Genomic DNA, 262,500 nt, shown 5'->3' on the forward strand with positions numbered 1-262,500 from the left:
TATATGTGTGTGTGTGTGTGTGTGTGTGTGTGTGTGTGTGTGTGTGTGTGTGTGTGTGTTAATATCAAGGTCTAATGAGACCTTGGTTAATATCAGGTCCAATGTAGAGATGTGGCTGTTCTCCTTGGGAGGAAAAGTGATCAATAATGAACTTAACCTTTCCCCATGCGAGCAAAGTCCGAATGGGGATCGGTTGTCTACAGGAAGAGTGATACGTGTCAAAGTCGAAGAGTTGTATGTTTGCGTGTGTCAGTGTCTACATAACTGATACTACCAGCATGATCCATTTTACATGTTTGCTAAGGGTAAGGGTAAACTATCATGTACGAGTAACTACAATCTGTTTTTGCAAGAACAGGGGTACGAGTGAGCAGAAATTTCTCAGGTCCCTTGTTCTTTAAAAAAAAAAAAAAAAAAAAAAAAAAAAAAAAAAAAATCTTGGTTACAACACCGAAATAATTATATGTTTGCATGTGGTCCGTATGTGAGCAAGTGTCTTAACACGGTGGTACCAGCTACGTCTGTGCACACCAACGCACGAGTGCACCACTCACATTTTCTTCATTTTTTAAAAGCGTTTCTGAGCATTCTCGTGTTTATTGATACTTTGAGGTGGATGAGTATTCTGAACCTTCTGCTCCACGTGGGAAAGGGATGCTATGCATTATGTGAAAGTCATAGAAACAGTGATTGCAACGTTTGAAACTTTTACTCAAAACATTTTTTCGTCTCTCTTTGACCCGTGACTGGTCTACGATATGATGTGTGATAAGTATGTCAGCTCTATTAAGTTCAGCTTTGCTGTTCTTATACAGCAGATCGAAATGTTAGTAATGCAGTGTTAGTGTTGCAGCTTTAAATAAATCATGTTCAGTTTGCACCACTTCGACTATATTTTATGACTGTTTTTAATGAGACTGAGCGCCATAACAGCAAGTCGATCCACCGATAAAGCTGGTTGGTTCAGTGAGTGGGTGGTAACTCTGAATGGCACACAAATTTATGCAAGATAGTAGTAGTAGTAGTAGTAGCAGTAGTATCCAGAACACGAAAGGACTTTCCAAATTACATTCTGCTCATTAGTATCATTATCACAAATATCATCACCATCAATACTACCATTCATCATCATCCGCATCATCAATATCATTACCATTATCGCATCATCACCATCACTATAACTATCGCCATCATCACTGTAATCAAAACCATCGTCACTACCACCACCATCATCATTACCTCAGCATCCTCATCATAATTACCACCACTACCATCATCATCTCAGGATCCTCATCATCAAATTCAGTCTCACCATCATCATCAGCACTGCCATTATAATCAGTGGCATCACCATATCTTTATCGTTATCATCATCATTACCATCGCCATCACCATCATCATCATCCAGTCATCAGTACGAGCATTATCACCACCAACACCACCACCACCGCCTTCATCATCATCATCATCATCATCACTGTCACCTCCATCATCATCATCATCATCATTATCACAGTCACCACCATTACCACTGCCATCATTATCAACATCATCACTACCACCACCACCATCATCACTACGGTTATCGTCATCATCACCATCACTATCATCACCATCATTATAGTCATCACTACCATCACCATCGTTATCACCATCACTATCATCACCATCATTATAGTCATCACCACCATCACCATCGTTATCACCATCATTAACATCAAGAATATCATCACCATCAGTATCAACACATCACTGCCACTATCATCACCATCACCATAAACATTATCACCAAGATCATCACACCATTACCTGCATCACCAAGACAAGCATCATCATCACCACCGCTATCACCACCATCGTCATCATCATCGCCGCTGCCACCGCCACCATCACTACCACCATCATTACCACCATTATCACCACAACTGCCAGTATCAACACATCCTCATCACTATTATCATCATCACCAGGGCCATCGTCACATTTATCACCACAGTCATCACCATCATCATTATCATCATCACCATCACCACATTATCACCACAGTCATTATCACCATCATCACCATCATCATCATTACCACAATCATTATCATCACAATCAACATCATCATTATCACACTTTAAAGACGATAATACCTTGGCAAAATGTTGTCACCTCTGTTATAGGACGTTCTCTCTCTCTCTCTCTCTCTCTCTCTCTCTCTCTCTCTCTCTCAAATTAACATTGGGTCAGAACTATAATGACTGGTATTTACTGTTCGAGTATTCTCTCTCTCTCTCTCTCTTTCTCAGATTAAAGGTAAGAATTAAAATGACTGGTATTTACTCCGTATTATTCCCTCGCACACACACACACGCACACACACACACATATATGCTATCAGTGAGTAGGATTACGAAATTACTGATACATACTGGGGAGGTATTGGCCAAGTACCTGGGATCCTGCACAAAGGAAAGCAAACATTAAGTCCCAATAATCCTTTCGACACCGCTCGCAGTAGCAATGGTTACTACTTTTATGAGATGTGGCAATAAAGCAGCACCGCCAGCCGATGCCGGCAGGAAAAAGTGTGGAATATCATGCAGCATAGGGGAGAAATATGTCATGGAAAGCTCATAAGAATTGACGAGCGGAAAACTATATTTTACCCGTACAATCTTAATCTGTAAGAGGGAAAAATGACATTGCTTAACGATGCTGCGCTCTTGCTGTATTCTTTTTGATGTGGTTGAATGCAAAATAAGTAAGATTTTCTTATAGCTATGAACATACTTGCCTGGAGATATGAAGCCTAATACTAGTCTTATCCAGGCAACTTTTAAATATTATTATGGTCACTTTGCCTATACTGCCGTATGATTAAACTCCCCCTATATTGGTCCCTGTTTTACGGAAAGCATTGACATGTTAAGAGTCCATGTTAAGAGCGCATTAAGATAAAGGAAGCAGTTGGTAGCCCTGCTTTATCATTCCTACTTGTCTGTCAGTGCTTGAGAAATGCACCACCCTCCACCATTAATCACTCTGACTCTCCATCATTTCTCACCTAAATCTTCATCTAGTTCGTCATTATTTCCCTACTTGTAGTGCGTTCTGCTCTTTGACTTCGATTCAGTGCTTGAGGAACAGTTGGTATGCATGAAGTGCTTGTTTATTCCTGGGTGGGTGAACCCCCGGAGCGAGGACCACTGGACCAAATGGATCTGCAGGGCAAGGAGAGATCCTTGGAGATACAGCTACATCTCTCACCAGAAATAGTTTACCCTTGGGAGCCCTGGAGTAGGCTACTCCCCGTCAAGGTCCCGTCATTTATTTATCTATTAGTGCTTTATGTAACATATAAGATAGAACCTACGTTATTAGTAAGATAATGCTTGCAAAGTTTTATCACAATATTCAACCGTCCCCACATATTACATCAGAAGATATATATATACATATATATATATATATATATATATATATATATATAACTTCTGATGATATCACTTCTGGATATATATATATAGTGTATACCTGTACATTTATTACGGTTATCAACATCAGCCGTTTGAGTGTCCACTGCAGGACCAGCCTATTCCGAGCGAAGTGGGGACGATACAGCCTATGTATCTCTACCAAGTGGCTTAGGCTGTCTGGTAGAGATTGTATGTAGGGTGTGAAGTGCTTGTAAGTGTAGTTGTAGTGTTGGAGTGGCTTTGGATGTGTATGTAGTCTGTGAACCGAGTGTACTCGTAATTAGCCCGCGCAAGCCATCTGGGTGCAAGCATACTTTATAGTACCCGATACTCGCTCAACCACAGCACCCTTTATGTCCGCCAAAACAGTACGTGGCCGGAACTACGCTCTCAAAGATTATTATCCTTGCGGGGCGCGAACCCTCGTTTTCCCATGTACGAAAACACACTCTCTACCACTGTACCACAGAAGTTCCATATACTGTATTATGGTATATATATATATATATATATATATATATATAGGAAAGAAACGCACCAAAATGGTAGTTGTCCATTCTCTGTTGACATTAGTAAATCCAGACCCTGATCTATTAACCTTTCTATGGGGTCATGGGGTCTCTCTCTACCCTAATCTGAAGTCGGCTGAAGTTAAAAGTCAAAGATCCGTATTCTAGTCGGTTAAGGAAGCAACCTAGTGCCTCTTCCTTAGCGATTTATTTTTGAATATGGCTTGTTAGTAAAATTTTGTATCTTATTTATGCTGAGTATGTCATATTTGAATTATTCGAATGACACAGAAGAGGAGATCAGCTTGGGGCAACATATACCAAGACATCAATAACCTCAGCACGTCACAGTGTATGCCGCCGTGCTTCTCACCAGCTCGGGTCAAGGAAATTTACACGTTGTTTCCACCACTGGTTGAACGTTCAGCGGATACAGATTTACTGCTATTATCGTAACTAATTATATATCGTTATAAGTATGGCAGTGGTGATTATTTGATGGCAATAATAATGAAAATATATCTACTCAGATATATTATCAGTAACAACTACCACCACCATTACCACCACCCACCACCACCATCACTACCACCACCACTTACCGTCACCATTGCCACCATCCATCACCACCATTGCCACCACCCACCACCACCATTGCCACCATCCATCACCACCACTGCCACCACCCACCACCACCATTGCCACCATCCACCATCACCACTGCCACCACCCACCACCACCATTTTCTCCACCCAACACCACCACTACCACCACCACTGCCACCACCCACCACCACTACCACCACCCACCAGCACCACCACCATCACCCATCACCACCATTGCCACCATCCATCACCACCACTGCTACCACCCACCACCACCATCACCACCCATCACCACCATTGCCACCATCCACCACCACTGCCACCATCCACCACCACCACCACCACCACCACCACCATTGCCACCATCCACCACCACCACCAGTAATAATAATAATGATAATGATAATAATAATAATAATAATAATAATAATAATAATAATAATATCCTTACCACGTAGTAATAGCCCGACGCCCTTTGCGGGATTAGGGCGTCGGGCTATAGATAGATAGACGTAGTAATAATAACAAACATTAATAATAACAATAATAATTATGATAATACATACCCTCATCCTCTTCGCTACGATGACATTTTCTGATTTTATTCTTGCTGTTACAAAACCATTCAATAGTAAAGATAAATAACAGTGAATGGGTAAAAAAAAAAAAAAAAGAAAGTTATATCTAAACACCTCCAGTTCGAAAGTCTCTCCTAACCTGATCGTCTAAAAATAGCTAGATTAAATAAAAACATTGCCGTCCTTGAACGGTTAAGCAACAGTTCTCTCCCACGCTCTTAATACATCCGGCCTACTTAGCTGGGTATATGATCAGCTCAGACACATGCTGCCTTATTCGTAAAGGATCCTGACCCATTCTGACGATAAATGTCTCTATAACAATTACTAGTCATCAGGTAGCGGGGTGTTCGTAGGGAACCTCAACTTCTGTAGGAATAGGACAACGAGCGCAGATACGAACGGCATCTTTATTTCAAACGTTTCAACATTTAAGATGTGATCAACAGTGATTTATATGGAAGAGAGTAAAATAGTAAAACTAAACAATAAAACATACTTTAAATAAAGTGTAAGTAAAAAACACACTCAAAATGCTTGAAAGAGGGGGCGGGGGAGACTAAATTCATTTCATTTCATTTCATGAGTCTCATAATCTCAAGGTTGGGAAGACTAAAGAAGGGTTATTTAACATAATGAGGTACTGCAGACGTTGTGTTCCTTAGAGAAGGGTTATGGGTTTAATATACAGTGATTCAAGTAATTAAGTTGCTATTTGTACAGATATTTTCAAATATTCTTTCTTAAGACTGATATTACATGATTCACAATGATCCCTTACTGCTAAGCGAGGGCGACCTGAGTCTTCGACCTATTCTGCTCTACTGACCCATATGCTCGTTTGTCCTAAGCTTGAGAGCACGGACTGCTCTAACAATACTGTATACTCGGCCTGGCATCCTGGGCAAGTGAAACAATAGACGACAGACGAGCGTGGGTCGGTCGGAACAAGGTCCTTAATGTAAAAGACAGAGTCAGTTTTGAATGAGTTATTTAATATAACCTTAAAATCAATCTAGGGATAAAATTTAGCAAGACTCAGAAGTAAGGAAGCTTTCACCTGAGCGGAAAATCACCCAAGTAGGGTAAATTAAGATTAATACCACCTTACTGGCAGTAGGAATTGGTTGTTCTCTCCGACAAGGAGAGTACGTTTTCACCATTTTTTGTTTGTTTGTTAGTCTGTTTGTCTGTTAGCAGGTTTACTCAAAAACTAAAAGGGAGATCCGGACCGAATTTGGTGGGCAGATGCCCACGTCCAAGGGAACAATCGACTAACTTTTGGGACCGATCCGGATGGCATTACAGATTCTGGATCCGGAAACATTTTTCGTGAAACCCTAATCAATGAAGAGAAAAAGTAACCCATTATGATAAGTGGTTTGGAAATTACGTTGCCCTTGTCGGAGAGATGCGCTCCACTGAGTGCCCCTCTAGTTTAGGCATGTAATGGTTTAGAAAATTTCTCACAAGATGATTGGACAGGTTTTCGCTATAGCCATTATTTACAAAATATTTTCTTAGAGAATCTCATTATGGAATAGAGAATATGCAGATGACAGAGAGAGAGAGAGAGAGAGAGAGAGAGAGAGAGAGAGAGAGAGAGAGAGAGAGAGAGAGAGAGAGAGAGACTTATATAACAAGATCTTAACAGCACTGATTTTAAACATTTTAGAGCAATAACTGAAAAAACTGTTTCCCAAACCTGAGAATATAGGCTGGTGGAATACCGAATACAAGAAATTACCAATATCTTTCTTAATCATCTTAAATGGAAGACAACCTTGGCCTCTGTTTCATTAGTGAACTGTATATAATGGTGACGAGTGTTCATGTAGTGCAAAAAATCACATGCATGGCTTTTATCTCTAAATATGACAAATGCATCATCGACATAACTTCGGTACATCCGATCAATCTTTTAGTCATCATTGTTCGTAATGTTGGCAAAGTAGGTCCAAGGGGTGATTCCATAGCAGCACCATTAATCTACAGTATTTATGGAGTTCGTTATTAAATATGAACAAACCATCCTTCACACAAAGGGACAAAAGTTCTTTGAAAAAAAAAAAAAAATCTTGTCCTTTTCTTTTCAAGTTCTATTTCTTTACTGAGTAGTTTCATAATTATGTTGAAAGTTTCATCAGTGGAGATATTTGTAAACAGGGAGGTACCATGAACACTACACATCAAATACGTATCAGATATATTAACTTTAGACTAGGAATCTGCAAACTCGTATGAATTCTTACATGTAAATTCATTAGTGATTAAAACACTCAAAAGTGGAACAAGAAAATGACAGTTTAAATGAAGCCGTGTTGTATGCAGCCATGATGGGTGGGAGGGGAACCGATGGTTTGTGCGCGGTTAAACAGACCAGTTAAGGTTGCAGAAGTCAACCCCATGGGTTTGAAGGATTTTGAATCTTCAGGAGAAATTACATGAAGGGAAACTGACTTATTAATGAATCTAGTTACTTTACCCTCCGATTTCATGGTCGAAGCGAAAACTTTCTACAGTACCGTAGTTTAGCTACTTCAGTGAAGTCATTTAATGTTCTTCATTTTAAGGATATAATCAAACTGTTCATAAGGACGATTCTCTGACCTTTGTCGAGATAATATGCAACCAGTTCTTATTGTTCCCAAGGTTCTTCAGTAACTTAAAATATGACCTATTTATAATGCAAGAGAACACTTTTGTGGACTTAAAACCATAGAAAGTCTCAGAAGCTATGTTACGTATGCTTTTGACAACTGAATAAAATCAATAGCCATTTGCAATTTTAACACTTTTAAGTCTGTTAATGAGATTCTTAACTGATAAAAAGGCCCATGCCAAAGGATAGTAAGAACTGTTCCCTTTTTGAGAGAAGAGTGTCTGAATAATTTAAAATAATTTTCTAGGGATCACCTAATTTAAGTATGCATTGGGCACCAATCTTGTGTAATATAATGTCCAATGCAATTTTTTTTTTTATTTAGTATATCAAGCTTGCCACGAACAAATCGGACCAAACAGTACTAATCAAACATAAAGACTGAGGAAGGTTATCAGGGAATTCTTTCATAAGAATTTCATGTTTTCGAATTTCTTTCTTCGTTGTGTTGATCTCTAGTTGACCTCTAGTGTTGTTACTAGTTTTTAAATGTCGTTCCGGCTTTCATATTACTTCGCTTTTCCTGTTACTTCACTCTAATTGTGAAGTGTCTGTTAGCTTCACGAGTGATGGCAAACCTATGCTCAAGCAATTTAAGTTTGTGGGAGTTTATAAATAGAGGCTGTTGACTCTAATCGCTGGATTACCCAATACTCAGTATTAATTAGGCTATTGCAACAAGTAAGGCCCAGATCAGTTCCCACCATTGGCTTAGGTAAGAGATTTCTGTTAGCAATACTGTATACGAGTACTCCCTGGCATATGAGATACAAGCAAGGCCAAGTTACAGGGGAGCAGATATAAGGTCAATGTGCCGTAGGGACGTAACATAATTGTATTTGGCTTTGGAGATGCAAAACCTCTTCCTTACCAATTATTCTCCACATTAAAACTCTGTACCATCTGCAAAATATGTCGATATATAAATTGTATAAATAACATACAAGAGAATATTAAGGCTTAATAAGCAAAATATATCGCTAACGAAGACATGCTACCAAGTCTCCTATGCCACCTGGAATGAGGAAATAATGGCTTTGTCTTCTTGTCATAGGTGAGGCTCAGGTGAGGCTGGAACCTTGAATTACCTATGCAGATTGTCAAACTCAAGAATACCAGTTCAAACCTCGTCCAGTTCCTTGTTCTAGTGGCAAGGGAGACTTCGTGGCTCGTCTTTGGTGACTTACTTTTCATGTTACGCCTTAACATTCCTGCATGTTAACTATATCTTTCTAATGTCGACATGATTTCTCTCAGCAATACACAAATAGATACTACGATGTAACAGGCAAAATATATCGTAGAGTAGGATGGACTACGATATAGGCCAACGATAATACGGTCTTATTAGAGTCATAGTTCTGTCAACTTTTGGATGCGTTCTAGCTCCTCTTCCTTTGTAATTTATTGTTCCTATTTCACCTTATCCCCTTCACTCCGATGACGCTTATTTCACGTCAACGAATTTCAAGTCTACTAGTTAACAGGTTATTTAACGCTACATCTAACCCCATCGCATCGAATAATTTCATTTAAACTAAATCACATCGTTTGAAAAGATTATGAATAACGTTAAACCAGCCTCATCGCATTGATGAGGTTAATAATCTTCATACCCAGTACAACGTTCTAATATCGCCATAGTTAACATGACAGCTGCAGAAATAAATTGGTAAGAAGTGTCATGCCGCCTCCTAAGCCGTCGAATAATAATAATAATAATAATAATAAGCTGAGCCGCATTCTCCTTGCCATGACTGACTTCCTAGCATTTCTCCCTCAGTATTTTATTGTGCGTATACCTTATATAGTCCCTTACAAGTTAATCATACCTCCTTAATGGCCACATGTTTTTTCTTCCCCAGTGAAAACAAGTGATTATTCAAGGTGTAATATGCAAAATAAAAACAGACCAAGGAGAATACAGAGCCATCATGTCTACTCGGCCGTGAAGAGTTCCAACGTTGCATGATCTAAATAATAATAATAATAATAATAATAATAATAATAATAAATACATAAATAAATAAATAAAATAAAAAGCTTCATATTTAGGCTACCATGGAGACATTACGCCGTATTTCGCTGACCTGGGAGTTTTCGTGGCATCTCTTCCTCAGCGATTCATTTTGCATCTCCACTCTTCTGCCCTCTGCTGTTTTACTGTTGCAAATTATGTCGATGTTGCAAAGGTACAGATAACATGCAGTGAGGATAGAAATTAAATAGCCATCGAAGAGTTGCTATGAAAACTTATATACCAGCAAAACAAGACCCATTATGGCACACCTGATTTATTGTTATTTATTATTATTATTATTATTATTATTATTATTATTATTATCATCATCATCATCATCATCATCACTATCACGTAACTAGGCCATGAGCAATCAAAATTTAGTACTAACAGGAACCTACGAAATCACCGTTGGCTCCTTCTCTCATATTGGTCATCATCATATGCCAGGAAGTTCGTGGATGGAAAAAAAAAAAAAAAAAAAAATCCAGTGAGTGTTGTTTGTACCACGCTGGGTCAAGGGGAACGTCTGCTACATCTATTCACACCACAAGCACTCAACCACCTGCAGCTGCAGTTAAAAGTTTTTGCTACTTTCTGTTCTCAGGGGTTTTGTAAATAAACACGACTGAATTTGGCGAAACTGTTATGAGGGTGTTCCTAAACGAATTAGCTTTTTTTTTTTTTTTTTTTTTTTTTTTTGCTATGAAAGGTTTCCCAGTACTCAGTCATTCGCAACTTCCTTTAGTCAGATGTTAAAGTCAGATTCTCATTCATTTAATTGACAGTATCGTACCGGGTCATTTCTTATGTGCTTATATACTTCAAAGTTGTCGTATCCATTATAAAACACAGGTTGCCGTAAGAATACTGAACACCCAAGAAGTTGGATTTTCACTTTTGCAAACCTTGCAGAAGAAACGTGACTTTCCACCCATCATTAGGTAAATTCACTGTCCTCCGAAACCAGCGTCTGTATATTGTAACTTGTATTCGCTTTTCATGAAACAGCTAATTTAAAACTTCCTTTGCAATCAACTTTAGTTAACTGAACCAAACGTCGTACTCCCGTTCACCTCGGAGCTCTCGTAACACCTGTTCCCATTCGATGCTATTATGCCTAATACAACTTAATATTTTCCTGTATGTTATTGATACGAATTATGTTGATATTAGAACGCTGTGATAGCATACAAGAGAATATAAGAAGTAATGTGCAAAATAAATCGCTAAGGAAGACGTGCCACGCAGTCTCTCGTGCACCGACCATCCGGATCAAAACATCATAGCCTACTCATCCCACGTTTGGCAATTATAGCCGCGTAAAGGCTACCTCCTTCAGCTCTTAAGCTTTTTCACCCTCAGGAAAGTGGAACAAAGCTTTCGGCGGGTCAAAGGTCATCAGGTTTGGAGGGTCACGAGCTGGAACCAAGAAGTGTCATTCGGTGCACTGGCTGCCTAACCTTAACATCCACTCTCACTTTCGGCTTTCCACAAACTTATACTTCCAGTTTTTTGGGAGTCAGCTGAGATTTTTCTTGTAGGTGGCTATAACCTTCGCTTTCACACAAGGTTAAGGAAGAGACACAACCCAGAGTACAAACGTAGAAATCTAGGACGAGAACACTTCTGGGAACAATTGGTCACGTACCACTAGGAATTTTATTAGGTGGGTCGTTCCTTGTATGAAAATGTTACAGGAAAAGTCTGGTGTGGTGTTTGTACATGTATCAGCCTGCCTGTACCCTTGTTACCTATATACTGTATCTATATATCAAATCATTTATTGCCCCATAAAGAGAGCCTCGTGCTATAGGCGTCCCGACATTTAAAGCTATGTGAGCGGTCGTTCTTCCATGAGTTGTATTATTAAAGCAGTGAACCATAAGCAACCCTCGGATTTAAACCCTTATGGGCCACATCCAATTGGAGCGTCTTAACCCACTAGAGCACCAGGCGACCATCTGGTTATATGGTTACCACCCAATGCATTAAATGATTTCCTGGGCTACAAGGAGCTATTTGGCTTGTCACTCAAGAGTAGTCACCTGAAGGCAACACTACACTGAGCGAGTAAATGGCGGGTACCTTCACTACTACTACCGCTATGTAGATGAATCCGTTCATTTTAATATCATATTAAGACACAAATGTGGAAGGCAATTAGTTTTCGATCGGTATCTCCGCGTTCAACAAAGGCGTCATGCGAAGGCATACAGATTCTGAATGCTAAGTCGTCAGACAAAGAAAAGAACCATCCGGCAACTAAGTTAAGTCTACAAACTCGAAGTCGTGGGATGAAAAAAGACAAACTCCAACAGATGGGAGTGATAACAGCAAACTGGACCTGTGTAAATTCATCTAGACTAAAATGGTTACCGCTGATAATTAGATATATTTCCCATGATTCCCACATTATTGACTATGCTGTTTCCACCTTGCCTAAAACTGACATCTCTCCATCTTGAATGTTGAGGTGTAGGCCTAACAAGGGATTAACACTTGAATTATATTATGACGGAGTCATGAAAAGGTGTCAAGAAAAGGTGATGAGCCGTAGCACTATTTTATTCTGCCACCAAGATGCGGGACATGACTGGAAAATGACGAAAATCCCCGCTAGGTTAATTAAGGTGGCCGAACTAAACCAACCACATGAAGAGACCAGAAGTGAGATGAACGAATAACCTTCATATAATTTTCCTTTCGTAGCTCAGACCTGTTTTGCTGGAAGAAATGGGGAAAATTTTGCATCCTTCTTTCCCAGTCCTTCCTGCTGAATTAAATCTTACGACAGGGAATTAGGTGTAAGTTATCTGTGAATTAACGACCTACCTGTTTAATATCTGGTTCTAAAGCTTTTCCTTGTCTTTTCTAGAAAAACAAATGTTACGTCTGGGAACTAATCGTAAGTCTGATAAGGTTCGACTCTTAACTTGGTAGATTTTCGTCATTTTGCAACTTATAGTATTTCCTGTAGTTCAGTGGCAAAATCAGACAACAGTAGGGTTATACATCCTTTCCACAGCGACTTGTCATAACTGCCACCATATTCTAATGTTAATCTCATTTTACAGCTCAGTGGAAGAATAAGATAAAACTACGGCTTAACATCCTCCTCGCAGAACCTTTTCATGACTAGCATCATTTTCTAGAGTTCTGTGCTGCTGCAACTCTATGGCAGAATAAGAAAATACTGCGGCTGTACAGTAAACGTCCTTGACACAGCACCGCTTGATAACCAGCGGCAAATTCTTGTGTTAAACTCGCCTTACAGCTGAGGAATTATGAAGATATGACAGTTTTATTTCAAGTTAAATCGGGCAAAGTATAGTGACTACCTCCAGAGTGGATGGAATTAGTGACCAGAGGAGGGGGGGGGGGAAGTCGACAGAATCCTTTACATAACTGCAAGGTCGAGCAAAAGGTTACTTGTGATGATCGTATTATCAATTCACAGTGTCCTCTGTTTCTTGTCAATTAACACCTTCAGCCTGACGACGTTTTTTTTTTTTTTTTTTTTTCATTTTTGCATTTACACCTTCAACCGGACGACGTTTTTTCCTTCATTCGTGCAGTCTTTAGACGATTTGTTTTCACCTGTGCATTGGATTATTTAATAGAAGGGGGTCCGAACGAAGGGGTTACTAAAAAAAAAAAGGTGCAACGTTAACTAGAATAAAATGCGGTAGCACCTACAGAACAGAACTGTCACCTGTGTTTATCCTTGCTGCCGCCAAATTACCTTATTCTGCAACAGGAGTGGCCTCTCATTGTGTAACTCTGAACAAGAACAACAAAAAGGTGTAGACCCACACCACCGCTATCTGTAAGAGGACGCTCCCGGTAACTAGGCAACATTCTCTTAAAAAAAAAAAAAAAAAAAAAAAAAAAAAGACTGAAAAACCTAAGCCATTATATTTTTGCTTCCGTTAGACGATTTTGCGCAGCTTAGAAATGGCCTCACGTCTCACGAAGCTTAACGAAGCAGATGTTGAAAGAAGAAATAAACGGGTCAGAGATTTTCACCAATAGTTAGGGTAATTTTGGCGATTGTGGTATTCCACGAGCTACCCATATAAAGCAGTGCCAGAAAATGCCTCAAGTGTCTCTGCTAGCTTAAAGGATAAGAAGCCGAAGTGGATGGAACAAGTATCTTCAGGAAAAAAAAGAAAAAAAAGTCAAGAGAGAAACTAAGCTGCTAGATTATTTTGCTATCCCTTGTCTAAGATAAAAATATTCCTTATATTAAATATAATCGCCTGACGATAAAAAATAATATGAAATAAAACAAATAAATAAAAAATAAATAAGCAAATAAATGGAAAATGTAGTACGTCATCGGATTCAAAGGTGAGAAAAAGAAAAAGGAAAAAGAAGAACCAGTGTCATGGCCAAGCAGAGGCTACTGGCTACAATCAAGTTACTGCAAAGAAATCCACATAAAAAGAACGATTTTCCTAGATTCTGCACACTTCGGTCGTTTTTTCACAGGCTTAGGAGAGATACTAGTCCCCGAACGCCTTACACTATTCCCCTTTCTGTTACTGATGCAAATGTCAGCAATAGGCAGATACAGATAAAGGAGAGGGGAATATAAGTGTCTCAGACTCCTTACTCACTCTTAGCTGAATAAAATCGTCTGGCCTTAGCATGAACAGAACCACTAGAGTTATCCGAGCATGGAAAGAACTGACAGTAACAGTATTACTCCCAGGCTCCTATCCTATCTATCAGTTACATAAAATCTTCGGGGGTTAACTGTAATAGAATTCTAGAATTTTCTCACCAATTCTTGAGGTTAATGAATACTATGCGTATTAAATCGCTAAGAATGAAGGGCTGCGAACTCTGTAATACCATCGAGAACATGACTCATTACCATCATCATCATTCCCGGTACAGCAGCGGTAGCAGTAGCATCTCCTGCCTAGCCATGCCTTCTTCCGTGCACTCGGCCTACGACCCGTCGAGGGGGGCCACCATGGGCAGTGAGGAGTCGTCCATGGCGCAGACCATCGTTGGCGTAGTGAAATGGTACAGCGTGAGGGCCGGGTACGGTTTCATCAGGCGCCAGGACACTGGCGCCGATGTTTTTGTACACCGTCTGGGGATCGCTGTTCCTCGGCGCTCCCTAGGCGAGGGAGAGACAGTCGAGTTCCATCTCCAGCAGACGCCGAAGGGTCCTGAGGCCAGGGACGTCACCGGGCCAGGGGGTGCAGCTGTGCAAGGCTCTGCTTTTGCACGGCGGCGCCCCACATCCCGGTGGCGCCGGCCTCTGGATCCCGGCCGTTCTGGTGGAGTGGAAACGTTTGTTACTATGTGCATCGCGACGGCGAGGGCTTTCTGTGGTGGTGACAAGGAGGCGATGCTCGTTCTTCTCCCCGATATCTTCGAGAAGAACGGGCTACCGTGCCTTGTCATCCCGCCGAGCTTCGCCCGTGGTGCACGTTTTGCCCCACGTCAGGAGTGTCGTGCCCCTACGCTGCAGCCTTTCCATCCTCGCAAAACACCGCGGAAACGGCTGCAGCTTGATGCCCCTCTGAACAGGGCAACTGCTGCCTCCGCCACCACGCCAAGCCCACCTCTAGACACGGCAAACGATCAGACCGGCACTTCACCACACCACCCTCCGTCAGCAGCTGAGGAGGAGAGGGCCCCCTCTCCCGTCCCTTCCACCCAGGACGAGGACGTCCCTCCCCTCAGCCCTCTATTCTTCCTGCTGATGCCTTATCGACAGCCGAGGACGACGTCCAGCCTGAGCCTACGAAGAAGAAGAAGAAGAAGGGCAAGAAGCAAAAGCGCTCACCACCCGTCGCCATGGAGACAGACCACGCTTCGTCTCCATCTCCTGCCTCTTCTTCCTCCACGATGCCCCAGTGCATTCTCGCTCAGCTTCCTCCTCTGCCTGACAGCATTCGTGCATACCTCGTCTTTGACGCACGACGAGCTGCTCGTCCAACAAGATCGTTATACTGAGGACAACTTTGAGGATGTCGTCGATGCCGTCTTTCGCCTCTACGCTGGGACTTTCCGTGATACACACAGCGATTGTCTCGTCACCACCAGACAGACCCACCCTGACGATGTAGCCGCTATTGCCTTCATTGTGACGGCTTTGATGCAGGGTACTGCTCCACGCTAGTCTGCGCTTTTACGCCCTGTAAACGCAGCCTCTCGACGCTTATTCTCCTGCCCTCGCTGCTCTTCCTCGTCCGCCACTGTCTGCCGAGCTTTGCTCTAATTTTAGAGCTTTTTTTCTGCCTGTTTCTCTGACGGGCTCTTAGTTTGCCCGTGCCCACCAAGTATGGGTAAATATCAAACAACAGCTACAACCATCATCATTTTACATCACTGGGATATGCAGAATTAACATACGATTAAAGACACACACACACACACACACACACACACACACACACACACACACACACACACACACACACACACACGCACACAAAGTAATAGGATTGCAGGTACGAAAGTGGTACACAAACAGGATGGAAGAAAAAGGAGGAAGGTAGTAGAACCATGTCATGACAAGTATATAAACAAAATGATAAAGTTGATATACTCAAATGTGGATGGAATGGTATCTAAATTACTAGAGATGAATGATTATGTCAGAGAAAATGAACCACAAATAATATGCCTAACTGAAACAAAGTTAACACCAAGGATATCCAATGACATACTAAACTTAGAGGAATACAATATATGGAGAAGAGACAGAAATTTAAAATAAGGAGGAGGAATTATAATATTAACTAAGAAAAATCTAAAAGTCAAGGAAATAAAACTAGATATACCATCACAAGTAGAACTGATTGCAGTAGAGATCGACACATGCCACCCAGATCAAACACATGGGAAAAAGACGAATATGAGGACCTGGCAGAGAGTACAATTCAGAGTATAAGATCATTACTACATAAAATGGAAGAGAAATCGGAAAGAATTATACTAACTGGGGACTTCAATACAAATATAAATTGGAATACTCTAGATATAAATAGCCAAGAAAGCTGTTGGGACCAAAAGCTCCTGGATCTCGTACAAGAGTTTTTCTTAACGCAACATGTGAGGGAAACCACCAGAAAAAGAGGACTTGATGTACCTTCAGTGCTAGATCTAATATTTACTAGGCAAGAAAATGATATTGACGGTTTAATACATCACCCTCCACTCGGCAAAAGCGATCATGCAGTACTAAATTATAACTTCAGGATAGCATATGACATAGTAAACAGCAATGACAGTTACAAAAAGAGCCTAAACTATAAAAAGGGAAATTATCAAGACCTAAAGAAGTATTTCTTAGAAGTTGATTGGGCAAATGAGCTTAGAGGACAAGATTTAAATGCTGTATATAAAAAATTCTGTGAATTTTATGAAATAGGAGTCCAGAAGTACATCCCACAGCACAAAGAAGCAGATAAGAAAATACAGAAATGGTTCAATACAGAATGTAAAAAATCAAAAGAAAGAAGAGATTCGTTGTGGAATAGATACAGAAGACAATAGTGAAAGGGCGTACAATAATTACAAACAGGCAAGAAACGACTATACAAGAATAAGGAGGGAAGCCCAAAAACAGTTTGAGGAGGATATAATAAATAAAAGTAGTGATCAACCAAAGCTGTTTTACAGCTATATCAGAAGCAAAACCAAAGTAAAAGATATAATACAATCCATTACGGACGAGGGAATCACTTATACACAAGAGAAAGATATTTGTGAAGCACTAAATAAGAATTTCCAATTAGTTTTTACAGAAGAAAAAAATTTTGAGAGGGACTATGTGGAACACGCATGTCCACACATACTACCAGATATACAAATAGCTGAAAAAGTAATACAGGAGGAGTTAAGTAGATTAGACAGAGGAAAAGCAAGTGGTCCTGATGAAATTTCATGTTGGGTATTACGAGAATGTGCAAAGGAGTTAAGTAAACCATTACTGTATTTTTAATTTTCAAGAAATCCTTGAGTCGAGGTAAACTACCTGATATTTGGAAAAAAGCAAATATTGTCCCCTTATTCAAGAAAGGAAGTAGACAAAATCCACTCAACTACCGACCAGTATCACTGACCAGTGTTGTAAGCAAGGTATTAGAAAAACTTATAAGAAAAGCTTGGGTAAATCATCTAGAAGAACACAGTATGATAACAGAAAGACAGTTTGGTTTCAGAAAAGGAAAATCATGTGTTACTAATCTGTTGAGCTACTATGACAGAGTAACAAACACAATACAGGAAAGGGAAGGATGGGTGGACAGTATCTATTTAGATTTCAAGAAAGCTTTTGACACAGTACCACACCAAAGACTTTTATGGAAACTGTACCATCAAGGAGGAATTCGAGGCAAACTGTTTTGTTGGATGCAAGACTTCCTCCTAAAAAAAAGAAATGAGGACAGTACTAAGAGGAAACTACTCATCACGGAAAGAAGTGACCACAGGGTTCAGTGCTGGCACCAATCATGTTTTTAGTGTATATAAATGATATAAACAGTAACACTGGAAATGAGAGCTATCTGAATATGTTTGCAGATGATGCAAAAATACAAAGGAAAATGACTAACACAGACTCTTCTAAAGAGCTACAAGAAGAATTAAATAAACTTCATGAATGGAGTAGTACATGGCAAATGGAATTCAATGTGGACAAGTGTCATGTAATCAAGTTTGGTAAAAGTGGAAAAAGACCTGACTGGGATTATAAGTTAAGAAATAAAACCCTATGCACATCAGTACCACACCAAAGACTTTTATGGAAACTGTACCATCAAGGAGGAATTCGAGGCAAACTGTTTTGTTGGATGCAAGACTTCCTCCTAAAAAAAAGAAATGAGGACAGTACTAAGAGGAAACTACTCATCATGGAAAGAAGTGACCACAGGGTTCAGTGCTGCCACCAATCATGTTTTTAGTGTATATAAATGATATAAACAGTAACACTGGAAATGAGAGCTATCTGAATATGTTTGCAGATGATGCAAACCCTTTTCTGTATCCTCCTACTTTCTCTATACTCATTTCAAAGCCAAAGGTGGCTGTTGTGTATACATACGCAACGACTTATCTTGCTCTCGTGTTCCTGAACTTGATTCTTCTGAATTCTCCACTCTCTGGCTTCGGCTTTCCTGTCATTCTCTGACTAAATATATCTGTGCTGTTTACTTATCCCCTAATTCTACTGACTATCAAAAAAAAATTCTTCGACTATCTTACTTCTTCGATGGAACACATTCTGTCCATTTCTCCTTTCTCTGAAATCTCCATTCTTGGAGATTTCAATGTTCACCACCACCTTTGGCTCTCCTCTCCTTTCACGGATCCACCTGGTGAACAAGCCTACATCTTTTCTATCCTTAATGACCTAGAGCAGCTTGTACAGCACCCTACCCGTATCCCTGACCGCCTTGGAGAGAGCTCCAACATACTTGACCTCTTCCTCACAACCAATCCTTCTGCTTACTCTGTTAATCTTTTCTCTCCGTTGGGCTCCTCCGATCACAACCTTATTACCTTAACCTGTCCTATCGCTCCAGTACGGCCTGCGGACCCTCCAGGGAAACGTCGTCTCTGGCATTTTGGAGCTGCGGACTGGGAGGCCCTCAGGCAGTACTTCTATGATTTTCCCTGGAATGATTATTGCTTCCATGGCCGTGAGCCATCTGAGTGTGCCTTGCGCATTACGGAGGTTATTCTCTCAGGCATGGAAGCATACATTCCTTTCTCATATCCTTTGACTAACGCAAGAAAGCCTTGGTTTAATCACGCTTGTTCTAATGCTGTCCGCAACAAGGAGAGGGCCTACAAAAGGTACCGGAGCCAACCCACCCCTGAATCACATAATCTTTACGTTTCTGCCCGGAATCGTGCTAAGTCTGTTCTTCGCTCTACTAAAAATAATTTCATCCATACTAAATGCTCTCAACTCTCCAACTCGAATTCTTCTCGCTCCTTCTGGCACCTTGCCAAAAATCTTTCTAACAACTTTACCTCATCATCCTTCCCTCCTCTTTTCTACTCTGATGGTTCTGTAGCTATTTCTTCTACTGATAAAGCAGATCTCTTCGCACAGACTTTCTCCTCCAATTCCACCTTAGACGATTCCGGTGCTGTTCCTCCATCACTTCCCCCTCTGACTTCCTCATGGCTGACATTAAAATTTCTTCAGTTGATGTATTTTCTGCCATTACTGGCCTCAGTACTAACAAGGCATATGGGCCTGATGGAGTCCCTCCTGTTGTTCTCAAAAACTGTGCTTCTGTGCTTACACCCTGCCTAGGCAAACTATTTCGCCTTTGTCTGTCAACTTGTACCTTTCCTTCTTGCTGGAAGTTTGCTTTCATTCAGCCAGTCCCAAAAAAGGGTGACCACTCCCAACCCTCCAACTATCGTCCAATTGCTTTAACGTCCTGTATTTCAAAAGTTTTCGAGTCAATTCTTAATAAAAAAATTTTAAGGCATCTTTCCTATCACAACCTTCTTTCCGATCGTCAGTATGGGTTCCGTCAGGGACGCTCCACTGGCGATCTTCTCACCTACCTTTCAAACTCCTGGTCATCCTCCTTTCGGGACTTTGGCGAAAGCTTTGCCATTCCACTTGACATCTCAAAGGCTTTCGATCGAGTCTGGCATAAATCTTTAATTTCCAAACTGCCCTCCTACGGTTTCTATCCTTCTATCTGTGCCTTCATCGCTAGCTTCCTTTCTGGTCGTTCTATAGCCGCTGTCGTAGACGGCCATCGTTCTTCTCCTAGATCTATCAACAGTGGTGTTCCTCAGGGCTCTGTCCTATCACCAACTCTCTTCCTTTTATTCATCAATGATCTTCTAAGCTGTACATCTAACCCTATCCAATCATAGGCTGATGACTCCACCTTCATCTTTCCATTCGGTTCCCGCAACACCCATCTCAACAGTTACTTCAACAAACAAGGGATGAGGCTATGGCACACCTAATGTCTGACTTGGCTCATATCTCTGACTGGGGTAAAAATAATATGGTTGTCTTTAATGCATCTAAGACTCAGTTCTTACACCTATCAACCCGACAAAATCTTCCACAGGTATACCCACTAATGTTTAATAATATTCAGATTAATCCTGCATCATCCTTGAACATGCTTGGGGTTTCATTTACTCAGGACTTATCTTGGAAAGATCATATTACATCTCTTGTAAAATCTGCTTCCAAGAGATTGGGTGTGCTAAGCCGACTCCGCTCTTTCTTTACCCCTGCACAATTGTTGACTCTATACAGGGTTTTATCCGCCCCTGTGTGGAGTACAACTCTCATGTGTGGGGAGGCTCCCCACATACAGCTCTTCTCAATAGGGTGGAGTCAAAGGCTTTCGTCTCATTAACTCTCCTCCTCTTACTGACTCCCTTCAACCTCTGTCTCTTCGCCGCACTGTTGCATCTTTATCTCTTTTCTATCGCTACTTTAATGGTCACTGCTCCTCTGAACTGTCTGCTTGCATTCCTCCACCTCTACGACGGGCGCGTAGCACCCGTCTGGCAGCAAACTCTCATCCCTTTTCTGTCCAACTCTCTAATGCAAGAGTTAACCGTTACTCCCAGTCTTTCATTTATGCAACTGGTCAGCTCTGGAACTGTCTCCCTCTGTCTGTATTTCCTGCTGCCTATGATCTCCAGTCTTTCAAACGTAGTGTGTTCAGGCATCTCAAAATGATCGGATCTTGAATTTGGCTCTCTATTGTATTTTGTTTTTCTCTTGGAGGGAACTGTTACTGCGGGCTCATGGCCTTTGGTTCCTTCTTCCTCGCATAAAAAAAAAAAAAAAAAAAAAAAAGAAAGAGAGAAAGACCTAGGTGTGATTATCAATAACAGACTATCTCCGGCTGACCACATCAGCGAGAAGGTACGGAACATGTATACACTGCTTGCAAATATGAGAATAGCATTCACATACATAAATGAAGACATGCTAAGAAGGATAATAACATCATTCATTAGACCAACCCTGGAATATGCATCAGTAGTCTGGAGTCCTCATCTCAAAAAGCATATAGACAAGATTGAAAAAGTTCAAAGGGCCGCTACAAGATGGATACCAAGCTTAAGGGACCTAAGCAACGAAGAAAGACTAAATAAACTGGAACTACCAACACTACAGGAGAGAAGGAAAAGAGGTGACATGATAATGCTATATAAGTGCATATCAGGAAAGGAGAAAATAGACATAAATGATTACTTAACATATGGAGAAGCATCAGCAAGAGGACACTGCAAAAAACTGCATAAGAAGAGAGGTGATAAAGACGTAAGGAAATTCAGTTTCCCAAACAGAGCAATTGATCAATGGAATGCACTACCGAATGAAGTAGTGTGTGCCAAAACAATTCACAAATTTAAGGATATGTACGATAAATATGGTTTAAGACACGGGACAGTACGAGCTTGACTCATTCCTGTAAAGATACAATTAGGTACCGTAAGAACAATTAGGTAAGGTAAGAACACACACACACACACACACACACACACACACACACACACACACACACACACACATAGAGGCGGGTAAAAACACTGTCGCTCCGTCTTGGTAAAGGCGGGCGATAACAAGTTAGAGGTGAGGGAGCAAAAAGTGGGTGGGGTGGACGGAAAAGGGTGGTTGCGGTGGGTTAAGATGGTGATGGGGGTGGGTGGTAGGGCAAGGTGGGAAGAGTACACCCTGTTAAGATGGGCAATGTACAGTACGAGGGGCAGCATTGGCAGTAGGAAGCTGTGAGTTCCATATTTCTCCTATAGAGTTTGACAGGCAAAGGGTAGAAAAGGAGTGAGATATGAACAGGGGTGGGCGGAATGGGCTGAAATGGCGGTGGGTGATAGGAGAGGACAGGTTTAATACACACAATGAAGACTGACGTTGTAGCTCGACTGGTGTAGGCGTGTTGATGGCTGAAATGAACATCACCAAGTACAAGAAAGAGAACTGAAAGCAGAAGAAAACAAGAGAGTAGGCACGCGCCGCCGCTCCGAAGAACTCAAGTTAATCCCCTAAACTTATTTTGCACTTTATTCTCGCTGCTGTTAAACAAATTCATCCGTAAAGTGGAGGTTTGCTGAACTGTAGGGGTTATGATTTAGCCTTCATTAACCCAATTCAGTATGAGAATTCCACTAAGCTAAATAAAATCATGTGGATGTAGCAAGAATAAAGTAAAAAATGCGTCAAAGGATCGAAGGACTTAAATGCAGTGAAAGTGGAAAAAGCTGACAGAACTTTTATAAAATTTATACATACGACGAACACAGGCTGCCAGTGACGATCCTAATGCTCCAAACTCTTGCCATAAATATTCCGGCAAGCTCCTTAAATTGTTCACTTCCTCGTTGTGGAAAAACAGAATGACAAACCAACAGATCTCAGTGGAAAATGCCCATATTATTTTTTATATGAAGACGCACAAGATATCGTGACGATCATGTTACTCTACAAACCTTCACACACACACACACACGCACACACACAGACAAAAGCCCTGTCTGTCATGCTCTGCTACCGGACTAAGTACACAGTAGATCCACACACCCATAGACAAACATTACCACAAGCTCTGCTCTTTGCACCCACACCAAATACTCAACAAATCCACACACCCACAAACATACATTACCACAAACCTTTACCCCCTTATTTTTTAGCTCCACCATTCTCTGCTTCCTTGCCACATACTGGATACACACACACACACACACACACACACACACACACACACACACACACAAACTCCGCCATTCTGCGCTACCTGCCTGTATAAGGATGGAAGAGGGGCTCATGATGACGTGGTTGTATTGCTGCACGGACCGGGGTAAAGTAGGTCAAGGTTCTGGGTACACACACCACGGAAAGCAAGGTGAGGTTTTTGTGCCTCACTTAGCTGATTAGGTGGCTGACTGGTTGTATGATTAGGTGACTGAGTTAGTGACTATTAGATTAACTAGATAACTCACTGATTATTTAAATTACTAAATACCTAACTGATTACTATAGTCGCGGCGCGCGACTCTGAGGTAGTCATCGTGCCCTTGCAACCTACCATTCAAAAGTGAGTCTGATTTCGTGTACAGTATAATACCCCGTTCACACATCGCCGAAAGAGAAGCCGAATGCATGCCGAATAGGTTTCGGGAAACGTTCGGCAGTCAATTCTGGGCTATTCGGCGCACTTCGGGAACGTTTCGGGGTGTTCGAAATGGGTTCGGGCAAGTCACCGAATATTTCATCAAACATGAAATATTCGGTGTGACCTGCCCGAACTCACTTCCTCGGGACGCCCTCGGGTCGCATTCGGTAATCCTTCGGTATGCATTCCAAGCATTCAGTATGCATTCGCCGATGCATCGCCGACAAAATGACCGTTAAAAATCGGTACGATGTCGGCGATGAATCGGCGAATATGGACAGAATACATACCAAAATTATACCGATTGTCCCAAGAATGTATACAGAATTTTGAACACCGCCCACCGAGGCATATATAAAAGGCCAAAGCATCCCAGTCACACTTTCCAGAGCTAGGAGAACGGGCGCACTACAGCATCTACAGCAGAATGGAGGCGGGATCTGAAGACCTGTTCCCAGAGGACTCCAACCCCCACTTCCAAGATTGCGGCCAAGATTGATATATAGACACGTGTAGACATCAAAATTTCACTTACCTGCTCTCGAGGATGCCGAAGGCGTTCTCGACCACTCGTCTTGCTCTGGAGAGGCGGTAGTTGTAGATTCTCTCCTCGTAGGTGTGACCTCGGTTGGGGAAGGGCTTCATCAACCATTCTTGAAGGGCGAAGGCATCATCTCCAACGATGAAGTAGGGCACCGGGCATTCGCCATCAATCAGAGGTTCTCGGGGAGGCAGTCGAACTTGGTTATTCGAGAGCACTTTGTGTAGGGTTGAGTTGGTAAATACCTGGGCATCGCAAGTTGCCCCATTGGCACCCACATCCACAAACATGAATTTGTAATCACTGTCGACCACAGCAAGCAGGACCAGGGAGAAGAAATCCTTGTAGTTGTAGTAGTAGGATCCACTTTTGCTAGGAGCACGCATACGAATGTGCTTGCCGTCTATCACTCCAACGGTGTGATGAAACTGCTACCTTCGTGAGAAGCCCTTCGCAACTTGTTTCCATTCCTCGGCTGTCGATGGGCAAATGATCACCTTGTCCATGTACTCCGCAATGATGGCCTCACACGTCTCGTACACGATGCAGGAGATAGAGTTGCGAGGTACTCGGAATCCAAAGGAAAGGCTGCGGTAGTTGTCCCCGGTGGCCAGGTACCTGAGGGTGATGGAGAGCCTCAAACCTGCCTCCAAGGGCTCCCGCCAGAAGGTGCGTTGCTTCTCGATGCGAGGACGAATTCTCTCAAGGAGTTCATAGAAGAGGTCCTCGTCCATGCGTAGGAAATTGCGAAATGATGTCCTGTCCTCCAGTATCAGCTCCTGCAGAAGGTTCTCCCATTGGCCAAATTCTTTCTGTCGTTGAAGTCAGTCACGGGACCAACAGGACCTCTTCTGGCGAATCTTGCGCCTCCTCTGGGGTGGAATGTGGTCTTTTTCTTCGTCTTCCAGGTACAGGTAGGTAGAGCAGGGAGTTCGTCTGTGCTTTGCTCCACAGGGCCACGGGTTGCTTGTTGACTTCGCTGGGGATGACTGCTGTGATGTCCATTGTTGCTCTGTTGGAACTGAGCGTGTGATAGGCTTTTTGGTACGCACATATATATACACCCCTGGGTGGGCGTGGGAAGTTCGGTATGCACTCGGGATGCCCTCGGTACAGCATCGGCGATGCATCGTTGATGCATCGCCGATGCATCGTCGATGCTGTACCGATGTCGCACCGAAAAAATGACGGTTAATTTTCAAAATAGGAGTTTCGGGTTGGCGTCTGTGCGCATTCTGTTTGCGTTCGATTTGCGTTCGGTTTGCATTCTATTTCGTCGGTATACTGTCGGCAACATCAGACAGCAGACAGAAAGGCCAAATTCGGGCAGTTTGGGCCCGATTCTGGCCGAATCCCAGCCGAATACAGTTCGGCACGCATTCGGCATCTCATTCGGCAATGTGTGAACGGGCCCTAAGAGACGCAAGTGATTCTTGTATAATATGTTCGTGTATAATAATATTCGTGTATAATATATTCATGCATAATAATATGATCCATGTATACTGTATTATGATACGCAATCGGACGCACATTTTGAATGATAGGTTGCCAGGGTACAATAATGACAACCGCAGTGTCGTGCGCCGCAACTATAACTGACGGACTGACTACCAAAGTGACTACTGTACATGCCTTTTTGACTAGGCTGACCGACACTGTACAACTAGATGGCTGACGACCGAGCTGATACACTTTTTGGCTGATTAAATCGCTAACAAACTATCTCTATGTCTGTTTCACTGACTGACTATATCTGACTCGTTTCTGCCTTCAGTGAGTCATGCTGTAAGGCAGATCCCACTTCATAATATAAACCGGGACAAGATGATGATGATGACGATTATGAAGATGATGAACTGCAAAATGACTGTACACAGGGGTGGAATAAATATATTTTCAAAGAAAGTACCACCACACGGTTCATAAAGTGTATACCTGAGAACCAAAACCATTACAGAAGTGCAAGTAAAGTGTAGGAAACATCCATTCCGGCGGGTGACTTAACAAATTAGCTTGAGGAACCAGTAGGGCCGCATCGTAACTGAGCTTAAGAGCATCCCGAACACTTTTCCTTGGCGACTGTTTTTGCGTAAGTACAACGACAAAAGTCGTGTCCTGAAATTTGGTGAAAACATATGCTGAAAGGCTTGGTGTGTTCTGCTTCGCGTCATGCAGACGGTTGGTAGCACTGACAGGAGCTACCAATTGCTCCAGGTGACGTGCCTGATTGACTATGGTATACAGAGTAATTATAACGCAAAAGGAAGTGGTGGGTCTTGCCACACACCTTCTTCAGCAAATAGTTATTTGCCTTGGATGCGATCATATTCTTCATAACTAGGCAAAATAAATATTTATAGTTGTGTTTTTCCGAGTGCTATTTTACTTGATATATATATATATATATATATATATATATATATATATATATATATATATATATATGAAGTTTCTCATTTGTTCTTTTTTAAAACCATGCTAAGAACACTGCAATTCAGTTAGCTAAAAACGTCCGGATTTTGGTTCAGTTTCATTAATTAAGCTTCTCCTTAGCTTAAGTTGGAAATTATAAGCTGTGATGGTCATTATCTGTCATCAAACAACGTTGTTACGTGCGAAGACAAAGTTAGTGTACAATGATAATCGATTGTTTTGAGTGGCAAAATGAATCCCACAGGCGTTCGAACACCTAACACAAAAGACCCAAGTCCATGCACAGCTGTTCGTGTGCTTCATTCTAAATTCAGTTCGTTTCTTAAGAAATAAGCACTGCTTGCAGGTGCTGCCTTTCATCGTTGTAATTATTTCCTGGTTTGGTGACACTAAGGCGGCCTGAATAATGACCGCTGTCTGTTGAGGCATCCTCCCGAAAGCGCCTAATGCACCTTTCTGCAGTTCTGCTTACACGGAATGTCTGCACTATCTGCTCGAGATTCTTCTTCCTAAATAAAGGTATACCATGTCCTCTCTCATCTTCCCAGCAGTTAGACGCCTGCTGTTTCGCTCTCTGCATTCCAAGTATATACGAGGTCTGCATGACGTTTTGTGATAAGATGTAGGATGAAACGGCCAGGCAGTTATCGCCTGACGGTCTGACCGAATATGGTTCACGTTTCGTTTCTCGGAAGCAGCAGTTCTCGCAAATGGATGTTCAGGCTTCGGAATTTCGTGGGTTTGTTTATACTTTCACCTCAACAGCAGCAGATATGAAGCTTGAGGAAAGTCAGGCTAGCCAACCACGAATATGTAGTTGTGGTAGAGCTCTCATAATGTTTCACATGTTGCACTTAATCTTCGGACAAAACCGGGACTCTCCTTTTGTCTTTCACTAAACATTTTGTAGATTAGTGTTCCATGTTTGTATGGGTAAAGCATTTTTTTTTTTTTTTTTTTTTTTTTTACCTGATAGCTCCGTACCAAGCTTTACTGTTCTTGCAACATTCCAGTCACATCCCCTAAATCTGAGGTCCCTTCACAGTACCTCATCTCACCCGTCACATGGTTTACCAGCAAGGAATATCGCTTCATGTTCTTCACCCAGTTACGCTGACAAATTCTTTCCACATGCCCAAACCACTTCTGCCTACCCGAGAGCATCACTTAACCAACATTCAGTGCCCAAGCATTCTCTAAAATATACTCAAGTCGCTCTCGCCATCACAGTGAATCAACACATCCTTCTTACCTGTCTAATTTGACTGTGTTCAGTTCCGCCAAAATCTTCCTAAACAGCCCGTGTGTCACAACTAAACAGCATCGCACTAACCTTTCATACGCACCGTAGAGTCCTTTCACTGTCAGTGGGAGCAGCAGCTCATATAAAATGCTGCCCATAGTTAATCTTCTTTTGTATGATATTTCCCATAGATATTATATTCTTATCGACACACCAAGTAGCTCTGAATAAATAACAAACAGGGATATTACACAAGACAAGAGACTCCCTAGCACCTTTTCGTTACCAAATTACCATAGCACGTCAGGATTCTCTTGTACATTATTTAGGTAAACTATCTTGATTTGGTGTGACGAATAAAACAGCGAATGTTGTATTTCACTACTGTCTTGTATATTACTAATGGACTCTATATCGATATTAAAGGATACTGATATCATGCAAGAAGGCAAAAACCCTCTCATGGTTGGAACAACTCTATTATTTTATTCCAAATATCCCTAGATGATATTCTTCAGCTGAGAATGAGTCTAGGAAGGCGAGAGTATGGATACTGGTACCAACAACCTTCTCATGACTGGGACAACTCTTGCATCCTGTTGCAGCTAACGCCAGATAATATTATTCAGCTAAGGGTGGGTCACAGAACACTTAATATTAAAGCATCGAATACAAATTAGTAGGCATGGAAGAGCGCTAGCCAGAGAGCCTCCTAAACCCATGAAAACACCGCTCTACGGTTGTTAGAAATCTCACTTACACCTCTTCCTTATCAATTTAATATTCTTTATGTTACGTTAATATTCTCTAGTGTGATATTTGTGTAATTTACGGCGACATTAAACAGACGCAAGTAAAAGAAAATAACGAATATGCAAATCTCTCTGTGTAGTAGATGTGTTTGAGAGTCGCCTAAAATAACGAGAATACGGGGCCCTGGTGTTGCGTAGCTACCCGACGCTTTGATCAGCTTCAGTACGATTACGATTTCTTTATCCCTACGATCTTCAGTCGTTTTAATTCACCTTTTTCGAACTTGAGCGGTTAGATATAAAAATGAGAATTTCTGTTTTATTCTCGCTGTTTCAAGTCGATTTTATTCACCTTAAGTGACTATATGAAGTGCAGGGAATGGATGTAAACTTCTCTAACCCATTTACAACGAGAGGCCTTTCCTAAGCTTACTAAAATAGTCTAACGTTAACCAGAAAAAAAAAAAAAAGTGACGTCAACGCAGAGAAATTAATACTGACTGCTTTAAGTGCACTGATGAATATATATTTAGTTCTAAGATTAGTTGTATTAACATTAATGCGCGCATTGAGGACATGGCGGCTCAATGGTAGAGCGCCTGATTCGAGACCGAAAAGTGAGTTCGCGCCACGCACGGGTAAGCCGCCTTGCCGGGAGAGTAGCGCTCTCCTGTCACCTAGCTGATTGTAGCAGCCGTGGCTCAGTGGGTTACAGAGCTCTGATCGAAGGGTTGGAAATTCGAGTCCACCCAAGGGACATTGACAGACATCAAGAAGGGCATCCAGTCATAAAGTGCTACACATTCCAAAACCAAAGTCCTCTGCCCAGGGGCAACGCCTTAGTCCTTCTCGGGACACGGCGTACCAAAAAAAAAAAAAAAAAAAAAAAAAAAAAAAAAAATCACTCGACTACATACCACCCCAGTCCCCAGCCCTCTTTATTTCTCGCAATCTCTCCCCAGTTCTTTATCCCTCCCTCCCCATCTTTCCATCCCTCCCCGTTTCTCTCCATCCTTTCTTATCTCTCTCCATATCTCCCCATCGCTCCATACCTCCCATCTTTCTCCATTAATTACTCCTCATTTCTCTCCATACCTTCCAGTTGTTATCCCCCGCTTCCTATTCCTCTCTATCCCTCCCCACCCCTCTTCACTCCTCCCCATTCCTTTCCATCACTCCCCATTACTCTCCATCCCTCTCCGTCCCTCTCCATGCCTCCCCACTACTCTCCATATCTCTTCAGTCCATTCCATCCCTCCTCTGTTCTCTCACGCCCGAAAATCTCGGACGAAGTTTGTTTCCCCCTTGTCCCTGTTCGCTCAGTGCTAGAGTGGGTCGCCTTCGTGCGGTGACACTGACATAGCTGGACACTCCGTTGCCTAGTTATGCACTCTCAACTCTCTCCCTATCTACTGAAAGGGGGATAAATGAACTGCAGAAGGGGGAGGGGGGAAACTTCAACCTGCATTCTACTGGGTTCACATTTAGATGAACTTTGGGTACAGGGGCCTCGTTATGGTGGGGGACAGGGGGACGTGTCCCTTCCACTTTTTGGAGCCTGGGGGACAGAATATCTTTTGTTCCCCCACTTTTCCAGGTGCAATTTTTCAGGATGAATAGCTTTACGCCATTTTTCGTTTTATATTTTTTTTTTCCTTAATGGAAAAATTCGTTCTATACAGTAAAGTACAGTTCAGGTGATATGAAAAATATGTTTACTGGCGATGTGAACACAGATGCTGTTCGGAAGTATCCTGAGCTTGATGAATCTTCTTCGAGTCTGGAACTCCAGCTTTACAGACGACATTACGACGGCTCAACATTGGAGGAACACAGGAAACACGTCAGTGAAATGGACCCTGCAGTCACACGTATGTTCCCTGCAGTTGAACATCTTGTGAAAGTACTACTATCTCCGGCAAGCTCATGTGAGGCTGAACGTTCTTTCAGTACTGTACTTCGGCTCAAGACTTAGATAAGGTCTACCATGAGTCCACAACGTCTCAACCATGTTGCTGTCCGTCGCGTTCATTGAGACATCCTCAGGGAATTGTCATGCGAGGAGATAGCAAAACAGTTCATTAGAGGGGTTTATGCTAGATCCCATGTATTTGGGAAATTCTGAGTATGCAATCATGCAATGTCAGTGACTTAAATTATTAAACAATGTACAAATGCTAAATTATGTAGTATCACCATCATGAGTGTATGCTCATTTTTAGTAGTCTTCCTTGAATAGTACAGTATTGTATTGTCTTCTGGTGGTTATAGGGCTAGGCTACCAGTTTGTCATCTTAATCTCTTGAAGTACACCCTAGAAACCTGTACTTTGGTATGTTCTTTTTTCTTTTTAATTACCCAATATTGATGCAATTTTCCCACACAATGGGAAACAAGGATTAAAAGATAAGTCTTTTCTCAAGACAATACATTTGTGCTTGTACATACATTTACCTTCACATTACAAAAATGCTCTGCCGGTGGCCCGGTGGCTACGCACCCCCGGACCCCCCTCCCCCCTGCGGTGCGCACAAAGTATAGTAGTTTGATGCCGATTGTGTCACCGCTACTATTACCACCACCACCACTACAACTACAACTACCACTCTTCCCTGCTGACTCATCATAAGGGTTTGATATGGACTACAATGAGGGGTCGTATTCAAGGCACTGCTTTATACAATTATGAAGTATAGATTGTCAGCCAGAATAGCCCTCGCGATGTCGATATGCATAAACCTACAACTTTTCCCCCTCCTAATCTTCCATCAAGCACACACACACACACACACACACACACACACACACACACACACACGGAACAGCAATATCACTGTTGATATTTAACCAGTTGAGTAAACAAACTCCTATCTCTGTTACACACACACACACACACACACACACACACACACACACACACACACACACACACACACACACACACATCCCTACCAGTACAAAAAGTGGTTTGCTGAGAAAGTTGGGTGGCCCGTTTGAAGAACGGAGGAGGAGGAGGAGGAAAAAAGAGACAATGAGAGAGAACGAAGGGGAAAAAATGAGAGAGGGCAGAGGGAAAGGGCGACGAAATTAAGTAGTAGGAGGAGGAGGAGGAGGAGGAGGAGGAGGAGGAGGAGGAGGAAAGAGAAAGAAAATGGGTGAGAAGGAGGGATAAATGAGAGGGGGTGGAGAAGGAGAGAGTGAAGGAGGAGGATGAGGAAGAAAGAAGGGAAGGGGAAAGAAAGAAAGAGTAAGAAAAGAGGAAGGCGGAAGGGAAGAGGATGGAGGGAGGAGCGATAAGGAGGGTGGGAGGGGAGAGACGAGAGGGAGGAAGGAGGAGGAGGTAGGGTCGGATGGGAGAAGAGGAGAAGGGAGATGGGGGAGAGGGGAGTTTAATTTGATGGTACGTGCGAATAAGTGAGAGGGAAGGAGAAAGAGGGGGGGGGGAAGGAAGGGAGGAGGGAGAAGAGACGGGAAGGGAGGGAAGAAGAGATAAGGGGGAGAGAAAGAGAAAAAAATGAATGAATGAAAAGGAGAGAGAGAGAGAGAGAGAGAGAGAGAGAGAGAGAGAGAGAGCACATTTCACATAACCCCAAACAACCCACATTCCAAGTCTCTATAATCTTCGCTAATATATCACACAAGCATCTTATAATTTTGAGTCAAGTGAAGGTAAATGAGCAATTAAAACTGTATAAGTTTTGAGTAATCGTTTCAGGCCAGTATCCAAGGGGGTGGGGGTGGGGGGGACAAGAGAGGCGGACTACCGCCCCTACCTGCCTTAAGGTTCACTTTCTCACGGTCTGATTTTTCTTTAATATCAATGCAAAAATAGTCATTCCGTTGTTCAAAAGTTATGTGCTGCTTCTCAATGTCGTTTGTGCATGTACCTAGACCCCCATCGCATGCATGCAGGAGACCTTTGACCTGCCGGCTGCTTTGCAAGCCCAGATTAAACAGAAACCATCCTCCCTCCCTTTGAAAAGTCTGGCTACGGGCCTGCATTTCCGTGGCCGACTTAACGAAGGTCAGAAAGATGCATCACGAGCAGCCCTTAGCAACAAACATGAAAAATCTAAAAATCATCGTTAGAGGGTAGTTCCAAGTTTAGTTCCTGCAGTGATACTATTACTACTACTACTGCTGATGATGCTACCACTACTATTACTTCTACTTCTACAACCACCCGTACTGCTACTGCTACTGCCACCACCCGTACTACTACTACTGCTGCTGCTACTACTACTACTACTACTAATACTATTACTACTACTGCCACTACCCGTACTACTACTACTACTACTACCACCACCGCCCGTATTACTGCTACTACTATTACTACTACTACTACCACCATCACCACCACCACCACCACCACTACTGCTACTACTATTACTACTATATTCGATTTTCTTTTACCTGATGGTAAAAGTTACCTGCTAAGCTGTAGTTGCATGAAATTCGATGAACCAGTTACGAGATACGAATAAGTCTCCATGATCACTAGGCTGATCGACCCTCTGGTTTAACTACACATGACCATGAACTGAGCAGAAAGAGGTTAGGGATCTGTCAGGTCAAAAATAAAATATGAAGTACTATTATTACAATAAAAATAATAATAATAGTAATAATAATAATAATAATAATAATAATCATTATTATTATTATGACAATACCCCATCCTTATGTGGGAGAAAAAGAGGCCTGGATTATGACTGATAATAATAATAATACAGTAATGTCATTTTCTTGCCATGCCACAGCCCTATGCCAGAGGAGGGTGGTGGGAGGGGGACTGCACCTAGAGCTTCTGTTCCTTTAAGTCATGGCCTTAACCATGCAGCGAGTTAAATGTAATCGACAGTCATTAACTGAAAAAAAAAAAAAAAAAAAAAAGCTAAGTTCTGTATTCTTGATCAAAATGTTAATCATTACAACATTTAATATATTATGTGCCCTGGGTTTTTGTTGAGCATAGTAAGATAGTTCGTTATAAGCTGAAATTAAAATATAATGTATTATATAGCAGGTACTTAATATCCAAGGAGTTAAAGATACCAAACAGACTCACTTTAGATTTCTCCACTCCATTTATGAGAAGTTGCATTATGCTGCTGCTGCTGCTGATGATGATGATGATAATGATGTAAGTAAATTTTTCAATTAAAATAACTAATACTCGTCAGTTAACGTATTAATTACAGATACTGTACTGTATTTCTTCTTCAGTAATATACTGTATATACAGCTAACTGTTTTAGATTATTGTATGTCGATTCTTCTACAAATATTTGTACACAGTACAGTTGAGTCACGGTATGTTGTGAGCTAATCTGGAAACACTTGAAACACACTGCCGTAACATTATGTCTTCCTTCCAAAATTATATTCAATATCTCTCTAATTTTTCACTTTTCATTCATGTTCCTCACCTCTACTGTCATATCAGTTTGCTCTGTTTCACTAGACCCTGGGTAAGCATGGTACTCAATGCAGGAACTTTTACATCCTTTTTAGGGTATATAAAACTGCACTGGACCCTCAAGTTACATTCCCTGACCCACCCCACTATCTTACAATTGCACTGTAGTTATGTGTCTGTCTGTTGCCTAATGCTGTATCCTGTACGAGGTGACCTACATAAGGACCTCCAGGTGTTTTGTCTCTACTCAGTAAAATTTATGATCCCTCTTTCCATGATACATACTCTTCCTTACATGCTGTCTTCTCCATCACATATTTGATTTTCCTCATTTTTTCATCTCCTCCACCTCACTCTTAGTCAGCCAGTCACTCACTCACATCAAGAAGTGAGAAGAGGATAGGTTGCTATATACCCCCAAACTGCTTCTCAGTAATAATTTTTTGTATGCAGGTGAGGGGTGAGGGGACGGTAGAAAATCATCATTCATCACATGGGTAGGCAAAAGTGGCGAGTGGCGATTTAGGTGAAAAAAGAAGAAGAAAAAAAAAAAAAAAGTGAAATATCAGTAACTTAAATGATGAGTAAAATCAAGTGCTTGTTATATGTTGGGTATGTATTCCAAAAATCACAACTTTTCCTTACAACCAGGACTGTTGGGTGAAATTGGTAAATCAGCTTTATACATAGCAATGGAACTTTAACCGAGTCTTTGTATACCTACACGTACTGGACGTGCAGTGGAGGTATTGCCTTGCTGTGTGTGTGTGGGGGGGGTTGGGGGTGTAAATGGTCAGTGTAATTATGGGAGGCAGACACCTGGCAGCTCTACGATGACAATGCACCAGCTCACTCATCACTTATCATCCATGATTTTTTGGCCAGACACAGGATCACACAGGTCCCACAGGCTCCCTACTCTCCTGAAATGGCTCCTTGCGACTTTTGGCTATTTCCTATAGTGAAGATGCCATTGAAAGGTTTGAAATTTGAGGACACAAATGAGATAAAGGCAAATACAACAAAGATCTTGTGGGCAATCCCCAGAACTGACTTTACAAAATGTTTCCAGCAGTGGAAGGGTTGCTGGGCTGGGTCCTAGGGAGCATACTTTGAAGGGGATTAAAGTCTGAACTCAGTGAGCAAGTTTGGTTTTTTTCACCAGCTAAAGGTCGGATACTTTTCGAGCAGACCTTGTATAATAAGGATATGGTGTGCCGTATTCTATTTCTTGGCTGGGGATATAAAGATATGACAGTCAAGGGTAAGGCAGATGAGTGAGAAGTGTATCAAAAGGAAGACAGTGGTATGACTCACAATAAAGTACACTACAGTACTGTGAATTATGACTATGGAATAATAACTACATTACAGTTAGTGCTTTTACCTTAACCTGGCTTAGATTTTCATGCTTTTGCAGCTTATACATGTAACTCAGAGGCACAGTACCATGACATAGCACTTCTTCCTGACTATTATCATATTGTGGTGTTAATCTCTTGCTACAACCCAATATTCAAGATGGAGAGTTCAGAATTTTAGGGCAAGTTAAAGAAGGTATAGTCACTGGAGCACTGGGAATTATTCAAAGATGTCCAAACTGGAACTGGATAGGACCACAAGTAGGAAGATTTATAATGACCAGAGAAAAAGAACCTTCAGGAGTGAATGCAAGACTACGGTTTAAGTGCGGCAACCAGAGGAATTGGGGTTGCATCTGATGGAGGATACAACGAGGCTCATATCCAAGAGGTAATGTCCAAGATGGAATGTCCAAAATGTCATGTCCAGGAGGTAATGTCCAAGACGTAATGTCAGGAGGTAATGTTCAAGAGACAATGCTCAGGGAGTAATGTCCAAGAAGTAATATCTAGGAGATAACATCCAGGAGATATTAATCAGGAAGTAATATCCAAGAGGCAATGTCCAGAGGGTAATGTCCAGAAGGTAATGTCCATGAGGTAGTGTCCAGAAAATAATGTTCAAGAGAAAATGTCCAGCAGACAATGTCCAGAAGGTAATGTCCATGAGGTAGTGTCCAGAAAATAATGTTCAAGAGAAAATGTCCAGCAGATAATGTCCAGAAGTGTTCACGGAAAAAAAAAAAAAAAAGTTTGAAAATACTGTTATCGAAAATTCAAGGTCAAAATACTGCAGTTCATTAAATCATTAACCCCCTCAACTGGATATCATATTTTAATCATGCTACTACCAGATGATTTTACTAAACTTGAAAAGAACCTCTAGTAGTGGAGGAGTTTTGAAAGCAAAGGCTATGTGTTATTTAACTCCTCCCAGTTCTAAACTTTCTAAGCTAAGCAAAATCATGTGGAAGATTTAAAAAAAAATATATATATATTCTTGGAAGGAGAGGGTTAAATTACTGTCAGTCAAACCACCTTTACAAAGTAGTAAATTTATTAGTGTGCTTAATACAAATTCCTCACTAAAAATACTATGGAAAATTGTGCAATACAGTACTTTATAATTTAAACCTTCAGTAAAGTTCCTTATCTAATATAAGAATTTTCTATCAATTTATCTATTCATCTAGTCCATGGGTTCCCAACCTTAATAATCATGTGTACTATTTGAAAATTTCTTAGACAACTGCGTACCAGTGCTCCTACAGTAACATGTACGAGAGGAAAACAAGTGATAAATATATCCATGAACTGTTTGACAGCAGTGTTATGAGGCATATGTAATATCTTTAATTTTTTCTAACCATACGAAACTGGCCACTTCATATAAAAATAACAGGTACTTAATTTCATGTACTGTGCACACTGCCTTAAATGTCAGGACTGACTAGTGTAGCCTAGACTTGCACTCATACACTCCTGATGGGGAAAAAGGGTTTGGATGAATAATATCCATATAGATATAGCAAATGCATCAACAAACAGCAGATGTTCCCAATACATTATTCGGCTTACTGTTTACCAAGAGGACACCAAGATACCTGTACCTGATGCTCAGTTGGAAGCCAATTACAGTGCTGTATGCTGATTAATTTTTACATTCTGTCCTGTTGATGAATCACCAGTGCCACATGTATGACAGATTGGGAACCTAAATTTAGTCATATAAATGTTATTATCCTTTAAGACATTATAATGTTGTGCATAGTATAACAACTCATCTTCTACTTCTATCTACATAGATACTGAAGCTACTTTTTCTCAGGCTATCCATTCCTCAGAGCACTCTTTCATAGATATAAATAATATTATATTAACCTATTCTATATCCAAATTTAACACTGCAATATCTTTCTAATTTTCACTGCCATTAACCCCTAGAATCCAGTGAAGTTTTTCATAACTTATTTTTGCTAGCTCTAGATGCTTTCATTCAGTTAATGACAGACTTCTGGTAATGGAAGCATTAATAAGGGCTATATTTATCCTCTCCAGTTCAGAAAGTCTAACCTATGTGAACAAAATTGTCTAGTTGGGGGGGGGGAGGGGGAGGAGTCATCTAACTGAACGGGTTAAATTTCAAAGCTGAATTACTAAGCAACTGAAATTTCATTTCTTTTTTTTTTTCTTTTTTTTTTTTTTATATACAAAACCTGACTTCATTTTGACAACTATACAATTTTTCAGTACTCGGCTATTGCAATTAATGTTTTACTTTCACATCCAAAGTAAGTTGTTACAATTTCAGTAAATTTTCATTGCAGAATATTTCTGTGCTTAAATGTAACCATAGTATTTTCTTTCCCACTTTTTTCTAATATAATAGTTTCCAACACTTTTTTTATTTTTTCAATGTTTCACTTCAAACATTGATTACCTATTAAAAAAAAAAAAATCAAGGCACACAGTATGAAGTAACACAGCTGGCATTCTATTACAGGCAGTCATCATAGTAAATCAGATATGTGTTTTAAAATATTACCAATTTGTTTATACATCTCTAACTTGAGCAAAACTGGCATTATAACTTTACATATAGCGGTAATGCTATAATTGATGAGATGCAGTTTGGGTTTATGCCAGGCAAAGAGACCACTGATGCCATATTCATTGTTCGACAGCTTCAGGAAAAATATATAGGAAAAAAAAGGCAACTGTACTTTTTTTTTGTTAATTTGGAGAAGGCCTTTGACATTGTTAATTTGGAGAAGGCCTTTGACAGAGTCCCTAGAGAGGTGGTGAGGTGGGCAATGAGAAAGCTTGGGATCAAGGAGTGGCTAGTTAGGGTCGTTATGGCCATGTGTGTGGGTGCTCACACCTTGGTACAGGTGAATGGAGACTTGAGTGATGAGTATTCAAGAATGTTGGTGCATCAGGGGTCAGTTTTGTGCCCCTTGTTGTTTGGATCAGGGTTCTTGAAGCCTTCTCATGTGACTTATGAAATGGACTCCCGTGGTAGATGTTGTCTGCTGATGATCTGGTGTTCGTTGCAGAAAATGAATGTGAGAAGGAGAAAAGGTTTAGGAAGAGGAGAGTTGGTATGGGGCACAAGGGCTTAAGAGTAAATGCAGATAAGTGATGGTATCCAGGGCTGGGGACGATATTATCAAAGATGAGGGAGAGTGGCTATATGCAATTTGTCACAAAGGCGTGGGAAGTAATTCCATCTTGTGCAGTGTTTGTGATAAGTGTGTGCAAAGGAGAGGTAGTGGTATATGAGGTAGACTGCAAGATCAAGCTTATTTCATGTGTGCGGTGTGTTGGGGAGAGCATGTGAAAGGACTGAACTTGCTGGTGAGTCTCTTGAGTGTGTGGAAGAGTTTTGTTATTTGGGAGACATGTTATGTGCTGGAGGTGGGGCAGAAGCTAGCTCTGTGGCTAGAGGGAGGAGTGGTGAGAAGAAGTTCAGTTAGCGGTTGCCTCTCCTGACACTGAGAGGGCTCTTCTTGCATGCTTAGGGATCTTTGTATGCAGCATGTGTTAGGAGTGTAATGCCGTATGGTAGTGAGACCTGGGCAGAAGAGGAGGCTCTCCCTGCAAGCTGAGGGATCTTTGCATGCGGCATGTGTTAGGAGTGTAATGCTGTAAGGTAGTGAGAAAGGGCAGTAAAGGAAGAGGATATTCGCAAGCTCAAACGTACAGAAATGGCAATGATTAGGTGGATGTGCAGTGCATCCTTGAGTGTAAGGCCTGGAGGGCTAGGTTTATGATCAAAGAGTTGAGAGGTAGGATGGGACTGGAGTGTATTGGTGTTGTGATGAGGAGAGGTAGATTGAGATGGTTTGAGCATGTGGAGAGGATGGGGGATTGACAAATTGGGTGCAGAAGGTGAGAAGCGTTAATATTGGGAGTAAGATAGTGAAAGGCAGACTGAAAAAGGCCTGGGACAAGGTCACTGAGTGTGACCTCAGGGGGTTAAGGGATTATACAGAGAAGCTGCCAGAGATCAAGCAGCATGGAGAGCCGCCACTAGGTGACCAAGGCCGACACATGCAAGCATGTTGGAGCCTTCAAATATGAAAACAATAATGAATTTAATATGAAACCTTTCTGTAATTTACTGTAAGCTTAGTAACATAAATGAACATCAAAAAGGTAATTTAAACAAGAATTTAGGGTATGTGTCTGGGGAGGAGGAGAACACTTCACATAAAAGGACAGGCCCCAACAAGAGCTAAACAAAGGCTCTACATCTGACAGTTTCCTTGGGCGCCTTACATCAGTTATTTTCACATACATGGTCTCTATGGCCTTTCCATTCTAATTAACATTACTTGGAATATCATCAGGGAAATATCTTAGGCAGTACAATATGCAAGCATCCTTTACTTAATGATCAGGCTGTGCTATCAAAAATTAGACTGTGAAATGTATAACTGTTAAACAAACATGCTTTAACATGAGTTCAATGGGATACATTTACAGGAGTCCCAACACTGGAAGGGTAAGGGGTACTTTTCCCTAATCGAAAACCAGCTTATATAACATTCATTCAATCATTCATTCATAACACATTGCCATTATAAACCAATGAATATGAGCACCTACTGTAAAACAGTGGGAGGAAAAAAAAATCTGGTGGTAATTTTAAGTACAGTACTGTGAAGGTAAAAACTTACCAGGCAAAGTGTCACCCATATTTCCTTTTGCTACTGTCCAACACATATATTATTTACATGTTCTCACTTCAAAGATAGAAAGGTAAATTATCATATTTTTTTGCCTCTCCGAGTTGTAATTAAAGCAAAAATTGGCTACTGTTAATAAGAAAAAGGGGTTAAAATATCAGCACTGTTAAAGTGAAATAGTTCACAAGAATAACATTAAGGGAGAGATGTTTGTAGTCATGGTCATAATCTGTCTCTCTCTAAACAGGTGATAAAGGTGATTACAAGTTAAGATGATCACACTTTCTATACTATCTATTGCCAGACGCCTTAATCCCGTAAGGGGTGGCCACAAACAAATTGCCTCCATATCGCCCTGTCCCCTGCAATTTCACTGCCCTGCTCCCAGATCACACCCCACTCTCTCATATACCTTTCCACTCCATCCCTCCATCTCATCCTTCGCCTCCCCCTCCCTCTCCCCCCCTCCACTTCACTCACATACACTCTCCTTGTCAGTCTCTCACTCTCCATCCTCTCCACATGTTCAAACCACCTCAGTGTGTTTCTCCTAACGCTTCCTATCACATCCACATCTACACCACAACACTCCTTCACTTCCTCATTTGTCAGTCTGTCTCTACATGTAACTCAACATGCCCCTCTGAAATAACTCATTTCCACTGCTCTCACTCTTGACTTCTGTCCCTCCAACATATACCATAACAAATACTGTAATTAGGACAGAGATAATCAAATTAATGTCAGCATTATGTACTGTATTTGTCTGCATCTGCAGCAGTCAACACCAGACATTTCCTTGGAAGGAGTGACAGCCAGAATTGACCTTTCCTAATGCTAGCAAAGTATGAATGGGGAAGGGATGTCTGTAGGGAGGGCAATAAATATAAACTGGATGTGCTATAGTGGCTATTTGTGTATCAGGGAATGTATACTGTATATCACTGGTCAAGTATTAATGGGGAAGGGATGTCTGTGGGGAAAGCAATAAATGTAAACTGGATGTGCTATACTGGCTATTTGTGTGTCAGGGACTGTATACTGTATATCACTGGCAAAGTCAACAGGATGCACACATACTCGTATAAAGGCATATGAAAGGACATACTACTAGCACCCACTTTATATGTCTGCCATGGTTAGAGTCTGAACCCTTGATTTGGGGCACACACATCCCACCATGAGTATGCTAACCACTAAGCCATCACATCTCCCACAGTAAATATACCAGTTCCAAAATTATAGAGTTTTTCCCGTGTCAAGATTCCATAACAGAAATTGTTAGAAAATGAGTTAATGACACTGGCTTCATTCACTTGAGAGCTGTTCATTAAAGCTAAGAGCAGTTTATATACCCATGAAAATTAAACCTAACTTTAAGTGATACCTCTGTAAAATAGGGAACAGACATTATTTGTTTGATGCTCAATTGTATTGCTTGTCTTGCTCACACCTATACCCTACTCAGTCTTACTTTTTCTAGTTCACACCTACACCCTTATACCTTAATCAGTCCTATCAATTGAGGGTGTGCAGGATAACTGTAACTGAAACATATAAAGCGCTGATAATTATATACAGTATAATACTGTACTTATCAATATCTGATGCTGAAAATTGAATCAATGTGTACAGTGATAAATGTAAAGAAAAATGACTAAAAAAGCAATGACACCAGTAAGTGAAAAAGCATCTAGAAAGCAACATATGAGCGAGGGCAAAGCCCTCACAAGTCTCTCATCCAGTAGTGGCATTTTCTCAAATATGAGCAGCCTGACCCAGCCCGGCTCAACTCGGCCTGACCGCAAAGCTTTTGAGAAGCTTACATCTCAGCAACCACAGGGCCATTCACTGCATGGTTTGCACCATATGATAGCCCAATTCTTTAAGATTTGTTTTTGGCTGGTTTCATTACACCCAGGTGGTGCACATGGCAGGTGACATGCACTAAGTGAGGCATGTTAGAAATATTAAAAAAAGGACCAAAGGCCAGACACTTTGTTGTAAAGGCATGAAACTTGGTGGGTAGGTAGCCATCAATATACTCTAGGCATCCTCAGGGTGTAAGGAGACATTGCAATGCTTTCAGATTTAAATGGCCTTGCTCGTACCTCGCCGACAAAGGCATATTACTGGTATACCTCATGCTAATGCCACTACTAAACTATACTATCAAGAGTAAAACAAAGTTTGTACTCTCAGTATACTACATCTATACTACATATCACTTATATACTACATATTATCCTTAATGAATACAAAACTGCAAAACTTACAAAACTGGTTATGGAAAACTACATAAGATTTATCACATCACTTGGCAACTTCAACTCAGCAATGTGAGCTTCAAATGTAATGTACTGTATATCTGAATATCCAATAATGTTATTTAAGGGATCCATGACCTAAGAACTTGTTAAGGACGTCGTCTTCATTTCTGACGAAAAAATCTTTAAATTTTCAAATATTCTGAGAAAATTCCAGGAAGTTCTAGCATCATTCCCCTGTCTCTGTGCCAAGTATTATAATCTTCAGAATGCATACCATAAGTGTTTTAAAACTGCGTTTTTGTGCACCCATATCAAGCACTCAAGTGCAAACCTTTATAACTTAATCATCTTTTTTGACATGTTGCTCCTAAACTATTAGGGCTAGGAGGCTGCAATTCACATCAGTTATTGACCTATATGAGGGATTGCCTGTGTATACGTTTCATCAAATTCGGTTCATTAGATTTTTATTTAGAGATTTTTTATCAAAACTTCTAAATTATCTATAAAATTGGCTTGTTATGTGAAGGCACCACTGGATAGCCCATAAAATTTACTACAAATTCTGTCACTGGAATGTTTGTATAATGATATGTTTCATGTACAGAGCTTGCCATGCATCCAGGATTTTGGTAAAATAGGAAAATTAGATTTTCATTTAAATAAAAAAAATAAAAAAAATCACTGATATTCTTCTAATGTAAGTATCATAAACTATATATCCCAGCAATGGGAGGGAACCAAGTATCAACAAGACTCATAAGTTTGATCATATGCAATCATAATAGGTAAAAAAAAACAAAGTCTAGAAAAAAAATGAAAGCAAAACCTTTCCATAACTTTGAAGGTCGATTTTGGAAAATCTGTTTTTAACCTTGGAGTTCTATTACCTCCTAAACTAATAAAGCTAGAGAAAAATAAAAGTACCAGTGGAAAGCCCGTAAAAGTTACTATAAATTTTCTAATTGGAATGTTTGTCTAGCGATATGTTTGGTGTACAGAGCTTGCCAAACATCCAGGAAATTGGTTAGATAGGAAACTTAGATTTTCATCGACAAAAAAAAAAAAAAAAAAAAAAAAAATGATATTCTTCTAATGCAAATATCATAAAACATATTGGACAATCTATAAAGCAACTCTTTATGATTAGTTTGCCACACAGCAAGCCAAATTTTATGCATTACTTTAAACAAAAACAGTATTAATTTCTTCTAGATAATTTAGAAATTTTTAACAATAAATCTCTAAATACAGTAAAAACTAATTAACCAAATTTGATGAAACTTATACACAAACAATCCTCCATATAGGTCAATAACTGATGTAAATTGCATCCTCCTAGCCCTAACAGTTCAGGAGCAACTCTGACAACAACAGTATAAGCAGTAACTAAGGAAAGAAAAATACTGTAATACAATACACATTACTGAATATAATGCAATAATATTCATCAATACTGAATAAAATAAATAACAGAAACCTTACCTATACCTACATAAAACCTGTTCACAATCTTGCTGTGTTTAATCACTCACAGACATGCAAACACACATGCACGCACAGCCACACTCACTATCTCTCACACACGTAACAATTTCAGTTAAGATACCAAATCTGTTACTGTACTACAATACATAATAATGTAATCTTCAATCATTTCTGTATAGTTGTACACACACACACACACACACACACACACACATGAGAGAGAGAGAGGGAGAGAGAGAGATACAAAAAAGGAATTGCACTGCTTCACATCACTGCAAGTGCCACACAATCAAAACAATGAAATATTAAAGATCTGAAGTTTCAACGCTCCATTTTTGCCAGTGTGAAAAATTCCAAAGTTGTATAAAAAAGCAAACTGGCACACAAGTGTTATGTCAGTCATATACTGTATAGTACTTTAAAACAAACACACTAATATATTTAAAAATACAAAAATCATATGTCTCACACACACGCACACACACACACTCTCTCTCTCTCTCCCACTCCCACCATTTCCTTGCTCATTGTTGTTGCGGGGGAGCTTCGGAGACGTTGATTGGGACTTGATGTGTAGGGGAGCTATAGGAGGGTACCTTAATGAATTCCAAAGTGTTTGGGAGTCTGGTTGCTAGGTGGATGTCGCACTCATGTCTCCACTTTGCTCTATCCTCTCCCCTGTCCTTGGGTCCCTGTCGCTGCATCAGCTAATTTTGCAAAGGTTCTTTCTTCTACTACTGCTTCATCTTTCTTTTTCTCCTATCCTCTCTATTCTATCCTTCGCATTAAATACAGTATAGCGGAATTTTTCACATTCATCAAAATCCTCTTCAATGACCTCGAGTAAGTTGCAACAGGAAGGATAAGGGTGTACCCACAGGCTATTGGTTTGGCCAATTGTACAGGTCATGGTGATTCAGCACCATGCCAGTGTGTGGACCTTCGTTGAGGTAGACCTCTGCAGCGGTGGAACTGCTGCTATGTGGCAGCTTTCGGACATGGGGTTGCTATTGATTGGCGGTAGGACTCTCGCCCAATACCCGGTGGCCCTTCATTGTGCTGGGAGACTTGGTTCTCCCACACAGTGTTGCTATCCCTTCTGGGTAAGATAGGGAATGCATACTTAGAGCTTGATCCCTGCTTGGGTCATTGGCCGGGCCTCAAGGCTCTGCATTCTGCCCAAATAATCCTTTCTTTTTCAACAGTCACGATGAACTTTTTCCTAAGCAAAATTATGGATATGGTTTCTCATTCCCCCTCCCCAGGTTCTGCCGATTATTTTACCCCATGGACAACCCCGACTTCTCCTCCTGGTCTTCTCCAATGCCTTCCACTGTTCCCCTGCATGTTTCTTCCTGCTCATCAACACCAATTCTTGTCTCACAGTCCCTTCCATGTACTATTCTGTCTACCTATTCTTCATCCATTGTAGCCCTTGCCCCTTATCTACCTTCGTGCCTTCCTCCATCTATCCATCCTGTTTCTTCAGCTTCCTTGTTCCATCCTTATACAACTTCCCGACTCCCTACTTCTGCTTTAACCACCTCCCTTTTTGGACCCCAGAACTGGTCTCAGTATTTTAATATTACTTCCCAAATAGATGACCTGTCACTTCATGTGTCCTTGCTACATCAGGTTGCTTTTGATGTAACATTCTCTGTAAGACCAAACAGCTCTTGCCTCCTCAAAGTCCAGGGTGCTGCACAAGGAGAAGGTCAAAACATTAGTGGACTCATCAGGGAACCCAGTCCCTGTTTTTCCAGACATTCAATCAAATTCCACAACTGGTACTGTCCAACTTCCCTCGCACATCTCTTTTAGGAGAAGACATTTCTCAGCATGCGCTGAGGACGTAAAACTCATCCTCTCTGAACAGAATCGCCAAATCCTGTCCATACAATGTTACACAATCCCTCCCAAAGGATCCCGCCAACAACCAGCAAATATCACAAAGATAGTTTTTGAGTTCCGTGACCTTCCCTCCTCCGTTGTTACTGGAGGCACAGTCCTTTCCATCAAGGAATACAGTACATTCTTCCTCCTCGTCAGTGCACTTGCTGCTGACGATTTGGACACCCTACAAAATACTCCCGGTCTACAGCTGTTTTTCCCAACTGCTCGCAGGCTAGACATCCAGCACCCACCCACAAGTCTACTTTCCAGTCCTGCCAAAATTGTGGGGGGCAACATACTGTATAGTCTCCTAGAGGAAATGTCCCTCCTACATTTTTTAAACATCAGATGGAAAACGGGACTTACCCTCTGTGAAGCTTGTCGTGAGGCATGTCGCTTGGTGCACTCCCCTGGCATCTCCTATGCCTGTGTGACTAGACCCACTTCTATATCACAAGTTTCAAGCCCGTCTGGTGTCTCTACTTCTATGCCACTCTCAGATTCTTTTGCCACCCTTGCCTCTCTTCCTGATTCCTCTCCTTCCCTTCCTTCTCTTGTTCATTCTGCTCCCTCTACCCAACCTCCTTCCCATATTCTATACTCCCGTTCTTCTCGTCCCTCACCTTCTTCTCCCCAAGCTAACAAACGTAAACTTGCTGTTGTATCCTCTCCAGCTCGTATTCCTGATCTCTCCCCCTTTTCCTCTATTACTCAGCCTATACAACCTGCCCAGTGTTCCCCCTCCTCCAGACAACAGCACCAGAATGCTGTACCACCAGCTCAATTTCAACTTTTGTCCTCTCCTATGGAAGTAGAATCCCTGCAAAGTATCATCAATTATCATCACCTTCCTTGCCTATCCTTGTCACTGCAGATATACATTCCCTCCCTTCCTCACTCCCCCCTACTCCCAGTCCTTCCGCCCATCCTGCACCTTCCCCTCCCATTTCTACGTCTCCAGCACCTCCTCTTCCCCTCTCTTCTGTTTCTCACTCTTCCTCTATTCAACCACCCGCCTCCTCTATGATCTCTAATGTCCTTCCAATCTTCCCCGATCTCTTCCATTATTGATTTACCTATGCCTCCAGAATACTCTTTCCCTCAATGCCGTAAGCAGTCTCTGTGCTCTTCTCACACTTGATCTTCCATAGTTCTAGCACTCCTTCAGTGGAATATTAGAGGCTTCGGTACTCATTGTACGGACCTTCCTTTTCTTATTTGCCCCCATAATCCTCTTCATATCTCCCTTCAGGAAACCTTTCTTCATACTTCCTCAGTTCCTATTCCTGGCTATACATTTCTTGAATCCCCTCCTTCATAAGACACTGTCCTTCTTTTCTGCAACGATGTCCCCCTTGAAACTCTTTCTATTTCTTCTTCTATCCCTCATACTTTAGCTCGTGTCTTTCTCCATCGGTCAATCACTTTAAGTTGTCTCTATTTCTTTTCTTCTTTTCCTCTTGATTTTCCTAACTTTGTCATATTCCTTCATTCCCTTCCTCCCCCACTTCTTCTTCTTGGTGACTTCAATTGCCAACACTCCCTGAGGGGTGACTGTGATTACCACTATGGGACGTTTATTAGTGCAATTTCTTTCTTCTCAAGACCCTTATATCCTTAACACTGACACCCCTACTAACTTTCATTTCCATACTCGTTCCCTCTCTTGTATGGATCTATCTCTTTGCTCTCCTTCAATTTCCCTCCATTTTCATTGGTTAATATTAGATGACACTCTTTTTAGTGATCACTTCCCCATTAAACTCTTTCTTGCCTCTTAATGTCCTCTTCCTCATCCCCCTCATTGGCAGTTCCATGCTGCTGACTGGAAGTTATTTTCATCTCTTACAGTGCCTCCGCTTCCTCGTTCATCCTTTTCATCTCCACGAGATATGTTATCCTTTTTACCTGTGCAGGTTTTAAGTGCTGCCCTCACTGGCATTCCCCGAGATACGCGACCATCAACTGCCAAAAGTGTTCCTTGATGTCCTCCTGCTTGCTCACGATCTCTCCGTGTGAAACATGCTGCTTGGAAAAGTTTTCGTCATAAACAGTCCACCCCCGACTGGATTCGTAGCCTCCTCGTATTTCGCCGGGCTGCTGCTGCCTTCCGACGTATCATTCTCCAGGCTGAATGTTCTAGTTGGAGAGACTATTTTTCTTCCATCTCTATAAATACGCCTACGTCAGCAATTTGGTCCTGACTTCGTAGATTATCAGGCAAACATATCCCTCCCTAAGCCCTGGTTCTTCATATCGATGACCAGCCTGTAGCCGATGCTTCCTTAGTTGCAGATGCCTTAGGTAATTATTTTAGTCTCAACAGTAGTGGGTCTCATCTCTCTCAAGAATCTCATCGCCTTAAATCTGATTCTGAATCCGTACCAATTTCTTTTATGCTAACAGTTGGGGAAGCTCTTAACACTCCCTTTTCTCTTTGTGAATTATTGTCGTCACTTAAATCAAGTAAGAATATGAGTGAGGGACTTGACGGTGTTCATTATGCTATGTTAAAACACCTCTCTCCACAAGCCACATCCTTTCTCTTGGCTCTTGTCTGGACTGAAAGTTTCTTTCCTTCTGATTGGTATATAGCAATCATCATTCCGTTTCTTAAACCTGGTAAACCTGGACACCATCCCCAAGATTACTGTCCAATAGCCCTGACTAGCTGTTTATCTAAACTGCTTGAATGGTTGGTCAATACCGTACTAGACTCATGTGGCACCTTGAATCCTGTAGTCTTCTTTCTCCCTTGCAGTTTGGGTATCGCAAAGCACGTAGCACCTTAGATCCCCTTCTCAAACTCAAATATTTCATCTGTTTAGCTTTTTCCCTTCGCCAGTCGGTCACTGCCACCTTTTTTGAATTAGAAAAAGCCTACAATTCAGCATGGAGGTACCATATTCTTCGCTCCCTTAGTCTGCATGGTAACATGGGTGTTTTTCTTCAGAATTTTCTTCCCCTCTGAACCTTTCATGTCCGTCTAAGAGAACACCTTTCCAGTGCCTTTACCCAGCATGAAGGTGTCCCCAAAGACTGCATCCTTAGTACTACCCTTTTTCTTACAGCTAAAAATGGCATATTCTCTTCTCTACTCCCTTCTGTTTCGGCCTCTCTGTAAGTTGATGATTTAGCTATTTATGCTGCGGATTCAGATCTGCCTTGACTCCAATCCCTTCTTCAGTCTGCCATTGATGCAGCCTCTACATGGACTACTACTCATGGTTTTCATTTTTCTACCTCTATGTCCTGTGCAGTAACAATTACTCATTCGCAAACCACAGCCTTCTCTGTACTTATATAACATCTCTCTTCCCTACCGATCCTCTTACCACATTTCTTGGCCTCACATTTGACTCTAGGTTAAATTGGAATGCACATATCTCCCTCAATTCTTCTGCTCTTCATTGTCTCCATTTGTTACAAACACTGTCTCATCTTCACGAGGTGCTGATCGCGTCACATTTCTTTGTCTTCACTCCGTCACTATTCTTTCCAAACTCGATTATGGTTACCAGGTTTACTCTTCTGCCTCCACTCACACTCTTCCAAAGCTAGATTCTGTTCATCATACTGGTCTTCATTTAGCTATTGGTGCTTTTCGATCAACTCCCACTACAAGTCTTTGTACTCAGTAGGGCATTTTCACTGTCTTTTAACGTAGTTCTCTTCTCAGTCAGGTCCTACACATGTCTCCCTCATTTCCCTACAAATAAATTACTCTGCCCTCTCTCTCTCTCACTCTCTCTCTCTCTCTCTGTCTCTGTCTGTCTGTCTCTCTCTCTCTCCATGGTCCAATACCCAGATGCATTTCATTTTGTTATACTCTTAAAGCTGGACTAGATTCAGAACATCATAACTGCCCATAAACCTTCATCAATAAAATCATCACCATCATCAGTTATATCAGTATCATATGCAAGAAAGTTTGTCTTGCTTTAGAGTTCTGTAACTGCTCAAATGGATGATCTGTGAGTACAACTTTCAGCATGTAGTTAAAATTCTTAGTAAAAAACCTGTTTCATTTATAGCAATTTCATCAGCAAAATAAACACCTTCACTACAAGGACTTTCTTATTATGTATGGTACACCTAACAATCAGATTCAGTTTAGGGGATACTTTTCTCTGAAAAGGTTGTCAAAATGATGGGGTTAACATCTCATTCTCCATCCTCTCACTCTCATTCTACTACATAATAATAAATCATTTCATGACCTGCATTTCTTCACACTCCCTCACACCTGTCAAAATGGATTAGTTAGATACAGCTTCCACCAATGCCCTTCAACAGAGAAGTCCTTAAGATGAGTAATATCATCTGGTGATAGCTAGAATAAAAAACAGATCAGACTAAAAGGGTCAACTTAGGGTACTGAACTCTATCTTCTAGATATAAAGAACCAAAATATTTTCATGCGTTTAAACCCCTTCATTGTCACTGGCACAAATGGAAGTCTCACCATGCCACTGCAACTGGTTCTAATTTAGAATGCTCATTTAAAAACTGCATGCAATTTCCTGGAAGCTGTCTATGAGGCCCCTCTGCTCCTCATCCATGCTGTCATTACAAGCATATATATAGTAATCCCTTGTTTATCTGCCATAATTCAGCCAAGGTTGTTGGGTAATACATTTTTTCTTGGATAAATGCCATACTATCTCCTTCACCCCTCTACAAGGGGTATTTCATTAATTCATTCATCATCTAATTCTGTGCTGGCCCAGGAGGAGCATAGTGCCCAAGTCTAGGCAAGGTGGTCCTGACATTTAAAATAAGAGTGACCAGACTCATTCATCCCTAAGTGCAATTTAAGTAAGCAATAAACCCCAATCACAACTTGGATATAAACCTGCCCAGGCTCAATCCCATTAAAATCCACCTGCTATCAATGGGAGTTACATACCTAAGATGGCCATCAATACACAAAACCCACTGATACCATTTTTCCGATGGTCACCTTAATATATTCATTATAGTGTATAAATCTTACACAACCACTCATTTTAACATAATTTTCATAAATAAAATTGCATTTTCTTTATACATATTCCAACATAGGTCTGTATCATCCACAACGAATGTTTATTGTTACAGGCACTAATAATATTTATTAGATGTAACAGTAAGATGCATCAATGGTAATGAGTAAAGCCATGAGTAGGTGATTAGCTACACAGGATGCATGGCACAAAAGAGACAGGTTGACACTGTCTGTATGCATAATTACATTAACACTTTATTATCCACAGAAGTAGCTACAGGCACTAAGAATATTTTGATATTTATTAACAGCAAGCATGGGATGTGTAGATGGATATGAACAGAAACAAAAGTAGGTGGCTACCTATGAAAGTTCATCCATCCATCCATCCATTATCTAATCTTGCGTCACCCCATGAGGAGTGTAGGAGTCCAGGGTTAGGCAGGTTGGTCCAGGCATTTAAGATGAGAGTGACCAACCTCACTCATCCCTGAGTGGCATTACATGAGCAATAAACCCCAACCACCCCTTGACTATAAACCTGCACTGGCTCAATCAGATTGGAGCGCCTTCATTACCCACTAAACCACCAGACGCCACGATTTGATTATATGGTTACCACCCAGCATAATACAGTAAATGGTTTCCTGGTGTACAGGTTCATTCATTCATTCATTGCCAGACGCCATGTATCCCAAACGGGGTGACCAAGGGCTTAGAGTTAATTGTTTTACAGGGAAGGGCACTAATCCTCCACCAACCCCACTTGACACGTAGGGAGAACGTTATGCCAACAGCATCTGGTGTTCCCAGGCGGTCACCCATCCAAGTACTAACCAGACCCAACGTTGCTTAACTTCGCTGATCGGACGGGAAACGGTGTACTCAACGTGGTATGGAAAAGAGACAGTTTGGCACTGCCTGCATGCATATTTTTATAAACATTTTATTATTTTCTACATAAGTAGCTACAGGTATGCACACACATGCCAGCACAAGGGCAAGCAACATACGAGTACAGCCCTGGAAAAGCTATGGTACAGCAACAGGGCCCACAAACTCCATGACAAACTTAATGCACACCAACACCAGGTGGCTTACTCTCTGTGACTGACCCTGAGGTGGAACAGGCAGTGATCTTTATTTTGGCAGGCATCATTGGTGGTGTGTGGGTGGTGGAGGTGTTGTGGAGAGCAGCGGGTGGTTTGAAAAACATGTTGTCAGGTAACCCCACCTGGGCTGCTTCTTTGTAAGGTACTTTACCTCTCTTAACTCATGTCTTATAACCAACGTAAACTGTACCTCAGATAAGGCTTGCAGCATGGCCCATGCAGACTTCACTGTGCCTCATATGAGGTCTGCAGTTCACCAAGAGGGGGGGGGGGGAATACTGCTTTAATTCAGCTGAATTTTTACTTTGTCAGATAATGACATATCACAGATAATGCAGCACTGGGTATGTGGGGATTTCTGTATGTACTGTATATTCATTAAGTATATACACTGAGTGACAAGTCAAAAGGCTTCCTATACACCAGGAAACCATTTACTATGCTGGATGGTAACCATATAACCAAATTATGGCACCCGGTGGTTTAGTCAGTAATTAAGGCACTCCAATTAGACTGAGCCCGTGCAGGTTTATATCCAAGGAGTGGCTGGGGCTTACTGCTCACATAATGCCACTCAGGTATGAGTGAGGCTAGTCACTCTCATCTTAAAGGTCAGGACCAATTTGCCTAGCCTCGGGCTCCTACGCCCCTCACGAGGCAACACTGGATTAGATGATGAATGAATGAATGAAATATAAATTCATATATAATCATAATACATGGTGATTTTGTTTTTATGTGCACATTTCTTATATATCTGAGAATAATACAGAATTACTTTGTTCCTGTATGTGATACAAATCTCATAACATTACTCTTTAGTCTCTGGACTTACTGCACTTAGTATCAGTGTCTGAGGGTGGCTGAAGGAGAATGCATCATAAATAAAATTATTCCAATTCTTTCACATGAAAATATATAAATTTACCTTTCACACTTTCTGCATTTTCAAAAATTTCTTATGTAGCCCAAAAGTTGCACACAGAAAAAATATCCCCCTGCCCCTCTTTTTTTTTTTTTTTCATCAATCTTGTCAGGATCTGTGAATCTTCTCCAACTGGCAGAGATTGGCTGGGACTGAACCAGGAGTTCTTATCGTTAAAAACAGAAGTGTCACAGGGTGGCGTGGGGGGTGGAGGGGAGGTTAAGCATGCAGGCATGACTCAAGAAACTATCCTATGACAGTGAAAGGGTTAATTAAATATTTAACCCAACATGTACAAAACTATATACTCATTCTGAAGTCAGGAATTTACAATCTGGCACAAAACTCAACACATCTAATAAAGCCAGTCACATTTTAATGGTTAACTATGCAATATATATGTATCCTCAATTTTATGAATATTATGAATCTTGACTGCATCACAAATATTTCACATGTTAAAGGACATTATACAACCCAACAGTGTACAGTATTATCCTTACCACTAAAAGTAATGTACAGACAGAGACAGAGTTTATCTACTATTTCACTACATTGAATTCACACTTAACGGGTGTCCATCATTTTCCTCCCTGACATATCAATGAGGATAATCTATAATCTATCAGCAGAGAATTTCAAGCCTCTCTCACCCTAAGAATGGTGGTCAGCATAGGAAAATATGATGTAAACGAAGTGAACTATTAAACAAATTTTAGTCCCCAACTGTACCACTGAAAATAATTCACTTGTACCACAACTGTCTGCAGGCTACAGTACATTAACACAAAGTGGTACAAAACACACTGACATATCAAAGGTACTGCACATTAGGGTTCTTAATTAGATTTAAATCTAAAATGGAGAGAGTTCTAGACGGTATGATTAGAGAAAGAGGGAATATTGATGAGATGCAGTTTGGGTTTATGCCAGGCAAAAGGACCACTGATGCCATATTCAATGTTCAAAAGTTTCAGGAAAAATACATAGGAAAAAAAAAGGGAACTGTACTTTGTTTTTGTTGATTTGGAGGCCTTTGACAGAGTCCTTAGTGAGGTGGTGAAGTGGGCAATGAGAAAGCCTGGGATCAAGGAGTGGCTGGTTAGAGTCTTATGGCCATGTATGTGGGTGCTCACACCCACTTAAGGGTGAATGGAGATTTGAGTGATGAGTTTTCCGGGAATGTTGGTGTGCATCAGGGGTCAGTCCTGAGCCCTTTGCTGTTTATCATGGTACCTGATGCCCTCTCATATGACTTCAGAAATGGACTCCCATGGGAGATGTTATATACTGATGATATGGTGCTAACGGCAGAAAATGAAAGGGAGACGGAGGAAAGAGTTAAGAAGTGGAGAGGTGGAGAGATGGTATGGGGCACAAGGGCTTAACAGTAAATGCAGATAAAACAAAAGTGATGGTACCTAGGGGTGAGAGTGGTACTGTCAAAGAAGAGGGAGAGTGGCTCTGTGCAATTTGTCACAAGAGTGTGGGAACTAATTCCATCTTGTGCAGTGTTTATGATAAGTGAGTGCATAAGAGATGTAGTGGTATTAGAGGTAGACTGCGCGATAATGTTGATTTCATGTGTGCAGTGTGTCAGGGACAGCATGTGGATATCGCCAGGCGTGAAAGGACTGAACTTGCTGGTGGGTCTCTTGAGTGTGTGGAACAGGTTTGTTGTTTGGGAGACATGTTATGTGTTGGAGGAGAAGCAGGAGCTAGAGTGGCTAGAGTAAGGAGTGGCTGGAAGAAGTTCAGGTAGCTGTTGCCTCTCCTGACATTGAGAGGACCCTCCCTCTGTGAGGGATCTTTGTATACGGCATTTGTTAGGAGTGTAATGCTCTTATGGTAGTGAGTCCTGGGCAGTAAAGGAAGAGGATATTCGGAGGCTCAAACGTACAGAAATGGCAATGATTAGGTGGATGTGCAATGTGTCCTTGAGTGCAAGGCCTAGGGGGGCTAGGTTTATGATGGAAGAGTTGAGAGATAGGATGGGACTGGAGTGTATTGGTGTTGTGATGAGGAGAGGTAGAGTGAGATGGTTTGGGCATGTGAAGAGGATGGAGGATGATAATTCGGTGCAGAATGTGAAAAGTGTTAATGTTGGGGATAGGGTAGTGAGAGGTAGACCGAAAAAGACCTGGGACGAGGTGATTTAGTGTGACCTCAGGGTTAAAGGACTTAACAGGGAAGCTGCCAGAAATCGAGCTGCATGGAGAGTCGCCATTAGGTGACCAAGCATGACGTATGCAAGTATGTTGGAGTCTTCAAAAACAAAAACGATGGACAGTGACTGTCAATGAACAAATAAATACAATAGATAGCAAACAGGAAGAATAACAATGATAGAGTAAGTGAGGCTGGCAAAAGCTTAGAACACAGAGGAAAACAAAAACAGTACTCCCTCATTATCGATGGGATTTTTTTTTTTTTTTTGCGGTTCTGGCTATACACAGATTTTGTTTTTCAGCCAGGAGTTATTTATTTCCAAGGCAGGCACTGGCAGAAACTTCTCACCAAACTGCCAGCCACCTGCTTTCAGTTCTACCCATTTCCATCTATGGATCTTACTTTCACTTAATAAACAAAAAAATATTCTTAGTGTCTGTAGCTCCTTCTGTGGAAACAAAATGTTAATGTAAATATGCACCAGGTGGTACCAGCCTGTCTTCTTTGTCACCGCATGTACCTAGCTAGTCGTTTGCTTTTGGTTCTACTCATTTCCACCTAACTTACGCATCTCACTTTTACTTTCAGTAAATAACAAAATATTCTTAGTGTCTGTTGCTCCTTCTGAGGAAAATAATAAAATGTTTACATAAATACGCATGAGGTGGTATCAGCTCTTCTCCTCTCTGCTACTGTTCATGCATAGCTAGCCACCTGCTTTTGGCTACTATTTCCATCTACGCATCCATATCGTCTTTAATAAATACTTTAACAATATTCTTGGTGCCTGTAGCTGAACAAGCATTCAGTGTGAATGAGACAGGCCTATGGTGGAATGGTATGTATAAAGGAAATGCATTTTTATTAATTAAAACTCATATTAGTGTAACATGTGAATGATTGCATAAAAATTACTGTACAATTATGTATATATATATATATATATATATATATATATATATATATATATATATATATATATATATATATATATATATATATATATATATATATATATATATATATATATATATATATATATATATATATATATATATATATATATATATATATATATATATATATATATATATATATATATATATATATATATATATATATATATATATATATATATATATATATATATATATATATATATATATATATATATATATATATATATATATATATATATATATATACTGTATATATATATATATATATATATATATATATATATATATATATACTGTATATATATATATATATATATATATATATATATATATATATATATACAGTAATCCTTGTAATATCCGGATGCCCATTTTCCAGACATCCCCAATAACCGGACATTTTTGTCCTGGGATCCTGTATTCCCCAAATGGGCCAAAAACCGCAAAAAATTAGAAAAAATCTGACTTTTTTCCCACCTGTAATTTGAAATTGCCGTGTGGCGCCGAACAGCTGTTACACCATGGTCCCTTCACCCCTTTCTTCCTCCCCCCTCCCCTGTCAGGGTTGCCATTTGGTATTTTTCATTACCAAATGTGGGCCAATTTGGTAATGAAAAATTTGTTTGGTAATGAATCAGAATACAGTAATACAATACCAAACTGATTTTTCACATGTATGAGGATACACAGGATAGAGATAGTGGATTGTTTGCTCTCTCTGATTAATCTGGTTGCCTATATAGCGTGATAATAATCAACATGCTGTTAATTATAAGAAGAATGATTACATGTATTTCTACTTGTGTATATAATTAGTGAATAGATGCTAGCTTTACGAATTTGGTAATGAAAGTTAAAAATGGTAATGAAAATTGAGGAGTTCGGTAATGTGGCCGTTGCGAGCTGGCAACTCTGTTACACTACCATCATCAACAGTCACAGCCTAACTCCGATCGAGAGCAGATGCTTATAGCAATGCAAACCACAGGTGCTTGTTTTTTGTGAATAAACAGTGAATAAACTACAATACCTTGCCACTAGAACACAGGGGAATTTACAGTGTTGTGCAGTGTTAAGAAATTAGAATTCAGAGTGCAAAGGATTAACTGTGGACTGCAAACTGGCGGTTCAAACCAGCCCAGGAGCCAGGGACTTGTTGTAAGTACCCAGAATGTTTAATATTGTATATATTCACCTTAAAACCTCATTTTATGGTTCTTTTGCATTTATTTCAGTCTTTTATATCCCTTATTGGTGTGATTTGGGTCTTAAACAGGTGCATGTCCAGAGGGAGTTGTATAGGTGTTTTTCTGAGTTAGGGTCCATAAGTACAAGTCCAGGAGGCTGGGACCCAATATCCGGACAGGATCACTATCCGGACATGCCTTTGCCTCTATTACATCAGATATTGGAGGGATTACTGTATATATATAGATATATCTATCTATCTATCTATCTATATAAATATGAAGCCTCTGTGGTACAGTGGTAAAGTGTGCATTTTCATACACTGAAGAACGAGGGTTCGATCCCTGCCAGGGTAATAAACTTTGGGAGCATTCTTCAGGCCACGTACTGCATTGATGGACACAAGGGGTGCTGTTGTTGAACCACTGTTGCATACTATAAAGTATGCTTGCACCCACTCGGCTTAAGCAGGCCGATTACACTTGGTTCACAGACTATACACACATCCAAAGCCACTCCAACACTACAATTACACTTACAAGCACTTCTCACCCTACATACAATCTCTACTAGACAGCCTAAACCACTTGGTAGAGATACATTGGCTGTATCGTCCCGACTTCGGTTGGGATAGGCTGGTCCTGCAGTGGACACAAAACAGCTGATGAAATGATGAAATATATATATATATATACCTGTATATATATATATATATATGTATATATAAAACAGTATTAATGGGATTTGTGTATCAACAGCATCCTAGGAACATAACTCCCATCAATAATGAGGGAGACCGGTAATGATTATATAAAGACGACCATCGGAAAATCGATATTAAAAAAAATTGTGTATTGACGGCATCTTAGGGAAAGTAACTACCGTCAAGAACAAGGGAGACCTGTATGGAAAATGAGTTCTTCTTCAGCAGCTTACAGAATCTACAAGAAATTGTACTGAAAAATGAGAGGAACAGGTATGATGACTGAATAAATTAAAGAAATCTGGGAACTATTACACTCTACACAACACTTGAGTTGCACATGTACTACTACATTATACTGTAAGGCTGGCATCAAATTGATGTAATTCACAGAGCACTGTGACAGTAAATAAGATTTTACTGGTAGCATAACTGCCTGACCAGATGAAAAGTCATCATTGCAAATTAAGTGTTGTTTTGGTCATCAGTCAAAACAGTGTGTGTAACAAATGGATGAGGAATCTGATTAACATACAGACTGTTAATACTGTAATAATGCACAAATATTTGGATGCAAAGCAACTTCTCAATTTAAGTAAGATATGATTCATTTTCATTCAATTCACAAACAGATTCATGAGCACAAAGAAACACATTCAAGAAAAGTCCATTCAACTGGTCACCTGTTTCATGTCATGCAGTTGCAATCTGAAGTGAGGGCATAGAAGGAGCATCCTTTTCTGGCCAAACAACCTTTCTGCCACTAATATTTCATAGTTCAACAATATGCTCAGCAAACTAAGATACTGTAATGCCAGCTTAGAAGACAAATATGAATGAGAAGATGTGAATACTGTATATGAAATTTAAAAAGTTACTGGGTATGTATACATTAAACCCTTAAGTAAAATGACATTTTGTATTCTACTCTTGCTGCATTTTTACAATTAAAGCATATTCTGTTCAGAGGAAACTTTCCATGCCTAAGAGGTTAGAAACAGTCTCCCCTAACCCTTTCAGTACAATGATGCCATCTCTTGTATTCTAGCTACCATCATATGATTATATTCAGCACTGAGGAGACCTCTCATGGTGAAGGGTCTGTCATGGAATTCTTTGCCACATGGATGTAATCAAAGGTGATGGAAGGGTTGGCTAGCAAGCAGTGAACGTTAAGCCTTCACCTCCTCCTTTTCCCCCAGCTTGGCGGCTTCTGAAATGGTGTGGCCAGGTTTAGGTTTCCTGAGTGCAATATCTGATCATAATTAAAGGTGGTATATTACGCCACTTCCATCGCAGCTGCTTCTTATCAATATGCTATCTAGTAAAACTTTTACTCGTCTATTCCTACTTCCAGTCACCTTTTGTGGTGATGTTGACAAATGCATGTACCATTACCAATAACATAAAGATTATGGTTACCAAAGAATCCTTAGCAAACTCCAAGCTTCCCCAGTGAAGCTAACCTAGTTGGGATTCCTTTCATTCAGATGTCAATTGGCTGAAAATAAATTAGTATGTTGGTCTGATTTAACCTGTCAAATGATTTATTGAATTGACGCTAATACTGTACACTAAGAACTTCATTACCATTCTTTTTAAACATTAAGTTCAAACACAAGCATTACATGCAACGCATAACATTTCAGCAGGATGCCATACTTCAAAAAAGATGCGGACATATTCGCAAAGCTTGTAGCCTCTCAGTACTTCATGCCCTAGTGCTCTAATGTGATTCTGAAATTACGGTAAATGTAATTACTGCCACTGGACCACATGGGATTAAGTGCAATCAATTGTGCTGCATGGTGTACAACTCTACCCTCCACTGATGCCAACACTAGGTGAGTACATAGTACACTATGTACTCTATTACAATATTGTATCACTACTGCACTGTCTTTTATGTTTAATTTTCATCTTTTACTCATGGGAAAGATTTTAGGATAGAGGGTTTAGAAAAGCAAGACGAATAAACCCACTGGAAAAAAAAGGCATGCTCTTCATTGGCAGAGACTGTGTGGTACTCGTATGGTTTTCTACCTAACGAACCAACTCTAACTACCAATGAGCTTGCAATATCTTACAGTATCTTGGCAAGTCCATTTTGTTAAGTGTTACTCATAAAAACATGGAAAAATAAACTAAAGAAATACATCTTGAGAATTTACTGAAGAACTGATGATTTGGAAAGTAGTGTTGAACTGTACAATTATCACGACCCACTTGCTCACAGCTATGTAAACAACCACTGCCCACCAATTTATTTCTTACCTGACTGCCATCATTCCACACCTCACTCACCACTCAGCTGTTCTGCAGATAATACAGTGTATACGTACAAATTGCACGGAAAAATAAACTAAAGAAATAAATCTTGAGCATTTATTGGTAAACTGATGATTAGGAATGAAGTGTTGTACAGTCGAATTATCATGAATATCTTGCTCACAGCTGGTCTGCAGATGATACAGAAAATAAATACGAAATGCACACAAAGTAATTTAATCCAACAAAGCAAACCTTCATTTCTATCCGCTAGATTTTATCTTCTCTGCCAGTGCAAATGCATTCTAAGATGATGTATAAATTCATCTCAGAACACATCTGAGGAATAAATTGGTGGGCCGTGGCCATACACAACTGTGAGCAAGGGAGTCGCAATAATTCTACCATACAACACTTTTTCTAATCATCAGTTCACCAATAAATGCTCAAGATTTACTTCTTTTGTTTATTCTTCCATGCAATTCGTATGTATTTACTGTATTATCTGCAAGACAGCTGAGTAGCGAGTGAGGGGTGGTGTGACGGCAGTCAGGTAAGAAATAAATTGGTGGGTCATGGCCGTTTACACAGCTGCAAGCAAAAGAGTCGTGATAATTCTACTGTATATACAACACTTCTTTCCAAATCATAAGCTCATCAATAATTGCTCATGATTTCATTCATTCACTCATTGCCAGACGCCATGTATCCCAGACGGGGTGGCCAATGGCTTAGAGTTAATTGTTTTACAGGGAGGGGCACTAATCCTCCACCAACCCCACTTGACACGTAGGGATGCCAACAGCATCTGGTGTTCCCAGGCGGTCACCCATCCAAGTACTAACCAGACCCAACGTTGCTTACTTTAGTTTATTTTTCCATATTTCATGAATAAAATAACAAATAATGTTTAACAAAATGAACTTACTGTGTGCACTGTGCAATACTGCAAGACACTGCAATCATGTGTGTTACATCTATAGGGTGTGTTTAAGAGGAAGTTATAGTTCAAATGGAATTGTCTGTGTGGCCCTGGATATGAGTGGGATTGTATAAACCACAATGATATAGCCTATGCATAAGAGTACAGTATACAGTATCAGATGTCCAGGAAAAATAAGTACCCGAGAAGGTAACTTCCCCATGCTTCCAGGTTAACTTGGATGGTACTGTACAGTATTACTGTATGGTACTGTGTCAATACTGTATTGTATTTTATGCTTCGCTTTCATCTTTTACTCGTGGGAAAATTTTTAGGATTGAAAGTTGAGACACAGTAACACAATATCCTGCTCAACACTGAATGTTGGGCCAATAGGGAGGTACTAAGCAATATCTGGCATTTCACTTTATTCAGTGTAGGGCTTGGCTGAATTACAATGGATAACTAAGAGTTTACTGTACTGTCATATGAACTTTAAGGAGAAAAGAACAACAAACAATTGAATAAGCTTGAAAACAGCAGCATGAAACTAAATAATGATTAAAAAAACAAAGGGAGAGGGAACGGCAAACAAGGAGAAAAGGAGAGATGAAAGCATCTAAGAATACAAAATAAAACACAGGCAGTCCTCACTGCAAGCCTGGGATACATTCTAAAATATCGTACGCTTTTCCAATTAAAATGGGGGACCTGTGGGAGCTTGCAAATTAGCTTTATATAGACAGATGGAACTTTTTAGAGACAATTTTTCTGCAATTTATCAAATTGATGATGAAAAATTGCAAAGGGTATCTTAAAATGAAGATTTCAGTGTCATCACTTCAGTCTGATGATATATTTATTTAACATTTTATTTTTGCTATCTCCTGGCAATTACTGTATATTAACCTCAGGAAAGGCTTTTTCAAACTGGAAGGGTTAGATGTACTGAAGCACACTTTAACTCACGTAGTAATAGGAGAGAGAATTCCTAAGCTGTGTGAAATCATCTGGAGATAACAAGAATGAATCAACTTAATGCATAAGCACAGTGAAAGACTCTAAACATTTCCAAACACAAGCACATGCACTGCCTGGACTTAACTTTCTAGATGATATTCCCTCTTCTCACCAACTTCCTGTATTTCAAAGTTCTGTAGAGTACTAAAGTGTAATAAACATACTTTATTTATTTATATATATTTTTTCTAATAAAGGATCTTGAGGTGCAGTAAAAGACAGGAGGAGTGGCAGTGTGAGGTTTGACTTTTTGTGGCACTGTTGTTGTTACTTAACCCTAGTTTCTGGCCAACCAGACTCACTGATCACAGAAGGAGCCATCCTACGGATACAGTACAATAAATACAACATGCAGGGAAGTGGTGCCCCTTGTGGTAGACATCGTCTCACAAAGACCGGATCAGGGTCCATCCCCACCACGAGGTGCAGAGATATATAAGAATGTCTGGCTCCTCATTGGATGCCACAACTGCTTTACCAAGGGTGCAGTGCCACCACATGCAGGCTCCTCATCAGCACCTCTGTGGCACTGCAAAGTGTAGCAAGGTGTGGTGTAGTGGTAGTGTACTAATGGCAGTGTACTATGGAGCAGTGTGTGGTGTAGTAGTGAGGTAGTGCAATGTGAAGTGTGAAGCATGGCAGTGTTGTTGTTTTTTGTCAAGCCCAGTCCATCTAATCAAGCAGACCCATCAACCACACATAAACAACTGCCTCTATGGGGCTGTCTCTTAGGTTTTGTGAGAGAGAGAGAGAGAGAGAGAGTGTGTGTGTGTGTGTGTGTGTGTGTGTGTGTGTGTGTGTGTGTGTGTGTGTGTGTGTGTGTGTTTTCCCATTATATCTCATGAATGGCTTGAGCTATCAACATGAAACCTTCAGGGTATCAAGATATGGCCAAAATCTTGGACGAGTTTGAAAATGAGCACTTGGGGTCAAGGTCAAGGTCACTAAAATGGCTGCCAAAGGTCAACTACTTTTTATCACCTGCCTTTAGCATCATTATATGTCATCTTGAACTATCAAAATGAAACCTTCAGAGTATCAAGATATCGCCAAAATCTTGGACGAGTTCAAAAAAGGGCAGTTGGGGTCAAGGTCAAGGTCACTAAAGTGACTACCAAAGGTCAATTAGTTTTTAGCGTCCACCTTTAGCACCATTATATCTCATGAACAACTTAAGCTATCAACATAAAACCTTCAGGGTATAAAGATATGACCTAAACCTTGGTCTTGGCCAACAGCATATTCCAGTGGGTGATTAGCATTCGGCTCCCGAATGCTTTTCTTTCATTTGGTTATATGGTTACCACCCAGCATATACACATAAACATACCCAGATACATATAAGTACACATATAGAAGCATTATATCCAAAATTTTCACAAAAGTTATAGGATAACGTAATAAGTAGGCCTGCTACCATAACCATTCACTCATCACTACCTTGGTAAGAAGATGTGCACATTTACATTTAATAATTCCTTCTTACTTATACTAAACTGCAGTATACGAATCTAAGTTAAGAACAAGCCAATTATGATCTTATAATCACAGTTTTGTGTCCAAGTGGTGTATACACAACAACTGTGGTCCTGCACTTTGAACTCTGGTGCTAGTAGCTAGGTATGAATAAGGAGGAACTGTTGACCTTATCTGTGCTATTCGCAGTGAAAACATTAAGGAACAGACAAAGCTGTCCATATTATATAGGTCTGAGGCCCTGTAGAGGTAAAAGAAATACAGTGAAATCGCCTAAATCACAGACTTAGGGGACTGGGCACATGCTGCAATTTGAGAATTTCGTTATTTAGAAAAAACAAATCTCATGGGAAATATTACTTATGAGAGTCATTTTGGAAAAGTTGTCCCCCTTACCTCCAAATTGACATCAAACTGGTCACCAGCAAACTCTAACAACTTGGAAAAGAAATTAGTAATGCAATTAATGGAAATGAACAACACTGTAAGATTCTTACCCGACTATGACTAATGACACTGCTTGAATGGACGGGAGAGGGGGGAGGGGTTCCTCTTTATTATACCTAACTTCTGGGTGTAAGTTAACATTGGCTTCTTCTTCCCCTTGCTTGAAGAAGTTGTAGGCTTAAGAGGGTTACGATCGACCATGGTAAAACTGCAAAGGCGGAGGAAACACGGAGGGGGGGGGGGATCCTCTCGTACACCACACCGGAACCACGTGCCGTCAACAGAGAGGAGACAAGGCACAAGCATGAGCCAGGCAGTGGGACTCTCACGCACACACCCTTTATGCTTGGTGTGGGAGGGAAGCACTGTACAGTAATTGGCTTACATTAAGTGCTATGCTTGCATATGACTGGTTTAGTAATTAACAGAGACCCTATAAAGAGACTGGACAGCCGATATTTTCAGGTACTTGCTGACTGGTCGGTCGGTGTGGTGGCATTTTGGTGCAAACGCCTCACAGCCCAGGTGCTGGTGAGTCAGCTAACTGCAGATTTATCTAAAAATACATCTCATCACCTGCTGTGATACATGATTGGCTGATAAAATAATGTTCTAGCTAATTTGAGCTACTGGAGATTTCCATTTTCATCCTCATCTCTACCTAAGTAAACACCGAGATAATCACCAAATTATAATACTGACAAACCAAATTGTTGGTAGCTGCAAAATGAGGGGGTGCTGTATTTTTGGCTGATGCTTTTTGCCCTTATTAATGGTTTGAGTGTGCTGCATTTGGATGCAATAACACAGGCAGACCTTCTATGCGACTTTTATGACTCCTTTGTTATCCACCAAGAAGGAAATTATGGGATATTAAATTAAGAAAGCAAGCTGGTCTGCAAGTGTATCATCAGCTTTGCTAGGCAAGTTTTATGTGGCCCACATCCACACTGGGAGGTAAGCCTAGATAATATCCCAATGGAAACTTCTTAACCAAAATATGGATATCAAGAAGAACAACGATCTTTATATTCAACCAAAACTCCAACAATGTTAAAAACCACAGGCAAATTAAGTAAACACTGCTGGTGTTAAGCAATCTGGCATTGTTTGGCAACTCGTCCCAGATCTTTATATGCTTCAAAATTAGCCTACCTTATTGTCACCATCTCCATCCAGACCTCCTTTCCCATCCTTACGCAAAGTGAGGAGTGGCAACATCCAGACAGCCCAAGCTTGCCCACTCTAATGGGCCACACTTCCATTCACTCAACATTCAAGCCCCCGGAATCCTGGCTCTATCTAATATGCCAAAAACTTTCAACACATTCGGTAGCTACACATAAACGTATCCATCAAAGTCAATCCGAACGATGTCACATTAAAAAGGGGTTCCAAATCCCTAACCATGCACTTCTTCTCACAATATTCATCCAACTAGCTTGATCTCTTGTCAGTCCCCTAGCCTCACCAACTTCTATACCTCTCATCCTCGCACACCCATCCACCATATCCTTCCACCTTCCACTTGGCCTACCTCACCTCCTCCCTCTTTGAAATTTACTCAGATATACCTTTTTCACCACTCTATTGTTATCCATTCTCTCCACATGACCATATCATCTCAGTACACTCTCTTCGATTCTGGTGTCCATAGATTTCTTCACTCCACTTCTTTCACGAATCACATTATTTCGTATCCTATCCACTCTCTGTACTCTACATACATTCCTCAGCAGTCCCATCCCCACTGCTCTCACTCTTGACTTTTCATTTTCATGTCATACGGTAGTTTCACATCCATATGTTAAAGCTTGCACTAACACCCCTTCATGTAAGCTTCGTGCAGCTGCAACATTCAAGCCTCTGTTTCTTATCAAGGCCTTCATAGCACCGGCTACTTTTGTTCCTTGTGTCACTCCACTTTCCATTTCATTTGGACATTTTCCTCTCTTTTCTATCACTGTACCAAGGTATTTGAACTCTCTAAACCAATTCCAGTCTCTCTCCATTCACTGTAACATAACACTGGGAGTCACCTTCTCTCTCGCTTACCAACAATTTACTCTTTTTAAGGCACAATGCTCACAGATATCAGCAAAACTCTGCACTAGTCTACCAACCTCTTGTGCAGTCTTTGCAAGCAGCACTGCATCATCAGCATACAACAAATTTGAGATATTCCATCCATCACCATTCATTACCAACGCTATCCCTCTCTCCATTACTCGTGTTTTTCCTTCTCTCATCACCCCATCCATATACAGTATATATATTGAACAACCATAGGGATATCACACAACCTTGTTGCACGCCCACACTGATCGTGAACCATTCACTTAGATGCCCATTTACCCATACACGTGCCTCACTACCATCGTAAAAACTCTTAATGGCACCTAGCATCTCACCATCCACACTGTACGAGCCCAAAACCTTCCACAATCCTTCCCTGTCTACTTTGTTGTATGCTTTTTCCAGATCCATAAATGCCATAAACACCTTATACTCATTTTCACAAGCCTTCTCCACTATCTGTCTCACTGCAAATACTTAAACCACACATCCTCTGCCACTCCTAAAGCCATCCTGTTCATCACTCACTAGGACTTCTGATATCTCTCTTACTTTCTCTATAATAATTCTTCCATATATCTTCCTTACAAGACTCAATAAACTTATGCCACGATAATTCTTGCACTACTTCGTTCACCTTTAATACTGTACAGGGGTACAATCACAGCCTTTTTCCTCTCTGCTGGCACAGTTTCTCATTTATGCTTTCTTACATATCTCCAACAAGCACCTCATTCCACTCTGCTACACTTAATGGAGTACCAGGAGAAAATGATACTGGGAAGCATCTGAAGGATATGTGTCAGGAAAGGAGTCTGTGCATTTGTAACTCGTATTTCAAACACAAAGATGGACATAAATATACAAGCTTCAGAGGGAACGAGGATAATGTTGTAAGGAGTCTCAATGATTACATGCTCGTAAAGCGGCAGTGCAGGGAATGGTTGCTGATACGAGGGTCGTGACAGGACGATGTGGAGGTCTGTCATATCATATGCTTGTGGTATGCAAGATCAAGATGAGGAGTGAGGTGGACCAGGAGAGAGAGGAGCTGTCAGGGAGAAAGACTGAAAGTCGAGAAGCTGAGGATCAAAGAAATGGCAGATGAATACAGGACCAAAGTAGGGGAGGAGCTGGAATCAGTGAATTGGAATGAAATGGATCTGGACAGCCTGTGGAATGCATAAAGGGATTGCTTAGTTAGGAATGCTAAAGCAGTGTGTAGTGTGGCAAGAGTAACAACAAAGAAGAAAGGTACAGCATGGTGGGATGAAGAGGTTAAGAGAGTAGTGGAGGAAAAGAGGAAGTGGCTTGAGTGGTTATTGAACAAGGGTTCAACTGAAATATGAACTGAATATATTGAAAGCAAGAAACATGTAAAGAGACTAGTGAGGAGGAAAAAGGAGGTAAATGATGATCTAGGAAGAAAAATTACTCTGAAAATAGGAAGTTATTCTGGAAAGAGGTGTAGAAATGTAGAAGTGACAGTGGAATGCAATGTGAAAGCATGAAGGATGGAAGTGGTAGATTATTAACCCATGGGGATGAAGTAAGGACCAGATGGAAAGAATATTTTGCAAGCCTGATGAATGGGAATAGAGATTGCAGAGCGGCTGTAAACATGATTGGTTTTGGGAGTGTGCAGAGAAGGAATGCAGTGCCAGAAACTGTGACACTCAAACAGGTGAAGAACGTCGTGAAGCAGCTGAAAAATGGGAAAGCAGCTGAGGTTAATCAGGCATATGCAGAGATCATTAAGCCTACATGATACAAAGAGGAAATCTCATTTTTATACAGCTTCACTTATTAAGTAACCACCATTTGAGTAAACATAGCATAATGGATGTCCAAAATTGCACCAGAAACCCTCCACTTTTGAGGCTGCAATCGCAAATTGCATATAATTTTCACAGATTATAGATACTGAAAACTGTTCCATGGTGTTGCTGCGTAATATGAATTCGCTGTTTAGAAATGTGCAATTTATGAAATTCTGTTGGAACAGTTTTCCAGAACAAGAGAAAGAGTAAATATTGATGAGATGCAGTTTGGGCTTATGCCAGGCAAAGAGACTACTGATGCCATACTCATTATTTGACAGCTTCAGGAAATATAAATTGGAAAGAAAAGGGATCTCTACTTTGTTTTTGTTGATTAGGAGAAGGCCTTTGGCAGAGTCTTGGAAAGTGGTGAAGTGGGCAATAAGACAGCTTGGGATTGAAAAGTGGCTGGTTAGAGTGAATGGTAACTTGTGTAATGAATTTTCTGTGAATGTTGGTGTGCATCAGGGGTCAGTCTTGAGCCCCTTGTTGTTTATCATGGCACTTGAAGCCCTCTCACGTGACTTCAGAGATGGATTCCCATGGGGGATTTTTTTTTTTTTTTTTTTTTTACATGTCCGATTCTGGCCAAAGGCTTCAGGGCCTATTTCTCGGAGGTAGTGACCTATCCCAAGGCCCAGTAGTCCTCCTACACCTCCACATGTCACCACTTCGGCATTAACACCCACCATCCATTTTGAATACATGCTAGGGCTGTCTCATATAGGATTGGTGTATTGGTATTAGCAGGGATATTTTTACCACATGTCGACGGGTCATCTGGTAGACCAGGAAAGTCTTTTTTTTTTTTTAATAAGGAAATTCAAATCCTTAAACTGTTCCCTGCCCCAGCCGGGATTCGATCCTGGGTCTATTAGGACTGCAAGCTGCCTCTCTACCGATTCAGCCACCGCCTCCACCGATGATTTGGTGCTAACTGCAGGGAATGAAAGGGAGGTGGAAGAAAGATTTAGGAAGTGGAGAGATGGTATGGGGCACAAGGGCTTGAGAGTAAGTGCAGATAAAAAGAGAGGTGATGGTATCTCGGGTTGGTGGAAGAACTGTCAAAGAAGAGAGAGGGTGGCCATGTGCAGTTTGCCATGAGGGAATGGGAAGTAATTCCATCTTGTGCAGTGTTTGTGATAAGTGAGTACATAAGAGATGCAGTGGTATTAGAGGCAGACTGTGAGATAATGCTGATTTCATGTGTGCAGTGTGTTGGGAAGAGCATGTGGAAATTGTCAGGCATGAGAGAATTGATCTTGCTGGTGAGTCTTTTAAGTGTATGGAAGAAGTTTACCTAGGAGACATGTTATGTGATGGAGGTGGGGCTGGAGCAAGCTCTGTGACTAGAGTGAGGAGTGGTTGGAAAAAGTTCAGGGAGCTGTTGCCTCTCCCGACACTGAAAGGGCACTCCCTCTGTGCTAAGGGATCTTTGTTTGTGGCAAGTGTTAATAGTGTAATGGTGTATGGTAGTGTGATCTGTGCAGTTAAGGAAAGGGGATATTTGTAGGCTCAAATGTACAGAAAAGACAATGATTAGTTGGTGTGTAGTGCATCCTTCAATGTGAGGCCTGGGGAGGCTAGGTTTACAATGGAAGAGTTGAGAGGAAGAATGGGGCTAAGTGTATTGGTGCTGTGATGAGAAGGGGTAGATTGAGATGGTCTGGGTATGTGGAGAGGATGGAGGATGACAAGTGGATGCAGGAGGTGAGAAGTGTGAACGTTAGGGCTGCAAGAGGATGTTCGAAAAAGACCCGAGACGAGGTCACAGACTGTGACATCATGGATAAGGGACTGAATAAGAAGGCTGCCAGAAATCAAGCAGCATGGAAAGCCGCCATTAGGTGACCAAGGCAAATGCATGCAAGCATGCTGGAGCCTTCATAAACAAATATGGATCTGAATAACACCCTTTTCACTGTTGTAAACTTTTACTACATAACGAAGAAACCACAAAATTCTGAAGTTTTCATTGTTGTAAATCTTCACTAAATAATCGACCAACCACAAATTTCAAAGCTGCATACCTTGAAATACAGCATGTCAATGTAATACAAAATGAATTATTTTACAAGAGAATAAGGTGTCAATGAATGATGTGTCAATGATATTTCTACAGATCTGCTTCACTATAAAAAATAAAGGAAGTTCCCCAATTCTGAAGTGTAAAAAAAAAAAAAAAAAAAAAAAAAAAAAAAAAAAAAATAGTATCTACCAAACAGTCAGTTACTCTGACACAAATCAAACACATCTGTATCTACTGATGGCCACCACATCACTAGGGGTGACTCCTCATTGGAGGTATTTCTGTGCCTTCTCAGTATATGACACCTCCAACCACAACATTCCACCATCCTTCCTTTACTCCACTACCCTCTTCTTCCATGTGATTCATGACCAGCCTCCTCACCTACCAGCCACTCAACTTTCATTCACCGTCCAAATCAACTTCTCGCTCTCAAATCACTTTATGTGACCCAATTAGCTCAAAGTACGTCTGTCAGATTCCTATCACAACCACTTCCATTACAAGTTACCATTCCAAAGCTCTGTCAAATCAATAAAGACTTAACATCAGCTACATTTCTCTGAGATCTTAAATGCTGTCAGGTAGAAGTGTTCTTTCTGCCAAGTGGTCAGTAACCCTAGTATGCCTGAATATCAAATGCTCAAAAGAACAAGTAATCATAATGTTACCCACACTTTCTCTCTTTAACTATCTTCCCCATAATCTACCCATCTAGCTAATCATCTTTATGGTATCAACATGGAGACCATGACCTCAATATCCATTACCAAATACTTAATTCCTGTGTTTGTCCTTGGAGACTGCAATAAAATTTATCCAAATTTTTCTAGCATTCACTCCTCAAAAAACTTGTTGTCATTCCAAGCTGCCCTCCTGCATATAAGACTCACTCCAGGTTTCCATTTTAATCTCATTCTTCTTCTCAGTCTCTTATCAGGTTTTGCTTTCATTTACTGTTTACTTTACACTTGGTGCTGGAGAGTGACTAATATAACCAAAGAGTTCTGCTCCTCAGATATACAAATGTCCCTCAGTTCCCTGTCCATCCCTTGAAAGAAGAATGGTGGACTGCCAGAGAAAGGACAACTTCAGCATGCAGTCGATAAGATTCAAGTTTCAGATGATCCTACTACTACTACAACAACAACAACAACTATTAGTACTACTACTACCACTACTACTATACTGTACTGCTACTACTATTACTACTGCTACTACTATTACTACTGCTACTATGTACTATACTGTACTACCACTACTTCTACTATCATTTATTTTCTAACATAACTGAATGTTCACAACATATCCGAATGATCACACCTCTTTACCCTTTAGAGGGCAGGGTCTTACCTGTGTACTTTATTCTGACATCCACCAAACATGCTGATTCAACTGATGTAATCCTTATGGATGGGAAGCTGGTGATAGAGAGACATAGTGATCCTGTTTCCCTAGCCGTCAGGTCTATCCTGACCATACTCTTTGCCGATATGTCCAGTCTGTCACTGATATGGAGAGTAGGCCAGCATGCACTTTCTCTAATTGTCTTATGCACTACATTACATGCATTTTACATACCACACATTGTTCTCTGTCACATTACAGGGGTTGGCACCAGGAGAAGTATGCAGCCAGAAAGCTTGGCCCCTGCTACCTAGTGGCAGACTTAGAGGAGGCATGGCATGGGCTCTGTCTGTGTGGTTTTGGGGTCAAGATGGGATGGGACACAGATCAGTGCCAGAGGGTACAATGCACTGCAGTTTCCAGGCTGCCACTTCTGCTCAATAGACAGGGGACCAAACCAGGGAGTAACGTTCCAGGAGGTTGCCCTATCACTGATCACATAATGGTGGGGTAGTTTACAGGATGAGAGACTGACTAAGAGGGTGTATGTAGGTGAGGTGGAGGGAGGGAGAGGGAGGGGTAGACCGAGGATGAGGTGGAGGGATGGAGTTGAGAGGTATATGAGGGAGGGGGGGGTGAGTTGGGGGGAGGGGAGTCAAATGGTGGGTGACAGAGTGACTTGGAGGCGTTTTGTCTGCGGCCACCCTTTGCGGGATTAGGGCGTCGGGCTATAGATAGATAGATAGATAGATAGATAGTTTACAGTGCCAAGGTGTGCTTGGAGGGTGGCCCTGTAGCAATCCTGGTAGGATGCCCAAAGTCCACAGCCACAGCCACTGGCTATGGCTGGTGAGCTATGGTTCCCTGATCCCTCTGCCTGGACTTGGGGCTGTGTGGGCAGGTCGGGGCCTGTGGTCCATCTCCTTTACTATCTACTATGATAAATCAAATCCAAGCATAAAATGCAAGCCTTAAGACACCATACCACATCTCACCCCAGGGGTTTAGAGTGGCATCTTGGAATGTGGGTAACTTGATGGGTAAGGGTGGGGGATGGGATGTAAAGACCTTGTGTAGGTGGCAGGTATATATATATCTCTGCTGTATGCAGGAAGTTAGGTTTAGAGGAAAGTCAGCAAGGATAATTGCTGGGATGGATTGTAGGTAAAAGTTACTTAAAAAGAGAAGTGTGAACGGATATTGTGGTGTGGGAATGCTTGTCAAAGAAAAGTGGGTAGAATGTGTAATGGATGTAATGAGAGTAAATTAAAGGATTGTAGCACTGAAAATATTGTCTGGAATATTCCTGGTTACAGTAATATCAGTACATGCTCCACAAGTTGGTTTGGATAATAATGAGAAGGGCAGATTCTGAGAAGATTTGATATATGTGGTTGGTGGTATGGGGCATGATGAGACTGGATTTTTTGGTGGAGATTTAAATGGTAGTGGGTGGGTGCAGCATCTCAATGATATGAAGGGGTGCACAAAGGATGCATGTACGGTAAGAGGAATGTGGAAGGGAAAAAGATACTCAGGTTCGGGGAGGCAATGAACATAACTGTGCAATACATTTTTTAGGAAGAGAGTGTAGGCTGATTACATATGAGTCTGCGAGCAATAGTAGTCAGACTGGCTATTTTCTGGTCAAGATGGCTGATATGAGGTTAGAGAAGGCTGCTAAAGTTATGGTGACCCAAGAGCGTGTGCAACAACAAAGATTACTGATGTCACTTAAAGACAACACCCGACTGCATGCAAGGCCTCCTGATATCCACCCTTCTGAATCCTATCTCCCTCGTGAGGACAGGGTCCCCCTGGTCAGGCTGAGATGTGAGCATCATCCAGCCCTCTTAAGTTATCAGAAGAGGCAGGATGACTCCATCACTGACACCTGTCCAGGATGCAACACAGCACCATTAAGCACATTATGGAAGACTGCATTGCACGCAATCACCTACGCTAGCAACACAACATACACTCCTTGAGAGCTCTGTGGGAATGCCCAGTCTCGGCTGTGGCCTTCCTTTGGGACTCGGGGCTGTTCAGCCAGACTGCCTAGGAAACAACAACTACTACTACTACTGATGTGTTATGATACTAAAGGTGCAGATAATGAAGAAGAGGACCTATGCATCCAGGGGGAAAACATGGAAATTGAAAAACTATGCAATACGGGATGACTTCTATGGTGAGATGAGTAGAGTGGTGGACAAACAGAGAGCTGCAGATATTGCAGACAGGAGTGTTAATGAGCACTACCGAGCTAACAAGAACAATCTCTTGAGAGTTACTAACCCGTGTGTGGATGAACAAGGGTCCCACCGAGACATAAGAACACAGTGGTGGGATGAGGATGTAGAAGCTGCAGTTAAGGAGAAAGACAGCTTATCCAGAAATGGAAATGGGATAATAAAAGAGGAAAACTTGGTTGCCACGCACTCAGCCAGAAAGGAGGTGTACAAGGCAATATCTGAGTCTGAGACTTTTACTGGATAGCCTTAACAGTGCCAAAAGGAAGAACGTGGTATTTAAGGTGGCAAAACAGATGAAAAGAGAAAACAAGGATATCACAGGTGAGCAGTGTGTGAAGAATGATGAAGGAAGAGTAGTGGTGGACAGTGAGGATATTAAAGATGCTTGGGCAGAGCATTATAACGTCTTGCTGAATAAGGAGTTTGACTGCAACAGGGAAGATCTGGAGTCAGCAGACCCAGTGTTTTGTCCTTGGCCTTTGACTGATGCTGCTACTGTGAACAAGGCAATCGGCAGAATGCAGCCAGGCAGGGCGGCGGGTGTGTCTGGGTTGACTGTTGATATGCTGAAGGGCTAAATAGATATACTGAGGGCCTCCTTCACTGTCATCCTATCAGCCTACCTAACCAGAAAATGGTCAGTCTGGCTACTATTGTTCCCAGACTCCTATGTGTGACTGTAAATAGTTTATAAGGGGAAGGGATATGCCCTACAAAGAGGAAACTATAGAGGCTTAAAACTTTTCAACCAGATAATGAAGGTCATGGAGAGTGCTGTGGAACGTATGATACGGGAAGGAGTGAATAATGATGTGGTGCAGTTTGGGTTTATGCCAAAGGGACCTCTAATGCAATATTTACTGTCCAGCAGCTTCAGGAAAAATATATGGGGAAGGAAGGGGGAGCTGTACTTTGTTTTTCTAGGTTTGGGGAAGACTTTTCATAAGAGTTCCTAGGGAGGTGGTGAAGTGGGCAATGAGAAAGCTTAAGACTGACGAGTGGTTAGTTGGAGTGGTTGTGGGAATGTACGAGGGTGTCTGCACCCAGGTGAGAGTGAACAGAGATTTGAGTGATGAGTTTTCCATGAATGATGGCAAACATCAGGGTGTCAATCTTGAGCTCCTTATTGTTTATCAAGGTGCCTGAAGCTCTCTCATGTGACTTTAGAAATGGGCTCTCATGGGAGATGTTGTGGGCTAATGACTTGGAGTTGATTGTGGAGAATGAGAGGGAGGCAGAGAAGAGATTTAGGAAGTGGGGAGATGAATATGGTACAAGAATTTGAGAGTATATGTACATAAAACACAGGGCTGGTGGCAGTACTGTTAAAGCAGAGGGAGTGTGGCTATATGCAGTATGCTACAAGGGTGTGTGAAATACTTCCATCACGTGCAGTACGGTATTTGTGGTTAGTGCGTACATAAGAGATGTGGTAGTATTAGAGGTAAGCCATGAAATGTTTATTTCATGTGTGCATGTGCTGAAGACAGCATGCTGAGAATGCAATGAATGAAATGATTGGTTTTGCTGGAGAATTTCTTGTGTGTGTGAAGGAGTTGTCCTATTTGGAGAACATGTTATATGCTACAGGTGTGGCTGGAACTAGCTCTTTTACTAGGGTATGGGGTGGCTGGAGGAAGTTCTGGGAGTCACTGCCTTTCCTGACATCGAGAGGGCTCTCCCTTCATGCTATGGGATCCTTGTATGCAGCATGTGTTAGGAGCGTAAAGCTGTATGGCAGTGAGACCTGAACAGTACTGGAAGATGATATCTGAAGCCTCAAACATACAGAAATTTTAATTATTGGATGGATGTGTAGAATGCCCTTGAGTAAGAGGCCTGGGGGGGGGGGGTTAGAACTGAATTAAAGGGTTGAGAGGAAAGATGGGACATGAGTGTATTAGCATTGTGATGAGGAGAGGCAAACTGAGATGGTTCAGGTATGTTGAGAGGATGGAGGATGACAACTGTATGCTGAAAGTGAGGGATGTGAATGTCGAGGGTAAGACTGCGAGAGGCAGACCAAAGAAGGCTTGGGACAAGATCACAGAGTATGACCTTTAGGATAAGAGATTGAACAGGGAGGCTGCTAGGGATCAAGGAGTGTGGAAAGCCGCTATCAGGTGACCAAGGCTGACGCATGCAGGCACGTTGGAGCCTTTATAAAAGTAACAAAACAAAATGAAATCGCCTCTGGGGACAGCAGAGAGAATATTACCCAAAAAAGTCCTTTCTTGGCATACAAGGCAACTAAGTGGGACTGGAAACCAGTCCTCCTTGTACTGGCATAGGGATGTGGTGACTCCAACAAACAGGACTTGTGCTGCAGCAATGACTCTTAAGTGCATAAGACTGGGCCATATTCAAGGTGGCATAAGAGATTTATAACACCTCTTCCTCCGAAACATATTTTTGCATAATATACATTTTTATCCTCTTGTACAGCACTGAGGCAAAATATGTCAGTACTAAAAATATATACATAACATGACAGCATACAAAGGTGCACTGGACATAATAACATACTAAGAAAATGATGCTACACAGCATAAAATGCCATTTAGAATACAGTCCTGTACCTGGGTAAGTTTTCTTTCTTTCACATCTGATATCAAAGAACTGTGTTCTGGATTTACCCACCCTATGAAATATAGTACCCTGGGTTCAAGATGATGATTATGCATGGAGGTTAGATGATTAATCTATTTCAAATTAAGCAGTTACCTCTCTCTAGATAAGTTACCTCTCTCTAGATATTTGTAAAAATTTATACAGGTAATTCTCATTTTTATCTTTGCCTCTAAGCACATAACACATCATTACACACTCATTATAAACATGAAAAGAAACTAGATCAAATCTCTTTTGTCACAGAGCATGATATGTCAGGCAACAAGACTATGGGACTGGAATCAAAGGAAGCAATATTAACCCACAAAACTGCTCTGATGTGGATGTGATAGGAAGCGTTATGAGGAACACACTGAGGTGGTTTGGCCATGTGGAGAGGATGGAGGGTGAAAGACTGACGAAGAGAGTGTATGTGAGTGAGGTGGAGGGGGGAAGAGGGAGGGGGAGGCCGAGGATGAGATGGAGGGTGGAGAGGTATATGAGAGGGGTGTGTGAGTTGGGAGCAGGGCAGTGAAATGGCGGGGGACAGGGCGACTTGGAGGCGATTTGTTTGTGGCCACCCCAAACGGGATTGAGGCATCTGGCAATAGATAGGTAGATAGATAGAAAACTGCTCTTACATGACAACTACACCAAAGATCACATATTAATATTGTATAAGTACTTCATACAATATCAAAATCATGTATGGATATGGCCTATGCATGAAATTACACTGGTAATAAGTGCTTTCCATATTAAACTGAAGAGTAAATAACAGCACACAAATCAGTCACAACTAACTCCTGAGCATTATGTGATTATAGTGGTAAATAGGCACCTACTACTGAACAGTCCAACTGCCTTCCTCAGATTACCTTTATCACATGGTGCCAGTGACTAGGATACTTGCAACTGAAGAGGTAAACAGGTTTTATCTACGTGAAAAACAAATTTCACAATAATGTCATTTGGTTTCATAATTATTCCACGGGATTTTCCATATACCCAGGCTCTAAGACTAGTGACAACCAGCCTACAACGATGTACAGCATTTTGCTTGGAAATGTAACTCACGTTGTATTTAACAAGTAGGACACAAGGCCTTTGTTTTTACTTTCACCAGACCTTAAAATATCATTTATTTCACCATGTAGTTCCACACTCTGGTGGAATGCTTTAATTGTGTGCAAAAAATTACACCTTAATTTACAATGCACACACATTAGACTGCCCAAATCCCATTACCACTGATCTCAAACTGTCCCTTGCACATTTAAAGTGGATGCAAATGTGAGGTGCAATGCCCAACACACTTCACTCTAAACACACTTTTGCATTAAAAATTTCCACTATCCTTACTGCTGTCAGACTTTTTTACCTCCAGATGCTGTGGGTAGGAGAGTGTGGCGGTGGGCAGCAGTGTTCTGCATCTCTCGGTGTTTGGTGTGTGTGTAGGCCATGGAACCTCCAAGAACAATCCAATTGCTCAGCCACCAGAGAACGGATTTTGATTCACTGTACCACCATGTTGCCAGGACAGTTTGGGCGCATGCCTTAGCTGTTCCACTGATTGTGTGGGTTAATGGGGAGGTCACCTGAGGAGTAAGAGTCACAGGTAAGCATACCATTATTACCATCATTATCATGGGTGATGTGGATCCTACTATGATGATAAGGCTAACTGACAGGAGTGACCTAAATGCAGCATCCATCCACAAACCAAACCTCCACAATCTCCCCAACACTTTGGTGTGGTGAGGCTATATATATACCACGAGGTAACATCAGTTCACTGCACAGGACTGCCTTGCTGCGACAATTGCTTGTCTACAGTTGACAGGCCTCCTCGCCTGACAGACTGGGGTTACTCAACAATAACAACAATCATCATCATAATTATCCTAACCCATCTCCTCAATATCATGACCTTTCTTTCCTTGCTATGGATGGGGTGAGACAGGATCCATAAACTGGGAAAGAAAAACTACAAAAAATTGGAGAAATCTCAACAGTACAAGTGAAAATGCCATCATCACTACCATTTATCCTAATTTTTTCCCCACCTTTAGTTGAAACGAATGTTTGTTGGTTGCTGGAATGATGAACAAGACATATCTAAATGATTACTGTGGAAGAGAGGAAAAGATACAAGTTTCCTGGTGTGAGGATGACATAAGCAACAGTGGTGAGGGAGTGTTACTGTCTGAAAAATGAGTGGATGGAGTGCTTAAGGTAAAGAAATACAACCCAAGAATGCTGCTTTTGAAAGTGGCAGTTGACAAAAGCACTGTGGAAGTTGTCTCAGCTTATGCTCCACAATTTGGTTAGGTGAGGAGAGAAAGGATGAGTTCTGGGATGAGTTTGTGGACGTTATTTCATTCCATTTTATTTTTGTAAATGAAACAATGAAACAACATGCTTCTGAGAGTGGAAGTTGACAAACATTGTAGCTAGTACTTCAACTTGTGTTCCAAAATGTGGTCTGAGGAGATACAGGACAAGCTGTGGGATGAACTTCTGGATGCCGTAGCTGGATTCACTGATGTGTACTGGTATATCAGCCTGATTAATGATTATCAGTATATCACTGTGATGCACTTAATGGCAACATGAGCAGACAAGTTGGAAAAAAAGGTTGGAGATTTCATGGAATCCAAGGTGGTTGTGGCTATGGCACAAGAAACAATGAAAGAGAATGAATTCTTGAATCTGGGGCTTCCACAGACATGGTAGTGTGAACTAATATGTTTAACCAGAGATGTTGTATGCTGATGATTTGGTGCTGGTTGCAGAGGATGAAAGGGAGGTGGAGGAAAGATTTAGGAAGAGGAGAGACGGTATGGGGCACAAGGGCATAAGAGTAAAAACAGATAAAACAAAAGTGATGGTATCTAGGGCAGAATGGCCATGTGCAATTTGTTACCACGGCGGGGGAAGTAATTCCATCTTGTGCTGTGTTTGTGATAGCTGGGTGCATAAGAGATATAGTGGTATAAAAGGTAGACTATGAGATCATTCTGATTTTATGTGCATGGTGCATCGGGGACAGCATGTGGATATTGCCAGGCGTGAATGGACTGAACTTGCTGGTGAGTCTCTTTAGTGTGTGGAAGAGTTTTGTTGTTTGGAAGACATGTTATATGCTGGAGGTGGGGCAGGAGCTAGCTCTGTGGCTAGAGTGAGGAGTGGTTGGAAGAAGATCAGGGAGCTGTTGCCTCTCCTGACACTGAGAGAGCTCTCCCTCCATGCTAAGGGATCTTTGTATGCAGCATGTGTTAGGAGTGTAGTGCTGTATGGTAGTGAGACCTGGGGCGTAAAGGAAGAGGATATTCGCAGGCTCAAACGTATAGAAGTGGCAGTGATTAGGTGGATGTGCAATGCATCCCTGAGTGCAAGGCCTGGTGGGGATTGGTTTATGATGGAAGAGTTGACAACTAGGATGGGACTGGAGTGTATTAGTGTTGTGATGAGGAGATGTAGATTGAGATGGTTTGGGCATGCGGAGAGGATGGCGGTTGATAACTACATGCAGAAAGTGAGATGTATTAATGTTGGGGGTAGGCTAGTGAGTGGTAGATCGAAAAAAGCCTGGGATGAGGTCACTGAGTGTTACCTCTGGGTTATGGGACTAAACAGGGAAGCTCCCAGAGATCAAGCAGCATGGATAGCCACCATTAGGTGACCAAGGCTGACTCATGCAGGCGTGTTGGAGCCTTCAAAAACAAAAATGAAAAACAAATTGAAGGGACAATAGACTGATAACATCAGACTCAGGAAGGAACAAAACCCAGGTAGACTACATTCTTGTTGCAAAAGGGGACAGAAAGCAAGTTCGGGATGTGTTATACCTGGAGAAGAATGTGGGTAATTACTCAAACTGTATTCTATGAGCTGAGGGAAAAAAATGGAGAGAGAGAGAGAGAGATGGAATGAAACTTTCTAAGCTCAGTTGCAGAAAATGCCTACTGGTAATGAAAGAAATATACAGTATATGGTTATTTTAAAGCTAGAGTCACCTGAGGCAAAGTCTGCTAAAGGTCACAAATTTAACCTGTGACTGGACTAGGGATGCCCCCAGAAAGAATGTGACCTGGTGGTGGAATGACAAAATGGAAACAACAATTAGCAAAATGACGTAACGGTTTAATAAATGGAAGAAGGTGGAGACAGGGAGTCATACCCGGTGACCAAGCTAGGGGCTAGAATTGAGATAAATAGGGCAATAATTAGGGTACAAATAAATAAACATCAAGTTAAATGGGCTCAATGGGAGAGTTGGGATATTAAGATGGTACAGGAAAATCAGGAAATGGTCAGCAAGCATGCAGTCAAGGATGATGCTCTAATGTTGGCTGTTTCAAAAGATGATTTAAAAAGAGCATGGTATGAACACTAATGCCATTTGCTGACTGAGGAATTTGACTGGGACAGGGATGACCTTGGCAGTGATGAAACACTGCAAGACCCACCTCCTGAGACTAAAGAGGATGCAGTACAGATGAGATTACATGTGCTTCGCTTCCACCTAGTTTCTATGCTGTTTGGCACTGTGCCATGTCTACATCATGCATTTTATAAAAGGAATTTTTATACTTTAGTTTATGAACAAAAAAGAAGCAGGTTACAGTAAGACATGAACTGCATTAAACTAAAATATAAGATAACATACATTCTATTAATTATTGCATGGTTGTAGGGGCACCCTCCATCTACTCACTTCATGTGTGGTGTAGAGTTCTTGCAGCCCAGAAAATTACTTATCGGTACTACACTGGGTGGTAAACACAAAACCAAAATGAAACCAGTGGTCTCACGGGATAAAGCACTCCGGTTTGGTGTGGTTCACAAGGGGTATATCTGAGGGATGACTGGGGTTCAATGCTCACACACAGTATGTAATACCACTCAGAGATTAATACTGGTTACTCTTGCCTTAAATGTCAGGACTAAGTAGCCTAGCTCCAGGCCCCTACACTCCAGATAGGATTAAAGGACTGGATGGATGACAAACAGAATGATAGACATATTGTATAGACTGAAAGCATAATTTAAATTCTCACTCCATCTAAACTGGGTGCATACCAGTAATGGAACTATAAAACTTTCTAACTGTGATGCATAAAGGACCTATTGTATCATTCTAGCCAAATATAGTATATACTGGAACTATCACCTGTTGATGGCTCCACCCTTCAATTTTCCACTCACTTCTTACAGTGCAGCATCCATTAAAAGTCACTGCAACAATCACAGGTTGAGACTCTGACACACCTGATTTGTGATTCATCTTTTAATTTCTGACTGGGGCAAAAGATACCTTGCTGCATTTAGTGCCAGAGACTCTCAATGAATATTTAACATGAACATGCTCTTTAACCACCCTGTCCCGACCGATTTTCTACCACTGACTCCCCCCAATCCCGACCAATTTCGGAAAAATGTTTTTTTGGCTCAAACCTCCACTTTTGGTGAGAAACATCGAAAATTCATAGAGAAAACGCTCACCTGAGGTTTAAAGTACTGGATACAGGTAGCTGTACCCCTTATCTTACAGGGTTTTCTATCAGGCTGGCTCTAAAGAAAACTAGTTCTATGGGAGGGTAACTATTCCACACCAATCATAAACAGTATTTATTAATTTATTTGGTACGAATTTATAGGTAGTACAAGAGCATATTGGTTTTCACACACTAATATAGGTAATATAAGCATTGTTTCACTCACCAAACACATCAACATACCTGACCTTTTTTGGCGACATAACCTGATCATCATTTCTGACTGTTTCTTCCTCTAATGCTATGTAAACTTTGTCCTCCACATTGTCATCGATTGGGGAATCACTCTGGCCTTGAATTTTGTACGGTGGCACGACATGTCTTTACTGGCCAGGTCACTGGTAACAGGTGAATTGCCGAGACAATGGCGTGCAAGGGGGGGGGGTGTTGTTCTTGTCCCGTCAGTCCGCACAGTACAGACCGTCACCATGGAGTATGAGAGTTTCCTGCCTTTTTGTGCAACTTCCCCCTGCCTCCTACCTGCCATGGTCCCTCCCGACCCCCCAATGAAGCGCTCTAAGCAGTATGGCGTCAAGAAGCTACCGCAATTGTTGTACAGTCAATGTTTGGAGCTCATTCGTCATGTTGAGAGGGGAGAGAAGTTTTCAAAGCTGACGAGAGAGTTTGGGAAGAACAAGTCCTGAGAGGTTCTACGTTCTTCCCAACACCACCCCACTCCATCCACTTGAGCAATTTCCTCATAGGATTTAGGTGAGATCCTTTAACATGGTTTATTTCTATTTAATACATGCACTGAATATTCCTAAATTTGTATGTTTGTGTTTGATGGTGCCTAGATAGGTGTAGGTAGGGTGCTGTGGGGGGTGGTTGGCCAAAGTCCAGACCAAAATTAATTTTTCACATAAGTTATTATTCGTATATCACGGAATTCATAAATCACGGCAGTGGTCCAGACCCAAATTGCCACGATTTACGAGGATTGAGTGTTTATAAATATACACACACACACGAGGTGCTAACCAAAAGTTCCAGTAATTTGAATACTGAAGTTAAATAAGTTACCTTACTTCCTAGTTCTCACTGTTGCCTTCGAAATAGTCCCCTTGGGCATATATACAGTGGTCCCAGCGTTTTTTCCATGGGTCCATGCATCTCTGGAATGCTTGTGGCATGACTGTCTTGAGCACCTCCTGTGATTCTGTCTGGATCTCCTCAATCAAGTCAAATCGACACCCTTTCAGTCATAGTCTCAGCTTGAGAAACAGGAAAACGTCACAGGGGGCAAGGTCATGTGAATAGCGTGGATGGGAAATGGCTTCCTTGTTAGTGGACGTCAGGAACTGCCGGATAACAACTGATGTGTGGGACGGTGGGTTGTCATGATGCAGGATTCAGTCCTTGTTCTTCCACTGCTCTGGACATTTGAAATGGATGTTCTCCCTCAGACGCTGCAAAACTTCACAGTAAAACTTTCCGCTGACACACTAACCGGGTGGGACGAATTCCTTGTGAACAATCCCTTGGATATGGAAGAACACAATCAACATCAACTTGACACTGCTGCGCCATTGGTCCGCCATTGCAAAACCGCCAAACCACCTACACGCCACATTACAATAGTAAGCGTAGCTCAACAACATGTCCGCTCACAGACACGGCTGGGGCCACACTGACGCAGAAGGAGTGCTGCTGACTCATCCTAGTGGCAAAAGGCAAAATTGCAATGGTTGGCTCCCTCTTTTCAAATTACTGAAACTTTTGGGTAGCACCTTGTGTGTGTGTGTGTGTGTGTGTGTGAGTGTGTATATATATATATATATATATATATATATATATATATATATATATATATATATATATATATCAACGGCCATACCACGTTGAGTACACCGCTTCCTGTCCGATCAGCGAAGTTAAGCAACGTTGGGTCTGGTTAGTACTTGGATGGGCGACCGCCTGGAAACACCAGATGCTGTTGGCATCCCTACGTGTCAAGTGGGGTTGGTGGAGGATTAGTGCCCCTCCCTGTAAAACAATTAACTCTAAGCCGTTGGTCACCCCGTTTGGGATACATGGCGTCTGGCAATGGATGGATGGATGGATGGATATATATATATATATATATATATATATATACAGAAATCCCTGTAATATCCGGACACCCATTTTCCGGACATCCCCAATAACCGGACATTTTCGTCCCGGGATCCAATATTCCCAAAATGGGCCAAAAACCACAAAAAATTTTTTTTTTAAATCCGACTTTTTCCCACCCGTAATTTAAAGTTCACGCGCGCGAGCTGCGTTCTGGTGCGTTGTTCCGCCGACGTTTGCTAGAGCGTCCCTGCATCCTCCCCACTTACCGCCCGTCTTGTGTGTAACGCTCATCGTCATGGCTGCCCACGTGCTCGCTTTTGTGATGGTGCCTTACCTGCTGCAGGCTCTCCTGCTGCTCTCGTGCCTCTCCTTCGAGTGTGTGATGATAGCCCCACTGCCTGAGAAGAGGAAGAAAGTGGTTTTGATTCCAGAGAAGAAGAGAGAGATATTGGACAAGGTGGATGCAGGATGGTCTACCTCATGCATCCTCCGTGAATTCAACCTGGCCCGATCTACTTTGTTTGATATCAAGAGATCCCGCGACAAACTCATGCAGTACACGGCTGACGTCTCGTCGAAAAGCAAACACAACGTGGAGAGGAAGGTGAATATATATATATATTTTTTTAATAACAGAACGGAAGAAGGAAAAACAAATGGGGGAAAAAAAAAATAATCCATACACCAGACTACTGCTGTCCTCCATTCATAAAATATTTGTAACAGTTAGACTTGAACAGTTGTGGGTTGAAATTTGGAGGAAAACAACTGCAGAAGTCGACCGCTCAACGTTGATTTGGTATCGGCAGCAACGTGCTGCTGGTGTGATGGTGCGTGGCACGGAGCTGAAGGCTGCTGCTGAGAAGTTTGCAAGGCTTCGTGACGCCCCAGACTTCAAGGCATCCGAAGATTGGCTCTTCGCGTTCAAGTTACGACATGGCCTTACCAACTGTAAGTCTCATGGCGAAGCTTTGGACGCCAACGAGGATGGAATAGAGAAGTTTCAGCACAAGGTGAAGGGCTTGATTGACACGGAGGGCCTCACTCTCGGTCAAGTCTACAACGCTGACAAAACTGGCTTATTCTATCACTCTTTGCCTACGAACACTCTAGCCGAGGAGACGGAGAAGCGTGTACCTGGCCGCAAGCTCTGCAAGCAACAGATATCTGCTTTGTGTTGTGCCAATGCTAACGGCATGCACCGGCTAAAGCCCGTTATTGTTGGCCGTGCAAAGCAGCCTCGGTGTCTTCGTGGGGTGATGGATGTCCTTCCTGTCGTCTGGTACCATTCTTGAAGGCATGGTTCACAGCCCAGATCTTCAAAGACTGGTTCCACAGCCATTTCGTCAAGGACGTCATCCATTACCAGACGGAGAAACTGGGAATCCCACGTGATCAGGTAAAGGTCCTCCTTCTCCTCGACAATGCACCTGCCCATCCGTGCGACAAGGACTTGGTGGCTGAGAATGGCCGCATTAGGTGCATGTTTCTGCCACCTAATACTACTGCTCTCATCCAACCAATGGACCAAGGAGTGATCGTGGCAACGAAGAGGCTGTACAGACGGAAGTTCCTGGACGAGGTGATGGTTGTTCTTGAGGACGAGGACGAGAGCAGGGAGGGACAGGACACACGAGGTCAGTGGACTTTGGAAAACATTTGCCGCTACAACACCAAGTCTGCCATCTACAACTGGGCCAGTGCATGGAAGGAAATCCCTGTCAAGACTCTAGAAAATGGTTGGTCTCGTTTGCTTCTCGGAACGGATGTGGAGCACGATTTCCTAGGTTTTGACGTAGATGACTTCCATGCACGTCTACGTGCGCATGGCAACGATGTTGATGTGGACGAAGTGCGTGAGTGGATGGATGATGAAGAGGGCGATCCTGGGTATCAGACCATGTCTGATATCGAGATCGCATCTTCAGTTGCAGGTGTCAGGATCCAGCTTGAAGATTCCGACAAGGACGGCGACGATGATGCGGACTCCTCTCAGCGTGACACTACTCCAGCCATCCCCAAGCTGAGCGCACTCTGGGAACACCTAGAGTTCGTTCTGGACTACCTGGAGCACCCGGACTGCGACAGGGAGATGGGGCCCTTGGGACTTGTGGAGGAAGTGCGCACTTTCAGGCAGCGCATCATTAATCGTCAAAATCGTCGTTCCTTGCGTCAATCAACCATTGACATCTTTTTCGGGCCCGTGACCCCCGCTGTGCCCAGCCCTGGCTCCACTCCACTGCCTCCCCAAGACAGGCCCTCATGCTCCGAGCCACAACCCTGCACATCAGGCACGGTGGAGTCACCACTCGACTTTTGTGCCTCTCTTCAGAGTCGTCTGCAGTGGGTATGCCATCACCACGACCCAGCGATGCACCCCTAGGTCACCTGCATGTGCTACTCTCAGACTCTGACAGTGATTAGACGCCAAGAACTTCTCCACTAGGCCACATGGGAATTTACAGCGTTGTGCAGTGAAAAAAAAAAAAAAAAAAAACAGTGCATAGTGTTAAGGAATTTGAGTTCTGAGTGAAAAAACAAAGATTTAATGGACTGTAAATGTAATGTAAATTAACGTGTGTTTTATTTAGAAAATGGCTTTATGAGTGGAAAGACTTAAAGTGCAGAGTGCAACACTTATTTCATTAAGGTACAATGGAGTGCAAGTAAGACAAGAGTACGCAGTGTTAAGAGAATGGAATTCTGAGTGCAAATGACTAAGTTCTGTGCAAGACTTCATGAACAGTGTACTGCAAGTGCTTCAGGAACTCCTTCTTACTGTCAGAGTCTGCGAGGAGGCAGGTTATTCATCGAGATGGCCAGAGACTTGCTGTAAGGACCCAGAATGTTTCATATTGTACTGTACTGTATTTTCCATACTTAACTCTTAACACCTCATTTCACTCTTTTATGTCCCTTATTGGTGTGAATAGTGTCTTAGGTGCTATGCATGTGCAGTAGGAAGGTGCTTTTCTGAGTTAGGCTAGGGTAGGGTCCATAACTACCAGTCCAGGAGCCAGGGACTTGTAGTAAGTACCCAGAATGTTTAATATTGTATAAACCTACCTCTAAAACCTTATTTTATGGTTCTTTTGCATTTATTTCAGTCTTTTATGTCCCTTATTGGTGTGATTTGGTCTTAAATAGGTGCTATGCATGTCCAGAGGGAGTTGTATAGGTGTTTTTCTGAGTTAGGGTCCATAAGTACAAGTCCACGAGGCTGGGGCCCAATATCCGGACAGGATCACTATCCAGACATGCCTTTGGCTCTATTACATCGGATATTGGAGGGATCACTGTAATCCGGACGCCCAATATCCGAACATCCCCACTACCCGGACATAATCATCCTGGGATCCAGTATTCCCAAAATGGTCCGAAACCCCCCCCCCAAAAAAAATATTCCGGCCCGTTTCATACTGTACTTTTTTCCATACTATACTTACCTCATTTCACTCTTTAATGTCCTTTATTGGTGTGAATAGGGTGTTAGGAGCTATGCATGTGCAGTAGGAAGGTGTTTTTCTGAGTTAGGCTAGGTTAGGGTCCATAAGTACCAGAATGTTTATTAATGTATGAACATACTTCTAAACCCTCATTTTATGTTTCTTTTGCATTAATTTCAGTCATTTATGTGCCTTATTGGTGTGATTTGGGTCTTAAATAGGTGCTATGCATGTCCAGAGGGAGTTGTATAGGTGTTTCTCTGAGTTAGGGTCCATAAGTACAAGTCCATAAGCTGGGGCCCAATATCCGGACAGAACCAATATCCGGACCTACCTATGGCTCTATTACGTCGGATATTGGAGTGATTACTGTATATATATATGCAAGCCCTGTACTATCCGGATGCCCACTTTCCAGACACCCCACTTACTGGACATTGTGGGCCTGGACCTTAGGAACCCAAAAATGGCCAAAAAAAGAAAAAAATTCCCCCCAAATCCTAATTTTTTCCCACCCGTAATTTGAAATTGACGCGCGGCGCCGTACAGTTGTTTACACCATGGCCTCTTCACCCCTTCCTTCCTTCCCCCTTCCCTCTCCCCTGTCAGGGTTACCATTTGGTATTTTACCAAATGTGGGCCAATTTGGCAATGAATAATTCGTTTGGTAATGAATCAGAATAATGCATTACCATATGGATTTTGCACATGTATGAGGATACACAGGATGGAGATGGTGGATTGTTTGCTCCCTCTGATTAATCTGCTAGCCTACATAGCATGAAAATAATCAACATGCTGTTAATTATAAGGAGAGTGATTACATGTATTTCCACTTGGATGTATACTTAGTGAAGAATAAATGCTACCTTTACGAGTTTGGTAATGAGAAGTTAAATTTAGTAATGAAAACTGAGGAGTTTGGTAATGTGGCCGTTGCGATCTGGCAACTCTGTTTCACCGTCATCAGCAGTCACTGCCTAACTTCGGTCGTGAGTAGATGCTTATAGCAATGGAAGCCACACGTGCTCGTTTTTGGTGAATAAACAGTGAATAAACTGCAATACCTCGCCACTAGACCACACGGGAATTTAGTGTTGTGCAGTGTTAAGAAAATAGAACTTAGAGTGTAATGGATTAACTGTGGAGTACAAATTGGCGGTTGAAACTGGCGTGGTGCAGTAAAGAACAATGTGCAGTGTTAAACAATTATAACTCACAGTGCAAAGAATTAAGTGCAGCACAACACTGGATTACTGTACGTACTTCAAAAGCATTTTCACCACTGCCAAATCATTAGAAAAGGAGGCCACAGATGTGCTGTAAATACCCTGGCTGAGGCACATTCACTTCCAATTCCTCATTCTTTGGTTCTTTTTCATTTATTTCATGCTTTATGTCCATTATTAGTGTGAATAGGGTCTTAAATAGGTTTCAGTAAGTGCTATGCATGTTTGGTAGGGAGTTATTTAGGTGGCTTTCAAAGTTAGGCTGGGTTAGGGTCATAAGTACCAGTCCAGCAGGCAGGGCCCCACTATCTGGACGGGACCACTTTCCGGACATGCCTTTGGCTCTATTACATCAGATAGTGGAGGGATTACTGTATATATATATATATATATATATATATATATATATATATATATATATATATATATATATATATATATATATATATATATATATATATATCATCATCATCATCATCAGCCATTTGAGTATCCACTGCACGACCGGCCTATCCCAACCAAAGTGGGGACAATACAGCCAATGTATCTCTGACAAGTGGCTTAGGCTGTCTGGTAGAGACTGAATGTAGGGTGTGAAGTGCTTGTAAGTGTAATTGTTATGTTGGAGTGGCTTTGGATGTGTGTGTAGTCTATGAACCAAGTGTAATCGGCCCACGCAAGCCAACTGGGTGCAAGCATATTTTTATAGTAAGCGACACTTGTTCAACCACAGCACCCCTTGTGTCCGCCAAGCAATAAGTGGCCAGGAGAACGCTCCCAAAGTGTTTTACCCTGGCGGGGCGTGAACCCTCGCTCTCCAGTGTGCAAAAATGCACTTTTTACCACTGTACCACAGAGGCTCCACATATATATACTGTATATATATATATATATACAGTACAATCCCAGCTATCCGGTACCCAGACAAACGGAATACTCAGAAAAACGGGAAAATTCAAGGGCTGGTAAAAATGTCAGTAATTTATAACTGTGCGCCATTTTGAATGGACCGCCAAACCGCCATTTTATCGTGTCACGCGAGGCTGGGTGAAGTCGGACTAAGCGAGGTGAAGGCATTTCTGGCTAATGTAAATCCCTAGTAAATCCTCTTAACCAGCCCTCCTCCTCCCTCTTTCCCCTACTTGAATTCAGTCATCCTCCACACCCTCCACAATTTCCACAAATCACCAGTCTGCTTTTTGCCACCAGACAGTAAACAAGCTCTCTTGCTGTTGTGTTGCTCTGATGGATGGTAATTTCAACACTCCAAAATGCCTAAAGAGCAAACTAAACGTAAGCGTGTCGTGCCTACCTTGACACAGAAGCTGGACCTATGCAATAGACTTGAAAAAGGCAAACATTATAAAACACTGATGACCGAATATAATGTAGAAAATCCAACGATTTATATCAAGACCCAAGCATCCAAGCTCAATGAATTTTTCATGAAAAGCGAGACAAGTGAAGTCCATTGAAAAAAGGCATACTCTTCATCGTTCGAGTGGTTTTGCTTAGAAAGATCTAGGGGAGCATCTATTTCTGGTCCTCTTATCCAAGAAAAAGCAAGAGAGTTTCACAATAAAATGAGTACAGAAGTCGATTGTGATTTCAGTGTTGGATGGTTAAATCGTTTCAAAGACAGGCATGGAATTTCTAAGCCAGACATCTCGGGAGAGAGCAAATCAGCAAATGCCGGTGTTTTTCTTCCTAATGGACCGACTCTAACTTGCACCACATAAATTCATCTTAGAACGCATGTGTGCTGGCAGAGATGAAAAAAAAAATGTTAATAGGAATGAAGGTTTACTTTGTTGGAAGAAAAAATATATATATATGCTTGCACTTCATAAGTACATCATGTATTTTATTTTGTGCAAAACAGCTGATTGGCGGGAGGTGAGAAGGGTGGAATGATGGAGGTCAGTCGGGGCCAGGACCGTAAACAAAGCTCCTGTGGGGGCACAGGTGTGATAATTCTACAGTGCAGTCTTAACATCAGTTCACCAATAAATGTTCAAGATTTTATTTCTTTATTTTTCCACTTTTATGAGTACAGTACATACAACGAATACTTCGGTAGTTAACAATGGTGCAAAACAGTGGCGGAATGGTGGCGGTCAGTTGGGGCCGGGATCGTAAACAAAGCTGATGTGGGGGCACCGGTGTCGTGATAATTTACCAATAAATATTCAGGATTTTATTTCTTTAGTTTTCCACATGAGTACAGTACATACAAGAAATTATTCGGTAGTTAACAGAATGGACTTGTGCATTTTGCAGTACTGGTACTGCAAGGCATTGCATGCACACGTGCATTATGACCATGGTGTGTGTTAACGAGGCAATTTTTCAGGTGGAATCTCTTAGTGTGCCCCCTGATGTGAGTGGTGAGTACCTGAATTGTATTTACTGCTGTGATAATGATCGCCTTTGTATAGATTTGAATATCAGAACTACGGGAAAAATCTGTAACCGGGAAGGTGAATTCCCCAAGCCGCCTGGTTAACTGGGATTGTACTGTATATATATATATATATATATATATATATATATATATACTGTATACAGTAGAACCTCTCTCATTCGGACTATATGGGGGGAAGGGTTGTCCGAATTAGCAGATTGTCCGGACCATCAGGGTAATCTCCAGTTCATACCAAAAACTGTCTACATATGGTATGTTTGTCAATTATTAACATATGTGGCATATGTCAACCCTATGTAACTGCAAAAGATGAAAGGATACTAAAATAACCAAACTAATCATGTATGATAGTTTTGTATTGCATAATTTAAAGGTAAGGCCAATATAAGAAACTAGCCTACATTTTAAATTTTAGTTAGTGACTAAGGCCCATGTAGGCAAAAAAATAAATTAATTAATTAACTGTAATATTTGGAATAAAAACTTATGTAGGCAAAAAATACATTGTCATCTGTGGCATATTCATAACGCCCATATGGGCAAGAAGCTAATGTTTGATGTACAAGTAAAGCACATTTATACAAAAAATGACCTACAGTAATCATTAAACACTGCAGAATATTCTGACCCATTATTTGTGTAAGCAAACTCCTCCTTTTAACACCTTTATTCATTGCAGAAGCTACACTTGCATTAAGGGGCATGATAAGGAGGATTAACTTTTGAAATACAGTGTAAAAATATAAATGGTTGGTGAACTAGTTGATGGAACGAATGCTAGCGTGTGTTTAAACAGCGCCCATGTTGCGACCTACCTTGATCTGAGACTAAACGAATGACAATCGCTTTCCGCGCCAATACTGAAAATGACTTTAGAATTACTTTCAACATATTTTTGGAGCTTATTATTTTTAAATTTTGTCCTAATTAACAGAAGTCCGGATCAAAGGGGTCCGAACCAAAGAGGTTCTACTGTACATATATATATATATATATATATACAGTATATATATATATATATATATATATATACGAGCCTCTGTGGTACAGTGGTAGAGTGTGCGTTTCGTACACGGGTGGACCGGGGTTCGCGCCCCGCCAGGGTAATAAACTTTGGGAGTGTTCACCCGGCCACGTACTACATTGGCGGACACCAGGGGTGCTGTGGTTGAACCAGTGTCGCTTACTGTAAAGTATGCTTGTACCCAGTCGACTTGCACGGGCTGATTACACTTGGTTCACAGACTACACACACATCCAAAGCCACTCCAACACTACAATTACTCTTACAAGCACTTCTCACCCTACATACAATCTCTACTAGACAGCCTAAGCCACTTGGTAGAGATACATTGGCTATATCGTCCCGACTTCAGTCGGGATAGGCCGGTCCTGCAGTGGATTCTCAAAATGGCTGCTGCTGCTGCTGATGATGATGATGATATATATATATATATATATATATATAAAATCATTCACTCATAATCCAATCCTACGTTGCCCCATGAGGAGCATAGGAGCCTGGGGCTAGGCATGTTGGTCCTGATATTTAACATGAGTGTGACCAGCCTCACTCATCCCTGAGTGGCATTACGTAAGCAATAAACCCCAAACACCCCTTGGATGTAAACCTTCACCAGTTCAATCCGAATGGAGTGCCGTAATTACCCACTAAATCACCAGGCGCCAAAATTTGGTTATATGGTTACCACCCAGTGTAGTAAATGGTTTCCTAGTGTACAGGAAATCATTTGGCTTGTCACTCAGTGTTGAGTCACCCACAGGCAGAAGGACAAGGAAAGAATGAAGGAAAGACAGATGAGGGAGTGTTAAGCCACCCATAGGCAGAAGAACGAGGAAAGAATGAAGGAAAGAAAGACAAAAGAGGATGGAAGGAAAGAAGGATGGAGAAGAGGAAAGGGCAGTCACCCGAGAGCAGCACTACACCGAGTGAATATATATTATATGGGTGACTCTACACTGAGTGACAAGCCAAATGGTTTCTTGTACACCAGGAAACCATTTACTACGCTGGGTGGTAACCACATAACCAAATTTTGGCGCCTTGTGGTTTAGTGAGTAATTATTGCACTCCAATTGGATTGAGCCAGTGAAGGTTTATATCCAAGAGATGGTTGGGGTTGACTGCTCATGTAATGCCACTCAGGGATGAGTGAGGCTGGTTACTCTCATCTAAAATGTCGGGACCAACTGCTTAGCCCCGGACTCCTGCGCTCCTCATGGGGCAATGTAGGATTGGATGATGGATGGATGGATATATATATATTTCCATATTTCATGGGGGCTTTGAGCCCGTAGCAGATTATCACTCACTACAGTATCTCGAGATACAAGAACACTGCAACAGCCAGGTTACTAGTCACCTAATGTAGATACTGTATTACCCTAAATAAGCTGATACTGTACAGTGCACTGTATGAATACTGGAGGTAATTCTCTGTGAGAAGACAGTTTAAGTAGGAAGGCTGTTAGCTGCTACATATATGGCCAACCTGGATATAGACTGGCTGAAAAGCAAGAGTGAGCAGGGCTAAAACATGACAGATGATCAATCCTGGCTCTCCCCAGAGAACTAGAAAGCCAGTCTCACCCTCCCAGCCTTCTCCTTTTATTTTGGGGGGAACATATGATGATGAGGATACATTATAGCTCAGTCCAACAGACCCACCCTAACATAGCCAACAAGTCACAGTTATGAAGGAGCTACAATAGTGTAGTGGTAGTAGTAGTAGCTGTTCCCTAGGCAGTCTGGCCGAACAGCCCTGAGTCCCTTAGGAAGGCCATGGCCGAGACCGGGCTTTCCCACAGAGCTCTCAAAGAGTGTATGTTGTGTTGCTGGCGTAGGTGATTGTGTGCAATGCAGTCTTCCATAATGTGCCTAATAGTATGGAGTGCTGTGTTGCATCCTGGACAGGCATCAGCGACGGAGTCATCTAGCTTCTTCTGGTAGCTTAAGAGGGCTGGATGGTGCCCACATCTCAGCCTGGCCAGGTGGACCCTGTCCTCACGAGAAAGATAGGATTCAAACGGGTGTATGTCAAGAGGCCGTGCATGCAGCTGTGTGTTGTTTTTAAGTGACTGAATGGAGCGGCGAGTGATCTGAGTGTGGATATGCTTCTGGAAGCTGGTCTGAGGTGGGCGAGGGGGGAGAGATGACAGTATTTGTGTATGGTATCGTGTGCTGGGTGTTGTTTTGATGTTCCTTGGTGTGGGTGGATGTGCTGCCATGTAATGTAGTGGATGTTGTGGGTTTGTGGAGGCTGCAGCAAAGAAACTGGGTGCCTCTCATGTCTAGGTGATCCTTGACTTTGAGGACTTTGGTTTCTTGATGTAGGTGGTCTGTGGGTGTAGTAGCTGTGCAGCCTGTGATTATTTTTAGGGCCTTGTTCTGTATGGTCTGTAGAGTGTTGTAGTGTGTTTTGGTCAGGTTAGAAGCCCAGGCAGGGCTTGCATAATTCATCACTGAATGTACGTATTGTATGTATACTGTGGTGGTGGTTTCTTTGTTGTGTCCGAATGTTGTATGGGCAAGTGACCTCAAAGCACTGAGTCTTGGTGTTATTTTATTTTTAATGTTTGTGATGTGTTGTTTAAATGACATTGATGTATTGTATGTTACACCAAGATTTTTTTTTGGGGGGAGGGGGGGGGGGAGTGTTGTTTATGGTGAGGTGTGGGATGTGACTGTGTTCTGCTGTCCAGTTTGTGAGAAGAGTCACTGTAGATTTGGCTGGGGCTATTTTGAGCCTGTTTGTGGTGAACCATTTGTTTAGTGTATTGAGGTTAGGTTGAATGATGTGTGCAGCTGTGTTTGCGTTTTGGTGTGTACATGTAAGTGTTATATCATCTGCATAGGAAGCTATGTGTGTCTGTGGCATGTGGGGTGTGGGTACGTCGTGCATGTATAGATTAAAGAGTGTAGGGGACAAAACAGATCCTTGGGGGATGCCGTTTGTGAAGTTTCTGATGTTAGAAGACTGACCGGCAAATGTTACGTGTGCACATCTGCCTGCTAAGTAGTTTGCCAGCCATCTTTTTGTGTTATTGTGCATGTTTGTGTTGAGTATTTTGTTTGTGAGGTTGTGGCAGGGGATGGCATTAAAAGCTTTGCTAATGTCTAGTGTGATTAGGAGTGTTCTGTGTGGTGGCCTAGCTGAACTCATGCCATCGAAAACTCTCTGTGTAAGGTCTGTAAGAAGGGTGTTTGTGGAATGTAGTGGCCTAAAGCCATGTTGTGACTGGGCTAGGGGAATGTGAGGTGTGACTAGTTGTAGTATCAGTCATTCAGTGACTTTAGAGGGGGTGCAGGGGAGTGTGATGGGGCGATGTGAGGAGGGTAACGTGGGGTCTTTGTTCGGTTTAGGGAGTGATGATATTGCCATGCTTCCAGATGTTGGGTATTATGTTGTGTGAGTAGCTGTAGTTTGATATGTTGGTGAGTGCTTGTATGCCTTGTGGTCCTAGGTGTTTAAGGTGAATGTTGCTTATGATGTCTGGTCCACAGGCAGATGAATGCTTGAGGTTGTTAATGACGTGCTTCGTCTGGTTGTAAGTGAAAGGTGTGTAGTCTGGGTCTGTGGGGAACTGTCTCTTATGTCTGATGATACGTTGGTCTTCCAGATGGGGGGTTAGATGGCTGACTTGTGAAAAGTGATTGATGAGAGTGTTTGCTTGTTTGTTTGATGGTATGGTGTCTGTTGTTGTGATGGCAGCGTGTGATTGTGTGGTGTTGCTGTTGGAAAGTGTGATGCTGTTTAGTGTTTTGTTGAGTTTGCTGATGTTTGTTTTGTGGTCAAGTGTTTGGAGGTAATTTTTCCAGTTTAGTGTTTGCTGTTCTGATATTTTACTGTTTATCTGAGTGTTGAGTTCTTGTATTTGTTGTATGGTGTCTTGTGTATGGGGTGTTGGGGAGTGTTGCAGTGTGTCCCGTTGTCTGATGAGGCCTTGAATTTCTGGTGTGAAGTTGGGGTTGTGTCTCTTTCTGTTGCCTCTGGGGATGTGTCTTTTGTCTGCATTTTGTATGATTGTATTGCAAGTGTGCACAGAGGTGTTGATGTTTGTGATAGGTGTACTGTTTAGTGTTTCGAAATGCTGTTCTGTTTCAGTTACAAAGGCCTCCCAGTTGGCTCTCTTATAATTAGTGTATGTGTGTTTGTGGCCAGCTGGGGTGATTCTGATTTTGGTGGTGATGATGATTGGGAGGTGATCAGAACCAGGGTTTTGACCACTCTCCAAGATGTAGTGGGAGCGAGGTTTGGGGAGCAGAAGGTGATGTCTGGAGATGATGGGAGGAAGAGGGCTTGGTGTGGGATATGGGTATGTTGGTCTAGACTGTTTAGTATGAAAAGATGATCTGTCTGGGATTGTAGTACCAGCCCTCTGTCTGTGTCAGGGTTGTTGACATGCCAGGCCAACAACTTGGCATTGAAATCACCACCCAGGATGATGTTGGATATGTTAGTGATGTGGTGTATCTGTGGAGAGTAATTGTGTGGTACTGTGGGGGATGATTGGGGGGGAATGTATGTGTTAGCGATTGTTGTGTGATTTGTTACCAGTGCGTATTTTAATTGATTGTATTTCTGTTGTGGTGTCATGTGGGGGAAGAAGTAACTTTGTGTGTGCACTGGTATCTGCAAAGTTGATGGATTTGTGTACCAGGGTGATGAGTCCACTGCCACCGCCGTTGGCCAGGTCTTGTCGAATGGTGGTGAAGTTATGAAATGTCGGTGTTTTCTGTGCTCTGTGTAGTTTTGTTTCTTGTAAGATGGCAATGTGTATGTTCTGTTGTTTGATGAATTGTGTGAGTTCATGTATTTTGGTGTTTATGCCATCTATGTTTAACTGAAGGATGTTTATGTTGTGTGTGCGATGTGTGTCGGCTGCTGCAGCACGGGGGGGAGGTGGTGTGGGTGGAGGGGAAGGGGTAGGAGGAGGTTGTGATGGAGATAAGGGTTGATGTGGATTAGGATGGGTTGGAATGGGAGGCGTTGGGGGACTGGATGGTGTGGGAAGGGTCAGTGGGTTTGGCTGTGGAGGTGTGAAGGAAGTACGAGTAGGATTGGAAGGGGGGTTGATGGGTGGGGGGAAGGAGCATAAGGAGCAGGTTCAGGTGTTTGTGTAATGTTTCCTGGATGCAAGTGTTGTGTAGGTGTAATGGGTCCAGTTCTTGCAGGTGTTGCATTGAACTGAACCCTTTGTCTGTAGGCTCGACGTGATAGGTTTTGAGCATGTTGGACATATGTATTTGTTGGTGGGTCCTGGATTCCTCTCAATGTCCCCGGCTAGAAGAAGTCATCGAGAAATGACAGCCGGGGAGTCATTTCTCGGTGTAGAAAAAACAGTGTTGTTGTGTGTGTTGTGTTGGGAGATGTGGTACTTGCCCGGGTGACCGAAGCCACTCCCAGGTACTCGAGCCCCATGAGGGGCTGGGGGGGTTTGCGGTGATTTGGCCCCCATGCTGTCCTCCTCTTCTCTTCGACAGCCTCCGGGGGGTAGACCCACGGCGAAGATGCCACCGCTCCAGGTCCGCTACGATAGTGTATTCTGTGGTGGTTTACTTTTCCTAAGTAACCAAAACTGGCAAAGTTGAAACAACAAAATATGAGGGATGACTGTACAGATCACTGAGTGGGGAGTGCTCACCACAAATAGTACTTCCACATAGGATGGAGTCAGAGGCTTTTTATCTCACGAACTCTCCTCCTCCCGCTACATAACTTCAACCTCTGAATCTCTGCCTCAGTGTTACATCTCTCTCCCTCTCTCTCTCTTTTCCACTGACACAATTCTGGTCATTGTTCTTTTGAATTCTCTGTTTGCATTACTTGTGCACTAAAGCATACATATGAGTATACTGCTCATCTTGCAACATCATCTCATCTCTTTTGTACAACTCTGCAGTTCAAGAGTGAGCTGGTACTTGCAGTCTTTTGTGTTTGCAACTGGTCAACTCTGGAATCTTTCTCAGTCTATCTTTCCCACTGTCTATGGGCTTCAGCTTTATATGCAATTCATATAGGAATCTCTAAATACACAGAATAAACAGAACTTGAATATGAACTTCCTGTTTCTTCAGTTTTCTTAGAAAGGAATAAGTTTTGTTGACTCTCAGCTTTGGACTCTTTGTTTTAAGTATTAATATCTGAAAAAAATAAATAAATAAAATCCACCACTATAGTGCACAACTGAGTCTAATTATCTCCAACCACTACTGGTGAATACCTTAATCTGTAGCCCTGTGACAAATCCAATAGCAAATCCAAACAATCCTCCTACAACCATCAGGCCCCAGTAGTGTAGTGATGAGTCAGCGATCAAGACAAGCACTGCCGGCAACTCCCCAGTCACGAGGATGAGTGGCAGGAATAGCACCGACGCTAGGGCATTGTTGTAGTACGACAGCTGCCATACTGACCCATCCACACTCGGCAGCACCTACGGCAATAATTATAAATTCCCCTTAGGTAAGGTTATAAGGATCATTGCCTGTACACAAGCTTTTCAATCAGACAACTACCAAACACTTCATGGGACCATATTACTAAAGCTTCATGCACTTAATCTGTGGATAAGAGTATACTTGTTTATTCTTTTATCTTCACTCATACAGCTACCAAACACTTCACTGAACCATATTAATAAAAGTTTCTGCTTCTAAGCTATGCACAAAGGTGCATGCATGTGTGTATGTATGTCTTCACTCATACAGCCATCAAATGATTCATAGTTACTTTAGAATATATATTAGTTAAAAAATACAGCCAAACAATATGATGAACATAAACTGTTTAGGAGATTTGTTTACTGTTGCAATCAGCTAAGCTCTTTCACAGCTACAGCCTAAACCACATGATGTGAGGAATAAGATGTGAGGTAAATGGCTTTAACTATGTGACCAGGAACAAGAAGTATAAAAAGACTATTAACACTCTCCTGCTCCTCTGATTCACTCCTAGCAGAATTATATCAGCTGGCATTACTTGGAGCTGAACAGCTAGTACAGTCGTCCTGACCACAGGAGGATTAATAAAGGCAACAATAATACTCTCAGGCTCCTGTGACTAAGTCTTGCCAAAATAAAATTATCTGGCTTTACCTGAAACAGAAGAGCTGCCCCAACCATTGGAGTATGAAACTGCTCAACATTTGGAAACACATTAAAGATTATGCATACCACCAACTAGGGAAAATGGTAACAATTTTTATTTATTTATTTATTTTTTTATTTGTTGTAATACAGAAACACTGAGACAGGAATCAAAGTTTTATTGTGGCAAACAGTGATACCTGTACTATTAGTGTTCTTTCACATCTGTAAAATCTGACCAGACAACTGCCTAATTTCATGATGTAAAGAAAGGTAGTGGGTTCTTTAAAAGCAGTAATCAGAAATAAAGAAGTGAGCATATGGTGGCTGGTTCTTTGAAAGTAGTGATAAGAAATAAAGATGCAAGCATGGAAGTAAAGAAGACACAGCATAACAGTACTGTGATACCAACTCCAACGTATGAAAGTGAAGCTTGGACCTTGGTGGAAGGACACAAGTCAAGAGTGAGAGCAGTTGAAATGAGTTATCTGAAAGGAGCAGGTAGAATTACCAGTACATGGAAAGACAGACTGATAAATGAGGTCGTGAAGAAGCGTTGTGATGTGGCTGTGAGAGAAAGCATTAGGAGAAATACATTGAGGTGGTTTGGCCACATGGAGAGGGTGGAGATCAAGAAACTAACGAGGAGAGTGTATGTGAGTGAAGTGGAGGGGGAGGGAGAGGGAGGGGGAGGCCGAGGATGAGATGGAGGGATGGAGTGGAGAGGTATACGAGTATGAGAGAGGGGGTGGTGTGAGCTGGGGAGAGGGCAGTGAAATAACGGGGGACAGGGCAACATGGAGGTGATTTGTTTGTGGCCACCCCTTGCAGGATTGGGGAATTTGGCGGTAGACAGAGCAGTAGTAGAAATAAAGCAAAAATCTGCCAACCAAAACACCCCACAATATAGAGTAATTCCAATTTTTTCACAATATTAATGATAATCCACAGCATAATGACTCAAATAAATAATGTGCTTCTGCTTCATGATTGACAGAAGGTATGAGCATGTAAACACACTAAATCAACAAAAAAATCATGTAAATAAGGTAAATCAACACAAGAAAGTAAGATATAGTAAAAGTCCTCTAATCCAGCCACCAATAATCCAAAAATCCCAATACTCTGAATTTGCCATGGCGAAAATTTGTGAACCTTTCTGGTCGTCTTTCGAATTTTTCTGGGCTTTATCTAAGGATTTATCTGGAATGGACTTGCTCTTGGACTTGGATGTACCTGTCTCCAACTATTCATTTACACTTCCGTGCATTTCTGGTGAGTAAAACAATAACCCGTATCAGTTTAAGTGTTTATTTAATGATCATGTACACTCACAATCACTAATTTCTGCTCAGGGATCCCCCCTTTGTTCCCCTTAATACCCAGGGAAGACGGAAGGGGGGATGAAACAAACACCACCCGCCTCTATCCAAGCTCCAAACCCTCCACCATACCCCTACCCCACCCAACCCCCCACTCGTCATTCTTAATTGGTAGTTACATCTCAAGCTAACCTCGTACTTTACAGTCATAGTCACTTTATCAATACACGTACAAAACACTAGGATATGTAAAAAGTATATAACTATGGACACGTTGCAGCAAGAAATTAATGCATTGTAACGTTGACAGTAAAACAAAAACGTTAACAATGACCATCCCAGGCCTCATGCGTTGGGTAATTCACCAGGTCGGTCAGGATCACTTGATGGTCGTGATGGTCAGCTTTTACTCTCCCGGAAGGGAGCTGAGAGCTCATATTCTTGCGTGCGCTTGCGCATGTGTATTTACCCAATTGTATTTACCTAACTGTGATATACAGGAAATGAGCTACACTCGTGGGGTCCCGTCTCTGTTTCTCAGTAAGTCAAATTTAGCTTTAAACTCGTTTAAGTTTTTAGACTGGACGATCTCTTTGTCCAGGCTATTCCACAGGTCTAAACATCTATAAGGAAAACTATATTTCTTGATATCCTTCAAGCAGCTTGGCTTTTTCAGTTTCATTCCGTGTCCTCTTGTTACCCTCTTATCCCATAAAAACAGATCTTCTTTGTCAATTTTATCTACTCCCACCATGGGCCTGAACACTGCAATCATGTTGCCTCTTCTCCTTTCTTCTAAGGAAGGCAAATCCAGCTTTTCCAGCCTCTCTCTGTACGACATCTACCAGACTGGGGACCATTTTGGTTGCTGTTCTTTGTATTCTCTTAATCTTGTTTATATCTTTCTTTTTGTGTGGGGACCACACTACTGCTGCATATTCTAACCTGGGGCGAATCATGGCCACTATCAATTTTTTCATCATCTCCTCATTCATATAATGAAAAGCTACTCTTATATTAGTCAGGAGTTTATATGTCTCTCTAAATGTCTTGTTAATGTGTTTTTCAGGTGACAACCTGTCCTGGACCAGCAAATCTTTCTCTTCTCTCACTTTTGTGATTGGTTCATTACCCATCAAATAATTCAATGATGGCCTCTTGGTACTTTTACCCATTTCCAATATTTTACATTTCTTTGCATCGAATTTCATTTCCCACATCTGGCTCCAATCGTGTATCCTATCCAGATCCTCCTGCAGCATTTTACAATCCTCCTCAACCTCTACCTTCCTCAAGATCTTTGCATCATCAGCAAACAGACCTGCATAACTGTTCACTCCATCTACCATTTCATTTACGTAAATGGCACTAACACCAAGCCCTGTGGGACTCCACTTGTTACTTCCCTCCATCCAGACATCCTATCCTTTATTACTGTCCTCAATTGTCTGTCTCTCAAAAAGTCTCTCATCCATTCCAGGAGGTTCCCGTTCAGTCCTCCTATATGTTCTAGTTTCCATATTAGTCTCTTATGCTGTACCTTGTCAAAGGCCTTCTCCGTATCTAAATACACACAATCCACCCAACCATCTCTCCCCTGTACCATGTCAATCGTTCTTGAGTAAAAACTCAACAAGTTGGAAACACATGACCTTCCATTTCTAAATCCAAACTAACTATCGGCCAAAATATTCATCTCTTCCAGATATTTTATCCATCTATCTTTCAGAATTCTCTCGCACAATTTTGCAACCATGCTGGTTAGGGACACTGGTCTATAATTCAGGGGTTCTTCCCTGTTTCCTCCCTTATAAATTGGTACCACACTTGCCCTCTTCCATTCTTAAGGCACTTTCCCCTCTTCCAGAGAACACACAATTAAACTGTGAATCTTATCTGCCAGATGTTGTCTGCATTCCTTCAGTACCCAATTAGAGATTCCATCTGGTCCTGGGGCCTTCCTTACATCATGAATTTCCAGTAATTTATATACTTCCTGTACTTCCACTTATATATCTTTTATCACTACATTTCATAGTCTCTCTCTCCCCTTTCACAAACTCCTTTTCATTAAGGAAAACTGATTGGAAACATTTGATCATTATTTCTCCTTGCATTGCTGCATCTTTATAGACCTCTCCTACTTTCAGTTTGGTGATTCCTTCCTTTTGTTTCAGTTTGCCACTGACAAATCTATAAAACAGTTTGGGTTCATCCTTACATTCGTCTATTATACCTTTTTCAAAATTCCTTTCTTCCTCTCTATGTATTCTTGTGTATTCATTTCTAGTTCTTTTATATTCTTCCTTTGTTCTGTTGTTACCTCTCTTTCTCCAACTGTTCCACGCCGTGTCACTCTCTTTTTTTTTGCTATCATACACCTACTATTAAACCACTCCTTTTTCCCGTTTTCTTTCCCCCTTACTCTTGGCACAAATTTTTCCACTCCCGAGTTGTAGAGGCTTAGAAATATATCCCACTTCCTTTGTATCTCTCTTGTTTCTCTGAATTTTCTCCAATCTGCATTTTCAATTTTTTTTTTCAATCCCGTAAAGTTTGCTTTCCCAAAGTTGTATCTTCCCTGCCTATAAAGCTCGTCTCTTGGCTCAACGTTCCCTGTTATCATCTGGAACTCAATGACCACATGATCACTTTTTCCAATAGGACACAGATATTTCAAGGATTCTATTACATTGGGTTCTTTGGTAAACAGTAAATCTAGTCTTGCTGGTGTGTCCTCACCTCGGAACCGAGTCTCTTCTTTGACCCATTGCGTCATCACATTGTTCATTGTTATATTTAATAATATAGTGCCCCACAAATCTTCGCTGCCTCCTGAGTCCCATTCCTCCCAGTTCACCTTTTTACAATTGAAGTCACCCATTAAAATTATATTGTTGTTTTTCTCAATCATTTTCCGTAAATAACCAGCCATGTCTGACAACATTTTCTGGTACTCATCATCACTCCATGCTCCTGTCTTAGAGGGAACATACACTACTGCCATATCTCTCTTGCTATTCTCTCCAGTTTCTAATTTCATATTTATCACTTCGGCCCCGCCTTCTCCAATTTCCACAGTATCTACAATTATGTTGTTCTTCACTGCTATCATCACTCCTCCTCCCATTTTCTCTTTTCTGTCTCTTCTCCATAGCTTGTATTTACCATCTCCCATACAAACATCAATATCTTCTCTTAACTTGGTCTCTACAAAGCACATAACATCAGGTTCATGTACAGTAGGATCTCACCAATAACAACTTCGACAATAACGTTTTTGGTAATAATGGTAAGTTAGAATGGATACCCAGTTTCTGTAATAACATTTGGATTCACTTGAATAATGGTTATTTCTCAAACGCCAAGTTGTTATACTGCAAAATATGTCCATAACAAGATGAGGAATGAAACAGACAAACAAGAAGAGATCCAGGAAATCATCGAAAATGTCAGCAGTAGTGAGGAGGAGATGGAGGATTCTCCCCTCCCCACCTCCCCTGACACGCTCACTGTTGTCCCCAGCACCTCCACTGCTCCACTCACCAGCTGCCTCCTCCTCCACCTCCACTGCTCCACCTGACTCACCAGCTGCCTCCTCCTCCACCTCCACAGCCCCACGGGACTCATCTGCTCCACCTGGCATACCTGCAACCCTGACCATAATTACTGTTGCTGTATTCTAGATGAAATATAATATTCAACAGGCCGTAAATTTCTTCGTCAATGCCTGGAATAATTCAACATTGGCAACCATTAAACATGCCTGGTCGGCACTCCAGCCACAACTCAAGTCTGAGACAGAGAGAGAGCGGCCATCAGAATTAATGACTAATGATTGGACTTGTACATCAGATTTCAAGAAAATACCAGAAACAGTAACACGATCGAGTGAATGCCCGCCATCAGTCACTCATTGCTCACTTTCTTTCACAAAGCTACCAGCCAAGGAAGAACAACAGAAAAGGGTTGAGTAGATGATGACATTGATGACATTGGAGACTTTCCTGAAGATTTTGACTTTATGAGGTTTGATGAAGTGTTGATGGAAGTGGATGACCCTGGTGTGAGAGGCAGGAGAGGGGACGAGGCCAGCGAGGGGTCAGGGGGTATGCTGCAGTAGTGTCCATGCGCAAGCCTCGAAACAATCATCATACCAAACACCTCATAACTCCTTTAAGGTAAGTCTTGTACTAAGTACTCATGATGATTTAATAACTAATCTTATTATTTCAGCTAAAAAAAAGTAGTGATAGGAGGGCTCCAGGTGGGAAGTGGATAAATGTCCTGGAGTGGCTGCACCAATAAACCCTTTATACATGTATTTTAAATGTCACGCAAATAACGTTTTCGTTAATAACAGCATTTTGCTGGCATCAATAGGACGTTATTGGTGAGATCCTACTGTACCCTCAAAAAATTGTTGATTTCTAGCCTTGCCGATATTAAACCATCAACATTAGTATATGCCACCTTCCAACTATTTTTGATATTTTTTATACCCTCTTTTCTCCTCCTCTCCGCCGATACCACTTCCTTAATTTCTGATCCATGACTCTCCAATACAACACTGTCTTCTCTTCCTCCGTTCTCTGTTCGTTTTGTACCTTTGCTTCCTTTACTAATTCCTTTATTTTAGCTCTTTTTTCCTCATTTGCATCTCTCCTTATCTAAGCAATTTTTAACCTTTCCTTGTCTGATAATTTCCATGTTCTACTAATAATTTCGTTTACTGCTGCCTGGGATTTAAGCTTTACCTTCAATGGCCTTGCCCCTCCTTCTTCGTACTTTCCTAACCTAAACACCTCTTTAATCTCTTCTTGAACTTTGTTGTTTTCCTCCATGACTAATTTATATCATTTCTTTAACCTTACTCAGTTCTTCTCTTTCTCTTTCTGATCTTATTATCATACGTTTTTCTTTAACTTCTGAAATTATTACACATTCTTATTTGCTACATCTCTAACTAAAGATTCTCTACTTCTCAACATCCTAACCACTTCCCTCTCCACCTTTTCCTTGCTTTGTTGTTCTATAATCTCTTTCAAATTTACATTACTCTCTTCCTGAATTATCTTCCACCCCTTATGTTGCTCCTTGATTTCTTTAATGTGTTCGTCCTGTATTCTTGACTTGGATTCATACTCATCTAGTTTGCTTTTCATATTGTCCCTTTCTTCTTCCAACCTCTTATTCTCCCTCTTAAGCTGTTTCATTTCATTAGAGGCTGATTCATTGCTCACTTTTAATTCAGTAACTTCTCTTTCTTGTTCATCACAGCGTGTACAAATTTTTTCCAGTTTATTCTGTAGGAGCCAAGGTGAAGTAGGGTGAAGCGTCCTGAGATTCTAACAAAGGGTTCAATAGTTCGGCCCCAAATCGTCAAACTGGCTTCTTTTCATCCCTACGTGTCAAGTGGGGTTGGTGGAGGATTAGTGCCCCTCCCTGTAAAACAATTAACTCTAAACCCTTGGCCACCCCGTTTGGGATACATGGCGTCTGGCAATGAATGAATGAATTATTCCGTAGACTTTTGATCTCATTTTCCTGCTCTATGGTCCGTTCCTGTAACACTTTAATTATTGCCCATACCTTGGTTGTTCAATCTGTACATGGATGGGGTAATAAAAGAGGTACAAGGTAGGGCAGTGGATGTTGGAGTGGCCCTGGTGAGAGAGGGTAGTGTCTGGAAACTCCCTGTACTGCTGTTTGCAGATGATACTGTGTTGTTGAGTGAAGACGAAGGGGAGCTGCAAGGCTTGGTGGATGAGTTTGGGAGAGTGTGTAAGAAACGGAATCTAAAGGTGAATGTAGGGATGAGTAAAGTGATGGTCTTTGAGAGAGGTGAAGTCAGTGAATGTACAGTGAGGTTGGATGGTGAGGAAATGGAAAATGTGAGTACATTTAAGTACTTGGGTAGTGTGATAAGTATGGATGGAAGTTTGGAGGATGAAGTGCTTGAAAGGGTACAACAAGGAAGAAAGGTTGCTGGTTCCTTGAAAGCAGTGATAAGAAACAGGGAAGTGAGCTTGGAAGTGAAAAAGTCACTACATGACAGTATTGTGATACCAACTCTAACATATGGAAGTGAAGCTTGGACGTTGTTGGAAGGACACACGTCAAGAGTGAGAGCAGTGGAAATGAGTTATTTAAGAGGAGCCTGTGGAGTCACATGGAGAAACAGGCTGACAAAAGAGGATATAAAGGAGCGTTGTGGAGTGGATGTGGATGTGATAGGAAGCATTAGGAGGAACACACTGAGGTGGTTTGGTCATGTGGAGAGGATGGAGGGTGAGAGACTGACGAGGAGAGTGTATGTGAGTGAGGTGGAGGTGGGGAGAGGGAGAGGAAGGCCGAGGATGAGACGGAGGGATGGGGTGGAGAGGTATATGAGAGAGGGGGGTGTGAGTTGGGAGCAGGGCAGTGAAATGGCGGGGGACAGGGCGATGGAGACAATTTGTTTGTGGCCATCCCATATGGGATTTAGGCGTCTGGCAAGAGACAGATAGATAGACAGACCTTTTTTATCTCCTGGACATTCCTCTCCGCTGTTTTCTCTACCCCTGCTATTCTTGTTTGGTTCAACTTAATACTTCCGTTTCCCACATCCTCTTCAGAGGAGCCCTCAAACTCTCTCTCGCCAACTGTAAACAATGCACCATCTCTTTCCGCCATGATTCAACCATATGGAGACTTTCTATTTTCACTATATCTTGTTCTTTTTTATGACCGTAACTGCGTTTCTTTTTAAATAACTATCTGACGGGACAGTGTGTGTGTGTGTGTGTGTGTGTGTGTGTGTGTGTGTGTGTGTGTGTGTGTGTGTGTGTGTGTGTGTGTGTGTGTGTGTGTGTGTGTGTGTGTGTGTCCAACACGAGGCCTGAGGTGCTTGTTGTTAATGTTTTTGTTTACAGGCAACGTCATAATGCATTAATTTCTTGCTGCAGCATGCTAATATATTATATTATATATTATACACTTTTTACATATCCCAGTGTTTTATATTTGCATTAGCAGTGGGACCAAGCATGAAATCAGCTTGAGATGTAACTGCCAGTTAAGAATGACACGTGGGGTGAGGGGTTGGGTAAGGGTATGAGGGAGGGTTGGGAGGAGTTGTTTTGTCCCCCCCTCCCCTCTTCCTTGGGTATACAGGGGTAGGAAGGGGGCACCCCTGAGCAGAAATTTGCGACCGTAAGTGTAAATATTTCTAATGTTTTCAGAGGTCCCACCCAATAGTCTGAAAAAAACGAACACAGCAGTCCGTAAGACCCTTGGTCCCCTGTCATTTGGATTACAGGACTTTTACTGTACTCACTTATGGGTATTAGCAGGCTTTTCTTAACACATAATTAGATCCCCAATATTGTCCTTGAACATTAGCTTATCCCTCATTATTTGAGGCTTACTTAAAACCTTATAAATATTACACACTATTGCAGCAATAATGTCAGGCACTTCCGGTTCCTTAAAAGTGAATTCACTCACTTTTCCAACACCTTTAATCTTCCCAAAACACTTAATACCCCAGCCTTCCAATGTAACAACAGTCTTTCTGTTTGTTACCCTTGAACTGAGCAACAATATAGTCACCTTCATTCAGAGTTTGTTCACAGGTAGGCCCCACAATCACTTCTTACAATTTAGACTTCAACACATCATCTGCTCCATCACCCTGCAGGTATCATATCCTTTTGCACCGGGAACTTCCTGTAAGTCCTAAGCATCTTCCTCTAAATGGAAAGGATGCCAAACTTCGATAAACAGAGGAACTGGTTTATATAACATGATATCAAAATTTTTCTCAAAAGTGTTTCCGGTTACCTGAATTACCCCACACTCCAACTCTACTCATTTTACAAATAGTCTATCTATCTATCTAATGCCAAATGCCTTAATCCTGTAAGGGGTGGTCACAAACAAATCGCCTCCATGCTGTCCTCCTCTCAGCTCATATCCATCCCTCTCATATACCTCTCCACTCCATCCCTCCACCTCATCCTCAACTTCCCCCTCCCTCTTGCACCCTCAATCTCCCTCACATACACTCTCATCAGTCTCTAACTCTTCATCTTCTCCACATGGCTGAACCACCTCAATGTATTTTTCCTAATACAAATAATGTTTCAAGGAATTAGTGTGATATTTTACTCATAGCTTATTAAATTTGTAATTAATGATGACATCAAGATTCAGGGTGGTCTCCTACAGTATTAATCAGATCATTGTAATTTTAACTGGCACAAAAATTCTGGTTTCTGCACGCTTGGTCCTCTCTGCTTGCTAGTAACTTGTAATTTAACCCTTTGGCTACTGCTGGCAATTTTGGCACAGCCCCTTTTGAGAGGCATTTTTACACCCAAAAATGAAAATGCTTTTCCAGTGTTACTGATTGGTGCCATACGTTTACGTATACATAAAGTTTTTGTATCTAGCATTAGGACTGCTTGAAAGTTGAAAGTTTTGTCAAAATTGATTTTTTTATAAAATAAAATTGCATTTTAAAAATTAATTAAAAATACTAATATTGGAGTATATGTGGTATAATTCACACTAAAGGCTGCTAATTATCCATGCTTTATCGTGTTACAGTTACAAAAGTATACTACGAAGGTTTCCATGGAAAAAATGATGAGATTTTCCAAAAAATAAAATGATAACTTCCTGGCAAATCTAGACAATAAGAAATATAATGGTAATGGGATTGCATTTTATCATGTTTCTTGAAAAATAAATATTATCCACGCTATATTGTATTACAGCTACAAAAGTACACTGCCAAAGTTTCCACAGAAAATAATGATGTGATATACCAAAAAATTAAATTATGACTTCCTGGCAAATCTAAACAATCAAAAATGCAGTTGCAATGGGATCACATTCTATCATGTTCCTTGAAAAACAGAAATAATGTAACTACAGTTTACTTACCCCATCTAACACTGACATATTCTCCTGTACACCTGTGTGATATATCTTGAAACAGGGGATGAGGCACAGTGCAGGTATATTGATACATTCATTGCAAAAGTGTGAAGTTTGCTTTTTTTTACACTGTCCCTACCTTTCAGCTTACATTCTGATGGCTCATTACTGCACACACAGCAGTTTTGCTCATGTTTCTCATTTTCAGATCTGGATACAAAATGCTTAGCTACTTTATCCAGTCATCCGATTTCTGGGGCACCATCACAGTCGTTTACCTCTAATCACACTTGAGAGACATGTACAGTATGACAGAGGGGAAAAAACACCGCTCTTCCCATCCTAGGCCTACACCTAAAAACGATAATTTTCACAATAACTTTACCACTCACGTTTATAACCCACATACACTTTTTTTCTATTGCAACCTGTGGTGGGGGGGACACAATCTGGCCGCACTATGGGGTAGTACTACCACTCTGTGGCCAGGTTGTGTTAGGAAGAATACTGCCACTGTATTCCCTGCATGTTGTAAAAGGCGACTAAAAGGGGCGGGGTGAGGGGACTAGGGACCCCCTCCTCTGTTTTTTTAGTTCCTAAAAAGAGGCAGGCCAGAGAAAGGGATGGGGGATTGAGTTATCCCCGTACCCTGAAGATTGGGTCTATGAATGTGCGTGGATGTAGTACGATTGAGGCTAAAAGGGAGGAGATTGGGAGAATGTTTGTGAGAAGAAAGTTGGATGTGTTAGCTTTGAGTAAAACGAAGATGAATGGGAAGGGTGAGTCTATGTTTGGAAGTGTGACTGGAAGATTGTCTGGTGTTGATAGAGGAAGGGCGAGAGAAGGTGTGGCCTTGTTAGTGAGTCCAGAAGTACAGCAGTGTGTGACTGAATGGAAGGAGGTGTCATCGAAACTGATGTGGGTGAAAGCAAAATTTTAACGGGAGCTGTGGGTGTTTGTGAGTGCATATGGGCCTGGTAGTGAAAGGGATGAAGAAGAGAGGGAGTCTTTCTGGAATGATGTTGATGACTGTCTGCAGAGTTTTGGAGTGAATGTGGTAATGATGGGAGATCTGAATGCTAGAGTGGGAAATGTAGCAGTTGAAGGTGTAGTTGGTATGCATGGTGTGCCTGGAAGAAATGAAAATGGGGAACGAATGACAGGGATGTGTGTTGAGTGAGACATGGTGATTGGAAATACGCTGTTTGAGAAGAAAGATATTTATAAGTATACATGGGTGAGACAGGAGGGTGGAAGGGTTGTTGAAAGAGTTTGATGGACTACGTGGTTGTGTCTAGGAATGCAATAAGAAAATTGTTGGATGTGAGAGTTCTGAGAGGGGAGGGTGGAGGTATGTCTAACCACTACCTGGTGGAGGGAAAGTTAAAAGTAGGTATGAGATGGGTGAGAGCTAGGAAGGTTAGGTGTGGCAGGGAGGTTTTGAAAGTGAGTGAGTTGGATAAAAGAGAGAAAATGATAGAGTATCAGGAGAAATTGAAAGATGAGTGGAACGCAGTAAAAGATCAGGAAAATGGCAGTGTGGAGGAGGAATGGCAGTTGTTTAAGAATGCTGTGGTGGGGCATGCAGAAGAGGTGTGTGGTGTGAGACGTGTGGGTGGTGGTGTAAGAAAAGGAAGTGAATGGTGGTGCGAGGAGGTAAGTATGGCTGTGGCTGAGAAGAGACGTGCATATGAAGTGTGGCTGCAGAGGAAGGATGAGGTGTCATAGGAGAGGTATAAGGAAAGGAGGAATAGGGCGAGAAGAGCTGCGCATGATGCTAAAGTGGCAGCAGATGAGAGGTGGGGTAGGCGGCTGACTGAGAATTTTCAACAGAACAAGAAAATGTTTTGGAAGGAGGTGAAAAGGGTGCGAAAGGGTGAGTCAGGGAAGGAAGAGCGAATAAAAGCAGAGGATGGAAGGATGTTAATTGAGACTGATGCAGTAAGGAAGAGATGGGCAGAGTATTTTGAAAGATTGTTAAATGTAGAGGAGGAAAGGGTAACTGAAATTGTGGCAGATGGAAGGGTGCAAGGAATAAATGTATTGGGAGAGTTGAATGATTCTTTGATCACGAAGTAGGAGGTGGAGAAGGCAGTAAAGAAGATGAAAACAGGGAAAGCTGCAGGTATGGATGGGTGTGCTGTTGAATGCCTGAAGAGTGGTGGAGTGACTATTGTTGACTGGTTAGTAAGATTGTTGAATGTGTGCTCTGTGAAAGGTATGGTGCCAATTGACTGGGCAAGTGCTTGTGTGGTCCCGTTGTATAAAGGCAAGGGTGATAAGTATGAATGTACTAGCTTTAGGGGTATAAGTCTGTTGAGTGTTGTAGGTAAGGTGTATAGCAGAGTGTTAATTATGAGAGTTAGAGAGGGTAGAGAGGGAGTAATTGGTGATGAGCAGTGTGGCTCTAGGAGAGGGAGGGGATGCGTCAATCAGGTGTTTGCTGTGAGACAAGTGTGTGAAAAGTATTTAGCGAAAGGCAAGGATGTGTTTTGGGCATTCATGGATTTAGAGAAAGCATATGACAGAATTGATAGGGAGGCTTTGTGGACTGTTTTAAGATTGTATGGACTTGATGGTAGGTTACTAAATGGGGTGAAAAGTTTTTATCTAAATAGCAGAGCGTGTGTAAGAGTGGGAAATGCTGTGGGTGATTGGTTTCCCGTGAGAGTGGGGCTGCGACAGGGATGTGTGATGTCACCTTGGTTGTTTAATATTTATATGGATGGTGTTGTAAGAGAGGTGAATGCAAGGGTTTTAGGTGGAGGTCTGAGTCTGGTCAATGTCGATGGTGGAGAGTGGAATCTTAAGCAGCTGCTGTTTGCAGATGATACTGCACTGGTGGCTGATTCAGAGGAGAGATTGAGACAGTTGGTAGAGGAGTTTGGAAGGGTGTGTGAAAGCAGGAAATTGAAAGTAAATGAGAATAAGAGTAAAGTGATGAAGTGTACAAGGTTGGTAGATGGTAGGGGGATGAATATAGTTTTGAATGGTGAGTTGCTTGAGGAGGTGGAGTGTTTTAAATATTTAGGGTCGCATGTTGCTATGGATGGAAGAATAGATGCAGAAGTGAAGTTTAGAATAAATGAAGTAGGAAAGGTGCTGGGAGGATTGAAAAAAGTGTTTCGATGTTGTTCGCTCAGAATGGATGTAAAGAGAAGGGTGTATGAGAGTGTTGTGGTACCAACTGCGTTATATGGGGCTGAAACATGGAATATGGGTGTAGTAGAGAGGAAAAGTTTGAATGTAATGGAGATGAGGTGTCTGAGGAGTATGTGTGGAGTGACGCGTATGGATCGAGTGCGAAATGATGAAGTGCGAAGGAGAACTGGAGTTGTTCGGGAGATGGCTGGTAGAGTTGAGCAGAGGGTGTTGCGATGGTTTGGGCATATGGAGAGAATGGTTAATGAGCGATTGGTGAAAAAGATAACTAGATCTGATGTGAGAGGTGTAAGGCTGAGAGGGAGACCACGAATAGTTTGGATGGACCGTGTGAAGAGAGCGCTGGATGCGAGAGGGATGTATGTTGAGCAAGGAAGAGTGGCTGTGCGTGACAGAAATAAATGGAGAGAAATTGTGAATGAATAAATGATGACGCAGCCCTGAGGGGATATTTTCCCGCATTTGGTCTGATCAGCTAGTCAGGTCAGGTGCGAGCAAGGGGATGGGTCTATTATGATGTGGCAGGGGTAAACCAGCTCTGCTGTCGGGCCCTGCTGCGGATGTCACTGATTGCACTGCGCAGTTGACCCATGTGTGGTGTGGTGTGGTGAGGATCTGTCCCTTCTCCCCTTTGGGGCTAAGATGCGATTAACTGTGTTTGAATGGATGAGTAAATGGGGAGTGTGTCGTCCTGTCTCGGCTACCTCCCTTTCCATGGGGGAAGCAGCCTAGGTATATAGATATAGATAGATAAACTCAAACAGGATGAGCTACAATAACTTGCACATATATACCCATACACCTCCAATAGATAGATTATATGTGAAACACAGTGAGACAACGATAATCGACAGAAACGCCTGTTCAGATCCCAGCAGAAAACGTTCTTATTATGTATATTGGCACTTTATTCTGGCATTGCACGTATAATGACGTTTAGCTACATGCATTGATCTCTGATGTTATTTAGATAACTAGCATAAACCTTACCTGAAGGAGACTCAAGAAAGGGTCCAAGGCAGAAGAACACGAGCGTGTGGGTGATGCGTGGGTGGTCAGCCACCCGACGCTGGTGGCAGCTAGAGCAACTACAGTCATGGCCACACCCAGGCAAGGGTGGTAGATTTAAGTCGTGTAGGTTAAAAAAAAAGATTGGAGGAAGTGGACTACAGTCAAGTCAAAGCATGTGGTTTTTTTTTTTCTCAACCATGAACACGCAATGTAACTAAAGGGTTAAGCATATGTACAAGAAATAATCCAAAATTTAACCAAAACAACAAATCATACTTAAAAAAATAATAATAATGATAACAGGACTGAGTGGGTTAAACCATGCAAAAATCTAAAATCAGTGCTCCAGACCTAACAATAAACCAAGGTCACATAAACAAAGTACATGTACTAACCCGTTTGGTAAATATTGAGTTTAGCGCAACAAATGCAGCAGCCAGGAGTCCATAGACCACACCCAGGATTGACAGTGACCCTGAAATTACAGTAACATTTATAGAAAGTGCTGCAGTGTACCCTGAAATCATATTCAGATATTAATGGAATGGTAAGCTCATCTATTCAGTATATACCATAAATGATTAAAAATTCTCTCTCTCTTTCTCTCTCTATCTATCTAATTTTTAAAATGCTCAGAAAAGGGCACTCACTCAATATCTGGAACCTGACACTCCTGAAGTGGCTGACAAATCCATTCTTATTAGCTACAAATCACATCTTAAAACTTTACCTGCAACATTCTCTTGGTCAACTCCAAGGTAAAACCCTCCAATAATGACACCGCAACACACCAAAGCTCGCAAAGAAGTTTTCTCACCTGGGGATTTGGCAAATAAGAATGGTGATTAACTTTCCATTAATGACATGCAAAGTTCATTTATGGTAAGACCCATTATCTACAGTCAGTCATGTGTATGTGAAGGCCATTATTTCAGCTGATGCGTAGTACTGTAATTCAATGTTTACACTATTAAAGTATCCAGCCTGGTCACCAAATGGCAGCTCTCCACACTTCTCGACCTATGGCGGCCTCCCTATTCAGTTTCTCATCCCTGAGGTCACACTCTATGACCCTGTGACAGGTCTTTTTTGGTCTGCCTCTTCAACCCTACCCTCAGAGGTCACATCTCTCTCCTTCCTCACCCAACTGTCATCTTCCATCCTCTCAACATTCCCAAACCATCTCAATCTACCCCTCGTAATTAAAATTCCCAAACATTCAGGTCCCATCCTTCCTCTCTACTTTTCAGTCACAATCCTAGCCCCCCTAGGCTTTGCATTCAAGGAAGCACTACAAATCCCTCCAATGACAGTCATTTCTGACTGTTTATGCCTACGAAAATCCTCTTCCTTTCCTCCCCAGGTTTCACTACCATACAGCATTACACTCACAAAACATACCACATAAAAGGATCTGTTGGCAAGGAGGGAGAGTGCTCTTAATGTTAGGAGAGGCAACAGCTCCCTACCCTTCCTCCAACTACTCCTTACCTTAGTCCAGAGCTAGCTCCAGCACTGCTTCCAGCACATTACATGTCTCCCAAAAACAAAACTCCTCCACACACTCAAGAGACTCTCCAGCATAATTAATCCTTCCACGGCACTCAATCTCTGCATGATCTCCCCAACACACTGCACACACGAGTTAAGTATTATTCTGCACCCTACCTGTTATACCACTACATCTCTTGTGCACAAACTTCTATCTATCTATTGCCAGACACCTCAATCTCGTTTGGAGTGGCCACAAACAAATCGCCTCCACGTCACCCTGGCCCCCACCATTTCACTGCCCTGCTCCCAACTCACACCCCCCTCTCTCATATACCTCTCCACCCCATCCCTCCATCTCATCCTTGGCCTCCCCCTCTCTCTTCCCCCCTCCACCTCACTCATATACTCTCTTCGTCAGTCTTTCACCCTCCATACTTTCCACATGGCCAAACCACCTCAGTGTGTTCCTCATAACGCTTCCTATCACATTCACATCCATACCACAATGCTCCTTTATATCCTCATTCGTCAGCCTGTCTCTCCATGTGACTCCACAGGCTCCTCTTAAATAACTCATTTCCACTGCTCTCACTCTTGACTTGTGTCCTTCCAACAACGTCCAAGCTTCACTTCCATACGTTGGAGTTGATATCACAATACTGTCATGTAGTAACTTTTTCACTTCCATGCTCACTTCCCTGTTTCTTATCACTGCTTTCAAGGAACCAGCAACCTTTCTTCCCTGCTGTACCCTTGCAAGCACTTCACCCTCCAAACCTCCATCCTTACTCATCACGCTACCCAAGTACTTAAACGTACTCACATTTTCCTATTCCTCACCATCCAACCTCGCTGTACATTCACTGACTCCACCTCTCTCAAAGACCATCACTTTACTCTTCCCTACATTCACCTTTAGATTCCGTTTCTTACACACTCTTCCAAACTCATCCACCAAGCCTTGCAGCTCCCCTTCGTCTTCACTCAACAGCACAGTATCATCTGCAAACAACAGAACAGGGAGTTTCCAAACACTATCCTCTCTCACCAGGGCCACTCCAACATCCACTACCCTACCTTGTATCTCTTTTATTACCCCATCCATATACAGACTGAACAACCATGGAGACATGACACATCCAAGTTTCAACCCAACCTTCAAAGAGAAAAATTCACTTAGTTCACCATCCACATGCACTGCAGCCTTAGCACCATCATACATACTCTTCACAGCATTCAATAACTTCCCATCTACTCCATATATTCTTAATAGTTTCCACAATCCTTGTCTATCCACCCTGTCATATGCTTTCTCCAAATCCATGAAAGCCGCATACAACTTCTTTCCCTTCTCTAGAAACTTTTCCACTGATGATCTAAGAATGAATATCTGATCTACACAACCTCTTCCCTTCCTAAAGCCTCCCTGTTCTTCTCCAACTAATTCCTCTGTTCTTTCTCTAACTCTGTCAATAAGTATCCTACCATACACTTTTCCTATTATACTAAGAAGACAAATGCCCCTATGATTACCACACACTTCTTTTTCCCCTTTTCCTTTGTACAAGGGAACTTGCTGTATCATAAACACTAGACACCATCGAGTTACTTCCCACATCACTGTGACATACTGCACATAGCCATATTTCTTATGCTTTTGACAGTACCATCACCAGCCCCAGATATCATCACCTTTGCTTTATCCGCATTTGCTCTCAAAGCCTTGTGCCCCATTCCATCTACCCATTTCCTAAATCTTCCCTCTGCTTCCCTTTCACTCTCTGCAATCAACAACAAGTCATCAATACATACCATCTCCCACAGAAGTCTATTTCTGAAGTCATGTGACAAAGCTTCATGCACCATGACAAAAAATAAGGGGTTTAAGTTTGACCCACAATGCATGCCAACATTCACAGAATACTCATCACTCAAATCTCCATTCACTCTTATTTGGGTGTGAGCACCCACAAACATAGCCATAACCACTTTAATCACCCACTCCATGATTCCAAACTTTCTCAATGCCCTCTTCACCACCTCCCTATGCACTTTTCTTTTCTATATACTTTTCCTGAAGCTGTCAGACAATGAATAAGACATCAGTGGTCCTTTTGCCTGGCATAAACCCAAACTGCATCTCCATTACCTGCATAATCCAGTATAAAAGTTTCATGCATCTACAATTTCCTCTATCCAGGGCATCACCCTTCCCCTTATACACATTTACAATTCCACTCTTCAGTCAGGCATCTGGGACAACACACTCGTTTATCATCATCACCATTTTCATCAACTGGACATCCTTTCCCACCCTAGGGCAGGGTGAGGAGTAGCAACGTCCAGATAGCCCAAGTTTGTCCAATCCAACGGGCCATGCTTCCATTCACTCATCATTCAAGCCCCCGGAAGACTGGCTCTATCTGATACACCAAAAACTTTCACCACATTCTGTAGCTTCACATAAAAGTATCCGATAGGGTCAAACTGAATGCTGTCACGTTCAAAAGGAGTCCAATATCCCTGATCATGCACTTTCTCTCACAACATTCATCCAGCCAGCTCGATCTCGTCAGTCCCCTAGCCTCTCTGACTTTAATACCTCTCATCCTCACACACTCATCCACCATATCCCTCCATCTTCTCCTTGGCCTACCTCATCTCCACATGACCATACTATCTCAGCACAGTGCACTCTCTTTGATTCTGGTGTCCAAAGACTCTCACTCCGAATCTTTCATGAATCACATTATTTCATATCCCATCCACTCTCCATACTCCACAGACATTCCTCAGCAGCCCCATCTCCACTGCTCTCACTCTTAGAGTTTTCATTTTCATGCCACACCATAGTCTCACATCCATAAGTTAATGTTGGCACTAACACTCTTTCATGTAAGCCTCGTGCAGCTGCAACACGTAAGCCTCTGTTTCTTATCAAGGCCTTCATTGCAAGCTACCTTCCTTCATTATGTCACTCTACTTTCCACTTCTTTTGCGCATTTTCCTCTCTTTTCTATCACTGTTCCCAGGTATTTGAATTCTCTCTCCAATTCCAGTCTTTCTCCATTCACTGTATCATCACACTGGGGGCCACCTTCTTTCTTAATTACCACCACTTTACTCTTTTCTACATTTACTCTCAAAGCATGATGCTAACAGACATCAGCAAAACTCTGCACAAGTCTACCAAGTTATTGTGCTGTATTTGCAAGTAGTACTACATCATCAGCATACAACTACCCCATATATATATATTGTACAACCATGAGGACATCACACAACCTTGTCACATGCCCACACTGATTATGAACCATTCACTTAGATGCCCATTTACCCATACATATGCCTCACTGCCATCATAAAAACTCCCAATGGCACCTAGCACCTTACCATCTATGTCGTACAAGTGAAAAACCTTCCACAATCCTTCCCTGACTACTTTGCTGTATGCTTTTTCCAGATCCATGAATGCCATAAACACCATACAGTCCTCTCACAAGCCTTCTTCATTATCTGTCTCACTGCAAATATCTGATCCACACTTCCTCTGCCACTCCTAAAGCCACCCTGTTCATCACTCACCGGGACTTCTGATATCTCTCTTACTTTATAACAATTTTTCCATATACCTTTCCTGCAATACTCAATAAACTTATACCATGAAAATTCTTGCATTCACTTCGCTCACCTTTATTATTGTACATGGGTGCAATCACAGCCTTTTTCCACTCTGCTGGAACAGTTTCATTCATCCATGCCGTCTTACATATCTCCAACAAGCACTTCATTCACTCCCTCCAATATACTTAATCATCTTTGCATACACCTCATCAACCCCAGCTGCTTTCCCATTTTTCAGCCGCTTTGTAGTGTTCTTCACCTCTGTGAGTGTCATGTTTCCTGGCACTGCATTCCTTCTCTGCACACTCCCAAAACCAATCATGTTTACAGCGGCTCTGCTCTCTCTATTCCTATTCATCAGGCTTTCAAAATATTCTTTCCATCTGGTCCTTACTTCATCTCCATGGGTTAATAATCTACCACTTACATCCTTCACACTTTCACATTTCTTTCTGCCGTCACTTCTACATTTCCGCACCTCTTTCCATATTAACGTCCCATTTTCAGAGTAATTTGCATTCACTTTCTTTCTAGATCATCATTTACCTCCTCCTTTTTCCTCTTCACTGGTCTCTTTACATGCTTCTTGCTCTCAATATATTCAATTCTTATTTCAACTGAATCTCTGTCCTGTAACCACTGTAGCCACTTCTTTCTCCTTTCCTCCACTGCTCTCTTAACCTCTCCATCCCACCGTGCCATACCTTTCTTATTTGCTGTAACTTGCCACACCACACACTGCTTTAGCATTCCTAACTAAGCAATCCCTATATGCATTCCACAGGCTGTCCAGATCCATTTCATTCCAATTCACTGATATCAACTCTTCCCCTACTTTGGTCCTGTATTCATCCGCCATTTCTTTGATCCTCAGCTTCCTGACTTTCAGTCTTTCTCCCTGACAGCTCCTCTCTCTCCTGGTCCACCTCACTCCTCTCAGCTTGATCTTGTATACCACAATCATATGATCTGATAGACCTCCACGTTGTCCTGTCACGGCCCTCGTATCAGCAACCATTCCTAGCATCGACCTCTCTACGAGCATGTAATCAATCAGGTTACTTTCAACACAATCCCTGTTCCCTCTATACCATGTATATTTATGTGCATCTTTGTGTTTGAAATACGAGTTACAAATGCACGACCTCTTTTCCTGACACATATCCTCCAGTCACTTCCCATTTTCATTTTCTCCTGGTACTCCATTACAACCCATTATGTCATCCTCAGGACCAGTGCCTTATCACCCATTCGTATCGCCCATTACGAACACTTTATAGCTCCTGGGCAGTTCTTCCACTGCTTCATCCAGCTCATCCCCAAAACTCTTTTTCTCTGTCTCACTCCTGTCATCACACGGTGCATATGCTACAATCACTGCCACTTTCACCTTTTCAAACTTGAACTTGACATACATACAGTACATCTCGAGCTGACACGCTTGTAATTTCTCATTCCACTCTGCCACACCTCATTCATCAACAAAGCAACTCCTTCCTTGCATCTTTCTCACCCATTCATGCCCAATCTTACACATTTCACACCCTCCCACTCCTCCACTTCACAACCTTTCATCTTTGTTTCACACAATGCCATTACAGCATATCTCGCACTCTTGAACATATTCACTACTTCCACCCTCTTGCTCTTCTCATTCACCCCTCTCACATTCCACATGGCCATGCGAATCTGCCCATTTGGTTGGGACCTTAGGCAGGTATTGGGCCCTCCGAGGCTCTCCGAAGTGATTTTTGATAGGGGAATCTGGAGGACACATAACCCAGCTAGAAACACCAGTTATATGGTTACTAACCAGCATAGTAAATGGTTTCCTAGGCACAGGAAACCATTTGGTTTGTCATTCAGTGTAGAGACCATATGACATCCCTACAGTGAGTGAATGGATGATGGGTGTCCCCACCTACCACTTCCATAATCAAATTTATCAAATCAGTGACCGAATCCACCGTCATATCTCCTGAAGCCTTCAACATTTCAGCAGTCAACCCAGATACACTCACTGCATTCTAGATTGAATCCTGCCTATTGCCCTGCTCACAGTAGCAGCATCAATCAAAGGCAAATGGCCTAACACTGGATCTGCTGACTCCAAACCTTCAATGTTCCAGTCAAACCCCTCACTCAGCAGCCAGGCATAATGCTCTCTCCAGGCACCTTTAATATCCTCACTGTCCACCACTAACTTTCCTTCATCACTCTTCACTCACTGCACACCTACAACATCCCTGTTTCTCCTCTGATCTGCCACCTTAAATATCATATTCTTCCTTTAAGCACTATTTAGGTTATCCAGTAAAACTCTCCGAGACTCACATTTTGCCCTGTACACCAACTTTCTGGCACTATGCATGCATGGCAGCCAAGCATTCCTTTCTGTTACCACCCTTTTCCATTTCTGGATAAGTCTTCTTTTTTCCTTAACTGTGTATTTTACACCCTAATTCCACCACCATGTTAACTTATGCCTTGGTGGGCCCCTTGTCCATCCACACAGTGAACCGGTAACTCTCAAAAGAATGTTCTTGAGAGCTCTGTACTGGTCATAACACTGATGTCTACAGCTAGGTCACCAGTCCACTCATCTCACTATAGATGGCATTCCTTCCAACTTGGTTGGACAGGTCCTCTTCTTCACTAACCACTCCTTCAGTACCATGTCACATATCAGTAATTTGTACTGCTGCACAAACTGTTTGCTCACTATAGCTTTAACATCCTTCACCATCCTCCTGTCAACCTCCTGATTAGGAGGTTAATAGGAGGACAGTCAATCTGGCTACTATTACCCTGAGACTCATATGTAATCATAAAATTCTCTCCTTCCTAAAATTGTGTGAACACAATCATGTTCACTCCTTCCCTTCTTCACTTGCATGACCATTAAAACCCCATCCAAAACCACAAATCTCATCATCCCCCATACCACCAATAACATGTCTCAAATCATCGCAGAATCTATCTTTTTCTTCATCATCCAAGCCAGCCTGAGGAGCATATGCCAATATACAGCAATCGTTCAATTATCCATTGTCACAATATCTGGCTCAAAGCAATATCCAGTGCTTTTTGCCTGGCTCTATTAAAACAATATCTGGCAAAATTAGGCAATATCCAGCTCAGAAACGGGAAGCAATCAGCGGTACTATGCATTTTTTGGTGTTGATGTGCATCATCTGATTCAGATGTGGGACCCAATCAGCACATGGGCAGACCCCACAACATGCCAGCCAATCACACTGCGTTGTGGGTGCAGCCCACCCAATGCGCCAAGTCTACCATCGCTCGCTCATTCTTTCCCATGGACGCCATATAGTGAGAACGTATCTGTACATTGTGCATTTGTGACCCACACTGTGGCTACCCCTTAGTGCTGTGACTCTTAGCCTGTGGCCCCTCATGCCTCACTCGTTGCTGTAGCCTGTAGTGCTGTGACTTCTTTGTGGCCCCTCAGTGCTCTGTGCCCTAGTGCTCTGATTACTGTATACAGAGGACACAGCTATGCATTGTGCATTTGTGACTGATGCAGTGGTCATTCACCACCAGACCACATGGGATTAAGTGCACATGTACTGCACTGTGTACTACTCTAGCCTCTATCAATGCCAATACTTGGTGATTACAGAATTATTATGATTACATTATGTACTGTATCAATAGTGTATTGTATTTTATGCCTGATTTTAATCTTTTACTCATGGGTAATATTGTTGGAAAATTTAAAAGATAGAGGGTCGAGACAGATAGCTTTGGGTAGTGACACATTTTCTGCCTCAACGCTGAATGTATAGCCGATTAAGGGTCTATCTATCTATCTATCTATAGCCCGACGCCCTAATCCTGCAAAGGGTGGCCGCAGACAAAACGCCTCCAAGTCACTCTGTCACCCACCATTTGACTCCCCTCCCCCCAACTCACCCCCCCCTCCCTCATATACCTCTCAACTCCATCCCTCCACCTCATCCTCGGTCTACCCCTCCCTCTCCCTCCCTCCACCTCACCTACATACACCCTCTTAGTCAGTCTTTCATTCTCCATCCTCTCCACATGTCCAAACCACCTCAGTGTATTTCTCCTAATCTTCTCAACCACATCCACATCTACCCCACAACGTTCCTTCACTTCTTCATTCGTCAACCTGTCTCTCCATGTCACTCCACATGCTCCTCTCAAGTAACTCATTTCCACTGCTCTCACTCTTGACTTGTTCCCCTCTTGCAAGGTCCATGCCTCGCTTCCATACGTCAGGGTAGGGATCACAATACCATCATGCAGTGACTGCTTAACTTCCATACTCACCTCCCTATTTCTCATCACTGCTTTCAGTGTGCCAACAACCTTCCTTCCCTGCTGTACCCTTTCACGTACTTCATCCCCCAAAGTTCCATCCTTACTCATCACACTACCCAAGTACTTGAATCCACTCACATTCTCCATATCCTCACCATCCAACCTCACTGCACACTCTGTGACTTCATTCCTCTCAAACACCATAACTTTACTTTTGTTTACATTAACTTTCAGCTTCCTCCTCCTACACACTGTCCCAAATTCATTCACCAAACCTTGCAACTCCCATTCATCTTCACTCAACAATACTGTATCATCAGCAAACAGCAACACCGGAAGCTTCCAAATCTCACCCTCATTCATTAGGGCCAGCCCCACATCCACTGCCCTACCTTGTACCTCCTTTACGACCCCATCCATATATATATTAAACAGCCATGGAGACATTACACACCCCTGTTTCAGTCCCACATTGAGATCAAAGAACTCACTCAGCTCACCAGCCACTCGCACCGTAGCCCTAGCTCCCTCGTACATACTCTTCACAGCACTCAACATTTTCCCCTCCACTCCATATATTCTTAATACCTTCCACATACCTTTCCTATCTATTCTGTCATAAGCTTTCTCCAAGTCCATGAAGGCAGCGTACACTTTCCTTCCCTTCTCTAGATACTTCTCCACTAAACATCTTAGAACAAATATCTGATCTACACACCCTTTTCCCTTCCTAAATCCCCCTTGTTCTTCTCCAACTAGCTCCTCTGTCATATGCCTAACCCTATCAATGAGTATTCTACCATATATTTTACCAGTCACACTAAGAAGGCAAATACCCCTATGGTTACCACATACTTCTCTCTCCCCTTTTCCTTTGTACAGAGGAACAATTATACCTGATTTCCAGTCCTCTGGAACCCTTCCCTCTTCCCAAGCCAATCTACACAACTTCCATATCCACTCCACAACAATCTCACCCCCATACCTAAGCATTTCACCACACACTCCATCAATTCCTGGGGCCTTTCCCAGCTTAATCTTCTTCATCGCTTCCACTACTTCCGACCTACTGATCTCTTCCTCCCTCCTCTCATCTCTTCTTCTCCCAGCCATTCCCCAACCACTTATACTTACACTGCTCTCACTCTCTACATTCAACAAATCCTCAAAGTGCTCCTTCCATCTCCTCAATTTCTCTCTCTTCTCCACCAACAATCTATTATTCCTATCTTTCACTCCCCTACTATTTCTCCTTTCACACTGCCTTACTTTCTTTACCTCCTTCCAAAACAATTTCTTACTCTCCCTCCATTTCACACTCAGATTCCTCCCAAACTCTTCATCCACTTTCTTCTTACTCTCCTTCACCAGTCTCTTAACCTCCCTTCTCCTGCTCACATATACCTCTCTCTTCTCTCTCTCATCTTCTCCCTTACCTCTACTCGCCAACCATTCACCATATGCCTTCTTCATTTGTTCCACAGCTCGTTTCACCTCATCATTCCACCATGCTGTCCCTTGCACACCCTTGCATCTCCTCCTCACTCCACAAACCACCTCACACGCTGCGCTTATCTCTTCCGTGAATTTCTTACATACGTCTTCCACCCCTTCCATCTGCTCTAGCTCATACCTTCCCAATCTTTCTTCCACTATGCTCTTATACTCTGTCCTCTTCTCACTATCTTGCAATTTCTCCACTCTTCTCACAGGAGCTGCTTCCTCCTGTCTTCCCCTTCGCCTCCTCAACCACTTTCTTTGCAGCTCTACCTTGGCCATCACTAAGTGATGGTCCGAGACTCCATTCCCCCACCCTCTCCACACCCTTGCATCCAACACTTGTCTTCTCATTCGCTCATCCACACACACGTAGTCTATCATTGCCTTTCGTTCAACAAGTTCACCATCCATCCTCCTCATTACTCTCCATGTATACCGGTGGATCATCTTATGACGAAAGTAGGTGCTGGCTGTTGCCAACCCCTTACCAGCACAGATGTCCACCAAAGCACTACCATTCCCATCTACTTCTGCTGGCACACCCCACTGACCAACCACTCCATCCACTCTTACATTCCCGACTTTGCCATTCATGTCTCCAATCAACAGCACTCTCTCGCTCCTCTCAAACTTGTCCATACATGCTTCAAGTCTCGCCCAAAACTCATCTTTCACTCTTGCCACTCGATCCTCTGATGGAGCATACATACATACAATCGCCCATGCTTGTATACCTACTTTCATCCTCACCCATACGATCCTTGCACCCACTGTTCCATACTCTCTTATATTCTCCTTCCACTTCTTTCTTATCATCAGACATACTCCCTCTCTTGCCCTCTCATTCTCACTGACTCCCGCACATATACCTACACCGTATTCCCATTCTCTCATCCTTTCACCTTTCCATTTAGTTTCAGTCAATCCACATATATCCACTTTTGCATCCTCAAGCACCTGGACAATCTCTCTCTCTTTCACTTCATCATTCACTCCTCTCACATTCCACGTTCCTACCCTCAGAATGTCCTTTGTCCGTTCCTTAGTCGTCAACGTATGGTCCGTCCGGGTCCGAGGCGCTTTATTTGCTTTTTTAGTTAGTTCTTTTTACAGGGTGGGGCACTAACCCACCACCAACCCTTTTAGTCGCCTCGTACGACAAGCAGGGATACTGGGGGAGTATTCTTGAAACCCCCCTACCCCCAGGGATTAAGGGTACCTATGCAATATCCGATGTGGTCGTTGGCTGAATTACGTCAAATAACTGAGAGATTACTGTACACACACGAGGTCTGTTAAAAAAGAAACCAAACTTTTTCAATAGTGCACCAACTAGTCGGCATGGTGTGATCGCGATGGGTGTGCTGTGAGGTGGTGACTTTGAGCTTTAGTTTAACACTAGCCATATCCCACCACATCACTTAGTCACTGAGGTACACCCACATTAGTGAACATGTGTTTAGTGCACCTGGTGAACTTTCTTATATCTCTCCTATCATCTGAAATTGGTGACTTTTCGTGAGTTTCAAAGGGGAGGGGGGCGGCGTCCATACAGGCCATATCCAGAGAGCAGGGCAGCTGAGAAACAATAGTCATCTTGTGTTTGCCAAAAATTCATGGATAGGAAGAGATATGTACAGTAAGTAGGTGCACTGTCATGGTACAGTATCCAGGTATAATATATCATAATTGTAGATACAGTATAATACAGTATATTGTAGTCATCGCCGAGCAATGATAACTGTGTTGATTTGTAGGGATTTTACAAAAGCAATGTTCATACTTGTAATAGATGGCAGGAGAAAGATAAAGATGAGTCTGGGGTTTGATTGCAGTTTATTTTCTTCCAAGGGAATATCTCAAGAGTAATACTGCAGTGAGTAATAGTGAGTCTCACAAGAACGTACTGAGGTGAGAGCTACTGGCTAACCCGTGCGCTTCTTCCTCCTCTCCTCGCCGTCTCTATTCTCTCCTAAACCCTTTCTGCCCTGTCTCTCCCATTTCTCCTTCATATAAGTGGTTGTGTCACGTGTAAGGGCACGGGTGTGTGGAACCTTCTCAAGCCTGGAGACTTTCCGATCAGGCATCACACTTTGCTGTATTTTGAAATTCCTAACTGAGAATGTGCAAACGTTATTTCCTCTAGCCCTCTTGCCCAGGCATGACTTTCATCTAACCTCTATATTACATATATACGTTACTAGCTATTATGTAGTGTGTTATGATATTTTAGAGTCCTGACATCGGTCACGCCCCTGCTGGTGTACCTACGTCAGCCTGTGGTAATTAATTACAGTATAGCCAATTGATACATGGTATTCATAACAATATTGTGGAGACACAATAATACTGTAGAAATATAATACACTGTAGTAATATATACTATGTATAATGGAGTAAATACATGGTAGTAAAATACTGAATACAGAATATTGTATAACATATTGTAGTAATATATTGGCACAAATGTGTATGTACAACAGACATACACATATATTTATGCAATGGTAGTATAATGGCAATACCATGCCAAGACTATAGTAAGAGTCACATATAGAGACGGAATATACTTACGATATATATATACAGTATATATATATATATATATATATATGTATACAGTACCCTCGCGTCCAACATGCATTAGTCCAGCACGATTCGGGTCCAGCACGGAGAGCAATTAATTAGTATTATTTAATATGATTTAATTACTGCAACACGAGTGTGTTAGCATAACACGCACAGAGCTCCGAGAAGTGGGCTAAATCCGCAGAGTTCACTCTAGCCCGATCACCCCCGGTCCAACACGGTCATACTGGACATTTTCATGATGATGATAGCCAATGAAAAACTTCTGATCAAGTAGCCTTCCCCGCCCGCTATCGTGACGTGATCGTGATGCCGCCCAATTAAAAACGCTTCTGGTGTCACGTGATGTTTTGTTTACATTTCTCCCGCCACAGCGCCACTCAGTCGCATAATTGCATTGGAAGGTGCTTTTTTCTTGCTGCATTTTCTGCCCTTGTTACTGCATTTTACCCTGCTCATGATGCCTAGGAAGCCTTCTGAGAACCCCAAGAAGCGTCGGCACCTCCCTCAGGCCACCAAGCTAGAAAGCATCGAGAGGAAGAAGAAAGGGGAGAGGAAAGTTGACATTGCCAAAGCCTACAACATGAATGAAGCCAACGTGATCATAATAAAAAACTTAAGACAAGATCCTGGCAGCCGAAGGCTATCACACGGCACTTCATACCAGGTTTGCCGAGGATACGATGGTAAAACGGAACGGTAACGTGGTAAAATTGCCGACGATACCACGGGCATTTGGAATTCATCTGGATGGATTCCTGCCGACATACAATGGGGAAAACAGTGTGACCAAAACCCAGGCGACTCGACAGAGAATGTATCGTACTACAGCACTGAACATTTAGCCTGACACTGAATACATAGTAATATTTTAGAATAAATATCAGTCGTTTTGAAACCCTTCTCATCGGCGTGCGTACCAGTTTATAAACAAAGTTGCTTCTCCTTATTCTCTACCGAGTCAGCGACAGCGATCACTTTCCACAGTCACGAGACGGGGCTGTGGCAACAGTGTGAGAAGCATGCACTTTGCCGAGGGCTAGGACAGGCAGAAGCAGGACCTTCCATGGCTGTGGACGAAGATAGTGATTCTGAGTGTGATTTCGAAGGATTTATGAGGGAGGTTTGATTTTGAAGGATTTATGAGGGAGGTTTGATTTTGAAGGATTTATGAGGGAGGTTTGATTTTGAAGGATTTATGAAGGAGGTTGAGGAGAAGCAACGGCCATTACCCGCTAGTGACGCCAGCAGCCATCCTCCGGGGACCCAGTTGGACTAACTACAGCCTTGGATACCACCTTCCATTCCCAGCAAGCCCACCAACACTATCCTAAAAGGTTAGTTATCATTCATAGCACAGTACCATTTATTATAATTACAATAGTACCAATATATGTATAGGTATATGGTAGGTATTTAGGGTGACTTCTCCGAGGGTTGCTGACATAATTCATTTTTCCTCATAAGCTCTATTGTTAGTCCAACATGTTTTTGGTCCAACACGTGACCCATGCATGACAATATTACCGTGCTGGACGCGAGGGTACTGTATATATATATATATATATATATATAGATAGATAGATATATAGATAGATAGATAGATAGATAGATAGATATAGATACAGATATAGATATATATATACAGTAGAACCTCTCTCATTCGGACTATATGGGGGGAAGGGTTGTCCGAATTAGCAGATAGTCCGGACCATCAGGGTAATTCCAGTTCATACCAAAAACTATCTACATATGGTATGTTTGTTAATTATTAACATATGTGGCATATGTCAACCCTACATAACTGCAAAAGATGAAAGGATACTAAAATAACCAAACTAATCATGTATGATAGTTTTGTACTGCATAATTTACAGGTAAGGCCATGACAAGAAACTAGCCTACATTTTAAATTGTAGTAAGTGAATAAGGCCCGTGCAGGCAAAAAAATAAATTAATTAGTTAACTGTAATATTTGGAATAAAAATAAAACTTATGTAGGCAAAAAATACATTGTCATCTTTGGCATATTGATAACGCCCATATGGGCAAGAAGCTAATGTTTGATGTACAAGTAAAGTACATTTGAGTACAGAAAATAACCTACAGTAATCACTAAACACTGCAGAATATTCTGACCCATTTTTGTGTAGGCAAACTCCTCCTTTTAACACTTTTATTCATTGCAGAAGCTACACTTGCATTAAGGGGCATAGTAAGGAGGATTAACTTTTGAAATACAGCGTAAAAATATTAGTGGCTGGTGAACGAGTTGATGGAACGAATGCTAGCATGTGTTTAAACAGGCGCCCATGTTGAGACCTAGCGTGATCCGAGACTAAACGAATGATGATCGCTTTCCGCGCCGATACTGAAAATGACTTTAGAATTACTTTCAACATATTTTTGGAGCTTATTACAGTATTTTTAAATTTTGTCCGAATTAACAGAAGTCCGGATTAAAGGGGTCCGGACCAAAGAGGTTCTACTGTATATATATATATATATATATACTTAGTGATATATTAATACTGTTATATGAAATGGATACATGTATATATCATTTAAGCATGATTAGATTAATATTATATTAATATGTTACCTCATTGGTGGAGGATTAGTGCCCCTCCCTGTAAAACAATTAACTCTAAGCCCTTGGCCACCCCATTTGGGATACATGGCATCTGGCAATGAATGAATGAATAATTTTCCTTATTTTTTTTTTCTTTGTATATATAATTTACACTATTTACATTTCATACACATTTCACTCATGGGGTCTCACTTGACTGCTTACTCTTTCTCCTGTAAATACCATCTCCAAGCTTGCAATTTTTGCTTGCATTCTGTGCATCACCAATAATAATACCATATACTAAATACAATGGAGAAGACAACTGAAGCTGGGCTATACACATAATATGGATTGAACAGGGCTTCACTGTTTGACTGATTAATTGCAAAGTTTCAAACTTAGGTGAAGTCAACTTAATATTTGTGCTCATGTTTAAATCCATCTCAGGTAGTGGTTGGAAATATCTGTGTGTGTGATTAAGGATGGCATAGTAATTGTTTGTAGTTAAGTTGGATAACGATGGTGTAAGTACAGCACAATAGTCAGGTGCTATGTATAATCCTGATGTTAAAATATGAGATGGTGGTGTATCTGGACAAATTATGAAAACTGATGTGTTATGAGTGAAGTAGATAAGCTGTGAATGCCCGATGCCTTGATGATGAGTGAGGATTATCTGGAGCAAATGTGAAGCTGTGATACTAATGAATGTCACTATTTCTTATGATAGCCATTTCACAAGGGAATGTTCCAGATGGCTGAAATATGAAAATGTATGCAGGACAAAGGTGAACAGCATGTAGGGATGTACGACACTTTCGTTCAAGCTTTGATTTACTAGCGAAAGTGACAGTGTCCTGTCTCTGGGAGACCATGATGAGTTCAGTGTTGGTGTTGATGTTGATGATGACCAAGGTGCCATTATTCTTAGAGGAAAAAGGGTATATTTCATAGACTGTGAACAGATTATCTGCTATGAATGGTACATGAACTATTATTGATGTTGGTGTAAGAGTCGCTTCCAAGTATGGATAACATAGCATGAGATTCCTGTCCTGGAACAAAGGCTTCAAATCACATTTATGTATGCCTTGACTGATTATTTGACGCAGATTGTGAACTGGAAGTAGGTTTATGGTGATCTTGCCATTACCAGCATTTGCAATACCTTTCATCAAAGCTTGATAACGAGCTCTAGTGTTGTCTAACTGGAATATTATTACGTCAATATGCTCCATGATTACTGAGAAGTGTTGAAAAAGCGTCATGTTTCCTTCTATTGCATTTATTTTGTCCACACTATGGTGAGTTATATTTCATGCCTTTCTGAGATTTTTCACAACTGTCATCATTGCTGTGTTTTGTCTGTCAACTAGCTTTTGCTGATATGTTAATACCTGAGCTATCTTATTAAATCTGTTGTTTATTTCTTGAAGATCTTCCTCAGTAGCCAATCCAAAAATATTCCCTAGAATTGCACCAACCAGGCTGAACAAACCGCATCTCTCACATGTAGGTGTGATGTTGCTGATGTCCCTAAGTGTCTCCGTATAGCAAGATGTGATATCTTGGATCATGATAAGCATGGCTGTTTTAGTTTGTTCTAGTTTCCATTTTGTTAACTTCATGATTTCAGTCACTTCCTTTGTGTTATGAGCTTCTGAAACAGAACTTCTTATCATAGCTTCCAGAGTCCTCAGTGGCTTGGCAATATTCTCCAAAATACCGGTAATTCATATAAGATGTCCAAACTAAATTCAGTACTCATGATATCTTTCACGACTGCTGTCAAGGCCGTTGGGGCTATGAGGCAACCTTGCCTTACTATATGCTGTGGGTCTAAGTGAGCTGATCCTCTTGCTTATAGATGAGAATCCATGGTATAAGTTCCCTCATCGTTACTTACTGAAAAAAAAATCTATTAATTAGCTAATCCAGTCATGCTGAGGTCGATGGTAGTGATGATGAACATTACAACTGGCTCTTGGAGAACAATAACTCTGCTTGTTGTTTCACTCACAGAAGGAGTTTAAATTGATATCTAGTTCATGTAAATGCTGAATTGTGGCATTTGTAGCAACAGTTGCACCTATTTTTGTTTGCTTGTTATGCGACCTTAATTTATTTTTGTATGTACTGATTTCTTCTAGTTTATTTTCATTGTTAGTGTTCGGTTTTTCGTTGGTGTCCAAGGTTGCATAATTGCTAGCTAAATTCCTTGGGATCCTTTTAAAATGATCAACATGAATTTGTTTTTCTTCGTCGCTCGACAGTGACCTAATTACTACCTTGTTTGTTGTCTTCTTAATTACTTTGTATGGGCCTTCAAATTTCGGTGATAGTTTATTGTCTCTAGTGTGAGTGATACCATAAACAATGTCTCCTAAGCTGACAGTTGATTCTTTTGCCTTTTTATTGAATGACTCAGTCATTTCTTCCTCAGACATCGATAATTGTTTTTTCATCCTTTTACGTATATCCTGGAAATCACGCAAATGGAGTTCAGGATAACTGTCATAATTGTATACAGGCAAATTTTGACCTTCTAGAGTTTCATTCGGTAATTTTTTGTCTGTCGCATAGATAATGAAATGTGGTGTGTCTCCTACAGACTTATTTATTGCTCCATTAATTGATGCTTCCACTCTGGAAATCCAATCATCCCAGTTTGTATAATTTTCACTGAGAACGTATCGTAGCACATCCACACTTTTTTGTTTTGTCTCACTACCAACCCATTGGATGCTGGGTGATAGGCTAAGACATTTACCTTTTTCATATTGTACTGTTTACATATTTCTTGCAAGATTTCAGAATTAAATTCACCTCCATTATCACTTATTAATACCTTTAGGGTAGTGAACCTACATATGACATTATCTATGATTGCCCTTGCCACTGTTTCTGCTGTCTTATCCTTAACTGGGACTAAAACCACATATCTTGAGAAATGATCTGCAACAAGGAAGAAATATTGATTATTATTGTAAGATAAGGGTAACTTAAGTAAGTCAACTGCGATAATGTCCCACGGTTGGTTAGGTACAGGATATTTCCTTATAGGTGCAGATGTTAACGTGTAGCCTTTGTGTCTCACACATAACACTCATCTGGCTATATGACTGTATATATCTTCTCACAATGATGGCCAGTAGTATAACATCCGGGATTGTCTAACCATCCTATCCTTTCCAGGATGTCCTGCATGTATACTATCATGTATCGTCCTTAATATGTGAGGTATCATTTCATTAAGTGCCACTAATTATTTATTATTTTTTCTTTGGTTTGGTTGTCCTCGGTTGATCCTATTTAAGGCATTATCAACTACTGTGAATTGTTCGAGTGGTATATGTAGCTTGGGTAATTGTATGTCCTCGTCACTTTCCAATTTGTATATAACTTTAGACCATGTTGGATCAAGTCTCCGTGCTTTTGAGATTTCATCATGGTTTGGGATGTTTTCCTTGAGATCTAATGTTGTGACATGAATTGTCAGCGGGTTCCTAGATAGTGCATCATCGACAATTTATTTTGCCTTGGATGTAGTGAATATGTACATTATAGTTTTCAACTGTACATTTCCATCTTGCTCACCTCCCACAGAGAGTTTTTCTTGGAACATGCCCACTAGCAGTTTATGGTCAGTGAATAGGTGAATTTCGTAACCATATATCAAATCTCGAAACTTTTGTAATGCAAAGACCACTGCAAATGCTTCTAGGTCTGTAGTGCAATAATATTTCTCAGCACATTTTATTTGTCTGCTAGCAAATGCAATTGGCTGATTTTTACCACGCTTATCTTCTTGCATCAATACGGCCCCTAATCCTTTAAGAGATGCATCAGTGCAAATTACTGTATATATGGGTTTGTGAAATTAGGATAGGCCAAGCAAGGTGCACCTGTAAGTTTAGCTTTTACTTCATTAAATGCTAGTTTTTGTTCCTCTCCCCACTGGAATACAGCATCTTTTTTCAGAAGATGGAATAATGGTTGTGCTATATGAGAGAACTGGTTTATGAAAGGTCTGTAATAACCCTCCAGACCTAAAAATTGTCTTACTTCATCTACATTTGTGGGTTTAGGGAAATCCCTTACTGCTTGTATTTTGTCCTCAGACGTGTGGATCCCCTCTGCATCTAGTCTGTGGCCTAAGAATTTTATTTCCTTAAAGCAAAATTTGCATTTAGACAGTTTAATTTTCAAACCAGCATTGGCTAGCTTGTGTAGGAGCTGATCTAATTTCTGTAGATGTTCATCTATTGTGTGTGTTTCAATTATGATGTCATTCAAGTAGACAAATATTTCTTTTCCCAGCATTCCAGACAGTATATAATTCATTAATCGCTGGAATGTGCCTGGCACCGTCCTTAACCCTATCGGCATTCATTTATACTGGTAATGCCCTGCATTTGTGGAGAAAGCAGTTTACAGTATTTGTGTGAGACTCTTGATCAAGGGCTATTTGGTAATAGCCATTAAGTACACTGATTGTGGAAAATACATTATTTTCTGGTCAAATATTTTGCAAGATGACACTTAACAATGGCACAGGAAACCAGTCTGAGATTATGTGTTGGTTTAATTTATGGTAATCTACTACTGTATTCATTTCTCCGTTTTGTTTGGCACAAAAAATAATGGGGCATTCCATGGGAAGACTGATGGCTCAGTAATACCCAGTTTTGGCATTTCATCAACATACTGATTTGCAAGGGTACATTGTGAGTGTGCTACTCTATAGGCTGGTACATATATTGGTTCTGTGTCCTGGTGTACATTAATCTTGTGTTTAATCATGTTAGTACATCCTAATTGTTCTCCAGGTAATGCTACAGTTTGTCAGTGATTTTGTAATAAATCTAGTAGATCATTTTCCACATCAAAATTTCCTGAGTGAATAAAATTCCCCTTTATGCATTCTCTGTTCGTCAATTTCATCTTACTTGAAATTCCAGCTATAGTTATTTCCCGTATTGGAGCAGGACATGTCTCTAAGTTGGATATATAAGTCCCCCTTCTTATCTGCACTTCTCCATTCATCTGATTAATTAGGAACACATGAATTTTCCCATCGTTATTCACTTGACATAAGGCATTTTCCACCGACAGTCCAGTCACTTTACATAATTCTTCTAAGACAAGAACAGTAATATTCTTCAATTTACTCTTTATGGTGACTATCATATATGAGTTAGACGGAATAACTATATCATTGGTGAGATGTGCAGGGAATACTGTTGGGGTTTTACTGTCACCTCGGTCCCTGGGCAACAGGAATGCGGGGGATGGAAGGGATGGTGTGAGTAAATGTGTACCCTCGTCCAACTGAGTAGTTCTGTTTAGCTGGTTGACAGTTCCAACCCCCTTCGATTTTCTACCATTGTTGAGTGACAATTCTGGTGTGAAAATTCCTATGAATTCATTATCGTGTTGAATCCCATTCACCTGTAGGAGTAAAACCATATTCTCTTTCCTCATAGTTCTCAAAGCCAGCAACATGTTAGCTCTAATTGATAAGTTCTCTACTTTATAGAAAATAGCAGATTGGTCTCGTAGTCTCTGTAAAACTGATGTCTAACTGTATCATGCCCTTTAAGGTTATTTGCTTGCCATCTACTGCACATAGGTCAAAATTAGATTCCTCCATGAAAGTTACTTTCTTCTTATTTCTAAAAGTCCTCTCTAATTCCTCACATATTATTAAATTCACTGCAGTGCCTGAATCCAAGAATAATGAAATGTTTTGATCTTCACAGGAAGCAGACACCAAGATACACTCATTTCTGAGTATGCTTCCTATGTGCACTTTAGACTTGGCTTTCTTTATGTCCATCCATCCATCCAACATCCAATCCTACATTGCCCCATGAGGAGCATAGAAGCCCGGGGCTAGGCAGTTGGTCCCGACATTTAAGATGAGAGTGACCAGTTTCACTCATCCCTGAGTGGCATTTTTTTTTTTTTTTTTTTTCTCAACTCTGGATATAGGCTTCACAGCCTGCTTTCAAGGCCCAGTAGTCCTCCTACATACCAGTCACCTCCACATGTCACCACTTCGGTGCTAACACCCACCGTCCATATTGAATACATGCTAGGGCTGTCTCATACAGGACTGGTGTATTGGTATTAGTAGGGTATTTTTACGACATGTCAGCGGGTCTTCTGGTAGATCAGTAAAGTCTGCCTTTATGAAATTCAAATCCTTAAACTATTCCCTGCCCCAGCGGGATTTGAACCCGGGTCCCTTAGGACTGCAAGCCAACTCTCTACCGACTGAGCCACCACCTCCCCCATTACATGAGAAATCAACCCCAATCATCCCTTGGATATAAACCTTCACCAGCTCAATCCGACTGGAGTGCAATAATTACGCACTAAACCACCAGGTGCCAAAATTTGGTTATATGGTTACCACCCAGCATAGTGAATGGTTTCCTGGTGCACAGGAAACCATTTGGCTTGTCACTCAATGTAGAGTCACCCACAGGCTGAAGGAAGTGGCAAGAATGAAAGAAAGAAAGACAGAAGAGGGAGTGTAAAGTCACCCGTAGGCAGAAGGACAAGGAAAGAATGAAGGAAAGAAAGACAGAAGAGAATGGAAGGAAAGAAGGATGGAGAGGAAAGGACAGACACCCGAGAGCAGCACTACATCGAGTGAGTGGATGGTGAGCGCCCCCACCTACCACAATTTATGGTCATTTTTTGTCGTGGCATGCCCTTCCTCTGACTTAAAAACAGATACTATCCGTTCAACTGTTTTACAGCGTGATGTCCAGTGTCCTGTGTTTTTGTGTTTTCTACAATATGGTTGAATCCCTTTCTCTTTGTCTTGATCCCCCTTAAGCTTAACGTAACATTCGGATTCATGTGACCAGGATTCATACAATAATACCATAGAGTAGACCTATCTCCCAAATGTGACTCTCGAGATGCCTTTCCATATTTTGGTTTTTCTGTGGCATGGGTTCTGCTTGCACTATGTGCAAACTTTTGTGCATGCCTGTGGCCTGGTGTTTGAGACTGGTGCCTCAATGTCAGTTGTTGTTTGGCTTGTCTGTTTTCGGGCTGCGATCGTTTTTGTTCTGTGCTTAAGCTAGATATATTTATGGCTGCCACTGTGTCTGTATTTCTCATTCTGTTTGTATTGGGTTGTGATATTTCATTCACCCCTGCTTTGCTACAATTCATCTCTACCTTGTTCATAAAATTTAACAAACACATTCCTGGGGTGTATGTGATAGTTTTAGCAATTTTTAATACCCTATCAGGTAATTTACACAGCGCAGCTACATAAGCAAACATGTCTACGACTTGCACTGGTGACATCTTCCCATCAGCTGTTACCCAATTTGAGTTTTCTGTAGTGGCCAACAGTGTTCTCTTAACTGTGGACACATCTGCTGTTATTTCACCTAAGTCTGTGGTATGGCGTCTCATAAGATCCACAATCTTATGTAATTCTGGAATTATACCTGGCAAGAAATTTACCGTATACCTCCAGAAAATTTCTTTAGGAATTCTGTCTTAAACTCATCAAATGTCTGAGCTCATAAGTGCTTATCAGATCTAAGTAATCACCAGTTGGGCATATTTCTTGGTTAATCCTTGATGAAAAAACAGCTATCTTTTCACTCTCATCTGCTATATGTCTCTTAACTAAGAGTTGCTCACACTGATTTATAAGGGACATCTCATAAATGCAGTCCATTTCTGTGCCTGAGAATTCTTTAAGATTTTTATCCTCACGGTAAACATACACATGGACTGGGGAAGCTGGAGCAGTGGAGTTAGATCCGCTAGCCATGGTGTCTGTTTATTTGTTCGTTTGGTCAAATTCACTTGAAGTCCCTTGTCGTTTATGGGAAGGAATAGTTGCGTATTTGTTTCCTGACTTGTGAACCCTAGTGAGTAAGTTTTCATACGTGTGTATGCCAGAGCAATAATCTTCGCTCTCTACATCAGAGAAAACTGTTCAAGAAGAGTCATTATCTTCAATTCCAGAAGCGTTTGTTTCTTTATCTTCTGTTCATGGAGAACTATGTGTGTTTGTTACGTTTTCCTGTTGTTCTACTAACTGTGATCTATCTATCTATCTATCTATTGCCAGACGCCTCAATCCTGTACAGGGTGGCCACAAACAAATCGCCTCCATGTCACCCTGTCCCCCGCCAGTTCACTGTCCTGCTCCCAACTCACACCCCCCTGTCTCATATACCTCTCCACCCCATCCCTCCATCTCATCCTCGGCCTCCCCCTGACTCTCCCCCCTTCCATCTCACTCACATACACTCTCCTTGTCAGTCTCTCACCCTCCATCCTCTCCACATGGCTGTGCATCATCATTGGGTAAATCAGATGCTGCCTCCTCTGGCAATAAAATTGGTGGTGTTGAAAACATCCCGTCATAGCACTAGTCACTAATTAAGAAACTCATTTTGCTAAGGAATGTTATCATGAAACACTTACTTCATGTATGTGTTAACTGTATAGATAACGACAATGAACAGTAATAAATGAAAGATATAAAATATATATCGTATACAGTGTACAGTTTATATATATATATAGTATCCTCGCGTCCAGCATGCGTTAGTCCAGCACGATTCGAGTCCAGCATGGTGAGCAATTAATTAGTATTATTTAATACGATTTAATTACTGCAACACGAGTGTGTTAGCATAACACGCACAGAGCTCCGAGAAGTGGGCCAAATCCGCAGAGTTCACTCTAGCACGATCATCCCCGGTCCAACACGGCCATACTGGACATTTCCATGATGATGATAGCCGATGAAAAACTTCTGATCAAGTAGCCTTCCCCGCCCGCTATCATGACGTGATCATGAGGCCGCCCAATTAAAAACGCTCCTGGCGTCACGTGATGTTTTGTTTACATTTCTCCCGCCACAGAGCCACTCAGTCGCATAATTGCATTGGAAGGTGCATTTTTCTTGCTGCATTTTCTGCCCTTGTTACTGCATTTTACCCTGCTCACGATGCCTAGGAAGTCTTCTGAGAACCCCAAGAAGCGTCGGCACCTCCTTCAGGCCACCAAGCTAGAAAGCATCGAGAAGAAGAAGAAAGGGGAGAGGAAAGTTGACACTGCCAAGGCCTACAACATGAATGAAGCCAACGTGATCATAATAAAAAAACTTAAGACAAGATCCTGGCAGCCGAAGGCTATCACACGGCACTTCATATCAGGTTTGCCGAGGATACGATGGTAAATCGGAACAGTAACATGGTAAAATTGCCGACGATACCACGGGCATTTGGAATTCATCTGGATGGATTCCTGCCGAGCATACGATGGGGAAAACAGTGTGACCAAAACCCAGGCGACTCGACAGAGAATGTATCGTACTACAGCATTGAACATTTAGCCTGACACTGAATACATATTAATATTTTAGAATAAATATCAATCGTTTTGAAACCCTTCTCATCGGCGTGCGTACCAGTTTATAAACAAAGTTGCTTCTCCTTATTCTCTACCGAGTCAGCGACAGCGATCACTTTCCACAGTCACGAGACGGGGCTGTGGCAACAGCGTGAGAAGCATGCACTTTGCCGAGGGCTAGGACAGGCAGAAGCAGGACCTTCCATGGCTGTGGACGAAGATAGTGATTCTGAGTGTGATTTCGAAGGATTTATGAGGGAGGTTTGATTTTGAAGGATTTATGAGGGAGGTTGAGGAGGAGCAACAGCCATTACCCGCTAGTGACACCAGCAGCCATCCTCCGGGGACCCAGTAGGACTAACTACAGCCTTGGATACCACCTTCCATTCCCAGCAAGCCCACCAACACTATCCTAAAAGGTTAGTTATCATTCATAGCACAGTACCATTTATTATAATTACAAGAGTACCAATATATGTATAGGTATATGGTAGGTATTTAGGGTGACTTTTCCGAGGGTTGCCGACATAATTCATTTTTCCCCATAAGCTCTATTGTTAGTCCAACACGTTTTTGGTCCAACACGTGACCCATGCATGACAATATTACTGTGCTGGATGCGAGGGTACTGTATACATAAATATATGTATATATATATATATATATATATATATATCGTTTTGTTTTCGTTTCGTTTTTAAAGGCTCCAACATGCTTGCATGTGTCGGTCTTGGTCACCTAATGGCGGCTCTCCACGCTGCACGATCCATTGCAGCCCCCCTGTTCAGTCCCTTAACCCTGAGGTCACACTTAATGACCTCGTCCCATGTCTTTCTCGGTCTACCCCTCATAACTCCACCCCCAATATTAACACTTCTCACCTTCCTCACCCAATTATCATCCCCCATCCTCTCCACATGTCCAAACCATCTCAATCTACCTCGCCTCATCACAACACTAATACACCCCAGTCCCATCTTACCTCTCAACTCTTCCATCATAAACCCAGCCCCTCCAGGCCTTGGACGCAGGGACGCACTGCACATCCACCTAATCATTGTCATTTCTGTACGTCTGAGCTGTACGTCTGTGCTATGGCACACCTAATGTCTGACTTGGCTCGTATCTCTGACTGGGGTAAAAATAATATGGTTGTCTTTAATGCATCTAAGACTCAGTTCTTACACCTATCAACACGACAAAATCTTCCACAGGTATACCCACTAATGTTTAATAATATTCATCTTAATCCTGCATCATCCTTGAACATGCTTGGGGTTTCATTTACTCGGGACTTATCTTGGAAAGATCATATTACATCTCTTGTAAAATCTGCTTCCAAGAGATTGGGTGTGCTAAGCCGACTCCGCTCCTTTACCCCTGCACAGTTGTTGGCTCTATACAGGGGTTTTATCCGCCCCTGTGTGGAGTACAACTCTCATGTGTGGGGAGGCTCCCCACATACAGCTCTTCTCAATAGGGTGGAGTCAAAGGCTTTTCGTCTCATTAACTCTCCTCCTCCTCTTACTGACTCCCTTCAACCTCTGTCTCTTCGCCGCACTGTTGCATCTTTATCTCTTTTCTATCGCTGCTTTAGTGGTCGCTGCTCCTCTGAGCTGTCTGCTTGCATTCCTCCACCTCTACGACGGGCGCGTGGCACCCGTCTGGCAGCGAGCTCTCATCCCTTTTCTGTCCAACTCTCTGATGCAAGAGTTAACCGTTACTCCCAGTCTTTCATTTGTGCAGCAGGTCAGCTCTGGAACTGTCTCCCTCTGTCTGTATTTCCTGCTGCCTGTGATCTCCAGTCTTTCAAACGCGGTGTGTCCAGGCATCTCGAAATGATCGGATCTTGAATTTGGCTCTATATTGTGTTTGGTTTTTCTCTTGGAGGAAACTGTTACTGCAGGCTCATGGCCTTTGGTTCCTTCTTCCTCGCAATAAAAAAAAAAAAAAAAAAATATCTTCCTCCTTCACTGCCCAGGTCTCACTACCATACAGCATTACACTCCTAACACATGCTGCATACAAAGACCCTTAGCACGTAGGGAGAGTCCTCTCAATGTCAGGAGAGGCAAGAGCTCCCTGAACTTCTTCCAACCACTTCTCACCCACCTCCAGCACACAACATGTCTCCCAAATAACAAAACTCTTCCACACACTCAAGAGATTCACCAGCAAGTTCAATCCTTTCACGTCTGACAATCTCCATCTGCTCACTCCGACACGCCATACACATTAAATCAGCATTATCTCGCAGTCTACCTCTGATACCACTACATCTCTTATGCACCCATATATCTTATGCAGCAACATACATATATATATATATATATATATATATATATATATATATATATATATATATATGTTACTGTTGGTACTAGTAATCAGTAATAGACTTAATATAAATAAGTGAAGAAGATTTATGTATGTGAGTTTGTGTATAGATGAAGTGGTGTTTGAAACAGTAAAATGTGTTAAGAAAAAATAAAAAAAATAAATGGCGTGTGAAAAGAATATCTCAGGTCTTAAAGTTACTCACTGCCTGTTTATTTGTACAGTGGGGCACCAACTTTCGCTACAGCAGGATTCGCGGAATCCACTTTCGCGGCATGCACCAAATATTCCCTAACTTCCACTTTCGCTTGAAAAAAATCGATTTTCGCGCACAAATTTTGGGTTTGGGACAATATTTTGAACTTTGAATTTCCTGCACCGCCCGCCCGCAACCCACCGCCATCTTGAATGACGTCATGTCAACACTCTGTCCACCCATTCCCGCCATTGTGTACGAGCGTGCTAGCTCCACTGTGTTGGATTCTCACGGTTCAATGGCCTCTACTATACCTGGTAGTGTGGGGAAAGGGCCTGGTGGTGTGGGGAAAGGGCCTGGTGGTGTGGGGGGAGAGCCTGGTGGTGTGGGGGGAGGGCCGGGAGGCAGTGGTGGTGATAAAAAGTGGCCAGGACATTCAAAGTCGGGAGGAAAGGCCAAGGCTAAAAGAGAGTGGAAGTGTTGCATCAAGTTGCAACTGAGGAGGCAGAGAGAGAGAGTGGTAGCGAGGCAGCAAGAGGTGGCGCCAATACGTCTGGCGTGGCTAAATAAGCCCGCCACGCGCCTCGGATACTTACCCCCAACATCCATTAAACACCTCAACCTGGTCTCTGTGGTATGTTTCTCCTCATATAATGTGTACTGTACAGTTTTTATTGTTTGTATCTCACAATGCAATGTACAATAGTGATTTGATGTACTGTATTGCAAGTGAAAATGAAAATCTGATGTTACTTTAGGATAACCGGGAACCAATTAGCCTTTTTGCCATAAAGACAATGCCCCAACTTTCGCTAATTCCACTTTCGCGCATTATTTTTGGACCCAATTAGGCGCGAAAATTGGTGCCCCACTGTATTTCCTTTTTCTCTAACCCTGTTCTCCTTAATAACTCTATCTTAAGTGTTACTTAGTTTGACTCTCATAAATACAATAACTGTACTGTATATCTTATGCAAAGTGTTCATAACTCGTATTACCAATACATCCCTATAGGATAGTGGTGATATTCATTTGTGATGTTCCATCCGTCCATCCATCACCCAATCCTATGCTGCCCCATGAGTAGCATAGGACCCCGGGGCTAGGCAAGTTGGTCCGGACATTTAAGATGAAAGTGATGTAAAAAAAAAAAAAAAAAAAAAAAGGATTGTATGTTTAAGCTCTGGGAAAAATAGGTAAAAGTATACACCCACTTAAGAGGTAGAATGATGCCCTCGGAGACTCAGCGCCATGGTGATGGATCAGCGATGAGTACTGTACTGCTGAGTGAGCCGAGTGGTGGGTCAGGGCTGTCTGGTATTTGCTGCATCATCATCTCCGTCACCCCCGAATCAATGCCTCCTCAGTCTGGTAGTTGTGGTGGTGGTGGTGGTGGTGATGGAGGGTGGTTGGAGAGAAGAGTGGGGTCAGGTGGGGGTCGATGTGGTTGTCGGTTGTGAGTCAGCGCTCTCATTACAGTTCTGTTTCCCTCATTCTCCCCTTACTTCATTTTCTTGCTTCTTACTTTTTGTGATTTACTTGTAGGCATGCAGAGTTGTCTTGTACATATGGGTTGTTTTGTGACAATTGTAGATACTTGTAGTTTATCGTGAATCGTAGAACTGAAGCTGATCTTGGTTACCTTCTCACCTGCCTGTAGTTAACTCGCAGGATCATAGTATATCATTTTCATTGCAGAACTGAGTCTTAAATTATTTGCTGATTGTTGATTGACATAGAAATTGGCAGGTTGGTTGTAACAACAGATCGTCAAATCACTGCCAGTATAAAGCTGTGAGGCATCGTGTGGCTCAAACTTGCAGTAGGTTTCTGTTTTCTATCTTGATAATGTAAACTCAACTGTAGACTCATAGACGTGGTTCATACGTTTGCTGCCACTATATATGATATATCGTAATTGTAGATATAATATACTGTAGTCATTGCCGAGCTATGGTAACAGTGTGTTGATTCGTAAGGAGTTTACAAAAGGAGAGCATGTTCATTGTACTTGTCGTAGATGGCAGGAGAAAGATAAAGATGAGTCTGGGGTTTGATTGCAGTTATTTTCTTTAAAAGGAATAACTCAAGAGTAATACTGCAGTGAGTAACAGTGAGTCTCACAAGACCGTACTGAGGTGAGAGCTACTAGCTTACCCACGCACTCCTTCCTCCTCTCCTCGCCATCTCTATTCTCTCCTAAACCCTTTTTGCCCTGTCTCTCCCATTTCTCCCGTATATGAGTGGGTGTGTTACATGTAAGGGCACAGGTGCATGGAACCTTCCCAGGCCTGGGGACTTTCCGATCAGGTGTCACACTTTGCTGTATTTTGAAATTCCTAACTGAGAATGTGCAAACGTTATTTCCTCCTGCCCTCTCGCCCAGGCATGACTTTCATCTAACCTCTACATTACGTATATATGTTACTAACTATTATGTAGTGTGTTATGATATTTTTTACTCCTGACACAGGGTTTGTTTATCCACACTTCAGGCCTCTTCCTATGCAGTGCCTCCCTTAAATGCTTAAGGACATCCAAGTAAAACGTTTTACTGACTGTCTGACCACATGGAACACACTCATGATGAACAATGCATTTCCAATCCAAAAAAGACGATCAACATCACCTTCACACTTAGGCAACTTTGATGTTCTTTTTTTGATTGCAATGATGATGTTCCAACCCAGTGCGATGGTTGCTTTTTTTATTCAACATCGTAGTCATACACCCACATTTCATCACCCATTATGACATTATTCACAAAGTTTTCACCAGCATTCGAACAATCAAACAGCTCCTGACTGACTGTGACACAGTTCTCTTTTTGCTCAACTGTCAGTAGATGCAGCATGAATTTTGTGACAACACGATGCATCTTCAGTTTTTCAGCTAAAACCATATGATACAAATTTTTACAGATGCCTACTTCTTCGGAAATTTCACTGACAGTTGGGCGACGATTTTCACTAATCATAGCAAGAGCTTTCTCAACATGATCGTTGTCTCTCCCCATAAGCTAGTTGCAACATTTGCAAAGTCTCTGTAAAAGTTTTTCCCAATCTGAAACAGAATTTCACATAAACACACTGTTTTTCTAGATCCTTCATTGTTCAACTTGCAACAAATCACCAAGAGCACTAAACACACATTCAGTCAAGTGTGTGTATCACACTGACGAAGTGATGTGGCATGATCCAGCTAGCGTCAGACTAAAACTCGAAGTTGATGCTACACAGTGATCCGTAATGATCAAGCTACACCAGTTAGTTGGTGAGCTATTTAAAAAGTTCTATTTCTTTCTGGACAAACCTCATATTTTTCATTTTCCATAGAGCCTTTGGACTCAAACAAAAAAATTTGAGGGTCTGTACAATACCACATTCCAGGATCCTCTGTTTTCCCCTCTCTTTTTTTTTTGGTATCTTTTACAGCTTTGGGTCAGCCTGTTTTTCTACTCAATGCACGTGAGTTTATGGAGTCGAATCACTGCCGTTCTAGAATTTTTAGTAACTAATTTTTGTTTACAGAGCAGCCAGAGCTGCCATGGAGATGTGAAATTCTCCCAGCTCATGGTTTTTTATTCTTCCTGGCTTCTTGAATGCACTTCTTTTTACCTTCGAACAATACTGATGATTTGTCTCTTTAAACTTCAGCTGTTGCATTCTGGCTTTATTGATGCTCAGCTCTGTGCTGCCTCAGGCTTCTCCAGCTTTTTTCAAGCCTTTTAAGTTCACCTGGTAACTTGTAGTACTGTCTTTGGCTCTGATATCCTTAAACTGGGTGGTCACAGAGACTGAGCATTCAAAACAGAAATACCCGGTAGCATTTTTGTAAAGTAAAAAAAATAAATAAATAAATAAATAAATAGAAGTGTTGTGGCCTGAGGTTAGGCTACTCAGTACCAACATTTAAAGCAAGGGTGGCCAGCTTCCTGTTTATATGGCACAATATGGGACTGGCTTATGATGATGATGATGATGATAGAAAAGTCTTTAATATGTCAACAGTGGTAAGAAATGCTGTAAATAACAAATTATTACAGGTATTCACAACATCAGAACTCACCTAATATAAGGTACGTGAAAATGACATTGAAGACAGTCGACAGTGAACGTCCAACATAATAGAATGCAACACCAACGTATTTGAGGCACAGGTTGTTCGTGGAGATCATCGCCACAAACACTACAGTCAGTGGCAACACCTGCCAAAAAAAAACTCAACATTACTACAGAGCTTGAAAATATTTACCCCATACTAACTCTACTATATATAATTAAAGGACAACTATAGTATTTATACTGTAATCACCAATTTTTAGGTCCAGAGGACATTACCTAATATATCTGTATTCTTGTGCTACCAGATAATTATATTAAATATAGAAGTCCCTTGCTAATGGAGGGGTTAATTAAAAATGTATCTAACCCTAGCAACTGAAAATATCTATCCTAAATTTGTATAAAACTGTCAGGGGGGACACCAAGGGAAAAAAATAAAATAAAAATCCTGAGGCTCAACAGATTAATAGCAATAAGCACAGGGAACAGTAACCCTCAACCTTTTTATTCTGACTTTCTGTACTTCGATCTTTGGAATTACCCTACTCCTACTTCCCAGTAGTCAATGGAGTATGAGGAGCCATGGAGAGGAAGAGGAAAGCATGAAAAAGTGAGTGACTAGTGAAATGGACCACAGATCCACTCACTCATCAATCATGCCTTCTTACATCATTTTTTTTCTTTCATGTGCCATTCCACTGACTGATGAGTTATGCAATGCACAGAACCTTTGGCATGTGAAGTTCCATGCATGCCACACTCATATACAATAGTCAATCAGAGTAACACGGACAATGGGGACTAGACAAGGACCGTGCTACTCAAACATGCATTACTCAAACAATATGCCTGCATGTTTAACGATACAATGAGTTCTGGCGACTTTCCAAAACTCTCACTTTTACCCCTTCTTACCTCCCTATCCTACATTCATTACTCCATACTTTTACCCACCATCAGGTAAAATACTTAAAGTGACAGTATAACTATTGTAATTATGAACACGAATGGTATTAAAACAGCTCTAACAAAAATAAAAGTTGGGCTGGGTACCCGTGTTGTTGATGCGTAGCTCCATGGCATTCTCCCCTGCGCCCCGAACCCCCAATATTGTTTTTATTGTTGAGTTGTTGCTGCTCCTGCACTTCCTTCTTCAACATCTACGCCGAATCCTTCAATGTCCAGGGCTGAAACAATGGAGTTGACCTTGTCGTCAGAGGTGGATGTACTCTGATGTACACCGGCCAACCATGGCAAGTCTGGCGCGTGACGTCACCGTGCGTGACTTTCAAAGTGCATCGACGGGCCAGCTGACACTTCTTGCATACGGTTGAGATTTCCCCCATGTTGGTTATAACCTGTCGCATTATGCTGACTGTGTTAGAATAAAAAACGTTACTCAACTGCAGGTTGCTTGAGGAATGACTGTATTTCTGTTCTTCATCAATGTGCTTATTCTTCCTCAGTTTCCATGTTAACACCATCGTCATCTTTGTCTTTCCATGTCTCCTCCCACCCTCAAACTCACTGAAATGTTTATTTTTCACCAACCTATAATACTGGTTTTCCTTATTATGTCCTTATAATCTATGCACACTTTCTTCTACCCTTTCATCAATGGACTTCCTTACATTTTTACAGGTTTCTGTGTTTCTTACCACACCCAGCCTACATATTCCACATATGTTCCTTAAAAGTCCTACATCTACTGCTCTTACTTTGAATTTTTCAAACACTTACCAAAGTCTCACATCAGATGTTTATGTAAGCCTAATAAACCATCATGAAGCGCTCTCAATGCTTCCACACTAAATCATCTGTGTCATGGCAGAGCCATCATAGCATCAACTATTTTTCTTCATTGAGCCACTCCTAGTTTCCACTTCCTTTACACATTTGCCCAGTACCTTTCATTATTATGACTGCACTAATGCAAGTCTCTTTTTCTCTCTCTCTCTCTCCCTCTCTCTTTTCAACAGCACATCCCACTGTGAATCACCTCTTTCAATAACCACTGCATTATTCTTATCTACATTAACTGCAGACCTTGCTGCCATCACTGCAGATACAGTGGTCCCCCCTCTTACATGGATAGTGAGTCAGCCTGGCAGACTGTGCACGCAGAATCTCCATGAACAGGCCGCATTAACCCATCATAATAAAGCTGATGTGGCTCACATCTTAGTTCTCCCTTCTTTCTTTTTCAAGTGGCTTTACACTGAGTGACAAACTTTATGGTTTCCTGTAAGCCAGGAAACCATTTACAGCATTGGGAGGTAACCATATGACCAATTCCCAACATGTCAATAAGTGGGTTGGCGGAGGGTTAGCGCCCCTCCTGTCATTCTCTGACTAAATATATCTGTGTTGTTTACTTATCTCCTAATCCTACTGACTATCAAAAAATCTTTGACTATCTTACTTCTATGATGGAACACATTCTATCCATTTCTCCTTTCTCTGAAATCTCCATTCCTGGAGATTTCAATGTTCACCACCACCTTTGGCTCTCCTCTCCTTCCACTGACCCACCTGGTGAACAAGCCTACACCTTTTCTATCCTTAATGACCTAAAGCAGCTTGTACAGCACCCTACCTGTATCCCTGACCGCCTTAGAGAGAGCTCCAACATACTTGACCTCTTCCTTACAACTAATCCTTCTGCTTACACTGTATATCTTTTTTCTCTGTTGGGCTCCTCCGATCACAGCCTTATCACCTTAACCTGCCCTATCGCTCCGGTACAGCCTGCGGACCCTCCAAAGAAATGTCGTCTGTGGCACTTTGGAGCTGTGGATTGGGAGGCCCTCAGGCAGTACTTCTTTGATTTTCCCTGGAATGATTATTGCTTCCATGACCGGGAGCCATCTGGGTGTGCCTTGCGCATTACGGAGATTATTCTCTTGGGCATGGAAGCATACATTCCTTTCTCATATCCTTTGACTAATGCACGAAAGCCTTGGTTTAATCAAGCTTGTTCTAATACTGTCTGCAATGAGGAGAGGGCCAATAAAAGGTACCGGAGCCAACCCACCCCTGAGTAACATCTTTTACAAGTTTCTGCCCACAATCGTGCTAAGTCTGTTCTTCGCTATGCTAAAAATAATTTCATCCGTACAAAATGCTCTCAACTCTCTAACTCGAATTCTTCCCGCTCCTTCTGGCACCTTGCCAAAAACCTTTCTAACAACTTTACCTCATCATCCTTCCCTCCTTTTTTCTACTCTGATCGCTCTGTAGCTATTTCTTCTACTGATAAAGCAGATCTCTTTGCTCAGACTTTCTCCTCCAATTCCACCTTAGACGATTCCTGTGCTGTTCCTCCATCACCTCCCCCCTCTGACTTCCTCATGGCTAACATTAAAATTTCTTCAGTTGATGTATTTTCTGCCATCACAGGCCTCAATACTAATAAGGCATATGGGCCTGATGGAGTCCCTCCTGTTGTTCTCAAGAACTGTTTCTGTGCTTACACCCAGCCTAGGTAAACTCTTTCGCCTTTGTCTATCAACTTGTACCTTTCCTTCTTGCTGGAAGTTTGCTCTCATTCAGCCAGTCCCAAAGAAGGGTGACCATTCCCAACCCTCTAACTATCGTCCAATTGCTTTAACATCCTGTATCTCAAAAGTTTTCGAGTCTATTCTTAATAAAAAAATTTTAAAGCATCTTTCTTATCACAACCTTCTTTCTGATCGTCAGTATGGGTTCTGTTAGGGACACTCCACAGGCGATCTTCTCACCTACCTTTCAGACTCCTGGTCATCCTCCTTTCGGGACTTGGGCGAAAGCTTTGCCATTGCACTTGACATCTCAAAGGCTTTTGATCGAGTCTGGCACAAATCTTTAATTTCCAAACTGCCCTCTTACGGTTTCTATCCTTCAATCTGTGCCTTCATCTCTAGCTTCCTTTCTGGTTGTTCTATAGCCGCTGTTGTAGACGGCCATCGTTCTTCTCCTAGATCTATTAATAGTGGTGTTCCTCAGGGCTCTGTCCTATCACCAACTCTCTTCCTTTTATTCATCAATGACCTTCTAAGCTGTACATCTAACCCTATCCACTCATACGCTGATGACTCCACCCTTCACCTTTCCATTCGATTCCCACAACGTCCATCTCAGCAGTTACTTCAACAAACATGGGATGAGGCTATGGTACACTTAATGTCTGACTTGGCTCGTATCTCTGATCGGGGTAAAAATAATCTGGTTGTTTTTAATGCAACAAAGACCCAGTTTTTGCACCTATCAACCCGACAAAATCTTCCACAGGTATACCACTAATGTTTAATAATATTCAGCTTAATCCTGCATCATCGTTGAACATGCTTGGGGTTTCATTTACTCGGGACTTATCTTGAAAAGATCATATTACATCTCTTGTAAAATCTGCTTCCAAGAGATTGGGTGTACTAAGCGGACTCCGTTCCTTCTTTACCCCTGCACAATTGCTGACTCTATGCAGGGATTTTATCCGTCCCGGCGTGGAGTACAACTCTCATGTGTGGGGAGGCTCCCCACATACAGCTCTTCTCAATAGGGTGGGGTCAAAGGCTTTTAGTCTCATTAACTCTCCCCCGCTTACTGACTCCCTCAACTTCTGTCTCTTCACCGCACTACTGCATCTTTATCTCTTTTCTATCGCTACTTCAATGGTCACTGTTCCTCTGAACTGTCTGCATGCATTCCTCCACCTCTACAATGGGTGCATAGCAACAGTCTAGCAGCAAACTCTCACCCCATTTCTCTCCAACTCTCTAATGCACGAGTTAACCATTACTCCCAGTCCTTCATTTATGCAACAGGTCAACTCTGGAACTGTCTCCCTCTGTCTGTATTTCCTGCTTCCTATGATCTCCAGTCTTTCGAACGCAGTGTGTCCAGGCATCTTGAAATGAATGTATCTTGAATTTGGCTCTCTCTTGTATCTTGTTTTTCTCTTGGAAGGAACAGTTTTGCGGGCTCGTTGCCTTTGGTTCCTTCTTCCTCACATTTATAAAAAAAAAAAAAAAAAAAAAAAAAAACACGCTGCCACCCACTACGGGATTATGGCATCTGGCTATAGACAGATAGATAGAATAATCAAATTTCTGGCCAGATCCCAACTTCTCTACTAAAATCCCTCTATAACCCCAACTAGACTAAAGATATGTTTCCAACGGGCATAGCCTACTGTACAGAAAAGAAACAGATGTATGACAGAGATATTAACCAAACACTGGCCATGGGTTTGGAAATTTGTGTGCTCCCAGCACTGGCCCTTAAAATCGATTTCTTTTTCTTTCAGAAGTGAAGAGAATTGTCTGGCACACCTGGTAATGTGTTTCTTAGCTTCCAAAACCAATCCCGTGATTCGGTATGATTCACGGAAATATCACAAAATTATTGCATGTGCCATTAACATGTAAATGCCTGGGCAAAACCATGTGAGAAGAAATGACTGCCTGAGTGCTTGGGATGGTAAAGTAGGGTTGGGTAAACATACCAGTGACCTTTGTTCCCATCCCATAATTGTTCTCTTTTCTATAGCTCATATTAATTTTACGTCACCAGCAAGTTTATGGTAAAACATCGCTTGATGCCGGCGGTCACTGAGAGGTTAAAAAGGCTTAAAGAAGAAGAAAAAAAAAAAAAAAAAAAAAAGGAGGGGGAGGGAATCTCACCAAGTTAGACTTCAACTTTCTGGTTAAAAAACTCTGACCCTAACTGGACTACAGACGGACATAGATCACTGTGTAGGGGTAAAACAGATATAGCATAGTGAGATTACAGAAAGGTTTAAATGAATGGAAAAGTGGGAAAAATCTCAGCATGACTGACTCCAATTTGGCACCTAAAAACCCTCTGTAACTTCAAATTGACTACAGATATGCCTCCTAAGGGCACAGCGTACTGTTTAGAGAGGTTATTGTCGATCAATCCCAGTCTGTCTGGCTGAGCAGAGCCATCAACCACAGGCAAGCACCCATCCCTGCAAGGCCAGGGAAAAGCATGGAGGTCTGGTTCTTGAGTAGATGCAGAATATGCATCTCCATCCAGTTAACAGGGACACCACAGGAGGCTCCACTTTGTCCCCATGCTCTGGTTATACAGTTACCATCCAGCACTGTAACTGTTTTCCTGGGTCATAAAAACCCATCAAATTTGTCACTTAGTGTTGAGCTAACTGCAGTGGTAAGAAGAGTAATAGCAACAGAAAGCCATTAAACTTGTCACCTAGTGTAGAACTAACTGAAATGGAAAGAAGAGTAATAGTTATAGGATGGGAGGAGAGAAGTAGGAAGAGATGAGGGTAAATACGGAAAGATAATGAGGGAAGAAGTGGGCACCACTAAATCAAGTAAGTGGATGATGGTCACCACTGCCTACCACTACTGTTTGGAGGTAAGCAGACATAAGACAGAGACATTAAAAAGGCTTAAAGGAATAAATTATTGGGAAAAATCTCACTATTACAGGCCACACTTTGCCAACTAAAAACCTTCTATGATCCCAACTCCTTAGATTCTTGACAAAAGTCAAGATAGCAGCAAAGATGCCAGCCAAGACATCACTGCATTGGTAGTCTGCATGCAACTTGATGCACCCTGTTGAATTTTGGCACCACTTATGGGCATGGTAAGTGGAATCTGCAAGTGGGGTGCACATCAACAAGAGGGATGTTGTACTACATAACAATGAAACAATCTCCAATGACCACATCCACTATAGCAAGCAGCACAGCATTATCTGCATACATTAGAGCTGAAATATTTATTGGTAATTCCTCTCCATTTATCAACTGCTTCACTTCCAATGCCATGACTCTTGCACTGACCTCTATGTATATGCAATGAACAACCATGGGAACATCACACACCCTTATTCCACTTTTAACAGTGATACTGAACCACTCCTCCTAACATCTGCTTCCTTTTACACATACTTCACCACAATCATTAAAACTCTTTATAGAGAAAGCAAGATATATCAGAAGTCCTAGTGAGTGATGAACAAGGTGGCTTTAGGAGTGGAAGAGGATGTGTGGATCATATATTTGCAGTAATCATGGCAAATGTTTCGGAGAGCCTTGGAGGGCCCAATACCTGCCTAGGGCCCAAACCAAATGGGAAGATTTGCAAGGCCATGTGGAATGTGAGGGATGTGAATGAGGAGAGCAAGAGGGTGGAAGTGGTGAATGTGTTCAAGAGTATGAGATATATCATGATGGCAATGTGTGAAACAAAGATGAAAGTGTGTGAAGTGGAGAGGTGGGAGGGTGTACAGTGTGTGAGGTCGGGCATGCATGGGCATGCAAGATGCAAGGAAGGAGTTGCTTTGCTGATGAATGAAGTGTGGCAGAGTGGAATGAGAGATTACAAATGTATCAGCTTTAGATGTATGTATGTCAAGTTCAAGTTTGACAAGGCAAAAGTGGCAGTAATTGTAGCGTATGCACTGTGTGATGACTGAAGTGAGAGAAAGAAAGACAGGTTTTGGGATGAGCTGGATGAAGCAGTGGGAGAACTGCCCAGGAACTATAAAGTGATCATAATGGGCGATATGAATGGAAGAGTAGGCACAGGTCCTGAGCATGACATAATGGGCTGTACAGTAATAGAGTGCCAGGAGAAAATGATAATGGGAAGCAACAGAAGGATATGTATCAGGAAAGAAGGTTGTGCATTTGTAACTCATATTTCAGACACAAAGATGCACATAAATATACACGGTATAGAAGGAATGGGGATCGTATTGAAAAGAACCTGACTGACTTTGTGCTCATCGAGAGGTCGATGCTGGGAATGGTTTCTGATATGAGGGCCGTGAGAGGACAATGCGGAAGTCTGCCATATCATATATGATTGTGGTATACAAGATCAAGCTGAGAGGAGTGAGGTGGACCAGGAGAAACGGGAGTACTCAGGGAAAAAGACTGAAAGTCGAGAAGTTGAGAATCAAAGAAATGGCAGATAAATACAGGACCAAAGCAGGGGAGGAGTTAGAATCAGTGAATTAGAATGAAATGGATCTGGACAGCCTGTGGAATGCAAATAGGGACTGCTTAGTTAGGAATGCTAAAACAGTGTGTGGTGTGGCAAGGGTAACAGCAAAGAAGAAAGGTACCGCATGGTGGGATGAAGAGGTTAAGAGAGCAGTGGAGGAAAAGAGGAAGAAGTCCCCCCCCCCCCAACTCTGAGCATAGGCTTCACAGCCTGCTCCCAAGGCCCAGTACTCCTCCTACATACCATACAACTCCCCATGTCACCACTTTGGTGCCAACACCCACTATCCATATTAACCCCTTAACCGCAGGGCATCACTTTCGTGACGCTTGAGAGCAAGGGATCATACCGCGGGGCATCGCTTTTGTGATTCTGTGTTATTTTGAATTCACCCGGGCTTCCAAGTGGTGGCTTGTATCATCTATCAGTACTGCCAATGTCCAACACTAGTCAGCACTCCTAATCTCATCTGTACTCCCATCCATTGTTGACAATTTAGCCATTTCTCCCCATTCTTAACTCTCCTCCCTACCCCCCCTCCATTACCCTATCCTCTCGCCTGCCCGGCCGTGCTATGCTAAGTAAATTTTCCCTGGAATTTTTCACTGATTTCATCCATTGAAATAAGCCCTATGCCCTATTCTTATCAAATAATATATACAAGAAAGAAATAAGGTAAGTGAGAGTGCCATACACCTGGAATTGGCTAATTATCACCTGACAACACCTCACGTGCACTCGTTCGCTAATTTTCGCTGCTTATTTCCCCTTGAAATATGCCGTATAATCTATTTTCGTAATAAATATACATATAAGGAGGGAAGGGAGAAGCCTAAGTGATATTTATATTCAACTGGAACTACCTAATTTATAATCTATTGTCTAGATTTCCTGCCAATCATTTCACTGCTATATATTAGCTGCTGTCAAGACGCTAATGTTGGCAGTAATGCATTTCCCTAGGTAGGCCACCCCGGCCCACCCTTATCAGTTCACTCTCATCTTCCAATGTGGAGGTACGTCTGTTTGCTCTTGCTAACTTCAGGGACTTTTCACCCCCATGCAAAGGGCCCTGTGACCTTTACCCCCTACTAAACCTCGTGTGGAAAGAGTTAAAGGGCTGACAATTAATAAAAGAGTGACTACGATCTTTCTATTGAGTAAAACAGTGCAAGTGGAATTGTAAATAATGTGTAAACAGCAAGTGAAAGTAATGAATGTAAATATACGTGAACAGTGGAATACAGTTTTATAAGTTACTTCAAGTGACAGTGCATAACACAGTGTAAATAAAATAGAAATGTAAATAATGTAAATAAAATAGAGAATGTAAACAGAAATGTAAATGAGTAGTATTATAAGAATACGAGTATATACCCTAGGAGTAATGAAAGTGAAAGTTTCACTCTAGCATGTCTGAATACTATGAGTTATGAGAGTGAAGGTGAAAGTGACATTCACTCTCAATGCTAGTATACTAGACGCGAAAGTGAATGCTACGTATTTTACTGAAAGAAATTGAATCCCTACAGTGACAATAAACTAATACTACTGAAGGAAACTTATGGATAAAGACTGTAGATATATATAAGTGTTATATAGTAATAGAAATATAAAGTGTGAGGGGTTTTATGAATAATAAATGACAGAATACCAACAGCGAACTAGCGCAAGTGGGAAGGTCATATGCGCTCGTAATTTTCATTGCTTTCACAGTGGTTTTTATTTGGAGTATGGATCCCAAACTACTTGATAATCATAAAGTAGTGTTTATAATGTTAATATCTGGCTGTGGTAATCATATTACGGGTTGTCGGGAAGTGTAAAGTGGAGACTTCGTTACCCAACTTCAGAGGTCTCCACAAGTCCTATGGTAATCGACGAAGGCTCAACAAACATCCCAGGAGAAAGCTGAAGGTATGTGCCATATGCATATGTAATTTTAATATTCTAGGACTAATAACTGATTTTTGGCAAATATTTTTTGAGAGTCTGTCGGAGCCCAAATAACCCCGCTGGAGACGCAAAACATTGCGAAACATGCCCGCGGTGTAAGGGTTAAATACATGCTAGGGATGTCTCATATAGGACTGGTGTATTGGTATTAGCTGGGGTATTTTGGCGACATAATGGCAGGTCTTCTGGTAGATAGGTAAAGTCTGCTTTTTATGAAATTCAAATCCTTAAACTGTTTCCAGCCCCAGTTGGGATTTGACCCTGGGTCCAGGAGGACCACAGGCAACCATTTTTTTTTTTTTTTTTTTTAATAACAGAACACAGGAAGGAAAAGCAAATTGATAAAAAAAAAAAATAATCCAAACATCAGATTGCTGGTGTCCTCCATTCATAAAATACCTGTAACAGTTGGACTCGAACAGCTGTAGGTTGAAGTTTGGAGGGAAACAACTCTGGGGAAGTGAGTTCCAGAGAGATGCAGTTCAGGGAATGAAAGAATTCTGATAGGCAGAAGTTCTGCAATAAGGCTGAGTGACGTTCCAGTCATGAGCGCTACTAGATGCCCGTGCAGCACGAGGGAAGGCATGGAAAGGTGGCACAATGGACGCAACTTCGTCTAAGCATTTGCCATAAAAATATCTGTAAAATAAGGCAAGGGAGGCAACATTCCTTCTTACCTATAGGGGAGGCAGTTTGTTTATAATAGCAGAATTATTATTAATTCCAAAAGCTTTGTTCTGAATTTTGTCTAGTTGTTTTAAAGTAACCTCTCCACATCCATTCCACAAGGGTGAGCAATATTCAAGCTGAGAGCGCACATGACTCATAAATTATAGCTAACTGCTCGTCAGTGAAGAAGTTACAGACTCTGTACAATAATCCAAGTTTCTCTGAGGCAGTTTTAGCAAGTGATCTGACATGAGAGGTCCAGCTGAGGGCATTGTTAAACAAGACGTCGAGAATTTCAATACTTCTGGAGATGGGAATTTAGTTGCACTGACGGTAATATACGAGTCTGGCAATATCTGTCTATTAGTCAACTGCATATACTTGGTTTTACTAGCATTAAATGAGACAAGGCTGTTTTGTCCCCATTCACTGATCGTAGATAAGTCTTGATTTATGGAGATGGCTGTACTAAGCAAAGAGTTAGAGATATTAGGGTGTGTCCACACAATAACTTCCAACAAAACCTACCTGCCTGGCCTTGGTTGCTTCTAGCTTGCCGATGTCTGGGAAGGTAAATAGTTCGCCCGGTATGATGCGAGAAAGTCGGGAGAGCAAGATACATGCCACCACTGTCACCACACACTGGAACCATGTTACAAAGAGCGGGGCATCCTTCTCACCCATTGATGACCCTCCCAGCAGAGTCTTATTGACGAACACCATTGTTATGGACACAACCCTGGCCGGTAGGAATTCACATTAGCTCTATATTAACTCTTTAACTGAGGCTGGTGCACACTGCAAAACTTTATTCAACTGGAAAGTAATCCTTAATATATATATATATATATATATATATATATATATATATATATATATATATATATTATAACTGTTATACACAGCCTAACCTTTCTCTACATCTGGCACGCATAGAAATTCTTAGCTTAACGCTAGCTGACTTTGTTCAAATGAGAGAAAGACTAGCAGTCAAATGGTTCAATACACCACATGTTCTACTGTTCATCAAAACTCTAATTCTATTTAACATACAGCACTTGTGGTGTATGATGCGAAGACTCAAGAGAATGGTTTTGATCTCTTTCATCAGCATTCATAACATGAATCTGGATAAAAAGAAGTCACAGTTCCCACCTCCCCCCACTTCCATGGTCCGTGATACAAGGGCTGGCAATCCAGTTATCAAATGACTCCAGTTTTGAGGTAGCTAATGAGTACTGCTGAAGCAGTAAAGCTAGAACACCAACCTCATCTAAACATAAACCCAGTGGAATGCAGGCCAAAACTGCCTTTATTTAACAGTTCATCATTTTCCTTTTGTGGAACAAGGAGAAAATTAGGGAATGTTTGTATACCTGGGCAGCTTTACCACCTAGGGAAAGAATTAAGGAATTTTTATAAACCTGGACAGCCGCACCTAGTCATATTAGTGTAACCAAATGATGGCATCCTCTTCACGACTAAGAACTGGCGTACTGTACTTTAATAAAATATACTGTGACCCCATTTATCTGATGCTGAATTACCAGGCATATGTCATTATCAAAGAAAAAAAATATGCCTGAATAAAAGCAATATCAGCTTTTTATGGCATTAATCAACAGTGTGCATGGAAACCGAATTTTTCAAAATGCACTCCACCCCCTGCAACCCCTACACCATCCATGCATCACTGACATTGCCACAAATAACAAAGGCCGTTGCCTGCTGGTTCCATGCCATCTCAGTCACAGAGTGTAGATCATCCAGTATTGCTATGTGTTAAGCTTGTCATGGAGTCGTGGCCTCTGTTGCCATACCAGAGGTTTTCCATGGGCTTGTGTTGCTTGCCCTTGTGCTGGCATGTGTGTGCATGCCTGCAGCTACTTCTGCGAAAATAATAAAATGTTTATGTATATAGGTATGCAAGCTGCATCAGCATGTTTCCTTTGTGTTACATACCTTATGTAGCTAGTCACCTGATTCTGAATCTACTCATATTCATCTATGCACCTAACTCAAATAAATAACACAATCTTCTTAGTATCTGTAGATCCTTCTCTGCAAAAAAAACATAATGTATTGTTACACAAATATGCATGAACACGGTGCCAGTGTCTCCTTTGTGTTACATAACTTACGTTGCTAGTCAGCTGTTTTCGGTTCTACTCATTCCCATCTACACATTTCATATCATTTATTCAAATGCTTGCATGCATTGGCCATGGTCACCTAATGGCTGCTCCACCTCTGGCAGCCTCCCCATTCAGTTGCTTGTCCCTGAGGTCACACCTCTTTCCAGGTATTTTTTGGTCTGCCTCACGCAACCCCACCCCCAACACTCACAGTTCTCACCTTCCGCACCCAATTCTCATCCTCCATCATCTCACCATGCCCAAACCATTTCAAGCTATACCTCTTCATCACAACACCAATACATTCAGGTCCCATCCTCTCAACTCTTCAACCGCAATCCTAGCCCACTCCCTGCAGGCCTCACATTGAAGGACACACTACACATCCACCAAATCATTTTCATTTCTGTATGGTTGTGCCTACAAATACAATTTTCTTTTACTGCCCAAGTTTCACAACCACATGGCATTACTCCCCAAACACATGCCATATATAAAGATGTCTTAGCACAGAGGAAGAGCCCTCTCAATGTTAGGAGAGGCAACAGTTCCCTGAACTTCATCCAGTCACTACTTCCCTAACCACAGAGCTGGCTCCAACCCCACCTCCAGTTATTACGTCCCCCAAAATACCTCCTCTACACACGCAAGAGATGCACCAGTAAGACCAATCCATTCACATCTGACGGTTTCTACATGCTCTCACTGACATTATACACGTAAAATAAGCATTATTTCACAGCTTACCTCTAATACTACATCTCTTATGCCCCCATCTATTACAAACACTAAACAAGATGGACTTATTTCCCACACTCTTGTGGCAAACTGCACATAGGCACACTCCCTTTGCCCTGATAGTACTGCTGCCAGCCTTAAGAATCATCACTTTTGTTTAATCTACATTTCTTCTTAAACCCTTGTGCCCCATTCCATTTCTCCATTTCCTAAATCTCTCCTCTGCCTCCCTTTCATTCCCTGCAGTCAACACCAAGTCATCAGCAAACAACATCTACCATGGGCGTCCATTTCTGAAGTCACGCGAGAGAGCTCCATATACCATAACAAACTATAAGGGGATCAAGGTTGACCCCTGATGCACGCCAACATTCACAGAAAACTCGTCACTCAAACCTCCATTCACTTTCACCTGGGTGCAAGTACTTATACATAGCCATGACCACTCAAACCAGCCACTCTTGACCTCCAAGCCTTCTCCTTGCCCACTTCACCCCCTCCCTGGGGATTCTGTCAAAGACCTTCTCCAAATCAACAAAAAGTATAGGTCCCTTTTCTTTCCCATACATTTTTCCTGAAGCTGTCGGACAATGATGGCATCAGTGGTCCCTTTGCCTGGCATAAACCCAAACTGCATCCCATCAATATTCACTCTTCCCTTTACTATATCTTCAAATACTCTTCCACTACCTTTATTATCTGGTCCACAACTTTTATGTCTTTATAATTTCCTTTTTCCAGGGAATCATCCTTCCCCTTATACATGTTTACAATCACACTCTTCAGCCAGCCATCTGGGACAACACACTTATTTATAATTAAATTTATCAAATCAGTAACTAAACCCACTCCTATATCTCCTGAGGCCTTCAATATTTCTGCAGTAAACCCATACACACCTGTCGCTTTCCCCAACTTCATCCTGCCTATTACCCTGCTTACAGCAGCAACGTTAATCAAAGGCCAAGGGGCCACACACTGGATCCACTGACTCCAAACCTTCCCTGTTCCAGTCAAACCCCTAATTCAGCAACGTCTTTAATATTCTCACTGTCCACCACTACCTTTCCTTCATCAGTCTTAACACACTGCTCACTCATGATATCCATGTTTCTCCTCTTCATCTGATCTGCCACCTTAAATACCATATTCTTACTTCCAGCACTATTTAGGTTATCCACTACAAGTCTCTGAGACTCAGGTCTTGCACCTCAGTCTCACTTTTAATAAATAATAAAATATTCTTAGTGCCTGTAGCTCCTTGTGTGGAAAATAATATAATATTTACTTAAATATGAATGCAAGTGGTGCCAGCTCCTTGTGTGGAAAATATAACAGTTAAACACGAATGCATGTGGTGCCAGCCTATCTCCTTTGTGCTACATACCTTATATAGCTAGCAGCCTGCTTTCAACTCTGCTCATTTCCATCTATACATCTCATTCTCACTTTTAATAAGTAACAATATTCTTGAACTACCCCTCCCACAAAAAAAAAAAAGCATTATCCAACTGCGCCTTGGCTAAATTATGATGGACTAATGTGAGGTTACTGTACTACGCTCTTCCCAGATTCATTCATACACAGCCAGTACAGGCATACCCCTGTTTACCGATACAATTGGATAAGTAAAAACCCATCGCTAGGCGAGGTATCATATCTCAGGGTAGATGTAACATGTAAAGCATTGGGTTGCATTTTTGAGCCATGGGTTTCCCCCCCAACCAAGTCCTAAACCCACCCAAATGAGTCCAAAAACAAGCTTCTAGGTAACCTAAACCCCCAAACAGCTAAATTAAACCTAAAAGCAGTATATAACTTACCTAAACCCAAAGATAAAATCTGAAAACCATCAAAAGTCTGGAAAAAAATCAAACTTAGTAAACTACACCCCACAATGGCAATGTTCACCCCACCTATAAAAGTCTAAAAACAGTTTATAAATCAACCTAAACACAAAATTTAAGTCTAAAATATCATCAAAATTGGTTATAAAAAAAAAATTATACCCTGGTTTGGTCATCGTTCAGCAAGGTACGGTGGTATTTCTATCCTCATCGCTATGCCAGGGTATCACATCTAGGGGTATCATATCTCGGGGTCTGCCTGTTTTTATCAGTCTGGGAGTCCAACATCTTTAGTTACATACAGTATAATACAAGAGTTGCTATATCTGAACTTTCACATACCAGTAATTTAACAATGCCAGCAATTTCTTCAAGATAATATCATATACAGTTAAACTTCCTTGACTGCTGATTTCACTGTTGCAGTTTTCTCAATCACAGTCTTATGAAAAAATGCATTATCATCAATACTGCGGGTAAAATCGCAATGATAGCAGTTAAGCTGCAAGAAAAACTAGGGAAAATCAATGGGAGCAGCAGAAACATTGTGCTCCTCCTCCCTGCAGTGAAACTGCTAAACAGGGAAAAATAAATTTACTCAGTAATGTATTAACTCTTCAATAACTATACAAAATTCATCTTTCAAAAAAAAAAAAAAAAAAAAAAAAAAAAACTGCTTAGCTGATACTGTTTTAGGCATTATAAAACTACACAAAATCCCCCCTAATTGCTGTTATTACACCATTTTGACCTGACATATGATTTGTTTATAAAGGCTACAACATGCTTGCATGCATCAACCATGGTCACCTAATCACAGCTTTCCATGCTGATCGATCTCTGGCACCCTCCCTATTCAGTCCCTTGTTCCTCAGGTCACAGTCTATACCTTTGTCCCAGGTCTTTTTTGGTCTGCATCTTGCAACCCCACCCTGAACATTCACACTTCTCACTTTCTGCACCCAACTGTTATCCCCCATCCTCTCCACATGCCCAAAACATCACAATCTACTCCTCCTCATCAAAACACCAATATACTCCAGTCCTATCCTTCCTCTCAACTCTTCAGTTCTAAACCAAGTCCCCCAGTCCTTGCACTCATAAACACACTGAACATCCACCTGATCAATGTCATTTCTGTACATATGATCCCATTAATATCCTCTTCCTTTACTGCCTAGGTATCACTACCATACAGCATTACACTTCTAACACATGCCACATACAAAGATCCCTTAACATGGAGGAAAGGCCCTCTCAGTGTCAGGAGAGGCAACAGCTCTCTGAACTTCTTCCAACCACTCCTCACTCTAGCAACAGAACTAGCTCCAGGCCGACCTCCAGGACATAACATGTCTTCCAAGTAAAAAAAAACTTCCACATACTCAAGATACTCACCAGCAAGATCAATCCTTGCACACCAGACAACCTCCACATGTTCTCCCCAACACATCGCACACATGAAATCAGCATTATCTCTAACTTTAATACCACTACGTCTCTTATGTACCCACTTATCACAAACATTGCACAAGACGGAATTACGTCCCACGCCCTTGTGGCAAACTGCACATGGCCACTCTCCCTCTTCTTTGACAGTACTGCCACCATCCCTAGATACCATCATCTTTGTTTTATCTGCACTTACTCTCAAGCCCTTGTGCCCCTTACCATCTCTCCACTTTCTAAATATTTCCTCCACCTCCCTGTCATTCTTTACAATCAATACCAAATCATCGGTACAGCCAGCTCTTCTACAATACATGATCCTAGAACATGGAAATCAAAGAACATGGGAGCTACAGGTACCTGTTTTGAAAATTTTAGTACGCAAAAAAAGATGCATATAATGTTGCAGGAGACACCTATTTATGTTTCAAAATCTAATGATGCGGAAAAGATGCATATAACACGGACTGTCAGGCAATGACGGACTGTATTGTTATGACGTGTCTGCACGGTGTGTCGTCACGGTCCTGTAGTGGCCATCACCAGCATCCACTACAACAGTCTCCCTTGCAACCACTTCCATTGGCGGATTTGGAGACAACATAATGCGTGCTCCAGACAACAACGGCACAGGGGCAGCTGTGCCCTTTTCGTCCACAGAAGCACCTGGTCTTGCTTCCCCAGCACGCCTAGCTCTGCTCCTGTGGACAAAAAGGGCACAGCGGCCAAGGGGCCCCTGTGCCACTGTTGCCCGGAATGCATGTATGTTGTCTCCGAGTCTGCCAAGGGAAGTGGTTGCAGGGAAGACTGTTGTAGTGGATGCTGGTGGTGGACACTATGGTACACTGAGCATTTCTTCTCCACTTGAGCCTGCCCTCTCCCCGTGCTGTGACTGTGGTCATGCTGTGATATATATATATATTTTGCCACCGAACCTATTGTAGCCATGCCACTGAAGAATTCAAGGTGAGGAATATTAGAGTGTTTGTATGTTATAAAGTCTTTATTGGGTAGGTAAATGTCCTGAAAAAATCATGAAAATGACCCAAATGGTGAATATAGGGCTGGCTTCAGTCCCACGGAACTCTTTTAACAAGTAAACAGATGGTTCCTATAACACGATCCTATTGAGCAGCGCTTTCTGGGCACAACATTCCTGCATAATAGGAGACAGCACTGTATACGACATCTCCCATGGAGTCCATCTCTGATGTCATGTGAGAGGGCTTCAAGCACCATGATAAACAATAAGGGGCATACGACTGACCCCTGAAGCACACCATCATTCACAGAAAACTCATCTCTCAAATCTCCATCCATTCTCACCTCGGTGCAAGCACCCACATACATAGCCATAACCACTCTAACCAGCCACTCCTCAATCCCAAGCTTTCTCACTGACCACTTCACCACCTCCCTAAGGACTCTGTCAAAGACCTTCTCCAAATCAACAAAAACAAAGTACAGATCCCTTTTCTTTCCAATATATATTTCCTGAGGCTGTCGAACAAAGAACATGGCATCAGTGATCCCTTTGCCTGGCATAAACCCAAACTGCATCTCATCAAAATCCACTTTCTCTAATCATACCTTCTAAAACTCTCTCCATTACCTTCATTATCTGGTCTAAAAGTTCTATGCCTCTATACTTTCCTCTTTACAGGGCATCACCCTTCCCCTTGTGTACATTTATAACCACATTCTTCAGCCAGTCATCTGGGACAATACACTCATATATAATCGTATTTATTAAACTAGAAAGCACTCAGAAAGTGCATACCTCCACTAATGACATTGCAGGATCTGAATCTGGATCCGCCAAAAAATTTAATCAATTCCTTCTTGGACCATGGACCATCCTTCCACAAAATTTCACTGAAATTCATTGAGATCTTTTGGAGATATTGTGTGGACAAACAACCAAACAGACAGACAAACATAGGTGAATACATAACCTCCTCCAACTTTGTTGCCGGAGGTAATCAGTAGCTAACCTCACTCTTATATTTCCTAAGACCTTCAGCATTTCTGCAGTCAACCCATACACATTCACTGCCTTCCACAACTGCATCCTGCCCATTGTCTTGTTTACATCAATCAAAGGCCAAGGGCCAAACACTGGATCTGCTGACTCCAAACCTTCCCTGTTCCAGTCACACTCCTCATTCTGCAACCAGTTATAATGCATTCTCCAGGCATCTAAGGCTTTTTGTCTCATTAACACGCCCCATCCCGGCAGATTTTTAACCAATGATCTCCCCCAATCCCGGCAGACTTTTGATTTTGCTTTTTTTTGGCTAAAACCTCCGCATTTTATGAGACATCAAAAATTCATAGAGAAATCACTCACCTGAGGTTTAAAATGCTGATACAGATAACAAAACCCTTACCTGGCTGTGTTTTCTATGGGGCCTGGTTCCAGAGAAAACATATTCTATAGGAGGGGTAACTATTCCAAACTACTCATAATAGTTATTTATTTATTTATTTAGTTGGTACAAATTTATATGTAGTACAAGAGTATATTGGTTTTCACACAGTAATATAGGCGATAAAAGCATTGTTTCACTCACCAAACGTATCAACATACCGCACCTTTTTCGGCGAAATTACCTGATTATCATTTCTGACCGTTTCTTCCTCTAACGCTACGTAAACCATTGTCCTCCACATTGTCATCGAATGGGGAATCACTCTGGCCTTGAATTTTGTACCGTGGTGCAACATGTCTTTACTGGCCAGATCACTGGTAACAGGTAAGTTGCTGAGACAATGGCGTGTGGGGGGGCAGGTCATGCAGGGTAAGGCATTGTCCCCACCTGGCATTGGGTAGAGGAAGGTGTCCCATGTAAACATACCAAAAATCACGCGCGCAATTTGAAAAATGTGCAAACGACGGACCTTGCAATTGAGATTCGTTCATATACGTCAATGGTAGTCACGCTGACAAAACATTCGGACATATATATACGTCAACGGGACGTGGCGGGTTAACTCTCCTTCTCCTGCTGGCTCCCTTCAACCTCTATCTCTTCACCACAGTGTTGCATCATCATCTTTTTTCTGTCACTGCTTCCATGATCACTGCTCCTCTGAACTGTCTGCTTGAATCCCTTCACCACTTCGGTGAGCACGGAGCACCCACCTAGCAACAAACTCTCAACTCATTTCTATTAAAATCTCTTATGCAAGAGTTAACTGTTACTCCCAGTCCTTCATGTATATAGCAGGTCAACTCTGGAACTGTCTTCCTCTGTCTGTATTTCCAACTGCCTATGACCTCCTGTCCTTAAAATGCAGTGTGTTGTGGCATCTTGAAATGAAAGGATCTTGAATCTGGCTCTCTGTTATCTTCTTTCCGCTTTTTCTTGGGAACAATCTTGGAGGCTTCTGCCCTTTGGTTCCTTCCTTGCATTAGAAAAAAAAAAACTCCCATCCAATTTTCTGTCCAACTCTCTAATGCATGAGTTAACCATTTTTCCTAGTCCTTCTTATCTGCAACTGGTCAACTCTGGAGCTGTCTTCCTCTGCCTGTACAATAACCCCTCTAAAAACCCGGATGCCCAAGACCCGGACACCCCAAGTCTCGGACATTTCGGGCTTGGGTCCATCAGTCCAAGTCTCGGATATTCCTTAAGATATCCGGACAAAAGGCCATCTGGATGAACGTCCGAAACGATCTGAGACACCAAAAATGGCCAAAAAACATCAAAATGCAAAAAAAAAAAAAAAAATGCTGATATGTGTTCATCCCTACTCTAAATTTGCTGTGTGGTGATGAAGAGCTGTGTTTTGGCTTGTAGTTCCAGCAATGTCCACCAGAGTGCCCTTGCATCCTCCCCACTTCCCGCTTCTCTGCCGTCGTGACTGCACGCTCATCGCCATGGCTGCCCATGTGCTCGCTTTTGTGGTGGTGCCCTATCTGCTGCAGCCCCTGCTGTTCCTCTGCTGCCTCTTACTCGTGTGTGTGATGATGGCCCCACCACCCAAGAAGAGGAAGCAGGTGGTTCTGACTCTGGAGAAGAGGGAGATCTTGGACAAAGTGGACGCGGGATGGTTGACCCCCCGCATCCCACATGAGTTCAGCCTGGCCCGCTCTACCTTGTTCGACAACAAGAAATCCTGGGACAAAATCACCCAGTACATGGCAGACTTCACATCGAAAACCAAACGCAACATGCTGAGGAAGATTATGTATCGTCCCAAGTTTGCAGAAGTCGACCACTCCACGCTGATTTGGTATCATCAGGAACGTGCTGCTGGTGTGCTGGTGCATAGTGCAGAGCTGAAGGCACCTGCAGAGAAGTTCACAAGGCTCCAAGACTCCCTAGACTTCAAGGCATCTGAGGGTTGGCTCTTCGCCTTCAAACTTCGGCATGGCCTTACCAACCGCAAGGCCCATGGCGAAGCTTTGGACACCAATGAGGAGGGAGTAAATGAGTTTCGGCAGAAGGTGAAGGGCTTGATTGACAGGGGGTGGCCTCACTCTCAGTCAAGTCTACAATGCTGATGAAACTGGTCTATTCTATCGCTCGCTGCCAACAAACACCCTCGCAGAGTTGACGGAAAAGCGTGTACCTGGACACAAGCTCTCCAAGCAGCGGGTATCTGCTTTGTGTTGTGCCAATGCTAACAGCATGCACCAGCTCAAGCCCGTCATTATTGGCCGTGCAAAGTAGTCTCGGTGCCTTCGTGGGTTGATGGATGTCCTTCCTGTCGTTTGGTACCATTCTGTGAAGGCTTGGTTCACAGCCAAGATCTTCAACGATTGGTTTCACCAGCACTTTGTCAAGGAGGTCATCCATTGTCTGATGAAGACACTGGGAATCCCACGCAACCAGGTAAAGGCTCTCCTTCTCCTGGTCAATGCACCTGCGCATCCGTCAAACATGGAGATGGTGGCTGGGAATGGCTGCATTACGTGCTTGTTCTTACAACCTAATACTACTGTTCTCATCCAACCAATGGACCAAGGAGTGATCGTGACTACGAAGAGGCTGTACCGTCGGAAGTTCCTGGATGAGGTGGTGGTTGTTCTCAAGGACAAGAACGAGCACAGGGAGGGACAAGACACGCAAGGCCAGCAGACTTTGGAAAACCTTCATCGCTACAACCTCAAGTCAGCCATCTACAACTGGGCCAGTGCATGGAGGGAAGTCCTTGTCAAGACTCTGGAAAGTGGTTGATCTCATCTGCTTCTCAGAGCCAATGTGGTGCATGACTTGCTAGGTTTTGACGTGGATGACTTCCATGCAAGTCTTCGTGTGGCTGGTGATGAGGTGGATGTGGACGAAGTGTGTGAGTGGTTGGATGACGACGAGGGCGATCCTGGGTATCAGATCATGTCTGATATCGACATCGCATCTTCTGTTGCTGGTACAAGTACCCAGCTGGAAGATTCCGACAAGGAAAGAGACGATGATGCAGACTCCTCTCGGAATGCCACTACTCCAGCCATCCCCAAGCTGAGCACACTCCACGAGCACATCAAGTTCATTTTTGACTACCCGGAACACTCGGACTGCAACAGAGAGATGGGGCCCCTGGGACTTGTGGAGGAAGTACGCACTTTTGGGCAGTGCATCATCAATTGCCAGAATTGCTGGACCTTTTATCAATCAACCATTGACAACTTTTTCAGGCCCGTGACCCCCGCTGTGCTCCCCATCCTTGGCTCCAAACCACTGCCTCACCAAGAATTGCCTTCTACCTCTAAGCCACAGCCCAGCACACTGGCCATGATGGAGTCTCCACTGGACGTGAGTTTGCAGCTATCTTCAGAATTGTCTGCAGTGGGTAACCCATCACCACGTCCCAGCGACTCGCACCTGGGTCACCTGCCACAATTACTCTGTGTCTCAGTCAGTGAATAAACAGCAATAACTCGCCAATAGACCACATGGGAATTTACGGTGTTGTGCAGTGTTAAGAAATTAGAAATCAGAGTGCAAAGGATTTAGTGCAGAGTGCAACACTGGCATGGCGCAAATAAGGACAAAATGTGCAGTGTTAAAAAATTATAATTTACAGTGCAAAGGATTAAGTGCAGCACAGCACTGGATTACTGTATGTGCTTCAAGTGCATCTGCACCACTGTCAGAGCAATAGAGGAGGCGGTTAATCTTCGTGACGGCCACGGACGTGTCATAAGTACCCTGTACATTGCTAAATATTTTCCTTACTCACTTCTAATTTCTCATTCTCTGGTTCCTTTTCATTTATTTTATGGTTTCTGTCCCTTATTTGTGTGAATAGAGTCTTAAATAGGTGCTGTGCATGTCCAGTAGGGAGTTATTTAGGTGGCTTTCAAAGTTAGGTTCAGTTGGGGTCTATAATTACCTGCCCAGGGGCATTTTGCCCATGTCCCGGACAAAACCAAGTCCCTGAGGTTGTTTGGGCTCTATTACGTCAAATCTTAGAGGGGTTACTGTATTCCCCACTGCCAGTGACTTCCAGTCTTTTAAATGCAGTGTGTCCATGCATCTCAAAACGAACGGACCTTGCATTTCGTTCTCTGCGTTATTATGTTTGTTTTTTCTTTGAGGGGACACTCTTGCTTGCTTCTGGCCTTTGGTTCCTTCTTGCTTGCAATAAAAAAAAAAAAAAAAAAAAAAAAAAAAAAAAAAAAAAAACTTCCTCACCTTTTCTATCCAACTCTCTACTGCAAGAGTTAACCATTACTCCCAGTCCGTCTTGTGTGCAACTAGTCAACTCTGAAACTGTCTTTCTCTGTCTGTATTTCCTACTGCCTATGACTTCCAGTCTCTTCAACACAGTGTGTCTAGGCATCTTGAAATGAACAGATCTTGAATTTGGCTCTTTGTCTTGTTTTCATTTCTTTGGTGGAAGGAACAATTTTGCAGGCCTCTAGCCTCTGGTTCCTTCTTCCTTGCATTAAAAAAAAAAAAAAAAAAATGAAGAGTTGAGGGGAAGGATGGAACTTGAATGTATTAATGTTATGACGGGGAAGGCTAGATTGAGGTGGTTTGGGCAGGTTGAGAGGATGAAAGAAGACTAATGGCTGCAGAAGGTAAGAGGTGAGAATGTCAAGGGTAGAGTTGTGAAAGAAAGGCCAAAAAAGACCTGAAGGGAGGTCATAGTGTATGACCTCAGGCATAAGAGACTGAACAGGGAGGCTGCCAGAGATCAAGCAGCGTGGACAGCCGCCGTCAGGTGACCAAGGCTAACTCATGCAAGAATGTTGGAGCCTTTATAAATGAAACAAATATACTGGCATCTACAATACTTTTACCATACAAAAAATAATAAACCAAGAAAGCCCAATTTTTATGAGTAATCACTCCAATATCCGACGTAATAGAGCCATAGGTAGGTCCGGATATTGGTTCTGTCCGGATATTGGGCCCCAGCTTATGGAATTGTACTTATGGACCCTAACTCAGAGAAACACTTATACAACTCCCTCTGGACATACATAGCACCTATTTAAGACCCAAATCACACCAATAAGGCACATAAATGACTGAAATAAATGCAAAAGAAACATAAAATGAGGGTTTAGAAGTATGTTCATACATTAATAAACATTCTCGTGACTGGCTCCTGGACTGGTACTTATGGACCCTAACCTAGCCTAACTCAGAAAAACACCTTCCTACTGCACATGCATAACTCCTAACACTCTATTCACACCAATAAAGGACATTAAAGAGTGAAATGAGGTAAGTATAGTATGGAAAAAAAGTACAGTATGAAACATTCTGCCTACTTACAGCAAGTCCATGGCCACCTCGATGAATAACCGCCTCCTCTCGGACTCTGACAGTAAGAAAGATTTCCTGAAGCACTTGCAGTACACTGTTCCTGAAGTCTTGCACTGAACTAAGTCAATCGCACACAGATGTCCGTTCTCTTCACAGTGTGCACTCTCGTCTAACTAATGCTCCATTGTAACTTACTAAGTGTTGTACTTTAACTTTTCCCATTCTTATAATTTTCCAAAGCCAAAACAAACAAGTCTATTTACGTTAAATTTTTTTTCAATTGAGTCTTTTCTCTCAACTGTAAATCCTTAACACACTGTTTTTTTCACTGCACAACACTCTAAATTCCCGTGTGGTCTAGTGGAGAAGTTCTTGCTGTTTATTCACTGTCAGAGTCCGAAAGTATCACTGGCAGGTGACCTAGGGGTGCATCGCTGGGTCATGGTGATGGCGTACCCATTGCAGATGACTCTGAAGACAGCTGCAAACTCACGTCAAGTGGTGACTCCATCGTGGCTGATGTGCTGGGCTGTGGCTCGGAGCATGAGGGCCTGTCTTGGGGAGGCAACGGAGTGGAGCCAGGGCTGGGCACAGCAGGGGTCACAGGCCTGAAAAAAATGTCAATCGTTGATTGATGCAATGACCGACGATTCTGACGATTGATGATGCACTGCCTCCACGAGTCCCAAGGGCCCATCTCCCTGTCGCAGTCCGGGTGTTCCAGGTAGTCTAGGATGAACTCTAGATGTTCCCGGAGTGCCCTCAGCTTGGGGATGGCTGGAGTAGTGTCCTGCTGAGAGGAGTCCGCATCATCGTCGCCTTCCTCGTCGGAATCTTCAAGTTCGGTACTGACACCTGCAACTGAAGACGCGATCTCGATATCAGACAACGTCTGATACCCAGGATCGCCCTCGTCGTCATCCAACCACTCACGAACATCGTCCACATCAACATCGTCGCCGTGCGTATGTAGCCGTGCATGGAAATCATCCACGTCAAATCCTAGAAAATCGTACTCCACATCCGTTCTGAGAAGCAGACGAGACCAACCATTTTCCAGAGTCTTCACAGGGACTTCCTTCCATGCACTACCCCAGTTGTACAGCGCAGACTTGATGTTATAGCGGCGAATATTTTCCAAAGTCCTCTTGCCTCGTGTGTCCTGTCCCTCCCTGCGCTCGTCCTCGTCCTCGAGAACAACCATCATCTCGTCCAGGAACTTCCGACGGTATAGGCACTTTGTTGCCACGATCACTCCTTGGTCCACTGGTTGGATGAGAGCAGTAGTATTAGGTGGCAGAAACATGCACCTAATACGGCCATTTTCAGCAACCAAGTCCTTGTCGCACAGGTGGGCAGGTGCATTGTCGAGGAGTAGGAGGGCCTTTACCTGGTCGGGCGGGATTCCCAGTGTCTTCGTCTGGTAATGGATGACCTCCTTGACGAAGTGGCGGTGGAACCAATCTTTGAAGATCACAGCTGTGAACCATGCTTTCAAAGAATGGTACCAGACGACAGGAAGGACATCCATCACCCCACGAAGGCACCGAGGCTGCTTTGCGCGGCCAACAACAACAGGCTTAAGCCGGTGCATGCCATTAGCATTGGCACAACACAGAGCAGATATCCGTTCCTTGGAGAGCTTGCGGCCAGGTACACGCTTCTCCGTCTCTTCGGCTAGAGTGTTCGTTGGCAGCGAGCGATAGAATAGGCCAGTTTCGTCTGCGTTGTAGACTTGACCGAGAGTGAGGCCCTCCCTGTCGATCAAGCCCTTCACCTTGTGCCGAAACTCGTCAACTCCATCCTCATTAGCGTCCAATGCTTCGCCATGTGCTTTACGGTTGGTAAGGCCATGCCGTAACTTGAACGCAAAGAGCCAACCCTCGGATGCCTTGAAGTCTAGGGCATCGTGAAGCCTGGCGAACTTCTCAGCAGCAGCCTTCAGCTCCGTTCCACGTACAATCACACCAGCAGCACGTTGTTGTCGATACCAAATCAACGTGGATCGGTCGATTTCTGCAAACTTGGGGATAAACATAACCTTCCTCTCCACGTTGCGTTTGTTTCTCGACGAGAAGTAAGCTGTGTACTGCATGAGTTTGTCTCGGGATCTCTTAATATCGAACAAAGTGGACCGGGCCAGGTTAAACTCGCGGAGAATGCGGGAAGAAGACCACCCCGCATCTACTTTCTCCAATATCTCAGGCTTCTTCTCCAGAGTCAACACCACTCTCTTCTTTTTCTCAGGTGGCGGGGCCATCATCACACACACTAAGAGGAGGCCCGAGAGCAGCAGGAGTCCCTGCAGCAGGTAAGGCACCACCACAAAAGCGATCACGTAGGGAGCCATAACGACGAGCGTGCACTCGCAGCAAGAGACAGGCGGAAAGTGGGGAGGATGTAGCGGTGCCCTATCGGACGTCGGAGGAATGACGCGCCACAACAATGCTCTCCCGCGCCACGCGCGGCAAGTTCAAATTACGGGCGGGAAAAATTCATTTATTTTTTTTATTTTTTGGGGTTTTCGGACCATTTTGGGAATATTGGATCCCGGGACGATTACGTCTGGGTAGTGGGGATATTCGGATATTGGGCGTCCGGATATTAGAGTGATTACTGTAGTTACTTTGTCAAAGCCTCAGCTCAGGAACAACTAGAGAAATACTTTATCATACAAAAATGTATGACTACAAATACAACATAGAAATATTTACGAGACACAGCAATGGAAATGACTGACTGGTGTGAGAAACTGCTAACCCCATGTGTGGATGATAAGACAACGAGGATCGAACTTTTATTTCAACATTATCTTTTTAAACTTAGGTAAAAAAAAAAAAAAAAAAAAAAAAAAAAAAAAAAAATGCATGTACAGTAGGTTCGCACAGTGCGCGTCATCACAGTGCGCGATTCGCATTGCGTGCGAGTGACCAAAAATCATAACCAATAACCCTTGAATGCGCGAGTTTACTGCACAGAACACGAGGCAGAGGCAAGGAGTGGCTCAAAAATGCCATTTTCTATTAGTGCGCGACCACCCCTCACACAGCGTGTCACGTGTTGTCATGTTGATGCGCAGAAATTCCCGGGCATTCTACTGCTCCTGTTCCTGTTGAGGATGATGAGGATGCAATGTCAGAAGTGTCAGCATTGGACTTTGAAGGGTTTATGGCCGAAGTGAGTGACTTTGATGCTCCTGGGGAAGGTGCTCAAGAGGAGTCTGTGGAGGGAAGTGTTGGTGCAGTGGGAGGTGCGGCGCTGTAAGTGTTGCCGCGCCTCAGAACCCCTGTTATTTAAGGTCATCAGGCCTGTTGTCTACTGTTGTTAAGGTGATTACCCATATTTTTTTTATTGTAGCTATAGCTTTAGTACAATGTCTGAAAAATATGACCTTTACTATGTCTCTTTTTTTTTTTATTGTAGCTATAGCTTTAGTACAATGTCTGAAAAATATGACCTTTATTATGTCTCTAAGGGCCAAAAAATGTCCAGGTATGAGGGGGTACCACCCATATGTATATTATTCCCATAAGATTATGTATTCCCAGTAAGCGAATTCCCAGTGCGCGAGGTCGTGGACCGCCCAATCTCTCGTGCACTGTCCGAGCCTACTGTATATACTCTGGTCTTCACTCATCCAGCTATTTTACACTTCAAACTAAAGTGAACAAGAAATGAAAAATATGAAACACAAAACATATTCTGATAACAGTAAACTGCTACTGAGACAATTTATCCTACAAATAAGTTAACTGACTCAATACAAGGAAGCATTTTCATATTTCTGTTATTCCGGGATAGACTTTTTGAACTAGTGGTATTAGATATAGCTCTCACAAATCCCTTCAATACAAGCCTTGGAGGCTCTCCAAAGTTGACAAAATAACCTGGTAGTATAATATGTACATATATGATGTTCTCAAACAGAAGGGGATAAGATCCATGATAAATATGGACCCTGGTACCATACTCACCAGTACAAGCTAACCACACCAGTGATTTTCATGTACTTCATCATCATCGGCTCCTCCCTTCTCGACTCCATAGTGTCTGGGGAAGGCAATATTACCTTACAGAAATTTTATATACAGTATTACTTAATTCCATAATGAATATGCTACACTATTACACCGTCACTGCCCCCTCTGAAGCATCATGGTTTGGGTCTAGCTAATACATCTAAGGCGAGAACAACCAATCACTTGCCCTGTGAAATATTATGTAAGCTATAACCTCCAACTATTCTTTAAAATATTCACACCTTTTATGGGCCATGTAGAGCACCTTAACCCACCCTGCACACACTTGCTTTAAATACTCTCCCTGCTTTTATGTTGGTATACTTTGAGGAGACATGGGACTACCTCTTAAATACAGTACTTTAAAAAAATTAATTCTACACTGAGTGACAAGCCAAATGGTTTCCTGTACACCAGGAAAACATTTACTATGCTGGGTGATAACCATATAACCAAATTATGGCACCTGGTGGTTTAATGGGTAATTATGGAGCTCCAATTGGATTGAGCCAGTGAAGGTTTATATCCAAGGGGTGGTTGGGGTTTGTTGCTCAAGTAATGCCACTCAGGGATCAATGAGGCTGGTCACTCTCATCTTAAATGTTAGGACCAATTTGCTTAGCCCTGGGCTCCTACACTCCTCATGGGGCAACATTGGATTGGATGATGGATGGATGGATGAATTAATTCATCATTCATTCATCATCCAATCCTACGTTGCCCCATGAAGAGCATAGGAGCTCGGGGCTAGGCAAGTTGGTCCTGACACTTAACCCCTTCTTTAACGGAAATGTGTTTTGATGTACCCCCATACATCACTTGTAAACACCCATGAGACACCGGAACTGCAACCGTGGTACTGTATGCTGGTACATCCTATAATGAATGCATTTTATGGGCCTCAGGGTGGCCTGGTATGGCTGTTTCTGAGAACCTCGTGATAGCAACAGCTCTGGGTTTCAACAACAAAGACTGTGACAAATTTCTGACGAATTCTGACATAAGATACATCATGACTGAGTTGCAGTGGCACCAATGGCTTGCTCATTCATCTGTGATGTAACCTCTTTTAGACCAATCATTATATTAATTATAATTTCTACTACAGATATCGTACTATATTTTCCACAGACAAACGGCAAAATTTACACCCTTTGGCCTGCCTGAGAGAGCCAGTTACCACACACTTGACCACGAGGGAGGGTGTACAGGATACTCTTCTCTCATGGGGTTTCTGACGGATTCCGATAGTGACGAGTTTATTCCTCACGACGATGCTTACAGTAAAACCTCACTATATCGGACTAATTGGGGCCCAAGCCAGTCTGAAAAAAGCGAAAGTCCAATAAAAGCGACATCTGGACTCCCCCCTGGACTTCCTCCACCTTTTGTTATCCACAGAGGCTTGCTTGTCATTCATGCATTTATTTTCCCTCTCTCTCTCTCTCTCTCTCTCTCCAAACTAGGCACTTCCATTTTACTTCACATATTTTTGTCTTTGTCGTCACCTTCATCTTCACCTTCCCATTCACTTTTATCTTCACTTTCAGTTCACTCTGACATTCACATTCACTTTCATATTCTCTTCCATGCTCATTTCACATTCATCTTCACAATCACTTTCACTATCACTCATTTTAAATTTCCATTTCACCTTCACTTGCAACCTTACTTTCTCATTTTCACATTTACCTTTACAATTATTCACTCACCTTCACTTTTGCCCTCCCTTCTTTTACTATCACATTCACCTCCACCTTCACTCACACCTTCACCTTCACCTTAATTTTCTCTTTCACCTTCACCACTTTCACTTTCAACTTTTCTTTCACCTTCATCTTCACTTGTACATTCATTTTCACCTTCACTTTCACTTTCACCTTCATCTTCACTTTTACATTCATTTTCACCTTCACTTTCACCTTCCTCTGTACAAAGGAAAAGGGGAGAGAGAAGTATGTGGTAACCATAGGGGTATTTGCCTTCTTAGTGTGACTGGTAAAATATATGGTAGAATACTCATTGATAGGGTTAGGCATATGACAGAGGAGCTAGTTGGAGAAGAACAAGGGGGATTTAGGAAGGGAAAAGGGTGTGTAGATCAGATATTTGTTCTAAGATGTTTAGTGGAGAAGTATCTAGAGAAGGGAAGGAAAGTGTATGCTGCCTTCATGGACTTGGAGAAAGCTTATGACAGACTAGATAGGCAAGGTATGTGGAAGGTATTAAGAATATATGGAGTGGAGGGGAAATTGTTGAGTGCTGTAAAGAGTATGTACGAGGGAGCTAGGGCTACGGTGCGAGTGGATGGTGAGCTGAGTGAGTTCTTTGATCTCAATGTGGGACTGAAACAGGGGTGTGTGATGTCTCCATGGCAGTTTAATATATATATGGATGGGGTTGTAAAGGAGGTGCAAGGTAGGGCAGTGGATGTGGGGCTGGCCCTAATGAATGAGGGTGAGATTTGGAAGCTTCCGGTGTTGCTGTTTGCTGATGATACAGTATTGTTGAGTGAAGATGAATGGGAGTTGCAAGGTTTCGTGAATGAATTTGGGACAGTGTGTAGGAGGAGGAAGCTGAAAGTTAATGTAAACAAAAGTAAAGTTATGGTGTTTGAGAGGAATGAAGTCACAGAGTGTGCAGTGATGTTGGATGGTGAGGATATGGAGAATGTGAGTGCATTCAAGTACTTGGGTAGTGTGATGAGTAAGGATGGAACTTTGGGGGATGAAGTACGTGAAAGGGTACAGCAGGGAAGGAAGGTTGTTGGTACACTGAAAGCAGTGAAGAGAAATAGGGAGGTGAGTATGGAAGTTAAGAAGTCACTGCATGATAGTATTGTGATCCCTACCCTGACGTATGGAAGCGAGGCGTGGACCTTGCAAGAGGGGAACAAGTCAAGAGTGAGAGCAGTGGAAATGAGTTACTTGAGAGGAGCATGTGGAGTGACATGGAGGGACAGGTTGACGAATGAAGAAGTGAAGGAACGGTGTGAGGTAGATGTGGATGTGGTTGAGAAGATTAGGATAAATACACTGAGGTGGTTTGGACATGTGGAGAGAATGGAGAATGAAAGACTGACTAAGAGGGTGTATGTAGGTGAGGTGGAGGGAGGGAGAGGGAGGGGTAGACCGAGGATGAGGTGGAGGGATGGAGTTGAGAGGTATATGAGGGAGGGGGGGGGTGAGTTGGGGGGAGGGTAGTCAAATGGTGGGTGACAGAGTGACTTGGAGGTGTTTTGTCTGCGGCCATCCTTTGTGGGATAAGGGCGTCGGGCTATAGATAGATAGATAGATAGACTTTCACCTTCCACCTTCACATTCACATTTACTTTCACCTTCACCTTCACTTTCACCTTCCATCTTCACTCACTTTCACTTTTGACCACTTCCACATTCACTTTTACTTTCACCTTCACTTTCACTTTTGACTTCACTTCCACCTTCCACCTTCACTTTTACTTTTGCCTTCACTTTCACACTACCTTCACCTTCACAATGCCTTCACTAACCTTCACTCTTTCATTCACTTTCACCTATCTCTCCCGGAGACAGAGAGAAGGGGAGGAAATACAGAAGGAGAGAGAGGAGGGACCAAGGTTATCCCTATCTTCCTCATTTGTTTATGCCAAGGGGATGTCACTTGTCATTTCTGTATTTATTCTCTCTCTCTCTCTCTCTGTTGACTTTGACATTCCATAATCACTTGTGTGCTCTCTTTCACCCTCATTTTTACACTCATTTTCACAATTACCTTAATTTTCATTTTCAATTTCACCTTTCTCTCTCTCTCTCACCGGAGAGGGACGGGGAGGAGAGGAAGGAACGGAGGAGGAGAGAGAGAGAGAGGAGGGACTGATATTATGTTATCTCCTCCATTTGTTTCTTTATTCATTTATTCCAAGAGAGGACTGCTTCTGGCTTTATTGGACTTTTCCTGAGCATAAGAATTTAGTCCACTTGGCTCCTCCAGTCCGATAAAAGAGAATTCCGCTATACTTAAATCCGTTATATTGAGGTTTTACTATATTTAGATGTATCAGATGATGATGCAGCAGTGTCTAATGTGTCAGTAGATGACAGTGATGATGACTATGATCCTGAAAATGATAGCGAGGTTGATGTGAGTGAGGAGGAGGAGGACATGTTGCAGCAAGCAACAAGTGGGTCAAGGTCGCCATCACCATCACGTGTCCACACACTTCATGCTCAGCTTACAAGATCAATAAATTGAGCCATCCATATGTGCATGACATTTTTTCAAGCCAATCTGTACAGTAGTTACCTGGGTAGGCTAACAATACTTTAGAATAAGACATGTACTCTTATATAATGAGTTATTTTATAATCATTTCTTTACAATAGCAGCAGCATCCTGGGTTTATGTGATCATCAGTATACAAACAAATCACACAGAGTGAATAGTTTGGATGTGGGGAAAAAAAAAAACACTACCCCTCACACTATGGGAGAGGGAGCTGTCAGGTCGGTATGAGGGGTGAATGTAGCGTCTACACTCGGGGGAGGGGTTGGCAAACAAGCGGTTAAGATGAGAGTGACCAGCCTCACTCATCCCTGGGTGGCACTACGTGAGCAATAAACCCCAACCACCCCTTGCATAGAAACCTTCACTGGCTCAATCCAGTTGGAGTGCCATAATTTCCCACCAAACCACCAGGCACCAAAACTTGGTTACATGGTTACTACCCAGTGTAGTAAATGGTTTCCTGGTGTACAGGGGAACCATTTGGATTGTCACTCAGTGTAGAGTCACCCACAGGGAAAGGGAAGAGGAAAGAATGAAGGAAGGAAAGACAGAAGAGGGAGTCTAAAGTCAGCCGTAGCCAAAGGACGAGGAAAGAATGAAGGAAAGAAAGACAGGAAGAGGATGGAAGGAAAGAGGGATGGAGGAGGGGAAAGGGCAGACACTTGAGAGCAGCACTACATCGAGTGAGTGGATGATGAGTGCCCCACCTACCACAAAAAAACAAAAAAAACAAAACTACCACTGAACTGATTTAGAGACTTTGTAAAGGTGCACAAAGTGCATTTTTCAGTATGAAGAGGATCAATGTTGGTATACAGTACTTTGAAGAGACATGAGACCACCTCTTAAATACAGTAAAAAAAAAAAAAAAAAAAAAAAAAAACCACTGAACTGACTCAGAGACTTTGTAATGGTGTACAGAAGTGCATTTTCCAGTATGAAGAGGATCAATCAATAAACAAGAAAAGTACAATTACATAAGGTTAGGTTAGGTTATGGTCAATTTGATCAGATAAGATTAGCTTTGGATAACTAAGGCTGGGTAAAATTACATACGTTTAGGTTAGGTCTGGATAAATCAGCACTGATAAGAGTAATTTCAGGCCATAAATGGCATTTCAAGATGGTGCCTGTCATCAGTGTACAAGATGGTGTCTGTTTCTCTTCAGCACTGTTGTAAACACAGATTCTTTAAAATGCCATTTCACCACTTACATAAGAAATAAAAAAACATTAACACTTCAAAATGCAATCCAAAAATAGCTACTCAAAGAATCACATAATGGGGTTTAGTGGGAAAAAAAAAAAAAAAAAAAAAGGTGGTCCCATGTCTCCATGAAGATTACCAAAATTTCGATATTTCATTCTGGATTCCATCCAGTATAACTTTCTACTATATGATAATTACAGTTCTTACCTTCTCCCTCCTCCCACTATCATGGTTAAGTCTCATAAGTGGGCAAGGCCTTCAGAAGGGGCAGTGAGGTAACCTGACATTTAAAACACAGGGTATAATTATTATCACCCCACAAAGAACAAATGGGATAAAAAAAAATAATTAATTAATTATGGAAGATGATGGGAATGAACATTGTTGGGAAATGATAAGAACAAATAAATATTGTACTCTTCTGGAAATAACTTATTCTAAAAAGAAATTAAAGAAGTCTAACAATTAAAATAGGCAGAATAAATAAACATATATATATATATATATATATATATATATATACTGTATATATATATATATATATATATATACTGTATATATATATATATATATATATATATATACAATCAAGTAGCCTAAGGCATGGCTAATTGGTTCTGGACCGGGCCCGTGCCATAGAAAACCATGCCATACAAAGAACTAAACATATGGGAAAACTGGAATTTGGTTCTGGATGTTCACCCAAAGTCCCCCTTTTCACTCCACTTTTCCTCATTTTTCCCCACTTTAAACACGCACACAATCAAGCAATCTGTCAAAGCATGTATTACACACATCAATAGGCACAAAAAACAGGAGGGTGATCAGCTTTATATCTGCTTGGCCAATACCACATGCTGCAGATAGAGTGCAAAAAAGCTTGGCCAAGTAGACATAGATCAGCTGACCAACCAAAACATTAGCTAAAGATGGTGGAGGCTACCTGGTCAAGCACTGATTGAAGAAGTTTATTTGATAAAGTTTGTTTGCTCAAAGGTCAACAAAACTCACATATAACACATTAATAATCATTCTTATATATGTGATGATGATGATGGGAGTCATTATATTTCGTCTTAGCTCAGAGATAGGTGTTTCGTCACTAACCTGTTCATAGTTGTTTTACGAACAAACCTATAAACTAGTCACAATACCCAAAGAATCTTTGATGTTTCATTACTTAACACAATGAATCTGGTGAAGTTTAACCTCCTCATAAGAGAGAAAAAAGTCCACAGTTGGAGCACTTGTTGTATGGAGCTGAAGTGGCCGCCATCTTCTTTGTTTACAAACAGGGGAGCAGGCTGCCAGGGAAATTTGCCCGCGTGTTTCAAACTCTACCGCGCCCGCACCATAGACATAGTTTATGTGCGTGGTTCGTTTTTTGGGGTCTGCAACTTGCTGTGTCATAGAAAGCCATGGCATAGAAGCATGTGCCACAGGCAACTTGACTGTATATGTATATATATATATGTACACTATATATATATATATATATATATATACACAGTAAACCTCACTATATCGGGCTAATTGGGGCCCAAGCCAGTCCGAAAAAAGCGAAAGTCAGATAAATGCAAAATCTGGACTCCCCCCTGGACTTCCTCCTCCTTTTGTTATGTACAGAGGCTCACTTGTAATTCATGCATTTTCTCTCTCTCTCTCTCTCTCTCTCTCTCCGCACAGGGCACTTCCATTTTACTCCACATACTGTATTTTTGTTTGTTGTCACCTTCATCTTCACCTTCCCATTCATTTTTACCTGCACTTTCAATTCACTCTGACATTCACATTCACTTTCATATTCACCTCCATGCTCACTTTCACATTCACCTTCACATTCACATTCGCGATCACTCACTTGGAATTTTCATTTCACCTTCGCTTGCAACCTTACTTTCTCACTTTCACATTTACCTTTACAATTACTTTCACTTATCTTCACTTTTGCCCTCCCTTCTTTTACTATCACATTCACCTCCACCTTCAGCTTCACATTCACTTTCACCTTCATCTTCACTTTCACCTTCACCTTCACTTTCAACTTTTCTTTCACCTTCATTATCACCTTCATCTTCAATTTTACATTCATTTTCACCTTCACCTTCATTTTCATTCATTTTCACTTTCACCTCCCACCTTCACTTTCACTTTTGACTTCACTTTCACCTTCACCTTCACTTTTGACTTCACTATCACATTCACATTTACTTTCACCTTCACTTTCATATTCCATCTTCACTTTCACTTTCACCTTCACTTCTTACTTTCACCTTCCACCTTCACTTTCACCTTCACAATGCCTTCACTAACCTTCACTTTTACATTCACTTTCACCTCTCTCTCTTTCCCAGAGGTAGGGAATATAAAAGGAGAGAGAGAGGAGGGATCAAGGTTATGTCTATCTCCCTCGTTTGTTTATGCCATGGGGACACCACTTGTCATTCCTGTATTTATTCTCTCTCTCTCTCTCTCTCTCTCTCCCTGTTGACTTTGACATTCCATATCGTATTCATTTCCATGCTCTCTTTCACCTTCACTTTTACATTCATCTTCACAATTACTTTAATTTTTATTTTCAGTTTCACCTCTTTCTCTCTCTCTCTCTCTCCAGAGAGAAACAGACAGGAAGGGAAAGAATGGAGGAGAGAGAGAGAGAGAGAGAGAGAGAGAGAGAGGGGTGACCGATGTTATGATATCTCCTCCGTTTGTTTGTTTATTCATTTATTCCAAGTGACCGACTGCTTCTGGCTTTATTGGACTTCCTGATGCATAAGAATTTAGTCCACTTGGCTCCTCGAGTCCAATAAAAGCGAATTCCGCTATATTAAAGTCTGTTATATCGAGGTTTTACTATACATACATATACTGTATATATATATGAGAATATAAGAGAGTATGGATTAGCTTTATATATATATATATATATATATACAGTATATCTATATCTGTCTATATAGTAATCCCTTAATTCACGCGAACTTTTTTCACGCGATTTTGGTTATCCACGAAATTTTTCGTACAATAATTAAAACATAAAATTATAGTATTCAAATAAGTAATTTCAATATACAAGAGAAATAAATAAAATATAAAAAATGCCTACCTGCTGCCCGTGTGCATACATATATGTATGTGTGTGTGTATGTGTGTGTGGGAGCCTGGGAGGTCGGTCTACCACGCACCACACAGTCAGTATGAATCCGACGGTCGAATCATGCGTGACTTGAGATCGAGAATCGTTATTTGTGGCTTATTTTTCTGCCTTCCAGTGATTGCTTGCCTTCTCTGCCAACATGGGGCCTAAGCGTAGTGCTAGTGATGCATGTGGTAACACACCAAAGCGGGCTGGTAAAGTGGTGTCACTGACAAAGTTAAAGTGTTGGACAAACTTTAGGGTGGAATGTCGGCGACAATTCTCCGTCAGGACGATTCCCCGTCATTTATTTACATACCAGTTTATTTAGCAAGTACAGTACACTAGTTTTTTACTTATATGAGTTATAAAATCCCCTTGAAAATTAGTAATTAAAGTATTAATTAATCAATAATAAGTATATTAATGGAATGACGGGGAACTGTCCATGTTTTGACGGTGAATTGTCTCAGAACCGTATGTTTGGGGTGAGTCAACTGTTCATACAATAAAGAAGGAGAACGTAGCATACGGGAGACAGTGAGGGCTAGTGCACCAGACTGTGCTAAAGTGTCTCCACCTACGCCTGTGAATTGTCTTGGAACCGCATGTTTGGGGTGAATGAGTCAACTGTTCATACAATAAAGAAGGCAGAATGTAGCATACGGGAGGCAGTGAGGGCTAGTGCACCAGAATGTTGAAGTGTCTCCACCTGCGCCTGTGCTTGTCAGGTTTCAGTTTTAAATTTCTTACATTTTTGTTGTTTTTAATACTTAATGCTAGTTTATAAGGTGTATGTAGTGCATAAACAGTATTATTCAGATGTAATATACGTATAGACATGCGTAATTATGCGCAAACAAGGGCAGAACATACAGTATACGCGAATTTACCACATACGCGAAGGGTCTGGGAACCTAACCCTCGCGGGAATTAAGGGCTTACCTGTATATATATATATATATATATATATCTATCTATCTATCTATATATATATATATATATATATACATACTGTATATATATGAGAATATGGATTAGTTAGCTCAAGCATTGTGTGGGTAAGATTCAAAGTTGGACTACAGATGTGGGCGACTGTGTGCGCCAATGCAAGATTGTGCAAGCAGAGTGAAAGAAGAGTTTTGGACAAATGTGGAAGTGTGCATGGAAAAGTTTGAAAGGAATGAGTGTTTTTGGAGATATGAATGGAAAAGTAGGGAATGTGAAGGCGGATGGAGTAGTTGCTGAATGGGAAGTGCCTGCAGAAGTGGATGAGAATGGCAGAGCTCTAGTGGACACCTGTGCCAGGAGGGGGTTGGTGATAGCAAATACCCTCCTCAAACACAAAATGATCCACAGGTATACATGGTGAGCAATGAGAAGGGTGGGTTATGAACTGAATGAATGGAAGGCAATGATTCAGTACGTGTCTGTGGATCATAGAATGACAAGGTGTCTAATGGATGCAAGAGCACACAGAGGTTCAGGGAGTCGACTTTCTGAACACCACTTGGTGGTGGTGAAAGTCAGGGTTCAAATGAAATGGAGGAATAGAAGGGAAGGGCAGGAGGAATTAGTTCATACAAGGAGGGTAAAAAGGTTACAAAAGGATGGAAAAAAGGCAGAATATAAGAAGTGTAGGAGCGACTGTGTACAGACGATTTGGAGCAGATAAGGGACATGGAAGGTGTGTGCAAGATATTCATAGAAGATATCTGTGCAGCATGTGAGTTGGTGTGTGGGGTGATGAGAAGACGATATGGGATGCAAGGAAAAGCATGGTGGAATGAAGAGGTGAGACAAGCTGTGGCACAGAAAAAGAAAGCATACAATGAGTGGATGAGAAACAGGGGCGTGGAAGAAGTTGAGAGACGGAAGAAAGAGTTATATGTAGAGAGGAAAAGAGAGTCGAAAAGATTAATAGAGAGAGCAAGAAGAAAACAGATGAAGAATTTGGAAGGAATTTGAGTGTACTGTAAAGTGGAGGGAATGTGAGAAAATGTTCTTGAAAGAGGTAAAAAGAGCTAGACAGGGTGTTAAAGAAGTTAGTCAGGGAGTGAATGACAAACACAGATGATTACTAGTGGAGAAGGGAGAAAAAGCGAGCAGATGGAGAAAACACTTTAAGGAATTGTTGAACACAGAGAATGAAAGTAATGTGAGTATAAGTGGCTGGGAATGACTAGGAAAAGGATGGATGTGACAAGAGAGGAAGAAATCAGTAGGATGGAAGCTGTGGAAGCAATGAAGAAAGTCAAAATGGTGAAAGCCACAGGAATTGATGGAGTGTGTGGTGAAATGCTAAGCATGGGGAAGAGACAGTAGTAGAATGGATGTGGAAGATGTGCAGAGTGACCTGCGAGGAAGGTAAAGTCCCAAAGGATTGGAAGTCAGGTATGATTATTCACCTGTGCAAAGGAAAAGGGGAAAAAGAAGTGTGTGGTAATCATAGGGGCATGTGTCATCTTAGTGCCATAAGAAAAGTATATGGTAGAATACTTTCTGAAAGAGTTAGGAATATAACAGATGAATTAGGTGGAGAAGAACAGGGAGGTTTTAGGAAGGGAAGGGGTTGTGTAGATCAGATATTCATCCTTAGGTCTTTAATGGAAAAGTTTCTAGAGAAGGGAAAGAAGTTGTACGCAGCCTTCATGGATTTGGAGAAAGCATATGACTGGGTGGATAGACCAAGATTGTGGAAAGTATTAAGAATACAGTATATGGAGTAAATGGGATGTTGCTGAATGCCGTGATGAGTACAAGTGAGGGTGTTAAGTTTGCAGTGCATGTGGACAGTGAACTGAGTGAATTTTTCTATCTGAAGGTTGGACTGAAACATGTGTCATGTCCCCATGGTTGTTCAATCTGTATTTGGATGGGGTTATAAGAGAGATACAAAGCAAGGCAGTGGATGTTGGAGTGGCCCTAATGAAAGAGGGCAGTGTTTGGAAACTCCCTGTACAGTACTGTTGTTTGCAGATGACACTGTGTTGTTATGTGAAGATGAAGGGGAGCTGCAAGACTTGGTGAATGAGTTTGGGAGAGTGTGTAAGAAACTGAATCTAAAGGTGAATGTAGGGAAGAGAAAAGTTATAATCTTCGAGAGAAATGAGGTCACAATGTACAGTGAGTTTGGATGCGGAGGAAATAAAAAAAATGTGAGTGCATTTAAGTACTTTGGTAGTGTGATGAGTAAAGATGGAAGTTTAGAGGATGAAGTGCTTGAAAGGGTACAACAAGGAAGAAAGGTTGCAGGTTCTTTGAAAGCAGTGATAAGAAACAGGGATGAGAGCATAAAAGACTGATGATGTAAGTGTATGTGAGTGAGCTGAAGGGGGGGGGAGAGGAAAAGGACGGCCAAGGATGAAATGGAGGGATGGAGTGGTGAGGTATATGAGAGAGAGGTGTGTCAGCTGGGCGCAGGGCAATGAAATGGTGTGGGACAGGTCAACATGGATACGATTTATTTGTGGCCACCCCTTATGGCGTCTAGCGATTGATACACAGACATGGCCACCACTGGTGATTATGTTAGCCACTAGACCATAAGGGATTACCGTACACCAACTAGAGGTTAGCAGGTTACAACGCCTGTTTGCCATTCACTGGACTGTAAGTACTGTGCAGTACATTATTAAAATTCTTTTTGCAATCTTCGTCTTCTTCATTTGTGTATTTGTGGATTTTGTCATTTATGAACTGTTTTCTTATTGTTGTGCATTATATTGGATATTCCCACGTGTGTTCTGATGTCTAAATAACTAAAAGACCGAAGAACACTGCCACAATTAGGAGGGGACTGTACATACAGGTAGGGTGTTTGTGGATTTTTGTTGTTTATGCATTGTTTTCTTAGTGTCTAGCATTATACTGGATATCCCCATGTGTGTTTTGATGTCTAAATAACTGAGCCTATTGTCGCTCTCCCATTCTATCCCACGGATCTCTTCCAGTGAAGACATATCTATGCGCTCTGCTAATGTGACCATGCAGTGGCAAAACCCTAGTGTTGTGACCTACTCTGCGGCCTCCCATGCCTCACTCACTGTTGATACAAAGCTTGTGGTCTCTCAGTGCTTCCTGACATAGTGCTCTACTGTCATTCTGAAATTACTGTAACGTAATTATATATAATTACAGTAACCCCTCCAATATCCGGATCAATAGAGCCATAGGCAGGTCCGGATAGTGGTCCTGTCCGGATATTGGGCCCCAGCTTATGGACTAGTACTTATGGACCTTAACTCTGAAAAACACCTATACAACTCCCTCTGGACATGCATAGCACCTATTTAAGACCCAAATCACACCAATAAGGGACATAAAAGACTGAAATAAATGCAAAAGAACCATAAAATGAGGTTTTAGAGGTGAGTTTATACAATATTAAACATTCTGGGTACTTACAAGTCCCTTGGTCTTGGACTGGTTTGAACCGCCAGTTTGCAGTCCACAGTTAATCCTCTGCACTCTAAATTCTAATTTCTTAACACTGCACAACACTGTAAATTCCTGTGTGTTCTAGTGGCAAGGTATTGCAGTTTATTCACTGTTTATTCACAAAAAACAAGCACCTGTGGCTTGCACTGTTATGAGTAGCTGCTCTCCATCGGGGTTAAGCTGTGACTGTTGACGTTGGTGGGGTAACAGAGTTGCCAGATCGCAACAGCCACATTACCAATCTCCTCAACTTTCATTGTCAAATATAACTTTTCATTACCAAATTCGTAAAGCTAGCATATATTCTTCACTAATTATATATACAAGTGGAAATACATGTAATCACTCTCCTTATAACTAACACCATGTTGATTATTTTCACACTATGTAGGGTAGCAGATTAATCAGAGAGAGCAAACAATCCACCATCTCCATCCTGTGTATCCTCATACATGTGAAAAATCCATTTGGTAATGCATTATTCTAATGCATTACCAAACGAATTTTTCATTACCAAATTGGCCCACACTTGGTAATGAAAAATACCAAATGGCAACCTGACAGGGGAGGGGGGAGGGGGAGGAAGGAAGGGGTGAAGGGACCATGGTGTAACAGCTGTTTGGCGCCAGGCGGGAATTTCAAATTATGGGAGGGAAAAAAGTCAGATTTTTTTCGAATTTTTTGCAGTTTTTGGCCCATTTTGGGAATATTGGATCCCAGGAGGATTATGTCCGGTTAGTGGGGATGTTCGGATATTGGGCGTTCGGATATTAGAGGGATTACTGTATATAAATTACTGCAATGTAATTATATAACGTACCTGTATATACTGTATGCGCAACGACTTATCTTGCTCTCGTGTTCCTGAACTTGATTCTTCTGAATTCTCTACACTCTAGCTTCGGTTTTCCTGTCATTCTCTGACTAAATATATGTGTGCTGTTTACTTATCCCCTAATTCTACTGACTACCAAAAATTCTTCGACTATCTTACTTCTACGATGGAACACATTCTACCCATTTCTCACTCATTGCCAGACGCCATGTATCCCAGACGGGGTGGCCAAGGGCTTAGAGTTACCGTAATTGTTTTTACAGGGAGGGGCACTAATCCTCCACCAACCCCACTTGACACGTAGGGAAGCCAACAGCATCTGGTGTTCCCAGGCGGTCATCCATCCAAGGACTAACCAGACCCATTTCTCCATTCTCTGAAATCTCCATTCTAGAAGATTTCAATATTCACCACCACCTTTGGCTCTCCTCTCCTTCCACTGATCCACCTGGTGAACAATCCTACATCTTTTTTATCCTTCATGACCTACAGCAGCTTGTACAGCACCCTACCCGTATTCCTGACCACCTTCGAGAGAGCTCCAACATACTTGACCTCTTCCTTACTACAAATCCTTTTGCTTACACTGTAAATCTTTCCTCTCCGTTGGGCTCCTCCAATCACAACCTCATTACCTTAACCTGTCCTATCACTCCGGTGCAGCCAGTGGACCCTCCAAAGAAACGTCGACTGTGGCACTTTGGAGCTGTGGATTGGGAGGCCCTCTGGCAGTACTTCTTTGATTTTCCCTGGAATAATTATTGCTTCCATGGCTGGGAGACATCTGCGTGTGCCTTGCGCATTACGGAGGTTATGCTCTCAAGTATGGAAGCATGCATTCCCTTCTCATATCCTCTGACTATTGCAAGAAAGCCTTGGTTTAATCGCACTTGTTCTAATGCTGTCTGCAACAAGGAGAGAGCCTATAAAAGGTACCAGAGCAACCCACCCCTGAATCTTGTCTTTTTTACATTTCTGCCCGGAATAGTGCTAAGTCTGTTCTTTGCTCTGCTTAAAATAATTTCATCCGTACTAAACGCTCTCAACTCTCCAACTCAAATTCTTCCCACTCCTTCTGGCACCTTGCCAACAACCTTTCTAACAACTTTACCTCATCATCAATCCCTCCTGTTTTCTACTCTGATGGTTCTGTAGCTATTTCTTCTACTGATGTGGCAGATCTCTTCGCTCAGACTTTCTCCTCCAATTCCACCTTAGACGATTCCTGTGCTCTATCTCCATCACTTCACCCCTCTGACTTCCCCACAGCTGACATTAAAATTTCTTCAGCTGATGTATTTTCTGCCATCACAGGCCTCAATACTAACAAGGCATATGAGCCACATGGAGTCTCTCCTATTGTCCTCAAGAAATGTGCTTCTGTGCTTACACCCTGCCTAGGTAAACTCTTTTGCCTTTGTCTATCAACTTGTACCTTTCCTTCTTGTTGGAAGTTTCTCTCATTCAGCCAGTCCGAAAGAAGGGTGACCATTCCCAACCCTCTAACTATCGTCCAATTGCTTTAACATCCTGTGTCTCAAAAGTTTTTGAGTCAATTCTTAACAGAAAAATTTTTAAAGATCTATCGCATCACAACCTTCTTTCTGATCATCAGTGTGGGTTTCGTAAGGGAAGCTCCATTGGCAATCTTCTCACCTACCTTTCAGACTCCTGGCCATCCTCCTTTTGGGACTTTGGCGAAAGCTTTGCCATTGCACTTGACATCTCAAAGGCTTTCGATCGAGTCTGGCATAAATCTTTAATTTCCAAACTGCCCTCTTACAGTTCCTATCCTTCAATCTGTGCTTTAATCTCTTGCTTCCTTTCTGGTCATTCTATAGACAACAGTTGTAGACGGCCATCATTTCTCTCCTAGATCTATCAACAGTGGTGTACCTCAGGGCTCTGTCCTATCACCAACTCTCTTCCTTTTATTTATCAATGAACTTCTAAGCTGTACATCTAAAACTATCCATTTGTACACTGATGACTCTACCCTTCACCTTTCCATTCGGTTCCTGCAACGTCCATCTCAGCAGTTACTTCAACAAACAAGGGATGAGCCTATGGCACACCTAATGTCTGACTTGGCTCATCTCTGACTGGGATAAAAATAATCTTGTTGTTTTTAATGCATCAAAGACTCAGTTCTTACACCTATCAACCTGACAAATCTTCCACAGGTGTACCCACTAATGTTTAATAATATTCAGCTTAATCCTGCATCATCCTTGATCGTGCTTGGGGTTTCATTCACTCGGGACTTATCTTGGAAGGATCATATTACATCGCTTGTAAAATCTGCTTCCAAGAGATTAGGTGTGCTAAGCCGACTCCGTTCCTACTTTACCTCTGCACATTTGTTGACTCTATACACGAGTTTTATCTACCTCTGTGCTGAGTACAGTAATCCCTCCACTATCTGACGTAATAGAGCCAAAGGCACGTCCGGAAAGTGGTCCTGTCCGGATAGTGGGCACCAGCCTCCTGGACTGGTACTTATAGACCCTAACCCAGCCTAACTTTGAAAGCCACCTAAATAACTCCCTACCGGACATGCATAGCACCTATTTAAACCTATTTAAGACCCTGTTCACACCAATAATGGAAATAAAGCATGAAATAAATGAAAAGGAACCAAAGAATGAGGAATTAGAAGTGACTGTACCTCAGCCAGGGTACTTACATCACGTTTGTGGCTGCCTTTCTAAGATTTTGGCAGTGGTGAAAATGCTCTTGAAGCATGTACGGTAATCCAGTGTTGACCTGCTCTTAATTCTTTGCACTGTGAGTTATAATTGTTTAACACTGCACATTGTTCTTAACTGCACCACTGCAGTTCTAACCACCAGATAAACTGCCAATTTGCACTCCACAGTTGATCCTTTGCACTCTAAGTTCAAATTTCTTAACACTGCACAACACTGTAAATTCCCATGTGGTCTAGAGGCGAGGTATTGCAGTATATTCACTGTTTATTCAGGTATTGCAGTATATTCACTGTTTATTCACAAAAAACGAGCACGTGTGGCTTCCAGTGCGATAAGCATCTAATTCACAATCAAAGTTAGGGAGTAACTGTTGATGTCGGAGAAACAGAGTTGCCAGATCGCAACGGCCACATTACCAATCTCCGCAACTTTCATTACCATATTTAACTTTTCATTACCAAATTCGTAAAGCTAGCATTTATTCTTCATTAATTATATATACAAGTCGAAATACATGTAATCACTCTCCTTATAATTAACACCATGTTGATTATTTTCACGCTATGTAGGGTAGCAGATTAATCAGAGAGAGCAAACAATCCACCATCTCCATCCTGTGTATCCTCATACATGTGAAAAATCCATTTGGTAATGCATTATTCTGATTCATTACCAAATGAATTGTTCCATTACCAAATTGGCCCACATTAGGTAATGAAAAATAATAAACGGCAACCCTGACAGGGAGGGGGGAAGGGGGAGGAAGGAAGGGGTGAAGGGGCCATGGTGTAAGCAGCTGTTTGGCGCCGCGCAGCAATTTCAAATTACGGGTGGGAAAAAAAATTCGTATCCCCCCCCCCCAGTTCCGATGGTCCAGGCCCACAATGTCTGGTAAGTGGGGATGTTCGGAAGTGGGCGTCCGGAAAGTAGAGGGATTACTGTACAACTCTCATGCGTCGAGAGACTCACCACGTGCAGCTCTTCTCAATAGGGTGGAGTCAAAGGCTTTTCATCTCATTAACTCTCCTCCTCTTACTGGCTCCCTTCAACCTCTGTCTCTTTGCCGCACTGCTGCACCTTTATCTCTTTTCTATCGCTGCTTCAGTGGTCACTGCTCCTCTGAACTGTCTGCTTGCATTCCTCCACCTCCACGATGGGTGCGTAGCATCCATCTAGCAGCAAACTCTCATCCTTTTTCTGTCCAACTCTCTAATGCAAGAGTTAACTGTTACTCCCAGTCTTTTATTTATGCAACAGGTCAACTCTGGAACTGTCTCCCTCTGTCTGCATTTCCTGCTAACTATGATCTCCAGTCCTTAAAACGCAGTGTGTCCAGGCACCTCGAAGTGATCTGATCTTGAATTTAGCTCTCTCTTGTATTTTGTTTTTCTCTTGGAAGGAACAGTTATTGTGGGCCCATGGCCTTTGGTTCCTTCTTCCTAGCATTAAAAAAAAAAAAAAAAAAAAAAAAAAATTACTCCCACTGAACCACACAGGATTCAATACACTGTACTGTATGCCATTTCACTGCCCCGCTCCCAGCTCACACCCCTTCTCTCATATACCTCTCCACTCCATCCCTCCATCTCATCCTTGGCCTCCCCCTCCCTCTCTCTCTCTCTCCACCTCATTCACATACACTCTCCTCATCAGTCTCTCATTCTCCATCCTCTCCAAACCACCTCACTGTGTTTCTCCTAATGCTTCCTATCACATCCACATGCACACCAGAATGCTCCTTCTCTTTCTCATTTGTCAGTCTGTCTCTTCAAGTGACTCCACATGCTCCACTCAGGTAACTAATTTTCACTGTTCTCACTCTTGACTTGTGTCCCTACAAGGTCCAAGCTTCACTTCCATACATTTCAGTTGCAATCACGATACTGTCATGTAGTAACTTTTTCACATCCATGCTCACTTCCCTGTTTCTTATCACTGCTTTCAAGGAACCAGCAACCTTTCTTCCTTGTTGTACCTTTTCAAGCACTTCACCCTCTAAACTTCCATCCTTACTCATCACACAACCCAAGTACTTAAATGCCATTTCCTCCTCATCCAACCTCAATGTACATTCACTGACTTCACTTCTCTCAAAGATCATAACTTTACTCTTCCCTACATTCACCTTTAGATTCCACTTCTTACATACTCTCCCACAATCATCCACCAAGCCTTGCAGCTCCCCTTCATCTTCACTTAACAACACAGTATCATCAGCAAACAATAGTACAGGGAGTTTCCAAATATAGCCCTCTCTCACTAGGGATGCTCCAACATCCACTGCCCTACCTTGTATCTCTTTTATAACCCCATCCATATACAGATTGAACAACCATAGAGACATGACACATCCCTGTTTCAATACAACCTTCAAATAGAAAAAATAACTCAGTTCACTATCCACACACACTGCAGCCTTAGCACACCCTCATACATACTCTTCACTGCATTCAACAACTTCCCATCTAATCCATATATTTTTAATACTTTTCCCAATCCTTGTCTATCCACCCTGCCATATGCTTTCTCCAAATCCATGAAGGCTGCATACAACTTCTTTCCCTTCCCTAGAAACTTTTCCACTAAAGATCTAAGAATGAATATCTGATCTACACAACCTCTTCCCTTCCTAAAACCTCCCTGTTCTTCTCCAACTAATTCCTCTTTTATTTCCCTAACTCTCAATATGTATCCTACCACATACTTTTCCTATTACAGACAAATGCCTCTATGATTACCACACACATCTTTTTCCCCTTTTCCTTCGTCTATCTTTCTATCTATCTATTGCCAGACGCCTCAATCCTGTATGGGGTGGCCACAAACAAATCACCTCCACGTTGCCCTGTCCTCCACCACCTCACTGCCCTGCTCCCAACTCACACCCCCCTCTATCATATACCTCTCAACCCCACCCCTCCATCTCATCCTCAGCCTCCCCCTCCCTCTTCCCCCCTCCATCTCACTCACATACACTCTCCTCATCAGTCTCTCACCCTCCATCCTCTCCACATGGCCAAACCACCTCAGTGTGTTCCTCCTAACGCTTCCTATCACATCCATATCCACACCACAATGCTCCTTTATATCCTCATTTGTCAGCCTGTCTCTCCATGTGACTCCACAGGCTCCTCTTAAATAACTCATTTCCACTGCTCTCACTCTTGACTTCTGTCCTTCCAACAACATCCAAGCTTCAATTCCATACGTTAGAGTTGGTATAACAATATTTTCATGTAGTAACTTTTTCACTTCCATGCTCACTTCCTTGTTTCCTATCACTGCTTTCAAGGAACCAGCAACCTTTCTTCCTTGTTGTACCCTTTCAAGCACTTCACCTTCCAAACTTCTATCCTTACTCATCACACTACCCAAGTACTTGATCGTACTCACATTTTCCACTTCATCACCATCCAACCTCACTGTACATTCACTGACTTCACCTCTCTCAAAGAGAGAAGTGGAGGAGTGACTGGGTATCTATGGATTGGAGCAGATGGGGGATGTGGAAGGTGTGTGCAAGATATTCACAGAGGAAATAATTACAGCATAGGCTACATGACTTCCAATCCTCCAGGACTCTACCTTCCTCCCAGGCCAATCTGCATATCTTCCACATCCATTCTACTACCATCTTTCCCCCATGTTTCAGCATTTCACCACACACTCCATCAATTCCTGGGGCTTTCCCCATTTTGACTTTCTTCACTGCTTCCACAACTTCCATCCTACTGATTTCTTCCTCTCTTCTCACATCCCTCCATCTCCAAGCTATTCCCCAGCCACTTACACTCACATTACTTTCATTCTCTATGTTCAACAATTCCTTAAAGTGTCCTCCCCATCGGCTCACTTTTTCTCCCTTCTCCACTAGTAATCTATCATTTTCATTTTTCACTCCCCAACTAACTTCTCTGACACCCTGTCTAACTCTTTTTACCTCTTTCAAGAACATTTTCTCACATTCCTTCCACTTTACATTCAAATTCCTTCCGAATTCCTCATCCACTCTCTTACTAATCTTTTCACCCCTCTCTTCCTCTCCACATATAACTCTCTCTTCCTCTCCACATATAACTCTCTCTTCCATCTCTCAACTTCTGCCACACCCCTGTTTCTCATCCACTTGCTCTTTGCTTTCTTCCCTTGTGCCACAGCCTGCCTCACCTCTTCATTACACCATGCTGTTCCCTGCACCCTCTTTCGTCTTCTTTTCACCTCCCACACCATCTCACATGGTGCACATATTTCTTCTGTGAATATCTTTCACACACCTTCTATGTCTCCCATCTGCTCCAATCCATACTTACTCAGTCACTCCTCCACTTCTCTCATATTCTGTTTTTTTTTTTTTTTCCCCCTTCCTCTTGTAACCTTTCCACCCTTCTCGTATGAATAACTTCCTCCTGTCCTTCCCTTTTTCTATTTCTCCATTTCATTTGGACCTTGATTCTCACCACCATCAAGCAGTGGTCAGAAAGTCCACTCCCCCAACATCTATATGCTTTTGCACGCATTACACACCTTCTCATCCTATCATTCACTCACACATAATCAATCATTGCCTTCCGTTCATTCAGTTCACCACCCACCCTTCTCATCACTTGCCACATACGAGGTGCTACCCAAGAGTTCCAGTAAATTGAACAGAGGGAGCCAACTGTTTGCAGTTTTGCCTTTTGCCGCTAGGAGGGGTCAGCAGCACCCCTTGTGTGTCAGTGTGGCCCCGGCCGCGTCTGTGAGCAGACGTGTTGTTGAGCTACGCTTACTATTGTAACGTGGTGTGTAGGTGGTTTGGCGGTTTTGCAATGGCAGACCTCACGGAACAAAGAACCTGCATCAAATTCTGCTTCAAGATCAACAAGACGGCTGCAGAAACTCACCGGTTGCTTCAGCAAGCCTTTGGCGACAATGCCATATCCCAAAGTAAAACATTTTTCTGGTACAAGTGGTTCAAGGAAGGACGAATGTCCATTGAAGACGACGACTATTCTGGAGAACCGTCAACGGCAATACCAGAAAACGTCAGAAATGTTCGTCAGGCTATCCTTGCAGATCACAGATGAACTATCCATGATGTTTGTGGTATCACTGGACTGTCATATGGGAGCGTGCAATGCATTTGTCGGACAAGTTGGACATGAGATTGCTGCAAAATTTGTGCCAAGGCTGCTAAGTGATAACCAGAAGGCAAATCGCGTTGCAGTTTGCAGGGAGCTCAAGAATCAGGTCAAAGATGATGCCACCTTCATCTCCAAGGTCATAACTGGTGATGAATCGTGGGTTTATGGTTATAACCCAGAGCCAAAGCAGCAGTCATTGCAATGGAAGTCTCCCAATTCATCGAGGCCAAAAAAAGTGCGTCAAGTTCGCAGCAATGTCAAGTCAATGTTGATCATTTTCTTCGATATCCAAGGGACTGTTCACAAGGAATTCGTCCCATCCAGTCAGTCTGTCAGCAGAAAGTTTTACTGTGAAGTTTTGTAGTGTCTGAGGGAGAACATCCACTGCAAACATCCAGAACAGTGGAAGAACAAAGACTGGGTCCTACATCATGACAACGTCCCCGCCCACACATCAATTGTTATCCAGTAGTTCCTGGCTTCCTCTAACACTGAAATTATTCCCCACCCACCCTATTCGCCTGACCTTGCCCCCTGTGACTTTTTCCTGTTTCCCAAGCTGAAAATATGACTGAAAGGGTATAGATTGGACTCGATTGAGGAGATTCAGACAGAATTGTAGGAGCTGCTCAAGACCATAATGTCTGAAGCCTTCCAGGGATGCATGGACTCATGGAAAAAACGCTGGGACCACTGTATCCATTCCCAAGGGGACTACTTCGAAGGCGACACTGAGAACTAGGATGTAAGATAACTTATTTTCCTACACTATTCGAATTACTGGAACTTTTGGATAGCACCAACCTCCTCACGGGACAAATGTCCAATAAAGCATTGCCATTCTCATCCATCTCCATAGGCACACCCCGCTCACCAACTTTTTATTAAAATTTATCTAAGCCTCTGTTGTTTCATCTAGGGCTTCACCACAAAGCCATTCCACTGACTTCAGAGTGACAAGGATTTCATTAATGTGTTTTGGGATAGTTTTCTTGGATTTTAGTTTTTCAAGCAATGATTTGTAATCTTCCTCCCATGGGTGAACAAAGTTTCTGTTAGATTTTGGAACTTCTGTTTGTCTTTTTTTTTTTTTTTTTTTTTTTTTAAATAAGGAGTTGAAGTAGAAACTGGTTCTTCAAAGGGCATTTCTATGTCCATGGTGTCTTTGTGACATCCCACTGCATCTATCGAAATAGATTGTTGAGACTCCGCTAATACTGAGTCTTCTGCTGGCTGCACAATGTAGTCATAATCCAGTCATAATCCTGAACTCTTGCCTTTTTCTATCCAGACTTTTTCCCCTTTCCCCTGTTTTTTTTTCTCATGACTGATAGGCTATATGTTCTTTTCTCCTTTCCAGTTTCCACCCCAACTGAATGTTTTTCTGAAAGTACAGTAAGACCTCACTATAACAGACTAATTGGGGCTGAAGCCAGTCCAAAAAATGCGAAATTCCAATAAAAGCGACATCCGGACTTCCCCCTGCTAATCCGGACTTTTTCCGATATATCAGACATTAGTCCAGATCGTAAGAACATTTTTAAACTGTTTTGACTACCATTGCAGTACTGTACTGTGTTATAACTTCACTACATTAATCAAATGGTATAATATATACAATAATACTGTACTGTACACTGATAAACATGTCTTTTATTTACCTTATTGTGGTGAGCATACCTGAAGTGGTCAGGCAGTCCGGACTGCTTCTGGCTTTATCAGACTTTTTCTGATATATAGGAATTTAGTCCGGTAGCTCCTCGAGTCCGATAGCGAATTCCGGTCTACTGAAGTCCGTTATATCGAGATTTTACTGTATACTGGTATGATAACATACCCTGTACTGGGACAAGTACATGTGGATGGTGATGGAAAGAGCTGAACTGTGCTGAACCCTCTACTGTTGACATAAACAACAATGAAGGAAGATGTTTGTGACCAAAATCCTATGTGGCCCTTATCCAAACTTGTGCCATGGACCTCTGTGTCATTCTGAGGGTTGGTGTGTTTTTCACTAATCTGAAGATTGTATGCTTCTCTTTGATGGAGGATATTATTTCCTTGATGGATTGAAATTTGCATAACCCTGTAAATTCATACTTGGCTCCTTTATCTTTTGCCAGTTCTTTTGGCATATACAGTAGAACCTCGGTCCTCGAACACAATCCGTTCTGGACGGCTGTTCCAGGACCGAATTGGTCAAGGACCGAACTAATTTTCCCCATAAGAAATAATTTAAATCATTTTAATCTGTTCCAAGACCCCAGATGCTTACCTATTTAAGTTTCAGCACTGGTACCAGTGCTTTCCTTTACGAGGTGACTGTATATTTCGCTTGCCTTTTCACAAATTATATACTCATTAACACTGTCTCCTGCTAACTGTTTCTCATTGATGAAGATATGCAATAATTTTTCCACTTCTTCAATTATTTTCCACACTACTTTCCTCTTTTCACTGCCAGTAGCCGTACTGGATGAACTTGCTTTCTTTGGAGCCATTATCAGGGGCTAATATTGCACTGAATCAAGAAAAATGTGAAGCAAAGCAGGACGACCACGTTGACAAACAACAAAGGCGGACGCGTGACTGTCGGTCGGCCAGCTTCCCTTCATTTGGCTACGTTCAGGTTGGTCGAGGTCCGATATTTTGGTCGACCTCTGGAGCAAAAATTTCTTGAATTTTTTGGTCGAGGTCCGATTTGTTCGACATGTGAGACGTTCGAGGACCGAGGTTCCACTGTAGTTACCAATTCCTCTGAAACCTCTTGAAAACTCATAGAAGCAAAATTCCTGCAAATAATAATGAATTAACACCACTGAATCCACTGGGGACTCTCGCCAGTCCACTTGGTCTTTCAGAACTCTGTTGAGAGACTCATTTATGTTGTTTGTTGGAGTTATTCCAGACTGGATGGCAGGGAAGCAGGAAGTACCGTAAAACGCCATAACTTCGGACGGCGTCCAAACTTCGGACATTTCGTAAAAAAATGTAATAATTCAAGTTTATTGGAAGAGAGTGCGATATTTGCAAAAAATAATGATGTGGGTAGGTAAGGTAATCCTCTAAGACTAATATGTATTAATCCTATTAAACTAGCTTGAATATGTGTGGGTGAAAAAAATTCATGAATCCATTGGAAAAAATAACTGAATTTTCTTACCCTGCAAAACTTTGTTCACACAGAATAAACAGTTTCAATTGTAAAAAAGTGAACAGTACGATTATATGTAGAAAAGTGCTGTAAGTACTGGGAAGTAAACTGTTTCAAAATATATGCATGGATAATCTTGCTATGCCTGCTTTAATGAATACTTCTTTATTTTGCTGAAAAAATTCCTAACTTCGGACAGACAAATTATTTGAGCCAAATAAAGTCCAAACTTTGGACGGACAATAATATTAATGGTAAAGTGATGCTAATTATATAAACAGAAAAACATGGCTAAAACAGCGAAATCTCCTATAAAGAAGAAAAGAGCCTACACAAGTAAAGTGTCCAAAAGTGCCCTGGAAAAGGCTAAAGATGACATAAATAACAAGAACATGAGTGTGCGCAAAGCAGCTGAAAAATATAAATTAAAAAAGAGCACATTACATGATTACCTGATACAAAAACATTGCAAACAAGTGGGACGTAATACTTCATTAAGCCATGATGAAGAGTTACTGGTGTGTCAGAGAATCCTCACATTGGCAGAATGGGGATTCCCACTCGACAATTTGGACTTGAGGATGTTAGTGAAAGCATATTTAGACAAACGAGGGGTTGTTGTGTCACGATTCAGTAACAATGTACCTGGTGTTAAATGGGCCCATTCCTTCTTCAAGCGCCACAAACAAACCCTAGTAGACGATTGTCCCAGAATATAAAGACTGACAGAGCCAGAGTGACAAGAGCCATGCTAGCTGAGTTCTACAGTAACCTGAAAAAATCCCTAGAAGGTGTGCCTCCAGAGAACATAATAAATTTTGATGAGACCAATCTTACTGATGATCCACATAAAAAGAAAGTCATAGTGAGGCGGGGCACTAAATATCCAGAGAGAATCATGAACTCAACAAAATCCTCTATATCTATTATGTTCTCTGGGACTGCATTTGGTGTGTTACTCCCTCAATATGTGGTGTATAAAGCTATCCATCTTTACGATACATGGACTGAAGGGGGCCCTCCTGGAACACTATACAGTACAATAGGTCCCCCAGTGGATGGTTCGACTCGTGTTCATTCGATGACTGGTTCCACAAAATTATCCTCCCCTATGCTAAACGCAAGACAGGTAGATCTGTCATTATAGGAGACAACTTGGCAAGCCATGCATCACCCAGTGTTATTGAGTCATGTGAGAAACATAATATCTCCTTTCTTCTCTTACCACCTAACTCCACGCACTTGACACAACCTCTCGATGTTGCTGTGTTCCGGCCTCTAAAAGTGCACTGGCGTAAGATCCTCGAGAACTTCAAGAAAACTACTGTTGGTAGGCTGAGTGCTTCATTACCTAAAGACTGCTTCCCACCGAACTGGTGGATAAAGTTAAAGGGACCATTGCTGACAACCTACGTAGTGGGTTTAGGAAGTGCGGCATTTATCCTCTTGCTCCACAGAAATCCATCTCAAGACTTCCAGAAGATTCAATCCAAGATACAGCTGATACTGGTACACCAGGACCATCTACCAGTACTGCCTTAGACAGCTCAGTGTTGGAATTGTTGAAGGACATGAGGCATGGAACCAGTCAGTCAAGCTCAAGTCCAGCTATAGCGAAACCAAGGCGAAAGAAAAGGTTGAATGTGTCACCGGGCATGAGTATTACTACAAGGGCACTACAAAATGAAACAGAGAGCCAGCATGAAGAGTGTGAAGTTGAGGATCCACAACCCCAGCCACTGCAGCCACAAGAGGATACAGCAGAGATAGCAGCACAGCCTTCCACTTCCACATCTGCACCCAACCATGAAGCACAAGCATCTCCCCTGACAGTCACCTCTACCCAGATTATTGGGGATAAAGTTGTTCCCTCAGATTGGGTAGTTGTGAGGGTTCCCTTTGATACCAAAGACAGATATAGGCATTATATTGCTATCATTGTGAAGGTAAAACCAGAAATACATGTCAGGTTTCTCAAACACGTTTTGGGTACACCTCACACATTTGTATACCCAATGGTTGATGACAGCAGTGACAGTGTGTGTGTGTGTGTGTGTGTGTGTGTGTGTGTGTGTGTGTGTGTGTGTGTGTGTGTGTGTGTGTGTGTCTTTAGAACCTGTAAGAAATGTTCAACATCATATTATGTTATTTCGGTATGCATTTGTTGAGTCAATGAAGTACATACTTGATAATTAAGTGAAGTTTTGTTTAGGAAAATGAGGACAGTTCCTCTTACAGTTTTGGGTATATGCAGTGCATTTTTATTTTATTTTTTCATCTCAAAAAGTTCGTGAATAGTTCTTAGTTCTATTTACGGCCAGAATACCTCACTACAATGTGATATGATGCAATTTAATGTGATATGAAATTACGAGCTCCAAAAAGAAGATATTTTGGGATACTTCTCTATATATATGTATAACTCTGGTCACGAGTGCCCAATATTTTTTACATTTTTTAAAAACTTCTCAAGTGTCCGAAGTTTGGCCAGTGTGTCCAGAGATAGATCCCATTAACCATTCTCATGTTTAAAGGGAAAATACATGGATGTCCGAAGTTTGGAAGAGCTGTCCGAAGTTAGAAAATTTGTTCCTAACTTCGGACACTTGAAAATGAAAAAAAAAAAGCACAAGTTTAGCTTGGCTAATTTTTTTAAATATATGGAGTTAGTAGGTACTCTCCCTGGCTACCACATGACACCAACAGGAATAAAATTGCACCATTCTACAAGGAGTTATTCATTAAAACACATAAAAAATGTCCGAAGTTATGGCGTTTTACGGTAACAATGAAGCAAGCAAGTTCTACCATGTCACGCTTCAGGTTCACATCAAGATATGACGGAAAGGCCTTGGTCCATCTCGTTTTTAACTTTTCATATAGGTCATCAAACTCTTTTTGACTGTCACAGTTGAGTAATTGTTCTATGTCATCTTTTAAAACCTTTACGGTATGTCATCTTTCTTTTTGCCTTTTTCTATGTCCTGCAAAATATGGTTTCTGCATAAAACTTTTGTGATACCACTGAATATATGTTGAACTGAGGCTTTTATTCTCTTTTCTGGATCAGTTACAATTGGAATTTGGCAAAAGGCTCCTTCCCCTTGTAAAAGCATCAGAACATCCAACAGAAATCCTCTGTGATCTACTTCAAATTTTTGACTGTGGATTAGGAAGAACACAGGGAAAATTGGGTCTCCTTGCAATAATGTGCTTCTCATCACTAAAGGTACACAGTGAGACATAAAAGTCACCTAGACTGAAAGTTGTATCATAAAAGTGTACCTGTGGACGTATTGGATTTAAAATTTCTTGAAGGAGGTCACTTCCCAGGCAGATAGCATCTTTGTCTCCAGCATAACAGTATACAATTAACTGTGTAATCACCGTCATTTTACAGATGAAATCTGTGTGCATACCAAACTCATACAAAATAAAAAACTCATCATTTGATAGTCTACCTTCTCCTTAATATCGCAAACATACATTTTCTACCTGTTTCCTATCTATGGGACATGATACAGGTGTACTGTACTTAGTCTAAGGTTTGTTTCTGAAAATTCATGCAATTTTTATAAATGCTTTGAGGCTTTTTGTATTCAGCCTCTTCAGTTATGTTTGTCATTACTGATTTTTTGTTTGTAACTATGACTGTCAAAGTGTGAAACCATGAAACTGTGTGACTGTCCCACGCTTGCTAGGTCCTCGAGCTTAAATAACATATTTTCTCCACCTCCTTAGGATAAATGAGTCAGAGGGCTGTTTTAACCATAATCTACAGCCTACTTACATAAAGGAGACTTCTATTAACAAATTACAAGCTAATACTTCTAAACCTTAACCAATGAACAGCTGTGGTGAAAGGCAAAACTGACTGGCAACTGGATAACACACATTTAGCTCCTACAGTTATATGGTCAAGGACATATGGGTCTTTCTTATGTAATACATGAAAATGTTAAGTGATATTCAGCCCTAAAGCAGAAAAACTGTGAAAAGATGTAGTACAGTAATGAGTTTGACAGTTGGGAGATAAGGAAACCCTCGGAAAAACATTTAATCTTTTCAGCTGCTCCCTTATCTCAGTACTTTACCTTCTTCACCTCTTCCATTTTCTCTGTTACAATTTCTCTACACTGGATAACACACACCATAACAATGCAATGAGGGTGACAGAGGGTATACACTGGAATGACAGGTAATATCTATATCATTCCACATGATACAGTATTAATATCATTCGGCTTCCTAAAGATGCAATGGAATGTCAAAAGAGGGTACCATATACACTGGAATGACAGGTAATATCAGTGTCACTCCGTGTGATATAAATGTCATTCGGTTTCTAAAGATTAAATGAGGTGTCGATAGAGGGTTTACACTGGAATGAAAGGTAATATCAGTGTCATTCTATGTTATATTAACCCTTTGAGATTCCGATGACTATTTTGATCGTCATTTCAAATCCAACCTCAGTGATTCCGATGACACTTTTAATCGTCATTTTAAGAAACTTTTGTAAAATATTCACCATAAATCGTGTTTACGCATCATAACAAAGAGACTTGAGCGTGATGTCACAGAATGGTTGCTCTATGCGTGGCGGTACTGCACAGCTGGTCTGACTCATGGCTTTGTTTCTTTATAACTTTATTCTTGGTGAATATTTTTCTACAGCAAGGTATAAAATTTTAGGTCTTTGCCTAACTTCAACTCATCACTTTGACTTTTTATTTTCTTTGTTTTCTTTTTATGAACATACTATGATAAAGTACAACTATTCAGCTTCAAAATAACACCACAACCAGCATCCTATCATAAAATGTGTATTTACACCGACTGATCAAAGAAAAACATCGCGAAGAAAATATGCGGCCGGGACTAAAATAAAATTGTGCATCTATTTCCTTTTGCTTTACTGCACAATGAAATGCAAAAATTACCATAATCTATACATCATTGTAAAGGTAATTTATTGTATTTTTGCATGGTTTAAACCAAATTTACATATCTTTACTCGTTATTTTTTCTATCTATCCATGGCCCAACGCCCTAATCCTGCAAAGGGTGGCTGCAGACAAAACGCCTCCAAGTCACTGTCACCCACCATTTGACTGCCCTCCCCCCAACTCACTTCCCCCTCCCTCATATACCTTTCAACTCCATCCCTCCACCTCATCCTCGGTCTTCCCCTCCCTCCACCTCACCTGCATACACCCCCTCAGTCAATCTTTCATTCTCCATTCTCTCCACATGTCCAAACCACCTCAGTGTATTTCTCCTAATCTTGTCAACCACATCCACATCCACCCCACAACGTTCCTTCACTTCTGCATTCGTCAACCTGTCCCTCCATGTCACTCCACATGCTCCTCTCAAGTAACTCATTTCCACTGCTCTCTCTCTTGACTTGTTCCCCTCTTGCAAGGTCCAAACCTCGCTTCCATACATCAGGGTAGGGATCACAATCCTATCATGCGGTGACTTCTTAACTTCCATACTCACCACCCTATTTCTCATCACTGCTTTCAGTGAACCAATGACCTTCCTTCCCTGCTGTACCCTTTCAAGTACTTCATACCCCAAAGTTCCATCCTTACTCATCACACTACCCAAGCACCATACTTGAATGCACTCACATTCTCCATATCCTCACCATCCAACCTCACTGTACATTCTGTGACTTCATTCCTCTTAAACACCATGACTTTACTCTTGTTTACAATAACTTTCAGATTCCTCTTCCTACACACTGTCCCAAATCCATTCACCAAACCTTGCAACTCCCATTCATCTTCACTCAACAATACTGTAACATTTTTGCCGAATATTTTTCTACGGCAAGGTATAAAATATTTGCTTTTTCACCTAACTTCAACTCGTCATTTTGACATTTTATTTTCTTTGTTCTTTTTTTAACATACTATGATAAAGTACAACTATTCAGCTTTAAAATGATACCAAAACCAACATTCTATCATGAAAATTTTATTTACACAGAGCGATCAAAGTAAAATATAGGGCCGCGTAGATGTGGGTAAGCGTGAGTGGCTGACTTTAGCACAGACATAATCTGCCTGGCCCAGAAACCTGATAGGGTTAATGTCATTCGATTTCCTGAAGATACAATGAGGTGTCAAAAGAAGGTATACACTGGAATGACAGGTAAGCTAATATCAGTGTCAATCCATATGATATTAATATCAATCGGTTTCCTAAAGATGCACTGGGGTGTCAACAGAGGGTATACACTGGAATGACAGGTAATATCAATGTCAGTCCATGTGATATTGCGACCATCATCCACTCACTTGATATAGTGCGCCTACTTCTTCCTTAGCCTTTATCATTCTTTTTCTGTGCCTGTCCTCCTCTCTTCCAACTTCTCCCATCTTTCATGTCACTTCTTATCGCTTTTTGTTCCTTTACAGCTGGCTTTACATTGAGTGACAAGCCAAATGGTTTCCTGTAAGCCAAGAAACCATTTACAATGCTGGGTGGTAACCACATAACCAAACCACATGTGCTCCCTACGTGTCAACAAGTGGGTTGGTGGAGGGTTAGTGCCCCTCCCTGTAAAACACATAACTCAAAGTCAAATGCCCACCCCGTACGGGATTATGGCGTCTGGCAAGATAGATAGATTTCTTAAAGATGCACTGGGGTGTCAGCAGAGGGTATATACTGGAATGACAAGTTATATCAGTGTCAGTCCATGTGGTATTAATATCATTTGATTTCTTAAAGATGCTCTGGGGTGTCAACAGAGGGTATACACTGGAATGACTAGTAATATCAGTGATATTAATATCATTTGGTTTCCTAAAGACTGAATGAGGTACAGAGAGGATTTCCACTGAAATGAAAAGTAATATCAGTGTCATTCCACCTGATACCACTGTCATTCACTCTGCTAAAAGTACACTGAGGTGAAGGGAAAGGGTACAGCCTACACTGGAGTGACAGGGAATATCAGTGTCATTCCATGATATTAGTCATTTGGTTTCCTAAGGATGCAACAGGGTCCAACAGAGGGTATACACTGGAAGGACAGGTAATATCAGTATCATTCCATGTGACATTAATGACATTCGGTTTCCTTAAGTAGCAATGAGGTGTCAACACGGGGTATACACTGGAATGACAGGTAATATCAGTACCGGTACGTTACCGTATCATTCTATGCGGTACTGTATTAATGTCATTCAGTTTCCGAGCCAGTCTATTCTGAATGACGAATGACAGTAGGGAGCTGCTATTATTTACTTTTACTGCTGTCATTCATCATTCGGTAACATTTGTCATTCAGATTAGTGAGACCCTAAATACAGTATTCAGCTGTCAACCAGTAACTGGCCATATTGTGCATCTTTAACGTGCATGCTTACATTTGAAAGCTGGCTGTCAGATGCAAGTTAGGTTAGGTTGAATCAGGTTTGGTTAAATTGTTAAATTTCCCATTGCTTTGACATAGGATACACTGAGGCGTTGTCGGAGCAATGGTTGGTATACAATGCAGCCAGTTAGAGATCGTCAGTAAACACTGCCGCACGTGACCTGGCCACATCATTAAGAAAAATTGGTACTTTTGTTTTTCTCCAATCACTTATTGCAGTCACAATTCAACCATTAACTGTGTGTTGCATATGAACCTCCTATCCCGGGTTACACCCAACTCTGCTGGGAAGCCTCAAACTCTATCCCAGACCGGCTGGACCTCAAACCAATGGACGCAGGATTGGGGTGCAGTGGTGGACCACCACGACTGTAAGGCCTTGGCCTCTAGACTTCTTCAAGTAATATGTACCAAAATTAATTACCTTGAGATCACAAGTTTGTTACAAGATAGATGGAATCGCCGTGCCCGTTTGATTAAGCATTACCAATTTTTGGTGTGATGTCACTAAGGGCAATACTTTGGTAAATATCGGTTTTCTGCCCATACTGCTTTTTCCCACAAAACTTAGGTTTTTCTGATGGATTTTGATGTGATTCATTCGATTTTGAGCATTATTTCCGTCGGAAATAACCAGATTTTGAGATATGACCCCCCCCATCCCCCTGAAGTAATGGGGGATCTTTGGGGAATCAGGGCTTTTAGGGCGGGGAGAAACACAGAAAATGGTCATTTTCAACTGAAATGAACCTGAAAATCGAATTAATCATACCAAAAACCATTGGAAAAACCTAGGTTTTGTGGGTAAAATACAAAGCTCAAACTTATCCTAACCTAAAACCTGACCGAACTGAACCGAACCTAATCCAACCCAACCTAACCCAAACTGAAAGTAACCTACTATTCAAACCTTACAACTTCTTACCTTACTCGTAAGATAGGGACACTGAACATGTAGGGGAAAAACACCGTGGGAGCTAAGAAATTCGATGCTTGAATCGTTGTTTTCAAAACACCTTTGAAAAATGCGGCCGGGAACCAAGGGACACCTGCTGCACTGGACCGCCATATCTACTCTGATTTTGAAATGAAAGCGGGAGGTAATGGGGGGAGCAGCGCAAACGCTGATTGGTTGTAGGTGATCTGGTGACGGCTGTGATTGGCTCGCTTCTCGCCGGCGTCGAGACCTCAGTTTGAACCGAATTTCGTTGAGCTAGCAAGTCATCCTAGCTGGGCTGGAAGGGGGAGGGTGGGATGAGGACACCCAAATATTAGTATATCTTCCTTAAAACCAATTTGCGACGGAAGTGTATAAGGAAAATGTTGATGAACTTGAAGAGATGAGTGTGTAGAACATAATAAATTTCACGGGAATTATTAAGGGCTGAAAGCCGATATTATCCGATACTTTTAACTGGTACCTTAACTGATGTAGTATTGGGTAGTGAGTGCGAGATTACTAATCACAGTGCAGTGTTTTTAGGGATTTATATGAATAAATTACGTTGATTCATTATCCTGTTACGTACAGAATGTTCAAAATGGATGATTACAAACATATTACCGGTATGGAAGCAGGTTTTTGGAAGAAGAACTGCTGACGTTGAGTTGACTACCCCGTCCGATTGTTTACGTCAACTAACTCGTCCCGATGCTCTCAATTGGCTGAGGATTCGTTGTATTTGAATGCCAAGCTGTCCGATATTCCGAAATCGCAATCATTTCATACCGGTAGTTCTTTTACATTTAGTGTTAAATACTACCTGTGAAACCAGGATATTCAAGTAACCTATTAAACTTTTTAACTGTTCAGGGAATTCAAACGTGGTCATTGATAAGTTTTATTATGACAGCATCGTACCAACCTATCAATCCATCTATGGCCAGACGCCACAATCCCATAAGAGGTGGCCGTTTGTCTATTAGTTATTTGTTTAACGGGGAGGGGCACTAACCCTTCGCCAACCCACTTGCTGACACGTAGGGAACACGTATAGGTAGATTATATGGGTACCACCACTGAGCTCTATAGTATGAAGGGGCTAGCTCCGCAGCAAGCGTGTGACTTTGGCCGCCACACTGAAACACCCAGCCACACGTCGCCTCCTTGTGTATAGTCCTTGGGTGCTCTTAGCTTGCTGTTCCTGTTTCGCTGCTTCTTACATAAGCTGATCAATGGGCCATGGCACTGTATTTTAGATGCGTAGTGGACCATGGCACTACATTTTCTAAATTCATCGGCTGATTTCAAAAGGCGCGGGCGCAAGGTGTAGTGCATAAACATTATCAGCGCCGCACTGGGCCCCTGGCGACAGGCACACAAACTACGAGGAGCTACCCGTGAGAAAGCCCCTCCATATGATAGAGTTCAGTGGTACCAAGGTCTAAAGAATACCTTTAAACCGGGCCCCACTCGGTGCAACGAAATACCGAATCAGCGGCCATTTACTGAATCGGCTCCAAATCAGCACTTTCAATTGGAAAATATTATCATTTTTATGACCATTTAGGCTCATACACACCTAATAATCGGAAATCCGGTCAAAATTATGTGTTTCATTTAACCTAATTAAAAAAAAAAAGTTATTTAGAGTGTAAACGTGTTAAACTTAGCGGAAGTGTTTTACCTTCAGCTCTCCAACTCGCCTTGACAGACTTCGATTTTGCATAAATATTGATTTAAAATAATGTATTTGCGGGCATATTTTAACACATTTTATCGATATGTTACTAATTATCCGTACTCATTTTCCAATATAAATTTTTAAGAATTTCCGGGGGCAGGTTTGGCCTATATTTAAGCAGTATAGTGCGATCTCTAATTTATCTTTTGGTGTCTGGAATAAATTCTGACATTTAAATAAATGATGCTCTTTGTTCTATTTTGAAAGTATGTTGCAAAAACTGTGCTTAGAACTGGTAAAGAGAGCACAGTGGTGGTGGTGAGACTGGTAGAGGAGAAACTCAAAATTTATCCTTTCTCCAGACACTTGTCTCTCTCTCTTTCTCTTTCTTGGGGGCAAGGTGGCTCAGTGGTACAACATTGGACTCGGGACCGGGGGGTTGTTGCCATGCCGGGAGGGGTAGCGCCCTCCTGTCACCTAGCAGGGCTATGTAATCCAATAAGGTTTAGCTCGGAGAAATATTTCCCCCCCCTCTCTCTCTCTCTCTCTCTCTCTCTCAAGGATTACTCGTATGCCCAACCTCTCACAATTCAATATATATATATATATATATATTGAAATGCGTGGCTTTAACAGACACACATACGGTACTCCAGAATATTCCGGAGAATACCATAGTATCCCCGACAACGAGGCGAACCAGAAACAACGGAGTTCGCCCACGAGAATGCCGACACCCCCACTCGGACCCCACGGGGTAGCCGCCACCAGCCACCACCATTCCGGGCAACAGCGGCGTACGTCAGCCCGGGCCGTGCGCCCTTGTGAGACTCAACCACCGCGCCGCCGCCACCGTAGGCAAAAGACACTACCTTCATGTGGCGGAATCACCGAGTTAGCTAGGGGTGGAGTCAGAAACTGTACTCCAGACAGCGCCCCTAAGGTAGAGACGATCTATGGTCGCTCTAATAGTGACAAGGTAGAGACGATCAACGGTCGCTCCCTTCACAACCAGGTAGAGACGATCAATGGTCGCTCCCATAAAAAAAAGATAGAGACGATCTATGGTCGCTCACACAAAAATCAGGAAGAGACGATCAATGGTCGCTCCCATAAAAAAAAGATAGAGACGATCTATGGTCGCTCACACAAAAATCAGGAAGAGACGATCAATGGTCGCTCCCTGAAAGCTCCGGTAGAGACGATCAACGGTCGCTCCCTTCACAACCAGGTAGAGATGATCAATGGTCGCTCCCATAAAAAAAAGACAGAGACGATCTATGGTTGCTCACATAAAAATCAGGTAGAGACGATCAATGGTCGCTCCCTGAAAGCTCAGGTAGAGACGATCAACGGTCGCTCCCTCAGCACACTGGTAGAGACGATCAATGGTTGCTCCCATAAAAAAAAGATAGAGACGATCTATGGTCGCTCACATAAAAATCAGGAAGAGACGATCAATGGTCGCTCCCTGAAAGCTCAGGTAGAGACGATCCACGGTCGCTCCCTCAGCACCCCGGTGGAGACGATCGATGGTCGCTCCCAGGGTATAGTGAGGAGGAAAGACCTCCCTGTCTCCCCCGGCCTCTGTTCCCTGCGCGAGGCCCTTGAGAAGACCCACCTGTCGGGCCCCCGTGACAGCCGCTGCCGCAGTCCTTCCCTGCCGGCGCCCCTGCCCATAGGAGACCGCAGTCCGTTGCCTCTTCCGGCCCGCCCCAGGACACCCGGGCGAGACCTCACCACGCCCCCGCGACGCCGGGACCTGACCCAGAGGTTCCTAGCCCTCTTCGGCCCCAGTCCGGAGCCCAGTCCGGAAACCCCCGGACGTGAGAGGACGCCCTAGTGAGTCGCCCCGTGCCCTCCCGGCTCGCCCTACCCTGACGACGCCCTCAGTCCGACCGAATCATCACTGAGGTAACCGTGTTTCTCTCCACGAGAGATACGAGGATCCTGTAATTGTGAAGTAGGTTAAGTGTGACTCCTTTTCTCTTAGAATAAGACTAGTGCAGTGATTTCATGTAATTTCCATTGGGGTAACCCAGGACATAATGCTACATTAACGGGCGAGAATATGGGTAGAGACCCCAAGTGAAGATACGTGCGAGTGTCATCCCGAGTTTACTAAGGACTTCTCTCTAGAGCCCAAAGAAAGGATAACACATTATTGGAGTGCTATTGGCTAAGCTCTGAGTAATACAGTGGAATAGAATTTACGAGGGTTCCGACTTGGTTACGCGTTGGGAAGTGCAAGTCTACATAACCTACCCAGGAGATGTGTAATATATAAGTTGTGCTGACGGAAATCTAGTGTTACCAAAACAACGAGGACCGCGAGTAATAACTGTATTCCCCTGTTCCGCACGCTATCCCTAAAAACTCTCCCCATTCCTCACCCCCGCTCTTAAAAGTCCAAATAAGGACCAGAGTTAATTGTCAAAGAATTCTTGCCAATAGAAAACACCTAAACTCCCTTGTTAACATCGGGCCTCATTAAATATTACCATAACTTCTCCCTCGCCGTTCTAAGTCACTCTCCGTGTCTCCCTACCTCCCCCCCCCTTCCTGGTAAATCACAAACCCCCCCCCTCTCTCCCCTCACGCGCTCCGCGCGCACGGGTATTTACTGTACTCCTAGTACTAAGATTTGTTGTATTGTCATTAATATCTAGGAAGCTAGTATCCTGCGAGATACACAATATTTTAGATAAGGTTTTGTATTGCTCTATATTGTGATGTAATGTCTACTGAAATGTCTTGTGTCTAACTGAAATAATATACGTGTATGGTGTTGCCGAAAGTTTTTTATGTCCTGCCTCTCTCATTGCACTAGCTCCGGTCTCGAAAGAGGATCCCGCTCAGTGTTGAGTTGATTTGGAACGAGAAGTCGAGCCAAATTCTACTCAGCATTATATATATATATATATATATATATATATATATATATATATATATATATATATATATATATATATGTGTGTGTGTGTGTGTGTGTGTGTGTGTGTGTGTGTATACACACGTGAAATACCACCCATGACGAAACACCACCGGGACTTCGTGACCCCCACCTCAGGGGGAGACCACGGAGGGGCTTCGAGTGCGCGTGCACTACCCAGGCAGTATGGGCCTATGTCCCCTATTACCTTGCGCCCATATTCCCCGCAATGGACCCAACCAGAAGTACTCAGTGCTAGGGCATTACCCTCCAGCCGGATCAGCCCTCGCCAGGTTCGGGGTGGGGCTGAATACTCAGTCCCAGACAGCACCTGAGTGACGGCCACTAGCCGAACTAGGAGAGAGATGGCCGCTAGCCGCTCACTAGCTGCACCCCCCCCCTCTGCAGGGAATGGTGACGGCCACTAGCTGCACTAGTGGAGAAACGGCCACTAGCTGCTCTGCAGGTGACAGACATTAGCTGCATTCAGCCCACAGTCCACCCGGAGATCAAGGCCCCGGTGATGGCCACTAGCCGCGCCTCCCCTCACAGGACCTCAGTGATGGCCACTAGCCTAAAGTGACCAGATTTACTTGAACTAAAAGCGAGACATTGTCACGTGTTTGTACAGTATATATATATATATATATATATATATATATATATATATATATATATATATATATATATATATGTATATATATATATATATATATATATATATATATATATATATATATATATATATATATATATATATGTATATATATATATATATATATATATATATATATATATATATATATATATATATATATATATAATTATATACAGCGCTGCACCTCACCCCGAGGCTGCTAATCAAACACTAACCTCTTAGACAAACTCCGAACATACCGTGTGGTACGGTGAATGGCCGACCAAAGTTGTCAGTGAGTATAACAGATTCTATATTAACAATTCGGTATTTCATTTGGATTGGATTATGCATAATTTTACTAATTCGTCATAGTTTCATAAAGGAAAGTCATCTTATATCTAATGTAATAGTAATTTTCGAAAAGCGGGACACGTAAGATTTCATTCATTCTGAAATGCTTGGCTTTAACAGACGCATATACGGTACTCCCGAAGAAACTCCCGGAGAATACCATAGTATCCCCGACAACAGGGCGAACCAGAAACAACGGAGTTCGCCCACGAGAATGCCGGCACCCCCACTCAGACCCCATGGGGTAGCCGCCACTAGCCACCACCACTCCGGGCAACAACGACGCATGTCAGCCCGGGCCGTGCGCCCCTGTGACATTCAACCACCACGCCGCCGCCACCGTAGGCGAAAGACACTACCTTCGCGTGGCGGAATCACTGAGTTAGCTAGGGGTGGAGTCAGAAACAACACTCCAGGCAGCGCCCCTCTGGTAGAGACGATCTATGGTCGCTCCCACAGTGAATTGGTAGAGACGATCTATGAGTCGGTGGCTCCACAGTGAATTGGTAGAGATGATCTATGGTCGCTCCCACAACATCCAGGTAGAGACGATCAATGGTCGCTCCCTTAAAACCCCGGTAGAGACGATCAATGGTCGCTCCCACAATATCCAGGTAGAGACGATCAATGGTCGCTCCCTTGGCCCACCGGTTGAGACGATCAACGGTCGCTCCCATAGTGCTCGGGTAGAGATGATCAATGGTCGCTCCCCCAAAACCCAGGTAGAGACGATCAATGGTCGCTCCCCCAAAGCTCAGGTAGAGACGATCAATGGTCGCTCCCTTAGCCCTCTGGTTGAGACGATCAATGGTCGCTCCCCCAAAGCTCAGGTAGAGACGATCAATGGTCGCTCCCCCAAAACCCAGGTAGAGACAATCAATGGTTGCTCCCTTGGCTCTCCGGTTGAGACGATCAATGGTTGCTCCCTTGGCTCTCCGGTTGAGACAATCAATGGTCGCTCCCACAGTGCTCGGGTAGAGATGATCAATGGTCGCTCCCCCAAAACCCAGGTAGAGACGATCAACGGTCGCTCCCCCAAAACCCAGGTAGAGACGATCAATGGTCGCTCCCTTGGCTCTCCGGTTGAGACGATCAATGGTCGCTCCCACAGTGCTCGGGTAGAGACGATCAATGGTCGCTCCCCCAAAATCCAAGTAGAGACGATCAATGGTCACTCCCCCAAAGCTCAGGTAGAGACGATCAACGGTCGCTCCCTCAGCACTCCGGTCGAGACGATCAATGGTCGCTCCCACAATATTCGGGTAGAGACGATCAATGGTCGCTCCCCCAGTGTCCAGGTAGAGACGATCGATGGTCGCTCCCAGGGTGTAGTAAGGAGAGGGACGTCTCCACAACCGGAGGCTGAACTTCAGGGGTCTTGCTCCAGAATATCCCGGAGAGACCTCCCTGTTTCCCCCGGCCTCTGTTCCCTACGCGTGGCCTTCGAGCAGACACACCTGTCGGGCCCCCATGACAGCCGCTGCCGCAGCCCTCCCCTGACGGCGCCCCTGGTCGTGGGAGACCGCAGTCTGTCGCCTCTTCCGGCCCACCCTAGGACACCCGGGCGAGACCTCACCACGCCCCCGCGACGCCGGGACCTGACCCAGAGGTTCCTAGACCTCTTCGGCCCCAGTCCTACGGGCCTTACGCCGGAGCCCAGTCCGGAAACCCCCGGACGCGAGAGGACGCCCTCGCGAGCCGCCCCGTGCCCTCCCGGCTCGCCCCGCCCTGACGACGCCCTCAGTCCGACCGGATCGCCGATGACGTGTCCTTGTTTCTCTCCATGAGGAAATACGAGTGACCCTGTAACAATCGTGAAGTAGGTTAAGTGTGACTCCCTTTCTCTTAGAATAAGTATTGTGCAGTGACTTTATGTAATCTCCACTGGGGTAAATCAGAACACAATATCCAGTTGAAGGACGAGAATGTGGGTTGAGACCTAAAGTGAAAATACGTGCGCGTGTCACCCCGAATCTTTCTAAAGACATATCTCTAGAACCCGAAGAAAGACTAAAATATTATTGGAGTTCTATTGGCTAGTCTCTAAGTAATATGGTGGAATAGTATTTACGAGTATTCCGACTTTGTTACGCGTTGTGAAGCGAGAGTCTACATATCATACCTAGAAAATGTGTAATGAATAAGTTTGTGCCTACAGAAACCTATTTCCACCAAAATATCAAGGAAGGCGAGTATTAACGATATTCCCCTCCTCCGCACGCTATTCCTAAAAACTCTCTCCATTCCTCGCTCCCACTCTTAAAGCCAAAGTAAGAATCAGAGTTATTTGTCAAAGAATCTTCGCCAACAGAAAACACCTAAACTCCCTTGCTAATATCGGGCATCCTTCAATATTATCATAACTGTCTCCTCGCCGTTTTAAGTCACTCTCCGTGTCTCCCCTCCTCCTCCTGGAGGATCACAAACCCCCCCCCCCCTCCTCACGCGCTCCGCGCGCACCTGTATTTACTGCACTCCTAGTACTAAGATTTGTTGTATTGTCATTAGTATCTAGAAAGCTAGTATCCTGCGAGATACACAATATTTTAGATGAGGTTTTTGTATTGCTCTATATTGTGTTGTAATGTCTGCTGAAGTGCCCTGTGTCTGACTGTGGTAATATACGTGTATGGTGTTGCCGAAAGTTTTTATGTCCTACCTCTCTTTATTGCACTAGCTCCGGTCTCGAAAGAGGACCCCGCTCCACGTTGGGTAAAATAGGTACGAGAAGTCGAGCCTAATTCTACCCAGCATTACAATGGTGGCCAGCGGTGGTTCTTGATCCGAGCGTAGAAGAGAGGTTAAACAGGAAATATTTGGGAAAATGGCAACTAAACCGCACGTTCAGTTACCCAAGTTTGACCCTGACCAGTATGACATACACACATATCTTGCAATAGTTAAACCCTTACTAGATATTGGCTTCGATAATGACCAACAAAAAATTGCAGTCACACTACCACTACTGGGTAAAGCCGCAGCGAATATTGCGCCAAAAATTGTCCCAGAACTCACCTGGCAGAACTTTACCAAGTTCGCGGTCCAAGCCATCACCCCATCACTAGGGAAAGTGGTGACTCTATCCAAATTGGATAGCTTTACTTATGACGGGGATTTAGATAATACCCTGTTGCAGGCAAGACGCCTGATTACTGCTGCCTACCCGGAGACAGACGAAGAAACCCGGGATCAGCATACATTTAATACTCTGCTCAGAGTACTCCGAAGTGTTGTAAGACAACACTTCACTATCCATGATCCAACAGGAGACATGGATAGAGATATCAGTTTAATGAGGCGCCTTTTCGCCGTCCATGCCACCCCTCAACGCATCGGCGAAATAAATCAATTCCCCGTTGACCTCATCACCATCAACCCGTGGGAATTTTCTCCGTGCTACCACGGATGTCCGATCCACGACATCCGTGAGCAGCTAGAAGCTGCCCAGTGCAGCCAAATGACACGAGGGCGCTTACAAACCTCCCCACCTTACGCAAATTCCCCTAAGCCCCAGGGGAAGAAAAAACAAAAAGGGAAAAAAAAAAAGCGCCCCTCTGCCCCCGCATCCCACCGTAAGGGCGGGGGCCATCTCACCTCTCCCCCAGTCTACGACAGGGGAGAACGTTATCTTTCCTTTTCCCTCCCTCTCACTATCTCTTCTGTTCTACCTTCCCCTATTCCTGCCCCTAGTTCTAACCTTCCCACCCCACACACCACTATACTCCCGCAACACAAAACCGGCCTCCCTCTTCACAGGCCTCCTAGGACCCTCTCCACATCTTCCCCTAACCTACTTCCTAAAACCACCTCCCCCCGTCTACTGCCTTCCACCTCCCACCCCGCGCCACCCACCGCCATCACTTCACCACCGTTCGCTTTCCCCGCCCACAAGGTTAACTCATTCTCCTTCCCTATCACACCCTCCTCCTCATCCCCGAGCATTCAAACAACCCCGCGAGACCGCATCTCCCCACCACCACCGTCTCTCTCTCCCCCTACACTTCACCCCACCTTTTCTCGGCTCCGACGGCACACCCCACCTGCCACATCCCACTCCACAGCCCCTGCCAGGCCACCACGGGTTCAGCACCGCACACCGTCCGCCATCGCCCCCACACCCGCACCATCCCCTAGCTTCGTACCCACCGCCCACCCCACACCACTAGCACAGAGCCCTGCTACCGCCCAAACCACTCCACCACCAAACACCGGGATGGCACCACAAGATCGCACTCCCTCCTCGCCACCTACCCTCCAAGCCAACTCTCCTGCCACCTCACCACCACTACCGACCTCACAACCCCAGGGCCGTGCAGAGACCGTTGGAGGGGCAGGGGCTCAAAAGTTAAAAAGGGGCACATGGAGCATGAATTTGAGAAAGGATGCTAAAGCATACCTGACTATAACCGGTTGAATTGTAGCAACCCATATTCATAAAGATAACATCGAATCACAACATACCACATCATTGTTCATACTCAAATTACTCATGTATAAATTAGTAGACAGAGGCCAGTAATAATAAAAATTCATATTTCTGAAATCTTAAATGTTTATTGTTTCATAATCCATCCTGCATTTATTAACAGACATCATAGACATGAATGATGTATTCATAATTATTTTATAATGTTATTAATGTAACTAAATGTAACTGATTAATGAGAGAAAGACTAGAGATTAGAGGTCACTAAGGTGTGTGTGTGTGTGTGTGTGTGTGTGTGTGTGTGTGTTTACACATCACAGTGGCATCTTCTCTTGCAGTTACAACAGCAACTTCCTGTTGCCCATGCTCTTAAAAATATCAATGACTTCACTAAGGTTGACTGGAATATCATTTTCAATCGCAAGTAAAAGAAGCTCCGACAACCTCTCCTCTGTGTAAAGGGTGCGAAGTTTTGTTTTCACCAGCTTCAGTTTTGAGAAAGAACGTTCCACAGTAGCTGTAGACACCGGAAGGGTGCCGTAGGTCTTCAGCAGCTCAGTCAAGTTAGGGAAAACCACATGTGCATTGTTTTCTTTGACCACTGTAAGAATATATGTCACACTGATGGGTGAGGGGCATGAGTATGATGCATGGAAGACCTTAAGTTCTGTCTGCAATTTGTCTACTTCAATGTTATAGAACTAACAGAGTATCTTCACAGCTTGCAGTGCTTCTGCTGGAGGATTTGCTGTTTTCCAGTTCTCTGGAACTGTCAGGCTGTGGAAAGCATTTAGGATTTCCCAAGTGGAGTTATCTTCTTCTTTAAAGCGTCTCCGAAGCTCATGTGTCATTGTGTTCACAAAAACGTAATACACTTTAACACGATAGTAGTCTTGCAAAGTAGGGAAAGTGTGATCAACAGTAGCTGTTGTGGCAGTGAACTTGTACTTAGCTGGCAATTTCCTCCTCCTAGCTTGACCAGGAATCTCAGTTGGAGGGTCCAGGCCCATGATGCAGCCTTCTCTGTAGCCTGTTTATACATATTATCAAACTCCTCCTCTGTTCTGCTGTGCGCCAGTCCCTGTAAAACTCCATTAACAACTTTGTATGCTGCACCCAGGTCCATGTCTTTCTGCTGCAAAGCATTAGAAGCCATCGCAGTTACCTGGAAGATTGGACAGGTGATTTCCAAACACAGGAAGAATTCAAAGTTGATGCTCTTGAGTAGAATCATTGCATCACCTGCTGAAGAGTCAGGAGGGTCTTGCTGTGTCATTTCCTCAAGAAACTGCATGACAGCTGGGAGGACCTTCCTCAGAGTGCAAAGGGCTGTTTCTCTGCAGGCCCACCGCGTGTCTGACAGCTTCTTTAGCTCCAGTGGACGCCGATCAGGGTACATCGTCTTCTGCATTTCAACAAATGCAGAGTGTCGTTTGGATGAGTTGGCCACAAAAGCATAAAGTTTCTCAACTAAGTTAAAGAAGCTGACAAAACAGATTTTCGACTTTGCACTTTCAACTAACACCAGATTAAGGCAGTGTGCCTGGCAGTGTACGTACAATGCCTTTGGATTTCTTTTAAGGATTCTTGACTGAAGTCCGTTAAAGCGTCCGCTCATGTTTGCAGCACCATCGTAACCTTGACCTCGGATGTTTTCCAACTTCAGATTATTTTCTTCAAGTAGACCTATCACTAAGTTTTCAAGAGAATCTCCCCTTGTGTTTTGAATGTTACACACCTGAAGAAAGCGCTCATTGATTTTCATGTTATGCACATACCTAATGACGAAAGAAACCTGTTCAGTGTGTGCAGCATCTGTGGTTTCATCCATGAGAATTGAAAAGATTTTGCTCTCTTGGATTTCTTTCTGGATCACTCTTTTTACTGATATGGCCAAAGCTCTAATCATATCATTCTGACTTTTGTTGGATAGGAGTGAGACAAGAGGTCTTTTAGCAGGTCCTTGCTTCTGTTTTACCGATTCTAAGTGCAATTTAAGTATACTGTCATATTTACCAAATAACTCTACCAACTCTATGAAATTACCTCGATTTTGGCTTAACGGGTTCTCATCGTCTCCTCTGAAAGGCATGCCCTGTCTTGCCAGGTAAAGTGTGGTGGCTAGTAAACGGGACAAGATTTCTCTGTTTTTTTCTCTTTCCCTGTCTTTAGCAGCTTGTGATGCACGGTCACCCATTTCGAAAGCTGCCTCCAGTGATCTCTTTTTTGAATTGTTCCACCTCACCATACTACACATGTGTGATTCTGAGGCACTGTGATCTTTAATTCTATCAAGAGCCTTTCTCCACTGATTAACTCCTTCTGATTTCCATGTTTTCCGGCTTGTGTATTTTTCTTCACTCAAAAAAAGACGGCAGCTGAAACAAAATATTGCGTCAAGACTTGGGGAGTACTCTAGCCATGTGTTGTTCTCATACCATTTCTTTTGAAATGACCGCCCTTTTTCATTTTTTGGAAAGGATGAGAGTACTGGTTGACAGGGTCCGGTACTGTTGCAAAACTGAATGAAGGAATCATCACATTTGATGTTATGTTGTTGGACATGGGCAGGATCATTTGGGTGGGTAAGTTCAAGCAGGTGTGAGAATGTTTGCCTCCCTCTGGTATCTGCCTCCTCCTGGCTTGCTGCTCCCTCTACCTCCACAGTTTGTGTAATCTGTAATTCAGGCTCTGCCTCTCTCACTCCAACATCTTTCTCCTGGATAGCTGTTTCCTCTACCTCAACATTCTGTGTGGGCTCAATAACCTCTGACACCCTTCCAGGCCTTCCTCCAGCCTCTGTCTCCTCCTGGCTCTCTGTTTCCAAGCAAGCTCTCATTTCTCTGATGCACAGTGTCTTCTTCTTTCTCTTCTTTCTCTCCTTCCATTCTCTCATCTGATTCGTCATGACTCGCTCCCAGTCCATCTAGAAACAAGGTACAATCTGCTGTTACATTGTCTATCGTGAATGGTGGGATAATGATTGATTGGTATTGTTATTGAGAACAACATTGAAACTGTGTGTAGTGAGGCAGGATGGAGGGTGTAGTGAGGCAGGATGGAGGGTGCAGTGGGGCAGATGGAGGGTGTAGTGGGGCAGATGGAGGGTGTAGTGAGGCAGATGGAGGGTGTAGTAGTCTGTGACTCTGCAATGTCAATAGCTAGCTGGTACAAGTAACTTTTTCTCTGTCATCCAGCTGGTAAGTGATCCACTGCCTTTCGCGGCCTCACACAGCTCCTTTTGTTTTTGTTTTAACCTCCTCTCCTTACTAGGCATCTCTCAGAATCTGCACAATGAAATGCCGCATATGCGATCGTTAAACTACAATCTGATGCATATAAAACACTGTACACACACAAACACACTGGGACAGGGAGACATTTCATACCTCCTCAAACATTGTACTGTATAGCCACAAATTTAATCCATTCAAAATCTGCCCTTTATTACCAGAGACCGTTTAATAGTAATTCACTGCATCTTGTAAGAATACACCATCCATGCACAAACGAATACCACTGCAAATGCAAAACATACTCACCGGCGGCAGAGTCGGCAGACAAGATGTTTGTTTACCCCCTCGGATCTGCACTATCACTGTCACCCGCGGCCCTCTCCAGCAGCTTTGATTAGCAGCTAAACAGTCCCGTGACGTGTCCTGGACGCGTCACACTGTGACGCGACCAGGACACGTACGATTACGGCAGGCTAAAATGTGTGGCTGTGGTGTAACTGGTGTTCCTTGTTTTTTTCTCTCTCTCTCTCTCTCTCTCTTTCAACCCAACCGGATACCAGCTAAAAGACAAACGTCAAACAACGAGAAAAAAGACAAGAAAATGGCAATGCAAAATTGCGAATCACTACAACTGAGGGCAGGGCACATTGTGGATCACGTGATCGAGGTCGACCAAGGTAGATCTAAATTATTATTTTTTTATTATTATTTTGGGCTGCACAGACGGATTTTCACACACAAAAACTCTGACAAAAGGGCACTTTGGGCATCAAGGTTCAAAGGGGCAGGGGCTCAAGCCCCCTCCGCCCCCCCTCTGCACGTGCCTGCACAACCCCAACCCCCCCCTGCTCCCGCACCGCCTGTCACTTCCACATACGAGTGCGATGGTTCCTCCTCGCCATCCCCCTCCACCTCCCCTACCACCTCAGCCTCCACCACCCCCTGCACCACACCTGACATCTCACCCGCCACGCCTCGCTCACCCTCACCCCTTCCCTCCGCCGCCTCACCCTTTCCACCCAAGCCCACGTGCCCCGCCCACCCCGCCACCCCCGCAGGACAACCCGCTACCACCGCACTCTCCCCTCCACACCTACGCACGCCCACTCCGACGTTCTCACCTTCTTCCGCGTCCCCAACGCGCGCGACGGCCCGCGCTAACCGACCCCGCCCACCCCGCACGCCTGCTTCCCCACCCACACCCACCCCCAGAACCACCACCACCACCCCCTCCGGCCGACTCTTATGCCCACCCACCCGATACACACACACCGTCAAGCTACATCAGGCCCAAATCCCCTCTACCTGTACTCCCCAGAGACAACGCCGCATTACCGCGACACAAAACCCGGCCTTCGCCCACTCTATCCAGCATTCAACCTCCAACCACACCGACAGCCACACCAAGCAACATGAGGATTAAGCGGGCCGTATGGGCCCCAACCCTTACCAAGAACCACCGACTCTGCGGGCCACACCACCTGTTAAATATCCTCCAGTCGACCACCGCCCCCTCCACCCTCTTCCTCACCTATGACCAAGCACAGGAGGAAAATTCTTACACTGTCGCCTGGCAGAACACACTCCGACACCTCCAGCCCGTTTACACCACCCCCAACACTCTAGCGTTCCACCTCCAGCCACAGGGACGAGACTTTTTTCAAGAACACGGTGGTGAAATGCGTGGCTTTAACAGACGCATATACGGTACTCCTGAAGAAACTCCCAGAGAATACCATAGTATCCCCGACAACAGGGCGAACCAGAAACAACGGAGTTCGCCCACGAGAATGCCGACACCCCCACTCAGACCCCATGGGGTAGCCGCCACTAGCCACCACCACTCCGGGCAACAACGACGCATGTCAGCCCGGGCCGTGCGCCCCTGTGACATTCAACCACCACGCCGCTGCCACTGTAGGCGAAAGACACTACCTTCGCGTGGCGGAATCACTGAGTTAGCTAGGGGTGGAGTCAGAAACAACACTCCAGGCAGCGCCCCTCTGGTAGAGACGATCTATGGTCGCTCCCACAGTGAATTGGTAGAGACGATCTATGGTCGCTCCCACAGTGAATTGGTAGAGACGATCTATGGTCGCTCCCACAACATCCAGGTAGAGACGATCAATGGTCGCTCCCTTAAAACCCCAGTAGAGACGATCAATGGTCGCTCCCACAACATCCAGGTAGAGACGATCAATGGTCGCTCCCTTAAAACCCCAGTAGAGACGATCAATGGTCGCTCCCACAACATCCAGGTAGAGACGATCAATGGTTGCTCCCACAACATCCAGGTAGAGACGATCAATGGTCGCTCCCTTGGCCCTCCGGTTGAGACGATCAACGGTCGCTCCCATAGTGCTCGGGTAGAGACGATCAATGGTCGCTCCCCCAAAACCCAGGTAGAGACGATCAATGGTCGCTCCCCCAAAGCTCAGGTAGAGACGATCAATGGTCGCTCCCTTGGTCGAGACGATCAATGGTCACTCCCCCAAAGCTCAGGTAGAGACGATCAATGGTCGCTCCCTTGGTCGAGACGATCAATGGTCGCTCCCCCAAAGCTCAGGTAGAGACGATCAATGGTCTCTCCCCCAAAACCCAGGTAGAGACGATCAATGGTCGCTCCCTTGGCCCTCCAGTTGAGACGATCAATGGTCGCTCCCTTGGCCCTCCAGTTGAGACGATCAATGGTCACTCCCCCAAAATCTAGGTAGAGATGATCAATGGTCGCTCCCCCAAAGCTCAGGTAGAGACGATCAACGGTCACTCCCTCAGCACTCCGGTCGAGACGATCAATGGTCGCTCCCACAATATTCGGGTAGAGACGATCAATGGTCGCTCCCCCAGTGTCCAGGTAGAGACGATCGATGGTCGCTCCCAGGGTGTAGTGAGGAGAGGGACGTCTCCACAACCGGAGGCTGAACTTCAGGGGTCTTGCTCCAGAATATCCCGGAGAGACCTCCCTGTTTCCCCCGGCCTCTGTTCCCTACGCGTGACCTTCGAGCAGACACACCTGTCAGGCCCCCGTGACAGCCGCTGCCGCAGCCCTCCCCTGACGGCGCCCCTGGTCGTGGGAGACCGCAGTCTGTCGCCTCTTCCGGCCCACCCTAGGACACCCGGGCGAGACCTCACCACGCCCCCGCGACGCCGGGACCTGACCCAGAGGTTCCTAGACCTCTTCGGCCCCAGTCCTACGGGCCTTACGCCGGAGCCCAGTCCGGAAACCCTCGGACGCGAGAGGACGCCCTCGCGAGCCGCCCCGTGCCCTCCCGGCTCGCCCCGCCCTGACGACGCCCTCAGTCCGACCGGATCGCCGATGACGTGTCCTTGTTTCTCTCCATGAGGAAATACGAGTGACCCTGTAACAATCGTGAAGTAGGTTAAGTGTGACTCCCTTTCTCTTAGAATAAGTATTGTGCAGTGACTTTATGTAATATCCATTGGGGTAAATCAGAACACAATATCCAGTTGAAGGACGAGAATGTGGGTTGAGACCTAAAGTGAAAATACGTGCGAGTGTCACCCCGAATCTTTCTAAAGACATATCTCTAGAACCCGGAGAAAGACTAAAATATTACTGGAGTTCTATTGGCTAGTCTCTAAGTAATATGGTGGAATAGTATTTACGAGTATTCCGACTTTGTTACGCGTTGTGAAGCGAGAGTCTACATATCATGCCTAGAAAATGTGTAATGAATAAGTTTGTGCCTACAGAAACCTATTTCCACCAAAATATCAAGGAAGGCGAGTATTAACGATATTCCCCTCCTCCGCACGCTATTCCTAAAAACTCTCTCCATTCCTCGCTCCCACTCTTAAAGCCAAAGTAAGAATCAGAGTTATTTGTCAAAGAATCTTCGCCAACAGAAAACACCTAAACTCCCTTGCTAATATCGGGCATCCTTCAATATTATCATAACTGTCTCCTCGCCGTTTTAAGTCACTCTCCGTGTCTCCCCTACCTCCTCCTGGTGGATCACAAACCCCCCCCCCCTCCTCACGCGCTCCGCGCGAACCTGTACGTATTTACTGCACTCCTAGTACTAAGATTTGTTGTATTGTCATTAGTATCTAGAAAGCTAGTATCCTGCGAGATACACAATATTTTAGATGAGGTTTTTGTATTGCTCTATATTGTGTTGTAATGTCTGCTGAAGTGTCCTGTGTCTGACTGTGGTAATATACGTGTATGGTGTTGCCGAAGGTTTTTATGTCCTACCTCTCTTTATTGCACTAGCTCCGGTCTCGAAAGAGGACCCCGCTCCACGTTGGGTAAAATAGGTACGAGAAGTCGAGCCTAATTCTACCCAGCGTACACTAACGTACGGAAGTGAAGCTTGGACGTTGTTGGAAGGACACAAGTCAAGAGTCAGAGCAGTGGAAATGAGTTATTTAAGAGGAGCCTGTGGAGTCACATGGAGAGATAGGCTGACGAATGAGGATATAAAGGAGCGTTGTGGTGTGGATGTGGATGTGATAGGAAGCGTTATGAGGAACACACTGAGGTAGTTTGGCCATGTGGAGAGGATGGAGGGTGAAAGACTGACGAAGAGAGTGTATGTGAGTGAGGTGGAGGGGGGAAGAGGGAGGGGGAGGCCGAGGATGAGATGGAGGGATGGGGTGGAGAGGTATATGAGAGAGGGGGGTGTGAGTTGGGAGCAGGGCAGTGAAATGGCGGGGGACAGGGCGACTTGGAGGCGATTTGTTTGTGGCCACCCCAAACGGGATTGAGGCGTCTGGCAATAGATAGATAGATTACACTTGGATTATGCATAATTTTACTAATTCGTCATAGTTTCATAAAGGAAAGTCATCTTATATCTAATGTAATAGTAATTTTCGAAAAGCGGGACACGTAAGATTTCATTCATTCATTGCCAGACGCCATGTATCCCAAACGGGGTGGCCAACGGCTTAGAGTTAATTGTTTTACAGGGAGGGGCACTAATCCTCCACCAACCCCATTTGACACATAGGGATGCCAACAGCATCTGGTGTTCCCAGGCGGTCACCCATCCAAGTACTAACCAGACCTAACGTTGCTTAACTTCGCTGATCGGACGGGAAGCGGTGTACTCAACGTGGTATGGCCATTGGCTAATTTGCTAAAAAAGTGGGACATTCTAGTCGCAATTAAATAAGCAGGACAGACATAAAAAAAGCGGAACTGTCCCGCCTAAAATCGGGACTCTGGTCACCTTACACTAGCCGCACCTAGCCCTCAGTCCTGCCAAGAAGTCGGGCCTCGGTGACGGCCATTAGCCACTCCAACAGGAGAGGGATGACCACTAACTGCCCTACCCCTGTTGCCCTTGGGACCTTGACGACGGCCACTAGCCACATCAGGGAGAGACCAGCCACCACCCATCTCTCTCCTTTTGTGACTTCCCTTTTGGAGGACGTCCCTTGCTCAGCCTACCCTTCCTGTGGCTGAGTGGGACACCCCTCCTGTTCTCCCCACAGGCGGTCCCCAGGATGAACTACCCTGTCTGGAGGAGGTCTGGCAAGGCCCCATCGTGACCCCGGGAGTGAGAGCAGCCCAGGCGGTGCCTAGGTGAGACCACCTGCTATTAGACTCCCAGAGGAGAGGAAGCCGCAGCCCACACCTGACGGCGACCCGACCGGAGGGAGACCGCAATCCTCATACTCCCCAAGGCCCCCCTCGGGCCCTGGGGCGTGGCCTTCCCAGCCCCAAAGGATGACGATCCTCTCTCCAGGGTGGGCGCAGACAAGCACGCCTACTCTCCCTATTTGGTCCCAGCCCAAGGGACTGAACGCCCCACAGAGGACACACTAGAGAAGGGACCCTTTCCACGCTGCCCAACAGCCCACTCAAGATAATGCAAACCCTAAGAGCAGTCCCGTGCTCTCTATGGGAAGACACACGTAATGGGACCCCTCCCACACCCGGCCGACACCTGTAAGAGCCCAGGACTTCAGCAGCCCTGTAGAAACCATCCTGTCCCGAGATTGACTTTGTACCCAGACAGTGTATTGTGCCTTTGTTATATCTACATTGTATCTAGTGGTTTGTTGATTTAAGATAATACACGTATAAGGTTGTTTGCCCGGAGTTTTTATGCCATGTTCCTCTCGTAGTGTATTCTGGTTCTGGTCTGGAAAGAGAACCCCGGCTCAGCAGTCAGTGTTCTTAGAGCGAGGAGTCGACCTAAAAACACCTAGCATTATATATATATATATATATATATATATATATATATATATATATATATATATATATATATATATATATATATATATATATATATATATACTAGAAGGGGTACCGGGCGTTGCCCGTGCCAAAAAGGCAAACATTCTTATCCTATCTGTTCTATATAGTTCAGTCTCTTTCTACTCCAGAAAGACCTTGTAGACTACCTCTTATGCTTTTGAAGAGGGATTATAAGAGATCCAGGAACTTACTATTTCAGATTTTGCAGACTAACACACAGTATTTGTGTGCACTTGTTTACCATTACCAGTGACCTCAAATGACCTCTGACTGGTGACCTCAAATGACCTCGGAGGTTAACCTCACAAAGCTTATGTCCGAACTGGATTTCATGTGAGTCTCCATGCCAAAAACTGGGCTGCTGGGTCCAGCCATTTGAGCGTATTACCGGTGACCTCAAATGACCGACCAGTGACCTCAAATGACCTCGGAGGTCAATCTAACATAGCCTATGTTCGAACTGGAGGTCAAGTGAGTCTCAATCAGAAAAACTGGGCTGCTGGGTCCGGCCATTCGAGCTTGAGTTACTTGTGACCTCAAATGACCAACCAGTGACCTCAAATGACCTCAGAGGTCAACCTCACATAGCCTATGTCCGAACTGGAGGCCATGTGAGTCTCCATGCCAAAAATTGGGTTGCAAGGGTGTTATGCTAGGTGTTTTTAGGTCGACTCCTCGTCCTAAGAACACTAGCTACTGAAGAAGGCTCTCTTTCGAGACTGGAACTAGAACACACTACAAGAGGAACAGGGCATAAAAACTCAGCAGACCAACCTCATACATATATTGCCTCAATTCATATCCTTAACAATACACAACAAGCATATATACTGTACACAATATTATATAGACACAGTCAGGCTTTGGTTATACACAGTAATATAGGTACATAGGGAAGGACACTGTCAGGCCTCGATAGTCACAATGATATATGGCTCGATTGATATGAACACTGTCAGGCCTAGTTATACACAGCACTACACTCAAGATTACAATAACAAATGGCCAGGTGGATATGGACACTGTCAGGCTCCGGTTCTCATAAATATTATATAGCCAGCTGGATATGGACACTGATGGGCCTGGATATGCACAATAGTATATGGCCAGATAGATATACACACTGGCAGGCCTGGATATATATGACACTATACGGCCCGGTGGATATGGACACTGTCAGGGCCCGATGTACAAAACAATGGGTGGCCAGACAGATATAGACACTGTAAGGCCTGGGAGCACACAATATTATGTGGCCAGGTCACTAGGGACACTGTCACATTTCACCATACACGTACACTGTCAGGTTTCACCATACACGTACACTAGACACAGGGGAAACACACTGTCCAATTTTCCTGGACTGTTGGGTCTGGGCAGGTTACAGGTGGTGCCCGGGTGTGGGAGGCAGGTCATCGGGCGTGTCCTCTCTCAGGACACACGGAACTACTGCCAGGGGCGAGGTTGTTTGGCTGGGGCTGAGGGTCGGCATACAGGGAGGCCCTTTCCTGGTGGGGCCTCGACCTGTGGTTTGGCCCCAGGTCAGCGTCCAGGGAGGCCCTTTCCTGGTGGGGCCTCAACCTGCAGTGTGGCCTTCAAGACTGGGACCAAAGTCGCATTGGCGCCTGGCAGAGGGTCGTCTAGAACTGGGGCTTGGGAGGTCACGCTTCAGGGTCCTCGGGGTGTCCCTGGAGGGGTGGGGCTGCGGTCACCACTCGGTCAGGCCGCTGTCAGGAGCTGCCTGCGGCGTCCCTTCTCCATGGTGTCCGTCAGCATCGGGCATCGTCCAGGGGCGGCCTGTAGGGCATGGATCCCCAGGTTTGGGAGAGACCCTCGCCACAGTTCCTCAAGCTGCATCTCCTCTGAAGGACTGCACCTGTGAGGAGAGAGATGTCCCACTCGGCCTCCGGATGGGTAGTGGGCCGAGCCAGGGACTTCCTCCAAAGGGGTAGTCTCAAGGGCTGTGGACGAAGGGTGCACAGTGGCCATCTCTTCCCCGATGCATACAGTGGCCGTCACCACAGTTCCACAGACCCTAGAGTCGACAGCCGAAGAGCGTACAGTGGCCGTCCCTTCCCCAGTGTGTACAGAGGCCCTCACCGCAGTTCTGCCTCTGCCTGGTTTACCAGCTAAAGGGCATACAGTGGCCGTCCCTTCCCCAGTGCATACAGTGGCCATCGCCGCATGGCTGGTTCCAAGGGTGGTTGCAGCTGAAGGTCATACAGTGGCCATCCCTTCCCCAGTGCATACAGTGGCTGTCACCACGGGGCTGCAGGGGACAACAACTGAAGGGCATTCAGTGACCGTCCCTTCCCTGGTGCATACAGTGGCTGTTACCGCAGCGCTGCTTGGGACTGTCTGTGGACAAGTCCCACCTTGATCCTGGTGAGGGCTGGCCCGGCTGCGATGTATTTGGCTGGGACTGCTCTCCTGCTGGCGGCCATGTTCCATGGAATAGGGGCATAGGTCCGTGGGCCACCTAGGCCCATCTTACTCAGGCCTGAAGCTCTCCTTTTATGCCCCTCCGTGGTGTCTTCCTGGGGTGGGTGTGGGGCCGTGGGTCCTTCCCGGGGTGGGTGGTGGGTGCTGCAACACCCTTCCCTGGGTGTCTCGGTGGGGCGGCATTTCAAAGGGTACCCGGCGTTGCCCGGGCCAAAAAGGCAAACACTCTACTGGTGACCTCAAATGACCCAGATCAGAATTTTAACCCCCCTAAAGCCATCCTTGGGTCACTCTGATGCAGAATACATATGGGTCTGGGGTTTCTGGCCCATGGTTTGGATTGAAGGACAAACAAAGAACACTGCTCTTATATACATATATATTTAACCCCCATCTGTCGAGTAACGTTTATACATGTCAGTCTGGCATCCACGGTAAAATGCAGTATAGTGCCCCCAAGAATACCCAGACACCCCCACATGGAGCCCACAGAGGAGCAACGACAGCACGCCTGGACTCGGAGCGACAACGGCCAAAGTCAGCCCGGGCCAAGTGCCCCTATGACCCAGAGCTCGCACGCCGTCATCATAGCAGGAATACCAAACTACCTTCCGGGCGAGCCTTTACCAACAGCTAAGGGGTGGAGCTGCCCTTCCAGCTCCTGCCAGCACTCCAGAGACGGCCTGTAGCCGCTCACCCCTCTTTAAGGAGACGGCCTGCAGCCGCTCTGAGGGTTCCAAGGAGACGGCCTGTAGCCACTCTGAAGGTCTTCCTTGAGACGGCCTGTAGCCGCTCGTCCCTCGCTAAGGAGACGGCCTGTAGGCACTCCGAAGGTGTTCCCCCAAGACGGCCTGTAGCCGCTCGTCCCTCGCTAAGGAGACGGCCTGTAGGCACTCCGAAGGTGTTCCCCCAAGACGGCCTGTAGCCACTCAACACCCCTCCTGAAGGAGATGGCCTGTAGCCGCTCCGAAGGTGTTCCCCCTGAGACAGCCTGTAGCCGCTCACCCCTCCTGAAGGTGACGGCCTGTAGCCGCTCTGAGGATAATGAGCAGACAGCCTGTAGCCACTTCCGCCTTCATCAGACAGCCTGTAGCCGCTCCGAAGGTGTTCCCCCTGAGTCGGCCTGTGGCCATTCAACACCCCTCCTGAAGGAGACGGCCTGTAGCCACTCCCGCCTTCATCAGATGGCCTGTAGCCACTCCAAAGGTGCCCCTGGGTCCGCTGGCAGCCACCCACTCTCTCATGCCACGGCCAGTAGCTGGGCCTTGGCGACGGCCTGTAGCCGCGCCCCCAGGAAGCCACAACCAGTAGCCGGGCCTTGGCGATGGCCTGTAGCTGCACCCCCAGGAAGCCTCGGCCAGTAGCCGGGCCCTACAGCAGGAGACGGTCTGTGGCCGCTCCGCCGCCTGGAACTATCGCCTGTTCCCCGACCCCTGACAGAGAGAGTCCCGGGCGTAGAGGAGTATAGGAATTGCCCTGTAGTCTCACCTGTCCTCTGCTCCCTACAACTGGCCCTGGAGGAGACTCACCTCACGGACCCTGACGCCGACCGGTGCCGCAGCCCCTTCCTGTCGGCGCCGCCAAGCCCCGGGGACCGCAGCCCTCAGGAACCCCAGACCGCCCCCAGAACTCCCGGGCGGGAACTCCCCACACCTCAACGACGGAGGTCCTCATCCTCCGTCAGGAGCCTAAACGACCAGTTCAGGCAATTGTTCGGCCCCAGTCATGAGGGCCATACTCCTGTCCCCAGCCCTGAGGGCCATACTCCTGTCCCCAGCCCTAAGAGTGCAAGACCCTTTGCCACCCACAGCCCTTGTTGAGAACGGATGCCCCGGCATGTGATCCCATGGCCTCTAAGTATGGAGGCCCCTGTTAGTGCCCATCCCCATCCCAGTACTTCAGAAAGAGCAACAAAAAGTGAAAGGATTTGAGTCAAAACCCTATGTGGCGATCCATCACCAACCACTTTCATTCCAAGCAGGCCTAATAACATCTGTAACACAGGATGGGGCATGGGGAAGCTGTACCTAAAGCTTCCTTTCTCATCTGATTCATGTCCTAAAAGAAATTAAGTCTTGTTTTGGATCTCCCAGTGACATTCAGAGATGCAGTCTCCTCATTAGTCAGGGGTCTCATGCAGTCAAGTGAAGCTTTGTGCTCTCTCAATAACAAAATCTCCAGCAGTTAGGTGAAGTCTAGTGCTTTCTTTAATTGGGTAAATGTATTTCCTGTATTACAGCTACTGATTTTTACAAAAATACTGCCATCATATTTGATCATAAATTAATTTTTGAACATTGTTTTCTGATTAAGGTTGCTGGTTCTTTGAAAGCAGTGATAAGAAACAGGGAAGTGAGCATGGAAGTGAAAAAGTTACTACATAACAGTACAGTATTGTGATACCAACTCTAACGTACGGAAGTGAAGCTTGGACATTGTTGGAAGGACACAAGTCAAGAGTGAGAGCAGTGGAAATGAGTTATTTAAGAGGAGCCTGTGGAGTCACATGGAGAGACAGGTTGACAAATGAGGATATAAAGAAGCGTTGTGGTGTTGATGTGGATGTGATAGGAAGCGTTATGAGGAACACACGGAGGTGGTTTGGCCATGTGGAGAGGATGGAGGGTGAAAGACTGACGAAGAGAGTGTATGTGAGTGAGGTGGAGGGGGAAAGAGGGAGGGGGAGGCCGAGGATGAGATGGAGGGATGGGGTGGAGAGGTATATGAGAGAGGGGGGTGTGAGTTGGGAGGAGGGGAGTGAAATGGCGGGGGACAGGGCGACTTGGAGGCGATTTGTTTGTGGCCACCCCAAACGGGATTGAGGTGTCTGGCAATAGATGAATAGATAGTTTTCTGATCAGTTAAAAATCTTTCTCACACTAAAGGTAAGTGTGGGGGCAGATGCCATGAGGTGCTTAACCATGGTGCTCATCTCCATAACTTGGACCTTTGGGCCTGTGGTGGTTTTTTTCGCCCAATATCCTGGGATACAAGGACACTAACATTAAGGGTAATAAAGCAATTGGAAACACCCTTCTGGCCTTCAACATTTTAAAAATCTCTGCCAGCATTATACTTAGTATTTAAATAGAAACAGTCCTTATAATAAAAAAGGAAAAAAATTCTCTGCAGACACCACAGAAATGCACAATTTAAGGTCTGCTAGTCCTGAATAGCTTGACAACCTATTGTACTAACATCTCTTGTACTCATGACCTCATCACTCTACCCACTTGAACATGGAAGTCTGGGGAAGGAAAAAGTAAACTGCATTCACAAATTCATTTTCACTTTAATGGTTAAAGTACATTGCATAACATCCTTAGCATCTGCTGAGAGTCTGGGGTAAAATGACATTCACTCATCCACACAGCACTAACTAGACACAGTGGTTCTGAAGGTTAAACCCACAATTCAGATGTCTCTTTTTAGTTAATTTTGCTACTTCTAGATAGTTTTATTCTAAAAATGAGGGTGTCCTGTACTGAAGACTATACCTAACTCCTACATCAGTAGGTCTCTCCTAAGCTGAATAAATACCTATGAAAGTAAAAATAAAATTACCAAGACATATCTGGATATACGTTTTTATACTTCAGGTACCTCAATGAAAACTGCACCTTTATTTACCTACATAACACTCTACTATCCAAGCAGCACTCCAACATTCACAGTACTGGTATGGCTTGTGCAGTGTAATGCATGTCTATTAACCATTTTAATCCAATGAAACCTTTATTATTTATTTTCTTGCTAGCACCAGATGATTTTATTCAGCTTTGAGATTCCCCTTGTAATGAAATAGCTAATTTTAGCTATAATTTGCCCTGCTAGTTTAACTTCTCTCCTAAACTGAATGAAATCACCTGGAACTAGCATAAATAAAAAAATAAAAAATAAAAAATGAAAATAAAAAGATACGACCAGACTGAGGGTCAAATATAGTAGAACAGGCATAAGCCTCACTGATCTAACATCACCATTACTCATAACACTGCATACAGCACTGATCCCTATCATAACCTGTCTGCCACACCATATCTTCATAACACAGTAAGTCCCTGTTATTATGTTGGAGATATGTTCCAAAATATAACAAAGTTTCCATTTAGCCAGTAATATAAACTGAGGGAACTGGCAAGTCAGCTTTATAGGCATCACTGGAGCTTTAGTAGGTAAGTTTTGTGAACATTATTGTGGATTCTAAGAGGAGGAGCTGAACAAAAAGTGATATACAACAAGGACTTTCTGTATAAATGTATTTTGCATGAATTAAAAGTACAGTACAGTATTACCCTAATAACACAGGATTACAGTAAAGTTTCATATATTTGGACTTTGACAACCGAGAAATTCATTATACTCTCAATTATCTGTCACCACATCTTCCGGCATATGTCAACTTCTGTCACAGTAAATGGAGTTGAATTTTCAAAATTATGTGAGAAGTCCAAAAATTGAAATCCCAGCAAGGTAATCTTCATGGAGACATGAGACCGCCTATTTTTGCAGTTTCCTTGATTTTTTTTTTTTACCAAAGCCCTTTATGGGATTCTTTGAGTATTTTCTGACTGCATTTTCAAGTTTTAATTACTTTTATTTCTTTAAAAAGTGGTGAATAGTATTTAAAAGGCAGTCATTGTTTACAATCCTCAACATCACTAACAATAGATGGATACCATCTTCTCATGCACTGACAGCAGACAGACACCATCTTATTATGCCATTTTCAGCATGAAATTACCCTTATCAAAGTCAATTTATCCAAACCTAATCTAAATTTTCATAACTTAACCCAACCTACTTTATCCTAACTTAACCTAACCTAATCAAACTTATCCTAACCTGTTCCTTATGTAATTGTATTTTCCTTATTTGTTGATGATTTCTATTCACACTAAAAAACACACTTCTGTACACCTTTACAAAGTCACTGAATCAATTGAATGGTAGATAAAAATTTATATTAATATTTAAGAGGTGGTCCTAGGTCTCCTTGAAGATTACCCTACACCACTTGTCTCATCACCCAAGCACAATATCCTGGCAGCTTTATTCGTAACTTGAAATTCTGGCTCGAAACAGATGGCTTCGTTTTGTTCAGATTTCTTGTCTTTATGTTTTCATTACTGTTTCATGTTCAATACTCAATAAACAGTACAGTACTGTAAGTTGGGGGATCAAATTCGGGGCTCTAAGTTTCACCACCAAAAACTGCTTTTGATATTTGCTATGTATTGTTTTGCTGTTCATATTTTTTACACAGTGCATAAATATTATACAGCAAATACTATGATACTTATCATTTACTTTTGGTATCTTGCATCTGATGTTACATATGAGTGGAAGGATAATACACCAGGCCCTCCATATTCGAAGTGGTTAGGGGACACAGCCCCCCCTGAATGTGGAATTTCTGTGAATGTTTGGTGCACCCTCTCGTAAATGCCTCTACAGCCGCAAATCACACCCTGTGAGCAAGTGTGCACATATTATACCTAAAAAACCATATCTGGGACCTGAAAGCAGCATAAAATATCGCAAATAGCTGATGACTACTTACGTGTGGTCAAGTCATCAGCTACATATATGCCCCAACTTCTTGCATCCATACCCATTAAATTCAGTCTTGGTTCCACGGCAGGGCTTCCAGAGAATGTGTGAGACCCGCGAAAGTAGTATCCGTGAATGTGGAGGGCCTGGTGTAGTATGAAATTTTCCCTGAAGGATAATGCCTGCCATCACTGAATGTTTTCTGAGAACACTTGTTTTGTTCGTTCCTGTTCCAACATTCCAGGCTTAAGAAAATGTAGTATTTATTTCTTGTTAATTTGGCACCTGTATGTTCTAATCTATTGTTTTCTTCTCATATTCAATATTAAATCTGTATATTCCTCCTCCACAGAATATTTCATGCCATTTTTTGTGCCGTGTATCACATTGCAAATACTGAGAATGTGTCAGTCCCCCCCCCCATCCCTCCCTCAAAGCCACCACTCTCACCAGCAATGGCAGCCATACTCCTAATACCACACAGGCTTTATAAATTCTCCTGCTACTTTCTGTTTAGCTTATTTCCTTTAATGGCTTCTGTTTTATTTCTGTCACTCATGCCTGACTCATACCTCCCCTCATACATGGTAAGTCTACCTATCCTCTTTCTGTCTGCCTTGCTAACTTGCCCTGTCCTGCCACACTCTGCCTCCTGTTATGTGATGGGGTTATGTCTAAAACCTATCACATATTGGTTTGTCATAAATCAATGTCCATTTAAATTGGGTTCACTGGTGATATGTTGGGGGTCAAGGGCTAAGTAACTTCCAATCCCCCATCCCCACCCCACCCCCAAAAAAAAACACCCACCTGAAGTATGTTCTAGGCTGGTCTGAGTCATCTCCAAGGGTCCCCTAAGGACTGGGTGAAAATATTATACTATACCATCACCAAAGTAGTGATGGAGTGTTCTACACAATCATGACAACAGCATAAAAGTTTGTTACCAGTAATCAACATATGGCAACATTTAATCAGCGGAGTGCCACTATACTCAGTTTATTTTATCAAGGTAAACATGCACTTGACAGACTCATGATGACTGGCTGAATGCATCATTACTTTATAATTAGGTTACTCTTTAGAATTATTAATTGACAATATATATCTGAGGGGGAAACTTAGGTTAGTAAATGTTATTCGGACATGTTGCATTCAGCCAATCATCATCAACCAGTCGAGTGCATCTTCGCCTCAAAAAAAAAAAACAGTATAGGCCTGACACATTATGTACAGCCATGAGCAAAAGTTCAATTTCATGGCCAGATGGATCTATGGCTGATGTTACATAAACTAACTTTGTCATAGCTATATGACTTACATGATAGCCTAAGAATGGAGAATACTCTGTTGTTTGGGGAAGCATAAGAAATATGGAAGTCAGTGCTCAATGCTGGACGAAAATTATCAGTGAACTTTTGCGCAAGACTGTAGATATCGTAAAACAAGCATGCCAGGCTGCTCTTTCCCGCATCCTCATGTGCACACAGCTGCCCAATCCACTGCTCCACTGACTACTAAACACAGGTATATGTGTAACATCATCACTTATGTCAGGACTTTAGTGAAATATGTTTTATAAGAATGGGTGGGCCTTTTATGTATGACATTTTCAGTGGCAATGTGATGCCAAACTGTCTGAGTTCTATCTCTGACTGGCTCCCTCACTTATTTACCTGATACTTTCTTTGACCAATAAACAGACTGCAGCACCAATGACCACAACCAATGACCACACATACATGCACCCTTGCATTACTGTGCAAAGAATGTGCATACCTATGTATGCACATTCTCCACACAACTCCAGGTAAGGCTAGGAAAGTGCCCACCAATAGGGATAGGCGATGCACAGTATAACGATGCAACTGGAGCTACCGTCAGGTCTGGGTGGCATGCACCTGCATGGGATCACTGTTTTCAGCCACCTCAAAAATCGTATAAACGAATTCCATGATCAGTAACCCCAAACTGGATAAGACTTTTACTTCATCATTTTGACTTCCTTTGAGGGGGTTTGGGAGGATATTGGATCAATTTCCGTCAGTACTTAACCTTCCGACACCCCTCTGGCTGCTATACTCCAGATAATTGAGAGTTTACTGTACACAAAGAGCACAATATACTGTATATACAGTACTGTAATTCTCTTGCATTTATTTGGTCCTTCACTCTGGAATGTGCCTATCAGAAGGAAGAATCCAAGAGAAAGGTTGGAAAAACATAAGCAGGATGTTCATTAACTCCTCTACACTGGCACTGTTTTGAGGCTGATGTCTTCTTACTACAGGCATTTTCTTGAAAACAGCCTGTTTTCAAACCTTCATATCTGGAAAAGTATAGCAGTTAGGGATACATATTACTCATTGATTCTTTGTCTTCCAAATGAAACCATCCCCAGGTCTGCAGTTTGTCCCACTGATGAGTAGGGAAGGGGAGAAGAGAGGTAGTTTCTTGCAGTGAATTCAGGCTGTGTTGCGCGGCAGCTTTCGGCTCCGACTTTGGCTGTGGACGCCAAGCACCTGGCTAGTGTTGGCAGCACTGACCAGGCTGTCAGAATGGTGTGCTTGTAACACTGGCTGGCCTTCCTTGTGAAACACTCTCATTTTCTCATGCATTTCCTCATCTTTCCATACTCACCACCATAGAGATGAATCATTGCCCTGTACATGTGCTTCATCATTGGTTTTCCAGCCATAACAGAGTGACAACATGCCCTGTAGGTGTGTGGGAGGACTGACGAGATACAATAAAAGGTGAAAAAATAAATATTTACTTATTTTCCAATGACTCTCTACAAACTTTTCACTTTACATTTGCTTTGAGAAAAGACTAGTGTGCACGTTGCACAAACTGTTCTTGACTATGAGGTAAACACTTTTACTTCTATTTATGCTTTTCTGCACACTTTTCTGGCATGGTAATAATACTTACCTTAATACTTATGCTCTACAGCACTTATGATATATGCACTTCATATCACAATTACAGGGCATATCACACGGTTTCCAAACTGGTTTCAAGATCAAGAAAAAAAATGAAGTTCTACCAAAGAAAGTAATTTTCTACAGGTGCCTACTGGGTTTTCTTACATTTCTGCACAGGTGACTAAAGATACAGTATTTACAAATTTTACATATAACATTTACAAATTCATTTTCACTTATGAAATAAAAATTAAAAAAAAACTTGCACATACTTGTTTACTATATACAATCTCCCACACACCTGTGCTTAGAACTTGTGCTCACAGTGGTAGTCAAAGAAGCATGTGGGACACAGTGCCACCTTGTATTCATTACATTCATAGGGCATGTCCTTACATGTTTGCAGCCAACATTTAGTTGTGCCACACACGTGGCAATGCCTGTAGGCCACACGGCCTGCAGGTGTTTGGCCAAGGTCCACAAGACAGTGACATGAGAGGTACTATGCACTGCTCAACCTGTCAGCCATCGGCATCTGATAGATTGCCCTCCTTGCACCTGTACCCCATACAGTTCCATACTTTGCAAGGAGCTCACATGCAAGTTCTCTCTCATACTCACATAGAAAGGAACTCTTACCCCAAACCTCTTTGAAAAGTACATAACTGTTCAGGATTGAGATATCAAGAAGATGTAAGAATGCCTTCTTGTACCAATCACAAGATTTATGATGGCAATCTATCTCGCCTATCTGCAAGTCAGATTTATCGATGAACCGCATGCTGATGTTGTCATTGACTGCATCTGGCTTGAACACGGGTTCCATGGTCCTGAAGTCTGTCTTGCATGTGTCCTGCATAACCCCCTGATGAACTGTGGTCAATATGTTCACCTTTCATTTGTCATGCCAGTGAATGGCCAACATATGACCACAGTTCTAGGTTAGCAGGTCATCCTTCTGGGTTTCTGCAGGGAAAGAGGGAAAATTCTTCCTACTGGCATCGACAGTTCCGCAGGACCCAGTACCATGTTCACGTAAATACTTCATCAACGCAGGGGAAGTGTAACAATTATCTGTGTACAGGATGTGGTGCTTGTTGAAATACCTGTCCATGAGCACTTTCACTACTGCAGCAGAAAAACCATGTGGATCATCACTAGGTATATAAACACCCGTGGCAGAAAATATTACGTCTAGCACAAATCCAGTCTAGCAGTCACATAGGACGAAGAATTTCTGTCTAAAACGGTGAATATTTTGACTGCACATAGTGAATAAATGCTAAATGGCCCCGGAAGAGAAGAAGCGACTCGTCGATAACAACTTTCTGAAATGGCCAGAAAAAGCCTCGCAAAAGACTCCTTGAGCATGGTAAGGATGGGCCTTATTTTCCATAACCTGTCATTGGATGCCGAGCCATAACTCCTGTTGAAATGCAGGAACCGTAAAATGGCCAAGTACCTATCATGGGCCATATACTTCCCAAAGACTGGTGTGTGCACAATCTCGTCCACTGACCAAAAATCATGGAGCACATGCTTTTTCATGTGGGCCACCATCATTGTCAACGCAATACACGCATACGTTTCCCTCACCTCTACTGGCTGCCAATCCCTCATCTTTGTGGTCTCACCCACAGACATCTCTAGCCAGAGAACAGAGATAGCCTGGTGGAAGTCAATTTTGTTCAACAGGTATTGCATAACTGCTGAAGTAAAAATTGCCTGGAAGAAGGACAGAAAAGTATGTGGACCTGCCTGCAGCTCTTGCATCTGCACATCTGCCCTGTTGCATCCAAGGCAGGTTGTGATGGCTGGAATCCTTCACCCTCCTCCCACACAAAAGTATCAAGCCTGCCAACGCTGGGGCAGCTTCGGCGTGATGTTGGCCCACCTGCACACCCACGCCTCTTGTTTGGGCACAGGGATGGCCAGGGGCATGGCTACAGGCAAGGGGGAGGGAGTCGAAGGAGGAGTGGAGATGGGGGAAGACGAGGGTGATGACTCACCTGAAGCTGGGACTCCCTGGGGAGATGGTGGCTGGCCATGTTGGCCATGCTGGCCATGCAGACCATGTACAGCCCTTGTTTCCAAACTCCCAACATATGAAGGGCCAGGTTGTGGTAAAATAGCCCTTGAAGTGCCGAGTTGTGGTGATGTGGGCTGTAGGAAGGACAGAGGATGCCGCACTTGTCGCAGGTGTGGTGGCGAGGTGCGGTGGCAGCATTTGTGTAGTGTATGACCGTCACCCTCTGCATTGTCTCCTTCACTTCTTCCTGATCCAGGGTCATCCATCTCATCTTCAGAGGTGAAGGCATCACTCTCATAGGCCGGTCCAGCCTCCTGAAGCACTCTGATAGCCTTCGCGGGTGTGGTGGCGAGGTGCGGCGGTAGTGTTTGTGTAGTGTATGACCATCACCCTCTGCATCATCTCCTTCACTTTTTCCTGCTCCGGGGTCATCCATCTCTTCTTCAGAGGTGGAGGCATCGCTTTCAGCCTCATGAAGCACTCTGACAGCCTCCTCAGACATGTCAGAGTGGGAAGGGGAAGGATCACATGAAACTTCACCCTGGACTTCCGAGGAAGTGTTCACCACTGTCTGTTAAACTTGATACTGTGCCTTTCAAAGTACACCCTATTGCACTATCACTGAGCCCATTTCCTAGTCTCCACTGGCAGAAGTTTGGCAGGGGTGGATGATGCAAGAGGCCAGCATGAAGGGCGAGCGGGATCAGACAAGGAGGATTCTGGAGACATGGCTCCACACCTGCGCAAGTCACGGGACAGACTGATCCACGAGTGCGTGAGGTGCAGGGCGGTCCCTCCCCTCTCCTGGGTACCAATGACATGGTGGCCAGTTCAAATGGTGGCTGGAAGACAAATGTGGCTATACCCGCCGCCTGGTGGACTGTGGCCACCCAAAATGATGTGGCATTTTTTTTTTTTTTTTATGTGAGGAAGAAGGAGCCAAAGGCTAGGAGCACACAAAACAGTTCCTTCCAAGAAAAAAACAAAAACAATACAAAAGAGAGCCCAGTTCAAGATCTGTCCATTTCGGGATGCCTGGACACACTGTGTTTCAAAGAGTGGAGATCATAGGAAGTAGGAAATACAGACAGAAGGAGACAGTTCCAGAGTTGACCTGTTGCATGAATGAAGGACTGGGAGTAATGGTTAACTCTTGCATTAGAGACTTGGACAGAAAAGGGATGAGAGTTTGTTGTTAGAAGGATGCTACGCACCCGTTGCAGAGGTGGACGGATGCAAGCAGACAGTTCAGAGGAGCAGTGGCCATGGAAGTAGCGATACAAAAAAGATAAAGAGGCAACAGTGTGGTGAAGAGACAGATGTTGAAGGGAGCCGGTAAGAGGAGGAGAGTTAATGAGATGAAAAGCCTTTGACTCCACCCTACTGAGAAGAGCTGTATGTGGGGAGCCTCCCCACACATGAGAGTTGTACTCTACACAGGCACAAATAAAACCCTTGTATAAAGTCAACAACTGTGCAGAGGTAAAGAAGGTACAGAGCTGTCTTAGTACACCTAATCTCTTGGAAGCAGATTTTACAAGAGATGTAATATGATCTTTCCAAGACAAATCCCGAGTGAATGAAACCCCAAGCATGTTCAAGGATGATGCAGGATTGAGCTTGATATTATTAAACATTAGTGGGTACTCCCATGGAAGATTTTGTCAGGTTGATAGGTGTAAAAATATGTCTTTGATGCATTAAAAACAACAAGATTATTTTTACCCCAGTCAGAGATATGAGCCAAGTCAGACATTAGGTGTGCCATAGCCTCATCTCATTTGCTGAAGTAAATGCTGAGATGGACATTGCGGGAACCGAATGGAAAAGTGAAGGGTGGAATCATCAGCGTACATGTGGATAAGGTTAGATGTACAGCTTAGAAGATCACTGATGAATAAAAGGAAGACAGTTGGTGATACAGAGCCCTGAGGAACACCATTGGTGATGGATCTAGGAGAAGAACGATGGCTGTCTACAACAGCAGCCATGAACAACCAGAAAGGAAGCCGTAGATGAAGGCACAGATAGAAGGATAGAATCTGTAAGAGGGCAGTTTGGAAATTAAAGTTTTATGTCAGACTCAATCAAAAGCCTTTGAGATGTCAAATGCAATGGCATAGCTTTCACCAAAGTCCTGAAAGGAGGTGACCAGGAGTCTGAAAGGTAGGTGAGAAGATCAGCAGTGGAGTGACCCTGACGGAACCCATACTGACGATCAAAATGAAGGTTGTGACAGGAAAGATGCTTTAAAATTTTTCTGAAGAATAGACTTAAAAACTTTTGAGACACAGGATGTTAAAGCAATTGGAAGATAGTTCAATAGGGAATGGTCACCCTTCTTTGGGACTGGCTGCATGGGAGCAAACTGCCAGCAATAAGGAAAGGTACAGGTTGAAAGACAAAGGTGAAAGAGTTTATGTAGGCAGGGCGTAAGCACAGAAGCACAGTTCCTGAGGACAACAGGAGGGACTCCATCAGGCCCATATGCCTTGTTAGTATTGAGGCCAGTGATGACAGCAAATACATCAGCTGAAGATATTTTAATGTCAGCCATGAGGAAGTCATAGGGGGGAGGTAATGGAGGAACAGCACAGGAATCATCTAAGTTGGAATTAGATGACAAAGTCTGAGCGAAGAGATCTGCCTTATCAGTAGAAGAAATAGCTACAGAACCATCAGAGTAGAAAACAGGAGGGAAGTATGATGAGATAAAGTTGTTAGAAAGGTTTTTGGCATGGTGCCAGAAGGAGTGAGAAGAATTTGAGTTGGAGAGCTGAGAGCATTTAGTAAGGCTGAAATTATTTTTAGCAAAGAACAGACTTAGCAAGATTATGGGCAGAAACATAAAAAAGATGTGATTCAGGGGAGGGTTGGCTCTGGTACTTTATATAGGCCCTCTCCTTGTTGCGGACGGCATTATAGCAAGTGTGATTAAACCAAGGGTTTCTTGCATTAGTCAGTGGATATGAGAAAGGAATGTATGCTTCCATGCCCGAGAGAATAACCTCCGTAATGTGCAAGGCACACTCAGATGTCTCCTGGCCATGGAAGCAAAAATCATTCCAGGGAAAATCAAAGAAGTACTGCCTAAGGGCCTCCCAATCCACAGCTCCAAAGTGCCACAGTCGACGTTTCTTTGGAGGGTTCACCAGCCGTACCGGTGCGACAGGACAGGTTAAGATAATAGGGTTGTGATCAGAGGAGCCTAACGGAGAGAAAAGATTAACAGGGTAAGCAGAAGGATTAGTCGTAAGGAAGAGGTCAAATATGTTGGAGCTCTCTCCAAGGCGGTCAGGGATACGGGTAGGGTACTGTACAAGTTGCTCTAGGTCATTCACGATAGAAAAGGTGTAGGCTTGTTCACCAGGTGGATCAGTGAAAGGAGAGGAGAGCCAAAGGTGATGGTGAACACTGAAATCTCCTAGAATGGAGATTTCAGAGAAAGGAGAAATAGATAGAATGTGTTCCATTGTAGAAGTAAGATAGTCAAAGAATTTTTGATAGTCAGTAGAATCAGGGGATAAGTAAACAGCGCAGATAAATTTTGTCAGAGAATGACAGGAGAGCCAAAGCCAGAGAGTAGAGAATTCAGAAGAATCAAGTTCAGGAGCACAAGAGCAAGATAAGTCGTTGCGTACATATACACAACAGCCACCTTTGGCTTTGAAATGAGTATACAGAAAGTAGGAGGATACAGAAAAGGATTTGTTGTCAGTTGCCTCAAACAGCTATTGCCATATCACATGAAAAAGATTAATGAACTACAGTAAAGTAGATACTCAGCTTATGTGGATTCCACACACATTCCCTCTTATCTGGCTGACCCAGGCATGGCCTAGTCACAAATTAGGCTATACAGTGCTGTCACCACTAATACACATCGATATTGACAGACAACCAACACATTTTAAGTTGGCTGTGCAATGTCATCATTAGCAATATTTTTTGCTGCCTAAGTTTTTAATGTCTATTTACTTACTGCCAGACGCCTTAATCCTGTAAGGGGAGGCCACAAGCAAACAGCCCTGTCCCCCGCCATTTCACTGTCCTCTCACCAGCTCACATCCCTATCTCTAACATACCTCTCCACTCCATCCCTCCATTTAATCCTTCACCTCAGTCACATACACTCTCCTCATCAGTCTCTCATTCTCCATCCTCTCCAAATGGCCAAACCATCTCAATATATTTCTCCAAACACTTTATATCACAACCACATCCACACCACAATGCTCCTTCACGTCCTCATTTGCCAGTCTCTCTCTCCATGTGACTCCACATGCTCCTCTAATTTAACTAATTTCCACTGCTCTCACTCTTGACTTGTGTCCTTCTAACAAGGTCCAAGCTTCACTTCCATATGTTAGAGTTGGCATCACAATACTGTCATGCAGTAACTTTTTTACTTCCATGCTCACTTCCCTGTTCCTTATCACTCCTTTCAAAGAACAAGCAACTTTTCTTCTTTGTTGTACTCTTTCAAGCACTTCATCCTCTAAACTTCCATTCTTACTCATCACACTACCCAAGTACTTAAATGCACTCACATATTCCATTTCCTCCTCATCCAACCTCAAGGTACATTCAGGGACTTCATTTCTCTCGAAGATCATAACTTTACTCTTCCCTACATTCACCTTTACATTCCATTTCCTACACACTCCCAAACTCATTCACCAAGCCTTGCAGCTCCCCTTCGTCTTCACTTAATAACACAGTATCATCTGCAAACAGCTGTACAGGGAGTTTCCAAACACTGCCCTCTCTCATTAGGGCCACTCCAACATCCACTGTCCTACTTTGCATCTCTTTTATAACCCCATCCATATACAGATTGAACAACCATGGAGACATGACACATCACTGTTTCAATACAACCTTCTAATAGAAAATTCACTCAGTCCACTGTGCACAAGCACTGCAACTTTAGCACCCTCATACATACTCTTCATGGCATTCAACAACTTCCCATTTACTCCATACATTCTTAATACTTTCCACAATCCTTTTCACCCTGTCATATGCTTTCTCCAAATCCATGAAGGCCGCATACAACTTCTTTCTCATCTCTAGAAACTTTTCCACTAAAGACCTAAGAATGAATATCTGATCTACACAACCTCTTCCCTTCCTAAAACCTCCCTATTCTTCTCCAACTAATTCCTCTGTTATTTCCCTACCTCTGTCAATAAGTATCCTATCATATACTTTTCCTATCACACTAAGAGGACAAATGTCCCTACGATTACCATACACTTCTTTTTCCCTATTTCCTTTGTACATGGGAATAATTATACCTGACTTCCAATCCTACTGGACTCTACCTTTCTCCCAGGCCAATCCGCACATCTTCCACATCCATTCCACTACTATCTCTCCCCCATGCTTCAGCATTGCACCACACACTCCATCAATTCCTGGGGTTTTCCCCATTGTGACTTTCTTCATTGCTTCCACAACTTCCATCCTACTGATTTCTTCCTCTCTTCTCACATCTCTCGTTCTCCCAGCCATTCCCCAGCCACTTATTCTTGCATTGCCTTCATTCTCTGTGTTCAAGATCCTTCAAGTGTTCTCTCCATCTGCTCACTTTTTCTCCCTTCTCCACTAGCAATCTACCATTTTTATCTTTTACTCCCCGACTAAATTCTTTATCACCCTGTCTAACTCTCTTTACCTCTTTCCAGAACATTTTTTTAAATTCCCACCACTTTACACTCAAATTCCTTCCAAATTCCTCATCCTCTCTCTTCATATATTTTTTCATCTCTCTCTTCCCCTCTACACATAACTCTCTCTTCCATCTCTCAAATTCCTCAAAGTCTCATCCACCCACTATATGCATTCTTCTTTTGTGCCACAGCCTTCCTCACCTCTTCATTCCATCATGCTGTTCCCTGCACCCCCTTTCATCTTCTCTTCACTCAACACACCACCTCACATGCTGCACAGATTTCTTCCATGAATATCTTGCACACACCTTCCACATCCCCCATCTGCTCCAAATCATATTTACCTAATTGCTCCTCCATTTCTCTCTTGTATTCTGCCTTTTTTCCATCCTCCTGCAACCTTTCTACCCTCCTTGTATGAACTACTTCCTCCTGTCCTTCCCTTCCTCTATTTCTCAATTTCATTTGAACTTTGACTTTCACCAAGTGGTGTTCAGAAAGTCCACTCACCCAACCTCTACATGCTCTTGCATTCATTACACATGGTCAATTGTCTGTTTTGCCTACGTGCAGCAGCGAAATTCCTTAGAATGTATATCAGTAATTAAGTTGAGGTCAATTATGGATTTTAGTGGGAAAGTGGCAGTCAGGCTACAGACTGTGTTAACACATTAGCTTAAGCATAATGGGTTGAAGGAAACCACTTATGCAGCTTCCATTGTAATGTTGAGAACTTGGTCAACATTTTATGCACGTAAACTGAGGATTGATTGTACTGAGGAACAATAACCATGGTTTTAGTCCATATTATAATCTTAATCTAGGCTAATAAGTGAACATATCTTCCACTAAATGCTCATGGCAATATAAAGTGGTACTCAAACATACAACATACACACAAAAAATAAGTAAATAAATAAATAATAAGTAAAGTATTTGAAATTTTTGTCACAAATATGGAGCAAAAATATTTCACGTTACTGCTCTTCTTAAAGGGGAAACCAAGATGGGGAGATGCTGAACTTTGAAAGATGAGACAGAGAAGCAGGGTGGCAGTGAATCTCAGTACCCATCTCCACTTCTTCGAGAGATACAGATGATGAAAATTATGAAATAATTTTGTACTGTATACAGTATGCCCCTGGGAAATGCACTAAAACAATCATCTGTATTCATCATTACAGGTTAACACTGATAACTTTCATCCAAACAAGTCCAAATAATTAAAGTTTTTCCTGTAAATGGAATGTACTGTAATGTACTACTGTATTAACCCTGCCGCGCTAATTCTCATTAACCCGATTACCTTCCCTGAGTCATTTTTTAGGATTTTTTATGTTAATACCAAGTTGATTTTTTGTCATCAGATCAAGTGTTTCTGAGCTCGAACTCTTCACCACTCTCATCTTTTTGTAACTTACGCCTCTTGGGTGGGTGTGAGAGTGGCGATAAGTCGCCAGCACCATGGGAAGTTGACAGGTGTGAATCCTCCATTCCTGGGCTACAAACAAGAATTGAATTACTAAATATGCTGTATTTGGCAACTTCAACATGGCAGGGTTTTGCAGCAGCTCTGATGCTGTAGAAGGAGACTCAACATTCCCAAAGAAACCACTGACGCTTCCTCGTGTCTGAAATTATGGCGCTGAGAATCATCGCCTCATATGAGGCAATCAGCTTGGCCAGGGGTGGCCTGCATATTGCCTGATATGAGGTGATGAGCGCAGCGGGGGTTAATGTGAGTATGGTTGAAGCTATCATATCATCCATCTAGCCATCTACACACTACAGTAAATACACACTGTAAATAGTACATTCCCACAAAGTTAATTGCCAACATCAAACAGAGGTACCAGACAACAGTTGATTCAATACATTAGTTCAAATTAAGATAGATAAAGAAACAAATACAACCAAACAAAGCAAGCACTAAAAGGGTAGAGAGGGACAGCGAACTGAATGAATGCATGAATGATGGTAAAGAGCTCGTATATGAAAAGTATGAAGGTTAGGATATAGAGTGCAGAAAAGTAATGAAAGAATGATACAACAAGGATGAAGAAAGTAAAGACAGAATGCAGATGAGAGGGAAGGAAGGCAACTCTGTGGAAGGGGAGAATGTAGAAGAGAGGGAGGGAGAGAAGAAACATGGAGGCATGGAAGAGAGATGGAGGAAATTCCAGCTGGAAGAAATGTGAAAGATGGAGAATGATGATAAGAGTGTGAATTATGCACAGTAGAAAAGATAATGAAGGGTTGGAGGATGGAAGATAAAATATAATTACAAATTAAAATAATGGAAAGGAAAGTAACTGTGAGGTGAAAGGTGGCAGGCTAGAAGTGAAGTATGCAATGTAGGAGAAAGGGTAAGGAGACTAAACCATAATGGGGGTTTGCAGGGAGGTCTCAATGGTGCTTGATGTCAACTGCTGACAAAAACTGTCATCCCAACTCCTCAGAACAAAGTGTGAACTAATTTTTAACAAAATACTGAACTTCTGATTACAGGTATCATAATTCTTATACTGTATACAAAAATATGGAAAAGAAAGAAGGAAGAAAGAAAATGGACATACTTCATCATGTAGTACATCACCATTATCATCATCATCTAATCCAGTGTTGCCCCATGAGGAACGTAGAAGCCTGAGGCTAAGCAAGTTGGTCCTGACATTTAAAATGAGAGTGACCAGTCTCACTCATCCCTGAGTGGTATTATGTGAGCAAGAAACCCCAACCACCCCTTGGATATACACCTGCACTGGCTCAATCCGATTGGAGCGCCCTAATTACCCACTAAACCACCAGTTGCCTTAATCTGGTTATATGGTTACCACCCACTGTAGTAAATGGTTTCCTGGTGCACATGAAACCATTCAGTTTGTCACTAAGTGCAGAGTTACCCATAGACAGAAGGAAGAGGTAAGAATGAAGGAAAGAAAAACAGAAGAGGATGGAAGCAAAGATGAAAGGAAGAGAGGAAAAGACAGGCACCCATGAGAAGCACATCGAGTGAGTGGATGGTGAACATTATGGTACTTTCAAGCATGAACTCTATATACATCAATTAGTATTAAATTTTAACCCTCTGAGCCCAAAATCATGCTTAGTATGGCTGTGACAAACACCAGATTAATCTCTTTAACATACAAGAGAGTTACTGGGCTGCGGGGTACAGCACAGTATTGACTCGATGGGGAACAATTAATTTGCTCTCTGCATATATCAGGTATTTATGTATCAATATCATACTCCTATTTTCCATTACACTACTGTATTTTATGCTAAAACTGAGTTGTGCAAAACAAAAGGACAGGAACAGGGAAATCAAAAGCACAAGAAAGTATAATCAAAATACTCAGAGTGAAATTAATTAGGATATAATACTGCTGCATAAGACAGCTAATGCTATATGACAATGATGTCTAAAAGGCTACTGACATTATCAATTTGCTTTTGCAATGATGTACATATTCATAAACTGGATAAACAATACTGTATCAACAACAGACAACTCAAAAAATATATATATATATATATATATTCCACGAATTATGACTATGAATATTTATCAAAACAATTAACTATAAAACCATAATGGCAATAATAATAATAATAATAATAACAATAATTATAATAAAAAATATAATAATACAGTAATGATAATAATAACACTTATACAGAAATAGTTAATGGAGTATACATCTATAAACTACTTAAAGAAAACATAATCTCAAATAACTGCAATGGCTACCTCCAAGTGTTTTCATTTATGATATTATACAGGTAAACAGTAACAGCCCAGAAATTCAGAACATATACCAGGGTTAGCCCTGGCCTTAAAACAAGTGTAGTCAATTTTTCCAAAAGATTCTATACCTGCACAACAAACCAGTTGTTTGATTTCCAATTAATTCACATAAAAACATGCAATAGTTGTTTAATTATATTTGCAAAATAAACTCTACTTTTTCTATTTTCAATTCTTCTTTTCATTCTATTTCAAATTGCAGTATACAATATTATTTTCTACTTTCAGGTTTACAAGTTCTACAAATTATCACCTAAAACGATTTTTTTATCACAATTTGTGGCATTGGCGATGCAATCCCTGATATACCGTGTATTTTTGTATATTTTCTTGCTAATGCCAAACTAGTTATTCAGCTAAGGAGAGACCTTTCTAAATGAACCAGTAAGAAGGAATCTTCACTCATCCCTTCAGTCAGAGACTGTCTTTTTCACCATACAGTACTTCTGTTAATGTCAAATCATTTTCTTCAGCTTGGGTGAGAAATCTCTAATGAAGAGGGCTACTTACTACAAGAAAATTTTAATATACAGTACCTCTACCAGTTTTTCATTCATTTTTACTAAATGCTGTAAATACTCGGTGTTACTCTGACACGTGACAATCTGATATCTGCATCTTTGGAACATTCACTGCTGAAGGAGCAAGAGAGATTGGGTTGGGGTGGGTTGAAAGTTTAGTGTTAGATGGCATGACTGAAGAGTAAGTCAGCTATATCAGTGATTAGTAAACAAGTGCTTGGGGTTCTTAGATGACTATGCTTGTAAGGCTTGTAAGAAATAATATCACTAGCTGCTTTGTTAAATAAGAAGGTTAAGAAAGACAAAAGAAATGGAACCCCAGCTAACGACTGTACTACTGTACTTTCATTTGTTTGAGTGCTTTGTTTTGTTGCACACAGTACTACATAACACTTACATTCTTCTGTATCTTATTCATTCAGGCTTGTCTTACTGACTGAATCTTGCATTAATTTTCTATAACTCTTTTTTTTTCAGTAAAGCACTTCAGACTGTAATTTAATGGAAATACTGAATCAACTACTATACCTGAATTATGAACACCTTTCTGCTTAATGATACAGTACAAGACTTCTCAACATACTGTGCTCTTTAAGCAACCTCTGTATTAATACTTTACTATATAATAATATAAATTTTAAAACATAACTAACACGTTTTCTAATCTGGTTTTAAAAATTTACCTTGGATTAAGGAATACGGTATTTTGAGTACAATACTTTGCTGTTGTTGTTGCTCCAAGGTCATCTGGACAAGAACCTGGTGGACTAAAGAAAATCAGCCACTTCACCTGGGCACTCACTGAGATCTCTCTTGAGGCTGTGCAGAAGGACACTGTCTGTGTTGTGAGAATGAAGTGCATGAGGTATGTTGTGGTGTAACTGGCAGCATTACAGTGATGGCAAAGTGGATTATATGTGCTGGTAATGGGCATTTTTAGACTGATTCATTTCACTGTGAAGTCTTACAGTTGCCTGAGGTTTTCCCATGCTACGTATGTGTTCGAATCATTAAATGTAGCGTTCGCTCTTTTTGTCACTTAATGTTTTAATATTCTGTACAGTACCTGCATCAGTATCAGTTCATATTAGGTCCACTGCAAGATACTTCTTCTTGGGAGACACTGATAGCCAGCATTAACCCTTCCCAACAGTGGCAAAGTAAAAATGAAGATGAGGTGTCTGTATGAAGAATGCTGTATGTCTGTATATGCATGTTTATGTGTCAAGACTGTATGTATCATTGGTATAACTGGGTGTGTGAACAAAAGCAAGTACATGAAAGAACATACAGTACTACCTGTACCCAATTTAAATGTCCACCGTGGGTGGAAATTGAACCTTAGATTCAGGGCTTTGCAATGCAAGATGTAAACCATGAGCCACAGCAGCTCTGTCATGCAAGTACTGTATTTCTAATGTATTATTGGCTTTTCATAATGTTTATATTCTAGTATTCATTTGTAACTATTTCTGTCATTTTGTGGTGCCTTTTGATCTTAGCTTTGTCAGTGTCCTTCCCTCATATCAAATCATATTCTTCATTTTAATATTCTTAGCATACCATTTTTAAAGGTTTATATGTATACTAGAGACAATTTTGTGATTGTATTCCTCAATAATCTGATTCATTTTTAGCTTGTGAATGGGCCAGCACATTCCTCTGCCTCATTCATTATTCATTTTTGCACTGACACGTGCTTCTCTTGTTTTTCCTTTCTCACCTCTCATTGTCTCTGCTCTTCACCCTCTTGACCGGACTCCCTACAACTCTCCTCCTTTCTGCCCTCCATTTCTTGCCGCATTGCCTGGTTCTCAGCCAATATCTTCCTAAGTCGGTCACAAATGGAATCATTGCGCTGTTCCAAGGAGTCAAGGGCGCTGTGTAGGGCATCCAGTTCTGCGTTGAGCTTCATAAATTCTGAGGGTGAATAATGCACTGGTAAGACAACATAAACACAGAGACAACCAGCACATATTACCCCATATGAGGTTTACAAGTCCAAGGCTAGGCTATCCACTCTAAGCATATAAGGGTACATGACCAGCCTACCCCTCTCATGGCACTGCTGTACATGATTATATACTGTAATCTCCAGCCACCTCTTGGATTGTCATACCACTGCATAAAATATTTGGCCTTCATCCCAAATGATGCATTAACCCGGTAGATCACAAAGGATCAGAGCATTAGACTATCTAACTATTGCAGGACACCTTAATCCCACAAGTGGTGGCCAGAAACAAACTGCCTCCCTGTTGCCCTGTCCCATGCCATTTTATTGCCCTTGCCCTAGCTTATATACCTTTCCACTCCATCCCTTCATTTCATCCTTGACCTGCCCCTCTCCACCTCATTCACATACATTCTCCCTGTTAGTCTCTAGCTCTCCATCCTGTCCTTATGGCCAAAAAACCTCGATGTATATCTCTTAACGCTTTTTGTCACATCCACATCCACACCACAATGCTTCTTCAATTCCTCATTTGTCAGTCTGTCTCTCCATGTAACTACACATGCTCCTCTCAAATAACTCATTTCCACTGCTCTCACTCTTGACTTGTGTCCTTTCAACAAGGTCCAAGTTTCACAATACTATCATGCAGCGACATTTTAACTTCCATGCTCGCATCCCTATTTTTTATCGTTACTTTCAAAGAACTAGCAACCTTTCTTCCTTGTTGTACCATTTCAAGCACTTCATCCTCCAAATTTCCATCCTTACTCATCACACTACCCAAGTACTGTACTTAAATTTCCTCACATTTTCCATTTGCTCATCATCCAACCTCACTGAACATTCAGAGACTTCATTTCTGTTGAAGTCCATAACTTTACTCTCTCCTACATTCACATTTAGATACTGTTTCTTGCACACACTCCCAAACTCATTCACCAAGCCTTGCAGTTCTCTTTCACCTTCACTTAACAATAGAGTGTCATCTGCAAACAACAGTATAGGGAGTTTCCAAACACTGCCCTCTCTCATTAGGGCCGCTCCAACATCCACTGCCCTACCTTGTATCCCTTTTAAAACCCCATCTATATACAGAATGAACAACCATTAAGACATGACACATCCCTGTTTCAATCCAACATTCAGACAGAAAAATTCACTCAGTTCACTATTCACAAGCACTGCAGCCTTAGCACCCTCATACATACTCTTCACAGCATTCAACAACTTCCCATTTACTCCATATATTCTTAATAACGTAAGTATGTATGTGTATATATATACCTTATATATATATATATATATATATATATATATATATACTGTATATATATATTATGTGATGGTAGGTGGGGGCACTCACTATCCACTCACTTAATGTAGTGCTGCCCTTTCCTCTCCTCCATCCTTCCTCTTTTGTCTTTCTTTCCTTCACTCTTTCCTCTTTCTTCTAACTATGGGTGACTTTACACTCCCTCTTCTGTCCTTCTTTCCTTCATTCTTTCCTCTTCCTTCAGCCTATGCATAACTCTACGCTGAGTGACAGGTCAAATGGTTCCCGTACACCCGGAAACCATTTACTATGCTGGGTGGTAACCATAAAACTAAATTACGGCACCTGGTGTTTTAGTGGGTAATTAAGGCCCTCCAATCGGATTCAGGCTGTGCAGGTTTATATCCAAGGGGTGGCTGGGGTATATTGCTCACACAATGCCACTCTGGGATGAGTGAGGCTGGTCATTCTCATCTCATATGTCAGGACCAACATGCCTAGCCCCTGGTTCCTACGTCCCTCATGGGGTGACATAGGATTGGATGATGGATGGATGGATGTAGATACACCACACACACCACTTCACATGCTGTACAAATTTCTTCTGTGAATATCTTGCACACACCTTCCACCTTCCCTCTACTCCAAATCATATTTACCCAATTGCTCTCCACTTCTCTCTTATATTCTGTCTTTTTTCCATCCTCTTGTAACCTTTCTACCCTCCTTGTATGGACTACTTCCTCCTCTCATTCCCAACTTCTGTTCATCCATTGCATTTGTACCTTGACTTTCACCACCACCAAGTGATGGTCAGAAAGTCCACTCCCTCAACCTCTGTATGCTCTTGCATCTACTAAATACCTTCTCATTCTTTCATCCACACACACAATCAATCTGCCTTCCATTCATTCAGTTCACCATCCACCCTTACCACTACTCGCAATTCCTATGTATGTATTGTATTGTCTGCAAAACAGCTGAGTGGCGAGTGAGGGATGGAGTATGGCAGTGAGGTGAAGAATAAATTGGCAGGCCACGGCCATATACACAGCTGTGAGCAAGGAAGTCTTGATAATTCTGCTGTGTAACACTTTTTTCCAAATACTATATATTTTTTTTTTGTGTCCGACTCTGGGCATAGGCTTTGCAGCCTATTACCAAAGCCCAGTAGTCCTCCATCCATACACCTCCACACATCACCACTTCGGCACCAACACCCACGGTCCACACTGAATACATGCTTCGGCTGTCTCATACAGGACTCGTGTATTGGTATCAGCGGGGGTATTTTTACGACATGTCAGCAGGTCTTCTGGTAGATCAGTACTACTTTAATGTAATTCGAATCCTTAAACTGTTCCCTGGCCCAGGAGGGATTTGAACCTGGGTCCATTAAGCCTGCAGGCCAACTCTCTACAGATTCAGCCACCAACTCCCCATTCACCAATAATGCCCAAATTTCGTGATAATTCTACTGAACAACACTTCTTTCTGAAACACTAGTTCATCATTAATGCCCAAGATTTAAATCATTATTTTATCTTTCTGTGTGATGAATAAAATAATGATATTTACAAAAATGGACTTACAATGTGCATTTTGCACTACTGCAAGACACTGCAATCACATGTGTTACATATGTGGGGTGTGTTTAAGAGGTTGTTTCAAGTGGAAAATGTTAGTATGGCCATGGATATGAGTGATATTGTATAAAGCTACTGCAACGATATAGCCTATGTACAAGAGTATAAATCAGATATCCAGGAAAAATTGGGGTAAATGTACACTTTACTTGACATAGTAAAAGGGCCTTACCAATTTAATTCATATTCCTCTAGTTTGTTTTCTGTATTTTTCTGACTGTATTGAGGGTGGTAAATTTCCGTTTCCTACTGAAAAATTTCCCACTTATTGTCATAACATCCCTTAAGCCGTATCTACAACTGTTTGTTTCTGATGTAATGGAAGAATTTTCCTCAACGTGCTGAAAGCTGGATTTCAATACCCAACTTCCCAACTGGATGCCAGGCTAGGTTAAGTTAGATTAAAATATTAAGTGCAGTTAGGCTAGGTTAGGTTAGGTTTAATTAAACACTTAGGGTAGGACAGTCCCTTCCACCACTATGCTGACAAATCAAACAAGCTGAAACAGCAAAACATGGCTATAAACAACAGGGAAACAGATTTCAAATGAAACATTTATTTACCAACCAATAAATAATCAGAAAAATATAACTGACTATCAGACTATAACAGACTATCAATCCCAGTTAACCGGGAAGCTTGGGGAATTTACCTTCCCGGTTACCAATTTTGGTAAACATACGCTTTAACCCTCTCAAGCATGATAAGTTTCAGTAAGTTTTCTGGTGCACAATTTTTTCTGCGAGGCCGCCCAGCCCAGCTGCCTGCGGGCGGCAAATAACACGTATTCTCTCCTTACTTTTGCCACCCAAACATCAATATACTGCCATGAAACCTATGTCACCTTATTCGTTGATGTTTGTTCTAGCTGATTAGCACAAAAAAAAAAAAACGGAAAACACGAATAAAACAACATTAGGCGGAAGGAAATAAACATTTTGCTATGTCACGTTCACTTCCCAACATCACCATTCAAATGTTTTCCATCATGCAGGAAAATGTTATTAGAAGTTTTGATAGAGAATTTCATCAGCTTTCTATAGAGAAAAATCTGGTTGTGATACAATTTGTAGTTTTCGAGAAAATAGCCAAAAACTGAAAGCCATTTTTGAAAAAATTCAAGGAGCTCTAATTCTGCACTTTTCTCACACATGTTATGTTTTTATTGCATAATATTATGCAGATTTTCACAAGCTTTTTAATGACCTAAAAACAGTTTTGATACGCCTCATAGTTTTCGAGTAAATTGCCAAAAATGACTGGGAACTCACGTCGGTACGTCACTTTCGTGATGTGCGCATAGCTACACAATACAGTATTCCTGCCTACTTAACAACGAATTCTTATCATAGATATTACATTGTTATGTCTTGTACATACGTAGAATTTACTGCTCTTTATCATGGTTCTTACAGGAAATCAATACGTCCAATAGTTTTTGAGTAATTGGCCGACAAAGTGAAATTACTCCTCCGAGCACTTTTGACTTTACCAAAACAGTCTGTTCCCCCAACTTTTCCAACAGAAAATGCTCCCAAAGGCTTATATTCTGCAAATGAATATACGTAGAATTTACTGCTCTTTATCATGGTTCTTACGGGAAATCAATACATCCAATAGTTTTGGAGTAATTGGACGACAAACGTAGAATACTCCTCCTCACCCGCACGCGAGATAAAAAACATTCTTTCCCTGCCTCACCCACGGCTATATATTTTCCCTCGTTATGTTTTATCGATTTATTTTTTTATTCAAAGTATACACGTAAAATATAATAAGGTTTTTGATAGTGCTGTCAGAAACTCGACATGACCACTAGTCTTTTTGTTAGGTTCTGATACTGAAGCTGAACTTTCTTCCATCTCATATGTGTGTATGTAAAAAACATTATTTATCTGTATAAAAAATATTCATTCATTCATTGCCAGACGCCATGTATCCCAAACGGGGTGGCCAAGGCTTAGAGTTAATGGTTTTACAGGGAGGGACACTAATCCTCCACCAACCCCACATGACACGTAGGGATGCCAACAGCATCTGGTGTTCCCAGGCGGTCACCCATCCAAGTACTAAGGTCAATATACAAATCAACAAAATACGGATAACTCACTTCCTCCAGAGGTTTTGAGACGCTGGCAGTAGCTTGAAGATGAGGAGTTATGTAGTGTGTGAGTGTGTGCATGTGTGTGTGTGTGTATGTGTGTGTGTGTATATGTGGGTGGGTGTGGGTGAGTGTGTGTGCATGTGTGTCTGTGGCTGTGGCGTATTTTCTTCTCTCCTTGCGATACATATGCCTAAAACACATGCAATGCACACAATAGATTTCTCCACAAACATTCGCTGCATGTTATACGTATATATATGTGGTTGTGGCATATTTCTTGTCTCTGACACTTGCGCTATGTTTTAGCTAAGTCAGTCAATGCATGAAATATTTCTCTGTGAATACTCGCTGCACTATTTTATATGTATACTTCACACTAAACCATATGCAATATGAAACACTATCACATGATTCCATCCCAACCTCGTCAATTATTCCCGACTCTATGGCATACGTGACCGCCTGTTTCCTTAGCAACTGTTGCATATCTCTATGGCGTGCATAATGCCTGCTATGGTAGGTCAGTTATTTCACCAATCCAGGCGCTCTATGTTTCACAAATATAAGTATTGGCTTCACTATATAAAGGTAAAATACTCACATAATTTATGGGCAGGGTGAAGCACAGTGGAAACCCTGTTATAACAAACCACACTCCTGCCTGTAGGCTTAACGGCTGATAACGGGCCCCAATGATTTACAGACAATATATCTATGTTCCATAGACACAATCACTTCACATTATAGTCAAAAACACTGTACAATCACAATACAGTAATCACTCCAATATCCGGATCAATAGAGCCATCGGTAGGTTCGGATATTGGTTTTGTCCGGATATTGGGCCCCAGCTTATGGACTTGTACTTACGGACCCTAACACAGAGAAACACCTATACAACTCCCTCCGGACATGCATAGCACCTATTTAACACCCAAATCACACCAATAAGGCACATAAATGACTGAAATAAATGCAATAGACACATAAAATGTGGGTTTAGAAGTATGTTCATACATTAATAAACATTCTGGTACTTATGGACTCTAACCGAACCTAACCTAACCGAACCTAACCGAACTCTGAAAAACACATTTCTACTGCACATGCATGAGGTAAGTTTAGTATGGAAAGAAGTACAGTATGACACTTTCTGGTAAGTATAGTATGGGAAAAAATACAATATGAAACATTCTGGTAAATATAGTATGGAAAATAGTACAACATGAAACATTTTGGCTACTTACAGCAAGTCCCTGGCCACCTCGATGAATAACCGCTCCTCTCGGACTCTGACAGTAAGAACGATTTCCTGAAGCACTTGCACTACACTCTTCCTGAAGTCTTGCACTGAACTTAGTCACTAACACACAGAAGTCCGTTCTTTTCACAGTGTTCACTTTAGTCCAAATAATGTTCCATTAAATTTAAGTGTTGCACATTAACTTTTCCCAAGTTTTTTAAGTTTCCAAAGCCAAAACAAAGAAGGTTAGTTACGTTAAATTTCTTTTCTACTTAGTCTTTTCTCCCAACTTGAAAACCTTAACACAACACACCGTTTTTTTCACTGCACAACACTCAAAATTCCCGTGTGGTCTAGTGGAGAAGTTCTTGCTGTTTATTCACTGTCAGAGCCCGAAAGTATCACTGGCAGGCGTCCAAGGGGTGCATCGGTGGGTAGTGGTGATGGCGTACCGACTACAGAAGACTCTGAAGACAGCCGCAAACTCACGTCGAGCAGTGACTCTTGTCGCGGTGAGAGACAGGCGGGAAGTGGGGAGGATGCAGCGGCGCTCTATCGGACGTCAGAGGAATGACGAACCAAAACAATGCTCTCACGCGGCGCGCGCGGCAAGTTCAAATTACGGACGGCAAAAAATCGATTTTTTTCCCAATTTTTTTGGATTTTCGGACCATTTTGGGAATGTTTGATCCCAGGACGATAAGGTTCGGTTAGTGGGGATGTTCGGATATTGGGCGTCCGGATATTAGAGTGATTACTGTATTTCAATAATGGCTTCTGCCTCGGGTGGGAGGGGGAAAATGGTGGGTTTAACCCCTCCATGACCGCCGGCAGCGAATGACGTTTAGCCTATAAAAAACTGCAAAAATTTTTGGGAAGTGAATGAACGTTCTGAACGTCTTCACACTGATCTACACTACACTCCCATACACCTCATCAAGCAGTTCAAAGTCTGCTGCTGTGATGAGTGGATTTTCGATTTTTTCACTCCTTAGCCATGCCTAAACAAGCACAACTACACCCACTATCTCAACCCAGGCAGAACATATCATCTTTGTCCTCTTTTGCAAAACACACACAACCACCTGCTTACTATTATGAAGTAATACAGGCACATACAAAAAAATACATGATAATAGGTGAAAAATATATTTTTGTCTTGGTATCTTTACCTATTTGCTCAGGTTTGTTGTAATGGTTTAGATCATTTGATGCAGTGCAACTATATAGAAAACTGTGAAAACCTTCGGAAAGTGAACGAAAATCTGGGACATGAGACTGACCTTGACTTCACCCTCTCACATATCATCTGTCAGTTCACCACCTGCTGTCATGACGAGTGGATGTACGATTTTCTCGCTCGTGGCCATGCCTAAAAACACATAGTTACACCCATTATCTCGACCCAGACAGAAAATACAATCTTTTTCCTCCCTTGCAAAACACATACAACCACCCTGTTTAGAAGACAGCAATATATATTGCAATAATAACAAGGTAAAATGATAAAGATGAACGTAAAATGATAGAGAAAGATGAACATTAGGGAAAAAATACATTTTCCCCCCATCTGTAAACTTACTTATTTCTGCTCTATATCTGTATTTGTAATAGACTTCTGAAACTGCATTACGATTCTATTTTTAGCCATGCTCGTGGTGTGGGAGCTCAAAGTTGCGACTCAACCTCCATATTGCTAATCGGATCTGACCCTCCACTTTACTCTCCTGTGGCTGAGTCTAACCTTGGAGGACGTGCAGTTTTCTCATTTAGGACCAAAAATTCAACTCTTTTGCTCCCTTTTCAAAGCATGGGCACAACGATAACGTAAAATAACTCAAAACTACCATAAACAGATTGTATATCAAAAAGGTGAAAAAGTATTCATAAAATTTTTTTTTCCAGCCATTCCTAACAGATTATGTACTGAAATCATTCGATATCAACATATCTCATATATGCACAACATTTCAGCACCATTCGTATTGTTTTGGGAGGAAAAAAAAAAAAAACACACCTGCCCAGTTGTGTTGAGGCAGCACCCCAGGGCAGTGGATATCGCTTGCCGATTTTTCTGCAACTTCCGCGCTACATTGCAAGCCAAAGAATGCATCTAGGAAGCTGGGATTTGCACTGTTAGGTGCATCTGAACTTTCTCTTCAATATGGCAAGAAAAAAAAAAATCAATTTTCGAAACTTCAAAAAATGGCCCCGGCGTCGGCCTGGCGTGCATGGAAAATTCTGGGCCTTCGGCCACAGAGGGGTTAAAGGGACGCTGACAGCTGCGCTACTCTCCTGCCCAGCTGGTTGTGAGATACTGAGATATTTCTGCTATGCATTGTCTCATCAGAGCAGTCACAGTGTTGCCAAATGCTTACCTCGGAAAAGAGATGCACACACAAGGATGCGCCAAAATTTGATGCAAATCGGCCAAAAACTTTTCTTTTGACGGCGTTTTTTCTGATTAGGAACGCGATTCACATGACTGTGCTTCTTTGTAACAAACTACATGGGACGCGAATCGTGTGACTGTGCCTGAGAGGGTTAATTGAAGCAGTAGAAGCACCTTACCAAATCAGTTCTACTTCCTGACAATCTATCTATCTACCTATTGGCAGACACCTCAGTTTCATAAGGGGTGGCCACAAACAGATCGCTTCCAGGTCATCCTGTCCAATGCCACTTCACTGGGGGGGGGTGAGCTGAGAGCATGGCAGTGAAGTGGCATCGGACACAACATGGAGGTGATTTGTTTGTGGCCACCCCTTACATGATTGAGGCATGTGCCAATAGATAGATAGATAGATAGACAGACTATCAGGAAGAAACATTTGGTAATGTGCTTCTACTGTCTCAAATAAAACGTATGTTTATCAAAATCGGTAACAAGGAAGGTAAATTCCCCAGGCTTCCCCGTTAACTGGGATTGTACTGTATAATAATGCAAGGGAGGCAACATTCCTTCTAACTTGTAGAGGAGGTAGTTTATTTATAATTGCAGGGTTAATAATCATTCCAACAGCTTGGTTCTGAATTTTGTCTAGTTGCTTTAATGCAACCTATCTACATCCATTCCACAAGGGAAAGCAATACTCACGCTGACAGCGCACATGACTCTTATAAATTACAGCTAACTGCTCGTCAGTGAAGAAGTTGGGGACTCTGTACAATAATCCAAGTTTCTTTGAGGTAGTTTTAGCAGGTGATCTGACATGGGAGGTCCAGCTGAGGGCATTGTTAAGTGAGACACCGAGAATTTCAATACTTTTGGAGAGGGGAATATTAGTACCGGGTAGCACCGAAGGTAATATACAATCTGGCAATATCTGTCTATTAGTAAACTGTAAATATTTGGTTTTACTAGCATTAAAAGAGACAAGGTTGTTTTGTCCCCATTCACTGATCGCACATAAGTCTTGATTTATGGAGATGGCTGTACTGAGTTGAGAGGGTGTTTGAGTGTGAATGACCTGGGAAGTATTGAGTCATCTGCATATGAATAGATGGGGTTGTGGGTGACAGATAAGAGATCATTAATATGAACCAGGAACAGGGTTGGTGCCAGAACTGATCCCTGTGGCACGCCAGAGCTAACTGGGTGGAAAATGGAATATACATCATCTACTTTTACTTTTCTGCCACTGAGATATCAGGAAAGCAGAGGAACAAAAGATGTTAGTCCACAGCACAGGAGTTTGGACACCAGGGAACGGAGCCATACTCTGTTGAATGCTTTACAAATATCAAGGGATACTGCAGGAGTTTCTCCATGTAGGCCAATTGATTGATGGATGGTATGAGTCAGAAGACTATGTCAACGGTGGATCTTTCATGGCGAAAACCATATTGTCTATCATTAATTAAGTTGTTGGATTCAAGATGTTTAACCCCTTAACCCTGGGCTCGGGGCTCAGCCGTTACACTCCTAGCCTGAGATAATCAGCGATTTTTGCCCCGTTTTCAAATATTTGCCCCCCCCCCCCAAAAAAAAACTAGAGTCAAAAACTAAACAAGAGACGAAAGTACAAACCTCTGGCTATGCGATGACATTATCAATATATTATATACTGTAGTTATATCAATAAATCAAATATCTATATCTATCCAGTGTCTGGCCCTTGGCCTTTGATTGATACTGCTACTGTGAGTGAGGCAATAGGCAGGATGAGGTTGGGGAAGGCAGCAGGTGTGTCTGGGTTGACTGCCGAAATGTTGAAGGCCTCAGGTGATATAGGGGTGAGTTTAGTCACTGACCTGATAAATAGGATTATTTATGAGTGTGTTGTCCCAGATGATTGGCTGAAGAGTGTAACTGTAAATGTGTATA

At 42.5% G+C, this 262,500-nt stretch overlaps 3 protein-coding genes, 2 non-coding genes and 1 pseudogene across 5 annotated transcripts in view; 1 reads left to right on the plus strand and 5 right to left on the minus strand.

Annotated features, from left to right (window-relative positions):
• Positions 1–24,978: 24,978 nt before the first annotated feature.
• LOC145401954 (uncharacterized) lies at positions 24,979–25,281 on the minus strand. Its single transcript, XM_080274060.1, has one exon. The coding sequence runs from the start codon at positions 25,279–25,281 to the stop codon at positions 24,979–24,981; it is 303 nt and encodes a 100-aa protein (XP_080130186.1).
• A 26,597-nt stretch (positions 25,282–51,878) lies between these two features.
• LOC145402433 (5S ribosomal RNA) lies at positions 51,879–51,997 on the minus strand (annotated as a pseudogene).
• A 25,661-nt stretch (positions 51,998–77,658) lies between these two features.
• nac (GDP-fucose transporter nac) lies at positions 77,659–208,162 on the minus strand. The gene is made up of 8 exons (XM_080274253.1): positions 208,112–208,162; positions 174,232–174,307; positions 156,893–157,103; positions 145,762–145,900; positions 114,396–114,482; positions 114,061–114,140; positions 98,381–98,593; positions 77,659–78,014 (listed from the first exon to the last, which is right to left on the minus strand). Exons 2-8 carry the CDS (start codon positions 174,300–174,302, stop codon positions 77,784–77,786), a joined length of 1,032 nt encoding a protein of 343 aa, XP_080130379.1. The 5' UTR covers positions 174,303–174,307; positions 208,112–208,162; the 3' UTR covers positions 77,659–77,783.
• Positions 83,801–83,919, plus strand: LOC145402389 (5S ribosomal RNA). The gene has a single exon (XR_013897746.1). It is a non-coding gene; the product is annotated as a 5S ribosomal RNA (ribosomal RNA).
• A 17,573-nt stretch (positions 208,163–225,735) lies between the features above and the next one.
• On the minus strand, positions 225,736–225,854 carry LOC145402499 (5S ribosomal RNA). Its single transcript, XR_013897794.1, has one exon. It is a non-coding gene; the product is annotated as a 5S ribosomal RNA (ribosomal RNA).
• A 23,000-nt stretch (positions 225,855–248,854) lies between these two features.
• The window catches only part of LOC145402333 (uncharacterized), a 23,405-nt gene continuing 9,759 nt past the window's right edge, over positions 248,855–262,500 (minus strand). Inside the window, exon 2 of the mRNA XM_080274477.1 lies at positions 248,855–251,869. Coding sequence (XP_080130603.1) covers positions 251,676–251,869 — 194 coding nt within the window. The 3' untranslated portion in view covers positions 248,855–251,675. The remainder of the gene's footprint in view (positions 251,870–262,500) is intronic.

Source organism: Coenobita brevimanus, chromosome 57, assembly GCF_032717465.1.
Source record: "Coenobita brevimanus isolate Jiangsu-jjx chromosome 57, ASM3271746v2, whole genome shotgun sequence".
NCBI classification, from domain to species: Eukaryota; Metazoa; Arthropoda; class Malacostraca; order Decapoda; family Coenobitidae; genus Coenobita; species Coenobita brevimanus.

Coding starts and splice junctions, on each gene's coding strand:
- LOC145401954 (XM_080274060.1), bottom strand. CDS start 25,281: ATGGACGAGGACCTCTTCTATGAACTCCTTGAGAGAATTCGTCCTCGC.
- nac (XM_080274253.1), bottom strand. CDS start 174,302: ATGGAGTCGAGAAGGGAGGAGCCGATGATGATGAAGTACATGAAAATC. Junction 145,901..156,892: donor AAGCAACCAAGGCCAGGCAG/GTAGGTTTTGTT, acceptor TTTTTTTGGCAG/GTGTTGCCACTGACTGTAGT. Junction 98,594..114,060: donor ACTCAATATTTACCAAACGG/GTTAGTACATGT, acceptor TTATTGCCGTAG/GTGCTGCCGAGTGTGGATGG.